Genomic DNA, 288,358 nt, shown 5'->3' with positions numbered 1-288,358 from the left:
AGTGGAGCTCAATCTGTCAAGCACCATGTCCCATTAAGATGAAAATTTGAAGGTCTCAATAGAGCAGATAGATAACCTCTTTTATTCCCTTCTATTAGAGGATGCTGGGGGGGCTGGCAGGTCAGGCCGGCTCCGACAGGACTATGGCCAACGCTTCCCCAACAGAGGCCACTGGTTTAATGACCGTGTTCTCCGTCCCTTGCTTGTTTGTTTGTTTCTTGGGCTTTTATTAATTCTCAGCTCAGCACATTTGCATGTGCTTACGGCAGCGCCTCAGTGCCGGGGCTCCTTGCCTGGTGGGTGCCCCTGGGTGCAGGGGGGCAGGACTAAAGCCCCCGCGCTGCGCTCCTGGGGAGGCGACACCATGAGCCCAGCTCTGCCCAGACCCCGGACCCTGCCCACGGGCAACGCTGCCGAACAGTGGGGCTGGGGTTTGAACAAGTATAGAAGGAGAAAACGGGAACATGTGGGTTATAAATCCACTCCCCCACCCCGGGGCTCTGCTGGAGCTGAGCGCTCAGAGCTTTGGCTTTACCCACGGCAACGGCTCAGTCTCGTCCCTCTCCCTCCTGGCAGCTTCTTTGTCACCCCTGAAAATCCAGCCCTGAGTGAAGGCAACTCCCCGCCAAAAGCAAGAAAAAACTCTGCTGTTTCCCTTCGTCGCTACGAGAAACAAAATGATTTATATTCTCCCCTGCTCTGCAGCTTGTTGTACGGATACAGCTGCGGGAAGGAGCTGCCTTGTTCCCGGTTGAGAGGTGCCACTGGTGGCAGCTCCTGCCGAAAATTGTATTTAGCAGAAGTTTTGCATGAGAAAAGCATGCCTTTCCCGGGGTCAACCAGCCAGATGTGAGCTCCTTTTCTGCAACCCCGTTAACCCTTCCCTCCTGCCCGCCCAGCAGCAGCGGGGATGTGCCCAGCTCCCCCCCCCCGCCATGTGTTTTGGCTATTGCAAGCACTGAATATTTGCAAAGCATTCGGTGTTTGTTGAAATACTCTCTCTGGATCAAAGCTCAATATTTCTTGGCTTCTCTACGTTTTCTGAGCTGCCTTCTGCTCACTGTTATGTATTTGCCTTTCTCTCCCAAGTTGTTAATGGGGCTGAACAGCTTTTGTTTACTGGGTGGGCTCCCTTTCCCTGCCGCCCACCAAAGTGCTTCGGCCTCTCCCGCACCTTGCCCCTCTCCTCTCCACCAGCGCACACCGGGATGAAGGGAACCAGCGGGCAATTTCTCTTTCTTGGCGTTAGATTTGCTGGAGTGTTTTAAAACACCAACAAACTATCTTTATGTGAAAAATTTCGACACTTTAAAAGACAGGTTCTTTGGAAAAAAAAAACCAACCCTACCTTGTTCTTCTTGCTCTGCTTTCAGCAGCTCAGGAGACAACTGTCCTGCTCAATATTAAAAAAGCCACAGTACTGAGCTACTTTCTTAGGCAAAACCCTTGTGCTCGTCTATCAAAGCACCTAAACAGGTGAGGTTTGTCCCTTCACGCATTGATAACATGTACGGGGACTCCGGAACCGCCCTCCCTCCCTCCTGCAGCACCACCGGGGGGAGACCAGGACCTGCCACCGCACCCAGGGGACACGGCGCTGCCCTCGCTGTCCCAGCCCCGGGAGGGACAGAGACCCCCGCTGCGGAGGAGGAGACCGGGTCTGTCCCCGAGGGAGGGCGGCAGCTCCCGGGGGGTTCCCCACCACCTCACCCTGCCTGGAAGCGTGCGGCCGCCTTGCATTTTTAGAGGAAAAATTGATGTGGTCTTGCCAGCAGCCACCAGTTCTTTTTATTGAATTTAGAATCAATAATGCGTCAAGTGGCTTGGGATGTTATTAATCAGAAAATTGGCATGACGGACCAGGAGGTAATAACACTGCAGCGAGCCCACTCTTTTCTTGCGGAGCGGCGGTACATGGCTCTGGGTAGTGCTAATTACTCCTCGGGACCTGCCGCTCGACTGCCTTACAAACGACTGCCTGCCCGCGCTGCAGAGCCCGGCTGCTCCCCGGGATTCTCCTGTCGCTGGGATTGTAACCTGAGGCAAAACGCCACATCGCATCTCCTCGAACCCAGAAGAAAGGATGTGAAAGCTCAGGGAAAAAGGCATACCTATTTCGGTTCAAAAGCCACTAAAAAAATATGGGGTGTCCTGCCAGTCCTGGGAGCAAAACACAGCAGCTTCTCCTGATGCTGCTTCTCCCCGGGTTACTATGGCTATATATTTATATATCTATATATCTCTCTCCGGGCTATAGCCACCAGCTGCCTTTCATCTTCCAGATGCTCCCTGGGTCTCGCTGGACAACATGATGAACTGCGATGTCCAAACCCCGAAGCTGCCTGAAAACTGGGCTGCTAATTGCACAACCCCTAACGAGGTCCGCCCGGCGTGCCCGGGTACCCGCAGCCCGTCTCCTGAAGGCAGTATGGGACCTGATGTACAGAAACTGGCTGCTTTTCATGGAAACTAGTTAATTATGTTCAGAGCATTTAAAGTAACTTGCATAGCACCTACTCGTCACCTCCATCCCAGCTCCCTAAACCGCAGCAGCGCCTCTAACACACAGGCTGCGTGTCTGCAGCACCAGGGCTCGTTATACACAGCTCTGCCACAGGTAAGATGCTCGGCTCTTAGAAGCTTTTCCATGATCTCTTTTCAAAGATTTGAAACCTTTTCGTTTCTTTTTTTCACTTACATTTCATAAAAAAAAGTCTCTGTTTGCAGGACCTGTTCAGGGTCAACAGATTTAGTAGGATCTCTATAAAAATAACACAGAATTTCTGAGCCTCTGACTTCACGCCATAGACAGCGCACCGCGGAAAGGAAAATAACTTGAACAGTGTTAGAACCTACTTTAATAAACTCAGGTCTCCTGCTTGTGACCCTGGAAATGTGTTTATCTTTGAGCTTGTCTTGAGCAGTCGTTATTCCACCACCCCCTTAGGATAAGCATGAACGCATGAATTTACAGCCGCAAATCCCATTTGACTGCACGTAATCTAGTGGTTTTCCATGGCAAAAAGGTCTGAAATTCCCCACCTGTCTTGCTTTTGCGGAGATGGGATTATGTTCTTATATAATTTTTGTATCATTGTGTCTAATTGGATTTCCAATGCCATTTATTTCATCATGAGGCTAACCTGGAAGTAACCTTCGGACGAATTTATTAATCCTAATGAGTTATTAAATTTGCAACTAATAAACACCAAAGGGAATGGAGACCAACACGCCGTACCCCCGCGGAAAGGAGTGTTAGGCGTACAAATGATGAAACTTCCCAAAATCATCCCTCCAGCTCTCACATATCTCTCCGTAGCCACAGGGAGATGGTCTGTCGTCAAAGGACCTCCAAATTATCAATTAATTATCACCTCTGCTTGGAATATTTCATTGAATCATAGGATGGTTTGGAATTTAGAAAAGAATATTCTGCTCGGAGTATTCAGAAAGAAATAAAACAACCCCTGACCTTTCTAGCAACTATGTGATGGTACCCAGATCCCTTTTAAGCTCCCTTCATTCCTGCATTACACGCAGGTCTTAAACGTCACCGTTCTTTGCTGTTCTCACCCCAAAGAGCCGAGCTGCCGCCTGCCCAAGCTCCCGTTTCTGCCCGCCGTGACTGAAGGCACCGACATGAAGGCAGAGGCGAGCCAGGGGAAGCAGCAGCGTTGATGGAAAAGTTACAGAAAGCACACTTCCCAAAATTGAGTCTTTCTCCCGATTTTCCCTTTCCCCTCGTCAGCTAAGCCGGTTCCTGCCCCTCGCTGCAGCGCAACAGCCTCTCCTCGGAGTCCCGCTCCCTTCTCCTCCCCTGCCCCGCAGCACCACCAGGGGCCCAGCGCAGAACACGGGTCCCCGCGAGCAGCACCTCGGGCTGACACGTCCGAGGGAAGTGGGATGGATTTCCTAATGCCAACAGTCAAGCCAGCGTGCTGGCACAGGGGGCGTTTTGGGGGGTAAAACTTAGAGATCGTACCGTAAAGCCTCAGTACAATAGCTCTCCCTGCGCTGGAGAAGGCAGCTATAGACACCACAGTCACTTCTAATTAAAATGTGTGATCTTCTCAAATGCACGACTTAAGCTTTTTAGGCAAATCCATATTCTTCAATTTGCAGGCCGTTCCCATTTTAGGATTATACTGGCAGATCAAACGCATGGCAGTGAAGCCCTGGGATCGCTGCTATTGAAATTTCAGATGCTTTAGATCTGTCGCATTCACTCAGGTTTATTTATTTATTCATGATGATGTCTTCTCCTGGAAAGCTCTTGACCCTCCTGTTTCATGGCTTGCAGCAAAACTTCATCAACAATGACTGCTTTTAGTTAAAATCTCAACGTGAAATGCTATCGAGATCAAGCTCTTCTTAAATTCTGCATCTCTGTGGACTGTGATTTTCTCTCTGCTGCTGCATTATGTGATTTTTCATATTGCTTCCAAGAAACGGGGCTGTTACACGGTCAGCTTTGCATCTCTGCTGCATGCCTGAGAGTCGATTCCTTGTCCCTGCTGCTGCTCTGGCTTCTTCCTCTGATTTTTAATCATCACATCCTCACTTTAAGATAGATCTAGGGGCCATAAATGGAAACCTTCAGAGTGTAGATCTGCCAGACCCAGCAGCGGTCGCGCTGCCGGGGACCCCTGCTGGGGTGGAGCAAGGGGAAAGCAGCCGGAGAAACAGATCCAGGGGAGTGGGGGGACACCAGGAACACCGGTTCCAAAGATGCCGGGAGCGGCGGGGAGCAGCAGGGCTGTGCAGCCACCAGAGAATCACAGAATGGTTGGGGTTGAAGGGACCTTAAAGGCCACCCAGTGCCACCCCCTGCCCTGGGCAGGGACACCTCCCACCAGCCCAGGTTGCTCCAAGCCCCGTCCAACCTGGCCTTGAACCCCTCCAGGGATGGGGCAGCCACAGCTTCTCTGGGCAACCTGGGCCAGGGGCTCACCCCCCTCACAGCAAACAATTTCTGCCTGAGATCTCATCTCAATCTCCCCTCTTGCAGCCATCTCCCCTCTTTGAAGCTATCTCCCCTCACCCTCTCCCTCCATGCCCTTGGAGGAAGTCCCATCCCCAGATCCAGGGAGGGGGGACAGGGGGAGCACCCTACGCCTCAGCCCCAGGGGCCCAGGGTAACGTTTCCCCTTTTTTACAAGAATCTGGTGGCCGCTTTGGATTCTTACAGAAAGCACAGAAAGAACGTAGAGAGATCCAATGGATACAAGATAGAGCATGCCCAGCCTTGCAGTAAAAAGCCTGCTGTTTTACAGCAGCTCTTCGGCTCTGGTCCCTACTATTTATCACCTCGGTATCTGATCGCCACGTAGCAGTGTGCTAAAGATGCAATTAGCGTTCTCCCACATATTCTCTGTGGCAACACACAGCAACAGAAGCCAAGTGAAGGCGACAGCGTCCAGCGCAGCACCCACCCCGCTTTCTGCCTGGACTGCAGGTTTGTTTTATACGCTGGAATTGCCGACAACCACAAATCATTGGAGTTTCAGTTTAATCTAAAATATAGCGGTGTCGCCCAGCATCCAATAGGACGCTGGCTCACTATCCGAGCATCCTGGTGTATAAACACCACTTCTTACTGCTTTCTCCGGCAGGTTCCCCATACAACCACTGACCCGCTTCAAACCTGGTGAAGTCCCAGCAGCCCGGAATCCCATTATGGGGGGTACAATTGCCTGCTATTTACCGGCCTGAAAGGAGACCTGTCACCAGCTCGGTTGTTTTCCCGGCTAACAGAGACCTGGAATCACATCTAGAGTCTCAGTGCCGGAGATGCCGGTTTTGGAGGTGGGGACCCAGCCGGGTGCGGAGCACGGGGAGGTGGGGGAACGGGGGGGTTCCAGGGTTCCCAAATGCGGACGTGGGTTTGGTCCCTCAGGTGCTTTGCTCCTCTCCGGCTCAGGGGCAGGGGCTGGAGGGGCTGGAGGGGCTGGGGACAGGAGCCCGCAACGGACAACACCTTCCCGCAGGAGCCGCAAGAGCTGATGCTCAAGAGCGTAGGCAGATTTTTCCACACAGTCTTCATCCAGGGCTGTTTGGGGAAGATTAGCATTGGCACCATGTCAAAGATGAGTTTAATCTCATTATGAATATTCATTTGTTCATGTTCCGTGACAATTTTCCTTGGAGCCTCAGCGCGGCTGTGGCCATAGCAGGCCGGAACTGGGCTGTTTCCCTGCGGTACTTCTGGCTCCAAACGCATGGAAACAACTGTGGGGGAAACTCTACCGTTCAGCAAGTTTATGGGCAATGCAATTTATTTTATGATCAAATTACACCAGGGTAATGCTGCCTTTTGCATCAGACAATTCAGTTCTAGTAATTGCTACCCTGGGGGTCTCTTCTCTTCTCTGTATACCCAGCCCATTTATAACACTAATGGTAGCAATGTGTGAGCAGAGGGAGGATAATAGACCTTAAATAGCAGCAACATCTTGCTGGAGGAAAGAGAGAGCTTTGTCTTTATATTTCCAAGACTTGTTGAGCCTTATGAAGTGCAGGCCTCTCCCAGCGAGACGTGAAACAACACAAAAAGTTGATGCCACGTGAAGTGATGAGATGAGACTGTGTCTCCTCAAACTCTGCTACCTCTAGATGTGTCCTGTTCTCCCCATTAGCCTCTGCACAGACTGGTGTGTGCACGTACATCCATCCACCGCAGAGAGGAATTTGCATCCATACAGGTGGCAAAGAGCTGAGGAAAACCTGCAAAGAGCTGGAAAAAAAAACCCCAGTCTTTTGCTTGTGAAATGGAGCCAACTCATTTCCAAATGCACTAGATAGGAAAGCTTGAAGTACTCCAGTAGGTAAAAAATCAGAATATTTCCAAAATACAGAAAGACGGACACCCCAAGCTGAACATAGCTATATGAAATAATCTCTCTGCTTGCCCGCGATAAGCAGCCACGCCGCTGTGCGTCCCTCGCGTCTCAACTTGTTCAGACCTGAGCAGCCTGGGCTGGTGGGAGATGTCCCTGCCCAGGGCAGGGTGTGACGCGGGATGGCCTTCAAGGTCCCTTCCAACCCAAACCATCCTGTGATTCCATTTTTATGACAGTTATGAAATTGGAAATGAAAATTCTTGATTCTTACACCATTTCGGGACGCCTGTTCCCAGCTGGCCCTCCTTCCTTCCGATCTCTGCTGAGCTCGGCAGGACGGGGCGAGTTCGTCCCTGGGGGCGGCAGAAAGCGGGGAGCAGGAGAGGCACCAGCAGCCCTGCCGGGACGTCTCCGCTCCCTCTTACACCAGCCCTCCCCTCCCGCCTTCTCCTCGCTATTGCATTTGCAACGACTCATAATATGATTTTTCTCCCTGTAAGAAAGGACTCTGGACTAGGATCCAAATGAGAAAAGGCCTCGGGTTGCCTCTTGTTTGGTACATTTAACAAAATGCTTGTGTATAAAACCAAGCTCCCCTCTCAAGCAGCAAAGCGAGGCGAATACAGCTCAGCATTTCTTTTCATCTTACAGATACGAAGAGCTGAAATGTCACAGGAACGTGTAGTTAAGAATGAAAATCTTTTCACAGCCTTCCTTGACTTTTTTAAAAAAGGTGAAAATAAGTGTGGGATTTGAGCATGGCATTGCTAAGAATTGGATGCTTGTGATTAATCGAAAGGAATACAAAAGTAGCTCCAACTTGAAAATCCATGTAAGCATTCATTATAACGAGATCTCTAAATCTCAAGCTCCCACTTAGATTTGTAATTCTCAGGTAAGCTGCGATATATCAAAACAGGGGCTAAATTCAGCCGAACTGGTGAAGTTGAACAAACACCTCCGGGAGCCGAGAGCCTGTGTGGCTCAGAGCCCGTGCCCGAACACAAAGAGGGGACAGTGGCACCGGGTCTGGCCCTGAATGGCACCCGCTCTGGACCCCAGACCTCTGCAAACCCCTCATCTGCACGCCCTGCTGATGCCTTTTCCCACCCTGGGGGTGGTACCGGGGCGCCAGCGGGGACGTTTGCTCTGTGCCCGGCAGCGGTGGCCGGGGGGGGCGGCGGGCGTGGGGAGGCTGCCCAGAGCCACCGCGCTCTGCGGGGGAGCACAGGTCACCGGCTTGGGGAGGTCCTCTGCCGCGGGAGCACGGCGACAGTTTTAGCGTCTAATTAATACCATCCCCGGGAGAACAGGGCTGAGCTGAATGCCAAGGTTGCCAGCCACGGAGAGAGGATGAATAAGAGCTGTCAAATTCAAGTAATCAAGGAGGACAGAAAGGAAAACCGTGCTGGGTGGAGGGAGGCAGCAGTAGCTTGGCCTGAATCGCGTTTAACTCCCCAGAGTGAGATACTCGAATTCCGACACAGGGAAGAGCAAACGCCTGCTCCCCCCGCAAGGCGCCAGCGCCCGCCCTGGGCTGCACCCACAGCAGCGGGGCAGAGCCGGGGCCGCGGCGTGGGTTCGGGAGATGGGAACCCTCCCAGCCTCCCACCTGCGGGAATTCCTGCTGCTGAGCAGCGTGTTCAGCCACAGCTTGACCCCTCTGTGCTGCCCTTCCCACATCTCTGAACTGAAGACGGCGTTTGCCTTCCCCAGGGCCAGCAGTGAGCTCTGCAGGCTCTGCAGGTCGGAGCCCCTGCGCTCGGCGCAGGTTGGTGCCGGCCGGGAGGGAGCAGCAGGATGATCGCTCGGGGCTGATGCCTGTCAATGGTAAAGTGTCCTAACAAATGACACGGCATAATGGATTTTGAAATAATGTCCTCTATTCTGGGGAAAGTCACACCACGAGCTATGTTGGAAGCAAGTCTTGATCTATTTAAACTGTTTTGCTTGGGGTTTAAGAAGGACAAGAATTTCTTGGAGCAGGGAGGAAAGGAACAGCAAGCTTTCAACCAGCTGCGTAATTTCCTATAAATATTCCACAGCCCCCGGGATCGCCGCACCCTCGCTGAACACATGGCGCCGAGCACTGTGGATCATCGTCTCAGCGTGACGAGGCCAGGGAAGTGGTGAAAGGAGCCCTGGAGGACACCTGGACATTGCAAAGACGAAAGGCAGCCCCTCCGCGCTGGCGCTGGGCTCCTGGCACTGCCGCAGAGCCGGGCCAAAGCCGCCTCTGAACCCCGAGTTAGACGGACGCCGAGAAGAAGAAGTTATTGGCTGATTTTTGCCGAGTGCCCCAGTCCCCACCCTGGGAAAGCGGCAGGGAAGCGGCGGCAGCAGCTGCACCCCGGGCTGCTGGGGAAGGGGCTTCTCCCGGCCTCTGCCTCATCCCATCCTCGCATTTCACTCACCGGTATGGATCCCCCCGGGCTCCGTGGGGTCCCCCCCGCCTGCCCCTCTCCTCCATCCCCACCTGGCGTGATTCCGCTCTACCTTTTCTGCGCCCTTTCATCTGGGCTGCTTTCCAGCCCTTTGTGCTTTGATCTGGCCCATTAATGTCAATAAGCTATTTTTGGAAGCACCGTTCCAGATGCCTCCAGACCCCTCCCGCCGCCTCCGCGGCGCAGGGCGCACACGGTGCGGCGCAGAAGGCTCTGAATGACACGAGGAGAGCAGCGAGCGCCCGCACCGCGCCCGGCCCCGGGGACCGCAGGGTAAACCCGGGGCTGCTGCGCGCCCTCACACCGCAACGTGACAGAAAGCGACTGCTGGCCACAGAGCGCCTCGCCGCAATTTATTGATTTACTTTTAACACTTCATTCCTCAGCAATAATATAAATCAGCAAGAGGAAAAGAGGAATAGGAAATAGCTTCCAGCAATGCTGAACGGACTCACGGTGCTGACGTGCTGCAACCTTGGTTTTACTCAGCAAGGTTACAGCTCGCAGGAGTTACACTGGGATCTCATAGCTCATATTTTTTCCCCTTATTCTTAAAATAGCTTCAAGTGGTTAAGACATTTCTATAACGTCCCTGGGTGAGCTGCTGGGATGCACTGAAACACTCGAGCTCCCAAGGAAAGGGAAGAGCAGCAGTTCTGCGGGCGGCCGGCTCCCGCGGGTGCTGCAGGGGATGGGCACACGCCGCGCCACCCGCTGTCCTGCACCGTCCTCTCCTGCCCCTGCCATCCCACCCGTTGTCCTGCACTGTCCTCTCCTGCCATCGCCATCCCACCCGCTGTCCTGCACCGTCCCCTGCCATCCCACCCACTGTCCTGCACCGTCCCCTGCCGCCACTGCCATCCCACCCGCTGTCCTGCACCGTCCCCTCCTGCCATTGCCGTCCCACCCGCTGTCCTGCACCATCCCCTCCTCCCCCTGCCATCCCACCCGCTGTCCTGCACCGTCTCCTCCTGCCATTGCCGTCCCACCCGCTGTCCTGCACCATCCCCTCCTCCCCCTGCCATCCCACCCGCTGTCCTGCACCGTCCCCTCCTGCCATTGCCGTCCCACCCGCTGTCCTGCACCGTCCCCTCCTCCCACTGCCATCCCACCCAGCAAGACCCGTCTCCCCGTGCCCCATCGGCAGCGGGGCTGCCCCCGCCAGCTCTGACTTCATCCCTCCCTACAGTAACGAGGCCCGTAAGGCACAGCGCTGCAGGATGATACATCTGGTGCCCCCGTCCTTAGGGATTAGAGGACTTTATGGTAAAAGAGATTATTAGTTAAACATCGCCGTGTTTGTGGTCGAATAATTGCTATACCTGAAATCCTCGGCAATCAGCAGCCTGTGCTGAAAATGCCATGCAGCATAAATAAGGGTTTTTAGCCTGGCTCCTTCCCAGCTGTCCCTGGAGACAGTGGAAGGAATCAATAATGAATTTAAGACCTGGCAGGTTTCAGGCTGCTTGAGCTCCTGAAACCAGAGCCCCCCTCACCCGCGACACAGGCCACAAGGACAAGCAAACGCCAGTGAAAATCCTGGTCCCGCATAAAAGGTACAAAAGGCTGAGATTAATGTCCCGCTTCTCACACCCACCCTTGCTGGTGTATAGGAGGCGCAGACTGGAAAAAATTATTTTCAAATGATGATTATTTTGGCTTGTCCGCGGGAGACAAACGTGCTCAGTAAGAAGCGGCCGCCCTGCCCGGTGCGGGGACACAGCGGGGCTGCGCTTCCCAGGGACGTCAGACCGCGCCAGGCACCGAAACAGCCCCATTCCGAGGGCTCCGGAGCTCGGGCAGGCATTAGGTGTATATTTAGCTTCATCTCCATAAGCAGACTGACATGTTGTTCAGGAAATCTCTTCAGGCTTGAGTGGATGAGACCAAATACACGTATGTGAGCGCATTAAAATGCCGAAGCAGCTGGGTTTAAAGGCACAGGAGGGGGCGTGCGTGTGTGTGTGTGTGTGAGTGCGAGTGCACAGTGTGAGCGTCAGGGTGCAAGTGCACATATAAGAGATTTATCAAGTACGACTCTCTAGCAGAAAGGAGAAGAAAAATGAGAGACACACGTAAGAGTGGATGTGGATCAATAGTTTTCTGAACAATAATTCTGTGGGAAAAAGTGTGTGGGTCTACACATGTGACGATAAATGGGAATTTTCAGCTGAGAAAGTATACTCTATTTTTTGTTTCAGCAGGTACCCATTTCTTGCTCCTTTTTGTGATCCCCTTCCCTGGAGACCACCATTCAAAACTTTTTTCTTTTTCCAACGGGAACACTTTAATTCTTAAAATAACACTTTTAGCATTTGTGCTAGGGAACGCTCAGCTGCTCGTGCTCTCGCTCTCCCTCCGCTGCGCGGAGAGGCGCCAGCTCAGCAGTGCCAGCGCTCCCTGTGCAGGACACGGCTCTGAGCAGCCGGACGCGGGCAGAGCTCAGACGCGTGTCCTGCTCTGTGCTGTGCTGGTGATCACTGCCGAGAAGCCTTTCTCTCGCGTACCCAGTGAATTGGCACATTAGGGACGCGTGCGAGCCTGGCCAGCCCTCCTCTGTGGTCTCTGGCCAGGGACAGGCTCAGAGATTGCCTTCCCTTACGCCTTCCATTGGAGAAGTGTCGCCCTGAGCCCAGGCCACCGCTTTGGGCAGGTCCTGGAAACTGCCGTGACCCGGAGCTTCCCCATCGGTGATGTTCTTTGTGCCTTCCCCAGGGGATGGAGGTTCCCACCAGCAAACCCCCCGCGGGACAGACTGTCCCCGGGCTCAGCCTGCGCCACCGAAGCCGTCCCCATCCTCCGCTCCCGTGTTACGCAGCAGAGGGTGGCACATCCTTCGGGGTGAACGCAGGGAGGTCTACGCCTGTCAGGTTTCCTCATCAAGCAAAAGACAGTGTAAGTAATTACAAACAAGAGCATCAACCACCTTCCTCAGTCCTCCACAAACCACCCAATATGGAAACACGGTTTGAAATACAGCAACCTGTTTTCTTTTTATACCTGGAGTTATGCTTGAAGTCAAATGGAGATACAAAATTTACTTCCCACTGCCACCAAAGATTTTTTCTGGCAAATTATTCAGTTTTATTAAGCACATAAAGACCTACAAGGTTGGTCTTTTAATGTACTTATATAGCCATAAACTTATATCGCTGAAATAATTGCATTTTAATGATTTTTTTTATCTTTGCATAATTTGTATATTTAACAATCGCACCAACAGAAAGAGAAATGCTCACAGTAGAAGCTTCCGGCTTAGAGATTAGGTGCACGCTTATTCCTCATCCCCACACTGCTGATGAAAGCTTCCTAATTCCCTATTATGTGCTCTGAATGGCTTCTGTGAAGATAATCTGGCCGCTGGGATGTCCTGCCCCGGTCTGTGGCGCAGCCTCAGCGCTCGGCTCGCCAGCTCTGAAACGCTCAGGCTGCTCTGGAGACGCAGGTTCAGTCCTGCCTCGGCAGATCCACTCCTCTGAAAAGCATCTCCGAGGGAAGCTGGTCTCCGCTGGGAGAAGCAGCCGGAGAACCCTGGGCTGAGGATTCCCGCGGGATGCAAGAAGCACACACACATGCTCTCAGCCAGCCCTCGGTTTTACAAAGAAAAAAGAAAAAAGAATCGCGTCCTAACTTTAGAAAGCAAACGGAGATGCCAAACTGGTCGGGCTGGAAACCCTTCCACCCGGTGCTGTCTCTGTTGGACTCGTCGGGTGACAGTCGGGAGCAGCCCAAAGCCACGACCTGGCGCCGAGGTTTGTCACCTCCCGCGGGGCCGGGGCTCCCCTGGGCAGGGCACTGAGAAACTCCCCCCATCACGTACGGCTCCTGGGCTGTGACAAATACACAGCAGTGTTTTAAACTACCTGATTAAACCTTTAATTTACATTTAATACCACTCTAATAACATCTATACCTATAGACAGATACAAATCAGCAAAGAAGTGCTCTTTACCAACGTCAGCTGCCGCACGGTTCACAAAAAAGCCCTGTGCAACAAACGGTTAATCACATTCTCAGCTGAGCATTCCCTGTAATAATTTCTGGTTGTTTAGTGAGATCAGAATTACAAATTATTAAACCCAGTTAATAATTAGTTTAAGTGGACATTAATTAGCATTGACTAATAATGAGATTCTTACTACACCCACTTGCTTATCCGGAGACCTTCTCCTGCTTAATGATACAGAAACGAAAGCCAGATGAATCAGTAATATTTACAGCTTATTGAAAAGAATTGCCCGAGTCAGAAGGAATAAATTAGCCAGTAATTCCAGAAAAGTCAAATGTATAATTATCGTGCCATGGGGCGTCTTGTCCTGTATCAAGCTCCCACTGCGGCCGGGCAGTGCTCGAGCTCTTCTGCGCCGACGCTGCCTCTGCCCTGGCCGCTAACGAGCTGCGATCGTCAGCGGGGCGCGAGGGACCTGTGCGGGACCCGGCACCGCTGCCGTCCCTTCGCCGGGGCCGCAGGACGAGTCCAAATAGCCCTCGAGCACCTTGAAGGCCGCGGGAGCTGCCAGCACCTTTTCAGCTTCCGCTGATTTATTTTTTTTAAGTAATCGAGGTGGAGAGGACTCGGGTCTCCCACTGAGCGTGTGCTTCAGCGGAGACGCGGATCCGGCCTCCACCTCCCGCTGGCTGCCGGGGGAGTTGTGCTCTTCCAGGAGCAAATGCTTTTGGAAAGGTCTCTCCTGCTGCACGCTGCCGTCGTAGGAATGGCCGTACCCCCCTCATACAAGAAACAATAAATAACCCCCCTCATTGTCAAATTCTAAATGCAGATAAAACAATTAAATCCTTTACACAATGAACTACAAAAAGTGAATCCCAAATATAACCATTCTATCTTTGTCATAATTTCAGAGTCTCCACATGTTGGGTTTTGGGGGGGGGTGTTTTTTCTTTCTCTCTTTATAAAGCAAGCTGCAAAAACATTTTATCACGCTTTCAGCACATCCTCTGCTAAGTTTACCACGCACACGCTTAATTTTTGTGGGGTTTTTAATTTAATCACTGACAGAGCGACGCACAGGTCTCTGCAACCCTTTTCACTTGGGTTGCCTGCACGCGTGGAAACGGGGCTGCAGCACAACGCGGTGCGGCCAAATCCCTCCTTTCCGCGCTGGGAATGAATTGCATTGCGGCGAGCTATATTTGGAGCGCTCAGGCACCGCTCCCCCTCTCTGCCTTTTGATGTTTTATACATCCCTCCGAGCTGCCTGTCTGCCATTTGAGCCGGCTTGAAGTCATCAAAGTTTTATCATTTCCCCAAGCATAAAACCACTTTCTCCAGCCCCTCCCCTTCCAACCGTTTTCGTGGGAAGGCAGCCGCCCGCGGCCCCCCCCCCCCAGGCATCCCCAGGCACCAGCCCCGGGTCTCAGCCCTCGGCTCTGCCCCGGCTCCCGCAGGGCGGGCAAAAGCAGCAGCGTGGTGGCATTTGGGCGAGGGGGGGGTCAGCAAGGACGATGCTTTGAGCTTCGAACGCCCCTCGCCATCGCCGGGACAGCCCCGCGGCCCCGCGAGAGCTGGGGCGGGCGCGGGTGGCTGGGGAAGCTGGTGGAAGTACGTAAGAGGGACGACTTTCTTTGCCATGAATTGCTTAATCCCTCGTATTCCTCCTCCACTTGCAGGATCGTTAGTTGCTGGCTCCAGCGGCGTTAAAGCTGGTCAAAGGGAATTAAAGTGTGAGCACCCACCCGGGCCAGCCCAGAGCGGCCTCCCCGTAACCGCTGCCGTCTTGGTACCTACGCTTTGTAAGCCGTGCTGAACGGGGCACATCAGCTGAGCCCACACATTTGTGTCTCTGCAGTAAGCGTTGCGCGCTACTTCAGTCTCTGCCTGTGTCTCGAGGTGCAGCCCCGCAGGACACGCTTTTCTTGGTCATCATCTTTGGAACCGGCAGCCCTCTCCTGGAGCCTGCGATGCCCGGGGCTACTGCCAGCGCCTGGCTTGCAGCTGGGGACGAGACGGGGAAACGTCTTCTGCTGTCAGTAAGGCCCAGCACACTGGAGGCAAAAACGAATTTGCATTGCTTCTTAATGACGATTAGTGATTTTGATACCACTGACCACAGGCGTTCCCAGAACATTTGATTAATGAGACCATTTCTAAGAAGAAATAATAAGCCCATGGCAAAAATACGACAGGAACAGGGAGATCTGTCTGTACTTCTCTCTCATAAAAGGCCCTGGCTGTAAAGAAATTCCTGAAGGTTGTAAACAAAAGCCTTATAATGGTTCTCTTCCTCCCGTTTCCCTTTCCCTCTCCCACAAGCTACTCGCATCATTAGGAATCAACGCATTAGCAGCAGGTCTCTCGCTTTGGGGTCGCAGGCAGATAACACCAAAGTATTTCTAATCGGAACAAAAGTGAATTTCCAAGGCAGCGAAGGGGCACCGGAGGTGGACTCCTGCCGATCAGGGGGAGCCGCCGCCGCCACTGCGATGTCGGCACAGGCGGCTCTGCGCAGGCTGCCCGGGGGCACCGCGAGCACCGCCCGCTCCCGGCAGGCACCGGGTGGCGAGGGCCCAACAGAGACGGCCCCAGGACGTCAGCTCCACAAACGCCAGCCTCTGCCGGCCTTTGCCAACATGCCGCAACAAATCCCTAAGCCGGTGAGCCAGCAGGAGCGCGGGAGAGAGAAGGTCACGGCTGCGCTTCTGCGTCCTTGCAGCAGTCAGGAACTCCTTTGGTGAAATCCCCTTCTGTGCCATCCCTCACCTGAGGGTCCAGAAAGGCTGGTATCAATTCTCATTTACACTAAGCTAGCTATCTTTACACCCGATTTCGTACGAGGGACTTACATTGGACTTGCAGCAATGACCAACCAGGGAAATATTTTCTGTCCTTTCTCGTACCACGCTGCCAATACGAGCACAGTAGGAACTGTCAATACAATTAGAAAGTGGCAAAAAGTTGTGAAAGGAATGAGTTCATGCCCTGCAGAGGAAACAGCTACCGAAGGCGCGCTGAGCCCATGGGTTTATACAAATACACGGGATATGCAAGATTTGGAGGAAAACAGACTCTACCGGATCGTTATAACGGTGCCATATTTTTTTTTTTAACCTGTCATACCCCTGGGCTCAGTCCCATCTCTGGATGATGAAGGTGGAGAAGGCAAACCGAGAATGTCCAGCAGCCGAGTGTTGCAGACCAGCGAGGCGCCTGTACCGGGCCCCGAGGGCAGCGAGACGAGCGCATCAGAGAGGGCACGGCTCCAGACGGACACTCGTCCTGCCCCAGCCCTGCAGCTCCCGTTCCTGTGAGCCAGAGCGGGCAATAAAGGTGCAATTATGTTGAGACACAAGAGGAAAGAAGATAAATTATGGTCTTGCATTTATATAGCACATTTCATCCCAAACCATTGAGTTAACTGATTGATATACAAATTACATTTTGAGAGATCACTCTATCCGTCCCTGACATGCAGATATATATAATGTAATCATTATTTTTTAAAGCAAACTTACTTATTAATGCAAACCCTACAATTGGGGTGAGCTCTTCTGGGCAAAGATGAATCAGAAGTGACAAAACTCCACCAACCTCGTGACGGGCGTGCTTAAGAATGAATGGAATAATTTAGACACTTAGATCCCTCCAACACGATAAGTTCAAAGCCAAACAGAAAATGTCTCTCTTCTCTAAGGATTCAAAACAGACTTTGATAAAATGTAATTAAGTGCTAAGTCCCTTGAAATCAATCACTTCCAGAAAGTAATACCCACCTTGCTGATTAGAGGTGGGTAAGCCAGGGGCAATTACTGCATTAGTATGAAAATCATTAACCGTGAGAGCAACCAGTTTTGCTAGGATAATTGTGCTGAGAAAGACTACTTGATGGTTAATACCAGCGGCAGCGATGTATTTGGGAGAGGGGAACCTACTATGCTAACTGCAGCTAATTAAAAGTGACCTAATTCTCATTAATACTATGTTTGATTGGATACAAACTTGAACCTGGGAGGCTAATTGGGAACGTCGGCACGCGTCGCCCCGGCTGATGCCGGTTGGGAGGATTCTGCTTTATCTCCGACCAGGAAAAGAGGCGGGAGCTGCTCTGGGGGCAGGGGGGAGGTGACACCCTGCCTCCTCCTCAAGTTATTTCCAGCCCTGCCCGGAGCCGCCGTCCATCGCTGCCCACGCGCTCCGACGGGTTACTGCTGCGTTTTGTGGAAAAATGCTCGTAACCGCGGTGTAATCCGGGTTGTAAATGTGTCAGCCAAACTCACTTCAGCAACTAGAAACGAGCCCAGTAAAATTAAGCCCATCGCGTTTAACCGCTTTGAATAATGTGTTACATTTCTACATTTTCCAGCGTGTGTTTGTTTAGTGTGGCTGAGTGGAAGTGTCAGGGAAAAATGTTTGTTTTTCATACTCCCGCAGTTAATGACCAATTTTCCACAAATCATAATAGTCTTACACCATTAGGTTCTATAATTAAGTCTTTATGATGTGATCCTGTTTACTCAGCACACAGAGGAATCCGACAGCCGCCCCGCACGCCGTCAGACAGTCGGAAATGACTTGTGTGTCGGTGCGACTTCGCGAACGACGGCTGAGACCCTCTGCCAGCGCCCACAACCGTGACTCCCGGCGAGGGGAGAGGCGATTTCAGCAGCAAACACCCAGTAACCCTCACACGGACCTGATGCCGTCGCTGACGTGAGGCAGCGCGGTGCTTCCCGTCCCCATCCCCATCCCGAGGAGCTCCGTGCTGGAGCATCACCTCTGCATTAACTCCAGCGGAGATGCGCCGGGTGCTCCAGCGGGAGAATTAGCGCTGACAGCATCACGGCCGAGGACGAGGGGACACCCCGGGACTGTCTGCACCCCCAGCAGGCAGCAGTTAAAGGGCCTGCCCAGCTGCGATGGTGTTGTGCTGTCCTAGGAGGGGATGAACACCAATAGAAAAGGGAGGGGCGACTAGAAACGCAGGGTCCCAGTGTGGTCACCGGCTACGTTCATTCCTTGGGAAAAGCCACATTCCAGGTTTTTCCCCCGCCCTTGTTCCGCTATCGGTCTTTCCTTCATGGAAATCGCAGCCAAACGGGAGCTTTGCTACTTGTGACTAAAGATGTGGGTGATTCACGGGGCGCTCAATATTCATTCCAGAAGGGAACACCGGCTGCATTCACTGGCGTACAGCTGAGGGTGAAAGGTGGCGACCATTGAATTAAGCATTAATTGAGCATTATGCCGCTCTTCATATGGCGGGGCAATCAATGACCAAAAAAAAAAAAGCAACCGCAAATAATGTATTGAACAAAAATATCAAAATTATTTGTGTAAACTGTTGGTGATAAATAATCCAACCAACCCTTACCAATTCCTCTGCTCATTCCCAGGCAGGTTTCACACTGCTGCGCCAGGGACCTTTCAGGGCAGGTAGGATTTGTCACCCTCGGGACAGACCCGGATCAGCTCCCCAGACCCACGGCCACTGTGGGAACCGGGCTCCAGGAGCGGCAGGCCACTGCTGGCACTGCGCGCCAGCCCCCAGGGCTGCACGAATGCGTGGTTGTACAGGCAAAATAAGCAAAACGTCACATAAGTAAGGTCGGGGTTTGGCACTCCTGCCCTCTGGCTCCATCCGTGCAGGAGCTCATCCCCCCCTCGCCCTCCATGGAGCCCAGTGCCCCTCCATCACCGACTCGCGCCCCTGCTGGGACCCGGCTTCACGCTCTTCCCACGCTGCCGTGAGTCGCCTCCGCGATTATTGGCCGGAGCAAACGGAGCTAGAGAGGAATGGAAATACGCTGGACCCGCCTCGGTGGCTTCACACCATTGCAGAGAGGACCCAGAGCAGCGCACAGCTGCTGTGGCGGGGGGGAGCCGAGCGGGCGCATGTATTTACACTGCGTTATCCTGCTCGAGATAAAGCCCAGCTTACAATCCCTTAACTCTTTTTGACAACAAATTAGTTTCAGATCAAGGGCTCCTGCTCTGTCTCAAAATATGATTTTCACTTCCAAATTATTCATCTTGCCAGAAGCTGTTGCTAACAAAAAAAGGCAAATTTTTAATGGTTTGTATAACGTCTTGTTCACTTTCAGTTTTCTTCATAGAAAATTCTCTTTGTCACTTCGTGCCAGAGAATAGACTTTTCTGTCACATTTACCGAGTGAGGCAGCCCAGGCCTTTGGCTACAAACCCGTCTGCGGACGCTTTGGTGACCTCTGAAGGCAGCAGCCCTTGAGCCGGGGCTCAAACGATGACCCGCAGTCTCAACGACAATGACCCCAGTTCTTTACAAGAGTCTCCAAAATTAGAAATTTCAGTCAGGATTCTGGTACTAACACTATCTCTGGAAGGTGTTTCAACAGGCGACAAACTCCAGCCCCCCAGACCTTCCTCTCCTCCTCTCCCCCCGGGCTCCACACGAGCATCGGTTTTCTTTTTCTTTCTTACCGCTACCTGAGGCGCCCAAGAGCCGTCCTGAACCCCATCTAAGCACTGAACCCCATCTAAACAGCGCGAGAGCCAAGCCCCTGCCCTGGGCATCCAAACCCTGCCGGCAGCCGCCTGAAAATCCCAGCGCGGCAGCGAAGCCGGGCGGGCGCAGGAGCACTGGGAGCTGCTGGAGGCGCCTGGAGCAGGGGCACAGGGAGGAGAAGGGCACGTGGACGCACTGAGAGCTGCACCCGGAGGGGAAAACGGGATTTCAACAAATCCCACAGCTACTTGTTAATACAGGGAACGTGCGCTACGCAAAATTTATCATTTAAGAACGTTATTCTTCCAGTGCTGCAGTAGACTGAAAACTTTGTCCCTGATAGATTTTTGATCCTCTGCAGAAAATGTCTTCCAGACAAAACAGAGAATAATTTCAAAAAATAAAATAGAACGCCCTCCTTTTATTGTCTATATTTCCACTTAAGAAATAGAAGAAAGGTAAGGATTTCCAGTAAAATAAATAAAATCAATTATGTTGTAAAGGTCTAGGAGTTCGTGGGAAAATCATGTTCGATGTTCAGATACAGGAAAAAACAAAAAAAAAAAATATATTTTGGGGATGTCATTCCCCAACTAATTCAGAGAACAAATGTCCTAATTTTCCACCCTACCAATGTGGCGTTTCCATGCCTGCGTGACTGTGTATGCCACTTTTCCATCCCATCCCAAAGGCCAAAGCGGAGACTGCGTACCTCAGCATCCCTTCACGCCACCTCCCGGGGGAGCCGGCGGGTTTGGGGCCGTTCTGCAGCTCTTGCTGCTGCCCCAGCGGGGACCCCGGCTCTGCCCCCCACGGCTGCACCCACCGAGGAGCAGAGTAGCGACTGCGTTGATGATGGAAACGCCAACGGGACGTTGCATTGATGATGGAAACGCCAACACTCCGGGACGGGACGGGGCACGAAAGGATGGTAACTGCTGTGGGCTTGTGGTTCGCTGCCCGCGCACGAGGAAGCTGCTGGGAGCTCCTGCTGCAGAGCACGCGAGGGCTGATGCACGGTGACAGCGATCTCAAGGCTCGCTGCTTGTCACCGCAGCGCCGGGCGAGCTTTAAAGTAGCTCAGATCCAGCTAACGGTGTTTTGCACGAGCACCGGGTTTGGCATAGAGCAAGATTCCGGTGCCTTTAATTACTCGGAGAGAGAAAAACAACTGTAAATTCCAGGAGCTGGACCACCCCGCAGCGCAGGGCCAGGGGGCAGGACACTCGCTGTGGGGCAGGACGCTCGCTGTGGGGCTGGTACCCTGCCCGCCGCCCGCACACCCGGGCCTTGAGGCCGGGAACGGCACATTCGGAGAAGCTGAAGGAAGGATATTTCGGATATTTCACAAGTCAGGGAGAATGGGGACATTCTTCCCCTTTTAATTGCTTGCTGCTTGGCTAGCTATTGATTACCTTTTTTGCAGAGTTGCTATTTGTTTTTCTTTGCAATATATTGGCTTCTCGAGGCTTTTAATCAACTGTAACCGGCTGTGATTACCACGAGCTGCTCCTGACCCTGCCTGGCTTATTCCACGTGCTCAAAGCAGGGGTGGTCTCGCTCCACGTGTGCGCGGAGACGCCCGTGTCCCCTGTCCGCCTCCTGCCCCTGGCAAACACACAGTCAAACCCCAGCCGGGAGACGAGCTCCATCAGCCAAATGCATCAGCAGAAATGAAGGCGTTTCTCCTAAAAATTCCCAGTAGCTCTCCACTCCTCGCAGAGCTCACATCGTCATCCCAGCTTCCCTCTCCAGTTTTTTGGGAGGGGAACCCTCATTCTATGATTCTATAACCCTGGAACTTCTGCTGGAACTTCAGGACCGAGCCCTTGAACCCCTGCCGCTTGCTGAACTTGGGAGTCTCGGCAGGTGCCGTGGTTGCAGCTGGAGCAACGCTGGGAGAAGTCTTCTATTGGCTTAATGATTAATTGTATCCAGTGGAAAATTATTCCACAGGCACAACAATCAGCACTCAGTGTTTCCAAATGTTAGTTTCTTCTATAAATGGGTGTTAGCAAAAAGCAGATGGCAAAGATAATTCACTGTCTACTGCACTATCCTCACCCATTGTCTTTGCCTATCGCTGCGAACCTCAGCCAGGCTCTATTCCCAGTTATCTCTTCAGCTGCTGGAGATCGTGCTCTGACAGGCTGTGATTTATGGTTATTTTGTCTGCTGTTTTAATTACAAACTTGTTGTTCTGTGATTCAGTTTGAGATGGGAAAGGTCCCCGTGAGGCTGAGAGAGGGGTTAGTTCTGACGTTCCCAGGCAGTGGTTTGCAGCTTCGACTCCTGCTACCCAGGCAGACGCTGGAAAGAAGCAAACGCTGGAGGAGGACACTGACTTCCCCCAGTAACACTTGGGCTTTCTGGCTCCTTAATCACCTGCTTTGGCCACCAGAGCAAAGATTCAACCATCCATTAATCGAGAGTGCCTGAGGCATGTAAATCGCCTGTGGTTCCTGGGGACTTTCTCCCTTCTGTGACTGCAAGCGCCTTGCGATTCCCGAGGATAGGTTTGGGCTGATAAACGCTCCTTTTACACCATCCTAAGGGTCCTGTCTAGATTTCTCTCCAGTGAAAAGCCCTTTGGTACCCGCCTGTCCGGATAACCCGGTGCCATCTCCTCCCTCAGGACCTGGACGTCGGTCTTTTGTCAGCAGCCGCCTCAGAAGTCAGCACGCTGCCATTTCTCTGTGCTCTCCCTCCAGTCAGGTATTCTCTTGTTTACAGCTCTGCTAAGGCTTTTCTGATTAAATTATTACTTGGTCGCTTTATTTGTTTGCTTTCCCCTGCAGGCTTTTCTCAACCAGACCATCTACCACGCAAATGTTTCTGTAATCTGAAGACAAAGCTGTCCCTGCTCATTGTTCCTTCGCGCCTCTGAGACACCGATCATTGAAAAAGCCCAAGCAACCTTAACACTCTCAGCTGGCGAGATGTCACGCAAATTTTGAAACACGTCAACTCCATTTTAGCTTATAAGGCAAGAAATCAGCTGGATGGAGGCTTAAAGGAAAGAAGAAGAAATCGTTCCCCAAACTAAACAATGCCAATTTTCTTCCCTGCTACAGGCAGAGCATCAGCACCGATAGAAGATTCTGCTCTCAACCGCTCCGGTGCGAAAGCATGCAGCTGCTTCGTTACTTTGATTTCTCTGACAGCCTATTAAAGATTATCACTGCCATCTGTTCCCTCTGCCAGGTGACGGGCTCAATGGCCAGTCGCGCTGCAGCGGGAACTCGGCTGATTGTGGTCTCCGTCTGTGGAAGCTCTAATTAACCTTGGCCAGGGCGGCGTTGGCCAGGGTCGGAGCTGGTGATCCCACGGGACACGCTCGGGGGGCACCCAGCCGGGTCCCTGCAGGGTGATAACCACCCCAGGTCTGCGAGCCACCCCGCAAAGCTCTGGAATGGGGGCAGTTTCCTATTAAATTTTCCAGGATAGTTACCATTCTCTATTCAATACTATCTACCCGTAGAGTAATTTCTTCCAAACACTACTGCGCTCCACAGAAGCCTGCTAATTTAACCCGTATTAGTGGAAAATCCTCTGGGATACCTTGTGCATACCCCCTGCTACTGGGTTTTAAGTGCCATTTAACTCTATGGGGCTTGAGACTGGTGTGGGGATCTTCCCAGGCTGACGCCCACGGGACAAGGCTTGCCCTGCTCATTCCGAACGCCGCTGAGTGCCCCCGGGTCCTGCTGCTCCTCGGGAATCAAACTGCATGTGTCCCGTCCTGCCTGCGCTCTCCTAAAGCCACCAGCCGCTCGACAGCAAACACGAGATGTCACAGGGGGTCAAATCAGCAACACCGAGAAATACTTTTTTTTTCTTCAAGAAAAAAAATAAATCTTGCCATTAAAAAGAAAAGCAGAGCACATCAGGGATGCATACAATGGGTGCGATGAAAGACAAACGGTCACTTCATTTCATACCCCCCACTCCGGGAAGGACAAGCACTGAATGCTGTTCTCTCGTGGACGCGAAAACATTAAAAAAAGCCCAACAACAAAACATCAAAGTTTCTAATCAAACCTGTTCCTTTTTGCTACAGCTGCAACTTTTTATGGTGCAAAAGCATATCCTTCATGAAATTCAGATTGGAGTGCGCCTGAACATTGAACTCAAAGTCAAAATACAAGGTCTTGAAGTAAATGTATATCACAAAGCGAGAGAAATGTCTCTTGTCCTCGGAGCCAACGTATGACTCTCTCTAAGGCCAAACAGCCTGTGTAGGACGTCCCTCACTGGTGTAATACAAACAGAAGCCTATTTTTGTGTAGCATTAGGTCTTGGAGACAATCCAGAGGCAGTTATTACAATCCACGCTGACTTCGGGCTGACTCACATCCTTAACTCACACACGCCATTGTCTTTATTCAGATTTCCCATTTACATTGCAGGCATCTGACATTGGTTAATTACAGCTTTTTTTTCAGCGAGTTCTTCTTTTATTTCTCCCCTTTATATTTAGTACATTTATAAAGGGGTAAAGCAGGCATTAATGAAGATGTTCTAATTGCCAATATGTGCAGCAGCACCGGAGAGGAATGGAAAAACTCCTTCATATACAGTAAAGAGAGGCTGAAAGCTGGGCCCGTCCCCTGCCACGTCAGGAGGCGCCAGTGGGGCCAGGAGCCAGGCTGAACGGGGACATCGCCAAACGGGGGAAAAGCCAGCCTTCTTCCTTAAGGAAGAAATGGCATAACGTTATTTTTTATGCCCGAAGTCGCCCCCTTGACCTGCTCGCTGGGGCTGACACGACGCAGCTCCCCCGACCCTGGGGACGGCACCAGGGTGTCACCGCGCCGGGCAGAGGTGCCAGGAACTGCCCCGGGGGCACCGGACCGTGCCCTTGGACGGCAGAGCCAGCGCGCGGAGGGCGCAGGAGAGACGCTGCGACACCGCCACGGAGCTCGGCAGAAACAGCAGCTCTCCTCTGGGCTTGTGCACACATAACCCAGGGAACTGTGGGCAGAAATGTATTTTTTATTACATTCTAGAAAATGGCTTTCTCTCACCAAAAAATCGTACAGACTGATAAAATTTCCTGGTGGCTAACCCCGAGCAGCCTAGTGCAGAGACATCTCCAGAAAGGGGCAGCTCTCGCCCCTCCGGGACGGACTGTGTGCTTGGAGAGGAATGTGCTGAAGAAGAGAGAGGAGGAATCGGCGTCCCGAGGGGAAGGGGGAGACAGTTCCTCCGAACGCCGCTCGGGTGCCGTTTACAAGCAATAAAGGGATTTACTGGCTGCAGAGGCAGCAGCGTGGCTCCCAGGAGGGCAGGCCGCCCAACAGCCGCCAGTCACCGCAGAAAGGGAAGATGATTGAAGGAGCGACTGCTACACGCAAAGCACATAATTGTGGGAAGGGTAATTTACAGACAAGCAAAATAACTCATTCCTCTTAACTCAGGCATACAAACTGACGGCATAACGCAGAAACGAGGGAGGGAAATGAATCGCTCTCCCTTGCCCATGGCACAGGTTTGGAAGCACCAGCGGGTCCCAGCCTCGCCTGGCCACGCAGCGCGGGCACCAGCGGGGGCTCGGTCCCCTCCTGTCGCAGCCAACACCGTCCCGCTGCACGGGGCGCCCAGCCCCGGGGGGCAGCTGCAGATGGAAAGCCGCAGCCTGGCGGATTTTACACAAGGCGTTTTATACATTTATACACTCTTCCTCCTTGATTATACCCTGCTTGAAATAGAGCAACACTTTTTATTTCCACCAGCGTTCACCATTCCTGTCTACTAGTAAATTTGCCCACAGATGGTGAAAAAAATAAAGGGCTAAAGCTCTCCTGGGTTAAAGTGAGCAGCTGGGCTGGGGCTGAGCCTTTCTCCACCCAGGGAATGCGGATGGGGCCGTAACACCCATGGGAGTTTCCCAAAGCAAGAACAGCATGAACAATCCCTGCCACAAAACGGGGGGGATCAGACCGCACGGGAACTCCTCGGTGACAGCCCGGCGGGGCTGCGAGCGCCCGGGCTGACCGCCAGCACGTCCATCAGCATCCCCCACCTCCAGAGAAAAATAAAGTTAGCGCTAACGGTCCATCTCCTTCAGTGCTTTAACATCTGCCTGGAACGGGGAGGCTCAAGCGCCCTGGAGCCCACAGCAGAGAGCTGGGACCTTCCAGGGGATGCCGGGGACGGTACGGCCGTCCCTCGGGGGACACGGTGGCAGCGCGGAGGAGCCGCGTCTCACCTTGGTGCCTGCTCGCTCCCAGCCTGCGGCTGCACCCAGCAACGGCCACGGCTGCTGGTGTGAAACGAGGAGAAAAGGAGCAAAACGAACACTGCCAGTTGACAAATAATTGTCCAGCAAATGCAAGCCCCATTAATATTTGCTTTTGCTGGGCAATAGACGCCTCTGCTGATGGCGTACAGAGCTGATGGCATGGCGCCGTGCTCTGAAGGGCCAAACTGATGCCTTCAGTTTATTTTACCAAAGACAATTCACATCTTATTCTGACTCTTTCTGTGGAGCCACTTTGTACAAAGCGGAGAAAATGAGAGAGCTTAAAGTAGAGGCGGAAACGCGCTGAATAAAGGTGGTGGCATAAATCCGAGGGGAAATGGATTTAATGGTCCCATCAGCTGAGTGCTACGCGCAAAGCACAGGGCAGGAATAAGGACGCGTTAGACCATAACTTCGGTGGAGAATTGCCCCAAAGCCGCTAGATTTAACAGATTACAGCAGATTATACTAAATAGTGATTTCTTTGGAGCTGGATTTCACACATCTGGTTTGCAGCCCAACCACACGAATAGGCACAGAGCTAATCTGGCCTGCACAAGCAAGTTTAAGGGAACGCAAACCACTGTTAGTGTGTTGCCGTTCACAGACATTAAGGTATACAGAAGTGCAAACTGGGAACGTTTTCCGACCCTCCGGCCTTACACGCTTGTTTTCATACCAGCCGCCCTTTTAAATCAAAGCGGCTGAGAACTGGAGGAGAGAGAGCAGGGGTTGTCAGAGCTGCCTGCAAGCTGTGGAGATGAACAGAAAGTTTCAAAGAATAAACTTTTGATGAGAAATAGAAATGAAAATATATGAAGCTTTCCTTTCCCTCCGCTTCAAAGAAATTACGTGTTTTCAGGAATGTATCATTGGTATTCGTGAGCCGAAACACCTACAGATAAGAAGCAAAGCACTGAAAAGTCCCCACAAACACAGGCAGATAATAGAGAGCCCCGATATCTGATAGCCCTTGCTCTTCCTTCCCTTGTCCCAGTAAGTTTTATTCCAAAAGAAGGAAGGAAAACGGTACGGAAGGCAAGACGAGAGGTCAACATCAGCGAAGAATTCAAATGGTGTGACCAACGTGGCATTCAGAATAATAAATGGCTCATCCCGCTTATCAACTGCACTTTTTATTATTCTTATTTTTTAAGACTGGCTTCAGACTCTTTATTCAGTTACTGGGACCTATTGATGTCTCTTGTGCCGAATCAATGCTCTTTCCTAAAGAACATGGAGTAAAAATCCATACTCCTCCTGCTCAGCAGTAAAATCATGCAGGCTTGGAGTTCGGGTGCCTGAGTGATTGTTCTGTGGGTAGGGTATTAAAACTGTCAAGTGCGGATGCTTGGGCAATAAAATAACCCATTTCCCACGTCGATCTGCACTTCCCCCCTCTTGGCCACTGACCCGGACAGCACGGCAGGACGCACGCGCAAAGCAAATTGCCAGGTGAGCTCCCAAAGGCTCCGCGTCCTACTCGGAGCCCGTTTTTGCTCACAAAGTCATGCTGGCCCACAAGACGCAACCTCAAGAGAGATCAGGGCTCGCACCAAGAACCGTTGCAAACACAGCCCTCGAGCGCAGGCACCGGGGAATGGCCTACCCCAGCAGGAACCGAATTCCCGCTGCACGCCTCGGGCGCAGGCGGGTGCTGAGGAGGTGCCACCTCTGCACCGCCAACGGGCCAGCGAGGAGAGGGGGAGGCAAAGAGCAGGGCTGGAAGCGCAGGGGGAGAGGGGACCATGGAGGATGGGTGTCAAGGGAAAACTTGTTCCTGCAGCAGCGGGTCCGGGTGAGAGAACGGCGTGACCCATCGCACAAGGCACATTGCCCAGGGGATCTGCTAACCCACCAGCTGCGTGGCCACCACCCGGCAACCCCAACACGCTCCTTATTCCCACGGCTGCCAACAGCACCCAGGGCACATGTGGAAATAATTAAAACATCACAATAGATCATCGAATAACCTATTCACGAAGGCAGCTCCATTTAGCAAGGCAGTGCAGGGTGTTTTGAGCAGGGTCTAATGCCACCGGAGAGGGCATTAGCATGGCTGACGTACTGGAGGTTAGTTGTTTCCTGCCAGCCCCCGCAGATGACGATGGCATTTATCACGTTCTGGACCTCTGCGCTGTGCCCAGCTGCAGGGCATGGGGCTAATTTAAATCAACAACCAAAAAACTAGATGGAGAAAAAGTGATTTGCCTCTGAAACTTGCCGGGAAAACCTGCCCCGTGGCCACTCGCACGAGGGTTTGCTAGCAACAGCGTACAGCCCTTTCCCCCGCTACTGCGTTAGTGGATTAGGTTATCTTTGTGCTCTTCGAGGGTTTAACCCTTCCGGGCAGCCGCAGGCTGAGTGCTGCTCATCGGCTTCTCCCAACTGGTTTTATTGGGTTCCTCAAAGAACCTCAAAAGCTACAACTGGTCAATTGTTCGCAGTGACAATTCAATGCTTAGGAGCCTTTTCAAAATACTCTCTACTTGTCTCAGCAACAGCAATAATGACAAGTCATCTGAATTTTAGCTCCAAACCCCACACAACCGGTACATCCCAACGCAGTACAACGCTGTCCGCGTCGTGCTCCCCCTGGTGAACGAGGAACGCGGGAATCTACAGTGATGCTCAGCTCACTGCGCCTCTGCTTGGCCGTCCAGGCCTCAAGGTGGGGTTTGTTAGTGGGTTTGGTTGGTTTGGTTTTGTTTTTTCAAGGAAGAAAAAAAGAGACTGTGAAGAGTTACACAATGTTTGTAGAGTGCGCACAGAAACTCCTTTGAGACAGCCAGAATCTAAGAAATGAAACGGGAATGGAATCAAAAGGCCTATCCTTATTTTTTCTACTTTATAACAGAAATATAGATGGACTTTCTTACCATTTGAACTTTTTCCTTGAATCAAACCGTCTCGTCTTTTCCCTGTGTTCCCTCGAGGCTGGCCTTCTTCATTTCAATGTCTGCTTATTGAAACGCAGGCCAGGCAGCCTGCGGCGGAACAGCTCTGCCCCAGGGAGAACAACCCCGGCGTTTGATAGCGCTCCTGTTTGGATGCTCTTGCTCACCTGCTGGGCAGACCCCGGCTCCTCTTTGAAGAGCCAGACACCAGGCTGGCCTGCTGGGAAGCTCCGCTCCAGCTCGCAGTTTCATTAATCAAAGAGTTTATCAAACCATGAAGAAGAAACTGGATGATCAGGAACTGATCGAACCTGCCCCTGTGAACCGCCTGCCCTTGCTCCGTCCACGGGACGAGCGGGAGCCCTCCTGCGTGGAGCCTCCCTCTCTCCAAGAGGGATAAAGAAACAGAACTGCTCATTAGAGACAAACCATTTATAAGGGGTTTTGTCTTCCTTGCAGCTCCAAACTACTTTTTAATTGGTTTGACTTGATGCAAGGCATTTTTAAGTAATGTTTTTATATAGCCAAAGAGTTAGGAAAGAACACTTAGGTGGAACAGAAGGTTCCCTTCAGTGCAAAGGTTTTTCTTTCCCAACTGCTTGGTTTTCAAATACACACAGAGATTAGTTATTCGTTTTATACTGCCAAACATACTGCTTCAAGTGTATATATTTATGACTGGGTTTTGATATTAGATTTATTACTGAGTTAAAAACAATTTACATTAAAAGGAAAATTGAGCTTATTCACCCCATTTTACGATCGTCGTAGTAACAGTCTATTCTGGATCATTTCTGGGTGTACACTCAGTACAGGCACATCTAACGAGGCTGTTGCTGTGGATCTGAGTGACGGCACTAAAAGATGCTACGGAACGGCATCTTCCTCTCTTTGGCTTTACTATGTTGATTTTCTGTTGCTTTTCTTTAGCATTCCTGCTGTAATTAAATGTATGAACGTTAAACCCGTCCTATAGCGCCCGTGGAACCGAAGAACCCTCTCTCTGTGCCTGGTGGGAGACTCGTGTTCCCGTCGCAAACCCCACCGTTATCCTTCCCTCCCTGGCCCGGTGAACTCAGCGCGGTGGTTTCCTAAGGAGCACGTCAATAATTGATCTTAAAAGGATTTTTGCCTATCTCAGTCATGCTTTCCCTGCCACATCTACTCCAACATATGTCTGCAATCTACAGGGGCAACACAAACAGATCAGCCGTCCACATGACTGCACTCGGCAGCTAAAAATAACCTGCCAAAGTGAATACATTAAGTTCTGTATGCAAAACGCCTGGTGTTAAGTGTCTGTTTGCACTGCTGATAAAATGTGTGCTGAAATACCCGTGGCCTTGACGTCTCGTCTTCACAGAGTAGGGCTTTGGCAGCCAAAAATACCACCCACCACACACGCTGAAACGGCAGGCCTCTTAATCTGCTTAATTTTTCCATTCTCTGCTGTTTGGAAGGTCAGGTATTTGCCTACTCTACCTAAAGAACTTTCAAACTACAACACAAAGAATAGTTAAAAGCAGACAATTAGGGCTTAGAGAGAAGTGTCTCTGAGTAGTCATTCAAATCCAAGAGGAAATTTCAATTAGATCATGCTTGTTACTCCTTCACGTTTGCTGTCTGCTAATCTTTGAGCACTTAAGCACCGAGAACATGAAACAGTCTTTCTGCCCCTCCAAGTGTGAGCTAATGGATGAGCTGAACCTCCTGCATCTGGAGCTGTGCGCTCGCAGGAGCTCGAGAAAACACAGGTAACTTCCTTTCCTTGCTGCCAGTAATTAATTATCAGCTACTGAATTTGCTGACAGAGAAGCAGAATTACTGAACTAGCGGCTGCCTTCATTCCTGCCGCCAGAAACCTGGAAGCACTCAAAAACTTCCGGGATTTGCGGCCACGAGAAGAGACCAGAGGGACTGCCACAGCCGCGACTCGGAGCGGGGGGTGGCACAGGCCACCGCAGCCACGGTGCCAGCCCTCGCCCAGCGCCAGCCACCGCTAACGGCCCCACCGCCCGGATCAAACCTTTCTGTTGCTGTGCAAAAGTCAACCATAAACTGCTGTAACCACCAGGTAATTCTTCAGGAGCTTTGGAGAAGCCATACTGTCAATATTTGCCACTTTATCTCATTTGATTACATCCTTTAATAATTTTCCAGAAGATCACCGGTTTAAACAAAGTTCACTAAGTCTGAACGCTTTACAAGGTTCAGATTTTTTTGTGCAAGTCAGTCCTTAAGCGTTTTCTCAGTCTTTTCAGTATTTGGTTTCTTCTACAATTATTGACTTAGACCAAACATGGATGAGTCTCCCCCACACATTTATGAACACACTCACACATGTGCTCAAATACATATACATTTATTTATTCCCATGCAATGACAGTGCCCACACGTCAGAGCTCCAAGCAGAGCGAGCCCGAGGGAAACGCAGTCCATTTGCCATCTCTGAGATGTGAGACGGGAGAAAAAGGAGCCCGGGGACAGAGAAATGGGGGCGGGCGAGAAGAGGTGCACGGGCAGAGCGGGGCAATGGGCCGAGCTGGTCTGACTGCCTTCTGGTTTGGAGAATATTCCTATTTTGGAATATTTGAAAATAATCTTTATTTTGTATAATACGGTATAGCACCGCTAAGGAGCAAGCTTGCTTCTTTCGTAACGCTAACTGATGAAATCACGCGGTGGGAGGGAGGGGATGAGCGCCGTTACCTTTGCTATCAAACAGGGAACCCTCCTGTGCCCGACACACAAACCCCCCACACGCGGCCACCCCCCCGAGCGCGGGCTGGGGCTGGCTGAGGTCCCGATGGCAGAGTGTGGCGCTGGCCCCCCACCTGAGCCCAGGGCAGCCCCATCCCCGCTGCCACCCAGGAGGGGGCTCGGACACCCCCCGCCGACATCACCCGAGGTTTCGGTCTGAGAATCTTCTCTTTGGGGCTGTCAGCAAACGTGACACACAGATAGAAAAAAGCAAAGACTGCTTTTGACAGCCCGCATTAAAAGGAAGATGAGCTAAAAACGATTCAAATAAAATAAGGAATGAGGTGACAGAAGGGGCTTTATCTGATGGAAAGGATTTTAAAGCGGGATGTCTGATAGCCGTCATTAATCACCATCTACAAATAGGAAAAAGCTCTCATTTGGTTCACACCACTATTTCGTTTCTACTTGTGCCTAAGAATTCACCCGGAGATTGCCACGAGCCAGACAATGAACTCGCACAGCTCAAAAGGGAATGTGCCACCTCCCGGATCCCCCCGCACAGCTCCAGGGACGCTCCCGCCTGCTCGGGGACCTTCCCTGCATTCGCATCCCTGGCAGAACTGGGGGGACCGTTGAACGCCTCTACATCGGAAACCAGCTCAGAGAAGTTAACTCTATCCAAGACGTTTGTGCTCAGAAGAGGACGGCTGTGTTACAGAGAGCTCACGGAGCAAACCAAGGATTTTTGGAGCACAAATAATACCCGCTATCAGAGTCGGTTCCACCTGTCTTTGGATAACTTACTTAGCCTGAAAGAAACCAGGTAACAGGAGGTTTTTTAGAAGTGTCTCCACCCAGAGCCAAGGGAGACCCCTCTGCCCGTGGATGGCTCCTGCCCAGGCGCCGACTGGCAGCCGGCGCTCCCAGAGGCGGCACGTGAGGGACGCGGTGCACAGACAGGGCCCCGGTTTGCAGTATGTTTTTATACGATTCAAACCACCAGCCTCTTCTGGCCCGTTTCTGAGCTTCAGACCCTCTGGGTCACGCGTGGATGTAACCTGGGAAAGGCTGGATCCATGGATCCAGGAAAAGGTCACCTCACCGGGAAACGGCTTCCTCTTGCTTACCCTAAAGGACTGGTCCTCGAGTCAAACATCAGGATATAAAAAACTTAGAGCGCTTTTCTGAACTCAAACACTCAACAAAACCTCCTTGCACTAATGAGCCCAAACCTTACATCCTGCTCATAATGCAAAACCCAGCCTTTTCCACTCGTTTTGAAGTGGGCAAAGGCTGGTAAATGCTCCTAATTGCTTGGTGCGCTCCTTATTCTTTGTGCTGGCTTATGCCACGTTTTAGTTATTATTTTTTCATGTGAGCTCTTACATTATGACGATGGTAATTGTGGCTTAAGGGAAGGTGCCTTTTCAGTGGGTTTGGGAGCGCGCAACGTTATATACGTGTGTTTCTAAATAAGTGGTGCTGGCTGTTGCTACCACCATTTTTATGCAGACCTGGTGCCTCTCCCCACCACTGCCCACTGTTTGCGCAAGGAACGGTGGGCGCAGGAGATGGTGAGACCACACGACACAACTGGAGGATTCCAAGGGTTTTCCAGGCCCTTCCCAGAGCCCGTCCGTCCCCAGGGCAGGGAGATCTGCCCCAGTGGCCGCCCTGGTCCCAGCACTAACCCTCTCCCACAGTGACACGTTCTTCACCCCCCACCAACTCAACAGGACCTGCCCCTCCTCTGCCGCCCCCACGCCAGCGAGAGCTGCTTCTGCTGCGGCACCGGCAGAAGCGTCCTGAGCTGGTTCTCTAATTCTTCTAACTAATATTTCCACAATAAGCTTTTTGCTAGTGAAAGAATTCATATTAAGTAGCTTTTCTCATCCAATATTCTGTCTCATTTTTCTTCCTTGTCTGTTATGAACATCTGTTGAACAAAATTGATAACAATAGGGGATGTGGTACTGTCATGCCGGGGGTGCACCATCAATCCAGATGCTTCAGAGGTTAAAATCAAAAATACTCTCATGTTGAAAAGGGAGGGAGTCAAACGCTAAGTAGATATGTTTTATCGCTAAAAAATTCTATCTGTGTGATAGCTGGTTATTCAACTTATTAGTACGTTTTGTACTTTTCCCTTTTGCGCATCGCTCTCTATTTGTTTTTCTGTTGTTTACAGCCAAACCATATTATCTTGTTTCATCACTCAGTCATCGTGTCAGCTGGCACCAGGCCAGTTTTACCCAGCAAACATATTAATCTTGACAATGCACCTGGGGTTTCACTCATTCTTACTTTGGCTTTTAATAGACACGTCCCCATGCACTCAATTTATTACCGTGTTTATATCAAAGAGCGAACTGAAGAGCTGTGCACCCGAGTAAATCACCTCAATTATCAAACTCGGCTGCTTGACCACGGGCTTCAAACCACTATGAAGTCGTACTTAAAACTCTGGAGTCAGCCACGTGAAGATACCTCAGTTTGCATCCCATCGCTACCCCGGAGAGGGAACACGTTTATATGAGATAATGTGCTTTTTATATTAGCAATCCTTTAAAAGTTCTTTGAGTGGACAGATGTTGCAGGCAGGAAGAGCAAAGCAGTCGGAGGCTGTAACCGTGTGCTGGAGCCCAGAGCCCCCTGCCCGTGCCCGACTGCGCTGGCATTGCCCCCCAGAGACCGAGCTCGCGGCTCTCGGCACCCTAAGTTAAGGTACATTTGACTAGAACATAGAAGCACTTTAGACATACGAAAAATAAATAATGATAAGACAAGTAGTTACCACAGATGTATCAGTAAAAACAAACAAAACAAAGTCCCGTAATGACCGAGGTAAAGATGAGCAATCCTGATAAGCCCCTGCTCGTTTCTACGTTTCTCTAAAGCCTTATGAGTCTCTTGGTTCTGCAAAATTAAACCAGAAATCTAAAAATCATGAGCTTTATTCCAAGTTTTTTTCCCAGGTATTTCCATTTCTGGTCCAATTAGCAATACCTCAAAACGAATTCCTCTCTCCTGGCATCTCCAGTCCCCCCAGGAGGGCTCTCTGCTTCCCAGCAGGAGCCGCAGCTCCGACGTGGGCAGCGCCTGGAAGCCCAGGGATGTAGCGGAGATGAGGTCTGCCTGGAGTCAGACACCGCTGACACCAGAGAGCATCCATTTTCATCAAAATCATGAGAGAGACGTTGAAGTTAATTCATAGAGGGCCAGGTGCCCTCGCCAACAGCAGATCAAACCAGTGGGCAAGCTCGGCAACCAACGCCGTTATTAATGGGGATTGGAGACAGGAGCCGCCCAAAGAGCTGGATGCACTGAGAAAATTCCAGCTGAACTATGTCAAGGAGCGCCGGCAGCACAGGACCACAGGCCATGGAGCACGCCAGCAGAGCCAGCCTGCGCTGTGTGTGCAGAGACCTCCAGCAGCGCTCTCTTCGGCTTTTTGTCAGTGTTCAGACTCTCGTTGGGCACCACCTCCTTGTTCTGTTACCACTCTGCGAGCTGGGAGGCAGATTGGGAGCCGAAACAGCGATGTTTACTGGCACCTCCTCCTCCAAACAACTGGCAAACTTTCTGACACGTAATTGCAATGTCTACAAAATTGTCTGCTGGGGGGGCACGAGTGGTTCTTCCTCGTTTCTGCGCAGGGTATTTCACCTCCCAGGGTTTCCCGGTGTGGAGACAGCGAAGCGGATTAAGGCACCGTGGTCTGATCAGACACAACAGTTGCACCGGGAGAGATCTGAAGTTCTCATTTAACATCACGCCCTGCTCCGCTTTTCAGGCGGCGATGCGTACGGGGGCAGGGGGAGGGTTGCAGAGTTACGACTATTTTCATTTAAGATCACCATTACCTGAAGGGATCCCTTTCAGAAGACACTCTCTCAGTTTGATAACCATCGCTCCATCACCCTCCTCTCAGGCAACCGACCCAAGCTGGCAAATATCTGGGTTTCTGATTACATTCGTAAACTCCAGATTCCGCATCTCCAGCTGCAGGAGGGTGCCGAGAGCGGCAGCGCTGCCGGCTCACGTGCTCACCCCCAAGGTGGGGAGAAGCCGCTGTGGTCACCCCGACGCAGCCGCGGTGGCCCAGGCCTGCTGCTCAGAAAGCCCCGGGCTGCGGGGCCGGGCTAAACCCCGCTGCAGCCCACCCGCACCCGCGCTTAACGCCTTTCTCCGTTGCAGACCTGGCTCTGACTCCAAGCCGGCTGCGGAGGGGAGAGAGGGGCCTTTTTGACATGTTTTGAGCGATTTTACTGTTGCCACGAGGTGCTTTTTTTTCCCCTCTCCCATCCAGAGGATGAATTGTTCCATTTCACTCCAAAGGGCTGTCATTAATTCAGGTGTCTGTTATAAATGTGTATTTTGCTGATGTTCTGTGTGTCATTCAAGGCAAAGTCTCTCCCATCTCATAGTTCTGCAGCACAACCACCACCACAGTCTGGAGCCAATGCACCATTGAGAAAAATAATTATCCAAAAAGTAATTAAATTAATTGACCAGGGAAGTGATTCTGTGAGGCCGCAGGGATAATTAAAACTAACACATGTTTTGATGCATTTATAGCGAAACGCTCAGGGCCGCGGCGTTAACTGGCCTTTTCAGCTCCATCCTTCACCCAGCGCAGCCACCCAGGCACCCCCTCCCGGCCCACCCCAGCAAACGGCATAATAAATGTGTATAATGCGCTTTTTCTCTTAATGATATTCATGTGAATGGGACCCACATTCTCGAGGCTCAAGAGGAACACGGTTGAGATTTGCAAAGTCACAAAGGCAGAAGAGAAGGCGGATGTAGAGCTGTTATTCACCAAATCCCTCAAAAATAGAGCTCGTTGAGGCTCGCAGGGAGGATGCCTGAAGCCGATAAAAGGAAGGTTCTTGAATCGTCTGGGTTTAGTTCATTTTTTAGAGCAGGTAGTGAACTGGAAACTGCTGCCAGGGGAGGCCGTGAAGCTACAGCAAGAAAAAGGAATTAGGTGGATTCATGGACAACAGGTCCGTAAACAGGTACTAAAAGCGGCGGGCAGGGATGTACCCTGAAGCCTGGAGGGAAGAAATAGATTCTTCTGCCTCATGTACTTGCGTCCCTTGGTCCATGGTGTCCCCTTGCTCTGCCCTGCACAAGGAGACCTGGGAGAAGACGTGGTGGCCCTGTGCCGGGAGATGTCCCCATCGGCCACAGCTTTGGGGAGGCCAAAGGCTCCTGCTCAGGCGGCTGCAGAGCCCTGGAGCCCTGCTGAAGGCAAGTCCGCTCGCATGGGTGGAAACTGGAAACAACAAACATCATCTCAGCAGGAGCGAGACGGGTGGACAGGCTTAATTAACTGCTTCTTGTGGCAAATTCTTGATCATTTGGTTGATATTCCTGCAGTCCATTACAAACTTCATTAAATTTCCTTGCCTCGCGGGCATTTCTACCTCTTATAATCAGCCTCATTCCTGTCAAAGATAAATTGCTTAACGGGCTAAGTTGATGCTGTAGGAATGGAGCTTGCTTTGAACCGGTGGTGATAAGTCGTACACCAGCACAGCTCCAGACAGAAGGGTTCTTTGCTCTTTATCTTCGTGGGGATTTGGCATGAAATAAAGTGGGTGGCTCTGCGCTACCCGAGCTGCGTTCATCAGGCTGTCCGGGGATGAGAAAATACTAGTCAAGTTGAATAAACAAAACAAACTAAACTAGAACACTTAATAAAAGGCTTTCACTTCTGCGACGTCTGCATTTAATATCGCTGCGTTGCAGCTACCAAGACATCATTTTCAAAACTTACTATTTTCCAGTAGACCAAAACCAAGCTCCACAGTTTAATTTATCGTTTTAAACCATCTCTCGATAGTTGTACCAGGTCCTTTAGTTCATATTTTTGAGAAACAGATGATAATAGTTCATATGTTCTATAGCTATCGTGACTTTGCAGCCTCCTACCGTCTCTCTTCTCCAAACGACAAAACCCCTCCCGTACGGGGAGACGCCTCCTCACCCTCCTTCAACCAGAAGGAGCCCCGGGGCAGCTCTCCCATCCCGAATAACCTGTATTATTTTGTTGCCCCGTGTCTCGGTAAGTGGCTTTTCATTCTGCGAGGTGCCCCCTGAAACCAGAGCGAAGGGACTCTGCAGCGCTGTGTCATGCTTGGGGACACCAGTATCTAGCTCCAGAATTCCACTAACGGTAACGCTTTAATGTTGATGTGGGTGTAATCTCTTAATTAACACATATTTTTAAAAGCGCTTAATGCTTATGACAAAAAGCATTGAAACTTAATGCACTAACTCAATAGCAGCATAACCTACTTTCTTCCAAATAAGAAAGCAGGGAATTATTAGACATCAATGCATCATTCGCTAATGAGTCGTAATTCTGTATTAATTTACCTACTAGTTGATTAGATAGGAGAGATTTACAAAATACGTTAGAGATTGTGGCTCCAGAAAACTAGTTCAACATCAGGAAAAATAAGTTATTACGTTTTTCTCGATGGTGCACCTGGAATAATTAACTAGTTGGCATTTAAATAAAATGCATAAAAAATTAGATCTCAACTGACAAATGATAACATTAGGAATAACACACACGACAGCACAAAGCGTCCAGCTGAGGAGCAGAAGGATTCCACGGGATGCTCGGAAGTACGGAGGGGCAGAGCCGGCCCCGCGCTGGGCTCCCCACACCCGGCATTTTGCCATTCCCGTATTTTGGGCTTTCCCTTTTCTTCCTAAGCCTCTGGTCCTAGAAGCTTGTTCCCTATAATTTCCAGTTATTAACAGAATTGTTGCTGCTACTCTGGCCTTTTTAAAAATAAACACTATGAATCTATTGTAACGCCAGAAAAACTAAGGCTTAGGGAATTTTCTCTGCAAAACCCATGATGGAAATGCATTATTTTTTAATGAAGAGAGATGGTTCAAAGTTGCTTTCTGACACTATCTCCCTTTTATTGCCATAGCAGTTGCATTCAGGTACTTCACATTCTCCTAATGCACACTCAAGAGTTATTTCGGGAAAAAGATCATCAGTGAATACCAGAGACCCTTTCTTCCTCTCGTTCTGCGCTGGCTCGGCAAACTCCTGCCTGGCGTGAGCCTGACGGGGCTTCGCCTCGGCTCAGACCCTGGGTTTGGATCCCATGCATCAATTTCTTGCAAGGGCTGTTTATACAAAAGAATAAACGCCGACAGCTGGAAGCATCAGCGTTGGGCACCATGCTGTTACAGTCACAGCGAGCTCCCGACGCCACTAAAGCAAACCCGCGGGGTCCCAGCCCGTCCCCCCGGTCCCCGGCCAGCCCGGGGGCGCCCGACCCCGCAGCAGCAGGCGGGGAAGACGGCACGAGCATGCCAGGCAGGCTGTGAAATCCTCTCAGGCCCATCTGGCTAAGGCACGCTCTTTTCTTTTACCTCTCCCTCCGCTCCATTTTTCCCCACAGAGACCAGCTTTGTTCCAGGAAAGACAAAATGAAACTTGCCGCTCCACAGTAAAAGCATTGGGTTAGATCAGGAAGATTTCATTTTATTTGTTTTTTTTCAATACTAAGTCTCCCACTCATCCCTCTGCAAACAGGCAGGGATGGCAAGGGATGGCAAGGGATGGCAAGGGATGGCAAGGGATGGCAAGGGATGGATGGTGGTCGGGGCAGCCCCTCCTGGCAGCAGGGACATGCGTCTCACCCCACCACAGCATGGCGAGAGGGACTGCGCTGCCTTTCCCCCAGGGACACTTTCCCCGAGGAGGGGGGTTTGGGATCTCACCGAGTCCCTTCCCCATTTCCAGGGGGGATGGACTGCGGAGGGGAGGGCTGAGCCCCACAGCGCTCCCAGCTGACGGCCGAGGCTCAGCACTTTACGCATCGCCAGCAGTAATAACGTGAGCGTGCAGGCCAGATTATTTCCTCGCTTACGTCTGTGCAACCCCATTACCCTTTAGCGCAGTCGCAGAGGCGTAACCAAGGGCACCGTGTGCAGGCAACGTGCCCGAGCGGAGAATCGCTGCTGCCTCGTCCCCGCGGTCACCCGCGATGCTCCGCCACGCGCATCCGTAACGCAGAGCCCTGGCAAGCGCACAGCCGATGGAGGGGAGAGGCAGGCAAGCTGCCGAGACCTGTAAAGTTCAGCGCTAAATTAAAACCAACATTGTTTCAGCACAGATTTGAAGGAGTGGAAACAATCACGCTAATTGAGAAAACGTGTCCCAGGAAGGGGGCAGCTCTTCCCGCGCAAAGCCTTCTGGAGGCACCGCCATCGCCACCCGACAGCTGGACTCCCTTACAAGAAATTTCATAGAAAAGTACATAATCTCATAATCATCGCCTCTGTAAACAAGTCATAACGTCTCAATTACAGTCAGGGTCCCCTGCGCTCTGGTTGTCTGTATATAATATTGCTAATGTAAAAAACAGAAGAGATTCTCTGAAGTTCAGAGAATTACCCACCTCCCTCCAAGTAGAATCTAAATGGAGTTTTCTGCACTACCCATCTGTTCATTTTATGTAATAAGTACACTTTTTTCAAGATTAGATTGTTCTCCTCGTCTTTATACAGATCTGCGGAATTTTTGTAAGAATGATCTGGGCCAGAGACTCAAGCTGTAGGGAAAGATCCCCGTTTTCATTTATTTACCTTCCAATGGAATAGGCCTGTGCACTTTTCTGACACCGGTGATGTTCATAACAAACGGAAAATAAAGCGATTCCAGGGCAGAGGAATAAACTGCACAAGGCCTTGCTCTGCCCGGCGGCTTGTCCCGGGCAGCGCATTGCGGCTGCAGCAGGGAGCGCCGCCGCCGCCGGTGATGGAGACGCACATCTGGAACACCAGGCAAGAAACTGCAGCCTCATAACCACCACCCAGATGGTCCCAGAAACACGGAAATATACATTTGGAGGCTTATTTCATCCCATTGGCAAGGCTCCTTTCAGATGGAAAAATACGTGTATGTACAGCAAGCAAAAAGCTCCCGGTACCAATGGGCACCCTGAGGAAGAGCCATGATGGTCCCGCAGGGACCCCGCTTCTCTCTCCACCCCATTTTCAGAGATCCGAGTATAAGCAGCTGGTGACAACTCCAGCCACAGCAAAACCTTCCATTTCAAAGATGGCAAGATTTTCTTTTGAAAACTTTCCTGTCTCCTTTCGTCCTTTTTTCCCCCAGAATAAGCGTCTGAAACTTGTGAAGCCCAGATTCAAAAGCAAGAGTCACCAACGAGACTTTAAACAGAAATAATGAATAAACAACTTCTTAACCTCAGACTCATCCTCCACCTAGACACAACACGTCATTGCATGAGCCAAAGATTTCAGACTCTGGGTTCTGTACTTTCATCTTCCACCATGACAACTTGAGCTTCTTCCAGCTCCTGTGCCCGTGCTTCCCCCGTGGCAGGAGGGGAGCCGGGGCCAGGGGGGACATCGCTGTCCGCAGGGGACGGGGACACGCTCCCTCCAGGGAAGGAGGGTGGTTTCTTCGCTCTTGGGCAGCCCCAGACGGTTTCTCTCCAGCCACAGGGAAAACTGAGCTCCCAGCCGGGGCTTCCCATGTATGAGATGGCTCCAGGGTCAGTGCTGGCGTTCCAAAGGGCCAAAGATCTCATAATACCAGTATAAGCTTTTTCAGATCTCATAAGAAAAAAAAAAAAAAAAAAAGAAAAAAAAAAGTACTTTCCTTGAACAGATGCCTTTGTGTGTGCACGGAGGTGGTGCACAACTGCCAAGGTTATCCCTGTGCCGCCTCCTGTTTCTTAACCTGCAAACCCAGGAACGGCCGGGCTGGCTGCTCGTTCCTCCTGTGGCTCCCTCCCCTGCTCCGTAGCGGAGAGGAGAAGAGCGGAGCTGACAGTGTCTGGATTATTTATAAGGATTAACTCCCACGGGGCTGCCCCTGAGGCTCAGCAAACACTTGTTATTATGCTATCCCGGCCGAGTGCAAGGCACTCGGAGCCGATGCAGTAACCAGTCGTCTGCAGAACAAGGTCCCTTAAAAATCCGAACCCCAGCAGGCTGGGGCGTATGAGCAGCGAGGTGGCTTGTGGTTCGCTGTCGTTCCCCCGGGGCTCGCATTTCCTTCCCAGGTCTCGCTCTAACAGACTAACAGCAGCAAGGCTGGGTGCTTCTTGAGAACATCAGAGCACATCACACGCTTCGTGCGCTTCTGTTGGGAACAGACTGTCCCTCTGCACGGGGAACGTGCTCAGAGCGTGGGCACATTCCAACAGGGATTTTTAGCTTTTGTATTGACCCTTCTTACCGAGTTTATCAGTATAATACCGCTAAAGCCCGAGCAGATGTTTTAATGCAACCACTGAAACCTTTCCAGAGGTTGAGTTAAGGTGAAGCCTCGCAGCTGCAGGACCCAGGCTCCGTACCCGAGCCACCCCATCAGCGCGCAGGCCCAGGCTGCCAACCCAAGCACAATTCAGAAGCTAATCAGGGCCAAATGAGGTGGATGATGTGGTGGATATTCCCTGGACATTTCCTAACTCCTTGCTGCTCTGCACGAGGGCAGCACCTCGGCTCAGCTGGTCTGAGGAACAGGGACATCCCCGGGCAGATCCCACCCGTCGCTCACGTCTGACCTCAGCTGCAAGTTACAAACAGCCAAAAGGACCCTCAGTCGGGCTCTTCCCAGCAGCGACAGTCGCTGGTGGCCCGTGGCTGTGTCACACGCCACGCACGCAGCATCCCCGGGTACTGGGGTCCAGCACCAGGCTGGGGGAAAACTTGTGGGCTGGGGCTCACGGGGCGATGCAATGGTCCATCCTGGTTTCAACACACTGAAATCTCTGGAAATAAAGGGTTGCGCTTTGCTACTGAGAGAAAAAGCAGCTTTGCTTTCCAGAAATCAGCTCAACTTCCCTACCAGGCAGCAAAAAGAGCCGTGCAGCCGCGCTCCCCCAGCCTGGGGAAGAACGTTTCCAGCAGGCCTGACCTCGCAGCACAGCATAAGCAAAGGGTTGGGATCATCTGCAAAGATCGCAGCAGGGAGAACGCCGTAATTTGCACCCCGTAATTTGCAAGAAACACCATTAACGCTAAAACAATGACCCTCTGCACGTACCCTCCCACGCAGCTGCCCGGCGCTGCGCCGCCGAGGGCTCAGCAGCGTCTGCATCCGCAGGCAACGGAGGTGGGCTGAAAAAAGGGGAAACATTCTTTTCCAATGAAGAGAAAAGCTCCAGCAGCCAAAGGAGAGGCATGAGAGTCCAGGCTGGTGATCCCTGCCGGGCACAGAGCAAGGGGCGTTACGGAGACAATGGATCAGGCACCATTTCAAGCTACCGATCTGTTCCAGGCTCCGGCTAATTACCCTTATTTCACCTCGAATTTCAAGTTCCATTTAATTCAGTTTAAATTCCAGCGAGATCTCTGAGCAGAAAGCCAGCAGGCGGCTGGGGACCGGGGGAGAGCGGGGGAAGGTGTTGTGGGGCGCCCAACCCAAACCGCGTCCTCCAGAAACGCCGGCGGGTACCTGGTACCTCGGTACCTGCCTCCGCGGCTCAGGGAAGGCCCATCCCAGCTGCAGCGATGGTGGGTGCTGCAGCAAGGTACCGATGGACGGAGGTCGCGCTGGGTGTCCCGGCTCAGCGCAAGGACCAGTGTATCTCCACCGCAGCCCGTTTCTTGCAGGTTCCTGTTACGCTCGCCACGACCGTAGGAGATGGTCTGCCAAAAGTGCATTTAGCACCATGACTAATCGACTAATCCCTTCCCCCGATGGCTCCCAGCCCCACAAGGGAGTATCTCCAGGGGAGCGTTTCATCTTGTTACAGGCTTTTCTACAAAATAGGGATGTGCAAAACCACGGTGAAACCCGGGAGTCACGGCGCTGCTGCCTCCCCGGCGTGACCTGCTTGTGTGGTTTGCTCCTGACTTGTAATTTCTTTTGCATTAGTAAGTCCAGTCCTGAGAAACACTATTTAACTAAATTATATTTCGGGCTTTATTTTCCCAGCTGTAGAAGGGTATAAACCCAAATGCATGCACAATGCTTAATATTTTCCCAAACTTTCATATAAAAGCATCCCAGCAGACAATAAATGCCACAAATAATTCTTGTGCTTCCAGAGAAAAACCAATGTCCTTATCAAGAGCAAACGGTAGCTGCAGTTATGAATATTTAACACAGTGTTGCGACGAGTTTAGAAATGCCTTGTATACCCCCAACCCAGCCCTGTAATAAACCCCATGGTCTTGTGGGATATTTTTTTAATAAAAAGAAATAAAAAACATTAAAGCTAAGTCGTTAAGTGCTGGAAGTAGTCGGGAACGCCAAATGCAATCTGTGCAGCCCATCAGTATAACCTAGCCGTAAGTCAGGGCCACTTCCTAATGTATTTCAAATTTATTCTTTTTGCGTGATAAAACCATAAAATGTTCTCTGCATTGCTAAATAAGCGGCAAGTGCAGTTCACTTTAGGATGATACTAGTAGTTCGGAACCGAACCAAAGAATAAGTCAAACCCAAGGGCAGGCCTGTCCCCACATGCGGAACTGCCCCAGTTGTCGCCGCAGCCCAGGAGGAGGGCGAGGGGGCGCCGCGGGTTTCCCGGATTTGGCATAACCGGAGGTGACACGGGTATTGCTTCAGGAGCACCAAAACCAACACGTTTAGCCAAGTATCTCAGCCAAACCCCATGGTTTTCTCTCTCGCCTTCTGGGCTGCAGTCCACAGGGTTAAAGTTCTCCGATTTTATTTATTTATTTGCCACAAACGTGGGCATATGGGATAAATATGTTCCTAGAAGAGCCAGGCCAAGCCAACCCTTAGGCGGCCACGTGGCTCCCGGAGCCAAGGCACAAACCCGCCGCAGCACCTGCACCCCTGCTCGATCCCACACCGCGCTCTCAGGAGCTCTCACGCCGTTCTCCTCCTCCGGGAACCTGCTGGAAGTTTGCAGCGGCTTTTTTCCCATTAGATATTCTAGCGCTGCCCGGCTGCTGGAGCTCCTCTCTTCCCTCTCGCGTGCCAGCTGAACCCCACGAGTTTACAGACACTGAACATAAACCGATGGCAGCAGCGACGCATCCCATCACTCCTCCCCCAGGCTCGGAGAATGGTTTACAGCTCATTCTAGTGCAGTTACAGGAATGAAGGTTTCTGGGTTTGTCTCCCCAAAATCTTTAAAATTTTCTCAGATTTATAGAGTTATTAAAAAATTACTATTTTTCCTTTAGGAAATGGCAGTGTTACACAGCTACATCCCAACTTAAAAGACAAGCTGAAATGCATTTTTTCTTAGAGCATTAAGTCCTGAAAATCTTCCCCAAAAGTTCCAGTGCCAAAGTGCTGGTAATTTGGGGATGAAACCCAAGAGCCGGGTGCGTTCTGCTCCCGCGCCTGCGGGTGATGCCCCCTCATCCCGCCCCAGCAACTCTTAACCGTGGTGACACACGTCCCCCGACGCGTCGCTGGGCAAGGGGCCGCTCAGCCCAGGAGCTGCAGGAGCCAGCCCTGTGGAGGTCCTGGGGTGAAAACATTCAAATGAGTTGTTTTTGATGTTTTTCATATGAGATCCTGGACTTATTTAAATATGGTATATGGTTTCTGGACTGATACTGAAATGTTCAATGGAGATCTCCCAAAGCCCTGCCATTTGCCGAGAAGGGATGTGAATTAGGGAAGTTGAATAAATACTCAAAGTTTCCCTTAAGTAAGTGACTTGTACGCATAAATAACATGGGGAGCTGTCAATAAAATCATCCACAAATTCTGTCAAATAGAAGAGTTATTACGGCTTCTGCTTGTTAGTAATAAAATGATACATTAGCCGAGCTTACACAAAACACAAACACCTTCTGATTTCATTGAAGATTAATGCTAATGTGCCAAATTGCCAGACTAAACTGAATTGCTCTTTTTTATCTTCATTAAATGATGAGCAGCAGCCACAGAAGTGGTTCTGGTGACCTTGGATTTACAGAGACCTTCAGTCACAGGGCAATCTGCTGCGTTTCTTTCTCAGGTGGTCACTGCCCCGGGGGCCGCAGCATCGCGGCTCTCCTCCGAGGCGAAGCTCTGCAGAGCCCAGCCCTGGGTCCCTGCCTGGTGGGACGCACCCAAACCCCCACCCACCACGAGAACTACTTTTGCCCCCGTGTGACAGCTTAAACCTGAAGGTTTTGCTCCTTCAAAGACCAGGTGGCTCCTTCTCTTTCCCCATTTGTGTTTTGCAACAATATATTTGCAGAAGAAAAAAATATCACCCAGCTACTTCCCATCTCCATGGCAACATCCTGCGCTGGCTCCAACTGAGAAATACTTTACAAAACCCTGGTACTGTAGGTTAGTTGTTAGAAAAATTATACACTATCAGTCACAAATAACTCCGTAATATTTAAAATGTTCACTGGGGGAACAGTAATGGCCTGATTTTAGCCCTTGTCCACCTGAGCTTCCTTCATTTCACCCGTGGTTTTCCAGGCAGCAAATAATTGCAGACAGAATTTAATCCGTTTCTGTGTCCAGCCGCGCGTCTGCAGGTTTCTGCTGGGTGTCTCAGTAACTAAATGGCTTCACAGGAGGCCACAGGAGAAGGGGAGGACAAGATCCCACCTGCAACGCCTTGCTGTCAGTCACTTAGAGAAGGCTGCTGTTGCACATCTGTCCACAGCTGCTCCCCCCACCCCACCCCTGGCTCCGTAAGCCCACCTCTGCAGCCAGAGAGGAAAGAACCCTCCTTGCTCGTCTCCTGGGGCTGAAACCTGGGTAGGACCCAGCAGAGAAACCAGGGGAGACGGGAAGGTTTCCACATTTGCGTTGTCCTGCGCAAGCAAGGCAAGGGGCAGAGCCGCCGTGCCCACACGCACCGAAGTGCCCGTCCCAAGCAGCTGCCTTCCTCCTTCCTGACCCTTCTGGGGTGGGATCTCTCCGCTTTTGCCTTCAGCCGCACTGAGTCAGCAGGAACACGCTGTCCCTGCTGGAAGGGCCCTCTAGGCAAAGTTCAAATGACCAATTAGTGTCTCTACGGACTTTTAAGCTGCTTTCCCAGCGTGCAAAGGCTGAGTCAGTAACCTTTAAAAATGCAAAGCTTATCGTGGGCTGCTTGCAACCTCAAACATCGCTGCCTGGTGATGGGAACGTGCTGCTGTCTCATTCTCTCTTACGCCATCGGTATCTCAAGACCTCCCCAGCACACAATCCAGACCCTGACCTGGGGGGAATTGCCCAGGCACAGAGAATCACCCCAGCAAGTAACATGGGTCTGAAGCACGACTCCTGCTTCTCGCTGGTCCCTACAGCCCCCACGGAGCATCAGCCAACGCTGCCGCTGCCAGGTCAGCCCCTGCCACAGCCCAGGGAAAGCGTCTCAGGAAGAACGGGGGATATTTGTGGACTCAGAGGGTAAAATTAGCTTGGGCTGCCTTATGGGATGCCCAGGAGGCAACAAGCAGTTGAGCGCTTGCCTCTGTGCTGATGAGTGCCACCAGAGCAGGGTGCCATCAAAGCCTTAGGTCTGGGTCTGAAGACATCTGGAGAAGGGAGCAGCTAGCCAGATTTTCCCAGTAGTTAATGATCCTCAAAGTTCAAATTTCTACCTTGTTAATTGGATTCTTCTGGCTTCAACTTAAAGATATTGTGTCTTTTTGTGCCTTTCTCTGAAGAAAGAGCCTTTCAGTACCTGGAGCTTCCTCCCTGCAAAGGTACTTAACCACCAAAATTAAGTTACAAGCTTCTTTTTGATAAGATAAACAGACTGAGCTCCCTAAGTCTATCACTGTAAAATATTCTCTCCAGTGCTTAATCATTCTTTATTAATCTTTTCAGCTCAGTGACATGGCAGCAGAAAGGAAAAAATAATATATATATATATATATATATATATATATATATATATCAGGAAACGAGCAGAAAAAAAAGAAAGCCCCACTACAGGAGATGACGGGACACGCTATCCAAGGGAGTGAATAGTCCAGGATTTCACAAAAGATGCTGAAATCATTACACAACTACAGTACAAAATTACTCCGAAGACTTTACGGAGGTGCAGCACTGCTACCCTGAGCAGGGAAAGGCGAAGCTGCATAAAACCAGTCTGCGATAAATATACATCTGCTGTATTTCTTCGAGCGTCTGAGACAGGGAGCTGGAGTCAGACTGATAAGGTGGGTTGTCCTTTTAGTCAAGGATGTCAACACGGATTTCCACGTGTTCTTACAAAAACCCGTCCAGATGCACATCAGGCACCAGAGGAAAAGGCAGATCTCTATCACCGCGCCTGCGAAACCGCATCGGGGACTGCTCCAAAGATTAGTTTATAATGAACAAAACTAGGCTTAAATTAGGTGGTGCGAACCAGATAGCTGGGCCCTCTACACATTCTGTTTATCACAGATTTATTTGCAGCATGCAAGTCGTTCCCAGGATAAACGAGCCCCCGGGAGCACGCGAGGGATTTCCAGCGCTCTCGTCGCCCTCCTGAGCAGCAGTGCCGGGCTGTGGGCACCGCGCTCCCGGCGCATCCCCGGGACGGGCCCCGCTGCGGCAGCACCCGCGGGGGCGAAGGCCAGCAGCCCCGCGGCACCAGCAGCCCCATGGCACCAGCAGCCCCGTGGCACCCGCAGCCCCGCACCCAGCCCAGGGAAACCGCAGCAGCACCCGCACGCCTTAGGAATGCCCCACCATCGACACCACCAAGAATTAACTCACTTTGGTCACTATTTTTGAACTTCTCATCACAAACAGCCACCTGGTCCATTCTCCAAGAGTGAAAACCGGGGCTGGCTCCAGGGACAGAGATGTTTGCGGGGCTCTGCGGGTGCGGGGTTACACCCAACGCGGGAACCGAGAACAGACTCATTCGCCTTCCCCTGGTACTGGGAGCCCCAGGCCACACTGGGAAGGGCAAGACGCCAGGTCACCCCACGCCCCCCCATTTACCCCATCATTGCTGCTAGTTACGACACAGCAATAATTGCTCTACTGCAATGGCGAGAATTAATGCTCTTTTTCCGCGCGTTTTGTAGGCGCAGTATAGAAGTGATAGTCATCTTTCGCTACGTTCTAAAAATCCTTGCTCCCGACTTTCAATAGCTAGCAACAGTTAACACTTGCAATTCTCATTTCATTTTTAAAAAACTGGCTCACTTAAATATGACACCAACGACGACAGTGTCATTTGTTATATTACTGACCCTCTCACTTTATTCATTTATAATTCAATTGTCAGTTAAATTTGATCAAAATGTCTGAATTGAAGCCATTTGCATTAAAAATAATACATCTTTTCCCTTTTATTCCCTGCATTGTGGCAGGTGTTACTTGATAATTCAATCAGTGCCTGCAGAAAGCTGCTGTTTAATTAATAAGAAAATGGCTAACCGTCTGAGTGGGGAAAAGACAGGCAGGGATGAAAATCCCTGATGAGAATCAATGGATCTTGTTAAGGACTACAGAATTCAGACATTCCCATTTACACTTTTGCTGGGTTAAGCAGCCCCAGCCCTTCACGGGGACGACGGCAGCCGCCCCAGCACGCGATGGGATGCGTGTCCCGGACACCCGTGGCTCCTTCACCCGCCAGCATTCCTGGCTGTGAAACGATTAATAACCCTGCTTTCGCTTGGAAATCCACTCTTTACAAAACAAAGAGAAATTCCCTTGTAAACTGTCCCGCCGGGACAGCCCACGGTGCCACGGGCACGGGGAGAACCCGCGCTGCCGGGGGCACGTTCTGGAAGCTGTTGGTGCTTCACAGCCCCTGAACTGGGGAAATACATCTGAGCGAGGAACTGGATTCTTTTTTTTACTGATTAGTATATTGTAATTAATTCTCTGAAGAATCCTTGCTTAGGAACTTTATTAAATCCCATTAAGACTAATGAATTGTTGTTGTTTCCTAATTATATAGTTGTTTCTAGTTTAATGAACTGCATATTAATAGACTTATAGAACGGACATTTTACTTTTAGGATGGAAATACTTTAAATAAGAGAGAGATATATTCTTGCTAATAGCATCAGTTGTCAGATACAGTCACTTTTCACGGATCTGTTGGAAAATAGTGTCCTTTTGAATATGGATTTTTCTTATTTTGTTAGCTACAGAGGCAAACAAAAACCCAGATATGAAACATGTTCTGATGTTTTATGCAAAGCAGATATTTTTGCTCCTGTTAATGCAATTTCTCATTGCAAACCAAGATCTCCAGGCCTCTGCAAGTCGCTGAACACTTCTGACTCCAGTGATACCACAGGGGAAACGCCGCACAGCGCGGGATCGGTGCCCCGTGAGCAGAAATCAATAACATGGATGTTTCTTCCAGCTGAGACCCATTTCCAGGGAGACGCGCGTGGTGACAAGATCCACCTGCCCACACGTGACTGGGAGCCACCAGCGTCCGTCACACAGGCTCCAACAACCCCTGTCGACACACATGGCACCAGCGGCTGAGACAACTCCGTGACGAGCACCACTAAGAGCGGGGCCGGGAAAAGCTGCCAGCGCCGCGGCCAGGAACTACAGAGCCCCAGGTGTTCTTTAGGTGGGTTTTGGTCACTGCCCTGCAGCGGGAGAGACGCACACGCCCCTCCAGGGGTGAAACCGGACAGGAACAAGGAGAAAAACAACCTTTTTCAGCACCGGCAGAAGTCGAGCATTGCCCCACAGCAGAGTTCAGGAACACACTCGGGCTGGTTTGTCACATCCCGGCAACGCAAAATGTCCAGAACCCACCCACCAATCCAGCCAGCACGGGTTTACTTTATTGTCCTCACCAAAATGGCATTTTCAAGAAACTTTGCAGCTACTCAAAAGCTGTATTGAATGTTCTCCTAAAGCAAATGCTCCCGGGGCACTTCTGTGCCAGTTTGCCCCCCGAGCTCCTCAGCCCGCGCAGACAACGGCGTTACACGAGCGGGTTTGTGTTTCATTAATTCCCCCCCAGGGCTCCCAGCGCACGCGTCCTTCCACCACCATTACCTGAACGCGCTGCTGCCGCCTCCGAGGGAGGAGCTGCTGCACCTCGGTCACGAGTGGGGAGCTCTGAAGTCTCACTGCAGGGCCACAGCCGGTGTCCAGGGCTGGAATAAAGGACAAAATGGTCAAAAATCCCATCCTGGTCCTGGCCTGATGCGTCTCTTCTCCAATGAAGCAGCCTAACGTAGAGCCCAGGGTCTGCTGGGACCTGGCCATACCTACAGCTGGTTCTACCCAAAGAAGTAAACGCAGTTTCTCTGCAAATATCTCCTGAACTTTTCCTGAGGATATTTTGTAGGGCAAAATAGATACACTCCTAAAATAGGAGCTGCTTAAAAAGTAAGAATTGCTACTGCTTAACAAAAAAAAAAAAAAAAAAAAAAAAAAAGTCATCATCTTGAATGCTAATACATATAATCTTCAACACACTGCAGCCACACCACAGATTAATTTCAGTACAGAGATTATGTTAATACACAAAAAAAGGAAGTTGTGATATTGAGTTCGATCAAAGATTTTTCATTTTAGTCACTGTCTTTGGCACCAGCCAGTAATGCCTGTCTCAAAGTCAAGTCAAAGGCCTCTATAATGCACGGAGCTGAACAGTAATTATTACAGGGAAAGGCATAAAGTTTAGAGCAGAGCGTTGCTTGATCTTGATCTGACATTAGTTGCCTGAAGTCAGGGGCACTTGGGGAGGAATGACAGACTGCCCCAGGGCCAGCATGGCTCCTTGCGAAGACTGAGGGGTTTTTGCCTCCTGACCTGGGGAGAAAACTAGGCAGCGGGTCCTCATTTCACAGCCAACACGACACGAGCCGCTCCAGTCGAGTGCAGAGCCAAGCTCCTGCTTTTTCTTCTCTGTTTGCCCTACACTGAAGTTGAGCCCCCAGAGATGCCGCTTGGGAGGCGGCGGGGAGCGGGGCACCCTCACGCGCTGCCGGCAGCAGCTTTCGGCACCCTCCTGCCGCGTTCAACGGGTGTTTACTCGAAGATCTGTGAACTGTTTAACCCTTCCGTACTCCTGGAGACGCAATCAGACGGGAAGTGAAGCGCTTCCAGAAGTGAATCATTATGGATGTAAAATAAAAAACTAGCAAAGGCTCTTAGGAGCCTCGCTCCAGCTGCCCCGGGGTCCCCAGCCAGCCAGGGACACCCCACCAGGGACACGCTGGTGGGATGCGCATCCCGGCTAGCGCGCAGCAAAGCCCGCACCGCGGCAAGGCGCCCTCGCTGCTGCAGCCTGGGGGAACCACAGCTAACGAGCCATCAAATACGACATCTCTCAGCTTCACCTGACTCCCCGGGGCTGCTGCAGAGACGCGCCCCAGGCGGAAAGCGGCCGTCCCCAGCTCACACCCATCTCATGGTCACTGACTGGCGCTTTTCTCTGCCTTCCCCGGTGGCCCTGGCCTGCTCTCCAGAAAAGCCACAGTTCTGGCCATTAACGTAGCTCTCAGGGGAGGACACCATATACCGGCACTGCCAGGTACCGGATTTACAGCCGCCCGTTCCCTGCGGCAGAGCTGGGCACGCACTGGGCGACGGGGAGAGGCTCCGGAAAGGGGGGATGAGACGCAGCCCCTTCCCACCGCCGAGCAGGAGCCGGCTGGTACCCAGCCATCCCCCTCCCATACACACGCAGAAAGTCCCTTTCTGCTCACTTCCCATAAGAGATAAATACGCTTAGCTCAAACAAGCACATTATGGATAGAAACATCAAGCTTTATAGGTACACTATAGCTGGATGAATTAAGCTCGACAGTCTCTCGGGAGGCTGACATCCGACCAGACCCATACATCACCTCCTCTTGCCTTCAAACACCTCCTCCGCTCCCAGCAAAAAGCCAGAGATTTCTCTCCTTTTTCTAGAGTCTCCCAAAGGCACGGCAGCTCTTTACCTTAACACATGGCCATTCGGAAGGGAAAGGGAGGCCCATTTCCAGGCAGCCTGGCCATGACTGGCATCGGTGCTCCGCGGGCTCCCCAGGACGGCTCCTGGTGGCACCGAGCCCCCAGCACAGCGGGCACAGACCGTGCCCTGCCTCCCCAGCAGACAAGCTCGCTTCGTATTTAAGCCTAGAGTTAAAACTAATACCTTCCTACAAAGTTTTACTATCAAGCAAAGACTTCAAGAACGCACTGCCCATCTTTTAAGAATGGAAATAAAAATACAAGAAGCCTCTTCTTGCTAAAGAAAAAGTTTGGAAGTACCTCAAAGACCCTTTGAAGGAGAAGCCCAGCTCGGCCAGGATCCCAGGGAAGCTGCAGCAGGGACACGGGCCGCGGTGTAGGTGTCTGGGAGGGGGTGATCACCAAACCGCCCGCAGGTGAGCCCCTGCCCCCACCCTGGGACAGCAGCCCACCCCCGTGGCTGGGGACGGTGGTACCCAAGGGCTCGGGCCGGGCAGTTCCTTCCCAGGGGCTGCTCTGCAGCTGCCCGTCCCTGTCCCCATCCCCATCCTGGGGACGTACTTGCCTCTTCCCCATCTCCCAGAGTCATAAACTTTCAATCACTCTTGCTTAAAATAAAAAGCAGAGAAATGTCAACTGTGGGAGAACCTTAACAAATTGCAGAACAATCACTTAGCCCTTGACAACAGTGATTAACAATACTTAACGCAGGCCCTGGCTAATTAAAAATGAACCATTCTGCTCAGGCACAGCTTCCCTCCAACCAAACTTCTGCCATTTTAAATAACACCAGTCCTGGCACAAAGAAAGCAAACGGCTACCTGTACGGGGCTGGGACATGCAGATTTCTGTGCTCGCCCGTTCTCGAGGTATTGCTGGGGATTAAATGAAATGTTCTGTCATAAAGTCACAGCACAGGTACGTGTTATTACCTTGGTTCTACAGTAGCAGAAAAAACGTTTTGAGGCTGTGTGAGAGACTGAAGAAACAGAGAAAAGACCTAATTCTCTGCTGCTCCCTCACGCGCGCGCTCGCTCCTGCGGAGGCAGATGCTGCCATTGGATGTCTCTGCATTTACACCCTCCTCAAGCTCCTCGCCTTGTCGTTTCGCCAACGAATGCAAAGGCAAATGGCAAACTGCAGCCAACATCCCATTGTCACGGCTTTGCCCTGGCTGCAAGGACAAGGTTTCAATAGAGGAAAACAATATATATGTAATAATTTTCCCATATTTTTCTGCTAGGAAAAGCACAAGGAGACTCTTGCTTTCAAGGGGCAATGGCATTTTCTTCCAGTTTTTCTTTTTGGAAGGCTGTATCAGTATTTGCTTTGCAATACGCAAGTTTGTTGCTGCTCTGCATTGCTCAGAAGCGTTATGAGTTTTAATTAGCAGGTTTTCAGTCTTTCTGACTCATTATAATAACAGACAAGAAACCACAGTTAAATTAATAAATCAAGTTTCTCTCCTAAACTGCTGTTGGGCAGAACTCAGAAAGATTTTAATATGCATAATTATGTTCAAGGATCTTGTCAATCATTAGATTAATACGAATCCCATGGAGACTTTTGGAACCAACAGAAAGCTCAGGGCAAGTGTTTGGTGACTACCCTCTCCCCAGCCCGCGCGCGCTTCTGAGCGACCACGTGCCTTCCTCCAACGCAGGCAAACCCCGCTCTGCTCCCCGTCGTCACCACCCTCAGCCCAGCCCAACGAGCGGCACGGCTGCCCCAGCCCTGTCCCCAGCCCCGTCCCTGCCCCGTGGCCCCCCAGGGGCACCCGCGTCTCCCGGGAGGAGCGGGCAGAGCTCCCCCGGCCCCGCAGCCCCTCCAGCCGCCCTCCTGCCAGCACCGCAGGGATCCGCGGGCGGCGTCATCCAGACGCTTCTTGTGAGCAGCCCGGCTAACAAATTAAAAAGCCCCGCTGTGGTATCCTGGAGATGACCGAGCAAAAAATTTCCTCTTGAATCCCCAGCTCAAAACAAACGCAGAGCCCGGATCCGTAATCGCATTTGGGCCTCCAGCATCTTGCTGCCACTTACCAAAGAAATCTTGTTTGCAGAAGACAAAGAATCATTAGGGAATGGGAAGAGTATAAAAGTCATAAATGCACAAACCTTTAACCGTTTTCTCATTGTTAAAAGCCTGAATGTTAAACCGAATGATTGCTCCTCCAACCATTCCTCCATCAGGTACGGGCTTCTGGTCATGCCAATGGCCCCACAGGGTACGTGCATAAATTCAGATTGGCAGGATCAGTATTTTCAGTTAAAATTACTTTTCTGCAGTTAGAACTAATTTAACGACTACGGGATTTAATTGGCAATTCAAAGTACACAGGAAAGAGACATCTTCTCTGTTGGCCTCCCTTTAGTCCGTACCGCGGCCGCCCGGGCTGTGCGGTGCCAGCGCCTCCTGCCACGCTGCACACGCTGCACGTGTTGCACACGCGGCACACGTGGCACACACTGGCACATGCGGCACATGCTGACACACACGACACACTCTATACACGGCACACACAGCACACACTGGCACACACTGGCACGGGTGCGTTGCCGAGCCCAGCCGTTGCGTTCATAACAGACACTGCTGCCAAACCTCAGACAAATCTACAATTCCAGTTTCTTGCCTGTAGCTCTAACAGAATAACCCAACACAGGCAAAAGGGAGCAGTTACTGTGACAACTGTCTATCGCGTACTCTCCAGCACACGCGGCTTCCCACTTGCCGCTACTGTTTTGCATTATTTACAAAGCACAGCTAAACAATTCACTTAATAAGTGCGACCAAAATAAGAACAACTTTCTAGTTTTGAACATACAACATTTGCTGTCCTTTTCAGTGACAAACACGGGCTGGAACGGGAAGGGGCTGAGGACTCGCTTTTCTCCCGCTTGTTCACCATCCTTCCTCCAGCAATGGCTGATACTTGGATGCCCCAGAGAACAGACAAAAATATACGGTCATGTACGTTTACTCTGCCGTAGAGATAGCGCCCCTGGCTAAATGTACAGCGGAAAACCACGGTGTTCAGAAAGGCAGCTAAGAAAAACAGACGAGTATTAAAACATATGTTAAAAAAATACAAAGCAAATAGCAGTTCTGTAAATTCCTCATAATTCTAATGTGGTTTTTTTTCCTAATAAGCCATAACAGTGACAGATGTGAATTTTCGCCCTGAGACGCCGCGTGAGGTGAGGAGATGCCGAGAGGAGAACCCTTTCCCCTGCGCGGCTCCAGGGAGGCTCCGACGGGGGGACAGGACCCTCCTCGGGGCGCCGCGGGGCCGGAGCTGCCCGTGCTGCTCCCCGGCACGGGACGGGGCCTTGGAGGTTCCCAGCCATACCCGCGGGTCGGCGCACGGGGTGCTCGCCTACGCACAACTGTCGGCTGGGGAAAAATGACGGCCTTGATGTGAGTCCCACAGAGTCCCAGCGCTTCGGTGCTCCCGAGAAAGGCTTTTTGCAGGGAAGAGGGGCTGGCGGGGGGGTGATGGGCTTTCTTGCCTTTTAAAAAGTTATTCTGTTTATCTTCCTTCTTCCCTTCCCATGCGGTTGCAAACCAGCCTTTTGAACACAGACATCCAGCACCTCCGACTGACAACTGAGTGCTTGAGTCTTGTCACAATATAAGCCCCGAGTACTCCACAGCCGGAGGAAAATAATGCCATTAATACAGCGCAGGGATCTGGATGCATTAGCTACACCCAAGGGAGGGCTCGCGCTGCACATCTTAAGCAGCCGAGACAGCAGCTGGAAAAGCAGTACGAGAAGGGGTTTGACAAGCGTGCGTCTCGTCTCGCTGTTCCATTTAGGCAGCCCTGAATCACAGAGGCACAATAGCAAAGGCCTCCTGCCCCGGGAAGCGCTAACGGAGCCCGGGCTGCCACGAGCAGGTTCCATTTTCCTGCTTCGAGTGGCTGCGGCAGAGGCTGCCCCGGGCCCTGCCTGCGCCCATGGGAAGGGCTCGTTGGGCGAGCGCTAATTGCTTCAGAGCGAACGACACGCACGGCCCAGCCTGACACGACGCTCCCCTCCCCGCGGAGCAGCTCCTCACCGGCTCTGCAAAACCTGGCGTTTTACCCACTGCGTTCAAAGCTCAAAATTCATTCATCTTTCCCTTACGGAGCAATAAGCTGAGTGACACGGATGCAGGAACCAGGAGAACGCAGAGCGAACCATCCTCTTCCAGATTCCAGACCTTCAGAATTGAAGCAAGTTTAAACTTCAGAGACTCGGCCTCTGAAGTGGATCGTGTCACAACGGGAAATCACCGCTTCAGAACTATTTGTGCAAAAAGCTGCACTGTTTCCACCCGTCGCTGCAGCGGGCAAGGTGTATCACAGAGACATTTCCCGCGTGTCCCACACATCCGACACCTGCGGAACGCCGGAGCCCCGCGCAGCAGCGCCCGGCCGCGCGGCTCACGGCGCAGCTGGGCACCGGAGGGGAGCAGCACCCGCGCACCAGCTCCTGCCGGGGAGGGGAGCACGCAGAGAGTACCGCTAAGAGGTTTCTCATTAGTGTAGAGAGCCAGAGACCGGATGATTCATCATTCCCTTTTTGGAAAGCTTGCGGAGTATGGAAACGGCACAAATACAATTCCAGTTGCAACGAAACACCGTGTCTTCGAACATTAGCTTTGCTGAGCAGTAATAATCATCTCCATTTATTTTATTTAATCCTTTAAGTGCACAAATGTAAAATGGCTCTGTAAGTACCTAGGGGATAAATGAGGTTAAAACATTCATGGGCAGTGGAATCAAGTCGGGCTCACGCCGGTGTTTCAAACACTCGGCCCTCTATCATTTTTGCCAGAACCATTACTAAGCAATCAGCTTTAAACATTTCAGACCTTGGTGGCAGGGCTTCTGCGTAAAACGTCCGTCTGCTTTTACTGAAATCCAACTCTTCATTATAAAAGAGCTGCACAGAAAAGATAAAATGTAATTAACACACCTCACCGTAGTATAATTGCACTGGAATTAGGAACAAACCGGGAGGTTTTTGGGAAGAGGCTGATTTTCTCAGAGCTCTGGAAAACCAGAGGGAACGGCGGCCCGCCCAGGCTCAGGCCAGCGCAGCTCCACATCAGCCGCACCTCCGCGCTCCCATCGCCGCCGCAGAGCCAGCGACGCGCAGGGACCAGCCCCCGCGCCGGGGAGGGAACCCCGGGCTTCGGTTCCTCCTCTTCCCCCACGGCAGCAGCTCTTAGGGGGGACCACGGCTGCTGCAAAGAGTTTTTAAACAGCCACTTTAATTCATTGCAGTCGCCATCTTAATGTAAATTTACAATATGAAAACTAGGAATAATTTAACACCTAGGAAAGGAAAAGATGAAACAAAAGCCTGAACACCTTGGCAGCCTCTTTGAAAGCAAAGGAAATGTCACAACTCTCTTTAACGGCATCTTTATTTTTGCAGGCAAATTACAAGTCCAGGTTCAGGAGTGTTTTTGTTCTGCCATTCTGCTGTGACAGCGTGTGCTGGCAGCCTCCAATTCATTCAGGAAAATCCACAATAGAAGTGAAGAAGAGAAAATGACAACAGTTTTGTGCAGCTCCTCTTTCCTCCCTGCCAGGCAGCAGCAGACGCCGACGTTCAGCGCAGGGGGGTTGAGGACCACAGCCCCCCTCGCCGCCCGCAGGCTCCTGCCTGTCCCCCGGCGGCCTCCTCTGGTGACCCAAACCCGAATGGCCGGAGCTGCCCGGTTCACCTCTCAGCGCTGTGCCTTGTCTAAGGGACTCCTGTGCCTGCTCAGGCCAGATATAAAGGGCAAATAAGACGCACAATAATTAACATAGAAGATCTGTGCTGTTCCTGTAGCAGAGATTAATACCATACATTTTCGGAGCCCTCGGGGATAAAGATTATGGAAGTCTGATATATGGTTATTATTCTTTTAAAGGAAAATAGATTTACCAAATTTACAATCAGTTCTGATGGTGGGAGGAGGAATTTAATTTTTTTTTCTTTTGATAAATATACTGCAACTCTTCTATAATCCCTATTAATCTGATCTCCTAGGGAAAATTTTGCTGATCCATCATCTTGTGGCAATCTTAATTCCCTTAGTGCCTCCAGGCAGGGGAAATGGATTTCCTCATACCGACCTCTTATGCCTCTGAAACTTCCAAGTGAAAACTCTCTGGGGAATTCAGCCCTTGTCCACGGAAAGAAAATGTGTCTGTGGAGGCTGGAGCAAAGGTGCTGCGGGGAATCACTGCGGTGCCTTCAGGAAGCATTCCCGTGGGAAAGCTGAAATCCTGCAGGTTCCCTCCCTCCCGACCGCAGACAGACACACCATCGACACCATTCAACGCGCCTCTATTCAACAGCAACGGGGACGGAACATCTGTTGAAAAATATACGCAGGACTAATTATATATGATTGAGGATTTTAAACTGCTATTTTTAGCTTCGCATCAAAAAGATTTGATGAATCAAATGCTTGTGCTCAGCATTCTGAACTGGAAGAGGAGCAGAGCGTCGACTGCCTGACCCGCGGAGATGGAGCCCGGAGCCCACAGGTGCGACGGTGCAGCCCGTGGGAAGCTCTGCCTCCCTCAGCGCGGGCAGATTGAATGGAACCAGCAACTCATTTGAATAAGAAAGTCTCTATTTTTTCCTCCAGTGCGAGCGGGAGCAGGTGAACATCAAGGCTCTTTTCATTATCAAGTTTACTTCAGCTCGTTCCGCTGGGAGAGATCCAAGCGGCATGTTGCGGTGACACATCTGAAGACGAGCATCAAAGGGGCTGCGAGCATCAGCCGCCAGGCAGGCGGATCCCGCAGACGGATCCCTGGGCTCTGATCCCCCATCACTGCAATGATGTCACTGGCAGAGAATCACAAGAAAATCTTGACAGAATTGTTTTTCATCTGCTGCGTTAGAAAGTAAACGGACTCTGTGGAGATCTTTTACGGGGCAATAAAGAGAGGGATGGGGAAGGTGCAGGGAGCGGGGGCAGGCACGGCCGAGCGCCCAGGCTGCAGCGCCAGCTGAGCTCCCTCCGGGAAGGGAAGTATTTAAAGAACAAAGCTGGAGACATAAAAGGGAGATGGGCACAGCTCCGGTGGCTGCCAAGAGAGCCATAAATGCCCAACGCAAACACGCTCGCGCGAGCGATGGGATATTGCTTTTATCGCCAGCCTGGCGAGGCGGGGAGCGGTGCCCGGGGTGCCCCCCTGCGCTGCAGCCCCCACGGCAGCCACGGCTTGGGAGCGGCTCTGGGGGGCTGCAGGGAGCCCGGGGTACAGCGGGACGGTGTCGGGGAGCCGGGGGGGACCCTCGCCCTGCCCAGCACCGGGAAAGGCAACAGCGCTACCCGGGCTGCTCCTCCTGCCCATCGCCCCTCAACACCTAGAGCTGCCTCGGAACCAAGGGAAGGGCGAGTGTAACGTGCGATCGGGAGAAAAGCTGTTTTTCACACTTATTGCCCTTGAATTGGCAGAGTGAGACATCATGTTTTATATTAACTTCATAATAATTACAGTTATTACTGAATTCATGTATACCAGAGAGGTTATAGCTCCCTAGGAAAGCTCATAATATTATTAATGGATATGCCATTCCATTGGCGTTATCATGTAACAAGCTAATTCAAGCATTTTGATATTAAACAGCGTACCTTGAAAACTCAGGGATGCGTGCGCGGTCGCTGGGAACGGTGCTGGTAACAGGTGTCTGGCGCACAGGAATTGTCCTCTGAAACGACTGCTTTACAAAGCACAGCCCAAGAACAGCACGAAGCGCTGCCTTTATTTAAAGCAGTGAAATCAAAACTAAACATTTTTAATACAGAGGAACGGTGTGAGGAATTAAGGAACTGTTGCTAGCGGTGGAGAACTGATGGAAAGGAAGATCTCGCCTTTAAGAGACAGCAAGGACCTCACCAGCCTGTTCCCACACTGTCCCCATGATTAATTGCAGAGATTTAATGTCTGTGGGCACGTGTTTGCAGCGGCAGACAAACTTCTCCATCAGATTGGAAGAGGTGACCCATCCACAGGGCAGCGCTTATGGGCGCTTAAAGATCTGGCGAGCAGCTGAAGAAGTCGGGAAAGGTCACCTTCGCGCCAGAGGGCTGGGGGAGCAAAGCAGCCTCTGGAATTTCTCAGGGAAATTCTGATACAAGGGAAAAACTGTTCCCCATGAGAAGGGGCAGGATGGGGGCAGCTCCACCTCGGCACGGCCGAGGAAACCCCCCGTCCCCCAGCCGGGTCCCTGCCCGGGTGACGGCAGGCTGTGGGAGCAGCGACTGTCTCACGTGTGCGGTGTCAAAGGGACATAAATCCAGACCGGGCCCGTAACCTCACATTGATTTTTACTGTAAATCTAATACTTGGAGCCTGCCATCAAATGAATTGTTGCACATAAAACCCAACCGTACACATGATAGGAGTAAAATTAGACAGCAGGTCTATTCCAGGACTGTTGCAATTTCCTCCATAATGTCAGGCTATAGTAACACATACATATTTCAAAAAAATTAAATTGCTATTAAACTTTCTGACCATCTTTGTAAATTAACCTCTCTTTCATCTCGGCAAGAGCTGGCTTTTGATTTAGCAGGAAATAATTTTTTGAGCAGTTTCCAGACTTCTTCCATTAGGCGTTTGGGCCATGGTCAATAAGCCTGAGTTAATTACCTGCTTAAACCAGATCATGCTTCTGTGTGAACTGGTGGCTCATCCATCTGTACTGCAAATACTGGTTCTCTCTCCTATTTGGAGGTGAAGCAGCCCCCCGGGACGGTCCCCATGGACGCTCTACCCACAACCGGCACTCCATTTTCCCAGGGCAGGGCTGGGGACCGCAGCCCTCGGGTCTCAGGAGAGCAGCTGAGCACATCCCAGCAGCCAGATTTGTCACAACCCGGAGCTCATTCCCATCGTGGGGCTGGGAGGGCGAGCGGAGCCGTGCCGCAGCCTGCGGCCAGCACACCGAACCACCGCACAGCTTCGGCCAGTGTTTCTTCCCGCAAAGAAATAGAGCATTTCTTGTGGAAACCAAGGCAGCAGGTCCTGCCCCTACCTTTCCTGGTGCTCTGCTCGACCCTCCACACGATGCCGAAGAGGCGGCTGTCACATACAGCTTTGGTGGGATGCTCCTCTGGCCACCAGCAGGCACACGGTCTCCAAGTCACCCCTTGGAAGATGGATTCCTTCTGCCCTCCCCGAGGAGGCTCTTTCCACACGATGTAGGCTGTAACCGAAAGTACAGCTGCAGATATTAGGACCCGGGGCACTGCAATCTCCAGGCCTTGCCTCACAAAGCCGACCCACAGAGCTGCAAGCGGCCGGCGATGGATGGGGCCGTGCGTGAGCTCCCGAACACGGGGACACGTCGCTTCCCATGGCCGCGACCGCTGGGCAGCTCGGGCACATCGTCATCGCCACGGGGCAAAGGACGCGACCTGCAGGTTGAACAACCCCACGTGCTTGTTTGGGAGCCCTCGATCCGCAACCCGCAATCTCAGCCCTCTGCCAAGCTGCATCAGAAGATCTGCTCCCCGGCGTGCTAACCTCCTGACGTAATTCACTCTAGATTTACACCCGAATCTCTGCTTTTGTGTTCATGCATTCACGGCTTCAGCCACAAACCCATGTGCCTGGCCTGGGCAGTCAAGGGGAAAAAGCAACACCAAAGAGACAGACTTCCCCCCCCCACCTCCAAATGCGTGGCCTTTCACAGGAAAGCCTTGGCCCACGACCAGACAAGGCTGTGTCCAAACCAGGTGAACCCTCATTTATCCAATATCAACAAAGCCCTAATTGAGAGATCAATTGGGAACCTGCCTCTTCACGCGCAATTTGGAGAGCTGACAAAGCCACCTGTAGGGGCTGGAAAATAAGTTCTGCCTCATTACAAAAGAAATTGCATCTAAATGAAAACCAACATATAATAAGAGCTCTAAATGCCTGCAAAATGCTGCCAACCAGACAGGTAATCCAGTGATATATAGCACACACCATGTCTTTGACAAGGGTCACCCTTAATTATTCAGCAATTGAAGGAGCTAAACTCATTTCCCCAAAGGCTTAAATGTTTTTTATTATGATGTGTAAATTCCAGGGCAGAGAATTAGCTGGCCAGAACCTAAGAATTGCATCTCTTTGATAGATTAAAACCTAAATAATCATATGTATAGCAAAGCAGAGGCACATTAACCAGGCTTTTCGCTAACATTTTGAAAAGATTTCTAAGTCAGGATACCCTTCAAACATTCCCCTCCTTTTCTGTTTGGCTCTAGCTGTTATTAAAATTTTAATGGCCTAAACTACAAAAGATTTATTAAATCTGCGGAAGGCCGGGTGAGCGCATCTGCCAGGCTCTGCAGGGGAGAGCACGGCCAGGCAGAGCCGCCGCGTTCCATCTGCGATAACAGCCCCGGCTCCCACCCGGGGAGCAAGAAACGGGGGTTTGGGGTGGGGAGAGACACGTCTTGAAGTTGGGCAGCGCGCTCCATCCAGAAATTACATCTTCTTTCGACGAAAAAAATCTTCTTTTGCTGTGACTACTTCCACAAGTAAATTTCATCTCATCGTATCTTCTTTATGTGCTATTCAGGGTTTCTTCCCAATTATTGTTTCTTTTAAAGCACCTCCCAGAGCTGTGTGCACAGGGGCGCTGGGCCCGTATGGATTTCCCCACTCCATTCGGTGCCTTGGTTTCATGGTTTCACGAGTGGGACGGGCTGAGCGGGAGAAGGGCTCTTCCCTCTTACCGCAATCTTTCCTAAATCTGAGGGAACACAGCCAGCTCCGCGCCAGGTTCTGGGCTGCAAAATGAGATCAGGATAGTAAGAGACATCCCTAATAATAGACAATAACAGTAAAATGATGTTTTGACGTGGAGGCCCTATATGGTTGATGGGGAAAAATGAACGAAGTCAATGATTGAGGAGGTGCTGGAAAAATAGTCTCTAACAGCTGATTAGACTCCGATTCAGCAGATCCCAGACAAACGTGGTAGATTTCACAGAATAAATCCCTAGCTGTCTTGGTTTATCTCTACACTTCTCCGCTTTCTTTCCTTCAGGATCACATCATCTCTTTTTTTCCCCCCCCCCCCCTTTTTGAGGGCTGTGTTTCCACTGTACGCTGCCAGTGCAAACCACAAACACCTCGCTCCGTGGCACACAAAGCGGCAGATGAAGCGATGAAGTTTGGGTGGCAGCCGGACGGTCCCTGGGCGGCCGCACCGCGGGGATGCTCACGTTGTTGGTCCTCTTGGAGGATGATGGTGGTGACAGCGGGAACTCCCATTGCAGCCAGCACAGGGTCACCCCGTGGGGTCTGCGTGACAAAGCGTTGTGTGCCCGGGGCAGCGGGGTGCCCCGGCACCCTCCTTGCCTCTCCCAAGCGCCTCTGCTCCACAGGGCTCCCGCGTTTGCCTTCTCCCCATCACAGCTGCAGCACCCACACCCCCGGCAGCCTCAGCCCCCGTGGTGCCCACGCCTGTGGCCCTGCGGACATCCCCCAGGCTGGTGCCAGGGACCGCTGCCCAAACACCTTTCCCTTCCCCTCGGCTCTTCGCCATGGTCTGCCGAGATGGCGGCGCGGCCATCCGAGGCCGCCCGCTGCCAAAGGACGCCTCAATGCAAGATTCAAGAACAGCGGGGAACACGGTCAGCTATTAAAAATAAAAGGTACGAGACGATACTGTTGCAGGCAGGAGTACCACCAGCTGCATCGAGATCTAGATTATTTAATAACGTACATTAAATTATGACAGAAACTTTGTTAAACCTGACTCTGCTCTCACATACGCTGCTGTAAGGCCGTTGCCAATTCACGATAATCCTCCAGCCCCCGGTTCTTTTGTTCTGTTCGCACATTTCCGCGTAGTCTCAATGGACTCAGCAAAGTACCAGTTTGTGCAAAGCACCCTGAGATTCACTTCTGGTTTCCTAACACTGAGGAAAACCTCAGCAACCCAAGTGAAAGCCAGCCCAGAGACAGAGGTTACGGCGAGGTCGGCACTCACCGGGACGGGGCCGGAGCATCAGCCAGGCTCGTGCCTGGACGCCGGGTACAAACGCTGTGTTCCAGCTCCGCAGACGGGGGGCAATTGATATTTTCAAGGGCTAAACCAGAACAGCAGGGAAAATATTCCGGATCAACCTGAAAAATATTATGCTTTCTTTCAAAACCAAACGTACTCCAAAATTTGTTTCTTAATTTTGTATTTTGTTGATTTTCAAGCTAAGCAAAATACTGGTTCATTTTGCAGGGGTTAGTATTATTTTTAAAGTAAATCTTACTAATATTTTTTTTTAAAAAGTGTTCTCTTAGACCTTAAAAATATAGATGTTGCATTTAATAAACATCAATAGTAAATTTTTTGACTTTGTGAAAAAAATTTTTGGGTTTTTTTACATGCTGAAACACTTTGACAAACGCAACGTGAATTCACAAGTACTTGCAGCTGATTCAAACCCACATTTTTTCCAACAAATGAAACATTCGGCTGAAATGTTTTGCCCAACTCTAACGTTTGTCCTGTGCCTCAGGGTGAATTTCACTCTGTGTGAATAACAATGCAGTGCAGACAAGATCAATAAAACTCATATTTCATTTTATTCACTGCCATGTTCCAAGCGAACCTGGCGCACAGCTGTGGCATTACTGCCCAGTGCTCACAACGCAGCTTTAATTCCACTGGAACGAGGAGCAAATTGCCTTTTAAATCCTGGTTATACCCCAGATTTGGTGGTGAGCCCGGAGATCGGTTGGAGCGCGAGGGGCTGCGTGAAGGCGGGCAGGGTCCCTGCGGGGGACAGGTTGGGACACGGGGAGCTGCGTCACCCCTCGGCTCAGCACAGCTCCTCGCGCCCGCTCGGCATCGGCTCCCGTCCCCGACAAACAGAGCCACGTCTGGAATAACGGAGCTGTGTTCTGCTGGGTGTCCGTCTGCAGGGAGCACAAGCATCTCCTGGGGATGGGACACCTGACGGGGACGGCCTGAGGGGACAACCTGCAGGGACAGCCCGCAGGGATGGGACACCTGCAGGGGACAGCCCGCTCCCACCAGCGCAGAGCCCCGTCCTCAGCAGCTGAGACCTGCCCCACGACTGCGATGGGGACGTGACCTGCCGCCTTCTCAGGAGCGGTTTAATCCTAAATTACACCAGTTAAAGACCAGCGCAAACAGTGGCCCGTGACCATCTGCCTGCAAAGCCAAGCTTTGCGCTTCAGCGCTGTGGTTTCTTTCTCCTGCGTGACAATTTGAGAGCTCTGTTACTTATTCTTATCAAGCCACGGGTGTTTTCAGTCCCTCTCATCTCTACACGCTGTGGGACACAGGGTGACGAGCAGGACAGCCAGGGAGAGTTCCCCAAAGAGACACCCCACCACCAGCGAGGTCCTGGCTGCCAGGCCCTGGGACTCGCCTTCCTCCTCCGGGGGAGGATTTTGTATTTAAATTGGTTTTGCTCTAAAAAAGGCCGGTTCCAGGAACACACCTCTGCTCAGCATCCTCTCCGAGGCTGCACGGATCAATACCGCGCTGCTCGGCAGCTGTCGCACACCATTATTCTTACGTTAGAACATGTTGTAGTGAGCTGATCTATCAGACTTTCTGCTTTTTCAGGACTCCGTGGAAGAGCAGCGTTGTATCAAACGGAAATGAATCTCAGTCAAACCACAAAAGCTAATAACGGAGAAGGATCCTCGAGATGCCGGTTTGCACATGCCTGTGCAGGGCAGGACTCTGCTCCGCGCCACGTCTGTGGGATGTGGCTGTAGTTCCTGCGGGGACACAGCCCCCGGCTGGGCCAGAGCTGGGGATCCGCAGCCCGTGCCCAGCTCCGTACCACGGCCCTTCCCAGCCTTCCACCTCATCCCGCCTTTGCTGCTCCCTGCTGTCCCACCCAAAACAGTTACAGGCATTTTTTATTTTTTTTATATGAGCTACAAAGGGATTTCACAAATTGGTGAATTTTGGGTGAGCTGTGGGACCTTTCTGCATGAATGAGAAACTTTAACCTCTCATAAGGGTGAGCAAATAAACGAAAAGTGAGATCTCTCTCCCTCTCCATCCTTTCCCCACGCCAACCCTCGCACCCAGCCGCTGGCTGAGGGGGGAGACGGCTCCTTCAGAGCCGTGTCTGGACTTCACTCCCCAGTGGCCACCACTAAGCTTCCAAAAATTCATCCTTATTGCAGTCACAATTTCTGCAAGCCTTCTCTGCAGTCCGCGGGGACAGACAGGCACCTCCAGGGTATAACTCAAAGAATACAACCGAGGACTCGGGCTCCTGCTGTGAGTCACCATCACAAAGAGCCTCTCGCCACCGGCGAGCCTGAGCGCCAAGAGCAAATGGGATCTGACGGAGACACCGAGTCGGATGCTAAAGCCGGCAGGATAAATCTGAGCCAACATCTACAGCGTGAGCACATCCTAAACCTCTTTCAAGACCCAGACCATGAACCATCACGCAAGCCCCGGGGTCAGTCGGGATCTCGGACATCTCGGTTCCCGCCAGCGAAGGGGCAGAGAAAGGGAAGAGCTGGGAGACGAAAAGCAAAAGTTGTTCCCAGGAGATTCCAGCCCCGATCAGGAAGGGAAGGGCTGAGCTTCTGGGAAGATACCCTGCTCTCACGCGACCATATCAGTGTCACAGCCCGGGCTAATCTCATCTCTCAGTGCTTTTCTGAACTACCCCCATATTTATTTATTTATTTAATTATTTATTTTAGTCTAAGGTTTAATCCTCCAGGGCAAATGGCATCCAGACAACCACTTGCGTTTCAGGTTTAGGAATAATTTGTGCAATTTTTGAACTCAGTAGAGTGACTGTTGTTAGCCTGTCCTCAAAAGAAATTGAGAAAAATAATTGCAAGGTAGAGTAAAATAATACAAGCATGCTTTAATTCTGCAAGACCTAGGGAAGTAAAGCTCCTTTTTCTAAATGGCACTCAGGGCCGTTAAATGATGCATACAGGTCTGTCTGTCCAGCGTGCTGCTAAAGAAAAGCGTTCCTGAACGGGAAGGGGCAGGTAAAGAATCGCCTCCGTGAGAAATGGGTTGGGAGCCGGCTCCGCCGCAGAGCCCCAGCGTTTCGCCCACACCTCCAGGACGCGGCGCTGCGAGGAGGCGGCGGCCAGCAGCGATGCCAACAGCTCACTTGTGGCTTGTTAGAGTTTACACTTGTTTACTGCCATTTCAGTAAACCAGACACGGATGCTAAGGAAGCGGGAGGGAAAGGGTTTGAGCCGATAGTGTCTTGTCAGGGAATTAATTTGACTCCTGTCTTTGTGCCCCAAACTGCTCGATAATCCCTCACGGGAGCACCGGCACTGCTGAAACTGCCATCGGTAACATGGAGTCGTCAGCGGCTCCTCCAGCACAGACCCAGCTTACTGTTAATTTAAAACTCACACCGGACATCTAACAAGTGCCTTTTATCACAGAAAATTTTAAAAGGAACGTTTTCTGACATAAATGTCTCTGCTAATAACAAAGACCAGAAGTAGCTTGTGGCCAAAGAATAAATGTTTTTTTGAAAGCTTAGCAACAGCTGATGCACTGAATGTCATCTGCCTCGGAAGGCTGGCGCGGCATCGTCAGGATTATGTGACATTATCCCGAGTCCTGTTTGCAATGGTTTTTTAGCTGTGCATCTTCTCTTTCTGTCTGAAGGTCAGCTGAGAATGACCCATCCCTACTTTTGTTCAGGAATAGAGGCTATGACTAAAAGTCAAGAAGTGCCAACTATAATTATTTATTATTAATGACACTCGCTGTTATTATAGCACTTTTAAAGACTCCTGGTATTTAACTCAGTGCAGAGAAAACAGAATTCAGTTCACATTTTCAAGCTGAGGGCAAGAAACAAGGTTTAAAGGAAAGCTGGGAACCTAATCTCCCTCTGCGCTCTCAGTTACGCAGTTTCTGATTTTCAAAATCCTGGGGGAACGCAGTGCTTGGTGCCTCTACACAGCTCTGCCATGGGCACCTCACCGGGGGCGCGGAGCCTCCTGGCACCGTGCTGAGCCGTGGCGGGTGAAAGGCAGCGTATTTTGGATTTTGCTGCTGCTTTGGTTGACAATAACAACACAAGCGATTATCAGCAGCAATGCTCTTTCTTGGTTTATATCACTCATCTGCTCTCCAAGTTGCACACAAGTGGCTTCCCAGATTTATTGTGACTTTATACATGTGTATATTTGCAAAGAGATACGTCACAAGAGTATGACCCCAGACCCGGCCCAGTCCCTTCAGCAGTCTTTATCAGGGCTCAGATAAGTGATATATACATTGGTTTCACATTGCTTTGACATCTTCCCAGCGCTCATTAAAACCTGAAGCACTGTTTCTTTAATTAAAACCTGAAGTACTGTTTCTTTTATTATTTCATTTTGGTGTTCGGGATTGTAAAAGTTTGTTTTCCCTAACAGCAGAGCTTGTTTTTCCGAGCTGGTTCTCCTGCAGGGTCAGGGCTGGAGCCAAGACCAGCACCCCAATGGCGTGCAAGGCACTGGACTCACCGGCCCTGGGAACCAGCAGGAATTTTAAATGAGTATTTATTCATATGTCTATTTGTACTGGATTAATTAGTAAATAATCATAACCCTTCTCTTCACTGCTGTCCTTATGTGAAGGAAGGGCTGTAGCTGTTTCCAACCGGTTGCCTGAAGAGCCCTAGAGCACAAGAGCCTACGCCCAGCAGCGGCTCCGAACTCCACGGGACAATTTCTGTCATCAGCCGGGTCTGAAATCCCCATTTCACCAGGGGCTGGATCCCCAGGGCCAGCCCCTGGCCACAGTCCAGCGAAGCACTTAGCGGGCGTCTGCCTTCCTGCACGTTAGCAGACCCTTGACTTGCTGGGCCTTTAGGACCTTCATTTTAAACGTGTGCCCAAATATTTCCGAGCGGGCGCCAGGAGGCCGCGAAGAGCAGCGCCTGGCGGGGCTGAGCGCCGAGGGCCAGCTGCAGATTCACCCTCAGCCCAGGGCAGCTCACGGCGCCGCAGAGCCGGGCTCAGCCCGTGGCCATGGCCCCGCTCACCCAGCACGTCCCACCAGACCAGCTCCCCACTACGGACTCCTGAAAATAAGCAATCATGGGAGCTCAGCTAGCAGATTTACCAGTTCCTTTGCCTGCATGTTTGAGCGCTTTAGATGATTTATCTGCTCAGAAAAGGATTATTTTTGAGCCTTCCTTTGCCAAAAAAATGTAAGCGTTATCAAATGGAAATCAGAATCTATTCTTCGGATCAGCAGCCTGGATCAAAGCTGAGGTGGAAAGGAGGTCACACAAAACGCAGACACTTTCATGAATATTTGCCTTGCTTTTCCTTAAGCTTCACATCTGAAGGTCTGATCTGGAACACGAGCGCACACAGCGCCGCGTGCTCCCAGCTCCTAACGCAGTAACAGGGCCGGGGGAACGCGGTGCAGCGGATTGGCTTCCATAGTATATTAGATTGCAAAATACTGAAAAATTCGGTTTCCTTTATTTCTGCTGGCACTTATAATAGCAATAAAGGGATCGTCAGATCCAAATTCCTGGTTATCTGCGTCACTTCTAACACAGAAGAGTTTACCCCAGTTCCTCAGCTAACTTCATGCAGATGAAGGTAGTATCTCAGGCCACAGATCATTTTAACAATTAAATAAAATGTGGAAAAGGTTCTTCAACATTTTCAATACTGAGAAAAAGAGGAATTTTACACGCCTCCCTTTCTACCATCAGCAGAAAAGGAGCTGCTTCTCTCTGCACTGGCTGTTCTGAGAAACTGGGCAATGTCTGCAAACTCAGAGTTATCCAAATAAGAGGTGGCATAAAATGGTGAGGTTTCATCAATACCAAAGCCATCATTTGGATTGAACTCTATTTAAATGCTATTACATGGATTTATTGCTTGCCATTTAAACATTTCCTATGTTCCTATTTAAGCTGGCTTGTATTATGTCCTGCTACATCATTCCAGATTGTGCTACTTTTTGCACATTACTCCTTGCAGAGAAATACTACACACAGTGTTAGGAAATGCATTATCTAAGCATCCAGCTATAACGATGAATGTTATTTTATCTAATTTAAAAAAGGAGTTAGTGTAACTCATTCCTGGGTGAACAATGTGAATTTTCACTCTAGAAGGCTTCCTGGTCAGAAACATGTGCGCAGTGAATTTGAAAAATCAAATTCTTTTGTTATTTGCCAGCTTGTCACCTAATGCAAAATCAGAATTACTAATTGGTTTGCCCCTGAACGTTGCTATGAGCAAAACCAGTCACATCTAAAAACATGTGTCCATGTGTCTTGATTAACCTCCCTCCTGCCTGTAATAGCAGTAAAACTGTGCTCAACACCAACGAAGCTCATGTATTGGCGATGCTACCCATTGTCCTAGCAGACATAGAAAGCCCAACAGTTGGTCTCTTTTTACACTGGAAAGCCAGGGGGATGATGCGTTGGGAACGTCTGCACCACCTTCGGAGGGTTTATCCCTTGGCCAGGCACAGTGAGTGAGTCGGGCTCCACAGTGTGTGCCGGGGAAGCACTGCTCCGCTGGGGGGGGTGTCCAGCTGGGACAACCGTGACCCCCAACGCGGGGCCGCTCTGTAGGCTACCAAGTCTATTGCCAGATGGGACCTTGGTAACAACCCAGAAAACCAAAATAAAGTCGAGGTCTGCTTTCTTTCAGAAACTGAGGGTCTTGCAAACCAGCAAACGTCAGCAGTGTCCTGGCAAAGGGCCTGAATATTCCAAAATCCCCGTTAATGAGCTGATCTTTCAGCCTGTTAAGAAACAACATCTCCCTCGTGCGTGCAGGATCTAACAGCAAGAGAACCTCCTGCTCAGGGAGATGTTTGCATAAATATCCCTTTTGAGCTTCTTGAGAAGCTTAGATGAGAGATTTTCCGCTCGTGAAGAATGTCATTTAACACTGGACTACCCAAAAATACTAACTGAATTCACTGTCAAGCTATCAGCTCCTGCTTCTGCTGCGAGCGAGTTTAAGTTAATGCATTAACAAAAGCCCTCTTTCTATACCAAAGGTCTGTACTGAGGATTAAGATCTGAATTCCAAGTTAGCCCTTAATGACACACACACACACACACACACAGAAAACCTTCCCTTTGGCTAGCAGGCTATATCCTGCTATAGCAAGACAGAAATAATCTTACTGGATTCAATAATTAAAAAAAAAAAATCAGATTAAGCTTGAATTCTAGTTATAGACTTTGTCTGCAGGTAAAAATTATTTTTAATCCGTTCCAAGATAAAAGAGTAAATCTATTTCAGCCTATTAGCATTCTCATCTATGTAGAGGGGGAATGATAAATTGGTTTAGGGCTGGAATCCAGCTCTGCTTTTTTCCCCCCTCAGCAATGAGCTGGGAACCGTCCGCTCCTGACCCTTCGGAAACAGCGTGAGGAAACTGTCCGTGTCTGGTCACCACGCTCTGGGGACGAGCTGCCTGCAGGAGCCAGCCCCCCACCTCCTCTCGGGGGGCTCCTCCTCCAGCCCCTCCATATCCTTCCAGCGCAGACCAGAGCCACGATCCAACAAGTGATGGAGAAACGCCATCGCTCACCCTGCGCACACGCGTTAAAGCCTCCAGCATTTCCTCGGGGCTCAGCCCTTCTCCGCTCCAGGCACACGGAGACCGAGGTGGCGCAAACCCTGCTGCAGCTCCAGCATCGTCTGCTGCAACCGCGTCTCCTACCCAGCGCTCACCGGGACAAGCCGTACCGCAGCGCCGTTATTTCCAGTGAGGGCCCCTAACGCTGCCTCCCTACCAGCAGCTCAGCCCGGCTCTGTCCTGGGGCCGTGCCCTGGCTCCAGAGCAGGAGCGTACGGAGGCAGAGCGGGGCCAGTCGCGAAGGGGACGCGGCTAGCTGCAGAAATCCTTCATTGCCTCTTCAGTGACTTTTTTAGCTATTTTTATCTTCAATGTGATAATTAAGCAGCAGGAAAAAGAGGGGCTTACAAGAAGTAGGGCCTTTCATTTTCATTTTCAACATTTTGTCCGTCTCGTTAAAAGTTCCATCAGGGAGGAGAGCCACCTCCCCAGCAATACCATTGTCATAGAAACGGAAATTCACCCCTGGACAAATCACAGCCAGAAGCGCTGCAGGAAGCTACCACGCTCTGGAAGGAAAGGCAACCAAAAAGAATAAAAATCAAATTCTCATCACAGGGCGAGAGGTCTTGAGCTACATTTAGGGAGGATGGGAAACGGCAGGCTCAGCCCTGCCCTCCAGGACACACCAGCAGCCCTTCTCCATCACCAGCCCTGTGCCACCTCCGGCCGTGGGGATTTGGAATCCCTCCGGAATCCGAAAGGATTCCCCTTGGCCGTACCCGCGCCTTGGGAGCTGCCCCAGCACAGCCTGTGGGGAGAAGCTGGGGGCAGACCATGGGGTGCCCAAGGTCCCTTCCACCCAGCAGCTTCTACACTTCCTTTTACCCCCAAATATTTTAACATTTACTGTCCCTCATTCAAAAGACAGCCAAAGTTCTCCAAGCATCCCAGCAGAAGCACGCAAATCTTTGCATAGATTTGAAATTCGGGACTAACCTTGCAGACAGAGGGCCACGGCCCCCAGCCACCGGCGTGCTGGGTGAGCACGGTGCCGTGCATGGGGTGGCGACAAACGGTGGGTCCTTACAGCACGAGGCAGAAGCAACAGTTCCGCTCAATCTAACATTGAGCACCATCATCCCGTTAGCTCTTCATCCAGCCAGGCCAGGCCACGGCTGCCCAGCCCCAGGATCCAGAGGGGGCTCCACCAGGGTGGGAAGCTCCTCCCTGGACACAAGGACACCTGGAGAAGCAGCCTCGGAGCTCACCAGGAGGGGCTGGCAGCCTCGGCCTTTTATCATCTCCCCTCCCAGCCCAGGCCACATTGATTGATTCATTAACATAAGGATCTCACATGGTGAAGAGTTGATAGCAGGCAGGTGAGCTTGAAAAAAAAAAGAAAAAGCAAAAAGCGCGGCTCCTGGCTCTCCCTGGCCACCCCTGCCAGGCTCCGTGTTTGCCTGTGTAAAGCACTAACGTGGGAGCAGCCGGTTCTTACTCCGGTTTGCCCAAAACCAAGTAAGCAAAGTGCAGGCCTTGTGTGGAGAAGTCCCCATCGCTTTTGATGACACTGTACACCCTATGCTCCGGCCAGCTGGAGGAGGACAGTCTCCCCCCCAGATTTCTCCTCCCTGCCCCCATATCTAATAATAATAATAATAAAAAAAAGAAATCACAATGGTCCAGGGTTCATTCCCCAGACAATAGCTTGGCAGGCTGTATATTGCGTTATGGCTGTTGACTTGATTTAAAATGCACTCTTAAAAATGAAAGAACAACTCCTTAAATTTGCAGTAACCGTATAGTTCCACAGATCTGATTTACTGGTTATGAGCCACCGAAAAACTGCAATTGCGATTTATTGTATTGTTGACTCTAGCAGCAAAACCTTCAGCAACACTTTAGCTCTGGTAACCATTCTAAACCTGATAATTTAACATTAATAATTGATTTCAGGTTTGTTTGTGTTTGCGGGGGGTTTTTTTGCTTTTCTTTAATTGGTCTCTCAACTTCCAGGAGATAATGATGATTGCTTTGATGGTGACTGGTTACCCCAACGTGTGGGAGATCAAAGGAGTGCAGTTGACTTGTGCTTTGCTCAGTTCAGAGCTTTTTAGCCTTGGTTGACTCATAATTGCGAGAATTCCCAACTGGCAGGAGACAGATCGTTGCAAAGAAACTCGCGGCAGAGCGGTGGGATAAAGAACGATGTGTGAAGTCCTGCCTGGACTGCGAGGCACTAAAGCATTAGTGACACAGAGTACAGCAAAGCAGCAAAGAATTCTTATTCTACAGAGCTGCTAGCTTGGAGCCCATTGTCCCGATTTCCCCCTCATTGGCATCTCTCTGCTCTAACCGCCCCGTTTCGGTGGAGCTGCCGCCCATTCAGGCAGCGCAGGCGAGAGGCGCATCAGGCCCGTGGCACTGAAGAGCAAAAAATGCTTCAAATTCAGGACGGTGAGGCTGGCCTTCCCGGGCACCGTTCTCTTCAAGGCATAAATAAAGGCAAGTCCCAGGCAGTACTGCCTCACAAGCAGACGCGGAATACCCAGGCGCGCTAATTCACTTCTCTGCTAATTGATGCAGCAGCATCGCCTGCTTGAGCTGACGCAGCTCTACCTGCTCCTCCACAGCCCCGCGTCCTCCGCTCCCTCCCTCCCTGCCCGCCTCCTGCAGCACGCCTGCTCTCCTCCGTCCTCGGGAATGGTAGCACGAGACTCTTGTTACTTCAGCGTTTGGATGTTGATAACGTGGAATGTGGCCAATTAAGCACGATCCCTGATGAGCTGTTGCAGGGAGTAGCGTTGCAAACCAGTGCTGTGATTTTACCCACGGTGCGAAATGAGAGTGGGAGAGCGAGCCGTGGTCTGCATCGGGGAGAGACAGTGGACAATAAATCAAAGCGCTCATTCAGCGGCACTGCTATCCTTCAGGGGTCTCTTCCCTCTGCTCTCATGTGTGATCTTTTCTTCATTCATTAAGGTCAGCTGAGCAGAAAATTTTGCAGCTGCTGGCTGGCGAGCGGAGCTGCTGGACCCCATCCACGGCTCTTTCCTCTTCCCTTTTGGAAAGACGTGGCAGAATGCAGCTGCCTGCGAGGCTTTATTTGGGGTTGGAAAATCTCCAAACATTGAGGGGGACAAAACTGAACGCGCCATAAATTGGAGATGGACTTGAAGCAACCCCCTGGTTTCCAAGTGCCAATGGCAGGGAAAGGCTGCAGAGGGAGACAGGGACACGGACTGTCCACAGCACACCCACGGCTCGGACGGACAGACGGGTCTGAGGATGGACGGATGGGTCCGAGAACGCAGAGATGGGTCTGAGAACGGAGGGATGGGTCTGAGAACCGCACAGGGGTGCAAACAGCACCCTGGGAATTCTGCAGTTGTCCCTGAAGTGGAGCTAATGCGACCTCCAATCATCCTAAATAAATCCCCCAACCCTTAACGTCTCCCTGTATGGAACCTTCTTCAAAAGGTGTTTGAAAATGAGTCACTTTTTCCTTCAAGATCTTTTTAAGCCAATAACAAGATCCCCATAAAAATTCCCGAGGGATGCTGAGAGAATTTGGCGTTTCATTTTTTACAAATCTCTATAAAATGTTTCAGATACTGGTTTAAAAAAAAAACAAACAAACTAAAGCAGAACTGTGTTATAAAAGACCATTTATTATAGACACTTCCCTGATTTAATAGTCTAGTGTTCCTTACAAGAAAGACTGCAAAATTTTGATCCAGATCCAATTTTTGGCAGTTTTTTTCTGTGTCAAAATAAATTTTTCACCAGAAGTGTGCTGATAAAACAAAACTTAGATTGGTCCTAGTGAAGACCATTTCTGCCGCTGCAGTAGACACTGCAGGTTCCAGTGATAAAATACGTACATGAGACAGAGAGCAGTGAGACACGTGAACTCCTCGTTTTGCCGTGCCTGGGGCATGGAGGCATCTTACTGCGAGCAAGTGGTAGATATTTGTTACTGGATTTATAGGACGAGATAGAAAGTGCCTTGTGCCTTCCTTCACGCATTCGCTTTTAGACGACCCGTTCTGTGCACGTGTGTGCTGTGGTGAGAAGCCCACGAGATGGATGGGTGAGGTTTTGGAGAAATGTTTGCCAGAGCGATGGGCAAACGGAGCAACAAGCAGGTAACCCGCTCACTCTTTAAACTTCGGTACAACTCGCATCCTTCAGGAATCATATAGCCATTTATAACATTTATACATTCTGATAAATTACTTTTTGTCAGTAAATATTATTACATTTCTTTAGATGGAAACTGGGAACACAGAGCTCAAGAGACTTAGCCAAGGTCTGGCAGAGTTTTCGAGAGACGCGGAGATACCCTCAAGCAGCTGTGTTTTCCAGGCTGTTTCAATCCCTAGGCCACATAGATAATTTTAAGGTTACAAAGACTGACTCTTTTATATAATCATATTAACGATCTGTCTTTAATCTGCGCAGGCATTTTCACAAGCTTGGATCCAAAGCAAGGAAAGTGTTGGCACAATCTATAGGACATAATCAGACTACAAAGCTAGAATGTTATGGCAAGCTGTAATTTCGAGCTGGGAAGCTGGCGTCGTTACTGCCACTGTCATTACAGAATGCTTATGCAGCACGGCCACGAAGTCAACGGGATATTTAGATACAGAATTAATGCAGGACAGCACCCAGTGTAAAGAACAAACACAATAAATAAAGTACACTATAGAGGCATAGGTTATCAATACAGAAGAAAATAGCGGGAAAAAAAATCAAGTGAACTCTATTTAATATTGATATTTAACCTTGCATAATTTATTCCAATTGTTTCTCTGCATACGTGGCTTGTTTCAATGCTGGCAGGTTCTACTTTTCAGTAATAGAATGAGAAAAAGTTGTTCAAAAAGTTTTAATAAAACCTATAATTGGTGCAGTAGAACCTAAGGAGATATTCCTAGAAAGGGAGAGAGAAAGGGAAAGGCAAAAGGAAAGAGCAAAGGAGAAAGAGGGAAAGACAGAGAGAGTTAAAGAGAGAAGAGAGAAAGAAACAAAGAAACAAATAAAGAAAAAGAGAACTAAAAAGAAAAAGAAAGAGAGAGAAGAAGGAATATTTTCATGTCAGACTATCTGCAGCCAGCTTGCTTTTGACTTTCATACTCTATTTAAAATTACAAAATTGGGAGCATTGAAAAAGAGTTCCCAAATTAGCTTTTTAATAGAGATCGGAAGTTAAAAGGGGGCCGAGTCATGGGGGAAAAGCTATTCCGAATCACAGCCAGGGCAGAGGCAACAGAGTGAGGGCAGAGCACGCCTGATGAGAGGAGAGTCAGGGAGTTTTATGAAGTGATGACATTGTAAATCACAGAAAAATCTCGTATACCAGTAAAAGCCAAATGACATTTCTGGTTTTGCTTTCTTCTGAGCATCTGCAAGAGGAAAAGAGCAAGTGGAGATATACAAAGTACTTTAAAGAGAAAAGCAGTTCTGAAGACATCTAATAAAGATGGGTTCTGGATGCTATGATTTGCTTAAATTCCTACAGCCACTGAAAGTTTCTCGTAGAAGTTTTAGGATTCACTTTGCACGCCAAGTGGCCAGCACACAACTATTAGTCCCCATATTCTAAAGATTATAACATGTTGTATTTGCATATCCTCATTAACTAGTCTGCAGTCATTGTAATGCAGCTTACAAATATTACCGGGGGAAATTGTTGTGCGGGAGGATTACCCAGAACCTGACATTCAGAAATTAGTATTATTTTTTAATAATTGCATTGAATTATCAGCAGTTAGACAACGTTGAGACGCTGAACCAAACTGATCGGGGTTCTGGTATCAGAGTTTCCAGGTCAGATTTTCCAAATCAGACAATCAGAGAATCACAGCATGCTTTGGGTTTGAAAGGGACCTTAAAGGCCACCCAGTGCCACCCCCTGCCCTGGGCAGGGACACCTCCCACCAGCCCAGGTTGCTCCAAGCCCCGTCCAACCTGGCCTTGAACCCCTCCAGGGATGGGGCAGCCACAGCTTCTCTGGGCAACCTGGGCCAGGGGCTCGCCGCCCTCACAGCCAAGAATTTCTTCCTCAGATCTCATCTCAATCTCCCCTCTTCCAGTTTAAAACCATTCTCCCTCATCCTATCGCTCCGCTCCCTGATAAAGAGTGATAGAATCATAGAATCATCAAATTCCAGATTGGAAGGGACCTCAAGGATCACCTGGTCCAACCTCTCTTGGGAAAAGCCTGGGCTAGACAACACGGCCCAGCACCCCGTCCAGCTGAGTCCTAGCAGTGTCCAATGATGGGGAACCCACCGCTTCCCTGGGGAGATCATTCCAATGGTTGAAATCTAAGGGTTGAAATATTTGAGGATTTGAGGGGTCGGTGTTCTATTTTTTTTTAATTTTTTTAACAACGCCTTAGTTTAAGAGCTCGGACGAACGGCATGTTGTAACGTAGGCGCACAAAATCACCTGGAAAACGGGCCCTGGTTTGCGGTTTCCCCGTTTCCCCTATTTCAGAACAGCAGAGCACAGCGGACACACACAGACAGACACACACAGACACACACACACACACGCACGGCTGGGGGTCTCTGCTGCCTTCGCCGATGCAAAGCCACCCCCGGGCTCCGCTGACCCCCGCGGCCGCCCCGCTCCCCCCCCGCGCCGCGGAGCTGTCCGCCGCCGCGGTGCTGATCGCCGCGCTCCGCCGCCACCGCCCCGCGCCCGCGCACTCCGCGCCGCCCCGCGCAGCCCCGCGCCCGCCCCCGCGCCTCTCCGCGCTCCCGGCAGCCGCATGGCAGCGAAGGCGCTGGGCGGGCGGCCGCGGCCGGGAGCGCCGGGCGGGCAGGGCGAGGCGGCGGGCCGGCGCGCTCTGCGGAGGTGAGGGGGGCCGCCGGGAGGGCGGGGGGACACCGGCACCTGGAGCCGGGGGGGGGGGACACCGGCCCCGGGGGAGAACACACCGGCCCCGGGGGGGAGCTCACCTGCGGGCGGGGAGGAGGCGGCCGGCGGCCCCGGGAGAGGCGAGGGGCAGGAGCGGTGCCCCCGGCTGTCTCCCACCCCCGCGCCCTCCTCATCCTCGCCCCCGCTCCGCGCCTCTCCCGCCGCCTCCCCGCCCGGCGGCCGCGCAGCCCCTTCCAGCCCCCGAACTCCCGGCGCCGAAGTGCGATACCGAGCCGCGGAGGGAGGCGAGGCAATGGCGAGGCAGCCGCGCTCCCCCGCTCCACGTACGTATCCGTACTTTATGGAAGTCACCAACTATCGCTGCGGCGCATCAGTCACTGCCGGGAGCTGCCCGGCGGAGCAGGGCAAGACCGGTTTGCTCTGATGTGGGCTTATAGTTAGTTATTTAATGGAGATTCGCCGGCAAACAGCTAAACGGGCAAGGATGTCAGGTCTCCGAGCGTGCGGAGTCCAACTTCTGACGGTGGATGAAAGAGGGATGCTGAGGTGGAGACAGGACTGGTAAGAGCTGCCAAGGAGCACGGCAAGCGAGAGCAGCAGGACGAGGGGGAAAGGTGCTGGGAAGGAAGAGGGGAAAAGGAGAGAGGAAGAGATCGGTTTAAGTCTGAATTATGTATTTTAATTCCTTACTGTAGCCTCCTGCCCTGGTTAAGGCGTTGGTTGTAGGTTTGTGATGCTGGAGGAACGGCTCATTTTCTCGTGCAGGAGAAGGGACCTCTCCTGCACGGTCCCCACCTGCCCGAGAGCCAGGGACACAGAGGGAGCTCCGGGAGGGACCAGTGAAGTTCATCCCATACTTTTCCCCCCTTCAACCCCCCCCTTGCCACCGCTGGCACATTAGCATGCGGGGTCGGCTCTGCTGTGTATTTAATGACTCCATTTGCCGGAGTCTCCGTTAGCTCACACCGTCAGTCCCCAGCCTCGCCGCCCAGTCTGCCTCCCTGGGGCCAGTGGGGCCAGCTCCTGCTGCCCCCACCCCAGCAGCTCCCTGGGACCCGGGTCCAGCTGGGCTGGGCAGCCAGAGCAAAGCTCCGAGCGGTCCTGGGAGGGGAGGGGGCAAAATGAAGCAGGCTCAGGCGAGAGAGACTCCGTCTCGGCAGTACTGAGGGAGAAGCTGTTTAGTCATCTCTCTATATATACTTTCACAATGATGATCACATTTACTGATTGCTTCTGACTGCGTTTAGCGAGGGAGTCAAGAGGCAGGCAGCACAGTTCACCTTTTATCCTGAGGAGTGACTGCTCCCTCCTCCTTCCAGTTCTCCACATTTAGCCCTACTTTTGGGCGCCGAGAGCATCTTCCCTTGCCAGGTAAGGCATCGCCGTGAGCCGGCAAGATGGGGCTCTCTGGGCTGACTGGGAGGGAGGGGAGAAGTTTGCACGCATTTATCCTGAGCCTGTTGCTTTTGCTCCTAAATCTCTCCAACGGAGTGAGGGAGTGAAGGTTTTGCAGAAAGTTTTATTATTTGATGCGATTGCGAAGGGAAAGGACTGTGTGACTGAGAGAGGCTACCGAGGCTTTGGCTGACGTATTTTGCTTTAAAGCATCTTTGCTGTCTGAGCCTGACCCAACAAGGACAGGAAAGGAGAGAACGAAGGATCTCAAGGCTCTTCACTCCCATCATCAGTGTCTCAGCAAGGAGCTCGCAGTATGTTTATCAGTCGTATTTTAAACCGTCCCTGCCTGCTTCTAGAAAGGGAAACACTAGGAGATTTCTGTTTTGTTTCTGCTTGCATGAGACTACGAAGAGACATTTACTAAGTGTGGCATTGCTGGTGGGAGCTACTGTGGTAAGAACCCGCCGTTTATCTCTTGACCCTTCAGGTGACTAGAAACAACTGTTTTCTAAAGTTTTCCTCCAGAGCTTTCCTGGCCCACCTGTGCCCGTCGGGTGTTTGTTTGAGTCGGGGATGAGACCCTGGTGCCAGGAAGCGGCTGCAGCGCCGGCGACCTGCGGGAGCCAGGGAGGGACCCAGATGGGCTCGGGAGTCCTGGGAGGGCGACAGGGGCTCAACCCATGGGCTTTTCTATCAAATTTCCGTGCTCCACTTCACTGTCCTCATAATTAGCTGAAGAAAACAGATCCTTTTCTCTATAGATGTTGAGTTTTTTAAATCAGAAGGAGGCAAATTAATTTCATGTACCAGGTTCTAAATGTCATCAGCAGGGTACCGATCTCTTGTTAACTGGTTCCTCTCAAATTGCATGCAGAAATTATGGTAATTAAAATTAGAAATATGTGTATAGCTAAATATATGCTTGTTAGAATTGAAGCGTGTCTGTTTGCTACGCGGGCTGAAGAGACTCTCTCGACTGTACAGTATATTTTGAGCCCGGCCAATTGCTTTCCAGCCTACAAAGACTGGTGAGCAGTTACCCAAACCCAGGCACACAGAAGAGGAGGATTCTTTCCACGTTCTGTAGACGAACTAGTTACTTCCTATTTTTTTCACTCAGCTCAGTTTGTGCAGCTCTGAATTACAAATCCAGTTCTAGCTCTCTCCCAGTTTTCTGTCTCTTCTTTTGGGGAGGGTGGAGTTCCAAGGACTCGTGGACAAGAAAAAGCAAAACCTCTGCCACAGGGGATTTCATGACTCTTCTCCCTCTCAGTCCTCCAGAAAATTTCGAGCTGCAAAAGTCTCCCTTTTTATGTATTTTGAAGATCAAACAGGACAGATTGAATGCAACTTTGAAAATTAAGCTGCGTGCACTAAGTTTTATTAACCAGCTGCATCTCTTGGACACAGGGAAATGGAACATAAACTTCCACAGAATACCCCTCTCCTGTCCATTCCATAGCTGAGATATTTATAGCTTCCCCACATCTACCGCCAGCATGGAAGGACCCATTTTGTCTTTAAAAATTGATTTTGAAACGTGTAAGTCACTTATGAGTTACCAGTGTTTTATTAGAACAATTATATGTCAAGTATTTATAGTGCCTCAGCAGCTAATGTAGGTAACCTGGAATTTACAACCAAAGTTATAAAAGTACAGGAGAGATTTCTAAGGAGGTTCCCCTGAGAAATCAGGGGAGATGAGGATCCAGTGTACTGTAGCTGGTCAGGTCACTGAACGTCGCCAATCAGTCCTGGTAGAATGACTGTGGTGGTGTCGCTAATTGAAATTAAAAAGCAGAGAAGGCAGTTTACCAGCAGGGAAAACAGGAACAGGATGCATTAGCCTGCTCTCTTGGTTATTTGCCTGTATATATTTGGTGATTAACGAACGAAATGGTTCTTATCTTGCCGCCTCCTGTTTTGCAGTCCTGTTCCTAACGCAGAGTTTCGTAGAAGTTAAAAGATCCAGCACTGCTGGTGTAAGAAACGGGCGGCTGAGCCCCGGGCGTCGCTGCTCGGCTGCGGACCGGGTTCGCTCTCCAAGCGGGCAGAGAAAGTTCGCGGTGCTGGGCTCTGCCTCTCCCGCACAGCCCAAAGAGCCCCGTCTCCCGGCTGCCAGCCTGGCACCATCACGCAATAAATACCCTCTTTAGGGGGAGAGAAAAAAATAGTGCATAGTAATATTGAACAGTTCTTTATAGGAAAATATTGTGGGATGTTTGCTCCGGTGCCATGCGAATAAGCAGAGTGTCTCCTTGGGATAAGCATCACTATGGATTATTGTATGTTTCGTAATTACAAAAGCTCTTCCAGCAGCAGTAAGATCCTTGCACGAGGGATCCCAATTGTGCTTTAGATAGTAAAATTGCACAGAAAGATACTCCACATTAAGGTGATGAATGTTAATGCGCCCTGAAGAGGAAGAGCATTTCTGTGAGCAGTTTAGTCATTTTCACCCGAGATTGATTCCATCATTTTTTATTCAGTATTTTGATGGCCTGTTGAAATCAATAATGCTGCAGCCTTACTGGCTGGAATGGCAGCTTTCATATAATTATAAAACTTCAGAGTGAAACTGCCTAGAAGGATACCACGTAGAGGATACAATTAAGCTTTGAGGGCCTGAGTCAGTAGAATCAATGGAATTTCCATTGATAAATTGACTTTTGATAGGGCCTCTAATGCATCTTATATGATAGCGGCACCTTTCTCCAGATAATTTTATGGTAGAGTTAGAAAAACAGGGAAGTGAAAGTAAATACAAATTAAAACAAAAATTAAATATTGTAAGAACTCCGACCAAAGACCAAAAAGAAAAAGAAAATCCTTGGCTAGATCCAATGACTCTAACTTCAAGAGAACATTGGCTGAGGATCTGGACAACTTTGGATGTTTTTCATCTAAAAATCAAGAGTGCAGCGAACATATTTCCTTTCAACCTAATAGTCCGTCAGTTCTTCGGCTGAAGGACTTCAGCCTCTGTTAGCTCAGAAATAATCAAGGTATCTTCCTGCTGGAATAAAGTTGTCCAACTTCGGAGGTTTCCCTCATTCTGATGTTCTTGGTACTCCGTTGGTAGCTTAATCTATCAGCTTTCACGCCTGGGATTCAAGCTTACTGTTGCTCGGGTATTCTGAGCAACGTTTCCCTTAAATTTTCCTCTGCTCCGGTGGAGGATGCAATATTTCACGGGAGTAAAACCCATCTCTAAATAAAAGAGACCAGCAAAAAACTGCTGCTGAGGCCAGGTCTTTAATTGAAGGTGGAAGAAAACTAATGAAAAGCTGAGATTTTCTGTTTCTTTCAACTGAAAATGTTCTTAGTGCAAGATTCATTACTTATTGAACTTTTTAGAGACTGGAAACCCAGCTCAGTCCATGTTTTTCATGGCATGCAATTTCACTGGGTGAACAGCAAGCTGATGTACTGGAGTTCCCAGCTCTTTCTTGACAGCTGTAGTTAAACTGATGAGCATGAGGCTTACACCTGGGGAATTATGGATTAGTCTTGTTTGTAAGGAAGCAAATATAAATTAGTGTGTTTATGCTACTTTTAAAATGCTTTTAATGAGGAATCATTTGCTATTCAAAATTTCAATCTATAATAATGCCATAACCCCGCTGAGCTGATTATCATGTGCCTTGTTTAACATCATTCTTCAAATGGGAGAAGAGGGCAAGCCAGTTGTTTTAAATTCTTGCGTACGTACTGCCACCTGAGCCTTTACCACAATGGGGCAAAACACCCCGCTTGACTGTGTGTTGTGGTTTTTTTTGTTCTGTATTTTAGATGGAACTGATCTGACTTGCAGCAGGTCTCAGGAGCAGCCTAACCGTCTTCTCCAGTAACAAGGCCTGGGGTCATCATGGCAGCAGGAGTAGCAGCATGGTTGCCCTTTGCCAGGGCAGCTGCCATAGGATGGATGCCAGTGGCCAACTGTCCCATGCCACTGGCTCCAACGGAGAAAAACAAGAGGCAGGATGAGCTGATCATTCTCAACGTGAGTGGCAGGCGTTTCCAGACCTGGAGGACTACACTGGAGAGATACCCGGACACTCTCCTGGGCAGCACCGAGAAGGAGTTCTTCTTCAACGAAGACACTAAGGAGTACTTCTTTGACCGGGACCCTGAGGTCTTTAGATGCATCTTAAATTTTTATAGAACTGGCAAGCTGCACTACCCCAGGTACGAGTGCATCTCTGCTTACGACGAAGAGCTTGCCTTCTATGGCATCCTCCCTGAAATCATTGGGGACTGCTGCTACGAAGAGTACAAAGACAGAAAGAGGGAAAACGCGGAGCGGCTGATGGATGACAATGACTCAGAAAACAACCAAGAAGGGTCCATGCCATCCCTGAGCTTCCGGCAGACCATGTGGCGAGCCTTCGAGAACCCCCACACCAGCACCTTAGCCTTAGTCTTTTACTATGTCACTGGTTTCTTCATTGCTGTCTCTGTGATCACTAACGTGGTGGAAACTGTCCCTTGTGGCACGGTGCCTGGAAACAAGGAGCTTCCATGTGGGGAAAGATATGCTGTGGCTTTCTTTTGCTTGGACACGGCTTGCGTGATGATTTTCACGGTTGAGTATCTGTTGAGACTCTTTGCGGCCCCAAGTCGCTACAGATTCATTAGAAGTGTGATGAGCATCATTGACGTGGTGGCCATCATGCCGTACTACATTGGCTTGGTGATGACCAACAATGAGGATGTCAGCGGAGCCTTTGTGACACTAAGGGTTTTTAGGGTTTTCAGGATTTTCAAGTTCTCTCGCCATTCCCAAGGCTTAAGAATCTTGGGCTACACTTTGAAGAGCTGTGCCTCCGAGCTTGGCTTTCTCCTCTTTTCCCTCACTATGGCAATCATCATCTTTGCAACTGTGATGTTTTATGCAGAGAAAGGGTCCTCGGCAAGCAAATTCACCAGTATTCCTGCTTCCTTTTGGTACACTATTGTAACCATGACAACGCTGGGGTGAGTATTACTTTTTCTTTTACTGAGCAGCAGGCAAGCATGTACTGGGAGCTTGACTTCAGTTACTCCTAAGCATTTTCCTGGGTGCATGTTCAAAAAGGGGCTGGAACTGTTAAGGGCTTGATTGTTCTTTGCCTTACAACTTCTGCAATTTATGCTTATAAGAATTTGTATAAAACAGAAAAAGCACTTACACCCACTTGACAAATGGTTGGCACAATGGTAAATGAGTGCAGGAGGCGCAAGGCTGTGGAGCAGCAGGTCCTGTTTCGCACTCCTTCTGCAGGAGACAAAAGTTAACATGCGTGCAAGGGAGCTGGCAACAAGAGCTGATGTTTTTTTCAGACCTTCATTCGAGCCACAGATTTTACACAAAGTTGCTGATGTGTATGTTGTCTCTTTTCGCGATGTCGGTCATTGTTTCTTCACTTGACGTGCCAGGAACTATAGATTTGCTGAATTCCAATGGTATTGTGGAACACTATGTTGAAAATACTCGGTGATCTCCCGGACGTGATGCGTTTTTTACTTAATTGAGCAGGATACGGGCTTCTTGTCTGTGTTTAGTTGTGAGTTTAAAAAATAATATGAGTATGCTGTAGCAGTTGCAGTAGAATTTCAAACATTCCCACAGACAGGTACAAAGATAATAATATCAAAGCAAGGGGAATGTAGCCTGGAGGGCACTTTTCCCCCTTATACTTCATTTCTGTCTTACAGCTGTTTCTACTGAGATTATAGATTTGAGCTTCTGTTGCTCTGAACTAAAACCTTTGTAGCAGAGTGACCAAACCCTCACCCTGGCGGGGTTATGTAAAAGGAGGGAGGAATCACAGGCTGCTGCTGCCTCGGGCAGTCACCAAGTTATGATCGAAGGCAGTCTCTTACTTCCACACATCGGAACAATATACCGAGTTTATAGTTACTTTGCAAAGAGTTTTCCCCCAGAGAGTTCACACAGGGTAATATTCAGATGTAGACAATTCTCGTTCTTGTAATACAGTGAGCACTTTTTCTCTAAACTGCTTTTGATTTTAAACACTTCTCTGTGCCTATTATACATGACCAGGCTCACAGTAGCACATTTAAATTATTAAAATCATAATTCAGCTGTCAGAAAGGCGCAGAATCTGAGCATATGACAACTGCAAGTCTGAATTTCTTCATTAAGTGAGAACGTAGAACATGTTTGTCATAGTCACCAGATCTCTTTTTCCTCCTTTTTAACATCTAAGCAAAGTTTGCAAGTTCATGTGGCAAAAGTTGAGGTCTGTACCCTGGCAAAGAAGTCAGAGCTTGCTTAGAAATCAAAGCTGGGCTTTAGATCCCAGTGCTCTACCACCCTGTGGCTCAGCTGTCCATATTCTGACTGGTCGGTTCCCACCCTCCTGTCCCCACCATTGCAGCTGAGCAGCTTCAGGGACAGAGGACCACCTGTCCTGGGTGGCTTGTTTGCGCGGCCTCTCCACGGGGGAGAAATGCATGAAAATACAGTTCTGTTGCCCGGTTCCTGCTTAATAAGGATCACACCTATCGTTCTGTCTATGCTTATGCGCGTTCACACGTACGTTGTTATATCTTTGTGACAGGGAAGTTGGGGTCAAGGGAACGTTCAGTGTTGCTTGGGAACAAGCCCTCGCTGCGAGCCCCGCGCGGGATGCGCGGTAGTGCCGTTGCGTCTCTGTTCCCGACAGGGCACTGACGGGGTCTGGTTCGCTTTCCCCATTCTGAACGCACGGATAGACAAACCAGAGTGCTCCGGAGGGCTTCCAAGTGTTCTCAATCTGTTGTAATCACACAGATTATAGATGAATGAGTGCCTTTAATGAGTTGACAAGAATTTAAAAAATTATACAGTTAAACACGGCTTTGTAAGAGCTCACTGGAAAGAGACCTATAAAATGCTGTGAAAGCCTTAAAGCTTAAACTTCTACTATTACTGATTTGGGACTTTTGCTGCAGGATTTTAATTAAAATAGGTGTCTCTAGCAAATAGTCTATCAGCTAAGTTCGGTGTCATATCACAGGCTTACGAGAAACTCAGAAACCTCGGTAAGAGCAGACCCCGGAGAGCCCTGTGCCCCCCTGGCAGCACCGACCTGCCCACGACCGGGCTCCGGTACCGAGCGCTTCCTTACGCAGGCACCCGAACCCAAACACCCTCCACCGGCTTCCCAAAACCAGTGCCAGGAAGAGAGGTTGTTACCGTGAGCCACAGAAACCTGACTCCTGCCAGAGCAGCTCGGCAGGGCCCGGCCGGAGCCCCTCGGGAGGCACGTTGTGGAGCTGCTGAGGAGGTGGCGGGTCCCAGCTGGGCGGGCACAGGGACGGCGCCAGCGGCTCCTGCGACAGCTCTCACCCGCCCCTTGGCACCGTGGCACACGAAGTCATCACCTCTAGAAACAAAACTTTTGGCCTCAGGTCGTTTGCACCTTCCTGACTCCCGCCACATCCCCTGGCCCCCTTCATTTCCCCATAAATCCTTCAGTTTTGACAAATTGGCATTTTCATACAATATTTCCTATATATCTCTCTTCAGAAGTCGTTTCAGCATGTTTGGAAGGATCTTGTTGCTAATGAGAGTAACTGGCAATTCCTATTGCACCGACATTGCCAAAAATGCAGCCAAAGTCTCTCACGTGCTTCTTAATACACCAGACTCTGCCTGGTTGGTTCTGCCAGTTCGCTCTCTGCGTGTCGGCAACGCTCACAGCTTTTACAAACAACTGAAATATTTTCTGCCACTTGCCTTTAAAAATTCAGCCAGCATTTAAAACAAGAAATTGTAAAGCAGAATGTTTTTAAACTCAAGTCTATACACATACGTATTTTTTGTTTTGAACACTGAAACATTCAAATCCAGATAAGTGAACATTTCCCTGACGCTGGAATTTGCTTGTGACAAAGTGCTTTACAGAAGTGATTTGGAACACGCAGGATAACTTTTCCCATCTTATTACATTAAAAAATGTCCATTTATATAAAAGGGAAGGTTTACTTACAACAAAGAAAGAGGGCGAGCATTAGGAAACCATTAACTCTCCTGCTGGACTGTACATCAGCTGCTGTTATTCCAGATTCCTCAGGATCTTTAGGATACAATTGAGTTTCCAGACTGACCCATAAATGAAAAAGCAATAAAAATGCATTTCTTCTTGAAGGTGAAATGCCGTATAAAATAGACTAAGTGCTGCTTTTGGTGGGGTTACTATGCAAGTGGGTTCTGAGAACGCCAGGGCAGCTTGCCAGCTCCTTGGGTAGTGAACAACCCGCGGAGACAGGTACAACCAGCGCTTCTGGGATGGGAAACAAAGCAAAGGAATTCAATTACACTGACCCTGCATCCCTCATCCCTCTGCTGTGCTCATCAGCCCTGGTTTAACAGAGGCTGTTTTTAATTTAGCACGATTTAAATTTTGCTCAGGAGGATTTATAATGAAAGCATTATTCTTGGGTGCATCTTAAATCAATCTGAATTACTGAAACAACTATTCAAAATTAATTCAAAATCAGCTATCCAATTCATGCAGAAACATTTTCCTCAAGCGGCCAACAACTACCCATCTTCTCTCTTGGCCTTGTCTAAAACACCAATACAATAAATATTAGCTTTGCCAGCACCTTTTCTTTGTTCTGCGGGAGGTTTTCACCCCCAGGACCCTCCATCGCAGCAAGGCAAGCGCCGCCGAGCGCGGGGCTGGTTCCCACCGTCACCATCCGTGTCCCTGGCTTGGTCTGTAGCTAACTTGATACGCAATAGCCACCAGATTAACATCTACATAGAGACAGTTTAATTATCATAAATTTTGTCACCTTGTTACCAGCGTGTTGGTTTTTTTCACTTTTAAATAGGGTTTGGTCGTGGAAGGGGCAGCCTCATGTTTCGCTGCCCATCAGCAGCATCCCAGCCACGGCTGCGGTATGAGACCTCCCTCGTGCCGCTAAACCCCACACCGTTTTTGCCCAGAGTGCATGTTTTTCTAAGCTTTTTATAGCTGTTTTCATTCCACCTGACAACAGCAGTATGTTTCCGACTCTTGGGCAGCGTCTGCGACCTGCAGCGTAGGCAGCAAACTGTAGATGGGAAAACCCAAGTGCCACATCTCCCTGCGCTGTCCCGGGGCGGTCCCCAGGGCTCTGCAGAGCGTCTGGGGGATGCCAGAGCCCAGCACCGGCACCCAGAGCAGGGGGGGCAGCACCCCCACCCCACCCCAGCTGGAGCAGACTGGGGCAGAAAGGGGGAAAACCTGCAGTGTATCCTGAGGGAATCGGCACCGCGATCTTTGGGCTCTTTGTGTCAATAAAGCAGCAGCCCCAGAGCAAGGAACAGAGGTTATTGATGGGTTTTGTTCTGGTGTGAGCTTAGGGACGCGCTGAGGGATTTTCTATTGCCTGACGAAGGCCGAGCTCCCACAGCTCGGCGCCCTCGGGGTGGTCCCAGGAGAATCTGTCTTCTCTCTCACCGTCGCCCTCACAATTTGCAAGAACATAATGGTTTGGAGAACACTATCCTTCTTTCAGATCCGGCTGCCCTGGTCAATGAGTTTGAAAGATACACATCAGTGCACCTGGACAACACAGTCCTATCTATGTAATTCACTTCAGGAACCAGGTTAACGCTAGGAAGTCAATAAAACAGACGCGCTGGCCTGGTTATGTCAACAGCCTGATCTAGAGCAAGACCTGAAATGCCTTACAGTTTTTATTAGGCGAGTGCTTAGCGAGCAGGGACGCGGGGGCAGCGGTCTGTCCTGGTTTGTCTTGGTTCCAGCTGGGAGCCCGTGGTTCTGCAAAACGCGGGTCAGAGAGAGCGGAGAGAACTGACAACCGATCGACCCCCCCCGAAAGAAACATCCTTCCCGGTTTTGCTTATTTCTTGGGCTTTCTTTTTTATTGGTATTCAACCACGGACAAGAAAGGGGATGGAACTGAAGTAGTGAAATAGCACAGGAAACCCTTGCTGCCAAACTGCCGACAGCTGGACGAGCGTGAACTTAGCGAACACTGACGGCGCTTCTTGCCGATGCTGCCAGCTCCCGCGCGAGCGCAGAGCTCTCCGCAAAGCGCTGAAACCGCTCAGGCTGATAGTAACCTTCATTCACCCTCCTTCGTGCAAACCAGGAGGAGTCTGCAAAGTAAGGAAAATAATAAATCATCTCTGGAGCGCTGCCATTCCCGGGTTCTCCGGAAAGATTGCTGTTTGGCCCAGCAATCATATCATGCGTGTCAGTACTTCAGTAACTGCCATTACACTGAATCAGAAAAATTGCTTTAATAGAAACACTACTTTGCATATTTAACATCGGCGATGGAAAGATGGATGAGATGTGGGATATTTCCTTTGTAAAGCAAGGCGCTAGAGTTTCATCACTCTCCCCATTTCCTACACAGTCAACAACTCGTACGTCCACAGCTCAAGGAACTGCTTGAATTTCATATACAGAAAGTCCAGTCAAACAAGGAACTGATGGAGCTCCACAAAGAAGCCATTTTCTTCAGCTTTCGTTCTCTCGACTCCAGCTTCATCTTATATGAAACGTGTATCAATTTTCTTACCCTAATGGACCTGCAGCTATTGTGTGCAAAATGCCTTTGGATCAGAAACTACAGACGCAGCCTTGTCCCTTCACTATCCTGATGCAAATCTCAGGCAAGCGTCTCGTTTTTGAGCTATTTGTTTTCAACAGAACCCCAGAAGTATTAAAATACCTCCCTTCATTCTCAGAGCAAGTGGAATTCACTGGATTTTTCTCTCTCTTAAGAAAGACAAATTTATCCATCTTTAGGCTTTTTGTGGCTTTGTCTATTTGTAATGATTGCACAGATGTGCAAACACACCGTTTTTAGCGTGCAAGACAAAATCACTTTCCTTTAAGGTAGACTCATTGTGTGAGAAGCGAATTATTTTGAATAAGGCCAAGTAACGGCACTGGCTAAAATTATAACGTGCCTGCTAAATTTACCAATGGAAACCTTGGCAGAGACGCATCTATAGCAACTGAGTTATGAATTTTTTCTAAGCTCCTCTTTCGTTCCCCCCCCGCTTCTTTCTAGCCTGCATCACAGTAAGTGCCCGAGAAACACAGATTAAAGATAACGTTGTATTTTCATTGGAGATGAAGGGAAGTGATTGGCTTGCTGACTGGATCTGGGCTATTTTTAGCCTCATAAAATGATAATTTCATAACAGCACTGACCCAGTAAAAGTAATTAGTTTACGGAGATCAGCTGCAAATAAGGGACAGAGTAGCCGCTGTCAGTCAGAGAGCAGGGAAAGGGGAAGTGAAGTTAAAGGCCCTGCAACAAATTAGCCAAAACTAATTACGTCTCTTGGCCGATTACAGCCCATGCAGCTCTCGGCGTGCCCTGGGGAGCCCCCGCACGCCCCGTGTCCCTGCCGGAGCCCCCCTCGCCCCGGGGACGTTGCCTGCGTGTCCGTCGCCGCCTCACCTCCACGCGCCCACCTGGCACGGGTACGGCACGGGGCGCCTGAAACGCGAAATGAAACTCCTGCCCCGCTTTAGCATTAGGAAAACGACATGAGACATTTTATCGCAATTTCTTGAGGGATCTGTGCATTCCAGGCGGCCGAAGCCGGAACGTGGGGATACCAGTGACTTGGAGCGGTTTATTTCTAGGCTGTAGCAGAGCGTCCCAGGCACTGTAGTGGCACCACCTCATTAAAAAAAAAGACAAAAAACTACAAGAAAGTGTAAGATAAACAGGGAAACCCTTCTCAGCCTAGCATCAGCCAGCATTCTCCCCTGCCACCCGTCACACTTACAGCTGGACTCGAATCCAGGCACTCGCCGTGAACACTAACGCTGTAATTCAGTCTGGTTTCGTGGAAGCCATGTACCATTCGCATCTAACGCAGGCCGTGTCCTCCTGCCCTGCATCCCAGCCCGTGCAGACGCACACAGGGACGGAGCTGCCGAAGCGCGTTACCAGCGGACAGAGCAGGTTTATCTATTTTTAATGCAGCACAAGCCTCAGCAATGGCGACACCCCAACCCAGCAGCCACCTTTGCGCTCCCCGTGAAGCGCTGCCACAACACGGTGGCCCCGGCTGCTCTGGAGCCCTCCGCAGGGTGCTGGCACCGCGGCGATACCCACACTGAGCATCACCGCTCGCAACAGCTGAAGAAGAAAAGAGCTACAACCAGGTCATTTATCCATTGCCCTCCCACTCCGGCTGCTTCAACATCCAGCACAGAAAAACTCTTCTGTCAAATTCCACCGCATCCGCTGTGAATTTATTAATATTTTCCTTCAGTGCAGGCAGAGCGCCGGGTGTTTTTCCCATGGAGCAGGAGGACAGGCAGGGTTCAGCCAAGCTCTGCCTTCTCCTGGACAGGCAGAGCCTGCAGAAACAGATTGTGCCTATTTAACTATTTACCACTGCTACATTAGAGCACATTCAAGGGCTGTAATTCACCTCTTAAAGTTACAAGTAAGTGTGGAAGAGTTATTTTAAAATCAATATCTAACAGAATGCCATTGTTCCAACATTAAAACCTGCTGGGAAATTACTAGGAGGCATGTGGCAAGTCAAATCACTGCCTGCCAGAGGAGGAAAGAATTCATTACTCCCTTAAAAGGTGCAAGTCTTTACGGGCTTTTTGTTCTGGTTTGCAGCCTCAGAAATGATGCTGGAGCATCTGGCTCTTTCTTTCCCTCATTCTTTCGTGATTTCACCCTTTTGTCCTGGCTCTACATTGTGGCCTTGTCCTTACTTTCTGCGCGGCGCCGCGAGGGGTTCGGGTCTGGGGACGAGCGCTGCGATGGCATTGTCACCGCCGCCGCTCCTCCTGATGGAGCGTGGCACTCTGTGTACGAGCTCTCTCTCACCTATAAAAGCATCTGCAACAACAACGACCCCGAACTGGGCAGCCACTCAAAGTCATTTTCCAGCAGCTCTTCCCCGCGCGGGTTCGGGAGGGCCATTGAGCAGATCGCCTGGGGAAGCCTGCTGCTTTAATCTTGGCCTGCCATCTGCGGCAAAATTAAAACACAGATCAGCTTCAGCTTTTTGCCTTCAGGACTTTGTGAAATTTGGCTGCTGTAGATCCCCAGAAAGCCCTTGAAGGGCTGTTTGCTTCTGAAGAGAGTAGTCCTGCAGAACCAGGCTACGGGCCCCTGAAACCTGAGCCTGAAGGAGGTGCAGAGGTCTCGGCGCAGCCGTGGGGGGACTCTGCTAATAACAAGGGCAAATAATTCCAGCGACAGTCTTACACGTATGGAGGGAAGCAGCCGCTGTCACGGGACGTGCAGCACGGAGGGGTTTGGCTGATGCCCGGCACCCAGCCCTCGCCGCCGGCGGGAGCCAAAGCTCTCGGGTTCGCTGTTACCAGCTCCCGCTAATCAAACACCACCTCCTCAACACGGTGAAGCACCCTGAGCTTTTCATTACGGGTAATTATTTTTCACGTACTTGCTGCTTTATTCTTTCTGCGCACGTGACTCCCCTTTGCCATCTAAAAGACGCAAAGTGCTGCTGTTCTTCTCATCCTGCCTGTAGACACAGGGTGTCACATCAGATGTGAAAACAGCAGATGATAAAATCTTGAGTCACTTTCAGCCTTTAATATTTAAATGCACAGCCCTGAGATAACAAGATTTCACCCCACAACTAGAAAGCCCCTTTATTTCTTCTCTGCACTAAGGAAAACACTTCTCACTATTAGTTAATTCTACTTATTTTCTCACCCAGTTGCCATAATCCTCACTTCCGTGTCGGTACGCTCGGTATGCTCGACGAGCACTTTTGGGCTGTAATTTGGAGACAACGCAACATTAACGGTACACACTTTTCTCTGTATTTGTATGACCTGGAGCACGAGGGAGCCATCCTCCTTAAATATTAATTACAGTCACTATGGCAAACCCAAAAATAGCACTTTATTTTTCAATTGAGAAGGATAATGCAAGCCAGCTATTCTTGCAACCTAATGCTTGGCAGACGGCAGCTGTCTCCAAAAGGAAAGCTAAACCGAGAGAAAGCGGCTCTGAGCTGCTTTCTCCTGGAGTCCAGCTCCATCGGTGTCTTCCTTTGGCTCAGGTGCGCTCTCTGAAAGCAAACTCCATCATCCTGTCCCTGCTGCAGCTCGGCTCCGTGCAAAGCGGTTTCTGAGCATGCAAACTGCGTTCTTCTGGGTGAAATACAGCTGGAAGGTGCACTCCAGGAACGCAGCTGAAGTGCTCTTACTGCTCGGGGGCATTCAGTGCAGGGACCAGAGCAGGACCAGACTAAAATGAATCCCCTCGGAGGTGCGTACAGTAGGGATGCTCAGTCCCCGCACCAGCTCAGCCCCGTCGACCCGCGCTGCCTGCTAATGCAGATATGATCTTATTCTTCCCCTGCTATTGATTTCAGAACTCATTCTCAATCATAATCCCGTTCTAGTGTCTTTTGAGGTTCACATAGTATCTTGGCCTTTTGTCATCAATGTTAAACTGAGAAAAGCTCCACTTGCTTCTTTCTGCCCCTTCAGAGGGAAGACAGGAGTCGGCTGTTGTCGATTTAACGGACACCTCCGATACTCCACTGCATGAGAGCCTTTTTCTAGTAATCAGTGCCTGAAATGAGTAGAAACAGGACTTAAATTTACCACTTTGAACATGAATCAATGAAGCATTATTGCCAACACACATCCTTCACTGTCACACATTTCAGTTGTGCCGTTGGTTCAGGAAGATTTAAAACACCGTCTCCCACCCAGCTTTGCACCTGCGAGATATCCTTTTTATCAAGCTCCCTCTCTGATCTCTGCATAATTAACCAAAATATGAAATCCCTAGCTTCTGCTGGGCATGTGTGTGCTTTAAAACTTCCTGCAGGACCACTAGATTGTGTACAGATGGGCAATCACGGTCAGCTCGCAGGAGGCAATCACAACTTTTACTTGGTGCCTCTTTCGTTTTCCTGCCTACTTACATCTGCCTAACCGTCTGTTCATCAATCCAGGGAGCATCCATCATGTAACAGGATGAATCCTACTGAGTCAGACACTCGGCTTCAGTTCATGAAATGAGTTGGCACGATATCCTAGCCTTGGCACGCTAGATGCAAAAGACTTCAGCCCTTTTCGATATTTTTCTGCTACAGAGGAATAGCAGGCCAGATTAAATAATAGAAACATTCATTCAGCGAGACAGCTGCTGAATGAACATATGCAAACCAGATGAAATTAGGTAAAAGTCATCTCCCTCGTAAGGGTCAAAACAAGTAGTAAGCTGGGCTGAAGGGATACAAGATTTTGGGCTGCAGAGGACTGAGCAGGATGAATTCCACCACTAATGAGCTTAGTGAATAAGCTCATTACCTAACGAGCTCTATTGAACGAGCTTGATCTCCAGCCTAGGGAAAGCCTTCTGAATAGGTAAAACATAGGTAAACAGCTCCATCAGTTTACATGCAGAAGACTTATCTGGAGCCGAAGAGCAAAGCCACGGCCATTGTCAGATTCTTTCCTGAAGGTGCAGGTGTCAGGATGGATCAGAAAAGCACCAAATGGTAGCGGTTCCTTTCCAGTTTTGACCTTTCTTTACAAATTCTGATACAAAGAAAGATGCACACCAACACGACTTGTTAACACACACATGTCCTAATAACTTTCCTTTGGCGTTAACATGGGACTGTTCTACCCTCCACGTAAGACACCACAGAGCTGGACTAGGTGACCTCCAGAGGTCCCTGCCGACCAAAGTTATCCTACGATTGTATGGACAAATGCTCCTGAAATGCCGCATCTCTGTGGGTCTCCATCTGAACCCCCAGCCTTGCTTTTCTGGCCTGGGAAGATGTGTCAGATCAGACGGTCCGCCGTGTTTAGAGGTCGCGCCAAATGGCCCAAAGGAAATCTCACGTCCACACTGTCTCGTGGGCAATTAATTACCCAGAAGGGTAGGAGTCTTGAGGTAGCTAGTCTGTAAGGAATGGGCTGTCACACACCCACATGCTGTTTAGCAAAGTTTTCAATTGTGGTGGCTTGGAAGTGAAAGGAGAAAATGAGATTTCAGGAGAGGAGAACAGATCTACAGATGTTGAAAGAAAAATCTTTAAACCTTAATTTTGTCTTCTACATAGTAACAGTTGCATTTATTTTTGCCATTTTTTTTGTAGATTTTCAGCAGATACTGAAGTATTGTTTAAACTACTCAGCTCCTCTAGTTGTGCCCCTCTTAGACGCTGCCCCTGTCCATCCTTTGTCTGCTCTCGTCTGAGCAGAGCTAAAAAATGCTTGAAGATGGAAAGGGAACGAAAATATCTGAACTTTGCAGTAGAAAATAACTGCTAATTTGGGGGGAGCTAAAGACTTTTAGGAGAAAATAGGTGTTTGGTCTTTAAACATATGTATATATTTAAACCTATGCATGCATGCCCTCAAGCGCACATCACAGGGTAAATAAACATGCCCACAGTTCACTCGTACACGTCAGTACACATTCACATGACTGCAGCACCAAAGTCTGGCACCAAATGGACTGTGAACTGAAAATGAATTTCAGCAGCTTTTATGATTCATTTTTTGTCAGAAACAGAGGAGGCGTCTGTAGCTGCCTCGTTAGCCGTGTCCGGGGGGGTTCGTTTGCTGCTGCAGCACATAAAACCCGTTACTGGGGTGACCCCGTGGCTCTGTGCGTCCTTCCAGGACCGCTTTATGGACGCCTTCGACAGCCCCTTGCAATTCCATCTATGCAAATAATTTTTAATGGATCTGCCCACTCCAATCACAACATGTATTGGGAGTAACTTCATTACAGTCAGTGAGTCACACCAGTGAAAAACGAGTGTCACTGACAGCTAAACCGGGCTCTGCGGATTTGAATAGGTCGGGGTGTAATTTGGGAGACGTGTTATGCGCCACTTTTATGGGAAAGTCATTACGGCAAGAGACGCCTTCTGGTGTCAGGTCCTCCACGGAGCCGCAGCTCATCTCTCCTGTTTACCAGGGCTTTCCTTGGACATCCCGTGAAGAGCAGCGCTTTCCAGCTCGCAGTACGAGACGCACTGTAGTTAAGGCACTTAAGAAAACTGTTGGATAGAATTTATGTGCCATTAATAACTGCTTCCCTGGCAATATCAAAACAGAGTGGGCAGACATCGCATCTACCACCTATAGCACTTGACTATACAATAAATTAAATCCACCCATTAAATCATCACAAACTGAGAGAAAGGGCGTTTATCTGAACAGCTGGGCGTATTGAACGCTTTATCGGCAACGTGCAATACCTCTGATGAAAACGATCGGTGACTAAAAGCAAGTCCGACAAGGATTTGCAGAATTTAGTAGGAAACAAGCATAGGTCACGCACTCTGCCGTCGGACAGGGATTTCAGAGGATGTGCAAACAGACCAACGAACCCGCAGCCCCCGCGGCACGCGGAGACGCAGAACCACCCAGCTCTCCGGCAGCAACAGCACCTCTGCTGACCGCGCTCTGCAATACCAGACAGCTCAACACGAACGAGCGCCGATAGTACTAGTGCAACCCAGTAGAGGAGCAGGCGTTATCTGGCGGTGCTCGCTGAGTACCTCTGAGCAGAAGCGGGCAGACAGCTCCCCGCTACCTCGACGTGACCCATGTAATTGATTATTCTTAGCTCCTTCCCAGCCTTGTTGCTGGATCGCGCAGACGATCCACCCCTTTCTCTAAAGGCCAGCATCACACCTCATACAGGATACCATAAAACATGTAAAAGTAGGATGTCTTGTGTCCTGCGTTTCTGGACAATGCTTCTCCCTCATGAGCTGTCATGGCAGCGTAGCGTAATGGGCTTCTGAAGGCCAGCTGTAACTGCCAAGGGACAAGGCGAAGGGGTTTTTAGGCAGCCGCGACCATTTCCCTCATCCAGTCCTATCACCAGGGACAGATATAAATGAAAGTACAGCAGCATCTTCGCTTCCGTGCCAGCTCTCACTGTGGCTCAGGACAAAAAGCTTCACGTGAGCAAGGCAAAGTTATGAGAACTTTGTGCTCCCCATAGCAACCTCCGGCAGGCGTTCGGGAAGGACCCGATGACCGTTTGTCAGTTAGGTGTATGTCAAGTGAGACTTAGATTCCATCCCTGGCTGTGAAATGACAGAGATCCAAACTTTGCTTCACTGTGCACCAACCACTGGGCAACGGACTTTATAGATGGAAAAAACTCTGATGCACCAAGCGCCAGCTATCTGGAACTGAATCAGGTAAACACGCACAGTCAGATATCCCTCTCGTCCCACCCTCGGATTGCCCCAGTTGCAGTTCTGCTGCACGACAGGCCCCGTCTCCACCGCGGCGCTGCCAGGCCAGAGAGGGAAGGTGACCCGGCAGTGGTCACACCGTAAGGGTATCCGGAATCAGCTCAAGTGGCTTACTTCCAAATGTGCAATGCCATCTAAATAAAGTATCAAAGAACTCGATCTCCTCTCACAGATAAAAGGAGAGAATGGTGAAAAAAAAATCACACAGAATTTTAGATGATAGAATAAAAGACGTTCTACAGGTCTATGTTTTCCTGCTTTATAGGGAAAGACCGAAAATGATTTAGCAAAACGTGAACAGAAGTTGTTTCTTTCCCAGACGCTGATTTATTATTTAATGCTAAAATACTATTAATAACAAATCTGCAGAATCATCTAGCCAAGAAACGAATGTAAACGCATGCAAAGAAACACACACACACACTCGCCAGGCTCTGCCACAAGGCTGTGGTTCAGCTCCGCCGCGGACAGGCTCCTCCTCTCGGTGCGAGGGACGTAGCGAAGCGGCTGTGACCATTCCGCACCCGCCTCACCCATCCTGTACCGGCCTTTCCTCATGTTAGCATTTGCCTTAATTTATCGGTTTGAACAGATTATAGCTACACATTTTGCCAGAAGAAAAACCAGCTCATCTGTGCAGCAGGCAGAAGGGGGTTCGCCCGTGTCTCCGGCAGTTGGGCATTCTCCAAAACTTCAGCCAGCAGCTGCTGAAGTGGAATGTATGTACTTTGTGACAAGTACCACCGCACTGTGCAAAATGTTAAATAGCTGCAAAATCAGTCCATTTGAGTTACAATATAGTGTAAAGTTTTGAGCTTTTACTATATAATCCATTTTAAAGTACTCTTGGATACACTATCTATGGTAAAATTAGATTTTTAGCAACACCTGGTCTACAAAATATAGCCCAAATGCTTAGCATAACAAAATGTAATCGTAGGAGTCAGTTTGCCATCCAAGATGCAATGCATCCTGTAGATCTTTTTTTCCACTTATCTTTTAAATGCAATTTTCTGTCCCATTCTGTTGAAGACCGGGTTAAATCAATAAAATAAAAATAGCATTGTAATATTATATCTTGTAGCAAAAGACTAAGGTCGCTTCTGGTCAGTATCTGTAAAAGTGATAAACCCAAACCGGGTTTCACATAAACATGCAGGTCTTTGACTGTTTTTATCGATATGCTCGAGTACGGAACAGGGGACTGAGCCCCACTGACACCCGATTCGCAGCAGCTCCAGATTTGTCGCGCTGCCTTATCCGCAGAGAAAGATCACTTCACCAAGAGCGACCCCATCTCCAAATACAGAGTAGCCACTCTAAGCATTTTTAATCGCATTTTCATCCATTTCAGAAGAGTTTCTCGGTTCTCTTAAATAATGTGATCTTTCGCAAAATAGAGCATCCGTCTCCCCCTCAGCTACAAAATAGGCAGCTCACGCACCCACGGCACGATGTTTCCAGTCACAGGAGAATAGGGAACAGTCATGAAAAACACTGATTAACGGGGACTCTGAAGAACATTTGTGCAGCACTGCTCAAGCCGCCTGTAAGTAGAGGAGGAAAAAGCGCCCCAAATCTGTAGTTTCTGGCAAAGCCTTCTCCTGGGAGACGCCTGCGCGTGTCAGGAGCAGCTTCCCTGTGTCCGTGCCCAGGCTGCCCGGCTCCGAGCCAGGGCCAGCAACAACAAACCCAACACATCACCTCCTCACTCAGCGGGCAGAGTCCGGCCTCGGAATTTAAAAACAATCCCTCTGCCTAATCGTTATTCATTGCGCATTCTTCCCCCGTACCGCTCTGCCGCTGGCTAATGCAATACCCCGGGACAACTGTCCGTTTGAGCGGTGATGTGCAGGACGCAGAATGCGATAGCTGCAGCCCACGCCACGAACACTGCCACAACACAGGGATAACGGGGACATTTCATGACCTTTCTATGGAAACATGGCAAATAAAAGAAATCAAGAGAGCAGAAGTCACAGGCCACAGCCCAGTGCTTACAGCGGGCTCAAGAGACATCCTAAAATCTGCCATATGCCATTTTGAAGTGCTGCGAATACCGTGAGCGTATCCGTAGCCATAACCCTACATGCATCCAGCTGGGAGTAAATCAGATTGAGTGGGTATGAAAAAGATTCTTGAGGATGCGTAAGATGTGAAAAGCAATCACACCGCTATACGTGATAAAACATAACCATAAAATAAAAGACTGAAGGCCTGAACGATTGGGCATTGATGTAATGCGATTTTTAAATGTTACCATTCAGATATGGTAGAAAATAATAGCCCTCTTGTAAAAACAATCAAACCCAACGGTACTGAGTTGTAGAAAACAAAAGGCACTACAGAAGAGGCAGCCCCGAGGCCAGCCGCGGCAGAAGCCCGGGTCTCTCTCCTCTGCCCATCCTTTCCAAACTGTTTTCCTTTCTCGGTGTTCAAACGTTTACACAATCCAAGCGGCGCTCGGCAGCGCTGTTGGAGAGGGGTTGGAGCCGCAGTGGAGGATGAGCACCCGCAGCCAGAGGCACAACAGGCTGCTGTCGATTGTGCCCCTCATTCATTTCACAAAAGTGTCACATATGTGGGCTTTACCATACAATTCTCCTAAGTGGTTTAGTGCCTAGACACGTCAAAAAATTGCTCTTCATGTGCTGATGTACTCAGAGTTGACCTGGGACCCGTCAGCACACGAGAGGAATTCAGTACCCCTGTGGAGCTACGTGTGCTGGGCAATACCTGCCTGCGCATGGGCCGATGTGCAACTGAACAATCATGGAATCATAGAACCACAGGGTCGGAAGGGCCCTCTGGAGATCATCCCCTCCAACCCCCGGCCAGAGCAGGGTCACCCAGAGCAGGTGGCACAGGAACGCGTCCAGGTGGGTTTGGGATGTCTCCAGAGACGGAGACTCCCCCACCTCTCTGGGCAGTCTGTAATCAGCATTACAGATCTGTAACAACCGGCACCCCGTCTCATTAGACACATGAAACATGTCAAGCATCACAAGGAATGGTAGGAAATGAAGTCTAAAATTTCAGAGATCAGGTTGATGAAGAGATTGGATGTAGCTGTCAATAACGGTCCTCTCCTTTCCCACCAAGTGCCCCCCGCGGTCACAGATCACTGGCAGGAGATGCCACACTGACAGCAGCGTTACGGGGAGCGTTCTGCGAACCGAGGGGATATTGGCTTTATGCTCACTGTGAGTAATGGGCTTTGTCAGGAATGATCTATTTAAAAGCTAAGCACTACTCCGCATTGTCTTTCGGACACACATGACCACGGACAAGGCATGGCATTAGCGGTGCTGAGGGCTGGGGCTCATGCAGAGACGGCTGGTCCCCGGCCGAGGGCAGGACAGGGCACCCCAGACACGGGCACGGATCGGCACGGCAAAGCCTGCGAGTTCCCACACTGTCATCAGCTTCCCCATGGATGTGGAGAAGGGGGACATGGCAAAAGAGCATTAAGTGGTTAAATGTAAATTGCTTATTTCCGCCCCAAAAGCCTTTTACCACAGTGACAAGTATCGCACTCAGTCCTCGTCCGTCCCACCCTCAGCCAAAGATGCGAGCTGCCGCGCCGGGGGGCACAGCTCAGACCCCCGGAATCGTCGAGGTGGGAAGGGACCTTTCAGATCATCGAGTCCAACCACCGACCCGACGCTGCCAAACCCACCCCTGGCCCATGTCCCTCAGCACCACGTCCGCCCGCCTTTACGTAATCCAGGGATGGCCATTCCACCACTGCCCCGGGCAGCCCCGTCCAAGGTTCCGTTGTCCCATTTAGGTGTTTGTTGGTGCCAGTGCAAGCTTAGGGGGTTAATTACTAAGCCTAAAAGACTCTTTCTTAGGGACCTAGGGAAGAACAGAGTCACTAGCAGCCAGTTATTTCTGCTGCCTCTCTGGCTGCTTTTTTTCATATTACGCATCCTTCCAAAACGTCATTTTTATCTTCCACTGAGTCTCCCTGTCCTCTCCCTCCCGGAGCAGTGGTCTCGGGCTCCTGTTCTGGGGCTGGTTCAGAAGGAGGGGAGGTGTCTGTGCCCGGGGGTGGCCCCCTGTCAAGCTGTCTCGGGACTCGCTGCTGAGCCGTGGCCCCGCGAGGGCCTCGTGCAGCAAACAGCTGGTGTCTGAGATGGTTCTGGTGACGTGAGATGATTTCAGAGAGTAATGTTCTCCCAGCTCACTATTGACACATGGGACGGGTAAATGAGATTTACTTTGGCATCTCATTCACTTCTCAATCCATCTTCTCTAGTGCTTTTCTTTTCTCCCCTCCAGCCTGTACACGGAAAGGTCAATCAGTTTAATTACAGTTGTTAGACACATACGTGCCATTTGCAGGTCTGCTAAGTCTGCTCAGGCAACGGGAGCTCTGCCGCACACTCCTACTGCTTTTTGCCCCAAATAGAATAGCAACAGGTTTCTTATTGCAGCAAAGAAACCTCCCCGTGTGGTCACTGGACCACTGGAACAAAAGAAATAAATAGTTGAAGAGTAGTGAGCTTTAGTGACATTTCTGCAGCTTCACCAAGACTGCCAAAATATGCTACAGGTATTTATTAAAATTCACCACCTTCCTAAATCCGCACTGACATCTCCAATTTACAGATGTAAAATCCAAGTCAGCAAACGACTGAACTCCTACACAAACCACAAGTAAAGAATTCCCCGCTCCCGTTCAGCAGCAGCACATCTTTTGCAGTGGACCCCGCGCGGTCCCTCGGCCCATCACCTGTGCCAGAACGGCGAGAGCACGGCAATCCAAAGGCAGCTTTGACCAAATAACTCTCCGTTTCTTTAAAGCCCCTGACTTCCACAGCAGGTGACCAGCGCAGGTCACCTCCTGCAGACAGACAATGGGTGGCACTGAGATTTTCTGACGGTTGTTCAGAGCCAAGCTGGCACTTTTCCACCTGTAGTTTTCTGGCTAATCACCGTAACGTCACCCCAGAAGAAAATTCTGCTGACAGGGCAGGTAGTTTCAATACCTATCCTTCCTCTCCGCATCATGGCTCTCCTTTGAAAAGCAGAGGCACAAATCCATTAAGGGGCTATAAACGTCCCACGGAGACCGGCGTGTTTTTTCTGTCCCTTTAGAGAAACCCTCAAAATTCTACAGGGGTCAAAACAAGCACACAAACAAACCGGAGTTACCTTAGTCTTCAGAAACCATTTTGTAGCGTGTTCCAGGAACTCATACTGCAGTATAAACTTCACTTTGAAATAAAGGACACTTTCCGATTTTTAATTGCATCCTAACCTTTCATTAATTGGACTTTATGCAGTGAGCAACATCACAATAATAGGTCTGCAACCCCCGCGCAGCATGCAAATGGGCCACAATCAGGGGAGAGCACCTGAGCGTGCCAGGCACCAGTCGCCAGAGCTAATGGGCTCATCCAGCACCACAGAGGCTTCCTAATTATCCAGCGGCCTTTGTTTCACTGGAATTACTTTCAAAACAAGCAACATCTGAAAAGCATTCCCCACACACCACAAGCGCTGGCATTCACTCATCAGAGGGGCACACACAGCTCTAAACACGATGGCTTTCAGTAGCTCTGAAAAGTCACATTTTAAATTTATTTCCATAATAATGAGTCTAGTGAACAATTTTGTCAGGAAGATTTATCGGCATACCTCACGTTTATGTTTTCATGTCATTTCTGAACTTCCCATAAACAACAGATTTTAGGGCTAATGGAAGCAATAATCCCAAGGGGTCCGTGGCCGGGGTTGCAGGCGCGCAGCCTGTCTGTGTCCCTGCCACCGCGCCCCAGGGCCCCCCCGGGGATGCTCAGCACCCCCCGTGCCCGGGCTCAGCAGAGCTCTGCCGGCGACGCGCAGGACCCGCAGGACGAGGCCACAAAGTGTGAGCTCGGGGCTTGAAAGACACAGACCCTGTCTTCGATGGGAGAAGGGCGGGATGGGATGGGATGGGATGGGATGTCCCCACAAAAGCACCAGTATGGCACCGGTCCCTTCCAGCCACTCTGATTCTGTGATTTTAAGGCTGAGGCTCTGAGAGAGCCCGGCTCTCCAGGGTTCTCCTGAAGCTTTCGTCCCCCAATCCCCCCGGATCACGGCTCCAGGGGCACAAGGGCTCTGGCACTGGCTGCGCTGGAGGAGCCGGCACCACCTGAGCCCTCTCCCCGCAGCAGGCTGCCTGGAAACATTGCCCAGCAGAAACTTGTTGTCTCTTGGGAATTACAATGCCATTTGTTCTAATTCTTGTTGACATTTCATTTCACACACTATTAAATGAACCCCTTCAGAAGGATGAAACAGAAATTTGCTTTAGAAGAGAGAAAAATAACGCGTGCTTTAGGATAAAACAAGCTCATGATTAATTTTTCTGATATAGTTAACATATACGGTGCAAAGCACCCAGCCAACCCAAAGAGCACTGCGCTGTTGGCCAGAATACTGGATGGGCCACTACGGCAGCAAAGTCACTAATGTAACACCACATGCTTCTATTAATATTGCCATTTTTAAACCACTCATAGTATTTCTAACTAAAATTATCTTTCCCTTTGTTTCTAGGCAGAGTTGAAATGCTTTCTGTAAATACCCAGTTTTCTCTCTGCAATAATACGATGCTGGATAGTGGAAGGACAAGTCTAAGGGAACTCAAATGAATCATTTTTTATTTGACCAATTTAGCAGTGACATATTATATCAATCACTTCTGTCCTGGGTCTGTGGAGTAAGCAGGTATCCTGACATATTTTATACCCTTCTTTGAACAATATAAAATGACCTTAGGAGATGGAACAAGTTGCTAAAGACAGCTGTGAATCTCTTTTACTGGCGCAGTGGGGCCAGGAGGGAGGGGGACGCCCCGGCCCCGCTGATCTGGGGCAGAGAAAACGTGGGGACGTGGCTCCAAGAGCGGGCAGGGACGGGCCACTGCAGCGGGACCACAGCTCCTGGCTTGGGGGGGGGTCACCTTACCCAGAAAAACCACAAACCGATGTGGAAAACAGCAGTGAGAACGGCTACTGTAAAAACACCGCTTCCCCCTGCTTTCCATGGGCCTTAACTCCCAACGTGCTACATTTATCTTCTGTGGTGATTAAAGCTCAGCAAAGTCATTAACACTGAGGCTTTCCGTGCTGCATCATGCTAAGAAATAGACTTTCTTCCTTATTTAAAGAAAATAACGCCCTTTTTCCCTTCTAAATCTGCTTTCCCAAGGGAAGCGTAATACTGAAAAACGCTGAGAAGGGGACCAGTTGTATACGGCTAATCGACAATTTTATGAATAGTGTAAAAATACAATTTATGGGGATAAATGAAGGCCATTATTTGCAGAAATCACCTAAGTTCAGGATGGCAAAGGGATGGACACACAGCCCGACCCGCCGGCTGGACTGTTCCTCTGGCAGCCCAGCGCCGACTGCCTGCCAAAAAATGCTAGAAACTACAGCGGGGAAAAATTCTATTGAAAAGAATTTTGAGGATGATATGAACTTCTACTTTCTCCATTTTTAAACTAGGATTATGTCATATAATATCCTTAAAGATATTCCCCAGGGCCAGTCACTTTTGCAGTGAATAATATCTAATCACCCATTTCTTCCCATATAATATACTACCGCCTTCTAAATTTGTCGATCTAATTAGCTCTTTCCCCTAACACTCTGTATGATTAAATCTGTATTAAAACTTTCTGTGCAGCACAAGAGCAGACACACCTGAGCATTTTCTAAATTTAGCAGAGGACAATATTTAATGGGTTATTTTTAATGGATGCTGGAATTGCTGCATAAATGAATTCTGATTTGAAATTCGTCAGCCTCCTTATTTTTTCCTCAGCTCCCTTAAATTGTATATCAAGCAGATTAGAAAGAATAATGGAGAAACCTACCTGGTACCATCCATCAAGTATCGTTCAGAACTAAATTAACAATGAGCACTTTATGCAAAAAGAGGTGGAAGAAACTGGGTTTCTTTATGCTTCAGCTTCATCATTTTATAGGATGTGTCAGACTAGACACATTTGGACTCATCTCGCAGTTTTCACGTGGTTTAAACAGGGCAAACATAAGGCCTGGAAACAATTCCTGAGGATTTTCATAACTTGCCTTTAATCCGTATTTTAGGAAGATTTGCATGTATTTGGGGTAATTAAAAGGCCCGCTTGTGCATTGCGGAGCGAAGACCTGCTCCCCTTTTCGCAGACCACATCAAAGTCACAGTTGCTGTGAACCGCCATCGCAGATCATCAACGCGCTCTCGGGCGCTGCGGGCGCGAAGGCAGAGCCGCTCCCGGGCCGCCTGTGCCCCGCTCGCCAGCCAACCCATTTTCTTCTTCCTCCACCCAAATCCTGGGGACCCAGAGGAGGCGGGGGACGCCGGGCACGGCACTGGGAAATGCAGCCTCGGCACCGAGAGCGGAGCAAAAGCTTTCCCCGCGCTCTGCCGTCTCCACCGACGGCCCGGAACACCGGTTCCCATCTCTTCCCTGAGCCCAGCAGATGCTGAAGTTTTCCCTAAAGCTGCAGGCCCAGAAGCCGAGCCTGGGGTTATCCGGGCCGTGCAGAAGCAGGGGTAAGCGGGAGATGTTCCCCACCGAGGAGATCTCCTGCTGGAGCAGCGGGGGGGCTGTCTCAGCCCCTGGGAACAGGAGCCACTCGGGGCTGTTTCCCGAGCTTGGGAGAGAATTAAAATTGCTCTGTGCAACTGGCAGCTAAAGAGGCAAAGCAGGAAGGATGGGAGACCTGACAGTATCAGCTCTGAGAAAAAAGGGGTGAAAATCCGTGATGGGATCTCTTCCAAATCCTTTCGCTGTCATTCATTAGGCAGGTAGACGGGAAACCATGCCCTTGTCTCGACTGCCTGCAGAAAACCCCACAAAAGTCTTTGCGTGCCTCTAATTGGAATACGCTCTGTTGCCGGTGCAGGAATTTATCTGAATCATGTTGTGATGGTTGAAAGTCGGTTCTTGGCCCATTTATCTACACAGCCACCTCTTTCATTAGAGTCCACTGGCAGAAAGATAACCAATTCCATCTTCATAATTACAAAGACATCCACAGCCGGAGACAATAAGGTTGTTTCTTACGGAGGATTTGAATTACTTCAATTATTGTGTCTGAAGCCTCCCTTTCAGGGAAGCGTGAGGTTTGGGAATACTTCAGAGCAATCAATTGTGCCCGATTGGTTATATTCAATAAAACGAGATGGGAGAATCTTTTTTTTGTTCCCTTTAGGCAATACAAGCTCAAAGACTTGTAAAATCTCTGTGCCCCCTTCAGGGCTGTCACTTGAACAAAACAAAGGCACAAGCTGGAGAAAGGAGAAACTAATACTCTGGGTGTATTTAGGCTGCTGCTTCCTGAGAGAACGGTTTATCCTCACGCGTCCCCCGCTGCATTCACAGAGCTGCGCTCGGGAGCTCGGTGCCGTCACCCTCCCTCGGCGGGTGTAGAAACCGAGGCACACGGTGGAGAGGGTCTGGGAAAGGGAAACGCTCCCGCTGATGGCGGCGAGGCAGAGGGAGGGAGATGCAGGACGCTGGGTGCCGGGCGGGACCCGCCTTCCCGCGGAGCCCGGGAGAGCAGCGCGACCTCCCGAGCCCAGCCCTGACCCATCCACCACTCGCAGCGCGGATTCGCTCCGCAACCAAAATCCAGCCAAGCTGAAGTCTGACCGCCAGTACAAATTAAGTTCTCACGGCCAATTAAAATGCACTTTTTCTTTCCCTTCTCTCTGCTAGTCAATACGATAAACAATAGGCCAGCAGAATACAAAGAACTTGCTTTGTGCATTGTGGATTCTCAAAGATGCTTTACGACATTAGGTAGCGAACACAAAGGCTGAGCTGATGATGTGTTTATTTCTGTATAAATATGTGTTCCTCTGGTGTCACTTTTGGCATGGAAGAAAAGAATCATGTTTCTGCCTAAACATTTCAAAATGGCCAGAGGATTTAAAGCGGATCCTCATTAAAAGGTCTGTAATCCTGTCTCTGGAAGGCATGCAGAATAATGGGTATATGCCTCAAAAACCTACAATACATTAACGTTTTTTTACATAATCCACTCCTGTTTAGCCAGACCTCCAACTAACATTTCATTTGAAGGATACATAGGAGTTCAGGCTGGTTTAAAATTCTACATTGAATAGAAACTCTGCTGATTTGAGGCCAGAGCTATGAGCTTCCTCTTGTCTCTCTGAGCTGTGGCTGACGTTAAGAACTACGCCAAATCTTTGAACGTCTTACTGGCTCCAAGTTTATTCAATTTCCTAAAAGTTTCCCCTAAGAAAAGATTATTTTTCGCTTCATTTCCACCTCTGATCAAAACCCTAACGCCTATGTCATATCATCCTGTTAAACTAAAACCAGATGATACTTTCAGGTGCGTTTCTTCATTAGCCCTAAAAGTCTCTTTTGGGAGGCAGGAGAATTGTCCTTTTTGAGTGAAATGTATTTGTGAAAGCTGCAATTGCTCTGCTGAGAACACCAGGCCAGTTCAGCACGCTGTGCTGATCAACAAAGCACTCCGGCACATATTTATTTCGTTTGGGCAGGTGTTCAAAGCCTCTGCCTTAGGCAAAGCCCGTCTCTGCGCAGTTGCCCGCAGCGCGGTGTAAGCACCAGCTTTGCCGTGGCCCTTTCCTGCTCCGCCACCCGGGCCAGCCCCGCCGCCTCATGCAGGAGCTGGACCGGGAAAGCTGCAGAAAGTGATATCGGGCACTCCCCAAGGAAATTAAAGTGGTCACGTTGGAGCTCGTTTCTGCAGGGGAGAATGAAAGATGCTTGCATTATCAGTGAAGTATAAGATACTGTGAAACAGGGCCGTGCTTTTGCAGTTCGTGCCCAAGCTGAAGCTCTGTCTTATCTCAGGACAACCTCGCAGCCTGCTCCTACGTTTGCTTTGCAAAGAAAAGGAGGACGTAAAAAAAAATTAATGAAAAAGACTTTTTTTCTTTACTTAAGTGGCACCTGAAGGTTTAAATTTAGTAATTAAAAGTCCCTCTATGCTTCTGCATGAATTTTTAAATATAGTCATTAAAAATAAAACCAACCCTTAGCATGATCCACCTTACATAACTTCCTCCACAATTTAAAAATAACTTGTACAACTTTCTAGTACTGGGTGTGCACCAGCGCGGTTGCAGGAGAGGCAGGTACCCCACTGCGGCAGCGGCAGAGCTCGCGCCTCGCCCCATTCCTCGCCACCACCTTCCCCTACGAGAGCTGCAGCCCCCGGGCACAGAGCCCCGCCGTGGCGGGCGGCAAGCGGCCTCCCGCGGCAGCCCCGACCCTCGCTGCACCCCAGACCCCGCACCGGGGGTGCTGGGGGAGGCACCCAGAGCGGGGATCCCCCCGTGCCCCACTATCACACGGGTCCCATGGGCCCGGGGGCTCCTGGGGGGCTGCGCGCGGCCAGCTGTATTGCGGGACCTGGCCGTCCTTCTGCACGTGGCCTGTCCTCACTGCCAGCACGTCCAGTATTTTAGAGCTGTTTATGTCTGGAGCTCCAAGAAGCATAGCTGTGCGTTGTAGCTCGGCTCCCGGCTAACTGAATTACCAGAGAATCCTAAGTCTTATGTTATTCTGGTCCAATAAATATTAAAGTCAGAGGAAAAGCTCATTAAAAGTCCCGAGAGTATAAATACAAAACAGAGCTATCTTTGTATTTGTGCTGAAATCAAACAACGCATTAATAGCGCTTCATAAAATCTTCCATGTATTGGTCTATAGAACTCTGCAGCTGAATCCTCTGCTAGGCAGCATGGCAGGACCGAGTATGAATGCTCTTCTGTGCCACAAAGTTCCTGAGAAATTCTCAGAAGCAGCCAAAAAACTGGAAGGCAGTAAGAATTGCGGAGTGGAAAGAAATGACCATGTGAGAATGATAAATGCATTGCAAAATAAGGAGAGCGAGGATATATATCAACATCGGTCTATAAATCATGTAGGTGCATGATGAATTTGTTATGCCAGCTACGCCTCTTGAACTGTTAAAGCAATGCTAAAATCTGATTGAGGCACATGTGAGAAACTCTAGGCAAGTCTCCCAGGCCTTCATCCCTGTCTGGAGTAAATTATTATAGCAGTGCTCACCTAAGTTTACATTAAATTAGGATCTAGCCAGTTTTAGCTATGGAGAGAATTACTCCTGAGCATGCGTCAGGCAGAACATCATTAGGTAGTCAGGCACACGCTTATTCTGTGTTTCCCAGCTGTGTGCCGGCCCGAGTCTATCCACTACTTCAAGCTTCCTTCTCCTAAACATCCACACACCTGCTTTGGGTGTGCAAGAAAAACCCCTCAGATGGACTTCTCCATCCCACAGGCTGGCCCTGAACAGAAGCGGGGGCAGCAGCCGGGGAGCAGCGCGTGGCAGGGCACGAGTGAAACGGGCTCAGCACCTCGCGATGCTCCGGGGGGGAAAAACAGCCACCCCTGGCATGGGGGTCCCGCAGAGCCCGCGCTGCAGCCCTGCCCTGGCTGCCGTCTCGTCGCCATGCTCATCGTCTTCGAGCGAGGAGCCGGGTGGGCGCAGACCCCCGCGTCCCGCCTGCCCCGGGCAGCGCCGCTGCCAGGCTGCCGTGCCACCGCCTGCCGTCCCCATGCCAGTTTGCTGTGTCATTGCACAGCTATTTATAGACTCACGGTTGTATCCAGGGAACCGGAGGATGTTGACTAGTATCCTTCTATGAATAAAACATGGATATTTTCCTGGCTTGAGAAGCTAAGAGCTGCTTTAGGTTTAACGTTTTTCTCTCTGATTGGACTTGGCAGCTGAGCCAGTTACTTCAGACACAAAAAAAAGGATCTGAGACTTGACCTAAGAGAATACATTACAAACCGTACGTCAATACGTTTGCTATGACAACATGGCACTATTCTATCAATATTATGGAAAAAATGATAAAACTTGAGGAAATTTGCTTCTTCTGCAGATAGTACCTTTTTCTTCAGTTTTTCCTTCCCCTGAAGTCAAAAGAGACCCTTCCTTGTCAACTGGGCAGAAGACATTCCTTGGGAATTTTTTCCTATCTGTAATTATAAATGGAATTTGAAACAGAAAGCATGTCCACACCTTTTCCAAATACTAACTGCACAAGAGGAAAACTTCGCTTACTTCCCTGCCCAAGCAGGAGCTGACTTTGAAGGGCAGGGGCTGCTCAGGCTGTCCTGAATCCATCTTTCTTGGATGAAATCAGGCATCCAACATCACCAAAAAAATTCTCCCTAGCCATGGAAGTGTAACAGGGACCAGATCAGGGCAATAACCGAGACAGACAGACAGGCCAATAACGCCCTTGCAGAGGCTGAGACTCCTCTTTTAGAAACATACTCAGGGAAGGGGCCAGACTCGCGCTTCCTCCTGTGTCTTTATGCTATTCTGGCTTTGTAGGTGGGACAGAAGGAGCCTTAAAGTGAATACAATGCCATTTATTCCTACCGACAATCGTGCAGCCACCAGCGGGGTGCCGGGAAGGGAGGCAGATCTGGATGTGTAGCTGTAACTAACCTCGCCCAGGTTTCAGAGCGCTGTCGCGTTGCAGCACGGCGAGCGTGGGGCTCCCGGGGGTTCAAGGGAGCCCGGCTGCTCCCAGGACGTCCCAGCTGCCAGCACCAAACCTGCTCCAGGACCTCTGCCCTGCACGGGATTCACCGCAGGTCTGTCCACAAGATCAGGGACGAGGTCCGGGCTGTACCCAGCTGCACAGGAATCGCCCGAGTATTTCCCCCTCTCCTGGTTAAGACACTGAGTGTTTTGATTTGTTTCCTATTGAAATCCCCGTTTCTTGCCCCTCCTTCTTATCGTCACACATTTGTTAGAAAGCATCAGATCTGACACATGCTGCGTTATTCCAGCTTTGTGCCGTCCTCATGCTGTAGAGTTATACCAGCATAAAAACAGTAATTTATGGAGGACTTCCTACACCAGAGCAGCGGACAAACAGATTGAGAGAACAAACAGGAGATTCACCGTCTCTCAGGCACAACACATCCTTTTGCTGATCAATGAGAGTACGCGCCCTGTTACCAGCAAGTTACCGTGTCTACCCCAGTCTGTCTCTCCCTGTTGAAAAATTAATGCCGAGTTTCCTACGGCGGCATCCGAGATGTGAAATGACAAACGGAAGGTCAATCTGGTGGATACATTTCTCCATACAGTTTTGAAGTAGGTCAAGTAATATAGGACTTGGCATCACTCTCAAAGTAATCATAACTGGAATTAAATTTAGATTTCAATAATGAAGGCGCTTGAAAAAGTCAAAACTCAGGCCTGTTTCTGGGGCCCCTCTTTCCTGCAAGAGCAACCCCATCACTCTACAGTCACCTCAAAGGATGGATAATACAGATATTGCCAATTCACCCAAGAGAGTTTTTCCTTTTTTGCCACTGTTTTTGTCAGCCTCCCCGGACAAATTGCCGTGTGGTGAGGCACAGCACTCCCACGGCAACTTTCATGGTAAAATTTCAGTTTATTTATGAGCTCTCAGAACAAACCTAACCTTATAACTGCCTCTGCAAGATGAACAAATGCCCCCAGCCTCTGCTTTCACAGCTGAGGATGCTGCAGCATGGGAAGATGAAGCTGCTCCCAGGCGTGTACCAGAACGACGTGAGCAACCCAGAGGGAGACCAGCTCCTCTGGTACTTCCTCTGCGTTTCTCAGAAAGCATTCTTTTCAGGTTCAGAAAGGCTTACGTTTCATGTATACTTTTCATGGCTCACTACACTGCTTGTTTTGAGTTGGATTCACAAGAAAACTACCAAAACATTGCAAGAAGTCCGTTTCTCAGTGTTTCAACCCATCCTACATTAGAAACCTCACAAGAAGAAAGCCTGACCTAATGAGATTACCCAGGCTGCTATTTTCAGGGCTAACCGCACTGAGGAAGAACAGAACGAAAAGCACATTACTGACTGATAAATAAAATAAAACTCATTTTCTGATTTATTCTGTAAATCAAAATGCTCAAAGAACCTCTAAGGCTATATTAAAGCCGAGAAAAACGTAACGCCAAATCAATGTTAAAGGCCATCTCAGCATCCTTTTATCTAACCAAAATTGTAAACACACTGCTACATTCCCAAAGCACAAAATCCATTTACACTTTGCATACTTGAAAAGAAGTCTAATGCATTTTGAAAACCACAGACTTAACTGCATGCTTCTCCCATTTAATACAACAGGACTTAATAAGATTTGCAGGAGGCATAAAAGGCAAATTGAACCCTATAGCTGAGCACACAATTTCAGGTTCCCAGCAGAGAGGCAAACCTAGTGATGGGGAAAATGTAACACCAGAAGGGATCAAAGCAGGATAACGGATGACCAGAAAATACAGGGAAAAGTCATGAAACGTAGGCTCAGTGCTCAAGTTCTCGCAGCGCTTCTCTGAACACGTAGCAGCTGATTTGTGACAATGACAGGGGGACAGTTTTCAAAGCCGGGCCCCAGAAGGATTTTGCTGCTTGTGGGTAACTGCGTTTCAGAGCTCCCTGGGTCTTGCTAGCTTTGGGCAACGCACCTGGGCAGCCAGACTCCGAAGGAAAAAGCTGCTTTGGCTCCCAAGTTGTCAGCAGGGACAAACAACCCCCCCAAGGAACCTGGTGCATCCTCGGGGAGACTTAGGTGTCCTCATCCTACTCTGGCTGTTACCTAATGGCAGGTCGGTCCTTCTCCCCGAGAAGCGCAACTTTAAGTTTCTGAGTATGACAAGAAAAGAGAGAAAACTCTGAAACCACACAGACACGATCTTAGATATTTCTTGAGATTTCTTAAGAGGATATCAGGTCGCAAGACATCAGAGACTTCTTGTTTGAAATCATCCCCGTAACTGGCCATCCACCCCTCTGTGGCCGTACCCCTACCAATCACCCCTGGCTTTGGATCTCTTTACTGCCACCTCAGTGGGTCCTGCCGAGGCTGTCGAAGCACTGAGCAGCGAGCTCGCCGTCTCAGAGCCCTCAGACCCTCTGCCCTGCACTCACCCTCCCACAACCTCTGTGAAGCCCACGATGTTGGAGAAGCATAAATGCAGGTAATATTTTTCCCTCTGCTTAAAATCAGAGGCAGACATTAAGCTTAGTTTCAACTGGTATATACACAGCAGAAAGCTGAGAGCTTATCCACAAGTGGTCTAAAGCGTGGCACAAACTCAAATGACTCAACACAACAGATGCTCTTTATACCTGTCTGACTTTCTGCACGACGTGTGCTTTGATCCAAAAGCTTTTATGGTAATGCTGGAGCCAAAGAGGGCTGAGGAAAACAGAAAGACTCCTGTTGACTCAAGTAAGCCCTGGATCGGGCCGTCAGATGGAGGAACGGAGCGTCAGTTGTGCAGGCAGTAATGGAGAATGTGCACACTCAAAATTAAAAATATGCCTCCTGCGCACTCACCGCGATAACTTATGTTAACGCTCCCCCCTACAAAAAAATACCTTTTAGCACTGCTCTGGGGACAACATGCCACTCCAGGCCACCTCTGTGCATCCCCGGCTGCTGCCTCGGCCGCTCTCTCGGTATCGGGTGTTGCCAAGACAACCCGCAAGGATGGAGCCCGCTGCTGCGGAGGGTGGAGGTGGCCCCAGGAAAGGGACAAGGGGTCAAGCAGGTCGGGAGCAGATTTCCGTGGAAAAATCGGATACTGACTTTGGAGGGGGCGTAGGAAGTTACCAGGGATAATGTTTGTCTTTCTCCCCTTACTGCCCGCGTGGTGGTGTGCCGAATTCTCTAGCTCTGACACAAAGTTCTGAACTGTGCAAATAAAGCCAGGAAAAACCGTGTGCGCTGCTGCAGCTGCCCTGCAAAGGAGGCAACGCGGCGGGGCTCCCGTGCCTTCGCTTCTCCATCTCGCGCCGGTTCCTTTTCTCGCCCTGCTCCTCGCCCATCTCCATCCCGCATCCAGCAGGTGTTGCCATGGCAACACCACGTAAAGCTATCCTTCCCTCTGACATGGGAGAAATGTTGAATGGCGGAAAAGAATTGGCTTGGGAAAACCTGGAAATTCAACTAAAAATAGGAAAGGCAATAATGGGAGGTGATGGTGGAAAGCTGCCTGGGGACTTCAAACCCTTCTGGAGGTCTCGTTACGGCCCGAGTGCAATTTGCTGTTTCTCTTTCACTCTGATGAGAGGAAAGAAAGATTTTTGTTCTCTTGTAAGATACGAAGCATCTCTGGGAGTGCTGTCCCTTCATTCAAGCCTGCTCTTAACAGTGATTCTCCTATTTTATCACAGAGAAATGATTCTGAGGGACTAGAGAGCAAGGAACGAGCAGCAGAACCCCAGATTCCCCTCTAAGGAATGGCTTCACCTAAAGGCATATACTGTTACAGTAAATCGCTGTAATTTGTGCTCTGATGTCCTGCATGGCTTTACAACAAGTGACAAATCAATCATTATACAAACATCCTTTGATAATCAGTGTGGTTACGTTAATTATGATAAATGCTTTTAGCAGCTGCCGTATGTGGACGCAATGCGTAATTGCATAGGAATCATATTACCCTACTTTTCTGTTCACGTCCTGAAGTACAAAGTCTCTCAAAAATTGCCATACGTCAATAGCTGAATGCAGAGTTTACAATCCACTCTTCCAAGTATTTAATTGTAGAAAATGCAGAGTCCATTAGCATTACTGTTATTAAATATTAAGTAATATTCCTTGAAAAAGAACCATTACCACTTTACAAATTACAAATATACAGGAGGACTATATCAGTTTCCTGACCCAGGGGATTAATTGTAGCGGTTGTTGCACAGCAACCCGGTACAGCAGATTAGGACCTCACCTAATGAATAACACTGCATCCAATTGAAATTGCAAGGAAATTTAGCTTGGCAGAATGCAATTACAGAAGTTTAAATCTGATTGGATCGCAATATTTCTGTATTCTTAAAAAGTGCATCTGTAACAGTGATAAAGAGCAATAGATGAGGAACGTGTAATTCCCATTGGTCTTAAAGGCACAAGAGGGGTGGGGGTTGAAAGGTTTGGAATTAAAGCGACAAATTCAACAAACAGATCAATGGATACTTCTTCACATAATTAACCTCGGAGATTCAATGCCACAACACATCTCCGGGACTAAGAGTTCAGCTTCCTTTTCAGAAAGAACAAACATCTCTATCACAAACAGGAACCGATGTCAAAAAAAATACGCTGTGAGTTTAGAACAGGTTATAATTCTTCTGAAGTAACGGGGAAATGTCCCTGGTGGTTGGTTTTCCCCTCGCTGCCTGCTCAGGGTCTCTTTTTTCAGAAGCAATTCGCGTTTGTCACCGTGAAGGACGGGATGCTGAACCGGACAGATTGCTGGAGCGCCCACTGTTTATATTCCCTTTCCTCCTAATGATCGCAAGGGGTCAGACCTCGGGTTTACATCTTATCATCATGGAGCTTTAAGAGAGTCTTTCGGGGGATTTTGGTAAAGCAGAACAGCTACGTTAATTGTGTAGGGAACAGAAAGCTCATGTTCCAGCTCTTGCTACAGCATCCGTGTTATTCCTGCGGCAACGCTATTGCTGGGAAAAGGATTTTAAGTTCAGTTTTAGGCTAGAATGACCTTAGTAGTTTGGATAGTAAAAAAGCGGCCATGGCGCAACTATTTGTAAACCAGCCCGGAGAAGGATGGAACATGCGCAGGAGCCTGCCCTGGGCAGGCGGCCGAAGGGCTCCTTGGCGCCGACAGAGCAGCGACAAGAGCCCTCATGTTCTATTGTTACGGGAAATCAAGATGAAAACCTGCGCAGGAAGGCTCCAGCCGCACCGCCACCAGGGAGGAAGGGCGAGACGGAGCACCCAGCCCGCCGGGTCCCAGCGGGAGCCTGGGCAAGGGAACTCCAGCGTTCGCTCCAGCTGGGAATGGGCCCAAGAGCAGCCTTGGGGCACCCTGATGTCCAGGAGGGAAGCACAACAATGATGAGCAAAAGAGCAACATTTAAAGCATTGAGATAAGTGGAAATTCTGGAATAATAAGTGGAAATAAAGGACTATTTAGAGAGGCTTTTCCCCCCGCAATTTGACTTTAAAACACAGGATTTTCATCAAAGTAATGAGGGCTGTAATAAATTCTGAGTTTAAACATCCTATTCCTAATGCTTTATACTTTGAGACATCTATTACAGGTGAAGGGATCCATCTTATTTGATGCATATAGGGAAAGACTTTGCAGAAGGATTTAGAAAAACACTAATATTTGTGTTTTCAGAAAAAAGCCCACCACTTGAGAATAAAGGAGACCGAGCAGACCCGAGTCTGAGGAGACTCCCAAAGCACCTCCATGAGATCCCTGCTGCTGCCTTTTACCACCTTATTCTCCAGGCTTTAACCGGAGCCTTTTCTTTTCTTCTGTACACGAGTTCTCCTGAGGAACCTGGGTCCTCAGGGTCCCAGCGGTCTGTCCCCACCGTCCCCTGCGCTACTTTCGGGGATGTACATCAGCACAGTTCCAACAGTCCCATCACTTTCTAGCAAAGAAGGGGTTTAACCCTGTATTTTCATCAGTTCTCCCTAAACCTCTTGGCATTAAAAGATCTGAAAATAAACCCCCTTTCATATTTGGTGTGGTTTTGGAGTCTGATTTAGAAATGGTTTGAGAAGAGCTTTTTTCTTCCTTTTTAGCCTTTATATCAGTCATTTTATCTGATATATGATAAGCTCAGATGAGTTTAAACTGATTCATCCTATTTTGTAATGTTTAAATGTACTTTGCTGAAGCTCCATCATAATGTCACACACTTTTAAAATGAATAATTCATCCTGCCCACCTCTTCTGAAATGCCAAAAGGATACTGCGCCTTACCAGATAGAAGCAAATACCTTTACTAAAAAGTACACAAGGAAACAATATAATTTAAGAAAAAATATCACTCCAGGCTGCACCACTGCAAATCTCAATCCTGCGACCTCCCATGGGAGAGCACGTTGAGACCCTGGAGGGATCCATCTTTCCCAGGGAGGAGGCTCTTTCCCAGGGAGGGGTCAGACCAGGGGTCAGTTGTTCTCTGCATCAGGCAACGATGGCTCCGCGCTTTCTATCGGGAGTCAAGAAGCATCTGAGAATCACTGCCAGGCGCAGATAAGACTCTTCTAGCAAACGCCTGTCAAGGAACTGTGTAAGAAATGACATCGATTTTATCCCCGTGCTGGTACTATTTCAGGGAGAGCCTTTGTCAGTTCTATATTTAGCTGCTGTATTATGTACCTTGCTAATAGCCAGGTAGAATTTTGTCAATTTTGAACCCAGCAGGGAGCAGGTTAAGACTCCGGAATGAAAGCCACTTTGTGCCAAACCAGTGTTTGCCAACCAGAATAAAACACAGGTATAATGAAAGAAACCTGGAGAACTTCAAATAACAGGCAGCGGAGTTTCCCCCGGCTGTTCGGCAGGAGGGTTTCCTGCAGCCATCCTGCATGGGCACAGTCACAGCACGGGCGCAGTGGGTGAAACCTCCCACCCGCGGCGGGGGGGCCGTGGGATGTTCACGGCACCCAGAAACACCCCACGTCCTAGGAACACCATTACGAATGCCCCAGCACAGGGAGGGGGAAACAGCCCAGGATGGAGGAGGATGGAGGCGGCAGAAACCCCAAGCCAGGTCTCTGGGAAAAGAGGGTGTGCTGGAAGAGACCGGGCGTCCCCAACCCGCGCTCACATGGGTTACAAGTTCTGACTTGGTCCAGAGCAGGGAGCAGCATCTCACCCATCACCCCCCGGCTGGTGTCACGGCAGGGGCTGAGCCCTGCTTGGCTCACAGCCACTCGCCTGCCAGCAGGAACCAAGAAGGAACTGTCTGGAGATGTCAAATGGGCCAGTTTGCCGGGGGGAGCAGCCATGGGAAGGCGAGCGCTGGGCTCACAGCTGCACGGCTGAACCGGCACGGCCCCTCGCCAGAGCTGCTGGGCCTCCAGCAGCCTCCTGCGCCTCTTACAGACCCACGTCCAGCACAACGGAGCGCTCCGCAACGCCGACCAACGCATCGTTAGGCAGCCTGATATTTGATGGCCTAAATCGTCATTTGTATTTCATAAATATTTCATGCAAGGGTATTTTTACTGAATCATGGACAGAGGCGTGAGACAAACTCTCCACTGGAGATACGAAAGGCATCTGATCGCTTTTGCCGAACGTTTGCAGCAGTACTGGGAACACTGGGCGCCCTCGCTCACGGCACAGTGCTCCAGACATCACCAGGAAGAGGAAGCCAAGGACAGACTTGTATCACACAGTCTCAGTTTTGTGGAAACAAGCTTTCAGAAAGACAAAATCAGCTCTCCAAACGCCTTATGAGTCTGGAATAAATAAAAATCACAGAAAACTAAAAAACCCTGTAAAACTCCATAGCCATTTTCATCAAGAGCCCCGTGCTGCTCATCAAACATTGAAGAGCAGTCTGTGAATATCTGAAAAAATGACCTCATTGTCATTCTTCAAATCTTCCCTTCAAGCCTCGGAGCGCAGCGATGCTTGCAAAAGAACACTAGATGAGTCTGGAGTCCTGTGGCCACATGTTTTCACATTCACCAGCATTTTTTCACCCCCAGCTATCTTTTTCTTTTTTTTTTATGGTTGAAATGCAAAACGAATGCGTTGGCAGAACCCCTGTACACTCACCCAGGCTCTTTCTAAAGTAACATGCACAGGGAAGGAGAACAATGAGCCAAGCGGTTTTAGCACCAGTTACAAATATTCCGGAGCCTTAGCTACAACCCCGGGCAGTTAAATCGCATAAAGCACCACAGACACGCTATGGACGTTCCCCATCAGACCAGCCCTTTGGGGCAGGACTAAGTGAGAAGCGGTTAGACCCCAGCTGAGGACTCTGTCTGTAATGCCTTAGAAACGATTGCCGTGAAATGACTGAATCTTCATTGGTCTCCAATTAATCTCAGAGGGCTGATTACAAGCACTCTGAACCCTGATGAGAAACTAGTGTGGGCAGGATCCCTTAAAAGGTAGGGTAGGAACACGCAAAACCATAAAGCAGAAGGTCTGGCCTGCAAGTGGGCAGAGAGCGCTGAGGAGGGGCAGAGGCATGTACAGAAAATTGTGGCTGCAGCTCCAGGCAGGGTCTCTCAGGATAACTCGCGAGGGATTATGCTGTTCCTAGCACAGATCTGTCGCAAAACCAATCCCTGCGCACTTTTCCAGCTCCCGATCAGCCTGAGCCGTGCTGTTTCCCTTTCAGACGCTCCTTGGGGAGCGGGAGCAGAGCGCTGGGCTCGGTGGGAGGCCGACGCAGCCGCTGCCTCCTGGCCGGAGGGGCCCGCTCTGCCCGCGGGGACGGGCGGCACAGCCAGCTCCCGCAGCACAAATGTGGCTCAGCCCTGCTCAGGCTTCGGACCGCGGGGACAGGGAACAAGGCGGCTGCCGAGGCTTCCCAAAGCTCCTACGGCTTGTGAGCAGACCTGGGAGCTGCTGTCAGACAGACGCGTCTCCCGCTCGGTGACTCCTCTGAACCCAGCGCCGGCCCCAGGTAGCGTGACTGGTGCTAACCCTGCGCCAAGTGAAAGACCAGCCTGTCTCATCCCTCCCAGGGCCGAGACGCACCCTCGGGAGGAAAATTAAATCTCCTGCGGCTCCTGTGGGAGGGCAGCCCTGCCTGCAACGGCGTCCTGCCGGCTCCCTGCTTGTCTGGCCCACTTAGGAGGCAATCGCTAGGGACCTGACTTCTGTCCAAAAGCAAAATCTAAAAGAGAGCATATGGCGTAGGTTTAAGCATTTGGCTTCTATGCGAGCTTGGGAAGAAGAGATAGCAGCTAAGTTTTGGATGCCAGTGAAAGCTCAAGGTCCAACCACAGAAAGTCCATTCCTGGGGGATAAGACTTATTTAACGTGACTAAATTACCCTTCTGCAGTTTCACATTCATTGAAGGTAATTTTGTGTGTCATATTTATCTATAGATATATCTCTCTATATATATACGATTGCACAGCGTTCTCATAAAGCCTCTGCAACCGATCAGTGGGGGGAGGATATCCCTTTCCTATATAACCCATCGCTCATAGACCAGCAGTGATATTTATAGCTGTTTATAAGAGAAAGTTATTAATTTCAGAAGTCTTGCCAGACTCTGGGCACCAAAATGCCCAGTAGGAGAAGCAAGGCAGAATGCACTCGTAAATTAACACAAGAGGGGCTGTAGGAGATCAGGTATTCATTAACAGCTTTTAAGGCAAAAAGGGAACACTGTGCTCACCCTGGTGCTGGCTGTTCAGCAGCAAAAGGCAAACCACCCACCTAGTGCAGACATGCCATAACTAGAATGGGCCCGTGAATAATTTGCTTAGTTTTGAAAAAACAGTGTTTTCTGTCAAGTTCAGTGACCTCTTTTTACTACGGTTATTTACTAGGTGACTTGGTTTACTCTTTTTCTCCAGTACCAGGCTGCTAGGGATGCTGCCAGTAGTTGCCAAGAGACATTCTCTGCTCCAGAGGTCTCAGTTCAAGAGGAGAGGACGGGCAAGTGGAAGGGACCCACTGTGCAGATGCAAAACAGGGGCTGACTGACTCCTGAACTACGCCGAAATCTGTTCCTCATTCAGCAAAGCAAATCAGCATTGATTTAAACGGTGCTTACAGTAAAGCAGGTGCTTAAGTGCTTTGCTGGATGATGATGGGGACACTGAGGGTCTCGATGGATTCGGCCCAGCATTTCCCTGTGGCAGTTAAGTCACTTTCCTTACATTTTGCTATAATTCTGTCACTTCACGAAGAATTATCAAGCTTTGTCTCCCAGTTGCCATCTGCAAAAAGACGTCAAATAAAACTCTGTAATGAGTTCTCGCTGCAGAAATCTTTCCCACCATCCATGTCTCGGTCACCTTTGACCTCACCTCCCCATAGAAAATGACCTTTCCTGCATCTCATGGCTGTGATCTGTTAACACCGAGTTTTCATCGCATTCATATCCCCTGGTGACATGACTTAAATCTGAACCAAGACAAGGGTAAAGGGTGTTAAAAAGCCCAGTTACAGCTTCTTTATAAATGATGATTCCATTTAAGAACTAGAAAGTACTATCCAAGAGAGGATAAAAGATACCTTCTATAGGAACGCATAAATTTAGAAAGGGACACACGGCTTTCGTGACTCAGAGGAGGATTTACTATCTATATTGTCTCTTATCATGCCAGTTTAGAGCTCATCTGTTGAAAATGGTTTCAAATTAAATTTCTGGGGTACAAACATGCAGAAAATGATGCACTGTGCTAAAGCAGGGGTTTGGCTGGGTGGGTTCAAGGTGCTCCTCTGCTCTGGAGCCTACGTGACCACAGTATCTTTGTGCCTCAGCAAAGGTTGTGAGTCATCCAGCTGCTGCCGTTACACAGACAAAGTAAGTTAATAAAAGAGACAGGGCAAACATCCTGTTTTGTTCATAATTCGTATCATGGATGAAGATGTAGCTTAATTAACCATCCTTCTCTCCCTATAGGACAGTCTGATGATAATCACTTACCATATGTAAAACACTACACAGCGTCACTATACACTGTTCTTTATACTAAAAAGCCTATCACTGTGTCACCGCAATAACTGAACCTACTGTCAGCATTCTAGATAGAAATGCCAAAGATGTAATGGGCCAGAGAGACTTAAATACCCTCCCAGCTCCGGAGCTGATGTCTTTCTCACTCATACACGGTGTCGAGACCATGCGTGGAGCAGAGATAATTCTCGCTGAATCATTCAGAGCCCTTTTTCCTGCTTGTAAATTATCCCCAACCCGGCTGCTCTCCTGCCACACGCGTTAGCACGCAGCGCTTCTCAACCAAAACACCGAGCAGGCAAATCCCAGCCTGTGGATTGCTGTCAAGCTCTTCCCCCGTAACATCCCTCTCCTCTGTAAGCCTGGGACGCCGCTGGGATGCCGGGCAGCCCTAGCCGCAGCATACCGGCTCTGCTTGCCGGGATGCCGAGCATCCACTTGCTTCCCAAGTGATCGCCCACAGGTATTTACACACGCATTTACAAGACTTTTCTCAAACACTCCTCTCGGCAGCCGGGATGCAGGTGAAAGCACCTGGAAAGATGCTGCAGTCGAGGACACCTCAGCTGCCCCCGCAGCCTGCCCAGTGGTCCCTCTCCTCCCGCTGGCCCGTCACTGGGAGCGGGGGCCAGGAAAGCCGCGGGGCTGGGCAGGAGCCAGCCCCATCGTGCCGGTCATGCCAGGGAAGGGACGGGAGGTGATAAAGCCTCACGGCAACCAAAGGAACAGAGAAAAGGAGATTGTTGTGTTTGAGACTAGATGAGTAATCATCCTGAATTCCCCGCTTCACCCTAATCCCCCGCTGAGTCACTGGGTCCCTGTTCGTACCCCAGGCTGGGTGACTCCTCTCCCGGAGGCTGCCAGGGATTTTTGCCATATGGCAACAAGGAGATTCGATTAGTTGACTGTTTCCTATTTGTTTTAATTAGTAGTTTATTAGCCATATGTTAAATTGCACATTTCAACTACTCAGTGGTGTTACTGGAAGTCAGAAAGTATCTGGACAGGGTTCCTGTTGCCTCCCGAGCCGCGTGGGTATCTGCTTTGAACATAATGTCACCTGGTGGGAGTGCGGGAGAGCTCTCCCTCGTATCATCTGATCTCACCTCGTCTTATCTCATCTCTTCTTGTCTTACTGAGTCTTATCTGCTGCCTCTGCCAGCACGGGGCAGGGAGCAGGTCAGACCTCTGGCTGCTGACCAGAGCTGCTTGTCACGTCCGTGGATGCCGACGGGCCTTGGCATTCCCAAGCTCCGGAAGGTCTGCTGCAGGACACCCAGGGATCTCCAGGGAGAATCGCCCAGAGGAGTCATCTGGTGGTGCTCCTCTGTCTGGGCAGCAGGTTAACAGGAGCTGGGAACCACGGCACTAATCACACTGCGGTGTTTGCACCTCTCTGCTTCTGCATTCCCATCAATCAGCCATATAAAAGTTAATGGGAAATAGATAAAGAAGGTCATAAAGAGTAACAGAGCAGATTCTGTTTAGAGCTCCCTAGAATACCCACAGAGACCTGAGAGCGGTTTTCGCCCAGCCCTAGTGCACACACGTTTATTGCAGATTCTGGCACCACAGACGGCTGCTGCCGCACATTTACCAGCACGCAGCTCTCTAAGAATAGCTAACCAGTTATTAAACGCATCCCGCACACCATCCCACCTCTTGTCAGGAAGCCGCTGCAAAGGTACTTGCAGCACATGACTAAAACCCCCACCAGAAAGCACCGGGCGACTCGGGGAACGTCCCAGACCCGCGGGGGTGCGAGGAGGCCCGGCGCTGCCGTGGGGAGCGTGTCTGACCTGCTCACGGCACTGCTCCGCCGGCCGCGGGACGCTCCTGGTGGCCGTGGCTAGGGAGCATCCTTCTCCTGCCACTAAGAGTTGCCCTTTAAGTTTTCAAATTATAATCAGATTTCTCCAAAGATTTGCCCAGGGCTTTTCCAGCTCCTCTGAGGTCTCTCAGTGACCAGCATCGACAGCACTTATAAACTTTGATAAAAGTTCCATTTTCCAGTGCTACAGCTTCAGGTTTTACTACTTCTGGACACAGAAATGCATGAACGCGCTACTAATTTTCCCCTTGACTACCTTTACTTTTTCGTATTCTTATAATCTTTCTCTATTATCACACTAGATGTCAAAGTAATTGCACAGAATTAAACACCAAATTCTGGTTTACTAGCTAGGCTAATTTGTTTATATTTGTTTTCTTTTTTCCCCCAAGAGAACTGTAAACATTATTTTATACAATAGTCTCAATGGCCTCTCCATGACTATTTCCCTCCTTCGCAGAAATATTAAATATTTTGTTTCACACTTGCACCTTTCTCTTGGAAGACATCTTTAAATTAGGTTTTCCTGATTCCCATGCAGTTTAGAAATGCAGATTCCTAGATGTTAGGATTGATTTTATATCCTATTTTTTCCCATCAGTTCAGGGGTTATAATGCAGTAACTCCACTCTCTCAGATACTACATTGAATCAACGTGTTACTCTGATTCACTCTTATGCACTTGCTCCCTGTGTGGGCTCAGATCAATTTTTAGATTCTAATGACTGACACATTTTTAAAACACATTTCAGTTGCAGCTTACAATAGATCCCAGGTGCAAACTTGCAAGTGCAGCTGATCCCAGCCCCAAACCCTCGCCGTTTGCAATGGAAGGCCAGGCAGCGGGGGGAGTGGGACGGGGACACTGGAGCTGCCACCTCCGCCAGCCCCGCACCCTGCCCGCCCCGGGCTGCCGGCAGAGGCCAACCCAGGCTCAGCCCCTGCTCCAGCACAGCAGACACAGCTGCGTTCCAGGAGCCCGGGGCTGAGCAGGTACCTCTGACTTGACCAAAGAAGCCTGAGCAGAGCAGCAACGATAACAGAGTTTCTGGAACCATCGTGTTCCACTGCCCTCAAAGCAATTACTACATCAACCCATTAACGCTCCACATCCTCTCCCCGGCCCAGGGGGATGTGCTCTCCCTAACTGCCAACAGCAGGGATGAAAAGGAGGGAGAATATTTATTCCGAGGGTGGCACGAGGAAAGCAAGAGTCTGTAGCCATCCCCCGACCAAGGGCCAGCAGCAGCATCCCTCCCCTGGCCTCGTGCCAAGCTCAGCAACATTGTCATCTCTGCTGTGACAAGACCTAGGTGCTCACCGCAAGAGTATGACAAAGCATTGCTAACGGCAGGAGGTTTTGATTAGCGGGCCCTGGAGAAGGAGTCATACCCAACAGCGAGGCCTTGGCCACACTCTCTGCCCTCGCCCACAGCAATGCAGCAAGCCCATGCCTGTGTGCACTGACACACGGGCAGCTCCTTTTCTCCAGGAACCGACTTCCCGCTCGGTTTCCAACGCGTTTCGGCTCAGGCGCACATCCCTGACCACTCCCCAGCTCCTGCGTCCCCCAGACTGCACCGACCCAGCTCCGAGACAGCAGGGTCAGCGAGCTCTGCCAGGGACGGGGCTGGGAGGGCAGTGCCTACGCCACGCTGTACAGCACGGCTCACGCTTGACATTGAATTTCTCCATATCCCGAGAAGCAGGTTCCCCCGAACCCCACTCTGCTGGTGGTGTCTCCCCAAGAAACAAATCCCACCCAGCCCAGCCATTTTGCGGCGCAGAGGAAACACCGACGCTCCTCCTGCAGCACAGGATGCTCGTTTGTGTGCAGAGGCGATGAGAGAAACCTCCCTGTAAGAAGGGACGAGGAGCTTCATGTTTACCCTGCCTGGTACAGGAGAGATTATAACGTCACTGGTCGTGTTTGTAAACACTGGCAAATGTGACAAAACGTGGAGTTAATCCTTGAAGCCTGCGGAAACCAAATATTCTGTCCAGTTTGGTAACAAGTACAGATAGAAACATGCTCTGTGGCCTCAGTGTAGTCATATTAAATATTTAAAGTTACTTACTGAACACACGAGGGTCTGAACCTCCAGCTGATCAGCGTAACGTGCAGATTCTGGAGGAGAACATGGAAAGGCAGGCATGCCGGCAGCTCCGCCTGGGTGGGAACAACTGGAAGTTATCCTTCAGCTGGAAAGTAAGACAAATGAGACAGTATTAAAACATCAGATAAGAAACGATGTTCCCTTTATTAAAAAATAGCAGTACATTCTTTGCATTTAGCATAAAATCTGCTGTAATTACCTAGCAGTTGGAAGGCAATTTGCAATAGGCTTTATTGTTCAGCATCTGTACCACATTCTCAGGGAAACATCCACCAGGGAATAAAGTAAAATGAGATGTGCCACAGTAACTACATTTAAATGCTTGCACAATGGAAATTTCGGTGAGGCTTAAACAAGCTACAGTGCAATTCTACTTTTGTGGTTTTGTTTTGTTACTTAAAGGGCTCTGGGTTTGACTCCAGCTTCTTTTTCTCCTGTATACACACACCCACCAGGAATGCTATAATCCACACAAACTAGTAGGGTTATATTACAAAAAAAATAATCATTGTCAAAAGAAAAAACAAGTCTATTGCAGCCACAGAACAAGAAACATTCAGGCAGGTGCCACCACCAGGACTCCGCTGTTTCTCTATGCACGTACCTCTTCGGTTTTAATCTCTACAATAAAGAGAAAAGGCAAAATAGCTTGGCAAGTTAACTAATGACTTGCAAATTCACCACAGCATCCTGGAGTAACTGTTTCATCCAGTGGAGAAAATTGGAGCTCACGCAAGGTTTTGCGGATGCTTAAAGGAAGATGCATTTTATTCCTGCTTAGCCTGGTGTAAGCATCTGGCCCAGCTTCACCACACGCAAGACAGTCAGTAGAACTGTGACAGAAATAAATAATTGCGAGTTTGTACCAACTTAAAAAAAAAAAAAAAAGAAGAAAAGAAAGCGTTCCAGTTTCGCGTCTCCCCGAGGCAGGGAGCGCACACGCGAGGCCGTTCAGGAATCCCGTCTCAGGTGTTGAAACCTGCGCCACGCGGGAAGAGAGTCCGAGCCCGATGCTCTCCACATGGTTCCGAACCTCCCAGGGGACCTCATATGTCACATACTGCCAACCACGAATTTATTGCGTGCCTGTTTATTCCTTCTTTTTTTCTTTTCTTACTGATCAAATAACATCCCTTCTGATTTAATTTCAGACCATCAAATAAAATAGGAATGTATCTTTGCAAGGAAACGTATCTCATGTTCCCCTCCAGCCTGAAGCTAAACAGCATAAACAAATTCATCCCTTTCGGTAATGAGGACGTGATTGCAAGAGTGCTTGGAATTAAGGAATATTAACGAATTCCCTATATTTCTCTCCCATCCAGAATTATGTTTCAGAACTCTGCCTCGTGCTTTGCTACCCTGCCTCACCCTGTCCCATCAGGCTGTGTGCCCTCGAGCCTCCAAGCAGGTTATTAGTCTTACAAAACGCACAGGATTAAAAGCGCATGTCTTTAAGCTCTACGGGCTGAATTTTACTCAGCGTGATTGCACGGATACAAATGAGAACAGAGCTTGATTCTAGATGTTTACAGTACCATGCAATTTGCTTTAACACGCTGACTTCTGATGTAAGGCGAGTCCCACGCGGAGGAAGTTAATGTGTGTGTCCTCTTTCAGATCAGAGCAAAGCACGCTCGAATGGGGAAATCAAAGCCTTATTATTAGGTAAAATAATTCCCCCATTCAAGAGAAAAAGGAAAAATTCAACTAATGCTCAAAGAAACGTGATGATCTGTGAGCGAAAGGAGGCAATGTAGATGTGATGACAGGAGGGATGTGACTGCGTGCTCTATGGGTTGGTAGGGAAAGCCAGGAATAATAGAGAGCAAGGAGAATCAGACAGACATTTACCAAAATCCTAGACTTTATTCAATGAATTATTTAAAGTCTATTTCTGATCTGGCACAGGAGGTCACTTGATCTCCAGAAGGGAGCAATGGGAGCCCCATCACTTCTGCCATTCAAAACTGGAACGAACAAAGTGATAGGAAATAGACGGCACAGAACCGTCATCCCGGGGCTCCAGGGAAAGGCCTCTGCCCTTCGCAGGCTTCCCCTCTGTCTAATATTCCTGTCTGAGCTGTGGTGAATACTGACACTTACATACACGTCTGTAGGCATGGACCAAAGCTGTGGTCAGCTTCTCCACATCTGATGGCTTAGGTACGCCGCCACAAACAAATAGCATCAAGCTGGATGAGGCCTTCCAGACTTACCAAACAATAGCATTAAATCATAACAGCCTAGGCTTGAAGGACTCATTTTAGTAAGACAATACCGATACAAAGAGAAGGGCTAGATGCACCCAAGAAAGCCTCCGGGCTGCTAGGCGGCCTCAGGAGCTTACCCCCGGACTGCTGCCCTGAGGCGTATGAACATCGTGACAGACAAACTTTGTCTTTATTACAGCCTTGTCTAAGAGTTGGAAAAAAAGGATAGAAATATGAGCTGAAAGTGATGAACTAAATCACACGAAGGTTAATGACTTTAATGATTTAGCCAAGGTCTCACGCAGTATACCGCAGCAGTAATTTGGAAGCGCTCGTGTCCCAACCCAGTTCTGCAGTCGTAAGATCATCCTTCCTACTTCGCTTCCGAGAACGCGGACAGATTAACAGAAGATGTGTCTTCCCCACGCACCCCCTGAGAGCTTCCGCAGACCCGACATCTCCAGCCAGTGCCCTGTTCCCGGGATCGGAGGGAGTGCAGTGCATTTGTAGAAAAGGGAAAGTATAGCTTAGGACCAAGGTGAATATCAACAGCCCAGTTTTGCAGGTCCACGAGCTGAGGAGGGGCTGAAGTCACTCTTCGTTCGTCAAGCAGTCCCTTTAGTCCCCCACCTTCGTGGAGTCACGGAGGGGTTTATTCATTCTCTTTCTAGACTCTTTGTTCCCTGTCCTACAAATATCCGTGACAACGAGCTCCGTGGTCAGAGAGAAATCTAAAAACGTACACTCAGTTTACCTCGTTCAGCACATTCACAGTGGCTGGGTTTGCCCATAAATAACCATACTGCTAAAGGTGAACGTGAACAACTGGAGACACTGAGACACAGAGAGAGAGAATGAGTTCTGGGCAAAGCTGAGATATACAGTTTCTCCCACTCTTATTCAACTGCAGCAGTTTCACATCTCTGGGAGGAAGGGAAAAAAGCTTCAAGCATGAGATTATTACATTTTGTACATTACACCCTGATAGAAGCTAAAAATAGACTCTGACGGTTGCTAAGTACGTTTCAAATGGCTTTCCTTAGAGGTAAAAATGGGATTTTATTTGAAAAAGCAGAAGGTGGGATTTACAACATCTTGGGAAAGAGCTGAACAGAAAATTGCCCGTTGTTGGAATGGAAAAAGCAGGGAGTTGGCTATTCCTTTTCTTCTCAGGAGAGAAGGCGAGGGGGGTTTACTGAAAGGCTCTTTAAGGCTTCCCAGTGCGCTACATGAAGAATATGTACACAAACTCACGACACTTCTCATCCCCTTCCCTTCCACAAAACCCCAACGTTCCGGCAGGTCCCACCACACCGTGGGCACGTCTACCCTGCGGACAGCAAAGCAAAAACACTTGCACCGGCTCCGGGCAGTGTCACTTGGCCAGGGAACAGCCGAGCCCCCCATCAGCCATTTCCCTGCTTCACAGCGTGCATCTGGGGACACTGGGACAGGAGAACCTTCAGCTTTAACCCAAGAATCAGGGTTAGAGCCCAGGTCTGAACCCAGTGCTCTCTGCTGGGTAACCTTCAACACACCAAGGACATTAACAGCTTTCAGGCTTCCACACAGACTAATTCCACTTTGTAACTGTAAACGTTGTGTTTAACCATGTGCCATGGCAGGTTTCATGTGGAAGAGCAGGTGTGAAACAGCCACGCGTGTCCCTGCGGTTAGGACAGGGTGCTACGGGTGACGCCTGTTTGCCTTTCTTTGTAGCTCGGAAACACTGACGTGGGGACGGGCTGCCGTTCTCACTAAAAGCACTGTGGTTATCATTTTGTAATTAACAAAATGAACCATTATAATAAAGATTGAGGGTTGTAACTGAAAGACATCTTACATCACAACAGTTTTGAGGCTCACTCCAGGCACCAGGAGAGCAATCTCCTCAGTAGGAACTGCTGGAGGACTCAGCAACCGGGTAACAGACCTACCCGGCAGAAAACAGGCTGGAGAGAATTAGCATTATGGCCATGCAAAGAGCATGAATACGCTACTCAAAATGTTGAGGTGCTGACAAAGCTCATGCAGAAACAGTCCGAGCAGACAGGGAGAGACGCGGTTGGGAAGGACAGTAACCAGGGGCTGAAGCATCCCAGGCACCCTTTGGAGCATCAGACCTTCGCTGTGACCTCGCGGCTCTCCAGAAAAGAGAATCACTATCCCAGGGGACACATTAAAACATTAGGAGAAGAGTAAAATAATGGTTCAAAGAAAACAGGTGTAAAATTAATGGATACTTATGCATTGACGTGGCAGCGTGTATATTGAGGGGGGGAAGAGGAGAAACCCCATTTATTTTCTTGTATAACTTTTTCCTTACAAACTCACTGGGTCCTTTATCAAGGCAACGTGGGGAAAAAAAAAAAGCATTATCACGGCTGAAAAAGAAAAGCTATTTTTAATCAGTTCTGTCAAGGGAGACAAACTTAAGATACATTTTTTGCATGCTTTGTCAAAGCAAAGGCCGGGGCTGCCTGCGCCTGTGGACAGTAATGGCATCAAAACAGCCGAGAGCCGGGCTCGCTCTGAGCTCTCACTGCGGTTTCTCTGCTCCACCTTTCAAACGACGTCCATCCGTGGAGGGCTGGCATTCAGTGGCACCGGTGCTTAGTATGAGAATATTGCTCCAGTTCTGCGTCCTACAGGAGAGCGATGCAGACGGAAATGCACAGCACGGGATTTAGGGAGAGAGCCGGGTGTGCAAAGGGCTGCCTGGGGGGTTCTGGTTCTTCGTTAGCTGTGTTCATTGTAGCAATTAGAGATGGACTTGGGAAGTGCACGGGGGGAGAGGCTGCCGTGGTTTTTTGTGTTCAGGAACCTGCCCCGTGTCCAACATCAGAGCAGATGAGAACATTTCAGTGTGACTTAGCTGCATCACCCTCCTTTTGGATTCATAATACAATGGAAAGAGATAGAGGAAAAAAATAAAAATCTATTTCAACAAAATGAATTTGCCTCTAAAACTTCCATTATCAGATCAGATTTATAAGAGAGAAGCAGGCAATTAAACCTAACAGAATGTTTCACAAACAAAATCCTTGAGGTTAAGAATCTGCATTAATATGACAAAACCCAGGAAATGACAAGCTTCTGACTGCGAGTTTATCCCCGACCACCTCTGTACAAAGGCCTCGGAACATTATTAATGACCCACTTTGTCAGCAACTTCCTTAACTTTAACACAGTTTTTTCTTTTTACTGTAGAATTTGGGACATTTTTTATCAAGTACTAGATAAGTCTTAATGACGATGAAGGTTATCGAGTTCATAGGGAAAGTAACGAGGCTTCTCTGCTGCGCTGGCTCCTGACCCGCCGGCAGCTCTCCCTCCACGGTGCCCAAAAGGCACAAGGAAAACCCCGGTACAGCAGAGCCCAGGTAGCTTGAGTAATGTCTGCCTTTATATATTTATTTATTTGAAATGAAAACCGCTGTTACTTTTCACTCCTGACAGAATTCTACATTTCCTATGCCAGTCAGCGTATGATAAAATAGCAGAATATTCACCAGTGTCAAACAGAGGATCTTAGCAATAAGCTTCAGCGCAATGTGAAATATTGTAACAATTACTCCTTGTGATCAGGATGTTAATCTTCCTTTTTCAAATAAAATCCAAGGTTATCAGTATGATCTAGCAGTTTCTCAAAAAATTTCAAAACAGTATTTCTAATTATAAAATTCCTATTTTGTGAGTCTCTGGGTTCACTGCTATCAAAAATCATTGACATAATTTAGCTTGGAGCCTCCCATTTCCAGCCTGTGCAGCTTTTTGACTTAATAAAATCTAAATTTGTGGGTGTTTAAAGATAGGCTAAGTAACATACATACACGTGTATATTTGTGTGCATATGAATACACACATGCTTACATATATAGAAGCTTCATTTACAGACGTAATGGGAAACATTCCCAGCTCTAGTTCCCGACACTGTAGAAACGTGAGAGACAAGAAAAGTCTCCCGAGTACACCCAAAGCAGTAAGAAAAGTGAAACCTGTTTAAAACAGACCAATGGCCAGAAACAAGTACAGATGAAGACTATTACTACTGACAATGCCCTGTGTATCTGGATTTAAGAGTCTGGATAATTTGATGAATTATTAACATGCTAATGTAAGTGTAATCAGATCTCATGACTCGAGTGTACAGGGATCACCACAGGGATATAAATAACAAAATGTTTAATTTTCCCTGAACTCCCCAGTACGGGTTCTGCCAAAGGTAGCGCGTATCGGGCGGGACGGAGACGAGATTGTTTCTGCCATGGAACAAGGTGGGATAGGGAGAAATGGAAAGAGAAAGCAAAGGTGTGCAGCGCTGGTTTTCCATACCACAAACGCTTTCCAATCCTACGCAGAGGGCACGAGACAGAAAATAAGGGCAGTGTCCTCAGACGTGGACCCTGCCACCTGCATCACACCGCTTCATCCCCGTCACCAGCAGGACAAGCCCACTGCACCGCAGCGCCACGAGCGCCTCCCCATCTCCACCAGGTGCTCCACGGCCGACACCGACATCACGTCATTAACTCATTTCAACAGCTACAAAACCCCTGGCTAAATATTTGGTTTCTGGAGTCTTTTATGACCCATTCAGCTCCACTTCAGATGTTTTGGCACAGAAATAGCATCAAAGAGCTAAACAGAACTTGTTACTCATAATATCCCTTTAATCTTATAAACAGCGTTCAGCAGATACCGATCTCGGCAGTGCCATAAGATTAATGTCCGGGGCCCAGCTCAGACAGAAAACAACGCTGGGTGAGCAGCTCCGTGTAGCAAAGCATATTTCTCAAGGTGACATGACCCCACAGAAATATTTGTCAGCACATATTGAGAGCTGGAGAGTCACCCTGAGCACATAAATACTGTTCAGTGCAGAAAAGGCAAGAAAAACTGTACTTATGGCAAAACTGCGGAGAAGTTTTTCTCTGAACTGTTGCCAGACACTGGTGACTGTGGCACATGGCGGGGCTCTGGAGGTGTCCTGGTTTGGTGCCTGGGTTGAACCATGACAGGACGACTCCTGCGATGGTCCACGACCGAGATTTGTGTCGTGTATTCTGTTCTGGTGTGACAGAGCATAGACAACAAATTTAGGGAGGAGGGAACTGAAGAAAACCCAAGAGAATATTTCACATCCCTTAGCAGCTCTGACCCCCGCTCCAGAGGCAAATCGGAACTTCTCCTGGAGCGGGTGGGATCCGGCCACTCGCCCTTTGCTGGCCCCCACAAAGCCCCGGGCAAGGAGCAGGAAGCCGAGACTCGACTCCCAGCCCTTGCGCAGGACGCCGGGGTGTTTTTACGCATTCCCCTCCAACCAGCAGCTTTCTCAGCCACATGAGGCTGATAACAGCCAGCATTTTCTCACCTCAGACCGCGACGAGGAGACTAATGTGACTAATGTCTGAAAAGAGCTTTGAGGCAGCTGGATGGGAGCGCTGGCATTATGATTAATTCCACAGACTCATGTGGATTATAATAAGCATGAAACCAAACCACTGCGCAGAGGACATACGATATTATACTGCTGTTTTCTTTGTGGGGGTTTAGCCTTTCAGCATCAACTCATAACCAGCAAGAGAGGGCTACGTATCCCTTGTCTAGGACACTCAACAGCTCTTCATGTCTTCCCAGGGAAGGGCACAGAACGAGAGCTACGGCAAACACGAGAGAAGCCAACAGTGCCAGTCTGCACAGCCTGACTGAGGCGAGAGCCTGAACCACACTGAGTTCAAAGACAGTGACGAAATCAGTACGGCGCCCATCAGGGTCGGCACTGGGGCCGTGACACAGGGAAATAACTCCTCTTGCTGGGAGGAGAAGCAAGAAGCCCCCCCTCCCGCGCCGGCTTGGCTGCCTCTGCCGGGCTCAGGCTCCTGCTCCCGGGGCCAGGAGGCTCTTCCCTCCCCGAGCCAAGCCTCCCGCTCGGAAAAGCCTCTCCTTCTCCCAGCTACAGCCAGACCACAAGGCACCATATAGGCAGGAAGGGTGACCAGCTCCGTCCCATCAATATGAAGGTGGCCGGTGCCAGTGAACACAGGAACGTCTCCCCTTCTGCTCTGCCCTGTGGCAGAGGGAAGATACGGATTTGCCCAAGGTCACGCAACATGTAATTAGAGCTTCACATAAAATGCAAGAAACACGGGAACCAGTCTCACTTCCCAGTCGCTGTCAGGGCCACCTCTTGCGAGCAGCACTTGAGGGCATCGTGGCACATCAACACAGTGTAACAACAGACATTGTGTCCCAGCTACTGCAGTCTTTGGCAAAAATGGTATTAGAATGGGCTGTTTCAGTAAGAGAGGCATCTCCAGTCCTTGTGAAACTGTTCCTTGAAAATAATGCCATACTAAGCTGTCAGCGGCCCTTCCTCACTGAGCAAAATACGTTTCTTCCCCTCACAGCTAACACTCTTCATGGAAGGATGCGATAAGTGCAGACTTTCACTTAGAAGTTCAAGGTTTTTTAATTAAAAGACGACTGTTATGTGAGGTTATTTTTGTATGCAATCTGCAGATTAGCTCTCTGGCTGAGAAACGGTTTGTCCGTAACCACCCCTGTGGTCACAGGTACCGCTGCCTATGAGTGCCCTTCACGGCAAAATCAAATTGCAAAGATCATAAAGATTAGAAGATTACGAACGCACGCAAAATGTGGTGTTTACAACAGCCACCAGTTATCCCCCGCTCCTGCCTGGCCACAGACTCAGTGAAATGTAGCCAGAACACACATTCTCATCAGAATTCCTTCCTTCCTGAGAAGGACAGAGTATATGGTACACCTCGCAAGGGAGGTGCAACAGAGCTTTAAATAACTACTTACAAACTTTCCTTCCAAAGAAAATTACAAGTCAGTTAATGCCAAGAAATCCCAGGCTAAGACTGATAAAATAGGACTGCCTTCTGCATTTGTGCAAAAGGAATTAAGGACGCATGTGAAAGTTTTTGGCACAGCAACCAGGAGGAGAGGGAAATCTCACTTCTGCTTTTACTGAGAATGTCGGTTTCGGAAGAAAGAGCCGTGGTTCGGTCCTCGTATGAGATACGCGAGATTTGATTAGGGTCAAAGGAGTCGCATCCATTTGCTATGGGAGGGAATTTAGCAGAGGAACTTTATATCTAAAGACTTCACCTGAAGTCCCACATGAGGCAAATTTTCCTGCTGGGTTCCAGCAAGGCTGGAGTCAGCAGGACGTCAGGGTTCAAATCAGGTATCCGCAGGCTGGTGAGAAGTTTCACCTCTCTTTGGCCAGTTAATTTAAAACAGGATTAATAATTCCTGCATGATTAGGATTTTATGAAGCTTAATTAATTAAAGGTCATAAAACGCGATGGGACCCGCGTATGACAGATACTAGATAAATCCAGACTATGAGTATGTGAGTCGGGCTGCGTTTGAGGCGAATAAGCAGCTCTGCAGCACGACTCCCAAACCAAGCCCAAAAGTGCCCCCCTCAGCCGGGGGCTCAGCAGGAGCAGAGAACCCCCGGAAAATCTAGAGGGGAGAAAAGAAAACCCAGAAAGGCAGGAGTGTGGTTTCGCAAGAGACACGGGTGCAAAACACCTGGAGACCAGACGGACTCCCCAGGATTCACCCAGCACCACGCCAGGGCGACCCGTACCAGCACGTCAAGTGTGGGTACGTCCGTGTGCGAGCATCCGGGCACAGGGAGCCGGAGTGTGCACACGCATCGTTCCATTCAAATGAGTTCACCGTTCTCTAGGACCTTTAATTACTAAAAATGCAGCAAATCCCCTTAAATATGCCAAATTAGGGTGGGCAGAAGGGCCTGTTCAGGACTGAAGCAGGATAAAAAGAATAAAATGCAAATCTCCCTGCAGTTTATACTTATGACTAATACCTATCACAACAGATTCATTTGGAAACACGCTTGTGACGTTAAACTTGTCAATCCTCCCCACCTCAGAGCCTCTGCTCTGTGACGTGCCAGCTCCTCGAGGCCTGCACGACGCTTGCTCAGGAAATGCCGCGTCTCTCCAGCTTTGGATCCTGCTGCTGGGAGTCAACGCTTGAGGAGCAGCACCGGCAGCCAGAGACCAAAGTTTTCAGCGTTAGGAGTCGATGGCATCCCGAGAAACAAAAACCCAAGCCACGCGAGGGCTTACGAATAAGCGCGAGGCATCCTTCCTCTGCAAAGCTGCACCCAGCGATCCCAAGTTAACCACGCGGGCAGCTTGCGGGGCTGGGGCTGGGTCACTTCAGTGGTTCTCTCCATCTTCCCTCAGAGCTCCTGCCACCAGGGCTGCGTGACGTCGAGTGGGCCACGGGGGTGGCGGGGAGGGGACCGGTGCTCCATGAAGCACTAGATGGGGCCCAGCGGCACCCCAGCAGGTAGCCAGTCACCCAGGTGGGAACGAACGTGTGCAAATGCCTCCAACATGGGCAAAGCTAGTGATGAAACTGTCTGAAGCTGGCCTGAACTGGCGGGGCCAGTCTAACGGGCTGACACACATGGCCGTGGCACCGAGGGGAATAACCCCAGACCACAAGAGCTTCTGGAAGCAGGAAGGGGAGGAACAACCTAAGGGAGAAGGCAGATTATTCGCAGAGGGACAGGCTATAGCTGCAACCCAAGAGCAGAGATATTCGCATATGAGTAGTACATTTGCAGTTCTTAAAGAATGAGACAAGCAAGCTAAAAAAAGAAACTGCTATACACGGAGCTGAACAACCTCAGCACAGGCATAAACTGCCCTCACTAATTGCACATTTGTACAATTAAGCCTTTAGGAAATCCTACAATTCTACATCTTCTGGATACCAAACATTGCGGGGCAGGATATAGCTTGGCCAGGGCGATGCAAGACACCCACGTTAAATTAAGCTCCTTTTGGGGGAAAGTTCCAATGGCCTAAAAAAAGTTTCTGCCCTGAACAAGGTGCCATCAGACCCTTCTCCCCGCTTGGGATTGGATTGTAAATGCCCCTCCTGGGGTCACGGAAGCTGGTGGGAGCATCCAAGAGAAACAACAGAGCTGGGGGTGGCAATCTGCCCTTCCTTCTCTACGGATCGAACCCGCAGTTTCCAGCAGCTACTGAATGATGAGAGCGCCACAAGCCTATGGATTTCTCACTGGGAATCAGAATCCCGAATCCCGTATGTCTCACCACCAGCCATCCCGCTGGGTGATGGGTACGTGACGGCACGTGGCCCTGCTCTGCCTCCATCTCCGTAGAGCAGCTCCGGCTCTGGCTCTGCCTGTATCCTATTTAAAGAAGTTTGTTGGTTGGGAAAGGCTCCAAACCTCTTAACAGACCACTTCTGTCTCAGTGAAATTATCAGGAAGGATAAGAGCGCAATTTATAACTATAAAAAACCCCTGGCCTGCATTTGAATAAAGCCATGCCAAATCCATATATGCCTGGATTCACTTTGTGAGGGCAGGTAGCGATGGTCATTTAGGCATCCTGCTTCACTAAGAACCCCACACAAAAAAGCTTGTGTCCTGTGAATCTATATAAATACATTAGACAGAGAATGAAAACCGCATTGAGATTAGATTTCCATCTCTTAACATCTACGTACACGACAGATGGGATTAGTAAATGAACAGACCACTGAAGGAAGGAGGGAGGATTAATAATGGAAAATAAAAAAGGTCGATAATCAGTGGCAGCTCTTTGGAAAAGAGACTTAGGACAAATGGCAGAAGCGGCTTCAATTTATTTACTTCAGCAAATAAGAGACGCAGAATATGAAAATGAAAGAACAATCTTCCTTTAATCTGCAGGGAAAGCAGGGCCGGGCACAGCCCGCGCAGGACATCAGAGCCGCTAACGAGGAGAGAGTTCTCCGGGAACATGCTCTGACAACTCTAATCATCCCATGGCCTGGGAAGCTTAGAATCCAATTTCAGCTCCAGCTATTATTGCAGAAGTTTTAATCTCCATTCTTATGCAAACAATTTGAGGGAATGATGGATAGATAAATAAACGAACAAATGAATAAAACCCAGGCTCTCACGCTGACGCAAAGGAACTATTTCTCATTGAGATGAGCATCACATGCTGGCGTGAGTTTGTGAATGACAGTCAGCATGAGGATGAACACGACAGGCGGAGGTTATCCTCCTGCTTCTGCTGGCTCGACATCAAGTCCAAATTTCACATTCCAGGCACAGCAACAAGGAAGCAGCGACTGCTGTAACAGTGAGCACAAATGCAAAGGAAAAAAAGCACTGCTCCTCATTTATGTCCAGACAGAGAAGGTCTGACCTATGAAGTCAAAATCTATGAGTGAGATAAATAAGCAGGCGGTGTCTGATTCTGCGAGACCCAGGCAACACCATCTAAAACTACGCTCTCTGTACAGGAGTCCACCTAAACATCTGCCTGGGCTCCAGCACTGACCTACAGCAGATGTTTATAGATTATTTTTTCCTTTTCCAAAGGAGAATGGAAGTGTACTGTCCCCCTCTATCCACTGCTGCACTTTGTATTCAAGCCTGCCCAGTTCCTGGGTCAGACGTTTAGCCCTTGGGCTCCCAAAATCACCCACCACTTCTCATTTTGCAAGAGCCCCGCGCCTTCGCCCCCTCAGAGCCAAGACGAGTAACAACCAGGAATGAGAAGTGCCGGAGGAGCTGGCTAACAATTTTCGAAGCTCATGCGTTTTATTGTTTTCAAATGTTGATTCAGAAGAAAAGACATATGAAAGTCAAAAAATGAACAATCTGTGTTTCAATCAGCTTGACTGTCCCAGGATTTCCATCATTTGAATTGTAATGATTCAGAATCAAAACCACATTTTCATCAAAACATCACTGGTTCAATACAGCGCAGGAGGCTTCGAAAAGGAACCCCCCCCCAGTCACCATCAGGGCTTCTTTGTGGTATATCCCCTGGATACATGAACCCAAATTCTGTTGGAATTTGCCCCCATTCCCAACATACCCACTAACTGGTCTCTTTTAGAACACACGCATACACCCCCCCACTGAACCGCCACAAAACTGACAGACTAGGAAACGCTTTCTGCAACAGCAGCTACATCCAAGCCAGAGCCGGGGGGGCCTGTTTTGGACAGCCCCACGGAGGATGCTTCCAGGCTGTAAAACCTGTACCTTTCACTGACACTAAATCATTCCACTCGCACCAAAAGGAAACTAAAGATTATTTTATGCAATCAGCTTTTAGTCCAACTTTCTCCATTAATATTAAGATATACGCTCTCACTTTTGTCCAGACTGTAAAAAACACATGAATTAAAGATATTTGAAAGTTATTTAAGACTTGTGCCCTCTGAACAGCTCCCTCAGAAGGTGAACCATTAGGTCTTGCCCTCCCATTTGGATCCGACTCTAAAACACATTTGCTGCTTGTTAGCAGATTAACAGATGAGACAGAGGGGAGTTAAACATAGCCAAGGTGTGAAAAGTAATTATAGGCTGCTGCATCAGGCTGGGAATAAGAAAAGCCAGCGCTAAGCGTCTGCTCTAAGAGGTGATATCTATCTTTACTGGGAGAAGGAGGCGGCACAGCTGAACCTGTTTGTATCTTAAGTAGTTGATCTAAATCTCATTGTCTGTCTCCAAGTGAACACTGTTCAGAAGGACTGCACTTAGAGAAACTTCGCTCTTCTCAAAGTCTCCCCGTTCGGAGAGGGGGGTTCTGCAGCTGACTCCGGCCAGAGGCGCTGCTGGGAACCAGAGCTGCCCGCCAGTCTCGTAAAAACACGAGTAGCAAACCAAGAATGACTTCAAGGGACGATGAACTTTCATTGAGAAAATGGTGGGGGGGGTGTTTGTTTATTTGAAATCAATGAAGAGTCACACACGGTGGCTTTGCTTGGGAAGGACCAACATTCTCCCGAATCTGTGCAAATGAAAGTCCGCCAGTCTGATGTGTCTGACTTGAAAAATAACAAACCCCCTCCAATTTACAGTCCAAGAAGTAGTGAGGTTCCCCCACTCTCTAAGCAATATGCAGCAAAGACCATATTAATCTAAAGCTTTGAAACGTTAGAATAGTTATCAGCAACAGGCGAGAGCACCGCCCATTTCTGTTGCACGCTCGGGAACGGGCCAGCAGGATTTTATTGGCAATCGTGACAAGAGCCATTTGTGGGAAACTGGCTCAGGCTACCCTTAAGCCATCTTTGAATCAAATCTGTCTTCGTGTTGTTCCTTGCGTCTTATACGGTACTCACCTGTTGGCTTTTGCCTTGTACTGCGATTGTGAACTCTTTGAGGCAGCGTTTATAGCTTTGTTGTGAGTGAAATCCGGGTGCCATCAAAGTCAGGGGTGATTTGTCACTTAGATCTCCAGAGGCAGCTCTTCATCACATGCGATTCTGCACAGTGTCCATCACGCCAGTGCCAGGGCATCCAAGACGCCTCTCGCACAAATAACAGCAAATGATGTGCCCTATTGTCTGTATTATTTACTGATTGGGTCAAAACTTTGTTGTTGTGAACCTTATGCATCTTGATGCAAATTCACATCAAGAGTGTGAGTGAGACTATATCAGAAGGTAATGTTTTACATCAATTTTTCATCTATTTTAAACCTGGATAAATAACTGCACAAGTTGCAGGGCAATGGAATATCGTTCCCTCTGGGCTTGTATTCCGCTAAGCCACTCCTCTGGTTCCTCAGAGGCAAAGCTCTGATGTGGGAATTGTATAGCAAAGATTAGAAACAGAAAATAGGATATTTTTCTTCTTTTTAACAACCAAACCTCACCAGCATATCAACGACTAGATAAACATTTCTGCAATGCGAGTGAGGCAGTTTAGCACTGGTAATTTCACCAGTCCGAGGTTATGACTTATGCATTTTTGGAGTTCATGACTGATTCGTTATGCATCCGCAAAAGCTAATTGCATCCAAGAGAGTTCTGTGCCTGTTGGTCTGGAGGTGTATTGCCATATGTTTGGTGTATACTTAATTAACACAGTGCAGCTGCACTGCTTTCCATCTGTATTATAGATTAGATTTCTATTACACATCTAGGCAGGAGTCCCACAATTCATATTTATTAAAATAATTACCCCAAGATTTAGGTGGTTGGAAGTACTCAGTCAAGCAGCCCGGCATTACTTTGCACAAGGAATATTACTCAGCTCTGGAACAAAACTGAATAGCACGAGTCCTTAAGTGGCTGACACGCGTGCAGGCAGAACATCAGCCTTGCAGACAGAGGTTAAACCAGAGCCTGCTGAGCGGTTTTTCCAGGCACTGATTCTTAAGATATGAAGATTATTGAAGTGTGACTTGCTAGTATATTCACATTCGGCATCAGATTCAAATCTTTTTTTAGCTTCCTGCAATCTTTTTCTCTAGGCACTGGAAATTTAATTTTAAAATTTGATTTGTACAATATGCTCATTGGTCCTTAGTATCAGCTTATGAAGCTTATGTGGTTCACAACCCATACGCCTGTGCAAATTGTTACGGTGCAGAAGCCTGAGTACGGGTGCAAATTGCACAGCTGCGTTTCACTCCACTAACTCACACTGCCAGTAACTTTTTTCCTGCTGTACAAAACCAGCGTGCATACAAATACACTGAGGCCCCAAGAACCGAACAAATCCAGAATATAAACACATGAATTAAATGTGACCTAATTGCAATGTTTAGATCCAGGATCTAATTCTAACCTCAAATACCTTTCAAGAGTCTGGAAGAGGAGGACCCAGAGCTGTGCGTTGGGGTTGATAAGAAAGAGGACATTTAGGATTTTCTGTGAACATTACTGTCTTGTCCAACTCTGAACCGAGGAAGTAATCTGCCTAATTAAAGTCCAAATCTATGCAATTATAGACAGCAACGCATGGCTGAGAAATAATCGAGTTTACTTTTCTTATCCATTCTTAAAGTCATCGATATAATTTTATAAGCTGGTTCAGACCTGCACGTAGGAAAGCGAAGATTTCCAATTACCTGGGGAGCACCAAGGGCACGGCAGCGTGGCCGGAGCTGCTCTCACGCTACACTCACTCGCATGCCGTACGTCTCCACATGGGGCTCCCGATCCATGCCAGGCGACGGCTGCTGACAATCACTTCAGATATCAGCTGGCAACTGGCACCTGACAAATATTTTGGCAAAAGGCGCTGATGTGAAAGACACTGTGAATTAAGTTTCCCAATGAAGTCCATCAACATGGATTTACTCTTTCAAGCAAGCTGGATTTTTAGCTCTCTCAATTTTGAGGTCCAAAAGTACTCCGTACCTGCTCAATATAGTTTTTGTACACAGAAAAGGTAAATCATAAAACATTCCATGTGTGAAGAGCTGGGTACATACAGAACAGCAGCAGGTTCCCACATGTCCTTGGCTGGCTCCTGCAGCAAGGCAGAGCCCGAGCCGGTATTTCTGTAATGAGTAGAATAAAAGAACTGGGGATAAGGCGGTAAGGCACTCGATGTTTTAATGACATGATTTATGGTATCTTTCCTAAAATGCAGGTTTTCTGCTATTAACCAGTGTATTGTTTCCCCAACAAAGAACAGGCAGCAAAAAATGACCGTTTCCAGTTTTCTTGTGCACCGTGCTAGATGCCATTGCACTGATAAAAAATGCCAAGGTGCTGAGGTCTCCAAACGTTACAGCAGGTCCCCAAAGGGGAAGGTGTTAAACGTCTAGACAGTATTCAAACCAGATCGATAACGTTCAGCTCTTCCAGCACCATTCCTGTGCTCAGAACGGATAAAGCTCCTGCAGCTGTACCTGCCGGGGGAACCGCACGCCAGGGTCCAGCGCAGGCACCGGGGCATTGCTTTGCGTTCGCTTAAAGCCAGAACAGCCACTGGCGGGGAGAAAACTCATATACCACATGGGGGCCAGATGATATTTTGGAATAGAAGTTAACAGAGCTGTAAATCTAGGAGATGCGAATTAGTGGGTCACTTTAAATCGGCTGCTTCCGCAGCCCTTCTGTTAGGCTTATTAGCATAGAAATTTCTAACTTTCCAGCTGAAGAATTTTGGCTGTTTTATGTTTAGATTTGAATTACAATAGACTTGTTATAACTGGAGGGTAGAGATAGGAAGAGGCCTAGGAAATATGCTTAAACAGCTCATTGCCTTTTTTTTTTTCTTAGGGATTTTTGCCCGCTTTAAGGCGACTGTTGTTTGAAAACAACAGCAAGAGCAACAACAGTAATATTAAATATTAAATAGAAATTCCAGGAGAGGATGCAAGAGAAGGAACATGGCAGATTTGGCTTGAGAAGTTAAATGCAGTTCCATTGATCCATCTAGCAGCCACAGCTCAGAGGCTGCTTTGTGCATTTGAGCTTTACAAAAATCTCCAAATCCTCAGGAGCAGGCTTAAGGGACTTTATCCATGTGTCAAATCCCCAAACTGAAGCAACATAGTGATAGGCCTCGGCTGCAGCGAAGTTATCCTAAACAGCATGGAAGGCGGTTACTGTCACCCCAGAGGGGAAAAATAGACTTTCTAAGAATAACTTTAAAGCCTTCCTCGTGCTTTGTGTGCCCCCTCTGCTCTCCCGACGGACACCAGCCGCAGCCAGCATCAGAACCATCGCGGTCTTTGGCTACAGGAGCCACCACTGCTCTCTAGACAAGGCGAGCGGTGGCACGGCAAAGGACGGGCTGGAACTACGGGAACCAGCACATTCCTTGGCCGCGAGCAGGGGCACTCAGATCTGAACCAGGCACTGGAAAGGAGAACCCTCTCCAGGAGAGCACAGAATCACAGAATGGTTGGGGTTGGGAGGGACCTGAAAGCCCACCCAGTGCCACCCCCTGCCCCGGGCAGGGACACCTCCCACCAGCCCAGGTTGCTCCAAGCCTCGTCCAACCTGGCCTTGAACCCCTCCAGGGATGGGGCAGCCACAGCTGCTCTGGGCAACCTGGGACAGGGGCTCACCACCCTCACAGCCAAGAATTTCTGCCTGAGATCCAGCAGCTCCCTCCCACTCAGGCTCCTGGTCCTTTGGTGTTTTGGGTTTTTTTTTATTTCACCAAAGGCCAGATACTTCACCATGTGTCAGTGACAGATCAGAAGACCCGGAGCATGATGTGCCAAAGCAACTCAAGTAATTTGAAGTGCAAAGCTGAAACCACCCCTTTGGTGGAAGCCTCTGCTCTCGGGTGTCCTACAGTCAAGCAACTAGAACAGACTGGTTTACACCTGCCTTTCCCCCCCTTAACTTTCCATTTTAATTAACATTTCAATCTTCAGCCACAGTAGTGCTTGTGACATTGTGCGTTAAACGGAGAAGCAGAATCATATCTCTTAGTAGAAAACAGTATTTTGCAAATGAACTTAATCCTTTTAAGACTTTCAGCACCTGAACACACATTTTCTTGCTGGCTGATGGTTCATTTTTATACCTGAGTTCTCAGGCAACTCAGAATCACGGTAGAAAATTTCATGCTGCACAAAGCTGCTTATCAGAATCAAAAGAAATGAATTAAGATGGTTGGGAGAGAAAAGAATAAAAAAAAAGATTTTTTTCAAGTAATGCATATGTTCCACTAAAAGAGCATATAAGGTGGGTTTGCTTTTCAACTTCAGGAGACACTGTTCCCCCTTTTCTCGTCCCTTTGAAGTACATCCGACTCTCAAAAGCCGTATAAGAATAACCAGGCTGTTTGTACATAAAGAACCGACAGGGAAACTTTATAGCACAGTAATCAGCAGCTCTCCATCCTACAGTATCCTCAGCAAAGGAACATTAATACACATTAAAGAGGAGCGTAAGCTAGGCATCTTTCTAATTAAGAGTGGAACAGCCTGACAGATGAGGTCAGTCCCCAGATGGGGTTGAAGGGCAGCGTAAGCACAAGAGAATAAATTCAACGTAAAGGTCATCTATATGGATTAAATGATCTGAGCAGTCATTTCCAGAGACATCTTCTGCAATTAATATTTAATTAAAAATAGAAACACTATAAAGTTTAGCTTTTAACCAGCAAAATTATTTCATGTCCCATAAAACCTTTAAATACAAGACCATGCGTTCTTTCTCCCTCCCTATACAAAGTAGGCTTCTGTGGTTGTGGGTAACCTAACAGAGCTGAGCAGCCCAAGAAAGGGCATTTCAAGGGCAGGCAGCCTTTGCACCTTAAAAACCACTTGAAATCTCTTTCTGGTGACCAGAGACAGCATTTAACAGCTGAGGGCTGGTTTGTTGGTTTTTTTTCTTTTCATTCAATGGAGAATTAAATGCAATTTCTAATCAAACATTCATCAAACTACATAATGAACTTAAAGAACCAGACTAACTCAGGGTCAGGCGCAACACCACGTTTCAGAGCAGAAGGTGATGGAGAAAAGGCACTTGAGGGTGTTTCAAGTGCAACCTGCCGGGCTCGGGAAAGCACCGGCTCGCGCAGGACCCGCAGCAAGCTCTCGCTGCCGCCTCCCAGCCCAGCAGAGCCCGGCGCGCCCTCACCCCGCTGCCCCCAGCTCCGCTCCCCCAGGGGACCCGAGGAGCGGTTCAGAGCCAGCAGTTCCTAAAGAACTAATAGTAGCTTTTCACTCGTCTTTGCATATCTCCCTGGACCTCTCCTAAAAGTGCCTCCGGCATTTGTTTAGTGTGATTTGAAATGTTCCGTCTCCTATGACTTTGCTGCCCAAGAACTAGGCCACCAAGCAAGTCACCAGAGGAATATTTGTTCTTCAGCACTTGAGTCCTTTGTAACCTACTTGCAAGCTTTTAACCTACACCATCAGAAAGAAAGTTGGAAAAGGAGGTTCAGACTCATCATATGAATTCTTATCTTTGAAAAAGGCAAGAAAAAGTCACTTTGCCACTTCAACATGTGGGTCCTTTCACTGGTCTGAAGTTTGAGAAGTTCAGGTCTGCTTCCCAATTCTATCACTGATTTCCTGTTAGACTTTCAGAAAGGCACACGCTCTCCAAGCTTCAGTTCCCTGGGAGTGGAGATAATACTAACTTATTTTCATAGGAGCTGGAGATATTTTTCACAGTGCTATGAAAATTAGAAGTAGTCTAGTTCAAAGACTTGTTTTTGCTTCCCTCAAAGTCAACCGTAAAATTCCCTTCGCTTCAATAGTGCAGGATCACTGCTTTTTTCTTTAAATGCTTGATAGAGCTTCCTCTCTTTACGCTTGGAACTTGGGGTCTTACTGTTTATTTTTACTTATAAGAGACAAAACATGAGATTTGTCATTGTTTTCAAGGGTACCAGAGATGTAAGTCAAAACCTCCATGTCTCTGACTTCTTGAAGCTGTTAGCCTTTCTCCTCGGTTTTAAATAGCATTCTTGGGAGGTGTGACCTTCTCCAGTCAGCCTTTCTGGTTTGCCCACATCTTTGCTCAGAAATTTCTCGGGAGAGGCTGGGCCCCTCTCTGCTGGTTATCTCCTCGCTCTGGAGAGCGGCCCTTACACCCTCTGAACTCGCGGCAGTACCTGCAGGAGCAGCCGGGGTAATCCTCCGCGGCAGGAGGCAGAATCCTCAACATTCACGGGAGCATTCATCCATCAGGAAACGAGAACAGGCAAGGAACGGCAATCAGCTTTTCCAAGATGCTAATAAGAAGGTGCAATTAATCTCTTCACCTCTTACTCAACCCCTGCTGCATATATAAATTAAATTAGCAGCCATATATATACACAGACATATATAAAATACCCTCTGATTTAAATGGCACTTCTAACTTGGAAATAAAAGGCAAGAGGTGAAATTGTTGAAGTTAAGCAGAGGACAACACACGCGACATCATTTCTTCCTGACCCATGAGGCCCAGGTGTTATTCGCAATAGATTACATATGCGTAAAAAAACCCGTTGGAAATCTGGTGAAATATGCAATATTATTTGTTGCTAATTCTGGTTTGCAAACAACTGCCTAGCATTTCGGTTAAAATATGTCAGAGCTGTTAAATGCCGGTATAAATAATAAATGGGAAGGGCATGTACTAAGACTAAGGTCTCTCTGCATCACGACTTAGACAGCATTATGTTTTATTAATGACAATTTGAAAACCACAATGAAGTAGGAAAATGGCTTCTCTGCCAGGATTTTAAATCCTTAGTTCACAACCAAGCACAGTCCAGAGGAAAACAGTTCTAACTTTATCATACCGACTTTACCAGAACTTTTAGACTTGTTTGTATAGATTTGAGACTTGTAATTGTCTTTGGTAGTGCATTCTTTTTCAGTTCCACGTAAATATTGATTAACAGGCCTAGGACCGATGGTGAATCCAATGTTGCCGGCTGTAGCAGAGCAATAGGTTACCTATACTCACTGCGTGTGATCCCCTAGAGCACCTAGTGATGTGCCTTTCTAGCCAAGAAAAGTATTTTCTATAATACACTATTAGACTTTACTAACCCCTTAAAAACAAGAAAAGGAAAAAATATTATTTTTAGAAAGCTTTTCCATGTCTGACTTTGTTCCTTCACATGGTCTTTCTGCTTGTTCTCTGCATGATCTCTGGGCAGCTTTATGCCCTGAAAGCCCCTTCCCAGAAGGCAGCGTAAGCCCGACCTGGAGAGCAGCGCTACAACCAAGCTCATCGCCACAAAGTTTTGCTGGGCATCTGCCACCTCACCGAGGCCATCGGCTGAGCAGGCATGCCTCTTCCCAAGTTAATATCCTACACACAGCTAAATGCGTCAGAACGGAAAAGGGTCCTGCCTTTAAAATATAAACTATTCCATGATGTCTTTGGGACAGCTGTGAAAATCTTCCCGCGGTATCTATCTGTGGTTAACTGTGCTATGATTATGGAAAAATATTATGCCATGGATGTGTGTACACTGATTATTTCAGTAGAAATAGTCTTGTGCCTTTCTAAAAAAAAAGTCTAAAACCCTTTAGGTACAATAGGCAGTGACAGACGGAGCCCAATTTACATAAAATGACACAAGCATCAAGTTCTTTTCAAGCAAGTCAAAGATTCAAAAATAGCAATATAAAATGCTTTCAGCCTCAAGATGTGCGTGTGTTACAGTTGCGAAATCTCTGGCGATGGATTATGGTTCTTTCTACTTTTGCACTTCAAAAATTACTTGTTGATACACAGTTAGCACGGAACTCTTCGCAGATGGCTTTAAAGAACAATCAAGTTCTTCAAACCAAGAACTAGAGTGTGATCAGTTGAAAAACTAGGACTTGGGTATAACTTTTTTTCACAACTCCAGAATTCAAAGATTCCCTCGCATATGACAAATCTGCAGCACAGCAGCTGAAAGAACAGATTTTACAGCTCCTTTATTTAAAAAATCCTTAGTATTTGCCGTCACATAATAAGAGTTCCAGAAGGGTTAGGTCCGATTTAGATGCCCAGATAATGCCTAAATATCCAGAACGCACACCATGTTGTGAGAACGCAACTGAAGGGTGGGTACCGCGCACCCGTGTCCGTGGCAGAGAAAGCAGGGAACAGCACAGTCCTCGGGGAGAAAGCCCTTGGTCCGACAGAGACGTTCCTCTTCGGGGCCACCTACAAGAGTCCCTGCCATCCTGCACTGCACACGCCGGAGCTGTGCCCCAGAAGTTCATCTTTTCATTCCACAATCAATTCCACAAAAAGAAAACTGTGGCGAGGGGAGCTCCAGTGCGTTCCCAGCCTGGCTGAACAATCTAACAAATAACATCTCGGTACAAAACATCTTAAAGATGCGTTGCATAGAACTATGACTTACAAGAACACCGAGGCCAAGAATCTGAGCGCAGCTTCAGGTCTGTTCTCTCTTTTTTTAAACATAAACACTATCCTAAGGCTTTGAAATAGTGACTGTCAGATAACTCATGAATATAAATGCAGTTTTTAAAATTACCCAGCTAAGGACAACCTTTACTTATCTACAGGGGGTGTTGTGTATGAAAAATCACTGAAAGTCACACTAGCCCATTTACTTACTCAGAGGACCTTATAGGAGCCTAGATCTGAAACTGCTGTGAACTAATGCCTTATGAATAGTAACAAACTCCCCAAACAACTTATTCTGCCCCTGGTGTAAATGGGAGAAGTCAAACATCAAAGCAGTCTCCAAAGAATGAGTTTTGTTGACGTTTTGCTTAGATAAAAACCCGATCTTTGTTAGGCCGCCCCTAATGTTGAAATACCAGCGAGTCCAGAGGCAGAGAACGCTACACTGGCATGCAAAAAACCAAACGTCTGGTTGTTCCTACAGAAATATCATGGAGATTTGAGCCTCATTTAACATCCCACCACACCTGCCCTTCGCTGGAGCCCACAGCCGGGTACACCACACTCCTCCGAGCCCGGAATCAGCCTGTGCTCCATCGGAAACTCAGGTTGCACAAACGCAACTGCTCTGAGATGGGGGCACTGCAAGAATCCCAGCCCCCCGAGCGCTGGAGGAGAGCGAGCACAGGAGCAACGGTGTCTGCTTGCCACTGCCTGAGCCCATGCCTTCTCGTTGCAGCGGTGCTGTTATTACTGCACGTGCCATGCCAAAGCTGCCCAGACCTTTGCGAACACTAAACTCTACATCAGACTCGGGACAGAGATCAGCAGTTTTATAGCCAATATCTACCCCAATCTCTAAAAGTTAAACAAAAAGTTTAACTTTGGCCCAGCCCCAGAATTACTGTCTTGCTGCTCGCGGGCACACACCAGACAGCAGCAGCAGCAGCACGCTCCGAAGGCTCGTGTCCGCTCCCCGGAGGCAGAGCTGTGCTAATAAGGTTATGCTAGAAGGTTATCACCGCAGGGGTCAGGAAGCTTTCCTCCTTCATCACTTTGCTGCTGCTCCGCCCGGCTCTCCTGCTCGGATCCGTTGTCTCTAACTGACTCCGGATCCTGGATTTTCACAAGATCTAGTGGGAGGTGTCCTGATCTAGTGGGATCTAGTGGGAGGTGTCCCTGCCCATGGCAGGCGGTGGGACTGCATGGTCTTTAAGGTCCCTTCCCACCCAAACCATTCCATGGTTCTATGACTCTGTGGACCCCCAGGCCCCATCCAGCTGGGTGTTCAGGTCAGACCCTCCTCTGACTCCCACCGCTGCTCAGCCCAGCTCACCACCCCAACGAGACTGTTGACACGCGCATCACTTAACAGGGGCTTTACCTGCCTTGCTGGATTGTTCAAAGCGTCCTCCAGGACAGCTAATGACAGCCTTCTGTTGCGCGCTGAAGGACTTCTTGAAGAAACAACTGCCCTGTGGGGTCAGTGAGCAAACCTGTTTCCTCTGAGCTTTTGTCACCTCCAAGGCTTGCATGATAAATACATCTAACTGTACACATTTGTTTTGCATCTCAGCCAAACAGATGGCTTGGGAGAACTGAGGGGATATTAAATTAAGCTAAGGTGAACCTTCTGGGAAAATTCAAGGGAACTTAATTGTATAGTATTAACTTTTACCTATTTCTGCCTTTTTATTTGGTGAATACTTATGAGCAAACTCCGCACTTAATGAGGAAGAAAGCACTGATGAAAGGATATTTTTTTTAACGTCTTTAATCTGAATTCCTGCTGGTGCTGCATATTTTCCCACTAGAATGCTTACAGGTGATGAGGTTACCCTGCAATTTTTTACTGATTACACCCCAGGCTAAATTAGATACAGGAGAGGGAGAGATATATATATGTATAAAAACTTCAAGATAAACACAAAATTTTAAACTCATCAAACACAGCCCTAATCCCTCTGCAATTTCAAAGTGCGAAAGTTACATATCATATGCAATGTATACAGTTTTATGACAACAAAGAGATAAGCAACAGCCCTTTGTATTCAATGGCGCTGCTGCCCTGACGTGGTGGCTCTGTCTCTAAACGCGCCTGGGACCGTCGGCGGTGCAGAGGCGCAGCTTCCAGCGGGGTAAGTCACGGCAGGACCAGGAATAGAATCAGGGCTCTCTCCCTGACCCAGCTCGGGCTCACTGAGAGAGTTATATTCTGAACAGACCCGCTCCTGCAGGGAATTGCTCAGTCACCTTGAGCCATGTAGGACTTGAGAAGGAACAACCCTTTCTAGTTAATGGAGTGTCTTGTCTAAGGGCTGATGCCTAACGACAAACTAATCCACAGGAGGGGTCTGCTCATGGCAGATCCAGCCTCTCGTCTCCAGGCTTCTGTTTTAAATCTACACCGAATTGGTGCAGTGTAAAAGTCATCCACTCCTGACAGGTAACTGGCTGCCACTGAGAAAAGCATCACAGAATTCTGTATAGGCCGCGAACAGACAGATAACCGCGGCATCTTATATCAGCGTTGATAAATATAGATATTTCTTATATAAGAAGGGACATTCAGGTCATTGATTTTCAGGAATATGTTCTCATTGATTTCCAATAGGAAATTCTGATCTTAAATATTGCATAAAATGGCATTTTGATATTATTAATGTCATCTACAGAATAATACGAGTGCTTAATCAAAGGGTAAATAATGATGATGAAAATACATACTGGATGCCGCGTCAGTGCAAAGAGCGAAGTCTCTTATATAAAGAGCAAGAGAAAACAGTGGGGATTAGAGGGAAGGAAATAATAGCTCCTCACTTTTAGGCAAGGGTAACTGAGGAGAACAGAGCTTGCTTGGGCTGTCCAAGGTCACACAGAGAGCCAAAAGTCACATCCCGCTGAGCCCATGGCATTAACACCCTGTAGATGAGACGTCCGTGTCTCCTGCACCAACAACCTCCGGGCACAAGGAGGATTACAGGGGCGGCAGAAGGTGTGGGGACTGGCTTTGGCTAAAGGCCGTGCTGCAAATGACAAATGAAGGACAAACATGTAAAGTTTATCGACTAAATAAATCTTAAAATAAAAGGATTTAGGAACACCGTAATGATCTCACTGCTTACATCAAGCACAAGCTGTGCATATCTTCATATTATATTTACTGTTATGAAAACATAAACTGGATTACCAGGGCTTAGTGCTTAAGCGGCCTGTTTCATTAGGAAGGCAAGGAACTTTGGCTGTCCTGATATTACAGCTGCGATTTAGACAGGACAGGGAAAAGGCAAGGACCAGGATGTTTTCCTGTTCAAAGCACAACAGTTACACCCAATAAATAAAATTAGCATCACCAAACCTTACCAGCTCAAACACATAAATCCGAACAAGGCTGGAGGTTCTGAACTGAGCAGCCGCATCCCTATGAGGAGGTACATGAGCTCATTTAGAGTTCTAACATCATTTTCCTGAGCTAACAGGACGCCTCTCACACTCTCATTGAAGGGTAGGGCAGTTTTACCACTCTTTTCAGGGGACAATCTCCCTGTGTGAGGTACGATTATTAAATGTGATGATGGGAATAAGGCTCATTTTCCTGGGAAAATACTGTTTCCATCGAAATCTAAAACTGCTTGTTCATTTCAACAGTGAAATGATTTCGTTTTATAAACAGAAACGAAGAACAGCAAGAAAAACTCCCTCCCAACACAACCCAAGCGGTGGCACTCAGGGCATGCACCAGCTGGGACCTGTGGCAGCCGGAGCAGAGGACAGAGGTGGCCACGGTGGCCGGCGACCAAACCCGCCGGCAGCAGTGAGCAGGGAAGGTCCCTCCAAGGGGAGCTGCACGACTGAAGCCCCTCTAGGATGAGGACAAAAGCGCTGCGAATTCAAGGAATTACAGTGTATTTTCACTGTGGTGAAAGGGCCTGCAGCAGCGCACAGCGAACAAACGCAACGCTTAAACGCTGTTTCATTCAGATTTATACCCACATTTACTACTTTCTAGGCTTATCGTACCCCCATCTCCACTCAGCCGCACTTGTACAGCCCTACTTTAATCACATAGCTTCACCTGCATTGCTTTTCAGTTTGCTTCACTGCAGTTAAAGCAATACTAAAAAACTGCATTTCCTACGCTACAGCTATTCTGAACTGGAGTAGCTGAGCAGTCGGGGGAAGGATATCTTCCATTCCTCTTGCCTGCCTTCCTCAAAAGAAAGCAAAGGTTTGTACCCCTAAGAAGTGTTCAAATGCGAGATATTTTTAGATCGGTTTGATCCAGCACTGGATAGAAGAGGGCTGAAATCTCCCTGCTGCTGTTTTAGATTTGCAGGGGCTTAACTGCCCCACGAATACAAAAGGAGCAAAATGTAGCTTAAACTGTGCAGAAGTCAAAGGAAATCCGTGCACTGAACCCAGTCGGCTTAAAGGTCAGCCACAGATTTTCCTAAATCAGGATGAGTTTAAAATCGGGTTTGTTTCCCATTTATGCAAGATCTACCAAAAAGCCCATCCAAAGCAACCAGGCTCCGGCACACCGTTTTCCCGTGCCCGATTCCCTGGCCAACCTGGTAAGAACCGTTTGTAACTTCTGTCACTTTGTGTGGCTCTTACAGCTGCCGGACTAATCCGCGGGGAAGAGGCCCAGCAGCCTCCTCGCCAGGCACAGCGCAAGACGTTGACAGATGCAAAGGGCACGCTGCGCTGCTTTTGCACAACATACTGCGAGACGTTTGAATTCTGACAGCTCTCGGGGAAAGGCAGGAATAAGAATGCACGCCGCAGGTCTGGGCTCCCGGTTGTTTGATTTAGGGGTTTTATGTTTTGTTTTGGCTTGGTTTTGTTTGCTTGTTTATTCCAAAATCACCTTGGGAAATGAGCCTGCTGCGTATCGCTCCCATAGATAAATTCAAATAATGTTATCTGTGGTGGTTTGTACCTGGAGAAGGGATGGTGAATCAGTAATTGCCAGAGAATGAATTCACAGTCAAGTGTTTTTATGAAGGCATCAGCTCAGACGCAGCATTCAAAGTGTCATATCTACAGGGAAAAGCTCAACTTTCCAAGGTGCATATGTAGAAACAGGAAGAAAAAGATATCACGAGTAGCAAATTCAGAAAAGCTCGCTTTTCTCCAGGCATCTCCCTGTAATATCTTAGAGAAAATAAAGACCGAAGGGAAAACACAATGTGCCTTAACTACCTGTACTGGAAAGGAAAGCGGCTTCTTCACAGCAGACGTGGGAATGAAGTAACAGATGATGGTTTGAATCTCAGATTGTGCATACAATGGAGAAAAATCTTCTAAAACAGAAAGGAAATTAGAAAATAAAGTCTGCTGACAGGGAAGCTGTGAATTTACCAACTCTGCAAGCAGAGACGGAAAGGACTAGACAGAGGATTTAGGACTAGACAAGAGATTTACTGGTAGAAACTGCAAAATGGTAATTTCCCTATGTAGTAGTGATGCCAGAAAATGGACCAGACAACTCAGTCTTTTGTTTTTCCTGAAAAACTTGTGAATGTGCATAAAGGGCTGGCTGCTCAAACGCATAAAATACAAGGAAAAGGACCCGAGGTATCTCCAGAGACAAGAACCATCATTCAGCATCGTCCCAAGGTGCAGACCACAAATGATTTATTCTTATAATCTGTTTCTATTCATGAAATACTTAAACACACTTAGGGAAACAAAGCAGGGTTTGATTTTGGTGATTGTCCCTTTGTGTACTAATTATTTTTATTAGCAAGTTAATTTTCATCACAAGCTGTCTGCTTGCTCATCTGGGAGAAACATATTTATAAGGCCAAAAGTTCAAAAGCAACTTTCGGCGCATTACCGGAGGAGGAGATGGCACACACTACATAGTCTTGCAGCAAATACATCGGAACGCGATCCTGAGGATCAAAGCTAAAGCAGTAAGACGATTCAGGCTGCCCGGAAAGCACAAGTGCACACATACGTGCAGTCACGCGTGTGTCATATCGGAGCCTGCCCGGACACAGGACCAGGAGGAGGGGGGAGGTTTCCGTGCCAAGGAAGGGACAATGAGCAGGCGTTTCGGGAGACGCTGCCCAGTCCCGCTGCAGTTGGTGGGACGGCAGATTCCCCCACAAGGCTCCCTGGAGGCAGCCCCAGGCTGGGGAGGGGGTTTCGGAGCTTGGGGTGACCTGTCCCAAAGCCTCGCGAGCTGATGTCCTGCTGGTGTGAGCAGCTCTGCGTCCCCACCGCGCTGCGTCCCCACCGCGCTGCCCCAGGTGGGACACTCGTCCCCCTTTGCTGCTCCGATGGGATGCTCAGAGTGACAACGTGGCTGTGCTGCTGACTTTTCAAATTGCACAAAAGGGAATTTTACACTTTGGCAAACTGCCTACCTGAATTCTGGGGGAGTGAGAAAGGAGAAAACAAGTTTTGACTAGTAACATTTAAGGTGACACTATCAATCACTGGCAAACTTCGACAACTCCAGTTAATTTTTGCTCAGAATGATAAAATACTCCACTGGTGAAGAAAATAACAGAGTTTCACACAGGGCTATTTTTCTTCTTGTTTTTCTTTTGATTTAGAAGAAAAATCATGTTAAATCTTCAGCATTTTTAATCAAATACAGACAAGGGAAATTGAACTATGCACAAACAAACCTGTGTTTTCAATTGGCTTTTGTTACTCTCAGTTAAAAGTTTACAGTTTGGATTATTTTTTTTCCCTAACAAAAATCCAAAACATTTCAAGAGAAATTGGTATTTGTGAGCAGGCTCCTTTAGTCTGTCTTTGAAGAAAGAGGAGTCTGAAATAGAATAGAATTATTCAACCAGCTCTAGACTCAGAACACTTCCCTGGAGGCGTAGATCTGGCAGCATGTAGGTGAATTTGATTTCTTACTCAGAAAAATTATCTATGCGTTATTAATATTAACACACGCTTAGAGGAACAAATGGGCAAGATATTCTAAAATACAGATAGAGATGGATCCTAGATCCTGAGCTCCTGGTAGTCCAAGTGAAGAGGAAAGGTGTGAGACAGCCAGTTTATGACTCCCAGTGCCCACTCAGACTGAAGTTCATGGCTACCAACCGTCATCAGAAGGGACACTGCGTCTCTTCACATCCCAGTTCTGCACTGGAAAGCAGACTGTGGGTACCTGTGTCTGTGCAATGCTGTAACCAGGGTGAGAACAAGCAAAGCCTATGCCGGGATCATTTCCATCAGCGCCCTGCCAGGCCAGCTCCATGCTGCCACCCACCTTCACCACTTTTGGTGGCCAAAGAGTGAAACTGGTTTCTGCTGCAAGTTTAGGCTGATCCCTAAGCTGCTTTGGAAGCTGCACAGGACACACACATGCGTATGTGACACGCAGTGCTACAAGAGTCTGTCCGTCTGTAACGCATGAACACATAAGACAGTCCCTGCGCGCGGGACCTGCGCCTCCCCACGAGTAAACCCTCCCGGACAGTCCGAGAGACGCGGTGGTGCCTTCATGGTGGCTCTTCCCAAAGGAAGCAGAATAAAATCAAGGGATCGTTCAAAGCAGATTCACAGCATTGGTCTTCCATTTGAAAAAACAATATAAGAAAGGAAATAAAGATTCTCTGATTTGTCTGTCATATACCTAGGAGAATAAATTTTCTATTGCAGTGTGGTGTTTAAAGCTCACCACATTTTTTTAACGAGGTACTATTAACAGAAGATAAAGAGATAAGAGAAGATAAGAGAGTAGCTAGCATAAGAAAAAGCTATTTGTTTCCATTGTCTTCTCTGACAACCTTTTGCTGTCCTGCACTAACTAGGTTCGCAGAGGGGCACCTGTATTTCTTGGGGTTTTATTATTTATTTTTATTTTCTGCCATACAGAGTCAAGAAATGGGGGGGGGGGGGGAGAGATATTTCAAAGCTTCCAAAAAATCAAAAAATTTATTCATAGAAAAGAAAGCAGAAGGAACATAGTTATGAGCAAGGAACGCTGAAGTCATCTAGCTTGTAATAAAGTCTATAGCTAACTAGCCACAGGTGCTCTTCACATCCCAGGAGCAAATGAGAGTATGATTGATAGGGATACGGTAATGCTTCTGCAACCATAATACAGTCTTTCTGGAGTACAGGTTTGCACCTGCTCAAAGACGAGGCATTAATATTTATTTAAACAAGACCATTAAAAAGGAGAGGGGGTGGAGAAGAAATCATTAAGTATCTACACCAAGGCAGAACAAAGCACGCCCACGCCAAACCGGAGTCTTCTGCATTGCAGAGGGACCGGCCCGGCCCTGGTGAGCAGCGCCAGGCGCGGGCTCCGGAGCTCCCTCCCCGTTTGCTGTGGCCTCTGACGCCCAGACCGAGCCTCCTGCAGCCAGAACCTCTTCCTACCGGCTAGAGGTTGCCCAACGTGATCTAAAATCAGAGTGCATTTCAGAGTTGTATATAGGCTCTATGGCCAGATTTACAGAATTATTTAGGTGTGTAAAGATGAAATAGCATTAGGCCTGCACCAGTGCTTCAGCCATCCCTCTCGTGAGCCCAATTAACTTTGTGAATCTAACCCTACGGCAAGTCTGATTTTGCTCACAAGTCGGGTGAGGCTGTGGAGAGAACGCAGCCACCACGAGCCAGGTGAGGTCCCCCAGGGCGAGGGGACACACTCATCACTACGTGCTTCCCGCACGTGAAAGCATTGCAATACGTCTCCACAAGTCTTCAATTCACCCCGATTCTGCTTGGCTTAGCAGCAGAGGCTGAGCCAGTCTGCGCCACAAACACACCCCTCCCGGGTCTCAGCACCAGAGCTCACGCACTCTACGAGAGCGAGCAGAAACCTGTGGTGCCTTCCCACACCGCTTCAGGACACCTGCAGGATTGGTTGTGATTTTACCGAAGAGCAATATAGAAAACTCCTTTCAAATCTTTCTGATCTCGGTAATATCCTGTACGCACCAAGTTATCCTGCAAGGAGCAGTTCCACGTTTGAATTTCCAGATTGCCTCCCAACCCATTATTACATGGATTTGTCCCTTGCCTTTTCAGGACTCCAGCAGCCTGCACCGAAATCATTTCTGCAGACCTTATAAGTACTCTCTGCAACGTGATCGCTTTGATGCTCATGTAATTCTTCCTATCACTGAAACACGTCTTTCATTTACAATGTGTGCCTGAGCCAAGTAAATTCTTAATTCCTTTTGTATGTCACTATTTGATGACAAATGCCACATTATCAGATCACTTTTCCTCGTAAGGGACAGAATTGTATGGTTAGGCAATACCCAGCCCTTGGACAGCATTTTACGTCTGCATAAAAAAGAAGCATTAATCAGCGCTAAAACTAACTGGAATTTGTATGCAACTTTCCATTGCCTTGAATTAAGTCGGTTTCTGACATCACTATTTAAAAAAACACACGTTTTTGAAATTGTGTTTACCAGGGTTCGTATTTTATGGATAGAGATAATAGAATAGAGAGAGAAGTGTACAGCTCACGTTATTTTTTAAGACATGAGATATGCCTTTCACTTGTGCCACGTCTCTCATGCCAATAAACCTGACATACTTTATGCACTTCGCTATGTGATCATAATTGCGACTGTTGAAATAGAACTTTTGATCACAAAAGGTAGTTCTACGCAAATTTACAGAATTATAGCTATTCTTAAATATAAAATATTTCAAACTATTATTTAAAGAGGAGCTTAGGTGCTTAAATATAATCAAAGGAATCAAGCTTCTAAGGAGATGATCAAATTAAAACAGCTTTACTCTTTCAATAAACCAGCCGAAAAGCCACTCGATAGGAGCTGTGAGGAAGAGGTTGGTTGTGCATCTGCGTTACTGCACCCAGTACCGAGGTGCAGCTGCTTCCGCACGGAGGCAAAGCTTCAAATGCAGTAGCAAGAACAACGCTGCACGAGGAGAACCGCCTCCAGATCAAGAGTATTCACCATTTTTTTCACGGCAAGGGTGACTGAGCACTGGAACAGCTCGCCCACAGAGATCATGGAGTCTCCAGCCTTGGAGACATCAAAAACCTGATTGCCACAGCCCTGAGCAACCTGCTCTGGGTGGCCCCCTCTCAGCTGGGCAAAGACCAGACGGTCTCCAAAGGACCTTCCAGCCCCGGCCACCCCACAACTCCGTGACTGGCCAAATACCCAGAGCAGACTTTTATCCAAATCTGTTGCCATGAGCAGGGTGGAGGGAAGTGGCCAGGGCTCAATGATTTTGTCCCTCTCTGCCATCCCCGCAGAAGGGCTACAGAAGCCTCAGACAACCCAGGCATGGCACGGCATCCCCCTCCGAGAGCCGGGAGCGTGAACCAACCACACACACACCTTCCAGGGCATCCTCTGCCCAGCCCAGAGGGGCCTGGGATGTGTAACGCTCCGTTACAACCTAATCCCTTTTTCTTCTGCTCACTTCAACTCTTTTGAAACTGCTTCCACTTCCAAGTTCAACTTTTCCAGAATCTGAGGCTTTCAAAAAGCCAATTCTTAAAAAGCTAATTAATTCCCCATAGGCTTTTTTTTTTTTGACTCAGTAAATATTTCTGAGATTGCTTTTTGTATAATCAGTGTTAGCAGCTCATTAAAATGCACAGTATGTGTATCATTTTGAATGTGACATGGCTCAGCATGGACGCTCAAGCTGCTTAAAAAGACAGAAAAGAAAAAGATGAGGATAAAATGAAAGCAAAAACCCAGCATTTCCTTTAAGCTGACACCTCAGTTAAGAATTTGAGGCAGGGCAGGGAGCCTCCAGCCCTGCTATTAGGTGAAAAGTCTAATTGCTCCATGCACTGAGTGCCCTCTCCAGCCTGTATGTTTTTCAAAAAAAAATTTCTTTTACAGAGAGCTTTAAGGTGCTTAAAAAAAAAAAAAAAAAAAAAGAAAGGATTCTACTATCAGGTAATTGTATAAGGTTTTCACTCCGAGTAATATGAGGCTGCTTCTTGAATTAATAATGAATGAAGTAATTTTAAAGGCCTTTAGTGTACGCAGCCAGAAATAAATAATGCCTTAATCTGGGACATTTTATTTTCCATTAAAACAAACACTTTTTAAAGGTGTGTGTTGCTGAGAAGAGACGCACTCAGTTGCTAACATGCCAGATGCTGTATCAGATGATGGTTAGATGGACAATAATACTCATGACTTTTTCTTAATATTTTCTGAGCATTGTTGATGCTTGATGGCCGAGGAAAAGAGGAAGGTTAAAATGATTGCTTTGGGCCACAACAAGAAGACCCAAGACGAAGTGCTCCCTCAGTAATGAGTGGCTGCGAAACTGCAGTTCCACTTTAATTGGCCTTATTTCAGTTGGCGTGCGCTCTATATTGGATAAAATACACCTCCGTTCATTTGCAGACAAATTATTATGACTGACATACTAGTAAAATGGTAACAATGCTAAATCATAAACTAATTAGTAACTGTGTACAGTAACTTCTTTAAGCATGTTAGAATCACAAGCTGTTAGGCGAGACACCTCTGAGCACCGGCACTGACACCGCAGACTTCCCCTTCCCGCGTGCAGGGAGCAGCACTGCGGCTGAGGTTAATTGAAATAAAATAAAAAAATGAACAGAAAGAGGCGAGCGAGGCGCCTCATTACAACCCGTCCATGTGCCACAGCTCTACGGCTTCAGGGCCAAAGAGAACCCGCGGGTGGTGACTGCCCCGCACCACCGCAAGGGCTAATTCTTATAAATGGATTTGAGTCTTAGTGCCCACATTAGAATTTCAATTAAATTAAATATTGACCGAGGCAGAACTTGCTGTCAGGTTCAGGGTGAAAAGCTTCAATTACCAAGGAAGCAGCAGTCCTTGAAAATAACATCATACTTTCACCTTCACGGGGAAAAAAAACCCACGATATGGAGGTACACAGCAAGGGGTGGGTTTGCTGTTAGAAAAGAAAGAATCAAATAGATTTTTTTTTTTTGGTCGTGCATGACAGTAAATCCCCGCTGTTACAGTAAACCAGAGCTTTTCCTCAACTGATAATCGTGAGTTAAAGGGCTAAACAGTAACTTGTTGTGAACAGATTGTGCATTTTTCAATTCTACTGACAACAGACCCACTTCAAGACTGCTCCAGAGACCCGCACAGGCCCCAACACCACCGTTACCATGGGTCTAGGAATCTGCAGCTTAGAATAAAAAAAAAAAAAAAAGAAAAAAAAGAAAAAAAAAAAACCCGAACTTTCCTGGTTCAGGGAACCGAGGACCTTTGCAATTTTCCAAACACAAGTGTAGGAAATGGATTCTGACTCTTTTCTTGTTGGACCCTTCGTTATTCTGCAACTTGCCCTGCAACACAGAGAGACTGTGCCGTCAGCATGGCCGGAGGGCTGCTGCCTCTTCTATTGCTCTTCACTTGAAATTCTCTAGTGCGGAGAACTTAGAATGGCATGAAATTGTCACCACCCCCCACTGCTCCTGGGTCCACTGAAACGCTTCCTCTTTCCAGACATCTTCTGCTCAGAAAAATAACAGCCCAGACATCATCTTTGGTGTTTCCTGCTAAGTCTTCTCAATAAATTTCAAATCAAAAGTAACTGCCAATTGGAGAAAGATCTGTCTAACCAAAAATGCTCTGAAATTCAGCAGGCTAACCAAAAAAAGAAAAAAAAAAAAATAAAGTCTAAGAAAGCTTTTTCTGCTACATCTATCACTACCGAAACTGAGATTTGAGGATCAAAAACTTAGATGACAGTATGGCTGCTTGGTGATGCACGAAGCAAAAGAAACCTGAGATCACTTTTTGCTAGATATATCAGCTTTGCAAGAACTAAAATGAACAGAGCTTCCTCTGAAAAGCTGAATGAATAAACATTAGAAATAAAAGACAGTAAGGTGAGCAGGTTAAGACTGGAGATATTTTCTGCAAAGTGAAACTCAGGTTTTCTTTGATTCTACATTGAAGTCAATTCCTCTTTTTCTCAGAATAACTGTTTATTCTGAGAATAAACGGTTTAAATTTTCCTTTTTTTCTTGTGAAAACTAGTTAATGCTTTATTGAGATATCATAAAAAAAGAAAACATCCATTTTTCTTTAGTGAGATGTGTACGACAGAGTAAACTGCTATTTCTGTTAAGCAGAAGACAATTACCCTGCACGTCATTTCTGAGCTATACAGACCAACAGGATGCTCTGGATTTCCATCCCTACCTCTGCTGCCTGCCGCTGTGACAGCGAGAGCCAAGGACGAAGGCAGTCGGTCCACATCTGCCATTAAGGGAGAGCAAACAGGCGGCCTCTGACATTATCTCTAAAAATGCGTTTGCTGGCAGAGCTGAAACGCAGGCAATTCCCCATCCAGAGAAATGTAATTTCTAGCAGTAGTTTGAGGGGGAAAGGAGAGGAGTAACGACGGTGAATTAGCTTGGGCTGGCCAAACGCAAAGAACAAACATCCATCTTAGTACCGTTTCAAAAAAATATTTGAACAAGCATGTTACCATCTTTTCAGTGAACGGCAATTAAGTATGTGCTTAATACTGAGCAAGGGCTGAAACAATGTGCTGAACTGGGACTACTGGGTTAACTGGTAGAGGTTCCCCATTTGCTTTGAATAATCCCTGTCGGCCACAACAAAGAAAGATTTCTAGCAGTTGGCACACATCTAAAAATGAAGAGCAAAGAAATGACTGACTGAGAGTCTCGGGTATGGTGCAAGTCACAATTTGCAGAGGCGATGAAATGACAGAACCTGAGTCAGGTGGATGACAGCATTAGTGTGGAAGGGATTATTAGCGTGGAAGGTATTAATAGAGGATATGCAAAGAGGCTCCCTCTCAGCACTCCTCCGACTGAAGCAGAAGATAAAGTTGCTTATGTCTCCATGAAGAAAGCCATTCCCAGCCTGCGGTGGCTCCGGTCCAGCCCGCGGGACCGGGAGGCGATGCTCCGGGTCGCCCCATCTCACACCAACACAGGTCTGCAAACGCGCAGGTCTCCCCGCAGGAAGGTGTTCACACTCCCATTGTAATCCCTTTCTCAAAGGTCTCTAATAACGTTTCTTCCCCTGCTCCTTCTAATGAATGGTAATAGAGAACACTTGATTAGGAGCCTTTCATCATTTTAGGACTAGGGGCTTTAGCTTTCTGACCTACTTTCTTTGCCAATGAAATTCCGTTTTTAGCTTCAACTCAAGGTCTGAATGTTACCCAAATTCCGACCATCTGTTTTAACTGCCTACAGGCTGAGAAGCTGATCCAAGCCAGGAAGAATAAATGGAACCAGTGTGTGCATATATTAAGAATTCTCAACCCTCGGTGTATTAAATAACCTACTCAGTTTATTCCCAAGTCTACATAAACGTTCCCGTTTCTTTGGGCAGCGCCTGCTGTTGTTGTAAGGAACATTTACGCTACCAGTTGCTCCAAGACCTTCAGCTCAGTCACCTTTCTTGTACAAGTACAGGAACCAGCAGGCTACAACTGACCCTGAGGCCATCTAATCCCTTAATTTGGCTCTGGTGAGGGCTGGGACAGCATACCCAGAAGTACAGATGCCCCCGAGCAAGTCATTAGGGAATAACCCGCCTCTCTCTAATTCTCACTGTTAGAGAAGCCACAGAACTTCCATCTCCTCAGTGATCCTTTCTCATCCCAGGAGATGTAACTACGTGGTCTCGGTGTTAATAAACAGACAGCTGACTGGTCCTTTCGTGAATCTCTAGCAAATTCCCCACAGCATCTGGAAACAGCGAGTTCCATGGAGGTAACTTCTTGCACTGCACAGAATTCCCTCTCGGTTTTAAGCGTCCTGTCTTCCCATCTCACTGCACGCTCACTTCAGTTAGTTTGAAAAAGGGCCTAACAGCATCAGACCTTTCTTCAGGATTTCAGATACGTGTCTCAGTCCTTTTATTACATAAAACTCAGTAACAAATAGGAATTTATAAACCAGCACAAAATCAAAAGGCAACATTACCTGGAAAATCCCTACTAAGTAACTGCTGACCACAGCTTTACAAAAAATCAAAACGAATCCGAGTACTGACGATAAGCTTCTGCTGCTAGCACTGATATGCATCTACAGCACGCATCCCTCACAGCTTGGCTGATGGATGCAATTTCAGCAGAACATCTAGGGAGGATGAGAGCATCCGCAAAAACATTAGCAAATAAAATATGCCAGGGAAAAAGAAAACAGTAGTGTAAAACTAAGCCAGATATTGCAGAAGTTGAATGCCCAGCTGGGGAGCTACCCAGCTCAAAACAAGGCAGAAAATAAGTATATTTAATGTAAAAGAATCCTAGCATGAAATAGGCTCTGTACTTCCCCGGACACAGCTGATTTGCTGTTCAAGTCTGTCATTTGACGGCCTGTTTATAGATTCTTTGGCTTCAAAGCCATCATGGCTCTGTTTACAGCACGCTCTTTCAGGAGGCACCACGAGCCTCCTCACGTGTCAGGTTTCTCAGGCATTCATCAGCGCATCCCCTTCCTTCTAGGATTTGTATATTTAAAAAGCTGACATAACTTACCAGACTGTCCTTACGGACATGGATTACTGAGTCTGTGTCTGCAAGACACCTTCAGAAAACTTCTCCTATATTTTCAATATATCATGCCAGCATTAACTAATTAATCCTCACAACGCTTGTCCAGGACAGCTCTGAAAATACTTTGATCTCCCTTACGGACATGGAAAAATCAGATAGAAAGTGGACCTGTCTTTCCCGAGGCCATAAAACCAGCCCAAGTCAGCTTTCAGACAGGAGGAGCGCTTGCCCCATCGCTGGTTCTGCGTTGCAGCTCTGCGCTGAGTCCCTCAGACGGTATCCCTGCCTCCAGAGCCCTCCTCCCACCTTCCCCGTACACGGGAATTTAATACACCACAGGTGAAAGTTTGTGTGCCTCTGCTGAATGAGGCAGCATCATCTTCGCCCCCCAGGAGGTATGGATACGTGACAGGATAGAACCCGGCCGGGCAGGGAGACAGCCCACGCGAGCAGCACTGCGCTCGGAGAGCTGCGGGTTGTGCTGGGGCAACTCCAGCAAGGCGGATGGAACAGCTGATGTGGCAGAGGAACCGCGAATTAAACCCTAAACAAAAGGCCTAACTCTCCCCAGCCCCCCTACCAGAGCTGTTAATTCCCTGTTCATTCGTCATGTGCAAAAACAGAAAAGGAATGAGTAATATTTGCTTTTGTTTTCATTGTATCATTGGAAGTGACATGATCATTATTTCACTGGAGGTTCAAAGCAGCATTAGCATGATTACATTGGACTTGTACCTATTAAACGGAGGGACATGAGCTCCTCTGGGCTGTCAAATGCAACACGCACAGCCTTGCAATGCAACTGAAACATTCTAGCTGAATTTTAGACTTTTTTTTTTCCTCCTTTGTGCAAATCAAAACATTCCACAGCGATTTACTCACGGTATAGAAAAGGATCTCTTGCACCTGGAAAACTACATGCTAATTCCATGCTTTATTCTATCTCTTTCATGCAAAAGGCTTTCAAAATCATATTCTATTGTACAGTACATAATGTTATTATTCCATCCTTATTGTCCTAAAAGCAGAAGCTTACAGGCTGGAGTGAAATCTTCTTTTGACTCTACTGTGCTGGGCAAAAGGTTAGAGAGATAAAGAAGCTCTCAAAGAGCTGTTAGTGCCAGCATGAGGCAGAAATACTAAATCACTTGAAGCAGCATTGTTTCTCTTGCCATCCTCCATGAGATATTGCAGCTCTCGCAGGCTGCAATAGGTGTGTGAAAACCACACGGTTTTGCAGCACTAAGGAAGCATCCCTTGGCCGCTTAAACATAGCGACAGTCCTCCCCTGACCATTGGACCCAGGAGCCAGCTGTCCCCACGGTCTCGTGTTGGCCCTGTGTCCTCAACCAAGTCCCCCAGGGGCACAGGAGCGTGCCCCCGGGACGTGCTGCTTGCAGGGGCTCACTGCCTGCCCCGAGCCAGCCCTGGAGAAGAGGAGGGTGCTGGGCTGACGCGCTGCCCACACACAGGTCTTCTACTGGTGAGGAGGAAGGTGCTGGGATACAGGTTTATCAGTTTTCAATTGCACTCTGATCCCCTCTGCACCTGGAGAAGCCAGCGGAGACAACAGCTACACAGAGCAACAATCCATGGCCCGTCGGCCCCTCCCCAGCTGTGTGCCTTACACCGGCTGGGAAGCTGGCACAGAAAAAGGCTGCTGGAAAAGAGCATCCTCTGAAAAGCTGCTTCGCTGTCCCCACAGAGTTGTTATTGCTGTAGCACCTTCCAATGCCCCTACACCATCGGATCTTCCAGCTTTCTGACTACAATTCCCTATTTGTAGGGCTGTGAGTGTTGCCCAGAGAGACAGGATCATCAGAGATGCTGCTGGGAGTCTATTTTTAGAGTGAGTCATTTGATGAGCTGTTCGGCACCTTATTTATCGCTGTCTCCAGCTGGGAGCTAAGCTGTGTCCAGACACCTCTGCCACTGAAACCAGAACTCAGAAGCAGTGACCTCTATTTGATAACATTTTCTGTACTGACAGAGAGAAAAACAACAGCACATTATGCTGTCAGGGCTAATAGCTGCTAATTAGGGTGAGTGACATACGACCCCTTTTATAGCCAAAGAACACAGCAGTCACAGGACAAATTTTAAAAGATGTTGGAATTCTGCACTCACAGTCTTTTCCTGTCTGAGGAGTGACCACTTCAAAGTAATTTTCTATTTTGTTTTTTTCCTGCTGTGCCTGTTTAAGGTTTTACTTGAACTTCCCGTGATGTGTACAGCAAGTAAGAGTCTCAGTGTTTGGCGTTTCCTCAGTAGGAAACGGGGCTTTGAAGGGACACCAGGAGAAGAAAAAGGAACAAACTGAAGCTACGTCATTTGAACCATGGCATACAGGTGTAGAGGCTCCAGAATCGCTGTCGGTGCCCAGAGCACCGAAGGCACAGCGGCAGTGGGGCAGCTCCTCCAGAGCTCGCCCTCCCGTGCCCCGGCGCTCGGCTGAGGCAGCGTGTCCCAGCCAGCACGGCCAGGAAGCAGGGCGAGGAACTCAGCAACCCCGAACTGGTGGAATCTGTTGCCATTTAACTGGATTCCTGGCAAAATAAACAGGAAAGCTGTTTATCTCTAGGCACGTTCCACATCTAACCTAGCCAATGCAAAGCGTTTCTCTCTGGACGAGCCTGGAGCCCCGCACGGGCTGGGTTTACTCCAGATTCCTGGGCATCTGCCTTGCGTTATTAGCATTTGTAATGCAGTAGCACACGGGGGTCACGGCTGGGTAGAGCCAGAACATGGGGCAGCTCCACCTCGGAGGAGCCTGGCACCTGCTTAACCAAACAGGCAAAGAGTAAGTAACCAAATGCCATTTCATAAGTGGGGAACTGAGGTACAGGAAAACTGAAACGATTTACTGGAGGTCACATTAAGAGTCTACCGAATTTGCAGCCTCCTGTTGTTTTATTACGGGCTCAAACATCCCGTTAGACCCTCTGAATGTTAATCATTACCTAACTCTTCTATCTTCTTGCCGCTCTAATGAGATTATTGATGAATTACTTAAAATGCACTTTCTGTAGAAGTTTCTTTAGGTGACAAGTTGCCTTTTACTAAACAAATTAATGGGAAAGTTGAGTTCTCTCATTCCAGTCTGGGGAAAAGAAGTTTTGGGTTTAAAATGCCCAATTAGTACTAACTGAAATCCAATATTGGAGGATTAGTTGGCACTGCATCTGTTATAAATATGCCATGTGGCCATTAGTACCTCGGGCACCATCAGGACAAAAAATAGTCACTCCAGCAATTAATATTGCAGTAGCTGCGTATGTCAATACAGGAGTAGAATAACAGCAACTTTGTGGGTTCATTCCAAACCCTATCATAGTCAAAATCAAAGGGAGGGGTCTCATTAAGCGCAAGGGGATCTAGACCAAGCTCTGCCGAAGCACGGCTGGGTTTTACTCCAGTCAAAGAGCTGGGGCATTTCCAGCCCTCAGTACCACCCAGGCTGCAGGGCAGCCCAGTGGAGCCAGAGAACACGGCCACGGGAGCACGACGTGCCCTGCAAGCCCAGAGGGACAAATCCACAACGTTCTCTCCACAGAGAGCTCCGCAGTAGATCCCGGAGTCAGAGTTAAGTACAAGTTTTAGGTCTCCTTCCTCTGCAGCCTGCTCCAGCCAGTGCAGGATTTCTCACGGCAGCATCTCTCGTCATAGTTTTGCAAATGAAGTTCTACATCCCCCAGCAAAACCCTCCGCGCTGCAAGACAGTCTGATCTTTCCTGACGGCGCTTTAAAGCGCCTTCTCTGAAGTCCCAAGTAATGAGGTAACTCTCGGTCTGCGTGTAAGAACAAAACTCTACAAGACAGACTGTGAGACAGACACTTATTATTATACTTTCCACAAATGCACAGAAGGGCTTTCTCTCCCTGCTCTGGGTCACTGAGATCATGTTTGAGGCATATGATTAATTTTTAGCCTTATTGTGTTATGGGGTGGCAGGAGAGAAGAAAGTTTTTTGTTTTTTTTTTTTTTTTTTAGAACAGTGTTAGATGAGGCAGACGACCTTGTCACTTAGCAAGAGCTTTTAAACTATCTTTGCATAAAGCAGCAGCTAAAAAGTTAATAGACGTTTTATTGATTTGAGGTATTTTGAGGGGCTTTAATGCAGGTGAATCCAGGAGAAGGATTCTGCTTGGGATAATTAAGCCTTAGCTAGCGAAGCCTGAAGCATTTATACCAAAAAAGAAAACCAACCCAAAAACCTGAAAATACCAAAGAAATATACCCAGTGCAGAGGTTTGTCTGAATATTTTTCAGATGGTCCCATATTCCTGAGGATTTACCCTTTACTGAATCCAGACTTTGAACAAACCCCAAATTTCTGGGGTACAGAAATGGCAAGACGACTGCTGAGTTTTGAAATGGAAGTGTAAATCCGTCCTCATTTGCACCTGGACACAAGGGAACGCACATACATGAACCTGCTCACAAGCAGACGTATAGTTTTAAGATTGTTAGAGCTCACCTAGATGGAGAGGAGAGGTAGGTGCTAACCGAGCGAGGATGTGAATTTAACGTACCCAGCAGCTGCCTGAACTGGCACATCTGTTCTGCAACAAAAGTGCCTTTCTTTGGTTTAGCTTAATTCATTGCCAAAGCGTGGTGTAAATTGTCATCTCCAGGATGACAGCACCACGTGAATTGTGGTTTTCTAAGCTTCGGTGTCTGACCTGGACACTCATGTTGCCGCGCACTCAGGGAACCTGAAGGGGCGTTTGGTGCCATTGAACTTGTCTGAAGCAGGGGCTTCCCTTTTTTTTCTTTCCCCCTCCAGTTATGGTGACATGGTGCCCAAGACAATTGCTGGGAAGATATTTGGCTCCATTTGCTCCCTGAGCGGGGTGCTGGTCATCGCTCTGCCGGTTCCAGTCATTGTTTCCAACTTCAGCCGAATTTACCACCAGAACCAGCGAGCCGACAAGCGGAGAGCACAGAAGGTAAGTCCTCCCGCGCTGCCGCCGCCACCTCTGAAACCTCAGCCCTTTCTTGTCAGCACAGGGCTCGCGGGACAACAGTGACAGGTCTGAGCGTTGCCCTCTGCAACGCGCCTCCCCATCCGCCTGCGCGCCTGTAGGCTTTCAGCACACGCGGCTAGAACCACCCCTGCCCGCGGGGACGCAGCCGGCCCATGGCACACACCGCGTGCTGGCGGGTCTTACAGGTCAGAAGCAACAGGGCTTGTATCGCTCGCCTCTGCTACATAGCAGTCTGAAATAAATATACACATGAACCCTTAAATCTTCAAGGGGAGCTGTTTATCTTTCTGGCTGCTTGGTTCCTGTTGTCTCTCTGGAGTTTTGAAAACACCCCTGCAGAAACCTGTACTTAGCAGTACCCATATCCCCTCAGCGCTGCAGACTAACATAGGCAAATCACTGGGAATACACAAAAGCCCCTGGAAATGTCAGGGGATTACTGAATATTCCAAAATCCGAACAGTTTTTGCCAGCATAAGCTTACTGATTCACTGAGAAAGTATAACAGATTTATTATATCTCTATTTCAGTCTGCTAAATTACACCTAAACCAGAATCAGGTTTTTACAACAATGGCAATCTAAAGGTCTGGGGTTTTTTTTTCTCCCTATGGAATGCTGTCTGCCAGAAATTCAAGGCTCAGAGGACCTGATGGAAAATAGTAGTAGCAAGATGTGCTATTTCTGCTTCAGGCGAGCATCTGGGCCATGCCTACTTCTTGCATCTCGGGGAGCTGACAGCAGAGCGCTGAGATATAAGACCTACAAAACCACAAAATTTGGCAGTCAAAACACATAAGGAGAGTAGCAGAGAGAGAGTCACGCAGGAATGAGCTGCAGCCTCCGTAAGTCACTGCTGGGTTTTACACATACCTGCATTAGGTTTGGCATTGTACACGTGAAACATCAAACCGCTAATTTTGGGAGGTGTTGTTGAGGGAGAGTTGTTTCTCTGATTAGTCATACAACATAATATAGATTAAAAAAAAAAAAATCTAAAGAAATCACAATGGAAGTCCACTTGATACCCCACACTCTTCAGTCAGCAGCTGGACAGTGGGAAACCAGTATGGATCATTACATCCATTTAATCAATTTAAATGATTTGCAGAGCGAGTTGCCTAATGCAAGGCTGCACCCAGGCATAAGACACCTGGATTTACCCCGGAGCAGGAACTGGCAGGTGTCAGCGTAGGGAAGGGCTGGAGCACCCACGGAGCGGTTTGCTAAGGGGACAGTGTGCGATAGCCCATCTAAGTAACGGCAGACTTTGAGAGAAAGCACTTGTTCTACTGCAGCGGCACAGAAACACAGCGAGAGGCGCAGCCTGGGCAGCAAAGAGATAAGCAAGACAAACAAACGAGATCTGTGCACAGCCACGGATCACAACACAACGACGCTCCAGAAGGGAGTGCAGGTCTGTGCTGGCGGAGGCGGCTGTCCTCTCCAGGCAGCGCAATGAAGTTTCTTGTTCCGAGTCACCTTTTCCTGTATTTGGTGGACCGTGATCCACTCAGTGACAAGGACACGTACTGCCACCTTTGATGCCTATGTGATTGATTGCAGTTTTTATAAGGTTTGCCATATTGACACACGGAGTGTATAATTTCCCCCCATTTGAATTTCTAATTCCCTTGATATTGGATGAATTTCTGGGCTAAGAAAGTTTTCTCAAGTCAGAAGCGTGAGTAATTTTCACATGATCATCACCGCATGAATACTAAAGAGAAGGGAAGAGAGAGAAGCACATTAATGACAGTCTCTCTGGAGATGGTCAGGACGTACACAGGGACGTTCGGAATCTGCTTTGATAGCACACTTGTTCCACCATCATCCTCCAGCAAATTGAATCCCTTCTTCAGAAATAGGAAAGTTTTAGTAATAACTAAAACTCTATCCCCATCGAACGGTACAAAGACATTTGCGTGGCTTTTTCAAGAAGGTTGGAAAAAGCTCTTTGCACTCTCTCAGTCCTTGAATATGAAGCGCCCACTAGTAGAAGCTCCTTATAAGCAGCGTTCAGAAGACACGGCTTTGAAGAAATAACACAGATGTCTTTCCTAAGATTCTAGTGCACTAAATAAATTATTTTTCTCTTTTAATTGAAGAGTAAATAATTTGTAGGGTATGTATTAGTATGAATGCTTTAGAAGAAGTTCTCTTTAGTTCAAGAATCATAACTTTTAAAATGTACAAGTAGGTTTCAAGATTAGGCTATAGACATTATTTATTTATTTTTTATGAACACAGACTGAAGTTTCCCAATGAGAAATAAAAAAAGGCGAACGTCAAGTTGGCTGCATGTGATGTTCACGAATTTGAAGGTCGGGGTGTGAGCAAACCTGGGCTCTGCGGCACAGGGGGGGTTCCGAGGGGCTGCACTCCGGAAAACAGGAAAAGGCAGCACGGCCCCCATGTCCCTCTGGGCCACCATGTGCTCGGCCTTTGGCTCCTAACTGCCGAGGAGGCACCAGTCTAGCAGGAAGAGGTATTTAAATAGCAAGAATAAAATACCGGGAGGTGGCTGTTACTCATCAGCATCTATTCTTCAACTAACTGAGGAGATATGTTCCTTAAAAAGGAAAGAATAACACCAAAACCAAACCACCAGTGATTTAATCGCCTTGAAGATAAATTAGTCTTTGCCAAACCTGCACTGCAAGGGAATTAATTACAAGGACATCTGGCAATCTTAATTTATTGTGCTGTGTCATCAGATTTTGTCCTCTGGCATGCAGCGAGGACCAGGTCAATCCAAATGGAAGATGAATTGATCATTTCTGACAAGGTTCATTTTGGTAAAATTGTTGGGTTTTTCTCCCCCCAAAGATTTTTTTCCCCCCTTTTTGACCGATGTGCTAAGAATAGACCTTCCTGACTTTGAAGTGATGCTGTTCTTTAGTGAATGTCACAGCCTTTGGTTTTAAAAGAGAACGTGACACTTAGAAGGCTTGACAATAGAATGACTTTGTAATTCAGATAATGCCGGAGTCTCTCGTGCTGTGTTCGGTTTGCAGCATAGATGCAGTGTGAAGGAGGAGGAGACAAGTATCTGGTGCTGGTTTGAGGACTACACCTCCCACTTTCCAACCCTAGAAGGAGAAAGCAGAGGCAGCTACTAACAGCTACTGAAATGCTGCTCCTTTAGCAGCAGGAGAAAAAGTACAACAGTTCAGTGTTTAGAAGTTAGAGACTGAGCGACTACAGCCCCGAGCCACGGCAGCGTTCCCACCAGAGCAGGGCAGCAGAGAAACGCAGCGCTGAAAGACTGCCAGGTAACACGGTCATGAAAAGAATAGATGTGGCCTTCGAGCCTAGTGCAGCAAAGAACCCACCAGCGCAGATTCCTCCCCAGGGCTTACGGGTATGCTGTAGCCCTCCGGACTCAGGGACTAGTCAGAAATCCTGCAAGAATAATCCTTCTTGAGTAAACTCTAGCTGCTGACAGACAAGTTTATCCCCATGTCTTTAAGCAGAGAACCAATAGTAAATCAAAGGTTAGTGTCTTTGCACAAACAGTAACAAAAATAAAGGAAGGAAGAAAGAAGAAAACACTAGACCTCTGAGTGAAAATACTTCTAGAAAGGTGTTTTTCAAAGTGTTACAGGAGCCTTTGTTGCTCCTTAATCTCCCAGGTCCAAATGACACTTGTCTTTGTCCAGCTTTAAAATAACTAACTCGGGTCCCTCAGCTGGAAAGATTGTGCTAAGTGCAGCAAAGTTAGTTCAGTCTGTTGTTATTTTTGTTCCTGGAATGATGCTTCAGAAAGGACAGCTAGAGATGCCTTTGATACCTCCCCAGACTGCTCCAGTACAGTCCAACTAATTACAGCAGTACGACCCCATCAGCTCCAGTGTCCCATTCCCCTGGGAAACAGGGGCTGGCAATAAGCCGCAGAGGAGCTCTCAGAAATGCGAGTTTCCTTAGGTGGGCCAGTGACTGACAAATAGCGATGTGCACTAATGGCTTTTCAGTAAGAAAAAACGGTAAGACAGAAAAATATACTGTAACAAGCGCAAAGCAGCATTACAGGTTAAGCCTATGCAGTTGTCAGCCCCAGCTCTCCGCACACCTGAACATCCACGCAGATGAAGATGCTGAAGTCCTCAAAGACGTATTGAAAGCAGTTTTGGACAGCCTCAGAAGGCACGTGGAAGGAGAGTGGCAGCAGAAATGTTTGGAAATAGCAGCAACAGCCTAAAGCAAACTGGTCTCTGGCCCAGCCCTCTTTGGGCTATCATTTAGCCACCTGAGTTGTTGTAGATCTTCTCAGTTTGGGAGAAAACAACTGTTCAGAAAGGGGCCTCTTCCACAATGAGGTATGCCTCCTCACCTTTGCGCAACAGAGGGAGAACCGTAAGTGCTCAGATGCTGTGAAAAGAAACCCTGTTTAAAGTGCTTTTATCGTTTAATGGTTAGATTTGCTAAATGAGACAAGATACTGAAATGGCTGATGATCTCCGAGGGATTAGCATGGTTTTACTGGTGCATTTCACAGGGGCTAAACTGAAACTGTCATCCACAAATACAAAACTTCAGTAATCACAGTGCTTGGTTTCAGGGCTGCAGTAAATATGCTTTTGAGGACTACAGCTTCTTAGTCTGTTCAATTCATTTCATTTATTATCTGGTGGCCTTTGACTCTATGAGAGCAAGCAGTGTACTGCAAAAGCCTTGAAATACATTTCTCATTTAATCCTCTAGGCTATAAGTTTCCAGGAAAGAACCAAACACCCAGAATTTAGGCAAGGAAAGGACTACCCAGGACAATAAAAAACACCAACATTTTGCAGAGCCACTCACATAACACTATAACATAGAACTGAAAACTGTAATGCAGGCGATCAAAGAGTAGGTGGTATGAGTGAGGTGAAGCAGAGAAGTGGACATGTTGCCTGGTGGATGAATTAAAGCTTTCAATCACCGAGGCAGCATCAGCAGAAGGAAGGAAGGGACAAGGGAGAAGCCATATCTTTTCAGATGGAAGTCGATGAGAGGGAGTAGATGGAGGAAGGTTATTCCAGACAGCGAGAGCTACTCGAGAGATGGTTGCACACAGGCAGCTATGACTCCGCGGGCTGATGAAGAGGTAACTATGGAGATGCTTAAAAGGGGCTTAAGCCAAAAGGAAGGAAGAGTAAGGACACAAACGTCTTCCTGATTGTTCCACAAGAGGCATGTTAGAAACAGCCTGTTCCAGACCCAGCCGTCACTCCCAGAGTCAGGGAAAACAGGGCTGCAGTCAGCAGAGCGGGTGAAGAGGGAAGATGGTGATGAAAAGAATGCTTAATACTAGATTTATGTCATCATCGTACCCCTGAGAAAGGCAGCCCACACACCTGTCAATAATGAGGCCATTATAATAATTGATTTGCTACAGAGCAGGGGAGTCAGCTTTGAAATGTTCTGTTTTCCAGCTGACACCCTAAATTTTGGAGGTGGGTTAGTGAACTTCAGTGCGTGGAACAGAACGGCCAGAAAAAGCGACTGGAGCAAAGCTGTGAGCTGTCTAAGGCGAGCTCAGCGACAGAACATGACTCAGTTCCCAGCAGGGGATGGGGTTGGGAACTTAAGGAGAGAGAGAAACAATAAGGTTAAAACTGGAGCTGGCTGACATTTAGAAAACATGTTTTTTTTCAACCACAATGAATCTATGTGGAATATGTTTTTGTTGTTGTTGATATTTAAGTTTTTGACAGGGGGAAAAAAAAAGAGATTTTTTAAACAAGATATTTCATTTTTACTGGGGTAGGCACCTCTTTCTGTTCTTTGTCTCCTGTTTGGTGTTTGTCATGTCCCCTCAGAGAGTTCAGGGGGAAAAACCCAAACAAATAAACCAACCAGGAATCCTTGCTCTTTTCTTTCCTATCGTCCAGGAAAGCAAAATGGTATTTTTCATCAGTTCAGCTAGTTATAATTCCCTGGGTCCCAAATCACATAAGACAACTAGATGTCTCCTCTGGAAGCAGGGATTGGAATCAGTGAGCTAGAGCTTACAGGTTCAGCCTCCAAAGCAAGCCCACACATCTAAATATTAAGCCTGTTGTCAATAGTGGCCCAATGCCCAGACGAAATAACTTCCACACGTACCCAGGAGCCACTCCACATTTGTTTTGTGCCTTGAGGCCCTTTCACGTCACGTCTCAGTCATAACCAGATAACAGCCTGCAGTGCGTAAGAACCTGACTAATCCACCCTCGGGGTCCCTCCTTGGCCATCGCCACAAGAGCAAGTCCCCCTTCCCCACCTGTCGGAAGCCCGGGTTGCGTGTGGCAGCCTCTGTCCAGATGGCTCCATTATGTAGCACAGTTGGTAGGATTTGTAATGGCTGATGTTGCCCGCTTCATCCCAGATGTCTAAATAAACGCAAGCTGAAATTGCCTTGTCAAGGAGACCTGCATGCAAAATGTTCAGCCAAAAAGTGATAGGCAGCCCTGTCCTGCCTTGGAACTGGGTTCTCGTGATCAGATTCTTTGCTGTAGCATGTCCTGACTAGTTATTTTACCGCTCTGCCCAAGTAATGCCAAATCGGGCGGACTGAGTGCAGCTTAGCTCCCATGACGTTCCCAGCCCACGTACCGAATACAGCTCAAACACTCCTGCGCCAACTGCAATATACGGTTATGTCTAGGATTAACAGATATGGATATATCCGCTGGGTCAGGAAAAAGATAACTAAAAGTGGGTGTAAATGGTAGTAAAGCTTATTGCAGTTACTAATTTGTACCATGACAGTGATAAGAACAACATTTGTTGCCGACACACGTGGTGCTGGGATGGCACTAGAGGTCCCCAAGCCCTCTAACCACTGATGTCAGATGGATGGGAACGCTCTGCAGTCTCCCAGCACCTCTCTCAAGGGCCGCTGCAGAATTTCCCTGCTTATGCACCGCCAGGTGTCCTACACAAGCCCAACTTGAGGAGTCCCAGAATCTCATTACTCCACTCCTCCCACTCCACCCAGCAGCACTGGTCTGCAAAGTCTGACTCAAAACAAGCCTTTGTTGTTTGAAGGTCATGAAAAATCCCATCAAACAGTAACTGCTGATAACTTCAGCATCATGTCAGGCAATAAACTAGCACAAGGCAGGCCCTCTCTGGGCATGAGCAGGAGCCTGCCGTCCTTTTTTGCGTCCCCACTACAGCCATTCACTGTTTTGACAAACTTCGATGCTGCAGCAGCATCACCCTTCTGTGCTTTCCTCTCTGTGGTTTTTTCCACACATAAAACTGGGATAAATCCACTTCTTTTCCTGGCTCACTGGATTCTTGCAGAGTTAGTTCATGTACATGTACAAGGTTATAAAGTGAAACCATCATATGGTAATAATATTCATACCCAGGATCTTAAATTTACCTATCTGAGCTTTTGCACGAGCAATTCTTGCTGACTCACCGGCCAAGGCAGCAGAGATGACAGCGTGTGCTTCCCTGACCAGTCACGGGGAACAAGCAGAGCAACAGTAAGTGCTGGCAGAGAATGGTTCATGAGCAGGCAAGGAAATCAAGAGCGTGCATAAAGCTTACAGATAGTTTTCTAACAAAATATCTATATGGGGAAATCACAGCCTGCCTGCAAGTACCATGCAGGAAGAAAAAGCAGTTCAATCCACCAGACAAATTGCTCCATAGGAAATCATTCCTCATTTCCCCTCTTTGTCACAGTACAGCAGAACTCTTCTGTTTACCACACAGACGGTAATTCCAGCCACCTGTTCCCCATGGCAGAACGGCCATTTAGACCCAACTCAGCATTAGCTCCGAACAAATACAATAATAAAGAGCAATTCTACACGTCGTCCACGCACTCCGGTACCCAGGCGCCAGTGCATTTCTGTGCACACATAAAGCATCAGCTTCGTTAGCGATAGAGTCAGGACAATTAGGAGCCATTCTAGTAGGACACACAGCGATGCTGGGATGCCGGAGCAGCGCGTAGCCATGACGACTGGGCAGGTTACTGGGGACAGCGCGGGATGCTCCAGCCCCAGGACAGCACGCCGGGCTGGCTGCTCCTCCGCATCTGCCACGGCGTGGCACACAGCCAGCCCGGCGAGGCCGCCAGCATGAGGACGTGAGCCACGACACACATTCTGCTAAGAGTCTTCACTTATCAAACAGGGCCAGGGGATGTGCTTGTGGCAGGCTTTTTCCCCAGAAGCCTAATGCAAGAGATTCATCCCCAGAGACCCCAGGAGCAAGGGGAACAACTAGGAGAAGCTTGGGTAAGAAAGCTAATTGCAACACACAGCAACTCTATTGGCATCTGACCACTTCTGAGCAATTTTCATTTGCCAGCAAGCAACGCTTCTCTCAGTTAATGCTGAAAGCTCGTAGCACAGAGAGGTGGGATGAAGCACAGCTCCCGGCCCTGCCTGGAGCAGCAGCGTCCCAGGTTCACGCTTAACCCCAGTCCTTCTTGGTCCCTGCCCCTCGGAGACAACACGCTCCAACAGCCAGCAAGCAGGCCACGAGGCAGGGAAACAGCCCCCCATCACCTCTTCTCCTTGGGCTCCATTCCACAAGGAAGAACAAAAGGCATGAGTTTTACAAACTTGCCTTTTTTTTTTTTTTCCCCTCCTTGAGCTCCATACAAAAGTTTTGTGGCCGTCCTCCCCATTCCCTCCCATGTTTTCACCATCTTCTGGGGAAGGTGCGAGCAGCACAATGTGAAGCAATTACCTTCATTTTCTGTAGCTAACCACAGGCCTCCACACCATTAATTAGCGTTCATCTATCAGGTCTAGTAAGTTGGCATGTGACACTAGATCAAATTCTGTTAATTTCTCCATCCCCTGAATACTTTATAGCTATTAATTAGGGGTGTGAGCTGTGTGAAAGATGTTATAAAAGTGAGATCTGGAAACACAGACAGACAGATAAATCACAGGCAGACAGATGCTCATCACACTTTGCATTCAGTAAGACACAGAACCCTATTTTATAATAATAGAGAACAGCAACCTCTCTATTAATGATGCAGAAAAAACATCAGGCTCTTTTCTTGAGATGATGTTTATTAAGTAAGACGTTTCTGGACAAATTCCGACACCCTAATTTACACCCTGTAACACTTCTAACTCTGACAAACTATACCAGGTTCCCACTACAATTCGTGTGGCACCTCTTTGACCACACATCCCTGCAGCAGTTTTGACACAAACTCTAAAAACTGTTACAGCATGAAGAATACAAAAAAGCGTATGTAGGAATTTCTTTTATTATTAGTTCGAGAGGCAAATTGAAGAGGCGCCGAGAGCCAGCGCTGTCAGGCAGCTGGACCAGCAGCGTGGGAACCTCAGGAGAGAGGAAGCTTTGAATTTCAGCCAAGATGCAGTAACTGTGTATAACATACTGCAATCAAGCAAAAACTGTCCGCAGGGTCAGTTCTTATAGAGATCAAGGTCTGACTGTAACCCTTACTGGGTGGATGGATAGACAGATAACTACAAAAAGGTACTAGAAATAAGCAGGGCATCTACAGAGGATAAAAATACCAAATGGCCTCCAAAAAGGCTTACTACTTAAATGTTAAGCAAAGGAATAACGTGAGAGTTGTCAGACTCTATAAAAAGTGAAGTTGATTCTGTTCTTCCCTGTAGAACACCGCAAACACCAGAAAGGGAACTGTCTATGTAAAAAGAAGACATCAATACAATGGCAACTGAGTAAAACTGGCAACAAATACATGCAGTTTGGAAATCAGGAGAAATCTTCCAAATGGAAGAATGGAGTTCTAAAATAAATGCCCAGTAGGAGCAAGAGCTTCACTAAGTTTAAGCCAGAGCTTAAGTTCAAGATGAAAACGTACAAAGGGAAGTTTGCAATAGGAGAGGACCAGTCCCAGTGCCCCAGGGGCTTCCTGACCGCCCTGCATTTCTCTCCACAAGTTTTGCATATTACGACACTTTTTTTTTTTTTTTTTTCTTCAAAGTTCTGTGTTTAATCAGCCAGGATATCTATGACTAGTGGAGAAGCCAAGATCCATTAAACTCCATATTCTGTGCATTGTTCTATAAATAGATCGAACATCATGTTCTTCAGTGTTGGAAAAGATTAAACGATATAGTGCATTTGAAATGATGTTCTGTTGCTTTAATGGTGCCAAGGGTAAGGTAGGATTAAAAGGAGAGGCACAGAGGAGGGGAGGGGAATCTTTCATCTCTGGAAAGTAATGAAGAGGCCCAAAATAAGATCAAGGTCTGTCTGTAAGTGGTTCTATCAAATTATATAGGAATATAATGAGTTCTACACTATCTAATTTCCATATGCAGCTCTACAACATCTCCCCCAAAGCAAAAATGACAGAATATTTAAACTTGGCTCAAAAGCTCTTTAATGTAAAGATTTGAGAGGAAGGAAAGTCCGGATGCGCAGACTTTGTTTCTTAGGAAAAAAAGGTTAAAAACAACACAAAGATGATCTGCAGAAACTAACTCTTCTAACACTGCTGTAACTCCACTGCCTGCCTATTACAATAGCCAGATGGAACCGTGGCTAGCAGAATAACAACTAGTACTTATTATATGGGCCATTTGCTTTTTAAACAGCCATTATTTCACTCAGCGTTCAAACGCATGTAATAACCCCGAGTCCTAATTTGGCAGTCCAGCCTGTTTCCAGGCTTTGTTAAAGATGGCACATCAGCTTCCCAGAGCCATAAGTAGGACAGATGATCAGTGTTGCCTGATTATATTGAGGAAAGCACTCCACAGACAGTAGATTCATTTAATTTCTTGTCCACTACTATTTTTGAATGCTTTTTAAAGACGAAGAATTTTCCATTTTCTGCTTGGCAAGGAAAAACTACCACAATAGGTCGGGGAGCGAAGCTGTTTTCCACCAGATGAAGGTTACATCCATTCCCTTTCCAAGTTACATATGTGCACCGAGTTCCCACTCAGCAGTACGAATTGAAGTCTTCCTGATTTCTTTCTGAATTTTATGCTAAAATTAGCCAAAGGTACCACAGGCGAGATCATGTTAGGAAGGTGAGAACATAACTACAAGAAAATACTTTTTTGTCATCCCATACTCTAAGCCCTGTTAAGTCTGCAGAAAATCCTGTTTAAATGTACAATCTGCTTGTTATCTTTTCCATAGCCTAAAGTCAACCATGTTCTTTCCATCTAGAATTTAAGTCCAGACCCAAATTAGCAACAGATACAAAAAACCACAAGAAAATCAAGCACTTACTGAATGGCTGTGATATTTCACCTTGGAAGTAAAAATTGGATCAAAATATTCTGTTGATTACTTTTGAGAAGAGCTTCATTTCAGCCTTAAAAGACCAGTGGTGTACACCTGCCGCACCATTGGACTCACCACAGCAGTCGGCAATAGATCTGCTCACATTCAAACTACTAATTGTTTAGGGAAAAAAATGGGAAGCACTGTTAATTATCTCGTGTAGCTGCATTTTCCGCCAGGAGTGCTTTGTGTGGTTTCAGCAGATGAAGTTAGATAGGATATGGATTGGAGTATCTCTCCTACGAGGAGAGGCTGAGAAAGCATGGACTGTTTAGCCAAAAGAAGAGAGGGCTCAGAGGCATCTTAATAGTGTACATAAATATCAGTGGACGGAGGGTGCAAAGGGGATGGAGACAGGCTCTTTTCAGTGGCGCCCAGTGACAGGACCAGAGGCGACGGGCAGAGACTGAAACACAGGAGGCTCCACGTCCCTGAACACCAGGGAACACTTTTTCAGCGTGAGGACAACTGAGCACTGGCACAGGTTGCCCAGGGAGGTTGTGGAGTTCCCATCATTGGAGGTATTCAAAAGCCACCTGGACGTAGTCCTAGGCTAGGCTGCCCTGCTCGAGCTGGGGGGTTGGACCAGAAGACCTCTGGAGTCCCTTCCAGCCTCAACCATTCTCTGAAGGATGCTGCTAATAACAGCTCCGGTCTAAGAGTGGGCAGGAGCAGACACGGGACCCGTACATGTAGTACCTGACATACGTGTACGCCAGCCATCTCCTTGCTCAAGTGCAGAAGATCTGGAAAGCTTAAGATGTCTGGCAAATATGAAGTTACGTCATAGGTTGTAACTTAATAGTTTATTATACCACATAAATCAAGAGTGAACATTATCTCCATAAGAACTAGACGAAAATCATCAATAAATAATAATTAGCTGTTTCCTGGGCCTGCCATCTGGTAAGCATTTTTCCTAGCCAGCAACTCCTGCTCCTTGCACTTCTCCAAAGCAGCTAAAAGATGAAGACAAGCTATTCTTTCTTCGTTTTCAGTCCCCCTGGGAAATGTAGATACCCAGGATGCTGACAGCCACTTACATCATCCTCACCACCATACCTCAGCACTCCACACGTACAGGGCTTCGCTGGCCTTCCTGCTTATTCCAGTTCCTTAAAAAGCAGTAAGGAACCAGAAGTTATTGAGACCTGCCTTCCATCTTACTCTCAGGAACACGTGGGCTCCAAGATAACCAAATTAATCATTCTAACCTGTAAGTGGCTGTCATTAGTATTATTATTTTCATCATATAAATTATCTTCCAGATTAGGTCATATGCATTTTGAGATCCTGTGGTTTCCTAGCAACTCCTCTTACCACTCTACATGCAGACACAGTGTGCCGTTTTCTTTTCCTTTTTTAGACTCTCTGCACAGGGGTTATATTCAGTAACAGTGATCTCAGGCCTGGCCCTGATGACCTTTAGTCTGTCACGTTTGTGGGATGAGATGCAGAAGACAGCTACCCCCCACACCCCTCAAAAGGCATTTGCAGCAGATGCCCAGAAAAACATGGTCCTCCACGTATCCGTCTTCTGTCCTACAGACCAGAAGCCCTGAGCTCTGCAGGGCAGGGATGACAAAAGCATACCCACACATGTTAAAAACTGGCTGAATTTGGAAGACCCCATCAGCATAATTCTTTAGGTTTCCGACAGCCAAATATGTGACAGTACATAGTACGGTTCCCTGCAAAATACTGCAGCTTCAAAGCTTGCGTGGGGTGCCTGAAGTGCAAGGCTTTTGCCTCTGTAATTTACTCCTCACCTGCCGAAGCACCTCCGCCAGCTGGCCAAGTCCAGGCTGATGCTTTCTAACAGATAGCACAAAACTCCTCCGGAACAGCCAGGTTTTATCTGCTTCCACACTCTAACCCGAGTCCTGCACTGCTGCCAGGTGCCCTTCAAGTCCTCAATGCACTTTGTTCAGTCACATAAGCCAGTGTCCCCCCCACCGCTGCGGTGCGGGCAGAGCGCTCTGCTGCACTCCAGCCCTTTGTTACTGTTGGGCACGATCGAAATGCTGCATCCCGCGTAAACATATGGCACATACCTACATGTCACGGAAAGCTTGTCTCACGTAATAGCTATGCTTTCCAACTAATGCACGTTACACCCAGACTTCCACATAAAAACCATGAACTATGGTGTTAGAGGTGTTTCTAGTCCAATGCAGGAAACTGTCTGGAGGGCCAAACCAATTTTAGGCACCAATTTTAATTAACTTCTCTAGCTGAGTTAATCAAGATATCAACCAAATTTAATCATGATGGGGGCACGAAGTTAGGCGATGTGACTATCCCAGACGATCTTTTGTGTAAGGAGAATAGGATTAACTTCTGTCCTGCCCCACTGACATTTTTTAAAATAACGATGTCTGTTCTAAACTACAAAAGCTATAGGGCTTAATTATTTAGATAGCTAGTGGCCCTGTTTCAAAGAAGAAAAGAGAACAGGCCTCAGAAATGAACCATCTTCAGTCCACGTGGAGTACAGCTATTAATATTTGATCCCCTGCTACCCTGGAGGCAGAGGGAATAATGTTCATTACAAGAGCCTAAGACCGAATCCACTTTAACAACTGACTGAACTGAAGATGAGGATGCAACCTTTCCGCTATAGGTGAGGTGAGTAAGCTGGGGGACTCTGGTAATTCCTTCAGCAAAGGAGCTGCTATTTTGTCAAGCACCAAAAGAAGTGGGAGCCTCCCTGTAAAGACCATCCCATGATCCAATATCCAGTCCCGATTACAGAAGAGATAAGATTGTTGCAAAAAGTAAAGAACGGAGACTTAAAGGCATATACTTGCAAATAGAAGAAATAATTTAATGTAAATGTAATTAACAGGAACAGAGAGACAATGCCACGTAACTGGGAGATGGAATATCCTTCAATCCCTTATCCCCTGCTCTCTCCCCCTAAATCATATTCGATAGTAGTGGTCTCTGCGGGTTTTGTTCCGGATGACAGTCTCAGGAGAGTCTCATTCAGGGCCCAGAGCAACACAGCAGTCTGGGAAAGCCTTCAGACAAACTGAAGATCCCGTTTAATTTTTCTGCAACACCTTCAGTCTACATCCTGCAAACACAACTGGCGTCCCTTTCACAGGGCGACCAGCAAGTCGTCAGATACCCTGGCCCCAGTACAGAGTAGCTTCCATCAGAGATTTCGCTCTCATATACTGACCTGGAGTGTTAATGTTAAAATGGGACACTGAAATCTAGGTGAAGTATAGAAAAGAAAGTCAATTTTGGATGTCCCCATTTTGGGGCGTCAAAAGAAGACCTATTTTTCAGACTGGTCATAGTCTGTGTCACCCAATTAAAGCTGCAAACTACTATCCTGTACGTGTCTTTCCCTGAGAAATTGTCTGCTTAAGCAGAGGCTCCTAAGGTTAAACAAATCCTTCAAATATGGAGGGCCAGAGTCACTCACGCATGTACATTAATAGAGCTCCTGGAATTATTACACTCTCTGGACCCACTGCAGATATTTGCCTCTTGGCTTTACTCTTCCTACAGCGTATACCCATTAGCACCTCTAATTAGAAAGGAAAATCACGAGTTCCATGTTATTTAAAAGATTATGCAGCATTTTAAACTACAGCACAATGTAATTATTTTTTAATAGCCACAGCTATTGCACGTATTTACTTTTAATGGTGTTTGAGTCATAAATTAACAGTAGAAAAGAAAAAGGCAAATCAGCGCTTGACAGAGAAACAGGCAACAATTGAAAAGAAAAACTGAGATGCTAAAACCACTGGGATCAAAAAGGAAGAGGGCCTGATGAGTTTTTCTTGTTCGCTTTATTCTGGACGGCTTTTTATCATCTACCTGGTCCCCCTGGAGGTCAAGAAGGTCCGGGATAAATAGAAGTGAGAAGAGTTGAATGTCTGTGTTGTTGTAGAGTGACTTCTGTCAGTTTGTCAAGAGATGCATATTTTTGCTCAGTCTTGTATTATCAGATACGGACGTTAATAACCTAGCACTGCCACTGCAGAGGCCAGCCTGCTGTCCCCGAGGGTCAGGTGTCAGTGTGCGAGCTGCAGTACAAGCAGAGCAAGTGACAACACAGATGTCAGAGCTGAAAGAGAGAGAGGATTAAACAACCAAGCACATTAGAGAGAAGGTGAGCCATGAAAGCAGCGTGTGTGTGCAGCACGTGCACGCTGCTGGGTCACGTACACTCATCCTATGCCAGGAGTACGTCCAAGACAAGTGTCTCTACTTGCTGTGCACCTCACCCCAAAAAAATTACCATTAACTTTTGAAAGGATAAACAAACCTGCAATACCCCATTTCTGATCTCTGGAAAGGCTGTTAACACTCTGTGGCAGATGATGTGCTTCAGACATACGTACTCATCTACTCCTGGGGACAGACCTGTGCCAGCTGTTCCCAGCAGCACCTTGTCCTGCCTGCGCATCCCTTGTATTTCACCCCCAGGCTTTTTCAGGTAGAGCAAGAACCTGAAATTCCCTTCCTCCCGGTATTGCCAGCACAGGACCGATCCCTCAGCGTGCCATGCTCTAACTTCAGCTTGTTTGCCTTCACAGAAAGCCCGGCTTGCAAGGATTCGAGTGGCCAAAACAGGCAGCTCCAATGCTTACCTTCACAGCAAGCGCAACGGCCTCCTGAACGAAGCCCTCGAGCTGACGGTGAGCACAGAGACAATATCCCCTTCCACAGGGTTTGAGAAGCTCCCTATTCTCGCTCCTCTCCCTGGGCTCCCTCCCTTTCTCTCCCCATTGCCACCTAATTGCTCATTATCCAGCATGGCAGCCTCACCCCCGGAATGGCATTATACTATAATTGCCCTCTCGTGTACTGTATGTACCATGGGGAGGGACAGCTGGAATCCAGCTGCAAGACTGGATAGGAGGAAAAAGCTTCCTCAGGCTCCTCCTTGAGCAGTGAAAGGATCTGGGCTTCCAGCAATGACCAGGTTCACAGTTCCCTTAAAGCTCTCCGGGTGATGGAGCTGTTGGAGCTGTACTGATTTATACCACCAGGGTCTGCCTATACTATAAACATCCACTCGCTTTCAACATGCAGTTACTTATTTTCAAGAGTCTCCCTCTAACATAGACTACCAGGAGGTATTTAAAAAACATGTAGACGTGGTGCTGAGGGACATGGTTTAGTGGTGACTTGGCAGCGCTGGGTTAACAGTTGGTCTCGATGACCTTAAAGGTCTTTTCCAACCTAAGCAGTTCTATGATTCTATCTAATCATGCCCAACAGGACGAGAAAATATTCCCTAGCTCCTGTTTCAGGCAGTTTGGTGGTGGGTTTATTTTTAACAGAAAGGCCTCTGGAGGCTAATACTAGCTATTCATGAGAAGAAAAGTTTTAAGTGCGTCAGATTGCTCAGCAGAATCAGTGAAAATGAGAGGAGGTTATTACATTAAGCCTGATCAACACCAGAGCAGGTATTAGCACATTTCATGGGTTTCATTTCAAATAAATCAGCCTTTCATGCACATGGGGAGCAAAGAGCAAGATGAAGAATCCTTAATTGTGCCACCCGAGCGGCCTAGCACTTCTTCGTGCATCCTTACTTGGGGCATAATCCTTCAAATGTCTGCTATTTTCCCTGGCACGCATCCTTGCTTTTGTAAAATCAAAGCCAAAAACCTTCTCTGCTCACGGTGAAAGCTGCTCACGAGGGCCCGAGCCCACTCCTACCCAAGTTCAGTGGGAACAGCACACAGAGGGAAATTGCGCAGCACCTTATTTTGCACGTAGGATGCTACTCAGTGCAGACCGAGATAGAGGAATCTGCCCCTTTACAACTGCAATAGTTTTTAAACTGGCTGTACAAAAGCACTCCACATGAAGCACAGATTCGGAAGGTGGGATGCCCAGATCAGTTTCTGTTCTCCCCTCCAAAACAAGTTTGATCTTTCTGACTACACATCTAATGTTGTCTCCTGCTCTGTGAATGGCAGCAACACTCAGAAAATCTGTTTCCTGAACCATATGTTGCTGTTGAGCAGTTCAAGAACAGTTTCTTTATAAAGAATATGAGAGACCAAGAGGACTGGTCGCACCTAGTCCAGAGCCTTATCCCCACAAAGGAAAGGCTTGGGACAGGGATGCCAGCTCAGCTGAGATTCTGATATTTCATTACCCGGGAACATGCAAAAATTTGAATACAAATTTAAACCTTCCTTTTGAGCTTTAGATTTCTAGTCTTTAAAAATGCCAGAAGAGCTTAGCAGGGACACTCAGTTTGCACTTGATCTTCCAGCCTGTCATCCCAACAAGAATCTCCTCACTTCTCTTGTCAGCTAAAACTCCCTGCCAAGACCACGTACGGAAGAGCAGCTGACGCACCAGTGCTTAAGTCCAAAAAGCAAGAGGTTGAGAGAAATATTTGGCTGAATGGGTTTATTTCCTGGCATTTGCCTAAAAATGAGTGGAAGAAGGGTGATTTTGTTGGCTACAAAGCTACTGTAGACACAGGAAGGAAAACAAAAACATTTCTAAAAGGGTTCTAGAGGATTTCTTTTACCCATTAATAATTAAATTTTGATATATAGTAGCACCTAGAGCAGGTATTCCCAAGCTTTTCTGGGTACAACTTGCTTTCTGGTGGGCTTATAGCTCTAAATGCTAACGTGACTCCCACATAGCCCACTAAGGTCCACAAATCCTAATTTGAAAAGCACTGAATATTGTTTCCATTTGTAATACTACTCTGCAAGAAAATATCCCCACCATAAGGAACCTCCTGTTGAAATAATCAAAGGCAAAGGGTACAGAGAAGTAAAAATTACCATCCACCTGTGACATATGGGAGCATAATTTACTAAAACAAGGGCTTGCCAAAGCTGTGCCTGGCATCCGCACGGCCACCAGGAAATGATCTTTGACTACCCAAGGACTAGCCTCATACCTGAATCAAGAGCCAAGACATGTCTCTCCACCCACAGGCAGTGGCATTAATTAATTACCGAACCGCAGAGCATCCTTTGTTGTAAAGGTATACATAACAGTTTTAATTCCACAAGGCAAGATTTTATGTCCTGTCGTTTTACGGCAGGAGAACAAACTATTCTTGAGAGTACAAAATGTGAATGACAGCATAGTCTAGCCAGCCAAATTTTTTAAGCTGTAAAAATAGGAAGGAATATGACTTCTGTAGTTGCTATATTAGGGGCCAAAATATTACCTCCATACTGTGCATATCTGTCGGTCAAATTAGTATCAAACTGCTTCATGGGTCAGGTACACATCCCCTTTTGATACCTTGCCCAGGACTCATGCTAACTGTAATGGACTTCACACAGACAAATTGCCACAGGGCTGGTTTGTTACCCAGCAGTAATTCCAACCGCAATTACTACATGGCCATCACTAGATGTTATCACTTTCATCATTAGCAATCACACAGCACTGTGATCAATGTACAATTGTTTTACAAGTGCCCAGAGATTGCCCTGCGGTCTGACACCTTGAGGGGTTACCCAAAGAAAACAACTGCCCCAGAGCGTCTCCTGGCTGTGGCTCTGCAGTCAAACTAATAAATTGGGAAATAAGGACTGTTCGAGATTCCGGAACACGTGCCAAACGTCCTTTCGTTAGCACCAGAATGAATACACTGACACCATCTTCCAAGGGAACAGCATGTCTTCAGCCTGTAGCCTTCTATCAAAGTAAAGAAAAAGCGAAGAGGATTTATCCAAGACAGCAGCAGGAAGGAGTTCTGCTCCTAACGAGAATACAGACTCTCGCTTCAGAAACGGGGATTTGTGGCATTTTGCATTTGCCATCTAGACAAAGTACTAGACCATTTTCTTCTCATTTAGAGAGATTTTTAGTGGGCTTTATGTCAGAAGTGCTCAAGGGATGGTGAGCTTCTTCCCATGGCAGCAGCCTACATATCCTCTTAGCGTTAATCTCCTTGTACAGCTAGCTGAAATTCCCTTTTAGCTAAAATGCTAGGAGGTGTATATCCTAGGAACAGTAAGTTTCGAGGCCTTGTGCCTTTTCACAAGCAGAATCTGCTTAGCCACAGACAAGCATTACAGCCGTTCTCATGGGAAGGGACAGTCCAATCACCGAATCACTTCATCTCAGTTCACCAGTGTCCCATTTTACGTGCTGAAGCACTAAGTAGAAGAGGTAAAGTGGAAGTATTTGGGATTTCAGAACTGACACTACAGTGTGTTTCAATCTCCCTCCAAGCAACCAGCAGCTCAGTGAATGTCTTCCAAGAACAAACTGAATGGTAGCTGGCATCAAATCCTGGCAAAACTGGCATCCCAGCTCGAAAAGCAAACCATCTCCTCTCCTCCCCACTGCCAGCTCTTTCGTTACAGCCAGTTTCTTCTAATGAAGACACAGATTTTGCTTGCCTGCAGTAATGTAGGTACCACTGATGCGATATCTATAGGTATACATCCCTCAACAGTACTATCAAAATACAAAGCATTTCTGTGATGTTGACACTTTCGTCGTCCTTGGGCAGCAGTTTCTGCAGTTCTCATTCTTAATTTGCATGCTATGATGTTCTCGGTGGCTGCATACTCTTTGTTTCTGAAAACACTGAGCTGACTGAAGAAAAAGTGAAAGGAAGATAAGGTACAAGCCATAGCCACTGATGCTACGCTTCCTGGTCACTGCCACCCCGGATGCATCTCCATCAGCGGCAAGCCCAGCCTCAGGATGGGAGGTAGAGGCAGAAACTAAGTTGTGCTGCCAAAATTTAACAATTGGCTTAGGTCTTCTGCCAGAGGTTTGGAAGCTCTACCTATTTCAGATTCCATTTAGATCTCCTCTCAAGCAAATCCTTGTAAAGAGATACCGTCTGCAGTACGTGCTCTTTCTCTCTTTTTTCCAGTGTTTTAGTGCAGCATCATGTGTACTTTAGGGCTCGCGAGGACCTCCACAGGAAACATTCCAACACAGACTTCAGCAGAGTCAGTAATCTCAGCAGGGTACAAACAGGACCTCAGGAGCTCACCAGGAGGATTGTTAATAAGAAAAACTGAAATGATTTTTTTTTTTTAGGCCGCTTCTAAAAATACTTCTGGGAACGTTCCATCTTCCAAAACAACAGCAACAAACACATCCATAACCTGCCTAAGATGCATTCCCACAGGAATCTATTAATTCTGTATACAGTAAGGCAGCTTCCTTTAACGTACCAGTTCAGCTATGTCGTGGCATCTATCAGAGACAGAGTTATTGCTTCACTTAAGGATCACAGAACCATCCTGGGAAAGGCATCCAGAACAGGCATTTGCGGTGAATCACTGGGACACACGGGTGTATTTACAAGCAATCCTTTAAGCAGAGTTGAATCTGACCCCCTTGAGAGCAACAGACAATGTCTTGGCACTTCTACCAAGACGTTCTGCCATGTCTCCCATCCCACCCATTTTCTCTCTTGAGCAGTGAGACACTGCTGTTTCATGTCTAAGTAGATATTCAAGCCATACACATCAATTTTTGACTTTCACGTTTGGGCATTACAGAAGACACCACGCACCCCTTACTTATGGAGCACAGGGAAACATTCTACAAACACCTAATCGCTATTTTAACGTATGTAATTGTCTTTGAAAATGCTAGTCATCAAAGACACACACAGATTAATGTGTCACAAAATCACGGTGAATTTCAAGATCAGGAGCTTAAGTAGTAGTAGTAAGATAGTGTCCTTACCAACCCAGATCTGAAATCTGCCACCACAAGAACAGAGAAAATGAGAAAAGTAATACCGGCTCTCAAATAGCGCAGAAACTCTCTAAACAACAACGATTGCTTCTTTTCCTTCCATTTCTGAGGTGTATCTGATCATAGGATAAGTGACATGCTGTATTCTGAGGAACGTAAGCATCTAATTCCCTGATACAGCCTGGAAATGCAAAAAACAGAGTCCTGGATTTCTCCCCCCGCACCCAAGTTGACTAAATTAGCCTACGCCATTGATGAATGCTAGATGCCAAGCTTTCTACATGAGCTAAACATTACGCACATGCTGAACTCAAGCTCCCAACCTCTTATCCATTTCTACTTCAGCTGTTCCAAGCAGATCAAGCCCCTCAGCTTAACAAAAAGCACAGCGATCAGTCTGAGACCTGCAGCTTATCCTAACCACTAATAACGCTGCAGCCTGAGCAGCCTCTTCCCCAAATCACGACACGCACACCTACCTGATGTAGAAGCCGAGAACAGACCAGCAAAAGTGCCACAATAAGTCTTTCCAACCCAGAGTCCTTAAGCAGACATGCCACAACCAGTTCATCCCCCAACACTTCCTTTGCCTCCCTCAGAGGGACCACTCCTTTTAATAGTTTTTGACCTAAATACTCTCAGCTGTACCCAATCCCTTCCCAGACGGCCCAGGCTGCCTGCTTGACTCCAAGCACACCCTACTCTCTGAATTAACTTACAAATTTGTTAGCCACATTTCAGCAGTTTGAGTACACAGGGGAAATAGGGGAAAGCTGGTCCCTAATCGTACCGATGTTGCTGTAGTCAAGTATCTGCATTCCGAGGTCTTTGGAACGGGCTTGTCTTGTTCTGGTTTTGTGCTGAGTGGTGCACAGAGGGTTCCTGTCCAGGGCGCAGAGCTCCTGGGCACTGGGTTACTAAAACATAAATCACGGTAAGCTATCCTACTGAGTGAAAGCCACAATCTGTAAGAAACTAATGAAGATGGGACCTTCCTTCTCCTGACACATTTCATGGGATCCCAAACTCTTTGCCACTGCTGGACAATGCTTCTTCATTTGCCATATGCTTGAATAGGTTAATTCCTTCTGTTCCTCCCTTCTCCCTGCCTTTCAAAGAGGGCTTGGCCACAGGAGGGGCTGCATATCTTCAGTTTGCACCAACCCCAGTCCTCAGGACCTGCTATAAACTCCCCACCAACAACAATATTCACTGAGGCACAGCAACAGCAGCCCCCTTCTAATGCACTGCAGGTACAACTGGTGATGTCCACGAAGAGGGGAGACAGATCCAGGAGCCCTGTCTCTAGAAGCAGCATTACAAAGCCCCAGACACGAAGCCTGGATGCACAGGTTGTGACCCGGCTGCGGCCGCGACTCGGCTGGCTTTGGCAATAACACGTGCAAGTTCCAACAGGCCCCGCGCTGCGCAGCCCCGAAGGTCGCGCAGAGGCAGGCTGTCAGCGCAGCGAACGCACTACAGCCTGTGTTTTCTCTCCTAACAGAGACTGGAATTCAGGGTACGTCTGTTGGCATTCAAAGGTCATGCCAAGCTTAAAAGTCTTAATGTTTGGGGTTTTTTGAAAAATAAACCAGCACAGGTTCTTTTTTCTTTACTTTCTGGTACCTAAGGCCTGACATCATATGTCGACAGTATTTCCCAGGTTTCCTCCACAGCTACAAAATGGCTAGAAACACACTGGTTTTCAATCAAAGCCGAGTTCTTCACCTGAGTCTACAAGCCAAATCATTAGGGAAAAAAATGAGGTAACCTCGTAAGAGTCATGAGAAAAACCTGAGAGTTGGCAACACTGAAATTGTTATTTTTATCCCTGTGAAAGCTAATGCTGGTAGTTGTTTGGTTTCATGGCTTTACACCTGGTTTGGGTTTTGTTTCCCGCCCCCCTCCTTTTTCTGGTTATGCAGGGATCCACCGAGGATGAACAGCATATGACTAAAGGCACCTCCTTAATTGAAAGCCAACATCACCACCTGCTGCACTGCCTGGAAAAAACAACCGTAAGTAGCAACACAATCCTTTTCCCTCTTACCAGGTCTCTGTGCCAGGCCCAGGCTGCCCGTGGGAAGACGCACACACAGTGTGCTCAGAACTGGCACTCAGTTACACCTAGAAACTCTGCCAGAGGGGGCTGACACTCAAGCTCCCAAGAATATTCTGCAATGGGATAAATGCATTTTATTTCATGGTCTTCATTGAAAAAAGAAAAAAAAAAGTAATTGCTGTGCAAAGGGATAAAGACATGATTATCTGCTACTCCACAGTCATCTTCACCAGCACAAAGTCAACAGCAGGTCACTCAGTCGAGTTCACTTGAACGCAAATAGCTTTTCAGCATGGGGTTAGGGAGATCCTAAAACAAGGTGCACGTTAAGTTTCAATTTTTCAGTCCTTCTGAAAGAGAACTAAACTGCATTTGTCTCACACTGTCAGTCACACATCATATATACTTGTCACTTGTGCTAATTAGTAATAAAGGACAGTTCTGCTAGCCACAACCTGGCCACCAGTGCCAATAACCTTTACCCCTTTATATGGCACAGAGCAGAGGAACTCTCGTAATGGTTTAAAGGCTGCACGTATCTTTTGTCACTTCAGTTCTGGTTATGAGAGCAGGTTATTTATCTCAAAGACAGTCAAGCAGATTCTATAACAATGACTTTTCTGTTCGCCTCATGCAAGGTGCTGGAGGGAGAATTTTATTTTTTATTATTAAGTGACTCTGTATGCACAAGTCTCTTAGACCATTTCAGATATTTATTTGATACGTATGTTTTACTTCCAGGTATATATAAAAGCTTCTGCAGTAAAGGAACACATTATCTATACCATGATTCATTCTAGAAAGACTGAAGAGAGGTTAACACTTGAAATAGTCGTGCCTTTTTCTATCTGCATCCATCATCAAATATACTTTTGATTTCTGGCTTGCAAGAGCTTTCTTTTAGATAAATCACCTTCACTTCCATAGTTTGGCTTATGCTGGAATAACCCCACTTAGGCCTCAGCGATACACTGGAAGAAGATGACTGTGAATTCCAGGGACCTGCTGGGTACAGCTGGTCTGTCACAATGGGCTATAAAGGTCACCATTCCGGGGACAGTGAACGGATTCTTCCTGTATCAATGACTACTGAATCCATTTTATAAGACTCATCTTGCCTTTCTTTTTAGCAATTTTAGATGTTACATAACAAGCAGATATTTCACAATCTGACTCTTTAGTTTATTACTTTATGCTTAAAAGCTTCACTACTGTGACCCATATTTCTCGAGAAAAATTTCATTTGGAAACTTTAACAAATCGGCTGAAGCGAACAAAAGCTGACAGCCCTCCCTGCAGGGTCTGCCCTTGTAAGGCCCTGACTTTGTAAAGGCTTCTAGAGATTCTGACCTCTGCGCGGGGCAGGGGGACATCCCTGGGAGCTGTATGAGCTGCTCCCTGGCTGACGAGGGGGTCAGGGTACCGGGAGTGACATGGCCAAAGCGCATCCTAATTTGCGGATGTATTAGCCCACCTAAGCAGGATTGCCTCCAGCACCCAAGCCTACTCAGAGGGTGAGTCTCAGTGGTTGAAAACGTTCCAAACATTGGTTTGTTTTTGTTTTTTTTTTACAGCAAAGAATGGCAATAACACTGATACTCTGAATTTTTATTAAAACCTAGAGGGAAAATCTGCACACAATATTTAATGTGTTTTTCCCCCACATTTTTCAGCCAGTTATTACCATGACATTGCATCAAATCACGTAGCAAGTTTGGATTCTGGTCTGAAATTATCAATCAAAATTGTTCAATCAGCTGGTGCGGCAATTCTTTAGTTCACATAATCCATTAAAATACCATGCAACAGTTCTCCTCCCAAAAATTTAAATTGTAGTAAAATAACTTTTAAATACTGAAGAGTCATTTTGTGACCAAGTTGCAGGAATGGAATGAGGAATGTACCGTGGTTGCAAACTTGTTTCAATGGGCAATTCACCTCTCCTTAAACTAGGTCAGAAGGATTCTAAAAGTCCATTATTTATTGTCATGCTATCTGTGGTCGTCACTAGCATACAGCCTTACAAGTGAATGGCTGTGAATGGCTCACAAATCTGGCGTGTCAGATGACAAAGTGACCATAAAGTACCTCTAGCTGCCATAACAGAGGTTACTTTGTCATATTAACACAACAGACGGAGTTTGTTCAAACAAAAGGAGCGTTCTTTGACTGATTCCAACTCCCAGATTGAGTATGGACATCCACATGCAATGTTTTCTCCAAAAGCTGAGTGCATCGCATCCAATCCTTCAACCCAAACCTTTCTGCTGTGTTTCCACAGAGTATGATCAAAACCCATATCCATTGATGGCCTAATGGCAATACAGTTCCAATTCGTTACTCGTGAATCAGCAGCTGGAACTTTGTTTTCCTTTGCCTTCGGCTCTCAAAAGATCAAAGTCATAAAGTTGTCACCAGTTTTGTCCTATATCCGAGAACATAATGTTAAAAAGCTTAAGTGTGAGAAGGAAGGAACAAAGGGGTCTGATTCAGGCAAGGTTTGGTGAAGAGAAGGTCCGGTTGCCCATTCAAACTTGAGCGAGCCGGCTGGAATGCGGAGGCGATAGATGCAATGCTGGGACTAAACTTCTGAATGCCGGAATGGACAATCAATTGTGTTTTTATCTTTTGTTGGCATGTTGTCTCATAGGGATTGTCCTATCTTGTGGATGATCCCCTGTTATCTGTACGAACTTCCACCATCAAGGTATTTCCTTTTTAATTCAACGTTTTCTCTGTGGTCTCTGTGATGTGTCTGGAGAGTGTTTCCTTCCTTTCTTGTTCCTGGTCTTGTCCTTGGGAGTTTGTGCACGTGGCTCTTTTTGGCTACCCAGTGCTCTTGTTTCCTGTCAGAGTTGTTAATTGTTCCGATGAAAACTGATGGCTGCCTTCACCATGGTTGCTTTTGTTTCCCATCCTTTCTGATGCTGACAGGGACTGGATAAAGTATGTTTACTAGAACTACTTGGGTGTTCATACACGCACATAAGAGTTCTTTCTTTCATGATTTCTTGTTCCTTAGCGCAAAAACTCTTTACAGATTCAGCTTTCTGAATTTCCTTCCCCTCCACGCTCCCCACTCCCCTGCCACGTTTACTTCCCCTCAGCTAATAGCGCCCAGTGAACGGCAGGTATGCTTTGCACCCAATAGCCAATACAAGCAACATCCTGCAATCAAGCTATATGTGTAGATGGTCATCCAAGTGCAATACAATCCTGTCCGAGCGGCAAAGAAAAAGGAGCCTAAATCTCCTCTTGGGTTTCCGAACCATGTGGCATTGCAGACGTTTTGAAGCCACATTTTGAAGTCTGGAAAACAGACACAAAAATGAAAGGAGGTTCAAACATATTAACCATCTCAGGCTGCATAAGCAAGACAGCATCGATAGACTTATCATGCCTTTGTCACTGCAGCAGCTTCCCTTATTCCCCTCCTGATGCAGCAGAGCAAAACCTTCTCTTGGTTGCAGTGAGTGGAAGGGCAGAGTCATTTCTTTTAAAGATGTGCCTAGTGCAAGTATTTTCAGATACAGAGGCAGAGAGAGTCTTACACAGAGAAGGGGCTGACACATCCCACCAACCCAGCCAAAGGTGCCCTTGAAAACAAACTGCTGTTGGGCCAAAGCTGGTGGTGTCACCAGAAGGTAACAGTACTATTCTTTTCCCTGCCAGAACCACGAGTTCATAGATGAGCAACTGTTTGAGCAGAACTGCATGGAGAGCTCAATGCAAAACTATCCTTCTTCTCGGAGCCCCTCCTTGTCGAGTCACCATGGACTGACCACCTCCTGCTGTTCTCGCCGCAACAAGAAGACCACTCACCTTCCCAACTCCAGTGTGCCAGCCACTCGCCTCCGGAGTATGCAGGAGCTCAGCACCATCCACATCCAGTGCAGCGAGCAGCCCTCACTTACAACAAGGTACAGTAAGTAGGCTCTTGCTGCTAAATACTGCACGCAAGTCTCTGAAGTGCATTATCCAAAGGAACATTCTTGCAGGCCTCTTCTCCAGCCAGGGAGAGGGGACTAGTGCTGGGAGCATCTTAATTTCCCTCCTCCTAATGCTGACCCAAGGAAAGTAGCTCCTAGGCATTCCAGGAAGAACCAGGTCAAAGCTACACTCTAGTGCAGCTCTTCTCTGACCAGATTGGACGTAGAAGAATGAATTCCAGCTGAAACCTGCCAATGAAGTGCTAATCACACAGGCAGGAGCCAGCAGTTCCCAGCTGTGAGCCACTCACTGAAGCTGGCACAGGACCACTTCACGGCCCACCTCCCAGATAGCCCAGTACTTCCAAGCCTTTACTGGGAGCAGGCAAAGACAACTGGCTAATCAGTGTCTGTCCGCAAAAGCTCTCAGAGAGCTGTACGAATGACATGGTGCACCAGAGACACTCACTTCACTGATTTTCATTGTCCAAAAGTCTAAATCGCAACTGTAAACATCACTGGGAAACAAATGAGGAGGAATTTCACAATGGTGTCCAGGAGCTCTCACCTAAAAAGCCATTAGTGACACAGGTGAAGAAGTGTCTTAATAGAAAATTTTGAAACTTTCATTTTATATGTAACTTGCTGAAAAAAACCCATTTCTTCACCATATCTTTCTTGCAAATATTAAATTACTTCTGAAGTCTCCCTCGGCCCATTAAGCTTCTTGTGCACCCGGCTGTTTTTGAACTTACTGTTCTTCTTCTCCCTATTCCTATCAGAGGGATCTAGAAACTGAAACGAAGCTGCCTCTAGGGCAGCAAGTGATCACTATTGCCAGGGTGAAGTCAGAAGGGCATTTCAGAGAATGAATTATGAATGAATAAGCACGAAACAAGTCTCTGGCTCTTGCAGTTTCAAGACGACAATAGCTTAAACCAGCACCTAAAACAGTAATTCAGGGGAATGTCAACTATTCTGCCTGTTTCGGTGGGTGCTAAATCAGATGCCAGTGATATTTTAAATGTCAACACTGTCTGTTATTTCACTTGCTTACCAAACTGTCTAAGAATGGAGAGAGAAAAAAAGCTTTTAAGTTGTTTTTCATGTGGAATGCAACTAACTGGGTGTACTGGTTACCACTGGCAGAACCACCCAGTCCCTAAGACTGCCCCACTCTCAGCTTGTGACTGAGGCAACCGGGGAGCAGGAAGGGTTCTGCCGTGTTCTTGGGATGCTTGAGCGATCGAGAAACATCCTCTTGGTGAGTCACTCTGAGATAACAACAGCAATAGCTTTCCAACTGGGAGCTTTACGTTTTAAAAGGACAGGCTTGTGTTTAAAATGAACATGTTGGGCTGGTAATAGCAGACTCCTGTAGCTGTGCAGATGCACAGAAATCAACCTATCATTTTCCCTCTGTAATTAATTATAGGATGCAATTGATGCAGATCTAATAAGAATGCTGCCAGCTGCCAGATCCTTGAAACTACCGCAGAGATGAAAAAATAGAAAAGATCAAGGGACAGTGAATTTGAAAGAGGCATTCTGAAATGCAAGGAAGACAACAGCTCTTTCTTAGAACTACCTGTGCTCTGAAATATACAGTACACAGGACAGTATATTTGGATGTCCTCTTAATTAAACTAGAATTACACAAGAATGAAATGGAAACATAGAATTATTTGCCTTGTGAAAAGCTGTATCCTAACCGGGGGGGATAATGAAAGAGCTTGGTGTAATCTGGGTAGAAAGAAATGATGCCTTGCAGGAACCGGGGGGAACATTTAAATGGAGTCTTCTGAATATTTTGGTGCCCTTAGTTCAGAGGAATAAGATACTGATTAAGAACAACTACCATTCCCATTTCTACTGCCTGGTTTAAAAAAAAAAAAAGCCAAACACTAAATTTGTTTTCTAGTCGTTCCAGTCTCAACATGAAATCAGATGATGGGCTGAGACCGAACTGCAAAACTGCCCAGATAACGACAGCCATCATCAGCATCCCCACGCCGCCGGCACTCACGCCAGAAGGCGAGAGTAGGCCTCCGCCCAGCAGCCCCAGCCACTCCACGAACATTTCCACCACCACCACGAGCAACATAGTCAAGGTCTCTGCCTTGTAAGACGTCTCATGCACAGAAGGAGGCTGGAAGACCAGTGCCCCTCTCCCTCCACACCTCCATGTTCCTTTCTTGCTGCAAATTGTGCCTGGATGGACCAACCTGACATTTTGTCACCGAATTAGCAATGGAGACCTAACGAGGCAGCTTTCTTCAGACTGGCGTTCACGCTGTGGACTGAGGAAGGATGAGGAGATGGAGGAAGAGGCTGGTTAAGGGAAAAACCTGCTTGGGGAGCACATTGTGCCATGGTACAGGGCAAAAGTCGCCTGCAGAGGCTGGAGGGAAAGAATCATCATGGCAACAAGAGAGTCAATAAAGAAAATGGAAATATAACACTGTGTATCGCAGCACCTTTTTAAAGGTTTTTAATGGATAATATTTATTCATGAGGAAATGACTGAAAAGGTGAAAAACAATGGATTTTGTGAATTTTTTTTCTTCATGGAGCAGAACCTTTAAACCAACCAAAATTTCACATTTTTTTTTCTTTTATAGGAAAAGATTTAGACAAAGAAGCCACCTGTCACAGAAACCTATTTCCATTCCTCTGTGTGTGTGCGTGCGGGTGTGCAGCAGAACCCCATCAGAGCAACACTGCATTACAAAGAGCAGAGCATGTTTCCATGATTGGGCGCACAGTAGGAAAATACAAGCATGTGTCAGCACATACATGTGCACACGCACACACACACACCTGTGTCACCCTGGATGGCATTCTTTATTTAGACAATTTTGTATCCGCCTTTTAAGTCAATACAGTGCAATTGCAAACAGTGTGTTTGTCTGCTAATTATTGTCTGTGAAAACATATTTGTGGAAAAAAAAAAGAGGCTTTAGTAGAGTTTTAGTCCCACATGGGTATCTGCTTTCTATTTTTGTTATCACTTACTTGTAAGAGTGTGACTAGACTACCAGTTCTGTATTTTTAAAAAGGAAAAAAAAAAGGTAGGATTCTTTTTTTAATACTGTACACACAAATGGCAAAGAATGAGAAAGCACTGAACTCAACTGCATCAAGCGTTCATAAGTCTAACAGAGGTTTCTTGTAACGTATGCCCATGCTTTTTTATTTTTGTTTTCTATATAGAAATTTCTTTGCTGGCACTGGAGATACAGCCCATTGTAAATAGTAGCCAAATAATGTCTGGATCTATACTTGATAATAACTAACCCCAGAGCCAAATATCTTGCATGGACAGAGGGGTGTTTGGCTTTTTCGCAGTCTTAGGGCTCCAGTTGTCTCATCAATGGCTTCTGGGTCGCACCAATTTTGGGGGTAGACTAGGTTGGCAATTTTAGTTCTCCAGTCCCAGCACAGGATCTACAGCATGAATCCACTTGAGAAGGGGGAACAGTACTGGAGTTTGGAAAACATTTGACAAAGTGTGGTACAGAGAGCATTTTCTTTTTGCAGCTCTACACTTAGTTTGGGAAAAGTCATGCTTTTCCCAATTCTAGTCAACCAAAAACTGAAGTAACACTGTGTGGTACTGCCAGGAAGCTAATAGTTCTGACTAAGCTGTGGTCAGCTCTTTCTGAGATCCTTCTCGGAATGATGTATTTAAGGAAATACACGGTCCTGAAACATAACTGATTTACCCCCTAAGAAGAGTAACTTTTTTCTTCCATTCTGCCTTTCTCAAGTCCCCTTTTCATAACAAGCGTGATCCGTGAAGGGCAGAGTGAGGAACATCACCCACCTTTTCACTTGTCATACACAGCTTGGCTAATTATTTTGGTCATGCACAAACACCCCTTCAAGGCCCTATACCCAGCCACGAACGGCAATGCACCTAGCCCGCAACAGCCTGTAGAAAATAAGGAAACATTTCAATGTCCTGTTTCTGAACAGCGATTTTACCAACGTTAGAGTTAAAAGAGCATGTTTGAGGCTGATTCCACAAAGGGATGACTTTTTTTTAACATCTGTCATAATCTATCCTGATGTAATATTTATATACACATATACACGCATACACATATAAATAAATACAGACATATACATGTATAGATAGATAAACAGACCTACATGCTAACTTAAACGTATGAGCTAGCAATCCGCTTTGTTAGCGCTCCTAACCCATTAGTCTATAGAGTGGACTCAGACGGCTGACGCATTAACTCAATACCCTCCTTAGAAACCTACAACATTCTAGGAATATTAGGGCTATGGCTAAGCCTTCAGTAGCTGCACCAGCTTACAGTCATTTATTCCAGTGCTATAATATGTTACCCTAAACTATGTTTAGTCCTGTTTTAAATGATTAAAACGCTCTGCCTTTGCTGCTTCCTGTAGGAGGTTATACTGCAGTTAATCTTACCATTATTGAGTTTTTCTTGATGTTTTAATTTAATCTTTCCTTTGCTTTAATTTCATTATTTGTCATCATCTGCTCCCCATCTGAACACCCTCACCCTTGTAGATCAGAGGCCTTGCTCTCCACCACTTACCACCTTGCACCCTCCTTTACCCTGGCACAGAATGAGGGTTAAGTGCTACCGTGCGGACAGGGTACAGTGTTCCTTCCAATGCGCAGGAGTAAACGATTACAAAGAGTCAGGGACTCCGCATGGATTCTTGGTGCTGCCGTTGTTATTCCTGATTTACTGTGGAGTGGTAAACAAGCCACTTCATCTCTCTGCACCCATTTCTTTATCTGTAAATAGCAATCGTGGCAGCCCTTCTCTAAAGCACTATTGGTGCATTTAATTGCTATCAATCAAAATGCTTTTTGAAAAAAAAAAATTAACATTTTTAAGAATAAAAAAAAAGTAAGAAGGAAAGCCAGTCCTTGGGGTTTCCGGCTGGCTGCTGGGGCTCAGATTGTCAAGACAGCCACGGCCTTTGTTCTCTTCCACAGAAGAGGAATCACTGTTATCCTTGCTCAAAAATACGAGACTTGCTTCTTCTACCATTAGCTTAGCAGGTGCTGCCCCATGCCGTCAGTACATCAGCTCAGACTTTCAGACGATAAAGACAGACAAAATTGAGGAAGTCTGAGCCTAGAGGAACAGGGCTAAAAATATTTTTAATGGAGGCATTAGCTCCCTTTATACACTGATTTGAAATAGACTGAGTAATGCTTCCGAAAGCACTTGAAAATATGCTTGTACAAAACCTCCCCGGATTGCCCAACACAGCTACATCCTCCTTATGAGTGCACAGTGCAATCATCAAACAGCAAAGACAAGAATCTCCCACCATCATATCAGTGGTTGATAGGGCACAACAGAGCATCCTTCAAATGAAACACGGGGCAGAAGGGAAAGCATTTGCACAGAAAAGCACGGGAACTGCACTACAGCCACTTATTCCTACAATAAAGGGAGGCAATTAGCTTTACTAAACTGCAAGGCTCTTTATAATCTTTAAATAGCAACTTATAAAGCATTGCTGAGATAAGGCCAAGTACTCCTGAAAATTTCTGGGCTTTAACTGAAGGATTTGGACCGGCCCCCAGTACCGCCCTGTCTTACCAGCATCCCTCTCCCGTTCCCCAGGGCCACACACATCCATCCATACGGATACAAAAACCAGCACGTACCCCTGCAATCCTGGTCATTCCTGATGCACATGGAAGGGGCCTTCCTCAGGTGGGGGCTACCTCCGGGAGGAGAAGCATCCAGAAACATAGGTAGGTTCTAGTCCTGACACCTTTCTGAAAGGCAGGTGGTACAAAACAGCCTGATTAGCAAAACTGCTCAACAAAACGTCAATAGTATGTGGGCAGTTCATCTGAAAAGCTTTCCCCTTTCCCCTAATTCCTTACAACTTTTTATAGTTTTAGAATAGTTCATTAAAAAAAGATGTAAACAGATTGTTTGTACAAAAAGCAAGTGGAAGGGGATTATTTTTTCAGCCTTTCATAAAGCAATATTAAAAATATCAAAGGAGCAACACCATTTTCCGAGCATTTTGTTTCCTTTACAAAGTCTTTTCTGAGGGAAAAATATTTTCACAGATTTTCAGCATATTCTATTAATAGATTTGCTCTCTTCTCACCTGGCATTGGGCTGCTAATAGAAGGAATCGCACACAATTGGCAAAGACTGATGAGAAATACCTTTCACATCTAGGCTTTGACTTCTATCTACTCTTTTTAAAATCCACCTTTTACTTTCCTTTTCCTTAAAATCTTAAGGGCACCCATAAAGAAGAGGCCACAGATAACACATCCTAGTACATAAAAATTAAGGAATTAAAAAATGTAATCCGTCCTCTGCTAGCACAAGATCCTTCACTGCACTATATTGCATTGCTTTCTCTAGATTAGATTTAAAGTTCTCCAAGGAAAGGACTCCCACCGCTTCCCTGGAGAGCTTATTCCAGACTAATAGTTCTCAACGTCAAGGATTTTTCCCCTGCTGTTCAGCCATAATTCTTTCCTTATTTTTTCCTCTCTTGCTGCATTTATACTCCTTCGCACTATGTTAAATTATTCTCCTTTCCACATTTTAAGTTAGCTGCCTTCAAGCGTAAGAGAAATATAAAACTTTCTACAGCAAATTCTTATCCCAGGGACCACTTTTGTCTGTCAAATAATTATCATTGTTAAAAGTGAACTGAGGAAAAATCAAACTAAGTAACACACACGGCTTTAGTGTTGAATAAAGTTAATAGGCAATTCAAAATACATCCTTCATTACAGTTGGCTAGAAATACTAAATTGAGTCAATGCTACTTGTTTAACTTGAAAGTTGATACTATATTTCTACTGCAAACAAGCATCTGTCATTCTAGTTTAGACAGCTTAAGGTGCGCACATGAAAATCAGATTAATACCAGCTAAAGAAAGCATTCTTCAAGTATTTTGCTTTTTTAAGTAAAGAGGTTATAAACGTGTTGTATCTTACATGTATTATAAAGCAAATTCAGTAAATTAAAAACCACATTCAGTTTATGGGTTGCAACATCCTTTGGATCCTGTAATATTTTTTCTATGTCGGACTATGGCAGAGTTACAAAGTCAGCATTCATGGATGGCTTGCGAACACCAGCAGCTTTCAACTGAAGACTTTATTCTGCTTTTAAAGTTCGATGAATAATATACCTTTTCCACATAATTTACCAATCAAATATATTCTGATTTAAAAAAAAAAAGTCATTTCTTCTTCTCCAACACTTTAAGTAACTGCACGAGGTATATGATTTCAGAGCTCAAGTTTTTAGGTTTCACATTTAACTATGCCATAAACATTCTTCATAATGGTTTTATCTTTCTAAAACTTTAAGAGCAGACAGAAGGTAGCGTGCACACTAGTTAGAGCTAGGAGACTTAGCATCAGGAACCTATGTTCTACTCCTGATTGTCTTGATGAATCACTAAGTGACCTCGAAGAAGTCATTTCACCTCTCTTTGCCAATTATACAAGCTGTGTAGGATTTAATACCTCCTCTTTCAACAACTGAAGCTCAATTCATGAACAGCTACAAAAGACCGTAGAGAACTCTTGAGAAAGCATACGAGAGTACTGCTACTTACACTCAGAATGCAAAAACTATGCCAGAAAAACTTCAGGTGGAACCGTCAAAAAGACCAGGTGACAAAGAGCTTGTGAAAATTCCTTCCTGAGTTTTGTTCTCAGTCAATAATCTGTTACTTTGTGTGTATACGTGTGCACGTGTTTCCTTTCATTTTGATTTAAACTAGTGCTAGTCACAGAAGTCACACAGCTGTCTGGGTGAGAAGTTAACAACCACACTGAATGCTCTTCTCCGTTCTGTTGCAACTATGACTGGGAGCTCCCGCTGGCTCCTCGGACCAATGAAGCATCTTACAAAATGCGTGTGATGGTATATTTTTGATAAATCAGTAAGGCATTCCAATGCAATGGTGTTTTCTTTAGAAGTTTTATGTTATAAGAAGCTCTCGACCTTATTATTTTCTATTTTCGTACTATAAATGGGCTTTGCTTACAAACATCAGAGGACAGATACAAAATGTACTGTATACAACTGCAGGTAGCTTCATTTGAGAACAACTTTCTAGAAGAACCAAGTTTCCTGTTGTCTTCTTTTGGAATTGTAGTGCATATGTTGAAACTTGTATATCATTTACAGTATTGAGTCTTGTGCCACTGCTGTACCTGATGTATCCAATCTGGATTAAACAGAGTATGTGCCACAAATACCAAGATGATGCTGTAGATTTCTTCTAAAAAAAGCCTGGGAGGTTCTTTTGGAGAACTTTGGGTGTTGGCTTAAGCCACTCGATTTGCATTTCAATACTAATAACTCTTACTTAAGCAACCACTAATGAGAACAGCAAGATGACAGAGATGTTACAGGAGAGCAATAATGCAGATATCCAAGTGCATCTCTTACAGTATTCTCCTTTTGAACATTAAGAGTTGCAACAAAATTCATCTTGGAAACAAAATCGTATCATCATGGCCTTTTCAAACTATGCAGACAAAATCTAGGAGAGCCCCCTCCCTGGAGGAATTTGCTGTGACACAAAGGGAGTAAGGCAGGAAAAAAAGTAGGGGAAGAAAAATACTTCTCCTAAAAAGATATTTATTATATTTAAAGAGCACATCTTATGCCTTTCTTTAAAAGCGCAATCTCATCTCGGCAATTCCATTTAGGCTGAAGTCTTGTATTCTGTATTGCAGATAGGGTCAGCTTGTCTCAACCACCAAACAAGTAAAGCGGAGCTCATATTAACCATATCCGAAAGTGTCACTTGGAGGCATGATTTAAAATTTTCAAAGTTCTTTAAGCAGAAATTAAAATTACTTATGCAGCGACCTCTGACACCCACCGAGTTAGAGCTGACAAGAAGCGCCCACAGACCACCCTTCTCTCTTGCAGTAAAGGCTGACACCCACTAGAGGCCACCATTGCCCCAGCTGCAGGAAAACCCCAAACCCACCCAGCGCAGGACACTGTCCTGGCTCGCTAAATTTCTAAGCCGCTCATGAGCTAAACCAATCTTACAGTTCTTCTGCACAGTGAAGAGAGTCTGAATTGCACGGTATAAAGTTTAGGCCAACCACTCCACAGAAAGGTCGTAAGTGCTGCCAGGGACACCACAGGATTTGCACAGGGAAATTTGCAAGAACATTAGAACGCTCAAACAGCAAGCGACAATGTAAGCAAAGTGAAAACGTACCATATTTCTCAAAATGAATTTGAAAGTTGCTGAAGGTGAGCAATCAAGCATCCCTGAAGACATCCATTTCACCAAATTAAAGCAGCAGCTCTCCTTCAAACTACAGTTCACAGCAGGTAGGAAGCAGTGCTTTTACTAAGGGAAATCCAGCCTTACTCTGCTCAAAACACAAGACTATATTTGCTCTGTTGAACTTTGAGAAATTAAAGAAACTAGCTGACGAAATCTGCCTCTAGGATCCCAAACATATTAAAGCCAGAGGATGAAGTTTCAAAATGAGTGCGGAGCCAACCCAGGGTTGACACCCTAAGCCAGCCAATACTCTCCTCTTCTCCTTCTTCAGGACAGCTACATACAAAGCAGTGCAACCCAAACAGGAAATACCAATTAGTTTTAGTACTAATAGCTAATTTCACTTCTAATTAAAGCTTTCCTGTAAGTGTGGCAAGTCTGATATTGCTGCACCCAGAGGGACAGACCAATTATGATTGCTGCCATTTTCTACATAATTAAACCATCCTCTACTGCACAGCTTGCCATACACCTAACTGTAGAAGTGTTATTTATACAAAGTTAATTAACAGGATTTAAATTAGCAATACAGGCACGGAGATGCAGGTTTTACTCTACCACTGGTATATAATCAGTGCCTGGTGTTAAACAGAATTACAGAAAACGGAATGATCTCCAACTATAAACAGACTACGCAGTCTTACAGCGAATTCATCTTCAGCCACAAGTCACACAGAAGACAAGTCAAGCAAGTAAAACTGGGGCCAGTTTGTATTTTCTCCTTACTGAGATTTCTCACATGTACATGTCTGCCTTTTACCTTCCTTTGTTTACTTTGCATTATAAATATTGCAACTGAACATCCGGCTGTCTTTCATTTCCTTTTATTAACAACTTGTTGCAACACCATCAACAGAATGCACGTAAAAAACATTTACCTAGACACAGCTCACTTATGAAAAAGACAAGATTTTTCTTCAGTCTTTAACAACGTCCGTTTATGTTTGTCCATGTACTTGCAGACTAGCAGTTTTTGCCACAGATAATGTCCATTCATTGTACCAACCAGCCTGTCGCAACAGCAGTGTCATTACATCAGTCACCACTTTTCAGCAGCTCCTGAAGGTAGACTGAGTTGACGTGATAGGCACTCATCCAGTTGAAGTGACTGTAACTTTTCCTGTAGTGAGCCACTGCAGCATAGTAGTTTTGCCATGCTTGATAGTAAGATTTCCAGTAGTTTTTGTAACTCCACGCCTCATACGGAACACCATCATCCCAAGAGCTGCAGGAGCAGTTGTCTTCAGTTTTTCTCATGGAAGAACTAGGGAACTGATGGTTATGGCTTTTCTTTTGTTTAGCGTTTTGTTTCAGAACTTTGTTTTTCCCTCGATTTTGCTTTGGGACTTGTGATAGCTCCTGAGGTTTGTCTGGTGTAGAACAGAAGTCTGCATGACCCTGACGCACTATGGGAACAGCATTCTTCTCCGGTGTGTCTGAAAGTGCTTCAAAGCATGAGCTGTTTTCCCTGCTCTTGGAGGAAGCCCTGGAACTGTAGGAACCATCACTGTCACCAGACACAACACCATTTACTACCATCTCTGTATTTTGTTCCACCTCTTTCCACTCTACACCACCATTTCTGGGGAGCTCACACTGTTCTCCTGGGCCTGAATAGCTTCTTAAAATTTCAACCTCTCTCTCCAACCCTTCTTTAATGAAATACTCATAGTCTTCAACAAACTCTGAGAAGTTCCAGGGATTGTTCTGTTGTCTTTTGAAAGATGACAAGCATGGAATTCTGGGAAGATTTTTTTTTAAGGCCTCCTCATCTGGAGACTGACTGTTATGTTGCCCATCCATTCTGGAGACAGTTTTGACTTGACTCCTCTGTTCTATGTGGCAACTGGAAGTTTGGGGTTTTCTGCTACCTTTTTCTGTATTTGTAGAATTTGTGCACTTTTTTATCTGCTTTTGCTTTAGAGCCTTTTTTGGCCTTTCTACAGAAGAATTACCACCTGGAAGATTAGAAAGAGGCTGAGGTACCTCTGAAAAAGTATTTTGGACAGGCTGCAGTACTGGTTCCTCTGGTCTAAGACACACAGTGTCAGAATTCACTGAAGCACCTGTATGTACAACAGGTTTGACTTCTACCTCCCCATCTTCAAATTGATCCATCATTCCAGGGGGTATAGGCTCTGCACAAAAGGGAAACAAGCAGGCACTCAATTAAGTGCATCCCTCCCTCTAGAACTCAAACAAGTACCAAAGCTTTGCAAAAATCACAGAAAAGATGTTAAGACACATTAAGTTAGGGCTACAAACTGACCACTCCAATTCTTGAAAAAGCTCAAATAGCCAGAACATTTTCTTCATGGAAGGCATTGAAAAGTTCATCAAGTCAAACAGCATTGCACTACTTGTCACCTATTTTTCATATCTTACTTAACCAAATAAAAAAATAGAACTTATGCAAGAAGGCAAATGCTAGATTTCTAGCAGAACAGCTTCTGCCAAATCAAGGGTAGGCAAGTCTTCTGTTTCAACTATTCCTTTCTTCCCCTACTGTAACTTACAGCCTGAGAAAGGCTTAATAGATTTCTGGAAATCCAAGTAGTTAGGTAGTTGCTTAAGCAACAGCTGGATGCAGAGCTCCTCTCCCTATCCATAGGCATGCACTCAGTTCATTTTCTATTGCTTCGCACAACTGTACCAGTTACACAAGTAGTCATTAGCATGGAGTATGAAAAACCTGTACCAAAATTAATGCAACTTCAGCAGAGAAGGTATATGTCAATTCCCTGTAGACTTGTCTGAAGGTCTGAATAAAAAGAAAACCACCAACAAAAAAGAACAGTTGCATTCATAGGACAGAGCATACCTGGTAGCGGAAGAAGCTGAAGGTTACATTTCTGAGCAATTTTCATCATTGTGTTTTCTTCCTCTCCACGGCAGCAGTATGTCACAGATAAGCCTAAAGTTCCTGCGATACACAACAGAAAGTGTCGTTACCTCACCGGAGCCAGGGAAGCTAGTGCAAGCTCAAGAAATCCACACGACTGCTTTTACCAAAGCGCCCAGCTCTGCCAATACGATGCATGTACGTTTCCCAGTCTACAGGTACATCCAGGTTGACAACCAGATTCACTTTTTCAGCATCAATTCCACGAGATGTCTTAAGAAAATGAGAAGGAGAGAAGGGAATAGATAACTGAATATGCTGAACAGATCTTTAAATAAATACAATATATTTGAGAGTAAGTGCTCATATAATAACTTTTAGTTTTTACAATACACCATAAAGCACCTACAATTTTGCAGTCAGTTTACAGTATTACATGTAAAACAGGCATACTGCATTGGGACCATGAAAACTAGGGATCATTTCGCTTATGCCTTTGATGTATGACATACAAGCAAGTATGTTTTTCCCCCCTAGCATCAAAAAATTCAACCCGACAGCATGCAGTAGTCTTTTCATGACAGGACCTCAATCGATCAACTAAAGATCAAAATACAGCAACCATGAAAGAGCTAAATGCCTCAAACATAACCACTGCTCTATTTAAAGTTGTTTAGGACCTTATTATTGTGAGCATACTGTACTAAAGAAACAAACTATTCCTTCCCATAGCTTCTACCCAAAATAAACAATTCTACTGCTCTGAAACATCTATAAGCTTCTACAAAGCAACAGATAAATTTGAAACCATGTTTGAACTAGATGAGGAATAGGGGACAATTTCTAAGTTTCACAGTGAATGTAAATCGCGCACAGAGCTCAAGTCCCATGCTTTATCAGTACATTTACGTTCTATTCAATACATACAGTACTGATGTACGCTATAGAACACAACTCACCAAGTCTGTGGAAATCAGAACTCTACAGTGGAATTGCTTTAATTTAGCCATAGCATCAAGTCGTTGATTTTGATTCATGCTACCTAAAAAGACAAAAATTAGAAACAGATTACATCCTTCAGTTTTCTGCCCCTCAAATTCTGGAAAACTCTGCTTTGTAAAACTGTAGATGAGGCTGAGAGAAACTTCCCCAAACATCAGTTTCCAATGAGTAAACAAGGAACAAACAAGACAAACTTGAAAACAAAGAAATTCATTACAAAAATAATTAATTTGCTTGTATTTTGAAGAGAAATCAATTATGTAGGTACTTAGCCCTCGTGAACAATGCTGACTTTAGACAGATTTTATTTAAACACATGAACCATGGAAAACACTGTTGAAGTAAAAATTCAAAGGAAAGTTTATAATAAATACCAGGTGCCAGCTATCAGCTTTTTATAGAGAAGCGAGAAATAAAAAAAGATTTAAATTCAACATCTGCATTCCAAACAAACACTGCTTCGACCTGCAAATGTAAGGTAGTTTTCTCTTTACAGATAAGCCAATGCACTCATCTGTATATTCATAAAAATGATTCTCAACCAAATTTGAAAACAGGAAAGCTAATCAGTAAAAAGATTAATTAATATTTAAGTCCTAAAGACCTATGAAGATTCAAACGCTATGCTTGGTTATTTAACCAGACACCATGCAAGCCAAGACTTAAGATTAATTTTCCTATTTTAGGTCACATTTATGCACAACTTCAACAGAATCAGAAAGTTTTGAATGGACTTACCTGAAATGCACTCAGCAGGAAAGCCTCTGCACGTCAGTATTTCAGCTAGATGTTGAGCCCTAACAGAATATACACAATGAAAACTGTAAATAAAACCGGAGACCTAAAAACCCCTATGCATTTATCAACAAGCTATTCTTTACAGCCAAGGATTACATTCCAAAATTGTCGCTTTCATCTTTATGTCTAGGACAGTCACCTCACAGATAGAACAGGACAAGAGGATATCAGGTCTCACTGTACTCTAAACAGCGTGTGAGGTACCTTCATGCTAAAGGATTCCTTTATTTTCAGTATTTCATACTGCATTCCTCTGGCTATATTTCAGATCTGAAATTTGCATACTGCTTTGAAGCCTCACTGAAGGTCTACATAAACTAATCCATGACTGGACATTAAAATCACTCCTTTCAAACATGCTTTTTACAGATTTTATTTCAAATTTATTACCTGCTATGCAAATTTGAGAAGACTAAGGCTTGATTAAATGGAATTTTGCTGAACAGCTCCTGTAGGTGCTGGGTTTTTTCCTCAAATGTTTTATGTGGAAGCGGATGGGAATTCACAATCTTGTAATACTGCTTCAGCCCTGAGCATGAAACCAAACATACCATCAGATTAAGGGTTTCCATAAAAACATGCACAATGCTATGCTGCTGTCAACATGTGCCACTGCAGCTAAAACTAAGACTTTAAATTTAAACAAGCACACACATGTGCCAAGTAAGAAGCTACAAGACAGGTTTTTCTTAGAAGACTGAAACATTTTTTGAACAGATAGAAAAACCAGAAAGTTACATTCATTACTGCTGTTTTAAATACATCAACATTTGTAATAAATACTTCATAAACTAATCAACTCACCTGTGGAGGGAAATTACAAAGAATCACAATTTTTAAAGGTACATCGTTTCATTTTAGTATACTCTCTTCAATCCATTAATAACATCACCATAAATGAACTTACACTTACCAATGAGACTTGGATCAGTAGGGTTCAACCTCACAAATGTCGGCTCTCTCATGTACCTGGTCAAAGCATTAGCTAATGACTCAGGATAAGTAGCTGAAACAGCAAGCATCTGTTTATTGACTGGTAGTGAAGAGTAAATCCAACTGTGAGACAAAGAAATGGGAATGACTAAAAAATATGTACCTAATCTACTGATAAATGCACAAGATAAATGTTTTTCTTACTTGATTTGTTCCTGGAAGCTGCCTTCTTCTAGAAGCTTGTCTGCTTCATCAAGAATGAAAAGCCGAATACTGGCTGTATTCAAGTAGTCCAACTCTATGAGCTGTTTTATTCGACCTACATATGAACGAAAAAGTAAAAGGAACTTCAAAAATATTAATTGAAAGGTTCTAACAATTAATTTTCTAATTTCTTTAAAAATCAATTTTAAGAAACCTTAAAAAAAGGCATATTTGGAATAATGTCACATATTTTCCAGATGTCACACATTTGGAAAAATGTCACTAAAAATACCTGGTCTAATGTCTCTAGCACTGGCCTTTGAGACTGTCCCCTTTTACTAAAAAAAAACAACAAAACAAACCCAAACCAACCCGAATTTCAAAAGCACCAATTATTGTACTGTAAAGTATCACGCAGTATCTGAAGCACAACGAAGATCGTCCATACCTGGGGAGCCAACTGCGATGTGGCACTTCTTTAGTCTGATTTTGTCCTGGTTCAAAGGAGTCCCACCAATGAAGACATGGCATTCTAAACCTTCCATTTTTATTCCAATAGTTGTGATGACAGCATGAATCTGCACAGCAATCTCTCGTGTAGGAGCCAGGATCAAAATCTGTAAGGGCCAAGGATTAAATCCGAAAGCTGCAGAAGGTTCTGAAGATTAAAGCTTAACATTGAGTAGGGATGACTTCAAATACTATGTCTCACAGGCAACAATGCCGTTTTCCCAAGAAGAAGAAAGACACTCTCTCACAAAGCAAAATCCCCCCGCCTCCCCCCCGCTCCCCGCATACCGGTAAGGGCGGGCCGGGCCAGCAGCAGCATGCCAGGGCTCACCTGCGTGGCGGGGCTCTCCAGCAGCACCGCGTCCAGGGCGATGGTGGAGAACACGCAAGTTTTGCCAGTGCCCGACTTGGCCTGCACGATGAGATCTGGAAAAAGCCGCCAAAGAGGTCACCGGAGGCCCCAGGCTGCCCCCAGCGCCGCGCCCGGCCCCTCGCCCGGCCCGCCCACTCACCCAGGCCGCAGCGCCCCAGCGGGATGGCCTTCAGCTGGACCGGCGACGGCCTGTGGAACCCAGCCGCCTCCAGCCCCGCCAGCACCGGCGCCGACAGCAGCAGCGACCCGAAGTCGGAGGGGCCGCCGGGCACCAACACGTCGCGCGTGCGGAACCGTCCCTCAGCAGCCGCCGGCGCCTCCGCGGGCACCGCCATCTTGGGGGCAGGAAGCGGCAGCGCGCGGCGCCTCGCGAGACGCGCCTTTAGCCTGCGCCGCGCACGCGCACTGGGAGAACAGCCCCCACCCCAGCGCGCCGTGCCGCCAGAGGGCGCCGCGGCCGCCGATTGGCTGGCGGGGGCGGGAGGGCTCGCCGATTGGCTGGCGGGGGCGGGCGGGGACGCCGATTGGCTGGCGGGGCCGCGCGGCGCCGCCCGTCAGTGCGGTCCGTGAGGGGCAGGGCCAGCTTCCGCGGGCGCTTGTGTTTTTCTACCCCGGGTCATTTATTTTATGAAGCGCGCTAAAGCTTAAACTTAGTAACGTCACAGAGGACAAAACCTCTGTGTTATGTGGGTGGAAGTAAACCGGTGAGAGCCGGAGGCCTCGCCACAAAGCGCACAGAAACAGGAGTTAAAAGACAGGGTACAACGAAAAATTAATAGCATAGCACTCGCTTCAGCAAAGGCCAAATGTGTTAATCTGTTGTACGCGCGTTACTCACTACCCTCTGGTGACCGCTTACTTTAAATCGCGTGTGGTTTTATGCGTATCAGCATTTATTGTTCAGAGGCTCTGGGCGTCCGTTCATTGCAATGGGATTTGAAAACGCAACAGTGGCTTCTACTGTAGGAGCACAGACAGTGGGTCATTATCCTTGCATTGCCAGGCAGCCCAGGTGAATTTTAATGGCTTTGGTGTACCACAGTCTTTGTCACGCCTTTGAAATTCCTCATGTTTGTCTTCCTGACAGGAAAGAAATTGTCTGGCAAACTATTCCCTTGTTATTTTTTAGTATTATGATATTTTCATGTGAATATCAGAGTACCAGCCCAGAGCGGCGCCCCGCAGGACAAAGAAGAATTCCAGCTTGGAGAACTTGCGTCTGCCCGGTCGGGACAGACCAGATGGTGGGGGCGAGAGCTGTGCCCCGCAGCAGCGGTAACAGGATCACTAACTACAAGCATTCTGTTAGTTCCAATTATTTTTTAATTTTTAAGTGGATGTTCCCGTTGGTCCTCAAGGGGAAACGAGTCTCCAGCATGAGATAATTATCTCTGGATAAATCTGGGAAAGGAGACAGACAAAGACACCTGAACATCACAAACGTTTGATTAAATGCAGCCTCTCGTAACCCTTTTAAATTGATGTGATTTAAACTGACAAGGAAGAGCAGTCAGAAGTGACTGTTCCCATGGGGGAAGGGCAGAGAAGAGGTGACAAAACAGCCCCAAACAGCCATCGCACTGAGCTGCTCCCCCGCTCCGTTTCCCTCACCTATTCCTCCTCTCCCCTCAGGCTGCACGCACGGCGCAATGCAACCAAGGTGATTTGGGGACAGACATTGTTCTCCACGGTGCATTTTTAATGAGACGTTCAGACACATCACGTTCATTCAGAAAGATGCTGCTGTTTGTAGGTATTTATTTAATTTTCCATCTGGAGGAAAACTGGTGGAGGGACGGATCCGAACACCTCAGTGTCTGTATGCTGAGAAACCCTTCAACTGGCAGATTTATTGTCCCTCTCCCTTTGGTTTTGGCCCGTACTGGTGGGGCTGTGTCACATTTAGATCAAGCTCCTGCAGCTGAACTGGTTGATCTAATGAAAGGTTTGTTTCTCCCTTAACCCTTATTCCCGTAGGAGATCTTATCTGCTACTGCTACTAACTTTGTTTTAAGCTCTCTGTGTGTTGCGTGCTCTGCCATGAGTCAGTGTATAAATAGCAATCCTCCACCTTCAGGCCTCGTTTTACCTCAGCGACTCTCAAATACTGAATTCACATTGTCGATGTTCACATGTCAGCCCAGCCAAGAAGAATCTGCAGTTTTGCCCTGACATCGCTTTGCTTTCGCTTGCAGTAAAATCCAAAGGAAGTATTCCCGCTCAAAGCAGCCTCTGGAAACCTGAACAGTTAATCTGAATACTCTGCAGGCAGAATAAGTCCTGGGAAAGGAGTTAGGTTAGTAAAACAAGTAGATAAGACCTCTTTCTGAGCTGTAATATTTAAAAAATAACTGGTTCGTATGAAAGGATATAAATTATCCAGCCTGGGATCATAAACAAACCTCTAGGTTTTGGGACTTATAAGAAAACTCTTGCTAGGGAAAACTCTTCCTCCTGTATCTACTGAGTGCACGTTTTATTCTGCTAAAACAGGGCTCACCATGTTTTTGTCCCTGTTACAAAGCGCACATTACATATTTGATTTTAATTCCATCCAAGATTCAAATTCTCGTTGTAAGTCTTCAAAAGATTGGGATAAACTGCTCACGGAGAATTTGTATCAGCTGCCAGAACTGTCAGGTTGGTATACCTTTTAAGAATACATTTATTACAGATTTGAACATTGCTACTGTAAACAAGCACCTGCCTTGTCTTATTCCTTTAGCTTCAACGGATTTGTCTTTCATATCTGCCAAAACATGGAATTATTCAGAACAAATCTTGGTTTACATAATATATATAAAATATTTTTAAAGTGAGATAATCTCATCCTCCTCTCCCAGATGTGTTCAGATTAAGACAGTGAACTTTCTCCGTTCTCTGCAGCACGTGTGACTCACTCTTCGGAGTGTGGTATGTATTTGTGTTTACACTCCCATGGAAACTGTATTTGTTCTCTGTACAGTAAAGCACATTACAGTGAAAGGGCCATTGATACTAGCATAGACAGCGACTTCATATTCACCACCAAAAATTGACTCCAAGCACTCTGCGCGTTCATTTTCCCTTCGAAAAAAAAAAAAGCTGGATTGCAATTTACAAGTAGCAAGTCTTTGGGGCAGCAGGATCTTCTTTGTTGCTTTAGTAATTGGCAAAGCCTTACATTTTTTTCCAGTGAGCCTGGTGCATGGAGTTGTTATAAATAATGATGATGGGGTCTCACAGTGCCCTCGTGTCAATGCCCTTCTGCTGAATGGATTTGGTTCCTTGTCAGGCATGTCCTTCAGAAGGATCCAGAAGAACTCCACAAATTTCAGATGAAATCTAAAGGATACAGGGGGGTCACTGCAGATGCACGTACAGAGGCAGCTACAGATAAAAGAAAGCAGACATCAGGCTATCGGTTCAGCTATTTCAAGTATACCAGTGGGAAGTGCCGGTAGTTCGCTTCTGTCTTTTTCCTCCAGATAAATAAAGATCAGCCCATTTTAATCTTAGATACACTTTTATACCAAGGTATGCTAAACTGTTTTTCAGCTCCTATGAACAGGATCTAGGTCACCAAAATGCAGCCAGCCGAGATGTAATCCAATAGTTCTTTAACACAAGACAGCACAGTGAATGCAGAAGGATTTCCCTGCCCTGGTACTTATTCCTGGCACTCCAGTGCAAGCAGAGGAATGTCAGGAGCTGGAATTCAGCTGGAGCAGGGTTAAAAGTTTTACTTTTGGGATGGGGGCATAGTGAGGTGGGGGCATGTCAGTAACTTTCAAGGCCGTAAGCTCAGAGACTGCATAGAATAAATTAGGCTTAATGGAAGAAATGGTCAGATTTTCAGGGGTAATTTATATCTTTATGCACAAATATAAAACGAGAATTACAGTTTTGACATTATATTCTTACCTATTTTGGCTGGATGTTTATGGCCCAGAGGGTTTAAACAAAGATGGATGCAATTCAGGTCATGCTGCAGCTCAAGTGGGAAGAAATTCTGAAAGGTTTGCCCTCAGTATGCAAGAAAGTAAAAATGAAAGAAAATTCAGCGATAACCACGCTTGTTAGTTCAGCAAAGGACAGTCACGTGAAAGCCCTGAGAAACCAGATCAATGAACTGAAAGACAACAAATGAGATAAGCCTTCAGCTGTGAAGGGATGGATGTTTTCTCAAATGGGAAGGAATGAGGCAGTTCCTCTAAGTGGAATATGCCACTCTGAAGGCGTATTCTATTTTTTGCCCAAGGATTTCAGTTTTTAATTTTATCCTGAAATAAGCCATGTAGCTTTCCACTTGAGGGTGTTTTATCCTCAGCTCTGTATTTTCTTGGAGACCTGATTTTCCACTGCACTGCACCATCTGCTCATGGTTTACACCACGGCAGAGTGGATGGAGTGCAGGGCCTGGCATGGAGTGTCGATGCTGCTTTGAACCAGCGTCTACATGGAAAAGAAAAGTGTTGCTTAGAAGGGAAATCCTAGTGAGAAAATATTTCAGATTTTTCTCTTCGTCTGCAAGTTCCCAGGAGTTTGGAGCACATGAATATTCTGGTCTTTTCTTTATTCTGTGCTCATAAACTCCTTTACCAGCCTCATAGGACGTGAGCAGCCTCGGAGGCTGAAAAATGGATCAAAAAGATGACCTTAACCAGAAGCCAAACAGAGGATGAAAACTCTTCCCTGTTCGTCTGCCAGCAGATCACACAGTTCAGTGTCTTGCAAGTGCTACAGGAGCTTTCTGGAACACAGCCTCTGCCAATTGCCACGTACATGTGCAGTTGGCCTCCTGAATGCTAGACGTGCTGGAAAATGGAATATTGTTTAACTTACATGTGATGCTTCAACCATCCATGTGTATCTTTTGTATCTGTCTTGTATTGGAATATTCAAAGTCCTGTGAAAAGCATCAGTTAAAACAAATTCAGGAATGCTATGATTTAAAAAAAATTACAGTATTGTAAAGAAAACGTTGGAGAGAGCATCCTGTGCCTGGCATAATCCCTGGTCTGATTTCATGCAGTTCTCCAAGATGCCAAAGCCGTAGTGCTCATCAGCAGTCTGCTTGTCTAGACACGGTAACCCCGGGAGAACAGAAGTCATTCCCGCTTGATGCCTGCTCTCAGTCTATTCCCTACCAAATGTAAAAGAATACCTAAAAATACTGTTGTTCAAAGCTGGCTTGGATAAATTAAGCTCATGGTCAGTTTTCAGCTCAAACCAGCTGAACCTAGGTCCATGTACTACAGATGTGAAGAGAAAATGCCATCATGTTTTAGCTTTGGTGCCATGCCACAAGGAGGAAGTGATGTCCGCATATTACTACTTTACAGAACTGAACTAATATAATAAATTATGAAAACATGGTACCAGTAGCAGAAAAGAAATAGAGGCCTTGAGCCACCCAAGCAACACAGAAACCTGGACTCGGAGACTGGGGCTCTTCTTGAACACGATCCTTGCCTGGGGCACAGAAAGAGGAAAGGGAAGTTGGGTCATTCCCTGTGCTATTAATAATTGGCGGAGGCAGGCGGTTCAGCTTGTAGTCTCCGCATGGTGCCATCTATTTGATTTTTTACCACTGACTGGCTGTTCAAACCTGCCATATGACACTTGATATGCTTGGGTAGGCTGGGGACAGACATACCCCAACCCTGGGCCACGGGGAACAACCAGCTGGCCAGCAAATCCAGCCAGATTTCAAGAAAAAAAATATAACTGGGCTAGTTGGCTTAGACTTTAAGAAAGACCGCAGACTGGCAGGTATCCCACTCACAGCATAGCACACCCCATTGGAAGTGATTAACTTTTTGATAAGGTCATTTCTGTAATACATTAATATGTTTACTGCCCCTTGTTCTACAGATCCTTGAAGAAAGATGCAATTTTCATGCTTCCTTAATAGATAGGAAATGGAAACCTTGAAATGAGTAGAGAGACAGGAAATTTGGACCAATAATAAAAGAGATGCTGGAAGGATCAATAAACGCTAACTCTAGAGCGTTTCCCAAACATACATGAAAGGGCAGATAGCAAATTTCTTATTTAAATTGGATTTCGACACAAAGGTCACCTTTCAAAAACACCAAGGCTGATTTCTACAAACAAACAAAATCCTACTACCAACTATAAAAAATGTTTTCCTTCAAAAAATAGACTTGGAAAGGCAGAGATTTTAGCCAGTCTTTGTCAATACTCAAATTTACAGGAAAAAGCAAGTAATTACGTTTTTCATCCTAAATGTGAAAACACAAAGTAGTATTTCTCATCCTATCAAGTTCTTTCCCATTGCAGAATGATTCAGACAAGCCTCGCTAACCCATTACAGGGGACTCGGTGTTTGTCATTTAAACAACACATTTTGCACATAAGCTGAGAATAATGCATATATATATATATATGAGAAATGCTGAAAAAGTCAAAGCCTTTCAAATTCAATACAGTTATAAAGTCTGATGATACAGAAGTGCCTGTGTTTTGTCCTGGCTCACATGTCCATCTGTTTGATTGCCTGTGGTGACAAGCAATAGCAGGGGTTGTTGATCTGAGGGGAAACAATCCAGCCCCTAGAGCTGAGCGCGCCCGTAGCAGTGACCACGTCCCGCCCGGCCGGGAAGTTCCCGGACGCTGCCGTGTTTGCAGACTGCTGTCGGCCGAAACGCTGCTTATAAAACACAGCGAGGAGAAAAGTGCTGTCCTGAAAAGAAATCCATGCTAAGAATTCCCAGCACCTGTTTCTTGCAGCGCTCTCAGCGTGTGCTCTTCCTGACAAAGGGCACTTTGACCACGGCACCGCCACGTGCGAAGGTCAGTGCTCGTGTTTGTGCCGGCGACCTGCGGCATCCCCCCGGGTGGCCAAGTGCCGCCTGGCCCCGGAGGGACGTGCCTTCACCCAGCCCAGCCCCCGGGCAGCACAAAACGGGACAAATCCCCAAATGGGTGGCGTTGCAAATTGTCGCGATTAAGGCCATGTAGGTTAATCCGTGCTTTTGTTGGGGTGGTCCCTCTCTGCACAGCACTTCGCAGCATCTAGACCACGACAAACCCAAACCGCCGAACTTCCCTGCCGGGCGGAGGGATGCTTCCCTGCACCCCCTCCCGCCCCACCGCCGGGACCGAGCGCCGCGCTCGCTGGGGCTCCCGCGCAAGAAGCCTCTGGCCGTCTGTGGCCTTCACCGGGGCTCCGGGGGCCAGCGGGGGCATGAGCCCCCCCCGCGTCCCCGCTCCCAGCCCCGCAGCCCGGCTGCGGACGGGCCGGGCTCTGCCCCGCCGGCAGCCACCGCCCCCGGTGCCGCCCCCCGGCCCCCCCGCCCCGCCGCGCTCCCCGCGCAGCGCCGGGCTGGCGGGGCCGCGCCGCGCCGGGCCATGGACCACCACCTGCGCCGGCTGAAGCAGGAGCTGGTAAGGGGGCGGTGGGCTGGGGGGTGTCCCTTCACCCCCACCCGCGGCCGGTCTCGCTGTGGCGGTGGCCGCGCGGGGGGGACACAGCCCCGGGGACGGGGGTGGGGGGGGCTCCGCCGCGGGACGGCAGGTCCCGGCCGCATCCAGCCCCCGCCCCGCCGGGGAGGTGCGGGGTCCCCCCGCCGCTGCTCCCCCCCGCACGGCCGCGGGTCGGGCGGCGGGTCTGAGCCCCCCGCCCGGTGCCGCCGGTCCCTTCGGCTGCGAGAGAGAAATAACAGCGCACGGCGGGCTCCGGGGCGTGCGGGGGCTCTAGAGAAAAGATGCCGGCAAGGACCAGAAATCAGAGCAGCAGTGACAGAAATGTCCGATACGAATAAGTTTCCGAGAATCAAAATGATGTAAAGGCAGCGCGCGCTTGCCACCGCCAGTCCCCTCCGCGAATACTTCTGCTTTAATAGGAACGCCTTTGTCATAAACCAGCAGCGTTTTCTCCCTCCTCCCGCTCCCGCTCAGGTGGTAACCTCACTCCCTGAACTTGCTTGGGCTTGTCCACAGCCAGAAGGTATTGCTGGTACAGCGGGGGCTGGCGGGGGTGGGCTGGGGGGCAGAGCCCGCACTTCCCAAAGCGGGTCCCGGCGCTCGGTCTGGCCGGGAGCAGGCGTTGTGCAGATAAATAGATAATGAGAACAAAAGGGGAAGACAAGGCAGAGCAGAATCGGGTGGGTGAAGTTTCTGCACGCACAAAAGCTTCCCGGTTTCAGACTTAATGGGATGTTGATTTCAGCTGGTATTTGTGCGAACTGGCGTTGTACAAAATGGGCTCATATACGGTATTGCCATCCTGCCTGCATTACAGGGAACGTTTCGCTTGTAAGCAACACCATCCGAGTCGATACAGAGCCACGCAAAGTCCCAGCTGAGCCCAGGGCAGATGAGGGACTCGCTGTTGCGCCTGGATCCCGCAGATGGGACGTGGCTGGTGACCCCTCGGGCTCGGGCAGCAGCGCTTTACTCTGAATAAATGTGGCAGCAAACAGGGACATTGAACCTGCTGGCATTACCGGTGTTTCCCGAGCAAACTGAGGAGCTGGAGGACAAACTAAAACAAAGGGAAATGAGAGTCACTGGTGTTCTCTACGCTGGGTGTGATGAATGAAATACAAACTGTAGACCAGGGCACGTACCTTATAATCTGGAAGATCTTTAATATCTGAATAAGTTGGAAGGTGAGATGGCTAAAACCAGTAACTTTCACAAAAGGCGTGCTTAGAATAAGGTTCCTAAACCTGTGTTTTCTTTTCTAAACAAATCAGTTTCTTATCTGAGCAGTATTTTTTTATATAAGCCTAAACATTGCATCTTTACTTGGGAGTGTAAAACATGCCTATATTGTAGCGCACAACATAACTTCTTAAGAATTTGAATATATTCAAAAGGAAGGCAGGTCCCTCACAGTTAACGTGAAAAGTAAAAAATACTTAGAAAATTCTGGTTTTGTTCATACCCTTATTATAATGGAGTAATAGATTTTTTTAATTGAAAAAACATGACAATTTTTATTACATTACTAAACCAAGACCTTAGCCTGGCAAAGATTTATGTATGTGCTGGGCTTAAAAAACAGGGAAGGGGCAGTTTTCACCTTCAGTAGGACTTCTCGTGATTTAACTGGGAGTAGCCTTGGTCTTCATACATTTGGTTTTTACTAGTCACATTCTTTTCCACCTCCCACCCCCTAATTTTTGTTACTCAGACTTAAAAACTTACTTTAACAACAAATTCTGCGGGTGTCAGAGCGCAGCCCTGGGGCTGTGTGCGCACAGCGGTGCCAGACAGCCCGCGGGGTGGGACAGCGGGAGAGACCCTCTGCCCTGCAGTGCCATCGGAAAGGGTTCCTTCCATCGGCAGCGTCAGTGAGCTGCAGATCGCATTTAGTGGAGGTAGGGGGACCGTATTAATTAAAACAACCATAAATGATATCCTGAGCCATAACAGCTTTTAAAAATCAATACTGTCAAGATAGCCTGGAATTAAAATAGATTAATGTTTCTTTAAAGACCAGCAAGCAGTGCGATAGACAGCTGGGACCATCTGCATTGAATGGTGAGTGGGAACTGAACCTCTTGACCCTGCAGCTTCACCACGTTCTTCATTCCGGGGCAGGTCATGCCTCCAGACGTTAAATGCACCAGAACCGAGACTCATGCGGGAGGAATGGTGGGAAGGACTTGGCCAGATCGAGACAATGAGCCGCCCTGTGCGTGGCTAAACGGGAGCCCAGTCCCAGGGCACTGGTGGGAATCCAGAAACCCCGTGGTTTGCATGATGTGGAAGGAGCAGCTCTGTCGGGTGGGAGGCACTGCTGGGCCGCAGGGGGGTCGTGCAGGGAAGTTCTGCAAAAACACCCTGTTTGAGGAGCCAGGTTTGCCGAGGCTGGTCCGTGTAACACATGAAAGAGGCCGTTCGATTAGCAGAGGTTTAGTTTGTCTCCTTGTAAACCACTGCAGCCTTCAGCTGGTTTTCAGGAGGGGTTTTCTCAAAAAAGAGCGGATGTTGGCACAGCTCCCGGTTCCCAAGGAAAGGTTATCTTCGAGTGCAACTCTATCCCTAACCAGTGTGGGATTCAAGGATTACAGCTCTGATATTTCTCCTGCTTTGTGTATTAAAAACATATTTAAATACCCGTGTGCTTGGTTTGGGCTGCTGGTGCACCAGAAATTCCAGCACGGAGCCCGGGCACTGAGGCCACACTGCGCTTTGCCGGACAAGGCACAGATGAGCTTGGGTCCGGGCTGCTTGCACCGGTCTTTGCATTCCCGCTGGGAAAGCTCTGCCGTGGCTCCCGAGGATCAATCTGACCTGTTTCAGTCAATGAGAGATCTCCTATTCCAGTCGCATGTTTTCCATTGTAAGCTGATAGTTTCTGGCATGTGTGGTGTCCCTTTGATTGGAATTCATTCAGAAGCTTCCACAAGCGAATGCTTCGCGGCCAGGAGAGCCTCAGCTGACACAGCCGTTCCTCCCAGCTGGCTGCGGCATCGGGGCAGCTCTCGGTCCGATCCATTCCAAAGCCACAGTCACCGTCCCGGTGCTGGCACCAGCCTGTGGAGCCGTTCTGAACAAGCCGCGCCAGCTCTCGGCACCTCAGCCTCTGTATGTAGAAAATACAGACCACGTTGTTCACCTCCTCTGTAAAGCCCCCGGAGATTTACAGACACAGTGTGGTTTGTGAGAATGTACGGTGCTGGTTTGTAGGTATGATCTTGGAATAAGTTGTGCTTCTCCACCCCTTCTCTCATCTGTCCTTTGTATGACAGTCATGAAATGTGCCACAGAGCTTGTGAATCTCCCATTAATGCAATTAATCCTGATACTGAAAGTCCTCTTGACTTTATTGGCTGGATTCGGAGTCTGCAAACATCATTCTGAGGCACAGAAATATGATGTCTGCTTTCCGAGTTACAGAATGTTATCACAGCTGAAAGATCAGATTTAACAAGAATTGTCTTGCTCAGGGATTAGCAGAGAGGAATTTCATTTCCGTGTCTCACGCTGCAGATGGCATTACCTCTGTAAACTTTCTGACACGGGGATTGTTTGCATTTATACATAGCAACATCAGCATACACACCATGGGACTGGGGGTTCGAGGCTCTTCTACAGTAAGAATAAATCACTTCTTATCTAGCTAGGGACTGGTGGGTTCATGGGGCAGATTTATCTTCCACTTGGGGTTTGTATGGCTGTAACGGGCGAGGGGTCACAGTCAAGTTAGCTGTAGTTGTAACTTTAATTTCCATGTTTTGGTCTTTGTTGAGGAATCCAGGATATTTCTGGGTTTTCTGTTGCTTTTTTCTAGGAGGAAGAGTATTAAAGTAGGTATTTAAAATAAACTCCATCACTCTGACTCGAACTTTTGGATGTTCTCCCTCCACATTCATCATAAATGCATCAAATTATTGAGTCTGATAGAGTCCGGCTTCCTTCTTACATTAATTTATGTCCTGGTAGACAGTGTTTCTTGCTATGAATATCTTGCAGGAATAGAACATTTGGTCTGAGTGAAAAATACAGCCAATTATTTTTCTCTGTCTCACACTGGGTCCTATTCCGGTAACTGTGTCATGCTGGAGGAGGAGTCTGCTGCGTTTTCATCACTGCTGTTTCTGACGGGGCAGCTCTTGTGATTTGCAGCAGGGTAAGGCATAAATGACAGACCTGAAGGGCCAACGTCACCGCTCACTCCAACATGTGGAAACACACAGCTCCATTTGTGTCTCTGCCCATAAAATGGTGCCTTTAAGGGTGGCTTTACCCATCGCCGCTGGAGATGGCGTTAGAAACTTGGGGGGTTATCGCAGAATCTCGTTCCTTGGTGCTGCCTTCAGGGAAGGTGCAAAGGAGTAACTTGACAGCGGATGTCCTGTCACATATAACCGGGGGAGAGAAAAAGCAGTCATGGGCTTTGTTCGCTGGTTTATTTCCGAGGAGGCTCCTAAAGATGACATGGATTTTTTTAGGCTCCCAGCTGCATGTATTCAGGAGCGTTGAGGACCAGATCCCCCGGTGAAGCAGACCACTGGGCTGGAAGTTGACACTTTGAACCATCACCTTCAATGGTCACTCTGTACATTGTGGCTTGTGGTCTGTCTTATCCCCGGGTTATGAGTAAAAGCCTGTAGGTCGAAGCTCTTTTTGGTCCATTTATTTCCTGGTTGGAGGGAATGGATTTTCTAATTTGACTTTAAAAGTAGCAAGTGTGATTGGGAGACACACAACAATATCATTGCAATGGACAGGAAGGCAATTGAGTAAGGAAGATAGTTAATTGAGTGATGTGAACCACGTCTTTTGTGGTTAACATCTGTTTAAGATCTATTTAAACTATTGGAAAAAAAAAATCTTTCGTAAAGTTCCAGCATCCTTCCTCTTTCAGATAAATTGTGAGCTCACCATTAGCATCCTTATTTATGCCTAAAATACTCTGGAAAGACAAGAGGTAAGAAAGAGACTTGAAATTCTTATGATAAAACGCAAAGACAAAAAGAAGATTGCAGGCCCTTGGTGTCCATCAAGGGAAGGAAAAGGGGCAACACGAGGCTGGGAAGCAGCTCTCCGGGCCCTGCCATGCGCTCCAAAGAGTTATGCCCAGCCACAATTGCAGGCTCGCTGAAGATTAATCTAGTTAGTGACCCAAAGGAAAACACGCAAACAATATGATCAGCTCAGCAGTTCTAAAATAATTTTGGTCTCTATTATGTCATCCTCTTTAAATACCAATTGTTTGTTGCTGGTTCTGTCGCCTATCAGCACTATTATTAAGAACTGCTATTTGCCATTTGTTCTTTCCTGTCCTCTTAGCAATAACTTCCTCTCTCTGCGTTTCTTCTACCTTAGAGCTGGACATCTGTCTTCCTCCTCATGGCAACAAACACGCTCAGAGCTCTTCTTTCAGGTTCTCTCTGCTCGGCTGACGCCGTGCTGCGTTGGCTGGCTTTTTCCTTTCCTCCCGTCAGCATCACAAAGCTGCTGCCGTCCCGCGCTGGCCAGATGCGCGGGTGGGCTGGGAATTCCCACAGCCGGGGCTGGAGGGCACTGATGGGATCTGGGTTCTGAGAACTCGGCGAATGTAGATGCTGATAGGAAAACAGCAGTTCCCAAAGCGGGTTAAAAAAGTTACTTATTTACCTGTGAACTGGGAAGCAACAAGTGAAATCTCCCTTATTTGTAGTCTGGGGAATTTGGGTTTGAATGTGATAAAATGCCGGTAGCTGCTAGGGGATGTTCCTTGGGCGAGTTGCGCGCCTGCTGTGTTAATCAGTGGTGGGAGATCATTGATTTATAAACTATGTAAACCATTTGCGGTTGTAGTTCTGGGAATAAGTGTTTGGAAGAAATCATTAAGGTGGCATGGCTTACAAAGTGACCGGTACCTTTGCTACTCAGAGTGGTAGATTTCCAGTGTAAAAAAATTCCATATTTGAACTCTGCCAGTTTTGCGAGATGCTTGCTGTTTGTTTGGGGTTTTTTCCCCGCTGATGTTGAATATTCCTCAATGATCATTTGAAAGGGTTTGGGAAGCTTTTGAATTTTACATTCCAGTTTTCAGTGTTCGGGGTGACTGTAGTTGCAGCAAGCTTTGCATGGGAGAAGCGCTCAGCCAGAGCTGCCCTGCTCATGCCTTCCCCGGAGTGATCTGCAGGTAATACCTTACTGCTGGAGGAGAAGTGTTCACCATCAGAGCCCGAATCCCAGCCACGGAAGTGGAACACGCACGTCACGACTGTGCTCGGCCCTGCGTGTACTTGTTTTGCTATAAAAGGCATCTGTGTTGGCTTGTTCAGAATTAGACTAAAAAACTTTTTCATGCCAATTTTTTAGGGACTGCAAAAGTTTCAGGAATAATAATGAGATGCAATTCGAGGCATCTGATTTTTAACCCTTTCACAAATTTGAACATCAGCAAGTTGTCGTAGTTCTAATTTGGCTTTTCTGGGAAGCAGAGGTACCAAACAACCACTTGTATTGAAGCACAAAGTGTCCCAAATTAGGCACCTGGAGTCCCATGAAATGCCCCTTGGGCAGGGACCAGCGGGCACAGGGAGGGAGGATGCTGATGAGCAAGACCTGTGCTCCACCCGAAGTCCTGCAGCGAATGCGGTTTCCCCTGCGCTCTGCTCTGCAGCGTGCCTGAGCGCGGGGCTGGTTCAGCGACAGGTTTGGGATTTGCAGCTCTCAAACACGCACAGTTGAGAGCATCTCCTGAGGGGCCCTGGTGCCCGGCGTACGTAAGGTCACTTGCGTAACCCCAGCAATACGGTCGGGGTCTCTGGGGTTTTGTGTCACATTCACGCTCTGTTTGGAATCGCACTTTAGTTCATCACAAATTCCAGTTCCTTCTACATGAAGCGTGTGACCACAGAGCCAGCGAGGCTACGAGGGGTGTCCCTTCAGCCCCGAGTTCCCATCCCCTGGCGGTCAGAGCATCTCTTTGACCTCCAGCCCAATCTGCTGGATTATGCGCAGCAACTTTTTCCTCCAGCAGCCCAGATGGGTCAATCTTGAACCTTCGCCAGGGTGGTGGTCTCTCTTCCGGGGGAGATGATTGTTCCTTTTCCGGAAAGTCTCAGAGAAGCCAGTCTGAGCTTGGGAGAACTGAGATATTGGCAAAGAGGAGAGTTACACCCTGGGGAAGAAACTTCCCTTTTTTTTTTTTTTTTTTTTTTTTTTTTTTTCCTCCTCTCCAGGGTGAGTACTCTTAATTACCACAGGGTAATTACTAGTGGATGAAATCCAAGCCCCTGCGGACTGTTTGGTCACCAGGCAGTGACTTCACTTTGGGCTGGGTTTCACTCCCTCTTCAATTCTGCAAAAGACTGAACAGGTACCGTGAGGAGCAAAAGATAAAGCAGAGGAGGTTGTTTGCTTTGTTTTTTAAATAGCACAACCTGAAGCTTTAGCAGTGTTTGTAAGCAGAGTTAAAACCCTCAGGATCTTTAAAACTCTTGTTGCTGGTGGGATTCACGTATCCAGCGGGACAGCGAGGCCGAGCAGGATTTGTCCCACCCCAAAGCCAGTTGCCGAAGCCAGACAGACGAGTCTTGTCCCCAAAGTGCCCGTTTGGAGGGGGGCGTCTCAGCCCAGCCCTGGGCATCGGGAGAAGTGTCCAAATCTTGGAGCCGTTTCTGGGAAGGGTCTCCCCAGGTGAGAACGTCTCCCCTCCTCCTCCAGTGGCTCGGCAGAACCAGCTCATTTGTTCAGAAGGAAAACGCTGGAGCCTGAGCTTTTGGGGCTCAGGCCTTGTCTTGTCGGGAGGAGACGGGACCTGCCTGTGAGAGACGACCCCTCTGACGATAAATGCTGCCTATGAAATTTTAATGCTTAATAGAGCCTTGCTGGCTGCGGCATGCATGGTAATGATACCACCCATCATGGGGGAGTTAATTGAATCAATGAGGTGAACAGCGGAGCCGCCCAGCATATGCCGAGGGTTTGACCAGCCCAGTCGTTTCCGCGGGACCCTCGTCACGCCACGCCGTGATTACAGCGCTCGCCCGCCAGGGGATTTGGTGGGAAGCGGCCAATGAGGGGCCGGGCTGGCTCCAAATCCAGCTTTTTCAAAGCCCCAGATAAAACAGACTGCCATTAATAAGGCGAGAAAGGTTAGGAGGAGAAGCATTACAGCAAATCTGGAGAGGTAAGGTGATAGTTTTGTCTCAGGCTTGTAGAGCATATGGCCCCAGCTTTTGCACGGGTAACCCAAGAGCTCGCTTCATCTCTAAGTGGGGCACTATTTGCATGTCTGCAGAAGTAGAGGTTTATTTGCTGATGCTAAAAAATTTGATAGCTGGAGGCACTTGATAGTGTAATCAGGAAGCTAAACAGATTTTCTATGTCTTCCTAGATTGCGTGCTCATTCTGGGTGATAAATAACTTTCCTGGGAGTGAAGCTCTGAAAAATCATAACCTGCCGGCTAGTTTTAGGTTCTGGGTGTTTGAAATGGAGACTTGTGGTCAGAAACCGTTGAGGAGCTTTCCACTTGTGGAGCTGGATTGGTATAGAAGATCTAATGTTTTCATGACTGCTCTTTCTCACGGCTCAGATCCCCGTACAGAAATGGAAATAGAGCAAGTAATTGAACTGGCTTAATTAAAATGGAGAGGTGAAAGAGTAAAGTTTGATAACATAAAGCTGAACATAAGATGCAGCTGTCCTTTTTCACCCTAAGCTTGAGATCTGTTGCTGTACAAAAATTGTGACGAGCCTTTTAAACTGTTTATGACAGTGTGGGCTGAAGCGTTCCCTAGACAGGGGTAATCTCTTCTGCAAACCACCTTACATCAACGTGACATGTCTTCACCTCCAGCCCTGCCATCCCCTGCTGTTCTCCCCCTCTCCTTCCCATCCCCGCTCCCCCTCCCTGCGAAAAAAAAAAAGAAGTGGCAGCTGTTGGAAAGTATAGCCCATTTGTTTTATGATGCCGCTTTGGGAATATGAGCCAGATCCTACATGAGAGAGAGAAAGCAACAGAGCGAAAGAGAAGAGGGGGAGTTTAGAAGCTCCGGAAAATAACTTGCTTATTTTAAGTCTAGCATAGAAAGCTAAACCTTTATAGCAAGGTTCAGGGATAAAGCAGAACGGCTACTAACGGTCCTAGCTTGGATTGCTAGTTTAATGTAAGTAATTTTAGAGTTTGTTCGTTGATTTGTCCAAAATTTGAAGTGCATTGAAATGTCTTTGTCCTCTAGTGAGAGGTGCCTGCAAGGAGGGTATTAAGATCTGAAGATGTGTTATATAGTAACGGTGTGATTCTTATTGGGCTTTATTTTTAATTTACTTTAGCACTTAAGGTAAAGAAACAAGGTTCTCCATGGAAGACACTTCTGCTCATTATTCTGACTCCTGATTTCAGTTAGTTACAGGGCACAGAAGACACAAAAGAAGAATATGCTAAAACTGGCAGCAGCCAAAACCATTCATAGTTCTGCAGCTTGGGTTGCTGCCAAGCAATTGGTGGAAACTCAAACTAACTATTTTTGTTGTCAGGTCAAAAAATCCACTCCTCCTTGTCAGCTTCTTTTGTTCCTAGAGGGAAGCTCCTAGGAAAATCTAGGAATTGCTGTTCCATGAAACGGATGTACTACAGGTAGGATGCATCTAGAATGTGGTCAGTAGAAGAGGCAGTGTTTCAGGATGTTTCCTGCCCTTTGGTCACAATTTTCTTGCTCTCTCCTGGGGACACTGACTCCATCTCTGCTTCCTTCCCTCCGCAGCTATCCATGAAGGAGGTCGGAGACGGGCTGCACGAGCAGATGAACTGTATGATGGGTGCCCTGCAGGAGCTGAAACTCCTCCAGGTGCAGACAGCGTTGGAGCAGCTGGACATCTCAGGGAGCCGAAGCGCTGTGTCTGGCGCTGAGCAGCGCCAGTGCTGCCAAAGCAGCCGGGAGGTGCCCGGGGTCCGGCGGGACGAGCGGCTGCGGCGGGAGGCATCGCTGGAGGAGCGGAGCCCCACGTCCCTCGCGTGTGCCGTGCCACGGCCAGTGGGTTTGTCCCCTCCCGCTGGGATCCCAGAGGGCAGCCACCTTAGAGACACCCCCTCCTCCTTCAGGAGCCTCTGCGGTGAGGATGTTTGTCACCCAAAAGGACACTCCTCCATGTCAATCAGAGCAGAGCATGTCCGCCCAAGGACATTCGAGCCCAGTAGCCAGGGCACAGCTGGAGGGTGGCCAGCATGCCGGGAGTGCCGGGGATGCGATGATGGCCATGACTGGACATCCTCCCTAATGTCCCAGAGCAGGAATCGGCAGCCGCTGGTCTTGGGGGATAACATCTTCGCAGACTTGGTTGGGAACTGGTTGGATCTGCCAGAGCTGGATAAGAAGGGGGAGCAGAGCGAGGAGTCTCTGTCCTTGAGCAGATCCCAGGAGCTCTGCAGGAAGTTCTCCCTCACAGCCAACATCTTCAAGAAGTTCCTGAGGAGCGTTCGGCCAGACCGAGACAGGCTTCTCAAGGAGAAACCTTGCTGGCTTCCGCCCGAAGACAAACAGCCCCAAATTTCTAAGAGACCCAAAAAATTGAACAAACTCAAGGGGACATTTTACTTCCCACTTCATGGGAACATCCAGAACCATCACAGCAAAGCAGAGAGGTGCCCAAAGGCAGAAAGCATTAGTGAGAAGCCCAGAACTGGCACCAAAAAAGTCCCCGATACCATAGACTACACCCAGTCTGGGTTTGACATCAATACAGCCGTTTGGGTCTGAGTTTGTCGGTGTTCTCTGCTCTGCCGAGCATTTGTTTCACACTGGAGAGGAGCTGGAGGCCGTACACATCTTCAGGAGACCCCTGCGCTGTCAACATGGACTGAGATGAGAGACAAGTCTGCTGCAAGCGTGCTGTGGGCTTCAGTCGCCTGCAAGAGGCATTTTCCACAGAACTACAGCTCCAGGGGCAGTCTGAGCAGCAGCTGCTGCAGCTCCACGTGGGGGGACTTTGGGGGACCGATATTTGCAAAAATAATCAGAATCTTCAGCAGCTTTAGGGTGCGTGGTGCCACAGATGACCAGCTCCTGGAGCCTGGCTTCTGATCGCCATTTCAGGCCCATTCCATCATCTCTAGTTAAAGCAGCTGCAGCACAAAATTCACTGTGTGCATGTGTGTGTGAGTGTGCAAATATATGTATAGTTTTTTAAAAAAGTCTATTCCTGCTTGTGTGCACTTAAAGCTGGGTTATAAACCAGGCAAGTCAAGCGTTGTACCTGAAGCACTTGTTATTTAAAATAGAAAGAACTAAGTCTGAATTTCTAAGACTTGAGCAGTTGCTAAGCAGGGGTGTCGAACCCCAGCTTTGCTGCGTTTCGGCTGTGGGTTTTTTCCCCCAAAACGGCACCTCCATTGCGCTCCCAGCATCTCTCCTTCCCCTGCAGTTGAACCCGTAGGACACAAGGCTCCTTCCATGGAAGTTTGTGACCCTCAAGCTCTCGGTGGGTTTCGCTTCTCTCCCCATGCCCTTCTCCCCACCGGATCCAGCGTTGCAGAAGTTTATTGTTGATGTTGCACCGAGATACGAAGTTGCAACAGACCTTTGTTGTTGTTGTTTCCTATTGCTGTTGTGTACAAACTCCTCTTGACAGAGCCAAGTTCTTCAGTGTCCGGCTCTCCGAGAGTTACCAATAAAGTGGTGTCAGTCTCCAGTGTGCCGTGTGGCCATCTCCGTCCTGGGGCCACCCTCAGTCCCCCTTGTCTCCAGCCCAGAACCTTCTGGGTTTTCACCGTCGTGGAACCCCAGCCGAGCCAGCATGAAGGCTCTGCTGGCAGGGTCGGAGCCGGGAGCACACGCGGGCTGTGTCAGCCTCTTCCCAGCCGGGACCGGGGAGTCTGGGGAGCAGCCAGGAGAGTTTCCATTCAAGGACAGGTGATAAATCATGGCAGGGAGAAGAGCTGCAGCCAGAGCTCCCTGCCAGGGTCCCAGCGCTGCTCTGGAGGCACGTCCCTGAGAGCCCTCAGGTAACGCTGCAATGTCCATCTTCCTCCCCCAGCACAGGGAAGGGCAGAGGGAGAGGTGTTTGGGGGAAAAACTGCTGCTGAAGAAAGCCATGCAGTCCTCAGCTCGTGGAGGGGACAGGGTCATGCAGGCCCTGCCACGGCCTCATGCCCACCATAAGCCCTCTCCTCCCTGTCCCCAGGAGCTAAACGAGACCGGGGTGAGTCCCCAGCAGCTCCGTGAGCCCTGGTGCGGACGCAGCGCAGAGCTGTTGATTGCGTTGCAGCCCCCCGTTTCCATTAGCCGAGTCCCAGCAGATGCTCCGTGGGCGCAGCAGTGTTGTGTTGCAAAAACCTGTTCCACTCACTCCAAGTTTAGGAAGGGCTTATGTGCCAGCAGTAGTATTTTTTTTTTTTAAACATGCAATCCTATTCCTGTTGTAACTTCCCAAGGCAGAGAGGCCAGCAGAGCAGAGGCATGGAGGGAGATTTTTTTTTTTCCCCTTGCAAATTAAATATAGGCACAAGACAAGCCCCGTTTCTGCCCATACAAGGAGAGGAGTGGGTCAGCATCTGACAGTGACGCTCAGCACTTTTTCAGGAACCTGAGTTGCAAGCAAGCTTTTGTTTTCCTCCTCGTAAACTTTAGGTCTGGTTGTTTTTCCCCGTCTTCATTTCCCTGAATGCTGAAAGGCTGTTTCTGAAGCATTTTCTTTTCCTCCTCTTTTATCAGTTGTTCATCCTGTTCATTACAAATATGCCCTCCCAGCTCCCACCAACCTTTCCATAGGGTCAGCAAAGGGGAGAAGGAGCTTTCTATAAGTGGTAGCACGAGAGAGAGCAACAGCTTTCCCTACCCTGACCTCGGTCCCCGGAGAGCGTGGCCTCACCCCAGGGCTTCCCAGGCACATCCCGGGGCACACAGCCCCCGGCCGGGCTGGCAGCGGTGGGAGCGCCAAGCACGGGGGCATTGCCCCGTGACACCCCCACCCCAGGAGCACGTCCCATCCGTACCTGCCTGGCACCAAAGGCTGAGCGCCACAGAGAGAGGAGCACCATGCTGGATGGAGGAAGGCTCCAGGGAGCTGAGCTCTTACACCAGGGGCTTTTTAAGCTTGTCAGGAGGATTGCCCTCAGCTGTGAGGAGTGTGGTGGCAGCAGGCAAGGGGCCAGGCTGAGCACCGCGGGGCAGGGGCAGGGGCAGGGGCAGGGCCACAGCAATGCTTTGGCCAAGAGATGAAGGGGACGTTTCTGCAGGTGGTTACCTCTCCAAAGCCATGTATTATCCAGGAAACAGGATGTGTTTATGCAGGACATGGGGAGATCTGGAGCCTAAAACGCACATTGGGAACCAAGTCCCTGGGAAAAGCGGTTCTCGGGGATCTGCCACCCCCCGGCCAGCCCGCTCCCCCAGCCGCCTGCAGAGGCTGCACAACCCAGGGCTTGATGGCTCACACCCCCTCGGCCAGCAGACGCGGTCCCTCGCCGGCGCCGGATCCCCCACCCCAGCAGCTGTTGTGGTGCCACTCCCCCATCGACGGGATCTCGCGAGGAGCCGATGGGAAGTTTCTCTTGAGAAAAAGCCATTCTGGCCCCGCGCGCTCTTGACAGCTGCCCTGGCCCACGGGCCAGCACCGGGTCACCCTGCCTGCGCCGAGGAGCTGCTCAGAGACCGGCTCTAAACCCAGCCCTGTCTGTCCCTGCTCAGAGGAAGCACTATTGTTTCTAGCTTCACGTGGAAAGGGTGGCTCTTGGCCCCAGCTGCTGCCCACGTGTTCCTTTCCCACCCAAAATAGTCGCTGCTGCCGTGGCCAGCAGTGCCGGGCCCGTCCCTGCATCCACCCGCACCCCCGTGAGCGGGGTCACGGCCCCGCCGGGGTCCTGGCACCCTCCGGTACCCCCTGCTCCTCCCGACGCTTCTGCCGGCACCTGCCAGCGGGGCAAGCGTTCCGCTTTGGGGACCACGGAGGATGGACGCCGACCCGAGGACAGAGGTGGTGGTTGTGGTGTTTGCTTTATTTCTTGTTTCTTGGAAGGACGAGCTGCCTGCCGGGGCACTGTGCACAGAGGGCTGACCGAATGCCCAACACGGTTTCAGATGCATTTGTGTTCTCTCTGCCTCCTAAGTGTACTTTCAAAGGATGTTTTGCATCGAAATAGGATTTTCCAGGGTGTTTGCACTGGTGAATTCAGTGTGTCCTAGGCTTCAAACAGCCACTAGAAAATTGCAAGATCTCAAAGTTCTTAAGAGAAAAAAAATATGTAATAAATATTCTTTAAGGGGCATTCAAATAATAAAGAATATCAGCCAAGCCAGACATGCTATCTAATTTAGTCTCCAGAGCAGGATCTGCTAATAGATCAGGGTAGGATTTGTGAATTACCATTTCACTTCTCCAGGGACTTTTCCTGAAATTATAATGGCTTTTTCTCCTCTTTTTTCATGAAACTGCCATGAAATAGTTCCCCATTATTAAGTATGAAACCTACCTAATTAGCACAATGACAGTCTTTAATGAGGCCCTGGCTGTATTCTGCAGCTTTGAAAGGAATGGTTAACACCAAACACAGGACAATAATTATAGAAACACGTTGCCCCATGAACTTGCCCCGTGGAAGGCAGCAACGGCAAACGAAGCTTGGGCGTCCAGATTTATTAGAAATCTCTGTTCTTGGGGTACGTTAAGCCTAGATGGGATCAGACGCACTGGCGTTAATTTGACGCCGATCACGTGCAAACACCAGGGATGAGTAACCTGGCACGAGGGGAGCGGCTCTTCCCCGGCACCGGGTATTTGCGGCCGAGGGGAGCAGGTGGCGGCTGGAGCCCGGCTGTGCCGGGGCGGAACGTCCCCTGCCAGAGCCCGGCGCTGGGCCGGAGGCAGGGGCGGCTCGGCCCAGGAGGCGTGAGGTGCCACTGGGCACTGCAGCATTCCCGCCCTCCTGCTCGGTTGGATGCGCAGCCCGGCCCCTTCCAAAGCCCCCAGCACAGCACTGCACCAGCCACCCCCGGGCGGATCCGGCACCACCGCAATGGGTGGCTGCTGGCTCTGGCGTAGTGTACAGAGGGGATTTGGCTCTTAGCATTAACAGAGGGCTTTTCCAGGAGCTGCTCCTCCCGCTGCCTCCCTGGGCTTCCCCTTCCCGCCGACGCTGACGCCCGGCTCTGCAGCCAGATGGCCTCCAGAAGGCTCTCAAATGTGCCTGTAATTAAAAAGCCTTTATTTTCAAAACCATTTCACAGCTTATTCTTCTGACAATGGGATGGGGCTTCTTAAGCTAATGCTGGGCAAGAGGAAAGGCAAATACCGGCTGGCTGCTGCCTGCCGCGCTGGCCTTTCCCACTGACACAGGTTGTATTTACTATTTACGCGCTGAAGCCGAGGAGCCACGTGCCCTGAAAAGCTGCGCCGCTGCTGAAGCCTCCCCGGAGCCAGAGCTCATCTTCCCTAACGATACTCAGCTCTGTCCCCGTTAACCATCCGTGCTGATGTGCCTAACGAACCTGAAAGCCGCTCTGACTGGAGACTGAGCAAATTTAACAATTTCCCCTCAATTCCCCGTGTACTGAATCCGGCAAGAAAGAAACAAATTGCCACATCCTTGCTGAACTAAGACCCATTTTATTCCAAGTCCAGCAGTGTTTTATTCACTCCAGCACATTCCCAGTCACCTTCATCGTATTATTAATCAGCAGCAGAATCGCTTCTACTTCTTTAAGCAGTGTTTCTGAAAACTGGACTACGCTCCTTTAATCATAGTCATAGAAGTTCTAGTCATAGAATATTAGTTATAGAATAGAAGTTATAGAATATCTCGTGTTGGAAAGGACCCGTAAGGATCATCGCGTCCAACTCCCTGCTCCTCGCAGGACCGCCAAAAACTAAGCCACAGCGTCCTTGTCTCTGCAGAGAGAGGCTGTATTTTCTTTCTCTTTCCTTTTGTTCAAGTTCATTTGTATCCACGTGGCATTTCTAATGGAGGAGTCGTAGCCCCTTCCAGCTGGCAGGCAGTCCCGGGTGCTGCTTTTAAAGCATAAATAAACCCTGGTTTTCTGCAGCAATTTCCCTCCGGCAAGGCTGGGCTGTGGCCGCGCTGGGGGAGCCCCCACAGCCCCTCAGCTCTGCCCCGGCTCAGCCTCCCGCTGGGGCCGATCCCCCCTTTCCGCAGCCGGGGGGTCGGTCCTGGCCCGCTCCAGCGGCTTCTCATCTGCGCCTGTTTCAGGAGCGTCTCCTGCAATATCGGTGTTGAGCAAAGCCTTGAGCTGGCTCAGATTTCTTGGCTGTCGCTGAACAGGAAAGAGAAAGGGGGAAAATCAATATCCCACAAAGAAGAAGCGGCTGATCCTGTGTCGGTCCTCACCTTGGGCCGGCTGGAGGTGGATTCGGGAGGCACTTCCCGACATGCTATAAATGCACGCTGAACTCCCCCGCAGCAGGACACGGGCTCCGGGATGCGGGGGGAGATGGGGGGTCCCTGCCCACCCTTGCCCTGCCCTTTGCACCAAAGCCCACCCTGGCCTTGCCGCCGGCGCGGGGGGAAGGGGCTGGATGTGGTGTGGGAGAGGAGGGAGCGCAGCTTTGGGCTGACCCTGGTCACCGCTGTCACCTCCTCCCGCAGGCTGGCACCGGGTCCCGTGGGCAGAGGAGCCACTCTGGCAGGAGCAGAGCCGGGTGCTCGTGGCACAGGGGGGGTTCGTGCCGGCTTCACCACCCGGCCCCAGTGCTGGCCCCGGGGGGGCTTAGGGGAGTCCCACCACTCAGGCAACCAGGAGGGAGATCTGCTCCCTCACGGACAGACCAAGCCGGCAATTCAGGCTGGACCTTCCCAGAGGGCTTCGCCGCATTCGCGACATCGGGCTGGAGTGAGCAATGTGACATTTCGAACCTAGAGATAACGAACGTGACATTCTGTCAGGTTTAATTAGTCCCCGTGCTCCGTCGGTCCAGCCCCGCGGAGGCAGCGCTGGGCTGAGGGCTGGCAGAGCAGGCGGCCGTCACCTCCCAGCGCTCCGAAGCGCAGGGAGCGGGGGGGAGACGCTGGGGCTGAGAAAAGCCGCTGCCCGATGGAGCAGTTGCTTTATTCTTAAGTGCTTACGCTGACAGCAACCTGCCTTCGCCTAGTTGGGATAACTGAAGGGTCGCTCCAGGCCCCTGCATTGTATTTTCTGTCCTCCGTGGTCTGTTACAACCTTCTGGGGCTGGAAAAGCTCCTCAGAGGACTGACGGGTGTCTCCAGAGCGCAGGAACATTGCGGAATCTTTCACCCCTGCTCCAGACTGAAGGCATTGCAGCACCAGGTCCCTCCTGAAGGGCAGCATGGAATGAGGTCCCAGTTAGTGACTCTGTAGCCGCGTTGGCAGCTGCGTGGGCAGCGGCCGTGGCGGGCAGTGGTGTAACGTGGCAAGGAACACGCTCCCCGAGCACGTCCATGTGCCCGCGGCTCTGCCAACCGCCTCCAGCCCAGGAGCTCTCCTGTCAGCCAGCGCCAAGGGCCAAAGGCAGCCGGGAGAAGTGTCCTGGGGACTTGGGGGACCTGGTCTCTCCCTCACCCCTGCGAGGGCAAAAGGAGCCGCTCAGGCCCTGGGAGCCACCGCTGCCCACGTCCTCGCAGTGCCCAGCACGTTCCCTTCCCCGGGGCCGTGATCACACAACCCTGCGCAGCCCCGAGGACGCTGCGGGCATTCGGTCCCGTTCTGGGGTCACTCGGCTGCAGCTCTCCCGGGCGACCGGCTCAGACTTTCCCCCTCCTGGTCTGTTCATTCCGTTCCAGACCAATTACTGAGGGTTTGCACCCAAAGGCCAGGCGTTTGTGCGCGCAGCTGCCTGATCTGCATGCGCTCCTGCTAATTGTGGGGAAACGAGTCGTGGTCGGTTTTGTACAGAGTTTCTGGTACCCTGAACTGAGCTCTGCTTCTAAAAAGGAGAGACTGGGTCCCCTGGATTTAAAAGAATTCAAAAGGGGATCTTTCTAGTTGCTGCTCACCTGGTTTTCAAACACATCACTGGCGTTAGCAGCGCTGGTAGCAAAAGTAGCTGAGCTTTTCACGGAATATCTGTGTTATTTGCCATCTTAAGGTGTCTCCTAACATGAGTGGGAACAAACACTCTGCTTGCAGCTGCAGAGTCTTGGGATATTCACTGGAGATAAGATGCATTGTCAGGAAAAGCGGAGCTAAAATCCTCCTTCTGCAGAGTTCTATGGCACCTCTAAATCACTCTAAGATGGACGGGATGAGCCACTCTTACCCCATCTGTAAAACAGCAAAACCTGGGGGTTTACTGCAAACACCCGGCGGGCGATTCCTCCCACCTCCTCGCCCTCTGCTCAGGAAGAGCGGTGCCACCCTGCCCTGCTGCGAGGCGGCAGGTCGGGACGGGATGGGACGGGACGGGACGGGACGGGATGGGACGGGACGGGACGGGATGGGCTCTGGCCGCCCTGTGCCGAGCCCCAGGCACAGGAGTGGCCCCAGGCCACGAGCAGCACGGCGGGTGATGGGGTGGCTGCCTGGCGGGGACGGCGCTGGCGTCCAACCCGGGCGGGGGACACGTCTGCCGCCGCGTGGCGAGGGCTCAATGAAGCTCATGCCCTTTGTGCGCGCGTTGAAATCTCTTCTGGAACAACCTGTCACTCCTGCAGCATGTCAAAGGTACATTTCCTCCTATCCCTACCGGAGGGGATTATGGTCCCAGCAGGGGTTCAGGTTTTTTGCCATAATATGATTTAATGTGACAACTGCAATTAGATGTGACACATCTTTGCAAGAATTCACTACCTTGGAAAAATCACAAACAAGCTTAAAATAAAACAGAATGTGTAGACTCACCTCTCTGCACATCGCAGCTGGAAAAAATAAGCACCGAGTTAAGGACTTTTCAGCGCTTCCTTTGGGAGACAGCAAAGTCAAGAACACGATACTATAAATTAATTATTTAGATCCCAGCCCTGCAATGAGAGCCATCTGGCCAGATGCCTTTACCCTTACCCCAGCCCCCTCGGAGTTAACAGCACTCCATGCAGAAAGAAAGAACTACCCACATGTGGCTCTTAATGGGCTGAGGCTTCAGCCCCTGGCCTGGAACAGGCAGAAATAGAACAAAAATGACTCCTAGCACTTGGGTTCCCCAGCCGCTTAGTTTCCTCTGGCATTAAGACAACGCGTTAAACCTACGGTGCCTTTGTAAACGTCCATGTCCGTACACCGAGCCCTTCGCTCTGGGCTGCCCCAGCCCGAGCTGCCCCGCGTCCCTCCCAGCCCCGCACCCGCGTCGCGCCGCGGGAAGAGCCGGCACCGGGAGATTCCCTCCAGGCCGCGTACCTGCGGCTGCGCCTCGTCCACAGGGCTCAGACAATTCATTATGCACCTCGAGATTAATCCTCATTTCCACCCCGTGGGGCCCCCCATTTACACTCCAGTCACTGGAGTGATGAGACATTATTTTCATTTGCCTCAGTCTTAAATTAAAGTGGATGGTCAATTCCATTGTCTCTGATTTTTCAGTTCATGGGCTTCAAGTTGCAGCATCGCCAGAGTGTCCTCCATGTACCAGAGATGGGGGCTGAGGGGGAAGAAAATCCTGTGTCTGGAAGAAGCCCTGGAGGAAGCAGGCAGAGGCTTTGGAGGTCCCGGAATAACCCCAGCATCGGCAAGAGCGGAGCGTGCGGAGCAGCACGGCCGAGGACACACCGAGGAGCCCTGCCTGCCTTTCCCGGGAAGAGACAAGAGGGAAAGAGTTAAAAGCTGTCTCCAGGCAGGAGAACAAAAACGCTATTGCACTCATCTTGCTTGCTACGCTCATCTAATTACGTTATTTAACAGGATACCCTCTCATTGATTTTAATTACTCACATAATTTGGGAAGTAATTCACAGTACATCCCTGCAGGGTGCATGAGTCTGAGTTGGGAACAATGTGCTCGAGTCTTCCTGGCTACATGAAAGGAGAAGATGGGGAGGACGAGCCGGCAGGCCGGGGACGTGACCGTGGTGGCTCGTTCCCGCGGGGAAGATGTCCCCGGCTGGATCTCCACCAGCGCTGGGGAGGTCAGCGAGGCGGCATCGCGCTGCAACACAATATTATCACACACGGGTACTGACGCAGGTCCGCTGCCGGACGGCAGTTGCCCCACTCCCACCTGCACAGCCCCGGCCCCGCGGGGATTTTCTGGATTCCTCTTCCCGCGGGAGGCGGCGATGCTGCAGCCCCGGCCCCCAGCTGCCGCCCGCGTGGGGCGGCTGAACGCCATTCAAGGAGCTCCTTGTCCCCCGCCGTCCCCGTCCCCCCTCGTGGAGCAGCTGCGGATTAATTGGCCCTTTGATATCGGAGGTTTCTGCCAGGGACGATTCGCTCGTGTCCCGCTGACGGGGGGAGACGCTTGTCCCTTCCAGCGCCCAGACAGCCGCCCCCAGCTCTCCCTGCAAACGCCCCCGCAGCAAAGACCCGCTCTCCATCCCCAAGGGCAGTTAAACAAACAGTCCTCATCCTTGTTGACCATTAAAAATGCTTTTAACCCCAGTCCTCCTGCAATTTTAATGTTTTTTTTTAAACACAGCTGCACACAGTTTAGCAAAATCGGGTTGTGCATCCCCCAGCACACACTTGTTTGGTTTCTTCACCGTCTTTTGTAAGTTCCGACTTAATTAGGATGCAAACAATCCCAGAGGAATGTTTAATTAATATTATAAAGCAACAATGGGATGATTAAGCAAGTCTGGGCAGCTGCTATTTATACACAGGGCATGTGGCACTTGTTGGGGGCGAGCGTGTCAAGGAAAAATCATTCCACGGACCTCTCTGTGCAATTTTATTGCTTGTTTTAATTGTCTGGCTCAGTCCTTTTCTCCTCTTTGTGTTCGCTCAGGCAGAGCGAGAGAAACAGAGATTTAGCTCAGAGTCTCTTGTTCAGGATAATTACAGAGTGAAAGCTTCCAGCCGAGGAGTCTCTCCCCCACCCCTTCTGTCTCCCCCAGCCACGAGCTCTCCAGAAACAACCCAGCAGAAGCTTCGGGCAACACATGCCCTAAAACTGGTCCAGGAATAGCATCGGTGCGGTCCCTTCAAGCAGAAAAACGTCCCAGAGGATGGAGGCAGCTTTTGGGCTGAAAGAGGCGGAGGGGCTTTGCCAGGAGCAGCAGCAACCGCTCGGCTCCCCTGTGCCAGGGAATGGGGTGGGATGGGGTGGGATGGGATGGGGTGGGATGGGGTACATCCTGGGTTGCAGCGTGGGGGCGTCCGGAGCAGGCAGCCAGCAACAGCTCCCACCCCCCTGGAATTAAATCTATTCCTCAAATGGTTAAGGGATGCTCTCATTGCACAGTGGCTTCATGGCATTGGGCTTTAGGGCATTTGCTACTTAGAAAATATTTCTTCTTTGCTTCTCAGAAGCCTGCGTGCAACCTGAAGTAATTGTATTTGCCTTGGGTTGAACTCTTTTTTTCAGTTTCTAAAAATAAACACTTGATTTCTTCTACTTCCCATAGAGCCGTCTCTACTGAGAGCAGCAACCAAACAGATTGATAAAAAATTAAAGGAAGTGGGAAATCCAACAGAAGTGAAGTGAGACGGCAACAGCACACCCCCAACCCCGTTAGGAATGCACAGCTCCCATAATGCGCATTTTCCAGGGGCAGGCACCTGACTGCAGCGACCGGGAACGCGGCTGGCCCTGAGCCCCAGCTCCAGGGGGTGTTCGGGCACGTTGTGCCTCCCTCGCTGGGGCCGAGCCCCGGGAGAGCGGCGGGTGCCAGCCCTGCACCCAGCGCGGGCTGCAGCGGGGCTCGGGGCCGGGCACCCCAGCACAGCCCCCGGGGAAACCCCTCCCCAGCCTTTCCCCTGGAAAATCTGCTTCTGGCAGCTCAAAGAGCTCGGTCCCAGCAGCGGAGAGACACCGAGGAGCCTTTTCCCTCCTTCCCAAGGGCAGTGGCTTTGCCTCCAGCTGCTCTGACTCATCCTTACGTGTCTTATTTGCCACCTCACACTTATTCAGTTATTACTTCAGTCCTGGCCCCACTCTGGGAAGCTTATCTCACACCGAATCCTTCCCGGTCAAGCCCTAAACACCGATTGTTTCAGAAGGAGAGGGCCAAAAGCTGCCTGTCGGCTGCTGATCAGGCACTGATTATGTATGGAATAAAGGGGAATACCCTGAGCTCAGGAGTGCAGCAAATCCAGGTCCCGCTTCTGCCAAAACTGGTGTGAAATGTGCTGCGGGACAGCCCAGCTGTGACACCATCACACGGCGGTTTTTACGCAGCGACATTGCATGGCTCAGGTGCACGGAGCCCGAGCAGCCGCGAACGCCAGCCCCGAGAGCAGCTTCCATGCTTTCTGCTCTGCTCCCCTGTCATCCTGACTCGTAAAACCTGGCTGGGGCTGGGGCTGACGGCCGCAGCTCCTGGCAGAGGCTCCCCACGTCTCCCCTCCGTCGGCGACCGCAGGAGCGACCTGCCAAGGCAGGAGCGGAGGCTGCCGTCCCCCAGCAGCCACGACTCTGCTTCTGGGGTTTCAGAGAGCTGGGGCCATTGTTAGAGGACTCCTTTAGCTCGACTCCACCTCCTGAGGATGCTCTGTTCTTCTAACGTCTTGGAAGAGCTCTGAAAGTTCACTGGTAATGAGGAAACCCTTAAACAACCGCTAAGGAACAGGACATCGAGAGTTTCTTGGAGAAAAGCAGAGAGAGGGCACTGAAAGAGTTAACTGTTGAAGTCCCAACCGATGACAAGACCATACATTCAACGTGGTTTCTCTTAAACCAAGGTTGGTGTTTCTGCCCTCCTGGAGGTTGGTGTTTCTGCCCTCCCCGGCTGGGTGCGGGCGCTGTCTCCCAGCCCCGGAGCGACCTGTGGGCCAGCGGCTGCGGCCAACGGGCACGTTCATCCTCCCCAGCACCAGGGCCCTGAATGGATTTTCATGTCAGAACTGAGTCAGTACATTCAGATCAGAAAACTTCACTCCAAGGGCAGCAAAGCACGTGTTATCGTTTGCTCAGTCACGGCCTGCGATACACTGAGAGGACAAATAAGCACCTCTCTGTGCCGCAGTCCTGCAGAAAATGGATGCTTTCTCTTATTTCCATTTAAATTCATGTATGTTTCCAGTGGGATTTCAGAAAACAAGAGGCTTCTGTTTGCCGTTTATGTTTCTTGCCAGAATTCTGGTACTTTGCACTAGACAATATCGAGAGTCAGTTGACCGAGGAGCGCGTTACAGGAGAGAAACCCGCGGGGACGTAAGCGTTGGCTTTGCTGCGTTATGGAAAGATGCTCCAGTTCAGTTTGTCTTTGCTGTGACGCTCTGGGCTGATGGCGGCGCAGGTTGAGCTGCGGGTTTGCCAAAGTCCAGCCTCTGCCCTTTGCTCCGGGATTACGCCGTGCCTTTCCCTCTTCCTGCAGATGAACCATGCGCGGTGTGGGAGACAGCCAGGATCGGGTCTCCCTCGTTTCAAACATCATTTATCATACGGGATTATCCCGCAGGGGCGCCTGTGCAGTCATATTTAATAACATAAACTGCTTCAAATCAAATGACTTCTCCTGTGAATTTAAGCCACGCTGACGCGGCAGCTTGACACTGCTTATTTCCACGGCTAAATGAAAAATGGTCGTAGGACGCTGGATGTCTGTGCCCCGCAAAATGTTGCATCCACACACCGAGCCCGGGGAAGGCTGAGCCAAGGGGTAACGCATCTGAAGTCAGTTTGGCTGATGATTTGTACGCGCTTGGGGAGGGAAGGGCAGCAGAGCTGCAGCACCGCTTGCTTCCACTCAGCTCCACCGTAATTCACTCAAAATGGGCTGCAAGAAGCTTGATTTGTATTTAAAATACTTGCGGGGAAAAAAAGGCAAGATTATTGTTAACTTGGATTTTGCCGAGGAGCTGAGCTGGCGGCGGCTGCTGCTCTCCGTGGGGTCGTTCTGAAGGACACCCAGAGGTTTCTCAGGTTTCTTGGCTGCGAAACAGTGCTCCATGGAAACGAATCCCGGGAGCCCCCGGCAGCATCCTGCGAGCAAAGGTGGTCCTTCAGCACAGCACGAGGTGGTCGTCACCCACTGCCAGCGGCCAGAGGCTGCCGGCGCTGCCTCGCCGGGCTCCATAATGCCCCAGTGTGCTCGGCCCCATGAATTTGTCCTTTGTTGCTGGATCTGGGGCCGCAGCGGCGCAGAGCAGCTGCCGTCCGTGCCCGTGCTGCTGCCGCCCAGCCCGCAGGCACGAGCACGGGAGCGCTGCCAGCGCCCGGAGCATCCTCCCACCGCGGCACAACGGGCTCCTTATGCACCCCTGAGCCACCGCGACCCACCAGCAAAGAGGGTGGCTTCTGGCCTTAAACACGGGCACCACCCAAAGAAAATGCCATGGATGTTTGAACTCGGGCTTCTGCCTGGGACTGCGAGAGCGGCCGTGCCGGGGCCAGCGCTACGGCGGAGTCGGGCTCGTCTAAACGATTCCTCTGTCCCAAAAGCGCTGGTGCAATCGGGATTTGGTCAAGAGCTGGCAAGGCCAGGGCAGCAGGACGGGCACCTTGGGCTTCCGCACAGGGCTGCAACTCCAGCTGCGGCACTGACTTGTCCAAAATCTCTGACAATTGATTTAATCTTCCCCTGCTGCTCCCTCCGAAGCGCATCCCGTCGGAGACGAGGGATGGAGGATCCCGGACGCTGTAGATGAGGGGGTGTCACTCACCGCTCTGGCCTCTGCCAGCTGCTGACAGACATGAGGAATGAGCTGAGTTTACTTGTGTGCAAGTTCTCTGCGAAGTGAGGGAGAAAAGGCTTGTTTCAGTCCCAGGATAATACAAATGCTGTTTCCCAACGCTGGGATTAGCAAGTAACTGAGCTGAAGCCCAGAGCCCGGCCAGGAGCAGCCACGTTAGCACAGCACTGTGCCAGGGCAACTGCGAGCTTGCAGCATGGCTAATTAGCCCTGGCATAGCCTCTAATTAGGCTGTTTCTAGAGCTGGCTTGGGGCTCTGCACTGAGCTGCCCCAGGCTGGGGACTCGGAGGGCAAACGTTGGCCAAACCTGCCAGTCCCCGGCTCCGGCGCGGGCAGAGCAGCCCCCGAGGTGCCGGCAGCAGAGCAGGAGCAGGAGCAGCTCCTGTCCCTGCTCACAGCAGCACCCTCGGGAAGGGGAACTGGTTTTCCAGGTGAGTGGTGGGTGAAACCACCACAAACCCCGCACGGCACCTTGGCGGCTGAACGCCTTCACTGGTAGCGAAGCCCAGATAAAAGTCCAGGAAGCCCCAGAGGCCCTGAGCTCGGCCGAGCGTTGGGTTTGCTGCTGGGCATTTTCTTCTTTTGTGCTGCCACTTCGTGATGCTGCTGGGGACCTCCCAGAGCAGCTCCTCTCCCTCCTCCTGCAGCCGGCTTGTCTGGGTTTGGGAAGAGCCCGGGGATGCTCCGCAGCGGCAGGGCCGACGCTGCAGCCGGGGCCGGGCTCAGGCTGCGGAGCATCCGCGGGAGGAGGGACGGCTCCTGCCCGGCCACGCACTGAAGCGGCACCGTGTCTGCCGAAAAATTCAATCTCAGCTCTTCAGTGCCCAGTCCTGGCAACATAAATAAAACATTCATTAGCTCTGGTGACTTCTGCAACAGCACGTCTCTCCTGCACCAGCATCGCTGCTCTTCCTGAAGACGTGACGTCTCCTTCCACAGCTCCTGCTTGTGTGTTTGGATCAAAATGAAAACTTGCAATTACAACTTTCTGGCGATGCAGGGCGTTACCAGGCCCTTACCATCTGCTCCGACCTACATTAGATGGGAAAATGTGGTTTAAAATAACCTTTAGATAACACAGAAAATAGATAAATACAGACTGAGAAGTTCAAGAACAGCGTATTTGCACAGACAGCAGCGAATCAGGGGCTGAATTTGTGCACGGCTCAAATCAACACAAATAGGAGCTGGATGACTTTGGGGACTGCGGGGCTTCATTGAAATTTTAAATGTGCTCCTTTCCTCGGAGCAAAATGTTACTTTGCTTGACTGGATGCTGGTCACAAGCGGAAGCAAGTGACTACTGGAAGGTTTTTATTCCGCTCTTTCTTCAGGACACGCTTCAGCAAACCCATTTTTAACCCAGGGGAAGATTAAACACCGAGTGCTTCAGGACGGGCTGTCTGGACACAAAACTCCGTGTCACCTGCTGCGGTGCGTCTAAGGGCAGAACCGGGGCTATTGTGCTAAAAGCCCCAGGAGGAACAAACCACCCCGCCCGGCAGCGCGGAGGCGGGCGCGGTGCGGGTCCCGCGGGGGGGGCGGACCCCGCAAACCCCGTCACCCCGCGCGGGGAGTCCCCGGCGCCTTCACCCGCTGCCCGACACCGCCATCTAGCGGCGCAGAGAGCCCCGGGAGCCGCTTCCCGCCCCTCGCCGCTCCCGGCAGCCCTCGCACCCCGCTCACCGCCCGTCCCGCAAGGCGGAGCGCCCCGGGCCCCGCCGGCCCCCCCCCGCCTCCGCCGGGCAGCCCCCAGCGCCCCCCCCCACCCCGCCCCAGCGGCGTCTCCCCGCGGCGCCCCCGCGCCCCCCCCTCCCCCCGCCGCTGGGAGCCGGCCCGGGGGGCTCCAGCACAGCCCGCTCCGGCAAACGGTGCCACGGCGGGGGCCGGACTCGCCTGCCCTCCCCCCGAGCAAGCCGTTGCGCGGCGGCAGCCGCTGCAGGGACGCAGAGTTGGGCAGGGACACGGCAAAGCAGCCCCGTCCCCGCGCCCCCCCAGCCGCGCCGGCAGCAGGGCAACATCGCCCGCTTTTCCAGATAAAACACACTTTGCATTTATGAAATCGGGTGTGATGAACTTACGTACCGCACCGTGGCTAGAAAATTCAGGTTAGGTTTCCATTTTTATAGAAGAGACATCTAGCAATCAGCAGGTACATTAAAATTACTTTATTACTAAAATATTTTTACATTTAGTAAAGATAACCAACCTGCAAATACCATGCTTCTGCTCCTCCTGAAAAAGGAAGCGCAAAGGTAGGCTGAAGACAACCAGCTAAGTAACTACGTTTGTCCTAGTAGCTTGTAAGTAGGCAGATGTGTTCACATTATCATCATCCAAATATTTTCATCCAGTCTGGGCTGCATTTAGAAACTGGGATCTCTGTATAATTCAGCTGCATCAGTAACACAGATTTAGAAAAACCTATTTATAGAAATTTCTCCCCCTTGGTTTCCAATAAAACTATACAACAGGTCCAGGAACAACTGTTCACCAGCTCTCACATTTAGATTTCCCATTTAAACAACCAGGACAAAGTCGGTCCTGAGTTCTCTCCACTGTGAAGATACATTTCTCTTCTCACTTACGCAGAAGCGAAGCAGGAGCAAGTCCTCCAACACTGCAGGAACTGCAGCCGCGTCACACCGAGGACGGGACGGGGGCCCCGCAGCTCCCAGAGCTGTTCTTTCACTTGCACACACACAGGAGGATCGGGGCAGAGCACCCACGGGTCTCTTCATACCCGCTCTTTGAAACTCTATGAAACCAACAGGCATTGGCGGGGGGGGGGGAAGAGACAAACCCCAACAAACCCCAAATGAAAGTGAAACCCCTTCAGCTGACTGTGCGGATCAGGTAAGGCTGGCCAGATTTTGTCTAGAAACGTACAGCCACCGTTTGCTTTGTTGAAATTGTGTTTAGACAGAACCAATTCTCACCTGCACAGCTCCGTGTCGAGACGCTGAGCGTGAGGGATCACCGCGGGCTCCTGCTCGGCACGGGCACTGCCACCACGGGGACTCCACCCCAAGGGACACCATCGCGTGACACCGAGGAGCATCGTAGAAGTCAGACCTTCATACAGCATTTAACCAAATTTGTACATATAAAAATAATTGTACAGAGGAAGTATTTTTTGCAGAATACAATCGTTAAACATTCAAAAGAATATACAAAACTAATTAAAAGTAGCTTTCTGTACTTCACTGTGTGTATGATTAAATACATCCAACAAGGAGGGGGCGTGAAGACATCGCATCAGCATAACGACATACTGGTGGGATTTGCTTTAACAAAATACTCCATCTACCAGAATGGAAGAGGAATTCACAAAAAAAAAAAAAAAGGTACAAAAACCAAAGCCTGGAAACCGTAACAAAAACACAGAAACAAAATGAAAATGTACTAAAATTTAATCATTCATAAAAGCTGTAATTTAATCTGTGACAGTAAAACACAAGAAGCAATATTAGAGTTGGTTTAGTATATTATATATTTTTGCTTTTAAAGCCATAGAAATCAGTTATCCCAGTTTTTTTCCTATAAAAGACCCATTTTTCCAAAGCATTATGCACAAACATTTTTAATTAGAATATAATGGCAGAATGAAAATAATGATATTCCATAACTTTTAAATATAAAATGAAGTCAATGACTCAAAAAAGTTATTTGTTGCAGTGAGTTCAAAGGGAAATTTCAGATAATATATATCTATAGTTATAGATATAAAATATAATGGTGGAACGTTTTTAGTGCTTGATGGGGAGAAATTATGATAAAAGGGTCAATATGAAATCTTAATTATAGTAGCAATATCTAACATTTGAAATGCATCCATGCTCCTTTGTATAATCATACACTAGAGTCAATTATATTTCTTTTCACATCTGTTAACTGCTATTGCAAAGGAGGAGTATTATTGTCTTAGATTTCCAAGAGATATACACAGAGCAATTTCTTTTTCCGGGGACTGTGTGCAAACCATTTTAAGATCTAAATTCTTCTCGTAGTATATAAAAACAGGAGAAGCTTCTTCAGATATGTTATTAATTTCCATAAGGTTTTGAAGTCGGGAATGCTGGCACTTTCCATTTAGGCAACAGTTCTTCATTCCTGCAAATCTAGAAAAAGTAAAGAAAGAGATGATGGAGGGACGCTGCTCGTCCTGCCCATGAGAGGAGGGATCTCCTGACAGCTTCCCCGGACAACGGCCCGCACCCAGCCCCGCAAAACCACGCCGCGTTTCAGCGGGAAGAGCTCGTCTTCCTCCAGCACCGGGGTTTGTTCCTACCGTCCTCCGAGTTCGCAGGTATGGAAAGAAAGGAGACTCTGGGAACTGTAACTCTGAGAAACAAGTTCTTGTTTGCCCTGCCCGGCGCAGGGCAGTGACAGTGACAGCCAGCCGCCACCCCGCCGCTCTGCCGGGTTAACCGCAGCGCTCGGCAGCTCCTCTGCGTTACCAGACTGGCAGCCTTCAAGAGGATTTGGAATTCAGCAGCGGATGAACAATTTACGCGAGAGGGATTTCATCTTTTACGTCTCTGAGGTGCTCCTAAACTCTAATGAGCTGGAGACCTCCCCAAGCCCTGTTCCAGCTGTAACAACAAGCAATGAACTGGGAAGAGATTTACAAAGAATGGGAGAGACACCGTGAAGTGTTTTGACCACCCAGAGCAGATCTGGGGGCGTGGGTAGAAGTCAGCGTCACGAGCAGGCTCATCAGCGACTGACTGAACCCAGGAACTCCCTCAGCAGTTGTCCCGGCGCTACGCCGGGCTCCGCAGTGTGGGATCCCGGGCAGAGCCACACAGAGCCCGGCAGGGACCACCTCATCCTGGGCGACACCACACTACCCAAAATCAGATATATCACCTGAGGAACAGGAAAAGCCACTTGAGAGTACTCCTCAATCGCTTTTCCTAAAGCCGTTGTTTCCCCACAACCCTAAGCTATTCTTTTCTGGCATTCGAAGCTCAGGGTAAGAGACTCATCAATCAATAAAGCACAAGTCATTAGAAGCCGGGTTAACTGCAGAGCTCCACTTATCCTACGCTCAGTGAAACCCGGGCTACATAAATGGCCATCTACAGCATGAACTTCAGATCTGGCAGAGACGGAGCCACTTGCTTTCAGGAATTCATCCCCGAAATCCTTCTACGACCAGGAGATTGTTTTAAACCCTGTAGGACAAGGGTGCTTGAGTCGCTTTGCCCACTACACTGCACCTATTTATGAAACTAAGGAACAGAACAGAGAGCTTCTGACGGGTCACAGCAGTCGCCAGAAGCTGTTGGTCTGTGCAGGCTCGGGTCGCGCAGGCAGCCGGCCCAGCCCTAGCGCTGCGGAGAGTCCATTCCTCCCCAACTCCTGCCGCTGCCTCGCAGGCTGGACATGCTTCGTGCTGCACCCACCACCCGGGACGATGACTTGCCTTCTGACCGCTCCTCACTTCCTAGCGCCCAGACGGGCCGTTTACCCCGCACGCTCCCTGCCTCCGACAGTGCCACGCAGCTCATGCGTGCCAACACGCCACCAGCTCGCGGGCAGCCTGGCTGGTATTTCTGTCCAAAACCTGAAGCTACAGAAATGCTGTTTTCTTTTGGGAGCACGAGAGAAGAGCTGTAAGCACATGGAGTACCCTGCCAAGATACACAGGAAGATTATTTATAGCTATGTCCAACCTTGGGGTGGTTTTTTTTTTTTTCATTTTTGTTTTGGGGTTTTTTTTTGGTGGGCAGCTTTTTATTTCTGCGCCACTGAAATCCACATCCCACCCAAAACAATTTGCCATTGTCCCCACAGGACCGGGACGGCAGCTGCACCAATAACACAAATACATAGATGGTACCACATTTCAGCAGAGGATAAAAAGGAAGCAAAACTGAGCCATGGTGGCCCAGAGCACGGGGTCACAAAACAGAACCTGCAAGAGTAAAAGGGAAGTTCCTGCTCCGTCGCACTCATCAACACAAGCAAAAGGGGAAAGGGAGAGAAGCAGATATTCCTCTGCCAGGTCAGTCAGTAGAAGTGTCTTTTCTTAGAAAGTCCAACAAATGCAGAATTTTATATTTGGGAGCAGACCAAAGGAAGAGGAGTGAGGGAAGGGGAGCGAGTCCTCTCTCTGCTGGGAGTCGCTCAGGGTCCCGAGCTGTGGGTGGAATTCACACCTCTTACCTGGCTCAGAGCTGCTGCACGATGGGAGTCTAAAGCAGCAGACATGATTTCTTTTTAGGCTTCTTCTTTTCCACTGGTGTTTTTCTATTTATCTGTCTGACCAGGTCATAAAAGATCTGAAAATGAAAAACACAAACTGAAAAATCAAAGTGATAAAACACCATGCAAGTGCCAAATTAGGCAGGTTGGCAAGCTGATACTCTTTTCCTGGAGGCTGTGGTCTTAGAAATTCAGTTAAACTGCCTGCGTTTACTTAAACATGTTTCTCAAGCAACTGCGTATGGCACAAGAGAGCAGAGAGCTCACGTCAGTGTGCAGAGGGTAAGGGAGCTGTGAGCTCTCATCCCGCAGCACGCAGCTTTCTCCCTCTGCATGTGACCAAAGGCTTCGGAAGAGTATGGCAATGAAATGGCAACAAACCCCATGCTTTGGAAAAGTGGGAGAAAACTGGGGAACGACAAAAGGTTTTTTAAAAGACAGGCATAATATCCTTAAGGATCATCTTCCCACTGGTGGTCCCTGGGCTGGCGAGTGTCTCTGCAGAGCACGGCTGTGCCAGCAGCAGCATAATCTCACCCTGGGGAAAGGCCATCCCTTTTCCTTGGCTTTTGCCTCCAAAGGGGGTCTTCATTCACCCGCTGCATAGGATGCGCTGTTAATATTCCTCTTTGCAAAAAAAAAAAAAAAGTCAAGCTCTTAATTACTTCACTTTTTTGCCTAGTGTAATACTTTGAGTTTATTAATAAAATTAGCAAGGAGAAGCAGAACATCTGCCCTGAGCTCAGACGTTTCCAGAAGGAGACGATTACAGGGGCCTCTTTCAGCTTCAGAGACGAGTTTCTTGTGAACACTTTTGCTGTGAGTTGTTTTCCCAGCAATACTCAACCCATTTATAGCAAAATGAGCTTTGCAAAAATGCTTGGAGCCGGGTCACAGTATTGAGGAGAAATATTTAAACCTTCAGAAGGCTCCACCCTTGTCCTTGTTTACTTTTTTCCTTCCTGGAGTGGCTGACAGCTCACAAATTCTTGTTGATTCCAAGGAAATTCAGAAGACAAAGAACCAGTTTATAAAAAATGGCAACAACTGGAAAGTTAAGGTTTTCCGGCTATTACCTCCATGAAAAAGCACTAGTGCACAGTTAAACAGTTTCAAAAGAAATGAACATGATGGTGGCTTTATCAAGCTCTCATATAAATTATTGTATACTAGCATTCGAGTTGCTCACACTACTCCTTTACTAAGCTTAATGCTCCAGGTTTCTGCCGTCAGCCTAAGGCGAAAGTCACAGTTTGTGCCCTCCAACAGACACAGCCAAGACGCTGAAAAGCGGACAGATGAGATAGACAGAAAAAGTTTCCGTAGGAGAAATCAATTAACAAGTGGCATCTTCTATGCTGATGCAAAAGAGCTTTCAGGATTTAAGCCTTTATAAAGCAGAGCCAAGGTGATTTGAACATGATTATGATGTACAGACGGGTCTGAATATTTGAAGGCACCAACCAGCTCTTCTCTGCCACACGAGATCCTTGAAGGTGTTGCGATAGACCCCTCTCACCTTCCACGGCTAAGGTAGGGGAAAAAATCCCACCAAAAAAAAAATCTAAAGTTACATCATTCCGGCGCTAGTACTGACTGTGGGTACAGGAATGAAGTCACAGCAAGGTTTCAGGAATGCCACTATCCTGGGAAAAGTCAGCGTGGTGCAAGAGCATCACACAGGTCACCAGGAAGACATCTGAAGCGCTGCTACTGAGCCTGACTCTCACCTGTGTTAAAAGCTTAGCATCTGTATGAAAGGTTTGTTTCACTTTCAGCAAACGCACACAGAAATTTATCATACTGTAGCCTAGATTTTAACAAAGTTAGAAAGTCCAAAAGTCGCTAAAACCCCCCAAACCCAGAAAAATGCAAACGCTTCCCCAGCCTGTGAGCCAGCAGAACAAACAAATAACCAGTACAATAAGTTGCTTGTGTTTCTTCTCTTTGATTTCCTCAGCTTTTATGCTTTTCATAACCAGACAATATAAACTGGCAGAAAAACAGAAAATTAAGATCACAATAAAACCAGAAACTAATCTTCCAGATAATAATTTTCTTCTCTATGATCTGAGTCTCACTGGAGGCAGTAGACAGGACAGGGAAATATGGAGACACGGGATTCACACGTTAAGGATGATGGTATGTAAGCCACGGGCGTGCATTCGCCCCAGGACACTTCAGCGTTCTGCCTCCCCGGCACAGCTCTCGGGAGAGCTTTAAGGCGCCGTTGGCTAACAAGAGGTCAGTCTCTGCCACAAACTGTGGAAATACAAATAAACCAGAATTTGTTACACTCCATGGTGACCTGTTCAATGACTGAGCCACTAGATTCTTGCTTAACGGTTGTAGTTTTACTACAGCTCAGACACAAACACAAAAAAAAAAACCCCTTCTGGCAGGAGTCTAGCTCAGTGAGCTATATTTACCGGGTTGGATTAGTGCGCGCTACAGCTAGGCTAATCCCAACCACAGGAGCTGCAATTCCTGCAGACTGGAGCTCCCTTGCCTTCCGACCGGGTAAATGCTGTGCTGAGCATGTCCCAGGAGCTGCCAAACTAACGCTGGGGCCAGTCCAAGATCCTACTGCTCCTGCTTATCACACAGCCTCCTAAACGGTCCCAGTTATCTCCTGGCACCACACCAGCGACGCTCAATGGGGTCACCTTAGCTTTTGTGGCTGGAAACCTGGCTTCTGTCACAGGCAGATAATTCACAGCAGCGAATAAAAACTTGGTGCCTGATGTCAAGCAGAGCTTCCTCAGCAGCACTACATGACTGCAGGCAGCAGCAAAAGGCACACCGATTGCGAAGGTGTTTCTCATTCAGACACAGGGAACTGCTTAGACAGATACATGTTTGGACACGGTCTCAGTAAATTAGTGGCTTACCAGAGGAGGACTGTGATGGGATGTCTGCTTGAGCAGCCAGACGTAGCAGGAATGTGAAAAGCAAATACTCTCAAAAACAACAGCCAACACTACGCAACACGGCATGTAATACAAAGGGGCATAATCCGCATTCTGAATAGCGGCAGCAGTTATCTTGAAAACGTGTACTTTCCAAACAAAGTTTATCTAAGCTAAGAGCCATCCAGTTACCTGGGCTTGCCCAGGACCCTCTGCTACTCACGTCCTCTGCCACAGGCTATAGAAAGCACTTACCTGGAGAAGTCACCCACCCCCTACAGAGAAAAAGCAGCAGATCTCCTTAGAACAAACAGAAAGCAGTAGCTAAATACACAGCGTCGCAAGCCTTTCTTAGGCTGATATTTCAGAATCATCCTGAATCTTCCCAATTAAGAACTATATTGAAGGACTGCATGCTGGTTTATGTGGCATTCGTGCTGAAGTAGCAAAGACAAGAGAACAGCTGATAGTTACCTCATTAACGTTGATTTTAGACTTTGCAGACGATTCTAGAAAGGCACAGTTACACCACTGTCTTGCTAAGTTTTGACCCTGTTCTTTGCCAACTACACGCTCTTCCTCCAGGTCACATTTATTGCCAACCAGAATCATTGGAACCTGGAGAGGACATAAGAAAGAACAGGAGATGCGTTAGCAAAATAACGTACAACATGGACTGTAATGCTATGGCTTACAAAGGCATGGGGGTGCAGGGCGAAGACAATATAGACTGTATGAAAAACAATAAAAATCAGAAGTTCAGCAGAGCCCACAAACTAGACTGGAATTTGGTTGCCTGCTGGGAAAGGGCTGAAATAGTCCGTACTATAGACACCCTAGTTCACTAAGAAGTAAACACATGGAGGACATCGTAAAACCAAATGGTAGTATTTCAGCAAAATCCTAAGTTAGTAAAGATTTGTCTTCTGGTGTCTGCATCCAACACCGTTCTAGCCAAAAACTTAATTTACTACTGAAATGCATTTCAGGACTTGCAAGTGACAGTAGACTAACTTATCTTATTTTAGACAACAGAACACACAGCACATGTTTTGAAACACACGTTATACGTTAACCCCCTTTGACCTGTCTTGTCAACCTGTTGTCAAGCCACACAACAATAAATGGAAGCACCTTTGAAAACCCTGCCCAGGAACAGTCTTGTGCAGCCCCGTGTTCCCACAGCCCCGTGCAGAAGACCACCTGCCTTTCTCATCTCAACGCAATATCATACCACTGACTTGTTTTGCATACACGCAGAAGAGAGGATGTTCACTACAAAAGGCACAAATACTGTGCTCAATACTTAGATTAGAATAATTAATCTTCCAACCGGTGACCACCTAGCAGCTCAGCTCCTGAAAGGACATCACTTCCAATAAGTAATTTCATGCAATATTAAACCAAACATTTGATACGTGTTCAAAAGATTCACCCTACAGCCATAACGCAAATACAGGCAAATCATTTGTTCAAGATGATGAAAGGGCATCTGCCCCTCTCCTTACGCTCTTGGCTTTCTAAAGTGTCTGGGTGAGTCACCTTCTTGCTCCTTCAGGAGGAAGAAAGTGCCTTGGGGAAACCAGATTCCTTGTGACATTTCCTACAGAGAAACCTAATACCGTAGGAAAACGACCTTGGCTGCAGTAAATGCTTGTTACCGATGCGTTTGCATGAGGCTGCAGGGGAGGAGGGTCCCTCGGCTCGCCCAGCCCTCCCGCAGACAGCCCAAGGGCCATCAGGACGGGTCTCCTGCTCTGCTGAACATCACCAGCTCCTCACCAGGGCTGTGACTGTATTTGCTTGGCGCAGTGCAGAGAGCCAAGTGCAGCCTGCGCTCATTAAGTGATAAATCCGTTTGTCTCAGAAAGTATCAGAGTAAGCATTGGTGAGTGTAAGCAGCAGGAGACTTGCTTTCATCAGTTATGTTTAGATACTGAGTTAAAACTCTTTCAGGAGAAAGAAACTGGGCAAAAGGTAGATGAAAAAGAGTACTAAGACATCTCAGAAATAGCATCCTGATCTATGATTTCAGAAGGCTTTCTCTGCTTCTCAGGCAGTCGCTGCCATGGCTGCAGCCCACCAAGATGTCACAGATAGATTGAAAAGACCTTAAACAAGCAAACAACAAACACCCAAAGCCCCTGGAAAAACCTCCATAACAACCAAACCGACCTACCCTCGGGTGCCATTCCCTTACCTACAAGACGATGAGACCGCAGGCGGTGCCAGCCGCAGCAGGACCCGTCACCGGGGCACCCAGCCCCGCTCCAGCACGCGCACTGCCAGAGCCATCTGGAGACAGATACGCACCTCAGGACTCGCCACGCCTGAGAATCGTGCGTTACGTATCATTTTAAAGTTTGCTTTTACAACCTGCATCTCATACAGATGTGAGGGGATGATAGAGCCAGAGCTAAGGTGGATTTTGCACGGCGAGACCGCAGCGAGCTGTGGGGACGCGCGGGGCTGGGCAGGCCCCCGGCAGCGACAGCATCCTGTTTGCCTGGCGCTGTGCGAGAGCAGAAAAAACCTAAAGAACTGCTGATAGTGGGTGTGCACCCCACTCCATTTCCTGAAGCATTTCATTCTTTGAACAGAAAATGAGTACTTTCCAGCTGGAAAACAAATCATCGTCCACTTCCTTTGGTAATTTACAACACCGTGTATGTTTTTAATCTACGTCAACATTAATATTTGTAGCCTCTTCCCGATTCAACTACAATGAAGGTTAATTTTTTGTATTTAAAACTCACAGCCATACTGATCAGAAAATGATCCCATTTTTCTTTTTGAGAAATAAATTTTACTTATTAAGTGAGAAATCTGAAGTAACAATGCAGATGAGGCAAATCCAAAAAAGCTTCTTTCACATCAGAGACCAACAAAATATTTACAACTGTATCAGCTTAATCCCATTCTTTACAGTTTTCTAGATAGTTAAGAGAAATTTTCTCGTACCAAAACGTGAAAATGTGTTTTCAACATGTTCAACAAAAGAATAAAGTATGTTAAGATGTGAAATAATAGGGGGAAAAAGCGATACTTAGATGGGTAAATAGTATAGGTTTGAAAGATATGAAACTCTGTATAAGGTTATTTCAAAAGGTAGTAATTGTTTATCATAGAGCCCAAACCAGACTCTGATAAACAACTAGCTTTTGATCATTTACTGTTTCATGTAGAAGACTGGAATTTAAACTTTGGTAGACATACATAATTTAGTGGTTTAAGTACTGGGATTTTAAAAGACACGTTCTGAAACTAAATACAGGAAGGAGCACGTTTTCCTAACTCAGCAGAACATGGCTTAAATGTTCAAAAGGTTCTCCAGCTTGGATTCAACAAGTAACATCCCCACAACACAAAATAAATAAATGCATTTTAATAATTAAATCAAATCACTGAAGTAAAATGAAAGCAACAGTCTCTATTGTCCGACGAACTTGACCAGCTTACGGTGCAAATTCCCCTCCCGCGAGCGCAGCTGAGCGGAGCGCCGGGCTCTGACGAGGCCACTGAAGGACTCGTGTTACCAGGGATTTATGCAAGCATAATCCCTACCTAAACGAAAATCAGTTTTGCATAAACAGAAGTTCAGCTTGTTAGACCAAGGAGGGAACCAAAGCCGTTCAACAGCAGGCACTCGGGACACGGAACACTGAAGATCCAAGAGGAAGCAGCCGCCAAGGCTGTGCTCATCCCATTCACTGTGCAAACTGCATTTTCCTGAGCGGCTATTTAAATACAATGCACATGGCTTACCAGGATTTGCCCTAAATCCATGTCCCAGCACTGTTCCGTGCTCAGCACGGTTCCCCGGCCGTGGAACGGGGCTGGGAGCAAGAGGCGGCTGCTCCCCAGCCCCTCGGGAGCCGTGAAGGGGCTGACACCAACCCGGAGCAACCGACATCAAAGGCGGCAGCTACTTTTAAGCCGCCAGTGGAAAAAAAACAGGCAATCTTTTTCACACTCCTCAGGGCAAACCCTTGAATACATTATCAACTGTTAGGCAAAAAAAAAAATAATAAATTAATTTCAGCTTCTTCTGGAGGAAGTCTACACAGAGAGAGAGTTCCCACACGTCTCCACCAGCCACACGGCAACCACGGCAAAAGCCACCGGCAACCTCACCTACATCATACACTTAGAAAGTAAAGGAGTTCCAGTCACAGGAGTTGGGGCCTGAACTGGAAATACGGTAGATGGCTTTCTTCTGTCAAACAGGACTGAATGCAAACTATCTTAATGAATGCCATTTTTCCTTACTTTAAAAAGGGATTTAAACGACCAAAATTACAACCTTGTGTCACTAGCTAAGACTCTTCCAGAGTCTTGTAACCATTTAATACGTAGCACTACGTGATCTCCTTGGGGTTACAGATTTTGTCAAATTTCAGAAGGAACAAAGGAAACTGCTGTGGGTTTACCAGCCCGGGAGGGTGCGGGTGGTCTGAGGGTGCCACCGCCATGCGGGGACGGGCACCCCAGAGCCCCGCGGAACCCTCCCTGCTCACATGCCTGTCACGGGAGCCACAGACCCCTAAACATCCTCCTTGCCTTCAGAAAGGGATAAGCATGTTTTCATACGATAACCTAAAATTCCTAAAGTCTTGGTTCTGATGGATTTGAGTGAAGGTGAGCTCCCCAACTGAGAGACCCTGCACAGCTACAGTGAGGGAATCTCTGCTTCATGCTGCGAGAGCCAGGGCTCCTTCATCTATCGAACGGAGGCGACGGACCAGGCTCCCATCCCATCTCTCGACACAAAGAAGTGAAAATAAAGGAACATTCAGTGATTTCAAAAATAAAAAATAAAAAAGCTAATGACACTTAAACTCACTTAAATTACAAGCGCAGTCTGGTCAATAAACTGAACACGTCCTTTCTATGTGTGGTTCAGGTTCATCACCTTGGATTATGACCCGTACGCACGAGAACGGCACAGAGGGCAATGCCGCCCTGCGCCGGGACTCCAGAGACTTCACAGCCAACGCTCAGGAAACGTCACGGCTTTGTACTTCTGTTTCCACTTCATACATTTGGGAAAAGCAACATTAGTCTCTTGTAAGACCGCTGGAGAGCTACTAAGAACATCATTATTGGTGAATTCGACTATTATATTTCCTTAACTTTGAGGGGAAAAAAGTACTACTAAAGCACGGTGAAAAAAGAAAATGTAAATACTGGATAGGAGTTAAAGGCAGAAAGGACAGGACGGGACACCAAAACCCAAAAAAGTTTTCTCAGTCAGCTCCCACCATTTCCAAAGACTGTCAGCCTTCCAGTACGTTGAAAATCTGGCTTCATTATGCCCCTTAGTAGGTGTTGGACCTCAAATAGCAACACTGCAAATAACAAACAATGCGAAGGAAACTTACTTCAACACAAAACTCTGCTATACAGCAAAGGATGTTCTTAAAAAAATTTTGCTCACAAATTCCTGTATGCTTGGTTACAAAGGCACGTTAAACATTTGCAAAGCAAAAAATATTCTACTTACATCTTCAGTGTCCTTAACCCGTAAAATCTGTTCCCGCAGGTCCTGTAAGTCATTAAACGTGGACTGTGCTGTTATAGAATATACTAGTGCAAACCCTTGACCATTCTTCATATAGAGATCCCTCATTGCTGTAAATTGCTCCTGTAATCAAATATTTTAAAAAGTAATTGGCTAGTGAATGCAACTAATGAACATTTACAAAGGAATACTTTTATTGTAACGGAGACAAGAATATAGTACCGTGCAGCATGCATTTACATTTTCACCCCTTACAGAAATCCACCAAAGCATTCAAATTTAATAAAAGCATTAACGCATCTCTTTCCCTTGGGTTTTTTTTGACCCTAACAGAGAAAAAGGCTTCTTGAAAAAAATGGAAAAAGATGAAGAGCAGCAATAAAAACATATCTGAGGACAGACTGTTGTATGCCCCAAGCCATAATACAAGGTGTTACAATTTGACTGACATATTTTGTAGTGATCTTTCATTTATTTTCTGATATGGTGTTAAGCCCAAGCCTGCCATCAGAATGATTCCCCAGACAACAGATACAGACTGGAAATTCAATTTCTCCTCTAACACCACGTTGGAACAGGCCCAGATGTCACACACTCACGATGTACTGCGAGCACGACTGCGTGGGAAGGCACTGCCTGATCACCTCTGAACATGCGCAATTATATAGTAGTCATCTCTAGCATGAAAACAGCTCAAAGGTTCAATGCAATGAAATGCAAGAACAAGCTGGAAAATCCACACCAGAGCAGAGCTGCCTTTGTCCACGCCTGTGAAAGGAAGCTTCACCAGAACCCTGTAACAACGATTTCTGCTTCCACGCCTTTGCACTGCTGTTAGTAATTTTCAAAGCTTTCTAAATAAAACTAACTTTTAGGAAGTCTGTCCTCCCCCTGTGATGTGCACTCAGCCATTACAAGGTCTGTTTACTTAGTGGCAGACGGTGCAGGACGGCAAGTGACAGTGGCACAGCAACTCTTTACATCTCCCCTCATTCTTAACAAAGAAACTCCATACCAATTAGAAAAAGAAATTATACTCACTGTCCCTGCTGTATCGAGGATTTCAAGCATACACTGTTGACAGTCTACTTCCACTTGCTGGGGAAAAAAAGGAAGAGAGAAATGCAGTTAAAACCGATGTCTGAAATGGGACAGGCAAGAAGAATATCAGCTTAATTTTTACTTCTGCTGCAAAGACTTCTGTGAGCCAGCCACCTGCGCTGCCCCAGCACCATTAGGGGATTAATTACACCCCAAGCCAGGTGTTTGGGTCATCTCACATATGCTCCAAGACTCTGTTGATTATAAAGGCCTAAATGAGCAGCTCATCGTAAACATCTCAACTTAAGTGAAATAAAATCCACTCTTACAAATCGAAGAACCTTAAACTTCAGTTTTTCTTTGCTGCTGGGAGAGAAGGGAGTAAGGAAGAACAGAGCAAGCAAAGTATTTAGTGATCCTCACAGTTAGGCTTAGCAAATCTTCCACTCCCTGAGAAATGTCTCAGATCCAACGAGGGTAATTCCAGGAAAGTCAAATAAATTTAACAGCAGAGCTCGTATGACAATCTACATTTAATTATCACAGGCACAAATGCTACAAATTTTTGTTTTATGTTTTGGTGCCTTTAATTATGGTAACATTTATGCTAATCTGTGAAACAATGGGTTACTTGACATCAACCGGGCGAAGAAAGCAGCTCTGTTGATAGAATTACACAGTGTGACAGCGTCAGGGATCCTGACAAGGACTTTTGCTCAGCAATTACGAGCCTGCATCCAAAACGGCCGTAAAGAATTTTATATGCCTTCAAACCAAGCAGAACACATTTGAACTAAATGGCAAAACAGCCATCCTTAAAAGAAAACAACAAAAAGCAATTGCTGTGCTACAGCCTGCTGTGATGAATGGTGTATATATCCTCTTTACTAGCTGTTACAGATAGCACAAGCATTGAAAATATCGATATCTTTATGTTTTGAAGTAATAATTGTGCGTCAAGTGACAGCAAACAGGTCTGAGTAACAGCTTGACCCCCGTTTGGTTGAGCTGTTCCTACCCCCAGGTCGATCGGAAGCCCCAGCAGGAGTCTGGGCAGCACACTTGCCTGCCACCCGCCACAGCTCATACCCCAGCGCAACTGGAAACTGGTGACGGGTCAGGAAAACACACCAGCCTGATCTCTGGGCAGGGGTAGTAACCTCTAACAAACAGGCAAACGGTGAGAGCTGCAGCCTCAAACTGCCTCAACCTGAGCCGTCAGAGATTTAAAGTAAAAGATCTTGATTATGTGGAGTAACAGAGGTTTAACCTCCTGTTAAACAGAGCTAAGTGAGGGAGCGGTCCAATTAACAGCAAAGTTTGTCATTCCCTGATAATTCAGTTTTCTAGTAGCTGATACAATTTGCCTGATTGCAGTCGGAGGCTCTAAACCAGTGAAGTACTCTGTAAAGCCACAGGGAATTATCCGCATGACACCGTTTCCAAGCCTGATGCTCTGCTATCCGTCGCCTTCCTCCTGTGGTTTTATGCAGCCGTAACGTTTTCTGAGAGAGACCCTTTCTCATTCTGATAAGCTTTTGTCGCACTGTTGAAAAGAAGCAAGCTCTGTGAGACTTGAAAGAAATGAAAATGTTGTTATTTTACCTTTCTGTATGAATCTTCTATTGTTGGGTCATACTTTTCAACAAAAATTCCCTGAACGAACTGTACAGTCTGGAGAGAGAGAAAAGAAGTGAAAAAATTAAGTGAACTGAACACAAGCAGTAACACCTACCAAGAAGCACTTTATGAAAAAGTAACAGCACAAAAACTCAACACTGCTTTTAAAATTCAATTGTGAAGAGAAAAAGACATAGAAATTTTCAATTTTCTTAAATGAAATTTTTGTAGTTTGTGTTGTTTTAAGAATCACTTTATTCAAGCACGTTTTCAAAACTTTTTTTAAATATGAACTGTTTGCTTGCTTGCTTTTTCATTAAAGGTGGTATCCTCAAAAATGCCTTTACTTCAGTGCCTGCAACTTCAGAAGAATAAAAATCACCAAATATGGAAGACTTGAAATTTAATCAGAAGAACTGGCAATGTGCACACTGTGGAAAAGCACGCTGTGGAAAATCCCCATTTCAATTCAAATCCTAGTAGGGTGAGAGCGGAGCACGGACATATTTCAGAGCAACAAGTTAGGTCTGGAGCATCTCCAGATACTCCATTTGTATTAAACCATTAAAGAAGGCGACATCATTCATTTCAGAGAGGAAGTCTTTCTTCCCCTACATAATTATTCAAAGCAAATCTACTCTAAACATTCCCCATCAAGCTGCCATCGGGACGTGGCCCGTCTCGGGACGGCCAGGCTCTGCCGTGGTGTTTTGGCTGCTGTCAGTCCGCAGCAGGGCAAGCTTTGCTTCTCCTTTTCTCCTCGCATCCCCACGCTCCCACCTACGATAATCCACAATAACGTAGTAATGCAGCACGGGAGCGTCAGGAGGTTTGGCTGATGTTTGTAACACAAGGGGGTGTTTGTAAAACTAAGTGCCAAGATCCCAGCACTTAATTTTGTCTCTTTAAAAATCAACAAACACACCAACTATCCTTTGCCAACTGAACTTTCCACGAGTTTTTTTAATACAAATTCTGCGAAGTCACTACCTGTTTCGAGAAGCCCTATTTTGTTTGGACAGAAGGCTGAGATTTTTCTGCAAGAAGGTTCACTCTGTCACACAAGTACTCGCAAACTTGCAGAGAGTGGCGTATGCCAGACAGAAGCAGGACACGGCGCTGTGTGCTGGAACCTGAGCAATTCCCCACGGCTTGCTCTTCTTTTAATAGAAGAAGAAAAGATTTCCAGTACTACCTCATTTAAAAATCATCCTATATCACTAAATAAACCTATTTTACACACTAATGATCAAAGCCTTTGCTTCTCCAATATCTCCTTGTCTCACTGAATGGTTGTCGCAGTCTGCCCTTCCAATAACAGATCTCATTAAAATCATTACAAGAAGATACCACTATTAACACAGATTACAGTGTTACCCCAGCGATGGAAACCAACAATAAGAACTCTAGATTACAGATTATACGTTAGGATTCTTAGCACAGCTCCGAACCCAAAGAGTCCCGAGGAGGCTGCTCTTTGCCAGGAGGCTAGCGCTTGAGCACGGCAGTCGGTCACATCTGCACCGCTCCAGTCTGGGAACTGTTTGTGAACCAGCCTTCGGCGCAAGAACCTGACAAACCACTCACAACATGTCACCCTTCTACTGTAACACGCAGAGTCTTATTTCATATCTGCAAATACAGTACTGCTCTGAAAGAAAATTAACTGAAGCCATGTATTTTCTTCTCAAATTGTTTTATTTCTAATAAATCGCTGTTCTAACTTTTGTTATCCCAACCAGTGCTTGTGTGTTCACAGACACACCAATTACATCTAATCATAATTACGACTATATGCAACTTCATCCATAACCTATCTTACTATGTAATATTCTTAATCTCTGATGTACTTTATTTTTATTGATTATAGGAGGAAAGAGAGGCCAAGGGAGGAAACAGAAGCCTGGGGTTGTTTTCAGCCTATGCGTGGATCCAAGGCCTTTATAACTTGCTACCAGTTTGGGGGCTTTTGTGTCCCAACTTTGATTTCCAGTTTCGTATAGGACTGTGCACAACTGGATGCTCTCAGTAATACTGTCCACCCGCTGACGCTCCAGAAGATTGTTACTCTCATTAGAAGTGGGGAGAAACTACTGCAACAGGAAACACTTATAAAGAAGCTGCAAAATAGCTGCCTTAGCAACTCTGAAGGGTTCTCTGCCACCCTGTCACCACTACCAAGCGCACCATCGGCATCGTACTGGCACAGAACAGTTAAAACAATAAGAAGGATTTGCAGTGAAACAACACCATATTGTAATGAAAACACAGGACTGAAAAGGAACACCAGCCTCTTTGTTAGACATTTTAGTTTATACAGTTCGAAGAAAGAAATTTTAAAGTGACCTCCGAATTATTTTAAATCCCACCTTGTAACCTCTCCTTGCTAATACTTGTAAATAAGTAGACAGTCATCATGAAAGCTAAATATTCTTCACTCTTAGCTGCTAATTGGCACTGATTGTGTCCTCTTATAAACATAATGGATCAATGTAGCATATGAGTTACAATATATGCTTACTTAGCACCTAGGCTGTCCAAAAGAATGTAACTTTTGTTTACCAGACTAAGCATTTGCATTTCAGCCTTTAAAAAGGCCATGATGGATGCTGGCTCAGACTTTACGTCACAAATATGGAAATTCAAGTATGTCAGATGCTGAATAATTTTTATGTACAGCATATACATAAGCGCTGTACTTTACCTAGCGAGTCTTTCAACATTACTTAACAAAAACAAGATACTCAATCAAGGGGATGCTGGTGGAAAAAGTAATACAGATTGCTTAAGTTGCTGTGGAAGACTAGAGTGTATCAAAAATATATTACACCTACATCTTGTAAAGATTAGGATGGGATCTCTGAAAGAGTACATCAAATTTTATACATAATTGAATAATCTTTCCTCCTATTCATCTGGATTCTGCAGGTGATGTACCAAGATTAGCAGCAGCCTATTTCAGCAGAATAAACAACGGTGGAAGAAGCAGCGTCTACGTCATGAAGGGCGGATCAGCTATTATCATCTTCTGTGACAGGGAACATGGTGTAGTTCCTTGTTTGAGATAACTTTACACTTGACCAGTTCTTTGCCTTTCTTGTTGGAGCGAGCTGCTTGACTGGTTTGTGATAAACAGGTGACAGAAATCCCTCTTACAATGCTTTGCTATCAATTCTGCTACGTAAACCTCTTATTAGAAACAACACAAGTACTTAAGGAGTGCAAAGTGTCATCAGCCTGCTTATCCCTCACGCTGCAGGCGACTTCTCATTCTGCCCCCTGATTTCAGTCCAGGCTCATTCGGGTCCCATCCAGGATGGAAAACACACAGCCTTCAAAGTCACGCAAGGCTGCAACCTCCGCGAATTCACTGCCGGGCACGGCAAGCCTTCATCCGCTGCTCCAGTGTAGGTTAGGCTTTTAATACTTAGATACAGACATTCAGTCATTTCCAGTATTATACCCATGCGGGAAGCAGAAATGAAATGCTAACTACTGTAACAGTGACGAATCGCCTGCTGCTTCTCCAAAAACACGACACAAATTCAGCTATTTCTGCAGTGTAACAGTGGCTCCATGGAAGTCACTACGCATGTTAAAAGTCATACAAATATCCCAATGCATTTAACGAGCGTTGCCTGCAGTACGATAGGCCAATTTTGAAGTTTGTGTATCGGTTTCAAAACTGCTTCCCAAAACTCACCAAAGCGGACTTCCCCACACCTCCTGAACCAAGGACCACTAGCTTGTACTCACGCATGGTGTGGTCTGTTCAAACAGCGACGATCTGGAAAGCAGGAAAAAAAGCCAACAGTTAAAAGTGCACCTGCACATACAAATTCATGCCTTTTGAAAGTAGCAGCACGCTCCCCTTCTCCAAATACCCCTGGGAACAAAGATCTCTTTAGTAACAGCTATAGGTTTTAGTTTTCCACCTGGGCGCTCAGGTTCAGATGGCCACTCCAACAGCCCCGGTTTATCCGAGATGCCCAAAGCCGGACCTGTGAGCCTGCGGGTGCTGGAAGAGGATGAATACACCATGGTACAAAGACAGCGCAGCCACAGGCACCCTCTCCCAGCACACGGGGGGCACAAGCTCTCGCTGCCTGTCCTCTGCATTCTCAGCATTTTATAGCATAAAACAATAAGTATTGGACAAGAGAACGAGATCAGAAAGATGCAAGTAGAGAGGGTGACGTCTCCCACCAGCCCGCAGCAGGGAAGGCTCTGGGTCAGTATTTTCCCTCTGGAAAAGGCCAGCCCTAGGGTGGCTGCCAAGGCAGAGCCTCCCCGTGCCCAAGCCAGGCTCTGCCTTTTTATGGAAATCTTGCAACTCCCTCAACTCACTCCACAGCACCAGAAAACTTCTCATTCTCACCGAGATTCCCTGACAAATAAGGCAAATGACAACGCTGGTGATAAACATTTTACACTATGTTTACATTACAAGCCAGGCCGGGCTGTCCCTATCAACGAGCTCAAGCAAACAATGACCTCAGCAGCTAATTATCTCCCCTCTTCCCCCAGCAAGACAGCGCTTTCTTCCCAAGTAAGGCTTCGGAAACACGAGTGCTATGAGCCCGGGCAAGCTGCACTTCTCAAAGGCATTTCAAACTAACGTTGCCACAGGATTTATGGGCTCACTGGCTACAGTTTGAGGATTGCTTTAAAAATGAGAATGTATTCCAAGTAGTTTGATAGAGAAATGTATCACCTTGTCGACTACCGCTAACAACAGTCCGTGAAGAACAGGGATCGTATTTTTAGCTTTGCAACTGTGGACAACTCCCCAACAATCTGTGTCTCAAGTTTATATAATCATTAAATCGGGACAGGGTTTTTTCCTATCATTTAAATTCCCAAGGGAAAGCTGTAACAGACAGGGAGCAGAGGAGACCCAGGTGCTGCCGCGCAGCCACGGCCAGTCCCCGCTGGAGCCACCGGGACTGGCAGCGAATGCCTTACTGCAGACTTGCCCAAACATCCTGCTTTTAACCCTCACCCCTCGACCATGGCATGTTTTATGGTCTAAATGCGACACAAGTACAGGTTAAAACCAAAATAAAAATATCCCATGTGCAGCTGGAGAGGGGCATACAAATTCTGCGGCCAGGTTAGCACAACTTTAAGCTCCTCTTTAAGCCAGAAGGACAGAAATAGAGGGCTCGCCTGCCCGCGCCGGGGCTCCCTGCCGTCATGTAGCCAAGCCCCCGTCCCTCAACCCAGCCTTAGTGGGGGAATAAAGGTGACGCCACCAGCAGCAGCCCACAGTTTTAAGCACCTTGGGGCGGTTTTTTCTTCAACTCTTGAAACCTACATGAGCTGCTGTTGCTTAACTTCATAGAAATTGTGAAACTAAGTCAAACTGAAAGGGATTTTCCAGAATGTTAACTCTGAATACCTAAAAGCAGAGCAAGCAATGTCTATGTACTCTAGTACACTGGCAACACTTTTGATTAGAATTCTGGCAGCTGTAAGCTCTTCTGCTTGAAAATTTCCCCGAGAAGTAACATTCACTTCCTTTTTTTTTTTTTTTTTCCAAAAATCATGATTTTGGATGAGGAGGAGAGGGAAATTCCAATTAGCAATGATTTTCCCCTTGATAATCCTTAGAAATTAAAAGGCCATGCATTTTTTATAGAGCATAAATGCAATTTATCAATCTGGTTTATCTTCGTCTTCCTACAGTTCCACAGTCTGTTCCACCCAAGAAAACACGGAAAGCAATCAAGTGAAGGGTTAACTTTAGCTGTGAACTCTTTCACTTCTTATTTATAGTAAAAATACTTGTGGGAAAGTTTCAGCTGGGAGCAGTACAAGACTAACTTCTCATTTCTTCTCTACAGTATTTGCTGATTATTTTTCTTTTCAGGTGCAACAGGAAACCAAGATCCTGAAACGCATGAGCCTTATTACAGTAAACCCCACACGCCTTAATTATCTTGTAGCTCTTTCACAAGTATGTTAATGTTATCTGTTTATACAACATGAATAGAGTGCTCAAGAAATTACTATGCTGCGCCCTAGCCAACTTTTCATTTGGCAACTGCTTATGCCCACCTAAATACAGTTAGACACAGTAGCATTCATTTCCATCCAGAGCTCTGGGTAGCGCAGTCGCATGCTGGGAAGCAACAGCTACGTTTCAAAATGGAATGAAGTTACGGGTGTTAAGTGTTTCTTTCGAGTCAAGAAAAGAATATGATCACGAAGCAGTGTAAAAAAAACCCCAAACTTCTAGTGTTGTCATAAATGTTGTGAAACTGGTCCCATTAATTCTGAACACTGTGGGGCAAAAATAAAGCAAAAGCTGAGCGTGTCTCCTTGCTCGTGCTCCCTTTTGCCATACACACACAGTCACTTGGCTACGGCCGGGCAACCGTGGGGCACAGAGCGCATCTCATCTCACTAACCCATCGCCACCCTGAGCCCCCTCCAACCCGCCCAGCACCTTGACACCCACTTTAAATACAGAGTGGTAATTTAGTAGGGTTCAGATTTCACCTATAATGAACAAACTTTGCTTCTACGCTACGAAACACCTGACACCTCAGGATTAATCTCCTTTTTTCTTTATTGTTTAACAGCAGCACCTCTTTGCTGCTGCTACTGTCACAACACTGCCTGGGAAGCGACAGAAAAGCACATTCAGCATCAGCCCCAAACTGCTCAGCTCCTTCCTGAAGGAAAAGTGAAGGGGCCCCCCCCATGAACACACAGGGAGGTGAAGGAAAGATGCAGGATATTTGTTCTAATACACAAAAAAGAAAGGTGGCGCAGGCAGGACAGCAGAAGGATCTCTGAGGGACGGGCAGATGGATGCAAAGGCAGATGAAGCTGTCACCTGAAAGGTGGCTCCGCGCGCCCGCTCTCCTGCATCTTTATTCAGCCGAGCACTCGGGCGCTGCCTGAACTGCACCGACCATCTCCCGCCCTGTCACAACCGCGGGGCTGAATCAGGGCTCAGAGCAGCAAAACTTTCAGGGTATTTCCCAACCAGCAGAAGGAGCCGGGCAGAGGCGGGGGGGGAAAATCGGACAAGGCCCTTCAGGAGATAACCCTGATGCAAAAAAGAGGCCGCCCCTCTTATAGAAGTTTCACCAGCTCATCAAGAAGTTTATAATTTGGGCGATGGGGAGAGAGAAGCATAAACAAGATAAATGAACACAGCACTGAAAGAGAGTGGGTGCAAGAACTTCACACTAACCTGAGATGTGACGTGCACCCTGTGAAATGCAAATCCCCAAGTACAATTCTATACATCTGAAGAAGGCAGTTTGTATTTATTAGTTTCTCCTTCCTACCCGAAGCACGGATGGAGCAATGAGCAGCAGAAGGTGCAGATACACCGCTCGGGGTGAGGAAGACTGCTAAGAGCATGTGACCTGACGGTTTTGCATAACTCGATGAAACGTTGGCCGTAACTGATGACACAATCTCCGTTAAGTAAGACGATAACAAAGACTTAAAAAAATAAAAATCAAAGCAGACACAGTCTGTAAACTGTAATCATAGACTTGTATTTTGTACAAACGCAGAGGACATCAGGAAAGCCAGAACACAAGGCTTCAGGGTTTCTTTCCCCCCCTAAAGCAAACGATTCAGGCAACTTTTTATTTTAAACAATGCATTATACGCTTACCAATTCTCAAATCTCCCCAACTGCGAGTGTTTTCACAGTTAGCAATTTCATTTGAAATACACTGAGAACATTAAAAAACTCATACCTTGGCATAAAAGATCTCTCATCAGTGTTAGCAGCCCTACTGAAGGTTTTTCCGGGCTCCCTATAAGGGACTGAAAAAAGAAAAAAAAAAATTAATAATTTTTCAAATGACAGTGTATGCAAACGTCAAATCTCCTCTTTATGGTTTCAAACGAAAACACGCCTGTTACAAAATTTGTTCTCTGCTTTATCAGTGGAGCTCTATGCAATTTCTGAATGCTTGAATCAAATAACCTTATAAACAAGAACTCCAGCACAATTTAACCTTGTGCCCAGGACAGTGAAAGATCCAGGGGGTCAGGTGGAAGCCAGTGGCAAAACACATTTTCTACTTGATTACGTCATTGAAAAACGCTTTACAAACTGGACTTGCAGTTAAGGTAAACCATAGGAAGAAGACACAAAATTGAACTTTCTTAGGTTAAAAAGTAAAAATCAATCTCACAACCGTAAAGTTCACATTTCTGCTTAATACAGGACTGCACTGGCTTTTGGAAGCCAGAAGCAAAACCTCTCCCTGTGCTATGCAGCTCCTGCAGCCGTGTCAGCTCAGCCATCCAATCTGTCACGTTGGGTGACGAAGCGTCAGTCTGAACAGAGTAACCACGGCCCCTGCGTCTCGTTTTCCAGCACCACGGCGCATCCACCGCCCTGCTCAGGGTGGCAGGGCTGGACCCAGCCAAGCTGCTAAAGCAAAATGCTTGTCTATTGTTTTCTTCACGTCAGTTTTTACTGGATTTGTGCAAAGTTGCCACTTCTGTCCACAATCCCCTCTACCTCTTATCTGATGACTGCATTTGCAAAAAGTTAATTTCCAAAGTCTCACTTTTTCTCTTTCCTCCACAATGCCTTCTACCTCAATACCATGGAGTTCATCCCCAGATACATATTGATGGCTATCCTCTCTCAATTTCTGACCATCGTTCAGCTAACCCAGGGGTGGGAATTTTAAAAACCAGTTCAAGGACCAACTCCTATTGAAAGTCAACAGAATCCAGGCTCCCACAACCCTTCTGCCAACTTACTTGAAACTCCCTCCCCGCCACCTTCACACCCGCAGCACGCTGTGCCTGCACCGGCGTGGGAAAGCGTTACCCCAGAAACCCGGGGGAAACGTGTTTCTGAAGAACACACTGCAGATAACAGATCAGCAAAGATATTTAAAAACTGAGTCAGTACTAAATGAGTCAGAAGGCCACAGCTGGACTGAGAGGCGAGGGGGAGGCAGGGCAGAGCAGGAGCATCTGCTCCTCCACAGCTCCCCCTCGCTGCGGCGAAGCCGCTCGGGCAGGTGCTGGCGTTTTGGGGCAGCCAAAGTGGGGCTGGGAACACCACCGAGGGCACGCACTGGGATTCCACTGCGCGCTGAGCACGTGTCCAATAGGTAGGTTTAAACAAGCACAGCCACTTTTTAACAGATTAACAGACTCCATCCATTCTGACAAGCTAGATTGATCAAACCCTCACCTGAAAGCTGTCTGCTATGGATCTCCAAGCACTCAGGAGCTTCCTGCACTTTCCAGGCTCTTTCCTCCTCTCCCCCAGCTTGCTCTTCCCACAAGAAAAAGACAACCTTCTTCTGCAGGAGAGATGGGCGCTGCTTAAGTCAAATCACCATGTTCCCGTTGGACATCTCCCTAATACACTCTACAGGAAACTTCACTTACGAAAGACAAACTGAGGTCAGCCTGACCCTGCTTGATGTTGTGTCAAGTTTGCAATGCATTTTAAGGATGAAAATGTAGTGCTTTCTACTGTCAAGAATGCAGGAGAAAGCCAGCTGCGTCTAGAGCAGCCCAGCAACCCTGACTGATCACCAAGGGGAGAAACCATCACTCAACCGCTCGCAATCCAGTGAGTGTCGCAACACCCACAAAATAAAATTATTTTACAGAATCCATCATGTTTCTTTCTTCTAAAAAGCCCACAGTGCCTGTGTGCCCATGCTGTGCCTCTGCGGCCGAGCGGTGGGGTCTGGGCAGCACAGCCCTGTGCACACACGGCAGCACCAGGCAGCCTCACTGCACGCAGGAAGCAGACGCATCAGGCACTGATGCTATCGGGGTCTCTGATCCGACACCGGCATCCTGTCCCATACCGCTCCAGCCGCCTAGGAGGCCTGCCGTGCCCTGGCCCCTGCTCCTTCCCCTGCCATCTGGGTGGCCCCACGCCGCAGCAGGATGGAGGGGGACAGGCCGTCCTCCCTGCCCTGCCCGGGCAGCGCAGACACCACGTGCGTGACACTGCCCAAAGAGCATCTACAAGCCGTGAAAAAAGGAAGAGAAAGGGAGAGCGCGGAGGTGCACCCAGACAGGGGATGCAGCATCTCGCCAGCCTCAAGAGCGGGACAAGTTCCAGTGCCCCCGTGCCCCTGCCCAAGTAACCCTGCTGGCTCCTTGTTCACATGGATTAAAAGATCGTAATAGCTGCAGCATCACTATCCTTTGTTCAGTAAGGCTGAACTTCAGCAGCACTGACACTTCAAAGAGAAATTGTACCCATGGCTACACCCTGCTGCTATGACAGATGAAGGGTCTTCTCTGCCTTCAGCCCCTTCAAGGCTCAGCTCCAGCTACACCAAAGTCTCTACGCACAACAAAATCCCTACAGCTCTGTGCCCCTCTCTGCTTTGGGGGTAGCAGACCAACACCCACAGATAAGCCCCGAGCGCAGCCTCACCCCAGCATCGATGGGGAGCCATCACCTTTCCCCAAGACCCCGGGCAGCGTCTCCTGCCCTGCTCCCAGGCTTTAGGTGGAAGATGAGGTAGTATTTCCCGATCCGACACGCTCGCCCTGCACTGCCAGAGCTCTGGGAACACGGCGAGACAAGCCCTTGGAAAGTGTCCCTGGTCCTTCAAACCCTAGATGAGATGGTCTGGCTGTACGTGGCTACTTGCTCTTCCCACAAGCATTTCTGAAAGCTTCCAAAGGATAAAAGAAGCAATTGTTCCCCTTTTAACGCTAGAATCGTAGGAAGTTTAAATGAAAACCTAGTAATTTGTTTTTCTGAAAATATTTTTTTTTAGCAGCTCAGCATCCAACACCCCAGAGCCATGGGCATGTGCCACCTTGCAGCCACAGAAATCAAAACATTTTAGAAACAGATAATGAAGCTGTCATAATCCTTGTCAAATATTTTCCCAAATATAATAGGAAGTGAGTTTAGAGCAAAGCAGAGCTCATTCAGAAGCTCCTGCTGCAAGCATTTGCTTGGATCCAATTTGTACAGACCTGAAAACAGGGACTTTTCATGAAAGCGCTGACAGCGTCTCAGGGATAGGACTGAAGACAGATGACAACTCAGCAACGCAGACTGCATTTTCACTCAAGAAGCACAAGGCACAGCCCTAGTTTAAAAAAGGGTGAGAGAAAAGGAACAGAAAAAAGCGAGGCCCCAAACGAGCACACACCAAACCACAAGCATCAGTTCCTAGAGCCAGCGTGAAACGGCCTCGCAAGGTGCAGCCGCTGCAGACGTGCTCTGAGCCTGACACAAATTTTCCTCTCTTGCCGTTCCCTGGGAAGATGCACCGTGCTGTCCCTGGGAGAGAGGGGAGGGAGCAAACACCACTCACCCGGCGTTGGGGAAGAAAACCGAGAACAACCTCCTGAGCGCTGGTTTGCTCATCACCCACACCTCCCTTTTTCTAGCAGTCTGGTTTTCACATGCGGAAACCAAAATATTTCACATTTTTGAGGGGAAACATGCTGTCAGCATTTTACAGATTTGGGAGAGAAACACGCAGATGTGTGCTTGAGCTCCAGCACCTCCGTCCCGGGCTGGCCGTGCCGCCCCAGCGGGCATCGCCTTCCCCACTCCTGGGAGAGGGGCAGAGCCTTGGGACGTTCCAGACACACGCCTTGGTTATTTTTACCCTGGCAGTTAAATACTGAATCATGGCTACTATAAACAAACCTGTTTAATTTTGAACTTGTAAATGTTGTTCATGCCAGCTTTTCAAGTTACTATAAACTACGCCATGAAAAGGGGTGGATTTTTAAAAAAAAAAAAAAAAAACAAAAAAAAAACAAACAAAAAAACCCGCCACACAACATTGCTCAATACTCCACCAAAATCCCTTCATTATTCACAGCCATGTTTGCAAAACAAACTCAAATCCAGCAGTTCTGCAAAGACAGGATTTATGATGCTCAAAATCACACTAAAACTGACAGATCCTCTCCACAACAAAAAAAAAAAACAACGCTCAAACATCTAGAAATAAAAGCTACAGCAGGGAAGGCTGGGAACGCAAGACCCGGGCTCTCCCCTTGGCTTCACCGAGGGCCGGCACTTGCCAAACGGGGGCTGCAAACTGCCAGCAGCACCGTGCCGGTCCGGCCACCCAGCGACGGCTCCACTCACCGGCTGCTCTCTAATTAGTTATTTGTTATACACCATGTTCTTAGATATTAAATTACTCAATGAAGTTGAAAGCACATTAAATACTTCCCTAGTATTAATCAAAGCTGTCAACAATTACGCAATTGTTACACGCGAGCTACGGAAACGTGTTGGGAAGAGGGATGGTGGATCACAAATGAAAGGGTGTTTGTCTGCAAACTGCGCAATTAATTAACAGAGAGCTCCCCTAAAAAGTAACAAGACAAACACCACTATAGACTTACCTTGTTAGTTAGCATGTAATTTACTTAAATAATAAAAATCACTGCCACGGACTCACTTGCCAAGAACCTTCCCCAAGGCAGCTGATCTCCCTGTCTGTAGGGCACAGAGAAAACCTCCCGCACCTTGCCTGAGGCCACCAACAGCAGAAAAATGAGAGCTGGAGGAAAGACGAGACTAAGCAGAAAGCAGGACTTCAATGTCACTTCAAAGTACAACTTGACAAACTTCCATTCACACAAGCTTCAGAGTCTGCCTCTATTTTATTGCTCATTATCACTCCGCTGTCCGAGACCCAAGTAAATGCATTTTTTATATTAACTTTATATCACAGCATACATATTTTATACATCATGGCAGGAATCTTGTCCTCAATTTTACAATTTTAAGAGTAAAAACATTACCGTTTCCACTGACTGCGTTCAGCATCAAATCAAAGATAAATCAAGGCAACAAGTGTAGAAGTAGCTGTGCATAACCGCGTTGTCGAGGAGTCAGCACCCAACTGCAGCGCAATTCTGATTCCGCACTGTACCTCCAGTCCCTCTTGCTTTATCAGCTTTTGTTCTCCTAAATTTAACGCAGGCCAAAGCCTGAGTTATTTCTTGTAAAACCAAGGAAAACATTTTGGTTCCAGGCAGGAATTTACATTGCCTAATCAACCTGTTTTATACTTCGGTAACTTCAGGATTAGCAAACAGGTTATTTTGGACATTCAGAAACACAGGTGCTCCTCGGGGGAAGCCTAAGTACGCCGAAGAACCGCAGCAACTCGTGAGTGAGCTCCAATTCCCTACAGTAAGACTTGGGAATTGAATCTAATCCTGAACCACTACTCTGCTAAAATGCCTTTTAATAAAGTAACTACAAACTGAAGCAGCTGTGATTAGTGAAAAGAGTAACAATGTTTCAATATTGTAACAGTCTTGTATTTCTAAAAGAGCACTTTCACCAATAATTCATAAATTCACAAACAAGAAGGCAGTAACATTTTAATAACATACCTCGTGCAAGTAAGAGGCATTCACTGTTCATTAATTTAAATCTAAATACGCTCTTCTTTTGTTTTTGAAGTACTAGATAAAAAGAAAAAAAAACACAGCGAGAAGCACACGTCAGAAGTAAAGCTCGTGACAAGCCAAATAAGCAAACAGGTATTTGGGAACACAGGAGAAAACGACCTTGTTCTGAGCTGGTATCTGAAGTGTTCAACTGGAACAGGCAAGGGACCGGCCTTCGAATCTTGCACACATCCATTCTTAAAAGCTCAAGTCCCGACCGCGCGCTCCTCTGAACCATGTCCACATCGCCAGTTTCTGCGTAATTTCCCATCTTCCGCGCTGTATCGGGAAGGTTGCCCATGCAGGGCCAAAGCCATAAAAGCCTGGGCTAAGAGTAAAGTCCTCCAGCACCAGAGTCGTCCTTTCTGGCTGCAGTTGTGCTGAACGGGAGCTCTCGGCAAATTAACTACACACACACAAACAACCCAGGGAAACGAACGGCTTTGAAAAGAGTAATTCTGTAATTTGAGTAAGTGATTTGAAGCAAAGCATATCGAGATTGATCTTCCTCACTCTGTAATCTTTTCTGCAGCCAGCTTCATGCTGAACTTGCAATTTTAAATATCATAAAGTTAACTTCTGTGGAAGTGACTGCCTACTTATTTGTTTTAAATTGCTTTGCTATGGAAGCACTCTGGGCAAGGAACAAGTACCCTGGGCAGCTAAAGCTTGCCATGCTGAAACGGCTAATTTATTTTTTGTCCTATTGGTCTGCATTTGCAGAAAGTTGCTAGGGATGTGTGCCAGACAGACAAAGACGGGGAAAGGAAGCCAGAAGCAAAACTCAAAGCCCAACACACTCTGCAGCCCCAAATTAGACCAAACGCTACGTCACTGGCTGTAGTTGGCAGCGTCCCCTCGGAACGGGCTGCAGCACCGCTGCAAACTCAATGCTAATGAGCACCGATCTGCAAACAGCAGGAAAGACATCCACCTAAATGGCACAGATTTACAAAAAACCAGGCTTTTCTCAATTATGTATATAAAACAGCTTTATATGAAGCATTGTGTAGCCCCACTACGGCAACCGACCCGCTGGTGACTGGCCCAGCTGGTGCCTGGGTGGCAGAGCCGAGGTCCTCCTGAGCGACGCCACGGCCCCATGCAGCCATTTCTCCTCATCAAGGGCTACTGGAGTATTTTCGGCAGAGGGGTTTACACAATTCGGAGGAGTTCTCAACAGCTTTTTCAGAAGAAGAAAAGAAAAACACTTCCTTTCCCCCTTCCTCATCAGCAAAACATATAAATGTTAAAGGGCATAAACATTAGACACAGAAGCCATTTATGGGACTTCCTCCATCTGTCGTCTACCACATCCACAACTTGCCACTGATTTTTAAGTCCCATAAAGTTTTTTCTCCAGTTTCTTTTGCGGAAAAAAAAACATTCTGACCTTTTCTAATACAGATTAAATTCCAGACAGACTCTAGGAGGCTCAGTCATAGCAAACCACCAACTACATTATACTTGGTAAGAATAATTTGTTGTGCTGATAGTAGCTTGGCAACATTCTTAACTATGTTCTTCCTGGTTTACATAATTAGAGTAAATAAGTGACATGAGGTAGGTAGATTGTCGCTGCAATTTCAGCCTGCACTTTGATTATTCTATTTCTGCAGCAACAGGGACCAGACACTGGCCACAAAGCCCAGGCACTGGTGACTGCTCAGGGCTGGAATCCAGTTGGTCCGTACTTGGCCTCCAGCATCGCATCTTCGATGGAGAAACCAATACAGCTTCCTCCCAGTTAAGGTTTCTTTGAAACCTCTTGAAAAAATTGTAGAGGTTTAAAGCGCTTTTCGAGTGTATTTCTACCCCTCAGTGATAAATTCTAAGACTAATATTAAGCCTCTAAAAATGCGTCATCTGTTAGCATGGACCACTGCCCAGCCTTTCAGGAGACTGGGATAACTTACAAATTCCAGAAAATATTTAGATTCTTTAAATCTTACTGGCAAAGCTGCAATAATCAGTTTGTGTGTATACACCGGATTTGACCACGTAGCCCTATCTAAAGGTCAGGTTTACATATGCAGTCTAGAGATTTTCACTGCCTTAAAAAAATACTTTAATGTGCCAGCCACAAGCAACCAAAATACCTACCGTTCCCACGCAACTGCAGCTAACTAAACGTCTGTTTTAACAATGATTTTTTGAATGAAAAGCCCCACTTACCAGATGGCCACTTATTAATACTACACTGTTTATCAGTTTAAATAAAACCCTTACAGCAATGAGTATCCATGTAATGAGTACCTCAATGCAGTTAATGATGGATGGATCTTAGCACTGTAAAGAACTGCACCTCTTGAAATGTTTTCATGGCAAATTTTAAGGCTTGATAGGAACCTGAATAGCCGTAATTTAATGTACAGAATTAACTTAAAATAGAGGAAAAAGTAACAGTTTCACTACTTTTCATAAAGAAATGGAGTTATTTAATATGGTACTTAATCCTTCAGTATTTAGCTCAGTCCCTTAATGCTGCTTCCTGGAACCTGGGGGTAGAGGGGGGTGGAAACTGAATCTTCTTTTACAACAAAAATGAAATTTTCTTCTACGTGAGGGTTTTAACTTAAGAAATATTCAAAAATGTTATTAACACTTCAGTGCTGGAGCCTGAAGGGCCTCACAGCGAGAGCTTTCAGGCCAGGAGGGTGGAGAACCGAACGAAACCGCTGGCGGATCTGGCCTCTGCACCAGGGTTTCGCTGAAGTTTTTAAATCCTCCTGAACCTGCCAGGCTTGAAAGGGCAAAACTACGGTGACAATTCATCCTGGAATTTCCTTTATGGAAAATAAAAGGTGACACTAACCTCTAAAGGAAATAGCTCTGATAGTTTAAATCAGTTTTATATAAGCCATTTCAGTACTTATAGGTCAAGCTTGATTACAACCAAAATAGATTATTATACAGCTGTCTTTAAACAACAACAACAGAAAAAAACCCGGGCAGCTGGACTCCTGCTCCCAGAAGAGGAGACACTATGTTTAACTCACGAGGAAAGGAGGACACATCCTACAGCAGCTAACGATGAGTACCACTGGCATCAGCCAGCTCTCCCCCTCCGCCTCATGAACAGTACTCAAACAGGAACAAAAAGTCTTCTTTTTTTTTTTTTTATATGTCTTTGAAATGATAAGACGTAAGGCAACAGGAAAAAAATCTCTCCCATATTAGTATGCAAATTTGTGCAGCATATGGCCTGGAGACAGTCAGTTCTGCACTCTGAGCAAGACCTGAGAACATACCACACTTAATTTGAATGTTAATTGCCGTTATCCGCAATTTCTGTGCTTTCCATTTTGGTTAGCATACCTTTCCATCCAAGTTAAAACTCCCATTCAACTGTTTTTTCTAAGTAAATATACAAATACATCAGCCATACGTTAGCCTGAGTGCTAAATCGAGTTGTACTTGGTGTCGTGTTCATGCTGAGGGTTTAGAGCAACAGCTCATTTAACAGATAGAGGCTACAAAGTACTGAAATTACAGAATAAAGGAAAAGACCCACTTTCTCGGAATCACACCATTGAGGAAAGTGCCCTGGAGCATTAAAACATCTGTTTGATCATTTTAAATGAGATTCCTGAAAAAGCTATATTCTAAATTTGAGTGCATTCTAGCGATCAATATGCCAATGCAGCGTATTCGTGAAACAAGACAAAGACGTAATAATACTGTAATGCCTATGACTTTATAAGGGATCTGATGAGTTAAAAGCCCTAAATGCATGAATATTTCATGAGAAAGGCTGTCTGGAACTGTTGCAGTCCATATATTTAATCTTAATGTTATTTTCAACTACAATTAGTGTTATAATCCAAAGCAGAAAGCAACAGTTGGCTAAACTGATTTTATCTTCACCTGTATTTATTTCATAAATCCATCGAGATTTCTGTTCTTCAGGCCCAATGCGCAGTAACGGTTACCCAGCACAGTACTAACACATGGATTCTCAGGGCAAAGCAAGACGTGCTGGAATGGGACTACTTATGCAAAAAGGAGAATTGCGCCAGAAATAACCTTACCCAGTGAACTATGATTTACTTTAAACTGTCACATGGGTAGGTGGCATATAAAAAGATATTATTCTGCATGTCAGCTGTCTGTAATGAAAATCTTCCTCTTCTCAGCTGCCCCTCCCTACAACTTCAAGTTTATTTGCACTAGAGAAAAGAATATTACATAAAAAGCAACATAAAAGGCACTGCAACCAACACATCCAGCCAAACTGCTCCTCCCACGCACTCAGTGCTTTCCAGAGTAAGGGTCTGTTGCCAGCTAATGTGTTAAAAGTGTGAGAGATGCCCGATTCCATACAGATTATTCACTTGGACAAAAACTAATAGCTGTCTGTCTTCTAGAAGCACGGAGCACTCACAACTACAGCCACAGCCCGCTCCGGCCACAGATGCTCAGATCTTTTAGAGCAGATTTCATAGCTATGAGTTCACAAGCACTACCCTAATTTAAATATGACAAATTCAAATTTTTTCAGTATTAGAACACTCCAGAACACAACGTCGTTGGATGCAACAAATGTTTCAACAAAAAAACCCCAAACATTCCAGCCAGCCTGGAGTTTGCAGTTCCAGCCACTCTCAAGTGAAATGCAACTCTCTGTTTCTCTGCAATGCTCCCGCAAGCAGCACTTAAGCAAAGCAGCCGATTGACAAATATGATGTGTGCTACTAGATGCAGCGCGTTTCCAAAAAGCAGGTTTTTCCCAGTAACTTTTGACAGGGCAACAATTACCTATTACAGAAATGCTCGTCCTACTTCTTACATGAGAGTATGAAGCACCAGGCCAGCAGTATTTTTGACTGCCTCATTTAAGCAATTAATAAAGACCTGATTCAGGCAGAACACAACCACTGCTGTGGACATATCCAGACCTCTTGTTTCAGTGCCCCAGATGGATTTAAATACTTTCTGTCTTATCAATATTCAAAATAAATAACAAACCATAATGACTCGGGCCACCTGCTCAACAGGACTGCTATTGCCTGGCTCCCCATATTTTCAGTCAAACAAAGTGAAAGGGGTGAGAAAGCCATGTCAACCACCTGCAGCCTGGGCTGTAAGCAGCCCTGAGGCTTCCTTTTTTGCTCTTTGTCCTATGTTACCTGCTTCTTCTCCATTACAAAAGCACCACGGAGGGTCAGACTTTCCCCCCAGATAAAGGACTTTGTTCATCAAAAGAAAACAAACAGCAGTTTTCAAAACATGCTAAGGTCTGCTTTTGTCAGCATCGGGATTTCTCAATCAAAAAAATTAAATATGCGCTTTCCCCTGGGTTCACGTCAAGCCACTACAGCTGCGCTGAGGAAGCGCCTGTTCAGGTAGAGCAGGTATTTCCCAACACAACACCCAATACCTGCTGGACCACTCGTGGCGCAGAGCGGCAACACACATCAAAACATCGTCTTCATGTGGCCACATTCAGATTCACACAGAGCTACCCTACCTGCTCCAGCCAGCTGACACGGTGAGAAAACAGCCCTGTGCCGTGCCCTGTGGACTACCGTCACAGGAGAAACGGCAACAACACAGTCTTAAATCTCACCTTTAACTAGAGGTACTGGCTGCTACAGTGTTGTGAGTGCAACCTGCAAATACAGAAGTTATAAACCCCAAAATGATTAGTGATCAAAATTAGGGAAGGCTTATGGTGTCCTGTTTCTTCCCACACACACCTCAAAGGATCTTCCCACAACAGATTAATGCAATTTAAGTTTAAACACACCGTTTCTGATTAGGAATGTAACACTCAGTGCCTCCTCCTTGAACACCACCCATCTTCCCACAGCCTCTTCATTTTAATATCATTAAATCGACTACTTCAGACAACCTTAATTATTGCAGTATTGGCAAGGGGAGAAGCGATCTCTCAGTAACCACTTTCTGTCCTTTTCAGAGCTTTGGAGATGAGAACTTGTTTCATATCAAACCTGGAAGCGAAACGGCATCTGTAGGTCTAGCACCAGAACAAAGAGCTCCAGCGTGAATACCAGGTACCAGCAGCTGAGCAGGTACATGCTCTCCTGACTGATGCTCCACTCTTGCCCGGGTCTGCACAGCTTCTCCCTGCACTCCCCTTTCTTCAGAAGAAGGGAGCTCAGAGAATAGGCAATAATTAACAAAATTATCGCTATCACAGGAAAGCACAGGTATCTTCTGATAATGTGCCATTTATCTCCAAATGGTTTCGGTCAGCCAGCAGACGTGTAAACCCAACTCACAGGTGATGTCTTTAAAGTCACCAATACAACAAGCAGTGCCAACTGAAAAACATGCAGCGAAGACGCTAAATTTGTTGCAACAGAAAGGTAGCTTGATATAAACTCCCGTAAATGCAGGCTGTTCCTTGCAAACAACACTCCGTTACCACTGAGGACAGAGAGCAAACATTCACCTATTTATCCACCATGCAGAGAAGCTGCAGGTCGTGCTCTTTCCAGACGTAGGAGGAAAAGCAGATAGCCACCACGCCACCTCTAGCACAGTCCCAGCAGAAGACTGACAGAAAGATACTGCCCTGAGTCAGATGTAGTCAGGAACTGCAGAATCTTGTTCTCTTCGCAACTCCTTCCCTCTACCAGCACCTGTGCTTGCACAACCGCACAGTGAGTCAGAGCAAGAAGTGACCTGGCTGAAAACTACATATGTATTTTTGGGACTAGCTCAGTTTTCAGCTACCTAAGCTTCCTGAGTTACCTCAGCATCTAAGAGCAAGTGTCAGAGCAAGGGGGACACCGGGCTGTGCTACTGCATTTAGCAACCATGAAACCACAGTCTGGAGCTCTGGCCACTGGACCTCTCACTGCATCTCACCCACGCAACCAAGCAATACAACAGTGCCACACGAACGCAACAAAACAGGGGCTAATTCAGACTGCAATGAATCTCCAAAGGTCTCTGCTACAGCCCTGGCTCCAAAGAGGGCTAGCTTCAGAGTCACTCAAGACCTTGCCCAGTGAAGTTCTTCCTATCTCCAACGGCAGAGACTCCAAAAGGTCCTGGGCAGCCTGCTCCAGTGCTTAACCACTCCCACAAGAACAGTCTGTCCTTGCTTTAACTGAAATTTCCCTTGCTGTCACTTGTCATCGTGGCCCCTCGTCCCTTCAGCATGTAGCACTGCCTTCCCTTGCCACGACAGGCTCCAAGAGACAGGCAGGGCCACTCACTCGCCGAGACGTCTGAGGATGTTGGGGTAAAACCAGACTCCCACCATGAGGTTCCAGAACCCACCTGGCTCATCCACGAGCAGCTTTCGTCAAGCGTTCTCAATTCTCTTTGCTTCTAACGATACAGGGTAAACTGGTCTTAACGGGCATGAAACAACTACTTTACCCATCATACCATATGTAATTTGAAAAATCACTTTTTTTTTTTGCACATGGCAGATACTATCTACTACCTACTCTGCCCTCTCAGGACTGTCACCCACAGCAAATCCACGCTGACCTTGGAGGATGCTTTTCCATGGCCTGCTCTGACACCTGAGCAAAAGCAAATCAACTCAAAGCACACTCAGCTGCAGCCTCTGAGCTTACGTTAAAGCCACTTAGTCCCGTAGTTGCTTTCAGTCCTGGTGATACCCTATGAAATACAAATAAACCATCGTTTTTTACATACTATAACCAAATTCCTAATAATTCCTTCTTACATTGCTGGATCAAATGCTGTATTGAATGCCAGGTTTACTACACACCAACCTTAAAAAGCATATTATTTACATTTTTTAAAAACTCAAGGGTACGGCAAGAAAAACCAGCACTTATGCTAAAAGCTTGTCTATTTTATGAATCAAAAGCAACCATGCATTCTGCAGAGCTTGTTTAAGTATAAATCAAGAAATCTAAAGGAGAAAGGGAAAAAAAAAAAAAAGATGCATCCAAGGAACCTATATTACTTATGATATAGGATTGTTTTCCAGAGAATCAGTCAGGAGGAACACCAGGCCATGGGCTAATACAGCTGTACTCTTGTTCCAACCTGCCGTTCCCAAACAAAAAGCTACATCCTCCTTTATCCTCTCCGCACTTATGATACTAGGATAAAATCCAAGGAGAAACCTGTTTGAGAGGTGAGATTTTTAGGGCATTAATTTATACCCAGAAAGCAGTCTAGGAACCCAAATAATCTCAAATCCTGGCTGCCACCAGGCTTCAATTCTGTAGCAAATAACACAAAGCATCTCACACGTGTTTTAGCTTCCGAACAAGGCAGACTGGATCAAACAAGATAGCTCGGCAAGATTAACTTTTCTTTCCAACTTTCTAACATCCTTACTTATCTTGGCCATTAGGTGTCATGTTTCCAGGATCAGAAGCGTTTGCAAAGTGCAAACACAAATGCCTAAGTAAAAATTTGACCCTGGGATTTAGGAGCAACCGTTTTAGAAGATGCTTTCATTAAAATTCTGTTTAATTTCCTATTACCTTTTAAATAAAAGAGTAAAACCAAATCAGTAACTACTTCAGAGCTCAGCATAAAATGAATTCAGTCTGTACTATAACCACCATCTCCTCTTTAAACAACAAAATAAATTCATGGCCAAAAAAAAATAATCCAAACACAACCCAGGACTTGACCGAGTTTTAAAAGTTAGGTCTCTCTTGAACCTGCTTCTGCAGAATTGAACACACAAAGCTACCAGAAGCGCTTGACACGTAACATTAATCTGGCTCATCAGAATTGAAAAGAAAGCGGTAAAATAGGAAGTCTCCCATAGTATCCTCAAAGAAGTTTTGATCCGGATCCCAGGCAGCCCCAGCTGACCGAGCCCACAGCTCTCTGCTGAGCTGGTTCCAGCAAAGCTGCGAATAACACCGGACCAAGGGGAATTCTGAACTTCAAACAGCTACAGGTAAAATACATTTCAAATACAAAGAGTAAAGATTTGAACTTAACATACGTTCAAAAGATTTGCTTCCTTTTCTCTAGTATAAACACATAACACATCCCTGTTCTCAGAATATTAGGATTCCTCTTTAAGACGATTTTTTTAAAGCCTCTGTAAAGTTACACACAAGCAATCTATTCTCTAAATACTAAGTACAAGTTCAAAGTGCGACTGAGTACATTGTGCACGTGCATGGTACGAGAAGAACCACCGCAATACACAGTACAAACAAATGTTTAGAGTTGTTTATGCCTAAGACTATAATTCAATATACAATTACAACTTTTATGTTAGAGTATGTCCGCATGTTACACTACTGCTACCTAATTACATCTCAGTTTTTTTTAAGAACAGTCCTCAGACTGGATGAACGGCCATGAAATGTATCACAAATAGTCTATGTCTGTATATTTGCAGCTTCTGGTTTCAAATGTAAACCATTTTGATAAACTGCGTAAACATTAGCCTCCAAATAAAAGCGTTAACGTGTCACTGGAATTATACTGTGCTAGTAGTTTAGTCCCTTTGGCACACAGTCCTCTTAAAATCTTCGGCAAAGCTACTTACCCTAAAAACGGCCACACCACAGCCCAGACACGTGATGAGAGACACCCGCTCCGCTTCCTCCCAGTCCTCGGAGCTGCGGCTCTTGGCTCTGCCAGCACCAGTTGGCCCCACCATCAAGGTTTCTTTGCACCGTACATGGTCCCTTGATGAGACCAACTACACCTTTCTGGACACACTCTCCCTACGTTTATGAAGGCCACAAGAAATACCTACTTTTAAGAAGTATAACTCACTTTTCTGTGGATGATCTTAGCCTGACAGAGCACAAACACTCCTCTCCTCCTCGTGCGTAGAAAATACTGCGCATGAAAACAGATTATTTTTAGCAGCAGCGTATGCGAGAGCAGCACTTCCTGTCGACTCCACCTTGAAGAACGACATACGCATTCTCATGTCCAAAAAACTGGGATTTCACAACTTCTGCTACCCGGCACAGCAGAGGGAAGGAAGGGACGATCCGCTGAGAGCTGTCAGCGACAATTTCCCCGTTTCTAACTCAGCACTAAAAACTTTTGTTGGAATATGTTGTCATTCTTCAGGCAATCACATCAATAAGTTGATGGCGTTTTTTCTGCCACAATGATGAACAGAACATTAAATGTTTTGATTTATTACACTGATCTTTTCCATAGCAACAGGATGTGAGCATGGCATTCCCAGTGTAATGAAGTCACTATAGCAACGTGATAATGATGTCAGAATAATCAGACAGCATTTCATACTTGGGACATAGTGAACTCCACTGCTTCTATAAATTAAAAAAATTGCAGATATCACAAAGGCAGGAGAGCTCCATCTAAAACTTCCCCATAAGTTGCCTCATTTTGGGTAACTTCTCATTAAAGGCACAGACTTTGACTGCTAACGCACGACTTTCTGTTTCTCTATAGCTTCTTCTGTCACTTTCTTAAAGTCTCATGAATTCCCACATTAAAGCCCTTTCAGAATCCAAGGGATCCGCTAGCACCAGTGAGAGTTAATAACAGACCGTTTCAGTAAGAAAAAGCAACGACAAAAATCACAACAGTGAAGCATTTGACGGCAGGCATCCACGCTCAACTAAACAGCCAGTTTCCTCAATTTAACTCTTCAAATTGTGGTGTCTCTTTTTATGTGGAGCAATACTACTACTCCGACAGAATTACAAAAGCAACAGAAATTACAGAGTGCTGATATAATACTCTGAAAGCAGACAGGCGTTTTCAAGTCAAATGACTATTTTAAGAAATATTATCTCTCCGCTATGCTACTGAAAGGGAAAAAACCAGGAGTTTTCATAGTTTGCCCTTCCTGTTTGCAGCTCTTTCCAAGTTGTGTGCAAAGCAAAACCCAAGTGCCAATTCCAGTTCTGTGTCGGTCGGTATCGCCCAAACCCCAGCCCTGCCGCTGAGGAAGCCTCGCAGAAATCCTTGCACGAAAACCACCCCTATTGTAGCTCAAATATCGGAAGCAAAGACACTAATTAATGAGAAGTATCTAAACGCAAAAGTTTTCCTGCACAGAGAACAGTTTCTCTCTAAACTGCCTCTTTAAAGCGACTGAAGGAAGTACAAGAAACCACCTCAGAGCTGAAGTGGTGGGAGAGAGCCAGTCCCCGGGCCGGGAGGACGAGGGTGGGCCAGCGCGTTGCTCTGCATGGCTTGCGCCGAGGACACCAGGCCATCCCCTTGGCCTGGCTCATCCCACCTGCCCAAACACCCTGCCCAAACCCCCCAGGCCCTCCGTGCGGGGCAGAGCAGCGGGCACAGGGCAAAGGCTGGCCCTCGCCCGGCCCACCCCGCCCTGACGCCCCGCTCTCCCCGTACCTCCATGGTCTCCAGGCCGGCAGCACCCGAGCTTCGCGCCCCGTTACATCCCGGGGAGCGGCGGGACGGCGCACACCTGGCTGCACCAAACACCAGAGGAATTTTGGTGCTTGCCCGCGGCACGGCGAGACCCTGCGCTGCGCCGAGGGCCGGCCGCCCCCGCCTCGGCCCCGGCGGCCGCCCGGCGCCTGGCCGCCTTCCCTCGCCGGCCGAGCCGCACAAGATGGACGATGTCCAGCCCGCGCCGGGGGACGGGGCAGCCCCGGCACCGCGGCGGGACAGGCAGCGGGGCGCCTCGCACCGCCCCGGCCGGGGCCCAGCGCGGGCGGCCACCTCCCGCGGGCTGACCTCCGCCCGCCCCGCCGCGGCCGGGGCCGGGGTGAAGCCGCCTCCCCCCTCGCCGCCGGCTGGGCTTCGCCGCGCCCCCGGGGAGGGAGCGTCAGCCCGGCCCCGCTGACACCGCCTCGCTGCCTCGACCCCCGCCGCCGCCGCCGGACCCCCCCGCCCCGCCGCGGCCCCGCGGCCTCGCCGCGGCCAGGCCCCAGCGGGGGCGCCCGGAGACCGGCCCGCCGCCACCGCCGCCCGCGGGGCCCGGCCCCGCCGCGCCCGCTCCCTTCCCCCGCAGCCCCGCTCACCCGCCGCCGCCCGGGCCGCCCGCCGCCGCCTCCCGCCGCCGCTCGGCTCGGGGCTCGGCTGCTGTGCGCGGCGGCGGCGCCGCGTCCGCTCCGCCCTCACCGGCCGCGGCCTGGGGAGGAGCCAGCGGGGCGGGCCGGGGCGCCCAGCGGAGCGGCGGGAGGGGACGTGACCGCCGAGGCCCGTGAAAAGTTCCGGGCGGCGGCGGCGGCGCCCGCGGGCCCGGGCAGGTGCTGTCGGCCGCCCCGCGGACCCCCCGGGCGCCCGCCCACCCCCCGGGAGAAGGGCACCGGCGAGGGGAGTCCCGGCTCCGCCGCAGGGGCTATGGCGGCCACTGGGCCTGGGCCTCCCCTTGGGCACTCGCCACCCGAGCGGCTCCAGGGCCCACGGGGACCCGCCGCCTGCCCGGGCACCGGCTCCTCGCCCACCCCCGAGGGAACCGGGCCAACCCATGGCACCGGGTGACAGCAGACAGAGCAGGGACCCAGCAGATAGCGAAG

At 48.0% G+C, this 288,358-nt stretch overlaps 4 protein-coding genes and 1 long non-coding RNA gene across 11 annotated transcripts; 2 read left to right on the top strand and 3 right to left on the bottom strand.

The window, feature by feature from the left end:
- Window positions 1-61,584: 61,584 nt before the first annotated feature.
- On the bottom strand, window positions 61,585-126,917 carry LOC128900303 (uncharacterized). The gene is made up of 3 exons (XR_008463273.1): window positions 126,859-126,917; window positions 64,390-64,526; window positions 61,585-61,605 (listed from the first exon to the last, which is right to left on the bottom strand). It is a non-coding gene; the product is annotated as an uncharacterized LOC128900303 (long non-coding RNA).
- On the top strand, window positions 84,104-199,281 carry KCND3 (potassium voltage-gated channel subfamily D member 3). Of its 2 annotated transcripts, XM_054181290.1 has the most exons (7): window positions 84,104-85,212; window positions 170,024-170,186; window positions 186,034-186,135; window positions 193,090-193,182; window positions 195,877-195,933; window positions 196,899-197,146; window positions 199,077-199,281. In XM_054181290.1, the coding sequence occupies exons 1-7, from the start codon at window positions 84,104-84,106 to the stop codon at window positions 199,279-199,281; spliced, it is 1,977 nt and encodes a 658-aa protein (XP_054037265.1). The 2 variants fall into 2 exon arrangements, with proteins under 2 accessions (XP_054037265.1, XP_054037266.1); XM_054181291.1 differs by lacking the exon at window positions 195,877-195,933.
- Window positions 199,282-207,280: 7,999 nt separating this feature from the next.
- Window positions 207,281-213,507, bottom strand: DDX20 (DEAD-box helicase 20). 2 transcript variants are annotated; one of them, XM_054181288.1, is made up of 11 exons: window positions 213,270-213,507; window positions 213,089-213,183; window positions 212,696-212,864; window positions 212,248-212,362; window positions 212,024-212,166; window positions 211,501-211,639; window positions 211,051-211,109; window positions 210,270-210,352; window positions 209,478-209,583; window positions 209,290-209,391; window positions 207,281-208,606 (listed from the first exon to the last, which is right to left on the bottom strand). In XM_054181288.1, the coding sequence occupies exons 1-11, from the start codon at window positions 213,463-213,465 to the stop codon at window positions 207,504-207,506; spliced, it is 2,310 nt and encodes a 769-aa protein (XP_054037263.1). In that variant the 5' UTR covers window positions 213,466-213,507; the 3' UTR covers window positions 207,281-207,503. The 2 variants fall into 2 exon arrangements, with proteins under 2 accessions (XP_054037263.1, XP_054037264.1); XM_054181289.1 differs by lacking the exon at window positions 213,270-213,507 and having other exon boundaries at window positions 213,046-213,120.
- A 6,216-nt stretch (window positions 213,508-219,723) lies between these two features.
- Window positions 219,724-232,215, top strand: INKA2 (inka box actin regulator 2). Of its 4 annotated transcripts, none has more exons than XM_054181574.1 (2): window positions 219,724-219,928; window positions 230,297-232,215. In XM_054181574.1, exons 1-2 carry the CDS (start codon window positions 219,833-219,835, stop codon window positions 231,287-231,289), a joined length of 1,089 nt encoding a protein of 362 aa, XP_054037549.1. In that variant the 5' UTR covers window positions 219,724-219,832; the 3' UTR covers window positions 231,290-232,215. The 4 variants fall into 4 exon arrangements, with proteins under 4 accessions (XP_054037549.1, XP_054037550.1, XP_054037552.1 ...); XM_054181575.1 differs by lacking the exon at window positions 219,724-219,928 and adding an exon at window positions 220,433-220,522; XM_054181577.1 differs by lacking the exon at window positions 219,724-219,928 and adding an exon at window positions 228,188-228,719.
- A 16,402-nt stretch (window positions 232,216-248,617) lies between these two features.
- RAP1A (RAP1A, member of RAS oncogene family) lies at window positions 248,618-287,991 on the bottom strand. 2 transcript variants are annotated; one of them, XM_054181117.1, is made up of 9 exons: window positions 287,861-287,991; window positions 270,254-270,323; window positions 266,230-266,313; window positions 262,512-262,580; window positions 260,907-260,963; window positions 259,848-259,988; window positions 254,819-254,962; window positions 251,397-251,512; window positions 248,618-249,343 (listed from the first exon to the last, which is right to left on the bottom strand). In XM_054181117.1, exons 3-8 carry the CDS (start codon window positions 266,284-266,286, stop codon window positions 251,426-251,428), a joined length of 555 nt encoding a protein of 184 aa, XP_054037092.1. In that variant the 5' UTR covers window positions 266,287-266,313; window positions 270,254-270,323; window positions 287,861-287,991; the 3' UTR covers window positions 248,618-249,343; window positions 251,397-251,425. The 2 variants fall into 2 exon arrangements, with proteins under 2 accessions (XP_054037092.1, XP_054037093.1); XM_054181118.1 differs by lacking the exon at window positions 287,861-287,991 and adding an exon at window positions 287,226-287,376.
- Between the last annotated feature and the right edge of the window lie 367 nt (window positions 287,992-288,358).

The sequence above is a fragment of the Rissa tridactyla genome, chromosome 21 (genome assembly GCF_028500815.1).
Source record: "Rissa tridactyla isolate bRisTri1 chromosome 21, bRisTri1.patW.cur.20221130, whole genome shotgun sequence".
In the NCBI taxonomy this organism is placed as follows: Eukaryota; Metazoa; Chordata; class Aves; order Charadriiformes; family Laridae; genus Rissa; species Rissa tridactyla.
This window is presented reverse-complemented; position numbering and strand designations above follow the sequence as displayed.

Bases quoted from the DNA above. Each gene is read 5' to 3' on its own strand.
- KCND3 (XM_054181290.1), top strand. From the start codon at position 84,104: ATGGCAGCAGGAGTAGCAGCATGGTTGCCCTTTGCCAGGGCAGCTGCC. The intron at 85,213-170,023 runs GTGAGTATTACT...TTCCCCCTCCAG, and splicing joins GTAACCATGACAACGCTGGG to TTATGGTGACATGGTGCCCA. The intron at 186,136-193,089 runs GTGAGCACAGAG...CTGGTTATGCAG, and splicing joins ACGAAGCCCTCGAGCTGACG to GGATCCACCGAGGATGAACA.
- DDX20 (XM_054181288.1), bottom strand. From the start codon at position 213,465: ATGGCGGTGCCCGCGGAGGCGCCGGCGGCTGCTGAGGGACGGTTCCGC. The intron at 211,640-212,023 runs GTAAGTGTAAGT...TTTCATGCTCAG, and splicing joins TACTGATCCAAGTCTCATTG to GGCTGAAGCAGTATTACAAG. The intron at 208,607-209,289 runs GTATGCTCTGTC...CCTTTTGTGCAG, and splicing joins TCAGCTTCTTCCGCTACCAG to AGCCTATACCCCCTGGAATG.
- INKA2 (XM_054181574.1), top strand. From the start codon at position 219,833: ATGCTAAGAATTCCCAGCACCTGTTTCTTGCAGCGCTCTCAGCGTGTG. The intron at 219,929-230,296 runs GTCAGTGCTCGT...TTCCCTCCGCAG, and splicing joins CGGCACCGCCACGTGCGAAG to CTATCCATGAAGGAGGTCGG.
- RAP1A (XM_054181117.1), bottom strand. From the start codon at position 266,286: ATGCGTGAGTACAAGCTAGTGGTCCTTGGTTCAGGAGGTGTGGGGAAG. The intron at 262,581-266,229 runs GTGAGTTTTGGG...CTCTCTCTCCAG, and splicing joins GTGTGGGGAAGTCCGCTTTG to ACTGTACAGTTCGTTCAGGG. The intron at 254,963-259,847 runs GTAAGTAGAATA...TGTCCTCTCCAG, and splicing joins GGGTTAAGGACACTGAAGAT to GTTCCAATGATTCTGGTTGG.